We start from the raw sequence: 288,358 nt of genomic DNA, 5'->3' as shown, positions 1-288,358 counted from the left end.
ATAATGACTTCCTCATTACACCGCTGTACAAAAACCAAAAGAAATAAAGTTACTCCAAAATGTTCTTTCTCAAAGCCCCTGAAGTTCCCAGCCTCATGTTCACTCATCACAGGAGTCCCACACTCTATAAAAAGACCCACCCCAAGGTCTTCCAAGTCACATTCTCCTTACTTTTATGAGCCCATCACAGGCAAATGAGCATCAGAATAATTTTCTCCACATCTAAGACAAAACATGTATTTCCCTCCCTCCGGATTTCTTTCATTTAACAAATTGACAGAAACTTGAATCAATACCCACAAGAAAATTTAATGTAGGTGACCTATGTCCACCCAAAACTGTCCCATATTTAGGAAGTTATAACATATATTCTCTGAGAGAGATGTTGTTAAAACCAAGTACATATTCAAGGACGTGAAATAAAAGCTCATACTTCCAACCCAATTTGGAAGACCAACTTCTCTAAGCAATCTATTTCTTATTGACTTACTTTTGTCAATTTTCAGTTCTGTTCTCCCCATACACACACACACACACACACACACACACAAATGGGGGGAAATAAAATTGCTAATTCTCATTTAAACATAAGGAACAAGCAAATAACAGCAGCAAAAACAGTAGCTGAGGCTAGGGACAAAGCTCACAGGTATAACATATGCTTAGCATGCACAAGGGTTCAGGGTTCAATCTACAGCACACACATACAAAAATAAATCAATAGGTGAAAAGAAGAAGAAAAGAAAAAGAAACAGTAGAGACTTCAAATGAAGAAATAAATGATATCTTAGTCTTTTCAGTTATTTAATCAACAGCAACTATAATCCTCAAGGTCTCAGGGATATTGGTATTGCTGCTGCTGTTAGTACTGTTACGTATAGATGAAAAAAAATGGGCTTATTTTCAGCTAAGCCTCTCAGACTGTTTCTACACAAAACAATCATATTGAATTGCAATTAAAATAGAGCTTTACTCTAACAGACTGCTTAAAATATTGGCAATATTAATCCCCACTTTTTCCAGAGCTTGAGCACATCAAAATTTCATATTTACTTCCAGCTACACTTAAATGTTTTACTCTTTCATCATGAACTAGTAAACACTCTTATTTGTATATGAGTGACATTTGTCCACAAAACAGGCTTACTCTATAACATTGAAATTTCCATTTTAAAATAAGGTTTTTGCTATACAATACAAAGAATTACAAATATATATATACCTTTATTTTATTTGTTTATTTATATGTACTGTTGAAAATTGAACCCAGTGCCTCACACATGCTAGGCAAGCACACTGAGCTATAACCCCAGCCCCAAAAGACTTCATATTTTAAAAGCCAAGTACAATCCTTATATGGAGATAGTAGACAGACCTAACAAAAGTTTCATCCTGATTGACACCTGTGGGCGCATCAATTGCCAGTAATTGGTGTTTTTGTTGTTTTCAAAAGCATTTACTTCATTAATTTTTTAAAATTTTAAATAGTCAATTACCTGATAAAAATGTTTTGTAAGCAGGCACCATTTAATTTATATTAAAATATGGAGGGAAATGAAAAATTTTAAAGTTGAAAAAATGTAAATGTGTAAAAAAATGTAATGATGAATTTAGTTCATAAAAGGAAACACTTCTAGCATCCTTTTACTATGCTTATTTCTTTTTTTTTAAGAGAGAGAGAGAGAGAGAATTTTAATGTTTATTTTTTAGTTTTCGGAGGACACAACATCTTTGTTTGTATGTGGTGCTGAGGATGGAACCCGGGCCGCACGCATGCCAGGCGAGCACGCTACCGCTTGAGCCACATCCCCAGCCCATATGCTTATTTCTTAATTGTGTTTTTTCTTAATTATGGTAAAATACACATAAAGTTTATAACTGAACCATTTTAAGCATCCAATTCAGCAACATTCTGTACATTTACAATGTTGTACAACCTTCGCTGCTTTCTAGTTCCAGAGTATTTTTTTAATCCCAAAGGAAACCCCATACCATTAAACAGTTGCTCCCACTCCCTCATCTCTCCCCAGCCCTTGGCAAACAAAGACCCTGTTTCTGTGGATGTGCCTGTTCTGGGCATTTCACATAAATGCTGTCACACAGTGTCTGCCCTCTTTCCCTTGGTATAACTCAGGCTCCTATTTCCGTCTTGGTAGTGGACATCAACATTATTTTTGCCCTCTCGTTAAGTTCTAGATTTGATTTCCATTGTGAATTAGAGTCTCTCCCCAAATTTCGGATATTTAATTCAGAACTTAAAGTTTTTTCCTTTGATGGAAATTCAAATCATACCAGAGCCAAGATGGGTTTTGCTCAAGGTTTGAGGTCAATGACTTCATGTTTCCATTTGTGATGTTGCACCAGTTTTGTGTTTGGGTGTGTGAGAATGCTTTTCAACTGCAAGTTGCAGAAAGCTCAATTGAAAGTACATTAAACCAAAAAAGGCTGAGTATCCTTCATAACAAAAAAAAAAATCAAAGGGCAAAATTTTCTGTGGTGACTTCCAAAGTCTCTTCCTGCAGACTTGTCCAAAGGCAGAAAAGTTCTATTGTTCTTCTTGTATTGAGTTTTATGAAAGTCAGGAAAACTCCTACAACAGCTTCCAAAAAGATTCCCTCTCATGTCTCATTGACTCATGTCAAAAGCCCACCACACTTCAAAATGGGGTGGACAAGGGAAGTGGACTTGTCATGCTAACTTTCACTCTGGCACTGCAGTGAACCTACCAAACATTTTACACCAAATACCTCCAGGTCCCGGGGTTCTATTAGAAGGAAGGTAGGGCAAGAATACATTGATAGCCCACTGGCAGTGTTTCTATGATGGTTGTGTTGGTTTTCAATCATTACTTTTCCAACTAAATGGTTCTCTCAGGTTGAACAGACTGACATAAAGACCCAAAAAATATGGTTGACCAGACATTTATTATAAGGGGTTATTGAGATTGAGCTCACACAACTCACATTTTACTTGACTTGATAGCTGATCCACAGAAAGTGGTATAAATTTGTCAATATAAGAACTTTCTAACTGGCAGAAACAAGACTAGGATTGCTATATTGTGGGCACGTACAGTGAAGAAGACCATGTCAAGAAGATATTTGGAAAAGGTTCCAGATTTCCTGTCCACAACATTATAGTGGTATATTTCCTGAGTTACTTACCTACATGTCAAAGGCTACTTTACTTTGACAGATTCTATTCAGTGGATCAACATTTGGAAAAGTGATTTTCTCCATTGATTTACCTACTTTTTTTTTTCAGGGTCAAGACCAAATCCACTATCTGCTGTCCTGTAGATAGAATCTTAATTGAACCAATAAATCTAGAAGCCTATCAATTACAATGATGGACAAAGAGGGGGTGGAGCATAGATCACTCACAACTCAAGAACCCAAAACAAAGCAAAACCCAGAGAGCCAAGAAGTCCTCTTCCTCCTCACCCTGTGGGAAAGGAAAACCTTATGAAATTTGAGCAATCCTTTAGCCAAGAGAATAATGAGGCTTAAATCCTGCTGATAGTGAGAAGCCAGCTCAGGAAGTAACACCATCAACCAAAGGATCCTCCAGTGCTAGGGACAATGATTAATGACCTGAACATGACACTATGTGACTTGGAAAGGTTTTGCACACTTGGTTTTCACTCAGGGTGAGTACTTACTTTTTTGGGGGAGGGGGGGTATAAAAATACCCAAAAGGATTTAGGTGACCACTGGGGTCTGCAGAGCAGCAAGCTCAGGGAAAAAGAAGAAAGTGTGCTTCTAATAGTTTTTCTCCTACTTGAAAACCTGTTATCTGTGCATGTGGGGTAAACTGGCTTCCCTAGAGTATGGGAGGATGGCTTGCTAATGTTAGAATTTGTGGGAGTGCTTATCAACAAACTCCAGCTTGCAGATGGCTACAGGAAGAGAACTGCATTCTTATCAGAGACTATTCTCTTAGGCTGTTCTCTGGGTCTTGGATATTGTTTGTGGGGGACAGGATTGGACCCAGGGCTTTGTGTGTGCTAAGCACACGTTTACCCCTGAGCCTAATACTCCCAGCCCTCTGTTGGTCTCAGACACGAAAACAGGCATAGCATGTACATCAAAAGCTGAAGTCTAGGAGACTGCCCTTTGGACACTCAGTTCCTTTCACTTCTTCAGCGATCCATCACATCTCTTCATCATGAAATTTTGAATCTCACTTATTTCCCAGAAGATAGGAGAATTAAACAGGAAGATCATCAGCAACTCTCTACTGAGTCCTCCAGTGAGAGATGCTAAATTTTTTAAAGTAGAGAAGTAGAGAAAGGAGAGAATTCCTCTGGTTTCTCAGTGACCGACTAAGACATCAATAGATGAGCAATTTGGTTGCTGGAAGAATTTGAGCCAGAGAAGAAACTGTCAGTTTCTCAGATTGTGCTATGAACTTGTTATGAGCATTTTGTTACCTTTTGAAGATAGAAGCATCTGAGTTCCATCATCTCCCAATGGTTCCTTTAAAGTCATTATCAGAAAACCACTATTATTCCAACATTAATCTCATGCTTAAGATATTTTCAGAACTGTGCCCTCATAACCACTAGCACTAAGAAAATTAGTCTCGTTACTCTACATCTGTATTTTTTTTTTTTGAAATCAGAATTCTCTAACTTATATACTCACTTCCTTCACTAGTCTTCTTTCTGAGTGACATTTAGACAAAAAGATGCCTTCAAAGGGCCAAATTTTGACCCATGAAGAACATCTGATTGGCATAGACTTGGAAGGCTCTTTTCAAATAAGAATATACTGAAAGTGTTTGATCAGTAGGAGGCATATAGGAATAAAGACATTTATTTGTGAATACATTTGTTAGAGAAAATTAACTTCATTGCTACATTATGATGTCATTTAGTTACATTTAGAGAATTGCCTTTGGAATTTCTGTCTCTGCTACAAACCATCCATCCCCCACGGTCAGAACTAAACCAAAGTCAAATGTCTGCGTGTTGACAATACTGATATAATCATTCTACTGTTAATAATTTTTCCAGCTTCTTGCCTGTGAATTTCTTTAAATAAACAAGACTTTTATAATTGCTATTTTGAAATAGTGTAATGATAGCTGGACCAGAGAAAGAAGCTATTAGGAACACCACAAAAAAATCCACTGGTTTTAAGCGTTTGTGTAAATGTGTAGACTAGACCCTAGTGGAGACTTTGGGATTTAGAAGTCAGACTAGGATTCAAATCTTGGCAGTGTCACTACTACAGGTATAAACATTGCAAATCATTGAGCCTCTCTGTCAGTTTCCTCATCTATAAAGTGTAGTAATAGTACTAACACCTACTGTGTACTCTGGGGACAATGGCACTTAAAGCTCCCAGATCATTTTGGGCACATGAACACTCGGGAAATGTATGTTATTTTTCTAATAGTTCACACATAAAGCTGAAATTTTGAATGGAACATTCTTCTAGTAGAGGAACGTTTTTCCTTACTTGCCTGTTTTACAGTAAACTCTTATAAAACAGAAATTTGTAAGGGATTGCCGCAGTCCGGCTGCAGCAAAATAACCGGGGGGTGACGAACAACTTGTGAACGTTGATACAGCAGGAGTAGGAGCCGTTTATTGCAGGATAGGAGCAGTATTTATACATTCCACACAGCTTATCTAATTAGCATAAACTAGATACATCAGTCAACCAATAAGGAATCTCCACACTTAATGGCTCGCTTTTGTTACTTCTCAAACCACTCCCTCTGGCATTTTGCCAGGCACCATCCAGACTTGTTTATGAACTCTAACATTCCCCTGGCTGAATGCCAGGTGTTATTTTGACTTGTTTACAGACTCTAACAAGGGATTTTTAAGGGGTTTTTTAAATTTATTTTTTTAAATATGGGGGATTAAACCCAGGGTTGCTTAACTACTGAGCTAAGTTCCCAACCCTTTCTTAATTTTTTTTATTTTGAGACAGGCTCTCACTAAGTTTCTTAGGACCTCCCTAACTTGCTGAAGCTGGCTTTGAACTTGCCATCCTCCTGCCTCAGCCTCCCAAGCCTCTGGGATTGCAGGTGTGCACCACTGTTCCTGGTTAATTTTTAAATTTCACTTAAGACTTGATCTATCTTCTCCTCCCATAAATACCCTCTCAACCAACTAAAGCAGTCACCAGCACAAAATAGCATGCTCTTTGTACCTGATGTGATCAGTCTTGTCATTTCCATTAAAGTGTCGGTCTACTTTGAAACATGGACTTGTCAAACATCTGAAGATAAGTCCACCAGGTCATCTCATTTATCATAGAGGAATAAAAACATCACTTACAATTGGTGGCTGGCTGCCTAGACTACAGAAATCAACACTGAAGCAGCATAATATCTAAACCTACTATTTGTGTTAAACTTACTACCCATCTATACGTAAAATATGTGTTACAAAAGGACATCAAGAAAGGATACTGCTATGATTGAACAAAAGGAATAACCATAATTTCCAACTGAATTAAACGTTAGATGTGGGTATATGGCTTATGATATGAGTTTGGCTGCTATAGGGGATATCCATGTGCTATGTGGCTTTGAAGTCCAGCGGTTTATTTCTCCCTCACGTAAAAATCTGGAAAGAGAATTCAGGGCGAATATGGAGGTGCATAATCATCATGGAACCAGATTACTCTTTTCTTGGGTTCTGCAATCCTCATAACACAGGTTCCATCTCATGGTTTAAATTGGCTTCTCCAGTGTGCCTGCATTCTAGCTTGCAGAAAAGAGAACAAGGAGTAAGAGAAGGCCAGGTCCTTCCCAGTGAGGGAAAAATCTAGAGATGTCAATCAGGAAGTCATGCACCTCACTTCCATTCTTAAAACATTGGCCTGTATTGACCACTGGTCACACCTAGCTAAGAAAAGGGGGAAGTCTTGTGCTTGGCCAGTAACCTCATTAGTACAAAAGAGGAGAATAGATATCAAGAGATGACTGGTTGTCTCTTCCATAGTTGGGTGTATGTATTTCAGTCAGAGTGTGTGGAAATGGACCAATTGTTAATGGTACCATGAGTCATTGGTTCCAATGATACTTCAGCACACTATTAAGTCCTGTGTAGAAATCAGTGGATATCATTGTTTTTGTTTATTCCACAGCTTACTAAGCAGACATTAAGCTGGAAGTCATCTCTCATTCTAGAATAGTATGGTGGTTGCATATCCAGGTTACCTATGCAATTTTAGATGTTCTCTCTGCAAGTACTTTGACCAGACTTTAATTTCCTCTCTCTTCTAAACACCAGATGCTTCTCAGGACTATTACAGGCAAGTCCTCTTTGGCTGGCACAGCCCTCTGTATCTTATCTTCAAGTTTCATGGCTATCATTGGGCTCTCAGCAAAGGTGTTTTCATCATGCAATCATCCAAACATTTCAGCCTTTATAACCAACATGAAAAGTGAATCCACTTGGCTGAAAGGAACGGAATGTTAAATCAAACTCACATGAGTTTAGCACTCATTCTTAAAAAAAAAAAAAATCGTGTATTTTATTGTTTTGTTATTGTTGTTGTTATTGTTGTTTCATTAAGACCTCTTTATTTTTTAAAACCTTGGCATCATTTGCCCCCAAACTGTGCAGCAGCTGCCGATGCTCTGGCCAAACCTTCATTCAGGGACCACACTGCTTTGACCCTTTTGCTATACCACATGTCATGGCTATGCCTTGCCTTGTTCTCTATTTAATTTATTATCCCAGCCACAGTTCATCTCCAGAGCTTGAAACTCATTGTCCCTGAATCTGGAAAGAAGAGAGGGTTGTTTCTCTTAGCTGAGGGCAGAGCCATTGCTACTCTGGTGTCTGGGAGCAGCTCATTTGCTCCCTTGAGAGCAGCAGATTTTGCATGATGTTAAGCCAGGTGCTTGCACAGTCACATCAAACTGAAAATGGGTCAGGAGGGTACAAAGCACATTGTGCTCTTCTAGGGAGAAAAAAAATAATCTTTCTCTATACCAATCTCTTATAAAGGTATTCAAATCTAAATAGCAGAGCTAAGAGTCCAGTGGCGTTTTGGGGGGTGGGTTAGGGCTGGGGGAGACTTGATAGGGGATAGAGCCGAGGGGGTAGGCAGCCTAATATACAGGAATGACTGCCTTTCCTCAGAGTTTTTTAGATAAGGTTGGTTTCAAATATAGAAACACATTTCCAGGGAGGATTGACCCCTCATTGACCTCCATTTTTCACACCTTTTGTCTATACTTTGATCACCCAAGGACATCCAGAACTCTCATAACATCAATGGAGAGTCCTAGTATTTGCATCAAATTGATGACAGCAGCAGTAATAATGGCACTACACCCCTGTAGAGCTGGGAAGGGGAAGAAAGGAACCATGCTACCCAAGCCCAAAGGCTCATACGCAAATAAATAGGGCACAGAAAATGCATAAAATGATCCTTTAACTCCAGTTTAAAGCGCAACTTAACCTATTATATAGTCCACAAGGGGATGTGGGAGATGTAACAAAAGCGTCCCCTCCCCTAGATTTCCCACTGGTGTGTGGGAGCAGGTGGGTCTATGTGTGCATGCTTGCACGTGCGCCTGTGTGGGAGCAATGTTGGAGACAAATATGGATAACCACATTATAGAAAGAGAAATCTCTTTCTCCTGGGACTTGTCTCTTGTGACCCATCCCTAGGGCCCTCTTTTCTTCTCCTCCTCTTTCCTCCTCACCTCCAGATTCCACTTCTCCTGGGTCCTTCACTTCTGTGAGCTCCTTGCTAAATTAGTATCAGTCCTAGGCAAAGACTTTTGCAGAGGTCCACCCTCAGGAAATGACAAGTGCCAGGTACTTGGCCTTTTTCATACTTCCCAGAGTAGCAATCTGCTGGCAGCTCCTTTATGCTATTATGTTAAGATATAAAACTTTTTTCTATAAAAACTTTTTTCTAATGATTGCTACAACTCTACTATCTGTACCACTCCTGTTGTCATTACTGCTGTTATTGTTGCTGCCACTGATGACTGTCACAGCAATGGACTTTGTATTTATTCATTTCAGTCACTGCCCCAAGTCCTGAACTTGGCTCCCTTGGTTCTCCCAAGTCCCTGTGAAGAAGGCTCTGTTCTTATTCCTCATTGTCATCTGAGGACCTCGATGTTTGGAGATCTTAACTGACTTGCATAAGATCACACAGCTGATGAAGGACAGAGCTGGCATGTGACAAATCTGAATGAATCTGGAAACTTTTGAGGCTTCCCAGTACCTTGTGGAAAAAGAAGCTAGTTAAGGTTGGACTCTCCAGAGAAGATGTGCATAATTGTTTGGTCACGGTTAGTTTTAAGGATGGCCAATTTCCCTTGCTCAAAACCCTTTGCCTCCCCATTACCCAGCATGACGCCTGAACCCTTTAATCTTGCTTACAAAGGCCTTCTAAATAGGGCCTGTCTGCTTCTCCTCCTCATTTCTATAAACTCTGTGCTATGTCTTCTATGCTCTAGCTAAATTTGGGCAAAATCTTCCTAGAAATACACTCGCTGGAGGAACTCACACAATGGTTTTGCTTTGTAGTTTGGTGTATGTTGAGTGTAATTTTCAGTTCTTTCATCAAACAGATTGTAAACTCCTGGAAAGCAGAGAACATGCTTTTACTCAATAAAACTTATCAGCTCCTACTCTGGTTGCCACTGAAGGGTACAGAGAGATGGGACACATGCCCTCAGACCTCCCTGAGTAATGGGTGTGACACTGTCAAGGAGAAAATGACAGTGGCTAAGGCAATCTCAGAGAAGCACTTCACCCAGACTTGGAAGACCTAGGAGGGTCTCCCTGAAGAAGGAAGGGTTCAGCAGAGACTTGGACGATGCATTTGAGCTGATGATACACAAATGTGGGCAGGGCTGGAGGAGCTGTTCGTTGCTCTCCAGGCTGAAGAAACAGCAAGAGTGTGGCAGTGACAGAAACTGGAAGAAGTTTGACAAGGCCGGAGTGGAGCTGGCGATGAAGCTAGGAAGGTAATGACGGCAGAGCATGAAAGTTCTTTTCCAGGCAGAGTCTGAACCTCAACCAGTGGGCAGCAGGCCATTTTTACAATACCTTGCACAGAGGAGCAGCCTGAGCAGATCACCGACATTGTTGAGCAATCACCATGTTTTCCGTTTCTTTTGTACTTTTCTACATGTGGAAGTATACACTTCTCTCTACAGGAATTTAAAGACACACGTGCTTAATCTAGCTAGATTTCCCAAGAAGATAGAAATTGTGTTTTGTTTTTATTTTGTTTGATTTGCCTAGAAAGAGCCAGAAAGTTGCATCCGTCCCTGCAGAAGAAATCCCTCTAAGGTCAGAAAAGGGAAACAGAAGGCACTATGGCATCTGCTATGAACCACCATAATGTTGCCCTGGAGGTGAAAACAACCAGCTCTTTGTGTTTAGGTTCAGTAAGGAAAGTTGCAGGAGCTTGGGGTAGGCCCTGAAGACATGCTTCAAGAGAATAAAGAATAGCTCTATGCAAGAGGTCCTTGACCTACCTTCTAAGGAAAGGGGGTAGTGGTGTGGACATAGTGGGGAGAACTCAGGGTCCCTACATTAGGGAACTATGTTAATGACATAGAGACATCATTATGTGCCAGGCACTATCGTAAGGTCCTGACACATATATTAGCTCAGTTAATTCTAATAACCTTTGTTAACCACATTCTCCAGATAAAGAGAAGTTTAATTCCTGAAGAAGTTAACCTGCCCAGGTCACCAAGCTGGTGAACAGCAATGCTGGGATTCAGACCCTATGCTTCCAGAGCCAACTATGCCCCTTCTACTCCCAGGCCAGTTTGACCCTGCACACAACAGCACTATGGGAATCCAAGTCCTTGTCACCCCTTCGTCTCCATCACCCCACTCAGACCTACCCTCCCAGCCCAGCCACAGCTCTGACACAGGTCCCATCCCCCAGCTTGGCAGCCGTACAAGATGCCACTCTCTGATCTCTCTATAATTTGGGAAGTGCAGCCCAGGTCCCACATTCTGGGGACTAGACTCACAGTGGTACATCCTGAGCTAGAGGAAAAGCAAAACACTCCCTGGTTTGACTGATAAATTGTTCACATGGTTTGGTAACACCTTCATTCCAGGTTCATTGTTCACTGTTGGTCCCTCACAGAAGACCCTGACTGCTTATCTAACACACACACACACACACACACACACACACACGTTACATCATTCCCTGGCTCTGCTTAATTTTTCCTCACAGCACTTATCTCTAGCTAAAATTACCCAGTCTATTTGCTCTGTGTCCCTTACTGGCATATAATATACATTATATGCAATGTGATATTAATCCCATGATGGCAGAGCCTTGATCTTTCACTGCTGTAGCACTACCTCCTAAAACATTATCTGACAACAAAAGAGGACCATGCAATCTTTTCAATTAATACGTAATTGCAGGGCAGCTGAAATTACCATCAACTAAATTCCCAGTACCCAGCTCTACCAGAGCTAATCTGGCCTTAGAAGCTGCAGTGCTGTCCCTTCTCACTTCTTGCTTTCCTACCCCGACTTCTCCAAGTTGGATCATACAAACAAATCAACAAAAGAGAGTAAAAAGCATGTTTGGAGTTCTTTCTTACACACTGAGTCTGCTCCGACTTATTCAGACTGGCTTCTTTCTATGTAGGGGGAGGAAGGTTGTAAGTGTCTATTTGGGCAGGAACCAGTTCTCAGTGCTCTCCTGCATGTCACACGACACTGACTAAAGCTTCATCGGTTTTCCTCCCTCACAAAAGTGATCTATGTCATTCCGCAGCCCAAAGCAGGTCAGCACACTCTTGTGGTTAGAGTTTTCTCCAGCTGATTGTAGGGAGTTTGTCTAAAGATAAGCAGGGAGATTGGGAGGACACAAGTAAGCATAAACCCCCAAAGGAAAGGAATTCTGTCATCAGTGAGAATTTAAACAAACCCATTTGGGATCTGCCTGCAGCAAGGCTCCATTTCCTGTGGTGAAGGAAGGTGACTCTCTTCCCTGCTTTACTGAGCAGCTGACTTCAAATTCGGCTTTCTGTCAACTGCCTCCTGGGTTCCTTCATCCCAAACAAAATCACACAAGGCAGAACAGGGAGAGAGAGGTAGGCCAGCTGGACTCTGGCCATCAAAGGAAATCCAGTGCAAAAAACTTCTAAAAGAAGGGAGGTATGCTTTTCAAATTGCCATTGTTTTTTCTGATTCTGGACTCTCCTACAATACATTTTGCACTCTCAAAATGGAAGAAACGGCAAGCCAAGCCATTTCTATTGAAACAGAAGAGATGCTCCCCCAGAAGATAAGCATCCCCATAAAGGAAAACAACTTGGAACATGTGAGCATTCAGAAAACAGAGTAAACATTCAGTACCAAATCTGATGACTAGGAAGAGCACATGCTTTTACAAAGTCCCTGTGAATCGCTAAATATTTTATGTAAATAAAATTTTAATTGAGATAGTTATTTCTATTTGGAACTTTTAAGACAAGAATTAATTAAATTATTTGCTCTGATTATCACTTTAAATTCTTGTTGTATATTTGAGGAAAATGTTTTATTCTATTAACGATATTTAAAAAAAAAATGTTCCAAAGTCACTTAGGACATTTGGACATGCTGCTTTACAATTTTCTTTTTATTCACTCACAAAATTCCCCTTTTCTCCACAATAAACTTGTCATTACCAACAACAACATTTACCGAGCAGCATGCTAAACACTTTCATCTTGGACGGCAACCGTTGGGGTCAATGTTCCATGGAAGCCTCAAATTGTCATAAAAATCCTCTTATAATGTTGGGTTCTCTTGGTCTGCCTCGAAACATTTTCTTTTGATTTATTTTAACACATGCCTTTGAAATGATAGATGCTTCCCAAAGCTTCATTATGTCTCTAGTCTGAATTCCTTTTCCCATTTCAACAGCTTTTTAAAAAAATAATACAATGGGGTTCACATTAAGAAATATGCAAATTGTCAGCACACTTTAAAAATGTATGACCTTAAAATGGAGTAAATATGAAGCAATCATTCTCATTCAAATCCAAAATATAAGTCTCCTTTCAGTATGTCTTTGAAATATCAGCATGTCATGGAAATTTGTCGTCTTGACATCTTTTACAACAGGGACTTTGATAGAGCAATAACTCTCACTTCTTCCTCCAAGCTCAGAGGATAGTTTCCAGGTTCAGAGTAATCATCTTATTCAATTCCAGGTCTTTTTCACCCTGAATATCAGTTGCCATCAAGATGCAAAAAGAAAAAGTTTATAGGCTCAGACAAACAATTCTGATGGTTTCCATCTCTTTGATTTTATAACCAACTGGTGCAAACAGCAGACATATGATTCTCCTGCCACATGGATTTCCGGCCTATGCTGTATGCCAGCTGCCCACTGCTGACTTTGTAATGTGTTGATGAGCTTCCTTTACCCAGATTTGAAAAGGAGATGTATAAATACAAATTACTATGTAACTACATTTTAGATGTGATGCTTTTAACTCTGATCAATAAAGTTTTTAAAACTCTGATGGTTATAGACCAATCTTTTTTGAAAAGGAAATTATTTAAGATTTGGAGGAGGGTGATGGTTTTTAAATTGAGGAAAAAGAAAAATTTAGCAAAATGAAATAGATGAATTACAACAAGATGTTTTGCGTGTCCTTTTTGTTTGCATTCTTTTTCAGAGTTTGGATTTCTTTGACCATATGTTATAATCAGCTTTGTGTTGCAAAGCTCTGTGTTGTGACCAAAATACCTGACAGGTACAACTTAGAGGAGGGAAAATTTATTAGGGGATCATGGTTTCTGAGGTCTCAGCCCATAGATGGTTGGCTGCATTGCCCTGGGCCCAAAATGAGACAGCACATCATGGGGGAAGCCCAGGTAGGGAAACAGCTCACCTCACAGTGGTCACGAGGCAGGGGTGGGGGGAAGGGGCCTCAGAGGAGATGCACCCTTCCAGGGCCCTCCCCCAGGAACCCACCTGCTTTAGCCACAGCCCACCAGCCTACAGTTACCACCCAGTTAGTCAATGTGATCTAGGATGGACTGATTAGGTAACAGCTCTTACAATCCAATCACTTCATTTCTGAACATTCCTGCATTAACAGAGCTTTTGGGGAACACCTCATATCCAAACCTTACCGCTTTGCACACATGTCACCAGGTAGAAAAGAACTAGAATTTCTAATGGCTTCCAGGTTGAAGTGTTTCATCACAAACCTCTGTTGGAACACCTGGTGCCCTCCCTTCCTCTCCTCCCAGCCACCCCACCCCTCTTCCTTCCCATTCTTAGCATCCATCTCCTCTTTTCTGCCAACAGTAAACTAATTCCAGCTAAAGTGTTCAAGTTTCAAAATACATAGCCAAGCACAGAGGTGCATGCCTGTAATCCCAGCTACTCAGGAGGCTGTGGCAAGAGGATTACAAGTTGAAGGCCAACCTGCCTCAACAAAGAATGGAATGGAATGGAACGGGACAGAATGGAACAGAACAAACTGAACAGAACATATAGGTCTTTAACAGATACAACAAGAGGTGCTCCAGGTAAGGCAGAAATTTGGGCCCTTCCTTGCCTCATATTGTATGAATCAAAAGCAAAGCAGAGGAAGCAAAGGAACTGACATGTGTTTGTCAAAATGACACAGGGTTGATTCCTTACGTTCCTCAGCTATGATTAATCACTTAGTCAACACCATGCTGTGTGAGGCAACTTACTAGGAGTTGAGGCTACCATCAACAAAAGATGAGGAAAGATCCCCATCCTAGAGCAGACTGGTGGCAGTACATACATCCCTGCAGTCTCATGTGACAAATGGCTAAGATGCAGTATTTCAAGTGCCACTGGATCCCAGAAGAAAGAGACCTGTCATTGAAGGATCTTAAACAGCAAAGACATGTGATCATAAATTTCTCTCTGGAAGACTTCTGAGACCAGAATCCAGGAGACCAGAGAGGACACCCTGAGAACTTCCCTGCCAAAGCAGGAGGTATGGAAAGTAGGGAAACAGGCCAAATGGGGCCCATCCTCCTACAGCATTAGTTACCTCATTAAGTATCCATCATGTCACTGGCTGTGGAGAGAGGGTGCATGTCACCCTCTGGTGGCTGACCCTCAGAGCGGAAGACTCAGTTTTGTGTGTGTGAGTGTGTGTGTGTGTGTGTCCTCTTTTCTAAACATGATTCTGCTGACAGTGCTCTTCTAAAGTACATAGTTGAAAAAGATTGAAAGGAAACTGTTATTTTCATACAGCCTTTTGTATGAAGTCAGGGTTTAGGTCTATGGCCACGATCACAAGACAACATTCACTCCTTTTCTTCCCACATCTGTCCACTGTGAGTAACATATTTGTTTGCCTGCTAATGAACTGTGTTCAAGGACAGTCTATAATTACTGTGGATGGAACTCATCAATAACCCAGCTATAGCAACTTTAGAAAGCTCCACACTTAGTCACAAAGAAAGTTAGTTACTATCTCCATCTGCAAAACATTTTTGTATGTCTATAAATAATCTCATTAGTCTCAATATAAAAAAGAATGTTATTTAATCAATCAATATCTATTTACTTACTTTTCAATATGTAGCTCTCATTTTTAGAGGACATTTTAGAAAACTGAAATTAAGCACCAATAAAGATAATTGAAAACAATTATTTATTTAAAAAAACTATCTTGAGCAATGACTCAATGTTTCTCCTCCCCATAAAATGTATTTACATATTAAAATTCTGCCATAACATGGCAAAAACAAGAAGAATGCAGGTATTAACACACACTAGATTTCTATCAAATTAAAACAGAAGGCTTTTCCTTTAGGTTTATGCTTCATTGTTGGTTAGATCAATTCTGCATTCAGAATTTAAAGAGAAAACGGGATAAGGAAAAAAAGAAATTAAATTTCAACATTACAGAGCTCATTTTTTTCCTATAACCTATTGTTCACCAAGATTGAATTGGACAGACCAAGAAAAGTATGAGAAAATTTCCTATCACTTACTTTTTCCTGGGGTATTTTGGAACAATTAGCTTTCACTTTATTTGTTCTGCCTTCTCTTACTCCAAACAAATAGCCAGGAAACTCAGAATTATATCTTGTTTATTTTTTATTAATTAAAGAAAAAAATAAAAAAAGAATTTCAAACTTTCTTGGACTCTAGTCCTGCATGCGCTGGATGAAATAAAAAATAAAATTAAATTAGCAATTGAAAAAGGAGCAGGGACCTGCCAGATCCAAAGCGCATGGTAAGTTGTTTTTGGCTTATGAATTATTATTTCCATACAGTAAATGTTTCAATCTGAAGATGCCCCTCCAAGATTATTGTCAAACGTAAGTAAAGAGAGCAGTGAAAAAATCACATAGAACATGTACGTGCATAAACTGGGACTGTTGCCTCTCATTGTCTGAAACGTGAACTTTGTCCCTGCAGGGAAGCCCAAGTTCTTGACTAGAAAAGGTTCTGAAAGGAAGTACCAGGGCAATTTGCAAACTTTAGAATCAAGAAAAAATGCTATATATCAAAGTACATAAATGCATTCTACTGTCATGTATAACTAATTAAAACAAATTTAAAAATTAAAAAGTTTTTTTAAAAAAAACCCACCATGATACTATAACTTTAAAAAACAATGTTGAACACAAATCTGATCAAGAGCTGACAACAGTTTTAGAACACCTAAAGCCATGGGAGTATGTTGACATGAGACATAATCAGCAAAATCCAAACTGCAAGAAACTCTGAAAGGCAAACAATCCAATTTTTTCAGAAAACACTGTTATGGTTTGAAGTGAAGTGTACCCTAGAAAGTCTCATGCTAGAAAATGCAGGAATGTTCAGGAGGAAATTATTAGATTATGAGAGCTCTAATTTAAATCAAGAGATGGATCCATTTGATGGATTAATATATGAATGGATTACTGGGTGGTAACTATAGGCAGGTAGGGCAAGGCTGCAGGAAGCAAGTCCCAGTGTGCCCTTGGGAACCATATATCTCGTCCCTGACTCCTCCTTCACTCTCTCTGCTTTCTGACATGATCTGAGCAGACCTCCTCCACCATGCCCTTCCCCCATGACACTCCTCCTCAGCTTTAGTCTAGAGGGATGGACTTGACCAACTACGGACTGAACCTCTGAAAACAAGAACCCCAAATAAACTTTTCCTCATCTATGTTGTTTGGCCAGGTACTTCCACAAGAGCAATTAAAAGCTGACTAACCAACTAGATAAGGAAAAAGGACAGCAATAGAGTAAGAGATCCACAGATTAAAAGATATTTAATTAAGAGACATATCAACAGCTTTGATTTATGGATCGTCTATGGGATTGTACATCAAGCTAATTTCAATTTAATAAAGAAATTAAATTTCAAGACAATTTGGGAAAATTTGAATCCTGACTGGTTACTTTATGTTGTACGGAATGACTGTTGGTTATTTTAAGTATGACTGTGATATTACGGTTATGCTTTTTTAAAAAGAGCCCTTATATTTTAAGTAATATTCTAGATCTGTTTCCAATAAACAGGAGGAGGAGGGGTGCACATGGGGATAGGTATATATAATTCAAGATTGGTCATGAATTTGTAATTGTTAAAAATTTAGTTATAGGAACATTGTTTTAATCAACTTTTTCATTGCTGTAACCAAAAGACGACATGACAAGAACAAAACAGGAGAGGAAATTTATTTGGGACTTACATTTCAGAGGTTTCTGTCCATAGAAGGCTGATTCCATATCTCTGAGCCTGAGGTGAGGCAGAACATCAAGGTGGGAAGGGATGGCAGAGGAAAGCAGCTCAGTACATGGCACCAGGAAGCAGAGAGAGAATTCTACTCACCAGGGACAAAATATATACCCCACAGTCGCATGCCCAGTGACCTACCTCCTCCAACCACAACTACCTGCCAACAGTTACCACTTAGTTTATCCATATCAGTGAATGAATGCACTGATTAGGTTAAGACTCTCATAACCCAATCATTTCACCTCTAAAGTTTCTTGCATTGTCCCACAGATGAGCCTTTGGGGAAGACCTGACATCTAAACCATAACAAACTCCAAAAGTTGTCAGAACCAAAACGGAGTCACTGTTGTCAAGGCTGAACCAAAAAATAATTGAATAAAACCTGGGATTTTGAAGGAGACCTCAGGTTGTGATGCCTGATATCAAGAACAGTCACAAAAGACAGAACCACAATCTTGCACAAAGACCACTGTAATCTTACTCAAAAAGGATGCTGGCCGGGCGCAGTGTCAAACACCTATAATCCCAATAGCTTGGGAGGCTGAAACAGGAGGATTATGCGTTCAAGTCAGCCTTAGCAACTTGGTGAGGCCCTAAGCAACTCAATGAGATCCTGTCTCTAATAAAATACAAAAAGGAACTAAGGATGTTTCTCAGTGGTTAGAGTGCCCCTAGGTTCAATTCCTGGTATCAATAAATAAATAAATAAATATAAATATATATATATATATAAAAGGGCTGCTGTGTGGACTTCTCCCTAGCAACAGTCTTTAATTTTGGACTGATGCCACTCTTATTATTAATCGTTTTAGCCAAGAATTATTGTTTCCAAATATTTTATGTAATCCCCCTCATTCTGTCTTTACAAACATCCCTTCGCTTCAATCTCCTTGAATAAGTGCATAATTTACTGCTGTATGCATATTCCCATTAAAACACTACTCCTGCAAAACATCAATCTTTGGAGAATCTCTATTTGCATTTAGTTTAGTTTAACAGATCATAAAAGGTCTTTATTCTAATATATATATATATGTGTGTGTGTGTGTGTGTGTATAGATAGATAGATTATTTTTTTAATTTCCAGTAAGAAAAAGTTTTTTTATAGGGGAGGAGGTGCAATTGGAGCTCTCAGACACAGCAGGTAGGTATAGGAGTTGTCACCTCTACTCTGAAGAACCATTTGGCTTCTGAAACAAAATAGAATATGTACACACCTAGGAGCCGACCACTCCTTCTAGGTTTTTAGAAAACTGAAGTTCTGAATGGCTCAATTACTCTCTAAATGGCTTTGTAAACTTCCTATTGCCTTCTAATAGACTCCTATTTTTAAAAAATAACACAAGCTACATTTAATGGGAGAATGTGAAGATTGGCTGCAATGACTGTACTTTTATGTTTTTATGAAATATTTAAGGCACAAAAAAATATATAGGTTTATAGAAACATAAGCAGGAATGTGTACTGTATGTAATAGAGCAAAACTGGAAGCTATATAAGTACTCATCAGCGGAAGGATGGTGTCAACAGAGCGTGGAGCATTCACTCAGTGGAATACAGTCTGCCCTCCTTTCCTGCAGCTTTTGCATCTGCCAAATGCAGGTAGAAATTGTTTAGAAAAATGTTTCCATCTGTACTTAACATGTGCCGACCTTTTTTTCCCCTTGTCATTATTCCCTAAACAATACAGATTAACAACCACTTACATAACATTTACGTGCTATTAGGTATTATACACAAGGTGCTTGAGCATCCTCAGGGTTTGGTATCCACAGAAGTCCTGGAACCAATACCCCAAGGAAAATGAGGGACAGCTGCACTGTGCAAATATAAAAATCAATAAGCTACATATCAACACAGATATTTTTCTAAAACAGAATAGTGAATGAAAAAATAAAGGTAGATGCAAAAGATCAGATTTAGTATGATAGATAATAGAGACATGAATGGAAAAACTGAATGCTAAATACCAGGATGGAAGTGGGATTAAAACATAAGGGGTTCAAGTGTCCCTGCCATCTTTCTTTTTTTAAACTACGTGGTAGGTCATGTGTGTTTGCTGTGTTATTTTTTACTTTCTTTCCTATCTCTGAAATGTTTAATAATAAAACAGAAAAAAAGTGTGATTTCTAATAGCCAGTTCCAGTAACAGGCCTCGGGGTGGCAAGAAAAATGATGTGGTCAGCCGGGTGCAGTGGTGCACACCTGTAATCCCAGCAGCTCAGGAGGCTGAGGAAGGAGGATCAGGAGTTCAAAGCCAGCCTCAGCAACTCAGTGAGACTCTGTCTCTAAATAAAATACAAAATAGGGCTGGGGATGTGGCTCCATGGTTGAATGCCTTGAGTTCAATCCCCAGTGCCAAGTAAAAAGTAAAAAGATATTGTTTCCAGTTGGTTCGTTACACATTCACTCATCAAATAACGTCTTATTTCCTATAGCATCAGTTGTTGTGTTTTTTTGTTTGTTTTGTTTTGTTTGGGGGGTTTTTTGAGAGTCTTTCTAGGTGTCAAAATTCAATTTTCAGAGTAACACAACCCCCTACAGACTTTGTTGTTTTGTGTGTAAAAATGATATTGGAGGATTTGTGACAGTATATATTGACCCATCTAAATTGTAAGACCAGGAGAGAATATACTAACAAAACACCTTCAGATTCTCAGATGAGATATATTAAAGATATGCCCTATCAACATTACCTCTGCTTTCAAAATACCTCTATTTACTCAAGCTCAGAAGTTTAGAGTTTGAAAAAACAAGACTTAGAATCCCAGTTGTAACCTGCCTAGAGCTAAGTTTCAGAGAACTGGGGTCTCCTCCTCACCCCTGTTCCAAAGCAACAATTCTGGAAATAATAGGAAAAAAACAGTGTAGCAGCGCCATCTACCGAACCCTGGGTAATTCTACACAGAAATTTGGAAATGTCCTAAATGGTGTAGGGAATAGAAAGAAGTAAAGCATAAAATGTAAGCACAATGCCTTTGGTGGTCCTGGGGATAGAACCCAAGGTCTCCCACGTGCTGGACAATCTCCATACCACTGAGCTAATCCCCCAGCCCGTTATTTGCTTTATTCTTTAACATTCAATTATTAAAGTGGACATGCAACACAACAATATTTAAAAGTGGTATTTCAATCCTTTTTAATAGACTGTAAACTTTTGGGGGACATTAAGAGGAAAGCATTGACTTATGTAAGAATAATTTATTAGAAGTTCACAAAATTAAGTAGAATATAAAATTTTACAATGCTACTGTAATATTACAAAAAAAAAAAAATACTCTTTAAAATATCTTCCATGCAGTGAGATTTAGGGTTGTAGACAGGAGTGTACCAGAAAATCTAACAAGCAATTTTCCCAGAGAAAGAGCCTTGACCTATAGTGCTTGCCTATTTCTGAGGTGTAAATGTTCCCACCCTATCAAGTTCAACACGGTGGTGCTGATGGTGGAATCAGCTCCTGGACATGTTGCAAGGGCTCAGACTCCCACACACCACTTGGTTCTTTCTACTGAGCTGGAATGAAAAACACAAATCCCTTCACCTCTCCCAACATTAATTTTTCCACCTCTAAAAATAATGGTAAATCCTTACTGTAAGATGTTTTTCATCTTAAATTTTGAAATTCCAACAAAAGAAATGTTTTACTTGGTAAATGGACTAGCAGCAGCTGCCCTTCTTAAAGCTAAGCCCTGTGTTGAAGAAGAGCAAGGGTAGTTTCACAGCTGCTCTCCTGTGCTGTGCCTGAGCCGGGTTTGGAAACATGTCCAGCTCTGCCTGGGGAGGATAACAAGGGATGTAGGTGTTGCTGATTGTGTTACTAATAGCTGTAGGGGAAGGATTTGGATTCAAAGTTGAAGAGAATTACAATCATTTAGTGAGGGAAACTTAAGCTCTTCCTTGCAAGACTGCCCTAATCCCATTGACTGAACTAATTAATAAAGGACAGCAGAATGACAAAGGCACAGACCCAGCCCTTAAGCAACTGAAGTGGAATCTGGCCTAGTCCTGTGTCTCATTGCAAAACTGCCTCTTTAATGGTAGAATCCCAAAGGGCCTGGGAAGAAAAAGGAAACCACAGCCGGCGATTGCCCAGAGAATGGAGTCAAAGCTCAGCTTTGCAGTGCTAGTCCACTCTGACTCTGCTGTACCCAGTCTTGACTAGGAGGATGGTGAGGAAGCAAGTCCCGAGCTTCAGGCTTCTCCATACTTCCAGAAAAGAGTGTTGGTGGTGTGTCTCAGACACTGAGGGAAGAACCCTTGGAAATATGGTCTGAAAACCTTCTGGGTAATTCTGACCAGTGGCCACAGGTGAGAACATAATCTGCTTATCCATTCTATGTTAGTTTTATGATTATTTGCTTGTTTCTAGTTCAGAATTATAACAAATAGCCTACTATAAACATTGTTACATATTTCTTACCTTGCTTACCTGTGTGCATTTTGGCAGGACCTACACAAAGGAGTAGAATTACTGGGTGGTGGAAAAGGTGACCATTTATTTTAGTTTTCCAAATTGAGATACTTTAGAGAGTGAAGGGTAATATTAAAAATAATTAGCATTCATTTATTGATAATCAAATTGATTTAATGTATTGGTAGATTATAAAAATTTGAACCTGATTTTCAAAAATAAAATCCCTTCTCAATTATTAAATAGCATATATCATATACATTGAAGTAAATTTTTTTAAAAAAATATTTGTATTAAAAAATGAATTTTTTTGGAAAAAAATAGAATAACTTCTTGATACATGGTGACACACATAGATTAATTTTTTAGCCACATCTATATTTCTTGTGAAGAGTATATATTTTAATGTAGTCTTCTTAACATATTTCATAAAATTGCTAGACAGTTTTTACCAAAATTGCATCTTATGTTTATTAATTTAATTGTTGACACCTTCAATGTCTGTTCTGCTGGGAATATATTTTTAATTCAGGAAATGCTCTCTACAGATACAAAGTAAATTCAGAACAAAGTTTACTAAATGATGAGTGATCTAAGTTTTAGTTTTTGTCATATGGAAATATATAAATATTTATGCCTAATATTCTTCACAAATACTGTCATTTTGTTTCTATTCAGAATACTTTTTTTTCAATAAATATTTTTAGAAGCAAAACTTACAAGTTGTTTCTATTTACAATTCTTTTCAATGCTTTACTATATCCAAAGGTTACATATTGTGGGTTCTACATCTGTGAATTTAACCAACTTCAGAATTTTCTTTTTAGAATTAACCCTGGTACACTTGAGATCTCATAATTTAACCCACCACACACCCCTGATTGCTTTTATGGGTATAAATTTCAGTGCCTCTTTAAAAAAGTTAATTCCTACAATTAACATTTTGATTAATTGTTGTTTCCAATAGATTCTAAACAAAATTCAAGCAGAATTTAAGAATTCACTTCCAAAATTTCTAATACTATTACAGGGCAATTAGATTTATTGGCAAAATAATTATTCAAATGCTCAAATATTTCTAAACTCTGATTAATTATGGGCAACAAATAAAAAGAGGTCATATATTTTTGTGTATGAGAGAGAGAAAGTATAAAATTTTGACAAGTATAGTTTCTATCTAGATTGGTAGTCCAATACCAAAATAAACATAGCATAAAATTTACCACGTTAGCCAAATAATTCAGTGGCATTCAATGCATTAACAATTTTGTGCAACTGTCACAGCTCTTTATTTCCAGAACTTTTTCATCATCCCTAGCAGCAACTCTGTGCCCATTAAACAGTAGCATTTTCCTCTCCACTCCCATGCCTGGCAACCTCTATTTTATATTCTGTCTTTATGAATTTGTCTATTAGAGACACTTCATACAAGTGATCATATAACATTTTTTGCCCTTTTGTGTCTGGTGTTTTCATTTAGCATAATATTTTCAAGATTTGTCCATGTTGTATTATGTGTCAGAATTTCATTTCTATTTAGGGCTGATACTATTCTGTTATATATATACCACACTTTGTTTATCCATTCATCTTCTTTGGACATTTGGATTTTTTCCATGTTTGGGCTATTGTCAATAATGCTGCCATAAACATTTGTGTACAAGGACCCATTTGAATTCCTGTTTTTAATTCTTTTGCATATGTACCAGAAGTGGAATTGCTGAATTATACAGTCATTTTGGTTTTGTTGTTGTTGTTTGTTTTTTGAGGAATTATTGCACTAGTTACCACAGTGGTGCCATTTTTTAAATTCCTACCAGGTATATATGAGGATTCCAATTTCTCCACATTCTTGCCAACACTTAATCTTTTCCATTAAAAAAATACTATCTATGCTAGTGTGTGTTAAATGGTATCTCATTGTGGCTTTTATTTGCATTTCCCTAAGGTCTATTGAAGCTGAATATCCTTTTAAGGACATAATGGCCATATGTATATCTTTTGGAGAAAAGTCTATACAAGTCCTCTGCCCGTTTTTAAATTAGATTCTTGCTTTATTGCTGAGTTGTAGTTGTTCATATTTACTAGACACATTAGTACCTTATCAGATGTTTTTCTCTCATTCTGCAGATTATCTTTTAATTATCCTGATAAGATTTTTATACCCAGTGGAATGTCCTCCAAAATTTGTATTGTATTGTCACTACTAAAATTCAGTTGGCCCTTGTAGCCAAAGGTTACACATTGTGGGTTCCACATCTGTGGGTTTAGCCAATCTCAGATTGAAAAGCTTTCCTAAAAATTTCTGAGCATATACAGATTTTCTAAATAGCCACCATTCCCTAAATAATACAGAATTAAAATTACTTATATAACATTTATATGGTATTAGGCATTATAAGTCAACTAGAGATGATTTTAAATATACAGAAGTATGTGCATAGCCAATATGCAAATACTTTGCCATTTTACATGTTTTTATAGCTTTTACAGATTTTGGTATCCCAGGAGGATCCTGGAACCAACCCTCTACCGACAAGAGATGACGGTATGATCTTCAAATTGAATGCTTTACACAACTTTATAGAAGCATTAACCATATCATACATTTTTCCCTTTGATAGGCTAAATTTTAAAAGCTTCACTTTGATTCCCTGAGTTAGAGATAAAAATCCAGCCACTATTGTAATTATTTTCTAGTTGAATTATCAGTGACACTTTTATAAAACACACATCATTTAACGTTTTGAACAGTTCTTCTGCTAATGGAGCCGAATCTCTGACAGCTGTCACTTTACTTTTTGTGTTTGCACAAGAAAATTAAAAATTTGAAAATGAGAAAAACTAATTTGCTAAGTTCATTTGATCATTAATGAAAAGTCATGCCTCATGAAGTGACATGAAAACTCACCTTTGTGGCTGTTTGCAGCCTTCCTAAAACATCTGCTACAATTTTCAGATACTCCTTCGGTCCATTTATGTCTTCTGGTTTTCATGTGTTTAGACATAGCACTGGGCCCCATGATGGGTAGCTGATGCAAACAAATATTTTATGAAAATAATATATTCTAATAATACTTTGTGAAAATAATATATCACCTTCCTTGAGAAACTGAGACATAATATTTAATTTAATGAGATATGCACTTTCACTCATTCTGGCCCACCAGTCTCAATATAATTTATTGTGAAATAAAAAATTATTACCAAATAATGACAAATAAACACTAGAGCAGATTATGCTAAGTGAAGCTAGCCAATCCCTAAAAAACAAATGCCAAATGTCTTCTTTGATATAATGAGAGCAACTAAGAACAGAGCAGGGAAGAAGAGCAGGAGGAAAAGATTAACATTAAACAGAGACATGAGGTGGGAGGGAAAGGTAGAGAAAAGGGAAATTGCATGGAAATGGAAGGAGACCCTCATTGTTATACAAAATTACATATAAGAGGTTGTGAGGGGAATGGGAAAAAAAACAAGGAGAGAAATGAATTACAGTAGATGGGGTAGAGAGAGAAGATGGGAGGGGAGGGGAGGAGAGGGGGGATAGTAGAGGATAGGAAAGGCAGCAGAATACAACAGTTACTAATATGGCATTATGTAAAAATGTGGATGTGTAACCGATGTGATTCTGCAATCTGTATTTGGGATAAAAACGGGAGTTCATAACCCACTTGAATCTAATGTATGAAATATGATATGTCAAGAGCTTTGTAATGTTTTGAACAACAAATAAAAAAAAAGAAATTCAAATTTTAAAAAATAATAATAATTAGAGATTTATTCCACTCACTACATAACAAATTTACCATAGATGATCTTTTAGACTAAGTTTGATTCACCCTTTAACAGGAAACTCAGTCTCTACTTTCTGTTCATATTTCAAGTGCATATAACCTCCAGTTTCTCAGTTTTCCTACACACCAGGCAGCTCATGGCTTCAGGCTGAAAAGGTGAAGGGATCATGGCACAACTGGATGCTATTACACAAAATGGCCAGCGGGGGCAGTAGTTCCAAACTGGAAAGAAAAAAATATATATAAGATATCCTTAATCTTTTGTGTCCTAGAATTTGTTTGATCAAAGCACACGCTATTCATCAAGAGCAAATTTTAGATCCCTGGCATCCGGAGAGAGTTGGGAAACAAAAGTATGTTGTCACTGTTTTCCTTGAAGAGTTAACAGTGGTTAAAATACCAACTCTTATTTCAACTTCATGTATCCCACACTTCTGGACAAGATCAAGACCCTAGCCAGAATGATAATGTTGAAGTCCATCAAACTTTTCCTGGCTTATTGTAATGCAACTCTAAGTGACAAAATTTTATTTAAAAATTAAAAATTTCAAGAATAAATGCTAAACTGAACAGAATCCCGAGGAAGAATGGGTAAGCCAAAACTGTCCAGGGAAAACCAGGACATGATTGCCTGGTCAAAGGGAAGCACATTCCCAATGAGGGAGGGTACTGACAGTTTCACTGATGGCTCACAAGAGAAACAATTGGATTGCTGGCCTTACTCACCTACATTGGATCTCATTTGTCTTTAATTTTGACCATTCTGGTATATGAACCAGGATCTCATCATGGTCTTCATTTTATTTAACCAGCTTAATAATAAGATGCATATTAACATTTTTTAAAGATGATTTGTATGTACTCTTTTTAAAATTATGTGCTCAAGTCTGTTTTTATATTGGGTTGGGTTAAGTGTATATATTTTTATTATTGATTCATAGGAGTTATTTGTATATTTATAACTTGCTAGTTATAAATATCTTTTACTATTCTTGGGGGTTTGCTTGCTTGTTTGTTTGATTGTTTGTTTTGCCTCCACATGGCTTCTTTAGTGAATAAAAGCTCTTTAATGTGGTCCAATTCCTGTATAGGGATTCTTATTCCAAGGTCGTGAAGGTATTATCCTATATTATTATCTTAGGGCTTTTTATTTCTTTTGCCTTTTATACTTATATGTACAATCTACCTGGAATTGAGTCGTGGATCTAGTGAGAGAAAGAAATATAGTGAGTAAAATGTCTATATTTCCCATCCTGCTGTCTAGTTTTTTGTTTTGTTTTGTATTGTTTTGTTTGGGAGGGGTTTGTTTGTTTCAGAATCTCCTTATTCACCAAGTTTCAGTGGAGGTTCTATCATATAGCTGATAACTATATATTTGGACTTGTTTCTGTGCTCTGTTCTTTTCCACTAATCTGTCTCTGTGCTAAAGAAAAAAAAACCATCTATCTTGGTACTATAACTTATAATAAATTGGTTTCTGGTGGCAAAGCCTGTTCATTTTTTAACTTATTCTAAAAGACTGAGTAGGCAATTCTAGATTCTTTGTATTTCCATATAAATATTGAATCCGATTGTCAATTTTCACCCAAAACAAAATATAAAAAAGCTCTGTTCATATCGTGATTGGGATTACATTGGATTTTTGGATAAATTTGGGATATATCCACATCAGTATGAGTCATGAACATGGCCTATTCCTCTGTTCCATTAGATCCTCTTTAATTTCTCTCAGCAATCCTTTGTAATTGTCAGTGCAGACGTCCTGTTCATCTTTTAAATTTATTCCTACATATTTTAAGTTTTTCTTGATGCTATAGTAAATTCTATTTTAATTTTATTTTCTCATAGTTTGTTGCTATCAAATAGAAATATGATTGATATTTATATTCTGAACTTTTATCTGGCAACCTTGTGAAATTCACATATTTAGTCCAATAGCTTGTTTATACGTTCGTTTAGATTTTTTTATACACGTAACCCTGTAAGATGTGAATATGGCAGTTTACTTCTTTGTACATTTTATTCTTTTTAAGGGCCTCATATCATCAGCCATAACCTCCAGCACCATGTTGAGTAGAAATGGAGTGGTGGAGAAGTTCTTCCACAAGGGAAGATAGTCCCTATTTTGCCATCAAGCATGATATTACCTGAAAGGTTTCAGTAAATGCCGGCAACCAGATTTTAAAAGTCCCTTTCTATTTGCATTTTAGTGAGTTTTTTTTTTATTTGTTCTTTTGGTTATACATGACAGTAGAATGTATTTTGACATATCATATACACATGGAGTATAACTTCCTATTTTTGTGGTTGTACATGATGTGGAGTTACAGGATTCATTCTACTACTTTTCCCATTCTCACCCCCCTTCCCCTTCCCCCAACTCCACCCTGTGCAATCCATTGAACCTCCCTTTCCTCCTACCCACTCAAACCCCCCTAGCCTATTGTGAGTCAGCATCTGCATATCAGAGAGAATATTTGGCCTTTGATTTGGGTGCCTGGCTTATTTCTTTAGCATGATAGTCTCCAGTTCCATCCATTTACTGCAAAATGTCATTATTTCTTTCTTTTTATGGCTGAGTAATATTCCATTGTGCATATGTACCACATTTTATTTATTCATTCATCTGTTGAAGGGTACCTAGGTTGGTTCCATAGCTTAGCTTTTGTGAATTGAGTTGCTATAAATATTTATGTAGCCACATCACTATAGTAAGCTGATTTTAAGTCCTTTGGGTATATACTAAGGAGTGGGATAACTGAGTCAAATGATGGTTCCATTCCAGGTTTTCTGAGGAATCTTCATACTGCTTTCCAGAGTGATTGGACCAATTTTCAGTCCCACCAGCAATATATGAATATACCTTTTTCCCCACATCCTACTGAGATGTTTTTTAATCATAAACCTTATCAAATGTTTTTCTATATGTATTAAAGTAACCATGTGATTTATTTATTCTGCTAATTTGATATATTACATAGGTTTATTTTGAATTTTAAGTTAATTCTGCATTCCAGAAATAAACTTGACTTGGTTAAGATTTATCATCCTCTTTATAATTTCATTCAATTTCTAGAATTTTGTTTTGAATTTTTACTTCTATGTTTGTGAGAAAGATTAACTTATAATTGCCTTTTCTAAATGTCTTTTCAAATTTTATATTAAGAGTATACCTGATTACTAAAAAAATTGAAAAATAGATCTTGTTTTTTAATCTCTGAGACAGTTTGTGTAAGTTTGGTATTATTTCATTCTTAAATGTTTATAATAATTAATTGATAAAACCATATGGCTTGAATTTTCTTTCCTAAAAGGTTTTAGATGATAGATTCCAATAATTGAACACATATAGTACTATTTAATTTTTCTGCTTCTTATTCTCCAATTGGATAAGCTGTGTATTTCAAAGTATTTTTCTGTTCTACTTTAATTTATTGGTAGAAAATTTTCATAAGGTTCTCTCAAGATGTTTTTAGTATCTGTAAGATCTACAGTAAATACACATATATTCATATCTACAGTACAGTGATACTTCCTTTTTATTCCTACAACTGGTTGTGACTTCTCCTTGTCTATCTCTGCCTCTCCCATTTTTTTATCTATCTTGTCACAGAGATTAATTTATTTTATTAGTTTTTTTATTTGATTCCACATATGCTGGTAACAAATTCTCTTTGAAAATATCTTTATTTTATGATAACTTTAAAAGGATTTTTTTTTTTTTTTTGCAATTCTGGGAATTGAATCCAGGGCCTAGTACATGCTATGCAAGTGCTTTACTACTGAGCTACATCCCAGCTCTTAAACAGATATTTTTACGTCTACAGAATTCTACGTTTTTGATTATTTCATTACTAAGATGTTATTGCATTGAATTACAATTTTCAGTTCCTGTTTTGAGGTCAGCAGTCAGTCTTATTGTTGGTTCTTTGAAGGTATTATGTTTTATCATTCTCTGATTGCCTTTGGGAGCTTCTTCTTGGCATTTAAAAATATATATATGTGTGTATATATATATATATATATATATATACACACACACACATGTGTGTGTAAATTTATATATATAAAAAATTTTACATATAAAAGCTAGATATCCATATACAAATATATGTGTATATATGCACATATGTATCATTTTGTGTGTGTGTGTGTGTATATATATATATATATTTCTTTTTTTTTTTTTTTACTGTGCTATACCTGTTAGAGAAGGCTTCTAGAGCCTGCCACCTTCTTTGTAGAAACTAAGAAATTTGTTTTGCTTTATTTTAAATTGTTTTCGTTTTAAGAGTAGTAACTAATCAAATATTTTTCCTACATATGAGTTCAGGGAAAAATCAAGAGTGTTTATAATAATTACAGAAATAGAAATCAAAATAATGACTTTATTCCCAGTAAGGCTGAGTTTGAGAGAAATACTAACCTCGGGTTTCAAAGAGCTTTCTAACTTTCCACCTGAAGTTGGACATTGGAACAGCTTTCCTCAGTGGAGGATTTACATCTGCAAAGCAGGCGCTTTCCCTCAAATTGCTGCCTAACCCTGATAGTAAGGAAAGAGGGCAGTGACGCTGTAATCTAGAAGGGAGATAATATGTGCTCCTAGCTGAAATCAATAAACTTTGGGCAAATAAGCCACAGAAAAAGGAAAGACTCAAGTTATTCATGCTCAGTTCCTTCTCCTAGTCTCACCAATTAGAGAAATCACTTCCTCCCTAAAGCTAATGGACAGAATAGCTCCTCTCCCCTGGAGAGTTAAAATTCCCCCCACTCTGTGGAAATAAGCAATATGAGATAAGAATTTTTCCTAAATAAATAAAATATACACTAAGAAGCATTATTTTCCCTATCTAACCCCCAATCCAAAAGATCAGTGAAATTTTAGGGAAGTGCCTTGGACTATCTAGAATTTTCAGAAAATGTGCTTCAGCTTAAGAAAAACCTACACAAAAGTAGATATAAATATATTCCAATTTTGATTTAGAATTCATGGTTGTAGAGATAGCACAAAGACAAACTGTGAGAAAAGGAATCATGGGAAGTAAAAATGAGCTGAATCATGAAGAATAAAATAAATATTCAAAATCTCTCTGGGGGGTAATGGAAGGGTAAGAAGTAAACCTGTGCCATTCATAACTTTTTACTTATTTAGCCTTTTTTTAAATTTTTTAAGTGGTAGATGGATACAATACCTTTATTTTTATTTATTTTTTACGTGGTGCTGAGCACTGAACCCAGTGCCTCACACATGCTAGGCAAGCTCTCTGCACCAAGCTACAACCGAAGCCCTTATTTCTTTTACTTTTTTATTAGAGCATTATAGTCATACATTGCAATTGGGTTCATTTTGGCAAAATCATACATGCAAGGAATTTTATTACAATCCCCGCCCCCACCCCACTTTGCCTCCCCTCCTTCCTTCCCTGCTCTCCTTCCTTTACTGTTCTTCCTTTTACTCATTTATTTATTTTATTTTTGATGGGACTTTCTACATTTACATAAAATCCCTATGGTATATTCATACATTCATATGATGTAATTTTGTTAGATTCATTCTGGTTTTCCTCCCCTTTCCCATCTTCCCTCCCTATCTCTCGTTCTCTACCTTCTACTCTAATGATCTTCCCAATATCTTTGTACTATCTGATCCCCCACCACCCTCTTCTTTCCCTCATTTTGCTTTAGCTCCCACACATAAGAGAAAACATTTGACCATTGATTTGCTGACTCTGGTTTAGTTCACGTAGCATGGTGTTCTCCTTTCCCATTCATTTACCAGCAAATGCCATTATTTCATTCTTTATGACCGAGTAAAACCGCACTGTGTATTTATATACCAAATTTTCTTTTCTTTTTTCCAGAACCAGAAATTGAACCAGGGGCACTTAACCACTGAGCCACATCCTCAGCCCTTTTTATTTTTTATTTTGAAACAGGGTCTCACTAAGTTGCTTAGGGTACCACTAAGTTACTGAGGATGGCTTTGAACTTGCAATCCTCCTGCCTCAGCCTCCCAAACGTCTGGAATGCAGGCATTCGCCACCACACCCATCTATACCACATTTTCTTTTTTAAATTTTTATTAATTAATTTATTTTAATTAGGCATATATGACAGCAGAATACATTTAGATTCATTGTACACAATTGCAGCACAACTTTGCATTTCTCTGGTTGTATACAATGTAGCGTCGCACCATATGTGCAGTCATACATATACCTAGGGTAGTGATATCCATCTCATTCCCATCTTTTCTGACCCCATGCTACCCGCCCATCCCTCCCTCCCCTTTACTCCATCAAAGTTCCTCCATTTTTTTCATGCTCCCCCCACCCCCATTATGGATCAACATCCACTTATCAGAGAGAACATTTGGCCTTTGGATTAGCTTACTTCACTTAACAAGATATTCTCCAACTCCATCCATTTACCTGCAAATGCCATAATTTTATTCTCTTTCAATGTGTATGTATACCACAGTTTCTTTATCCATCATCTATTGAAGGGCATCTAGGTTGCTTCCACAGTTTAGCTATTTTGAATTGAGCTGCTATAAACATTGATGTGGCTGTGTTACTATAGTATGCCAATTTTAAGTCCTTATATAGACCAAAGAGTGGGATAGCTGGGTCAAATGGTGGTTCCATTCTAAGTTTTCGAAGGATCTTCATACTGCTTTCCAGATTGGTTGCACCAATTTGCAATCCCACCAGCAATGTATGAGTGTGCCTTTTTGCCCACATCCTTGCCAACATTTATTGTTATCTGTATTCTTGATAATAAAAAACAATCATGAATTTCATTTAGAAAAATAAGAGACCCAGAATAGCCAAGGCAAATTTTAGCAAGAGGAGTAAAGCAGGAGGCATCATAATACCAAATCTTAAACTATACTACAAAGCTATATTAACAAAAATGGCATGGTACTGGCACCAAAATAGACATGTAGCCCAATGATACAGAAGACACAGAGACAAAACCACATAAATACAGTTATCTCATCCTAGACAAAGGTGCCAAAAACATACATTGGAGAAAAGGTAGCCTTTTCTACAAATGGTGCTGGGAAAACTGGAAATCCATATGCAGCAAAATGAAAATAAACCTTTATCTCTCACCATGCACAAAACTCAACTCAAAGTGAATCAAGGACCTAGGAATTAGACCAGAGACCCTACACCTAATAGGGAAAAAAGTAGGCCCAAATCTTCATCACGTCTAATTTGGCCCCAACTTCCTTAACAGGACTCCTGAAGCACAAGATATAAAATCAAGAATTAATAAATGAGATGGATTCAAACTAAAAAGTTTCTTCTCAGCAAAAGAAACAATCAGTGAGGTGAAGAGAGAATCTACATTTTGGGAGCAAATTTTTACCACATGCACATCAGAGCATTAAACTCCAGGATATACAAAGAACTCAAAAACCTTAACACCAAAAAAAAAAAAAAAAAATCAATAAATGGGTTAAAGAGCTGAACAGACACTTCTCAAAAGAATATATACATTTGATCAACAATTATATGAAAAAAATGTTCAACATCTCTAGTAATTAAAGAAATGCAAATCAAATATACCACTTTTTCTTGATCCACTCATCTATTGATGGGTAACTGGGCTGATTCCATAATCTGGCTATTTTGAGTTGTATTGCCATGTGGCTGTATCACTATAGTATGCTGATTTTAGTTCTTTTGGATAAATACTAAGGAGTTTCACCATATGACCATGCTTCATACTTCTTAGCAGTAAGTAACATAATGACTGTGAATTAGATGGTCTCTAAGATTTCTTCTTCTCTAATAATCCATGCTCCATTAGTCATTTATAAACCATAGTGTGCCCTAGATTTGTATGAACTACACATTCCTTCTAAAAATCATGTTTTATGACTGAATTATGACTGAATTTTATGACTGAATTATGTTCCCACCAAATTCAAATGATGGCCAGACATGGTGGCACACACCTGTAATCCCAACAACTCAAGAGGCCGAGGCAGGAGGATCACAAGTTCAAGGCCAACCTCAGCAACTTAGCAAAGTCTTAAGCAACTTAGTGAGACCCTGTCTCAAAATAAAAGGGCTGGGCATGTAGCTCAGTGGTAAAGTGCCCCTGAGTCTAGAAAGAGAGAGAGAGAGAGAGAGAGAGAGAGAGAGAGAGAGAGAGAGAGAGAGAACCTATAAAAAAGTAATTAAGTTAAAAAGAGTGTACTAGGCTGAGCCTTACTCCAACCTAACAGTGTTCTTATAAGAAGAGGAGATTATGACATACAGATGCACACCAAGGATACATGTTCACCATGTGCCAAGGCACGAGGAAGGTGGTCATCTGCAAGCCAGGGAGAGAGGCCTCTAAGAGCCTATCCCTCAGGCACCTTGATCTTGGACTTTCAACTTCCAGAACGGTGAAAAATAAATGTCTATAGTATTTTGTTATGAAAGCTCTTATAAACTAATACAGAGGAGGACCTTTAAATTAAAACCTGATTAACCCAGACTATCTTGAGGCTGGTCATAACAGAGTGGCACAATAAAAAGAGCATATGCAACACTAAAAAGAGACCAGGAAAGTAAGATAGTCCTTACTGAATGCCTTAAGAGGCAGCAAAGGAGAAATCACATTGTATAACACACAGAAAAACATCGTCTAAAATTCCTCCTAATTCATTTCTTTCCCTAAAGCCCCGTATGTCCTGGCATCTGCCTACTATCTCTCCTTTTCTTTCTTTCTCTCCCTCAAAATAAAAAAATAAAAAACTCCTCCAAACTCATTTTTCTAGATATTTTATCCTTTCCCAATCTCCAAGTATCTTCCAATGCCTCTAAATTTAAACGCGTCTAGCCTTTTCCCAAGCTTTTATACCCATCTGCCATCAGCATAATGAAAACCAACTAGTGACGTCAAACAATCCTGAAAACCTTTCTCATTTAGAACCAGGGAAAAAAATGCAGACTTTTCAATTATGTGTAAGTTAATATCTCTATTTACCAAGGGTAAGATTGCATATGGAAAAAGGGCAGAAGTTAAGAAGAACAATCTTCCTTTATTTTTTATTTGCTCAAACTAGGATGCTTCCTTTGAGTATCCTTAATTCCTTTCCTCTGCATGGCACCAAGTCTGTTGGGTAAAGGAACCTGAGTCCTGTTCCATTCAAGATAACTCAACAGTGTTTGAAAAGTGAAAATTCCTGAAACCAGGCTTCATGAGGGATGACCACGTTAATTGTCAAAACAACAATCTTGTATTTTTTAGCTTTCGTTTAAAATATGCTCCTTTATAGTCACAAATGATCCTTGATTTGAGTGAATCAAAATAGTTGTTTGGATTTCATATAGAAAGAATTTTAAATAATTGAACAACAACCAAACTAAAGCAACATTGTAATTAAATTATTCAAAACTTGAGCAAGTTACTGGTTTAATAGAAAAACCCATGCTTTAATTTAGAAAACAGCAGGAAGTTCCTATAATGAAAATAGAATTTTGAAGAGCAAGCTGAATTCCCATGCATCCTTAGCAATGTTCGGTGTTTTACAGTTTTCCAAAGATGAGGTCACAATTCTAGGGCAGGCCCTGTACTCTTTCTGGATGCCAAAACGGAAGAGGATCAACAGCTAATTCCCTGCCAACTGAAATAAGAAATTAGTCTAATATTAACAAGTAATTTTGCTTATAGTAAGCTTTCCAATAAAAATAAAGATGGTTTACATAGGCAGAACCACCAAAACAAAGGCGTCCATTCAAGAGAAATCAGCAAGAACTTGAGCAGCTACTGAAACTATCAGCCAATTCCAGTAGAAACCATAAACAATATTTTTCATTTCTGAGAAATACATCTTATCTCAATGATTATTCATCAGGACACAAAGCCAAGCAGCTATCCAATATTCCATTTCATAAATGACCATACAGGGGGAATTCCAGTTAGAAACTTAGCCAAGAGACAAGTAATACCTGGTGCTAGCTGTCCTGCTAAGTACTTTAAACCATTGCAAGAGGAATTTGGGGTAATAAAAAGAGGGAGTCTATGCATCTGGAAAAGACTAAGCAAATCCTGGAGAGCTTAGTGATCTTGTGCATGGCTACCCAAGTTCTTGACTAAAGCAACAATCATTTCAGTTACCAGTGGGGCAGGAACCTAGGTGAATGTATGGAGAAATCTAAATCCACATCACCAGACCTCAGACTCCATAAGAACAGGGGTGTCTTGTTACTCATTCCCAAGGACTTAATGAGTAGACCTTCAAGATGTATTTGTTTAATTAAATTACATGAAGTCCAGTGCTATTTACCAAGGCTAAGATTATATATAGAAAAGTGCAGAAGTTAAAAAGAATAATCTTCCTTTATTTTTTTACTTGCTCAAACTGAGGTGCCTCCTTTGAGCATCCTTTATCCTTTCCTCTACGTGGTATCCTGTCTCTTGTATAAGGGGAGCCTGAGTTATATGTCTTCCTGCTCCCAGGCTGGCCTTATAAGAATTTAGTGTTTAAATGAATGAGTGAGTGATTCTTTAACTTTCCTTTTATTGGGCATTTCAGCTGTCTACTCCTGCAGAGAATCTGGTTGAAGTGACTGTGACTCAGGAATACTAAGAAAGAAAGCCCAATGCAGGAAATGGAGTGACAATAAGTACATAAAATGCAAATCCTATCTCCATCCAATAGAAATTTAAAATCTAAAATATATTCTGGGATCAATGAAAATGTAAAGGACAATAAAATAAAATCAGTAACAATAAAGTCTGCATCAGCATGGGATCCAAGCTCTGTGAGTTTTAGTATAAGGAGGAGTCATAAACCAGATCACAGATAGCAGTTTAAATTTTGAATGCAGAGCAAGTGACAAAAATAAGCAATGACAAAGGGGACATATAATCAAAGTGATGATAACCCTGCAACTAACTCTCACCCTATTCCAAGGGCCTCTGATTTTCATCTTTGTCTCCTGGATTTCCATCAAGTTAAGAAAAATATCATGAAATTTATTTTTTCATGTTTTTTGAGTTCACAGCTGTCAGGTGTTGTATGAATTCTGATAGTACCATAAGACCCTTAACCCCATTTTGTCAGTGAGGAAGTCAGCTCAGGGATAAGTCACTTGAACCCACATCCATCTGGCTCCAAAGCCCATACTCTAAATCACCAGATTGCCTGGTTACCAAGGTTGCTTGTTGACAGCTCAAGTCCAATGTAGCCAATCTCATATAATAACAGACCCCTAAGAGCCAAGAGATTGGTCCATCATGGGGTACTAACCTGTCGCCCTTCATTACTATATGTAAGGAAAGAGGATATTGACAATTGTCCTTCTTCACCAAATAGCTGTAAGATAAAAATGAAATAATATATGTATTTCCACCAACCTGATTATTACTAACTCCTTATTACCATGAGGGTGAAGGCAATGTGAGGGTTGGAAATATAAACAGTGACCCCTAATCTTAAGAAGATTCAGTCTAGCTAAGGAGGCCAGAAAGAGAGGATATCAGATGAATAACTGCTAAACAATTTGACAGAGCCAGCAAATGCTGTGCCCTCCCACTAAGAATTAGGGTGTGCTCTCAGCTTATCACCAGCAACTAGAACAAAGCCAGACATGTAATCAAACCTCTGTACATATTTACTAAATGAATAATAATGATGAATTAGTCAAGTCAGGCCTGAGTTAATGCACTTTGGCAGCAAAATACTATAAAAAACATTTTTTTAAATCTAAAAAAGAAGCTATTTTGTTATATTTGATATTATTTCCTATATATACTCTGAAAGTCTGGGTATAAATATTGTAAGATGAAAAATGGTATCATCTCATACTCTGAGAAAGCAACAGCAGCCACTTTTTCTTTGTCCTTCCCATATCTAATTATAGATTCAGAAAATTAAGACTGGAAAGGACCATGCAGATACTATGGTTATCCTTCATTATATATATTAGAAAACCCTGATCCCAAGAGATCAAGCAACTTCCCAAAGGGCTCTCTGGTGGCAAATGGAAGACTTGGATTCTGACGTCTATATCAGGACATTTTCCAAAGACTGCTTGGCCTCTCGTTGCTATTCTGCTGCCTGGTTACTGCCCAAACATACTCCCACATCTTTTTCTAGGGAGGCTGCATCATAGCTCTGATCAGCATCTTGAGGTTCTGGTGGATCCCACCCTCCTTTCTTCTGAGCACTGATGCCACATTACCCGGATGATTTCACAGCCTAGTTGCTGCCTTCATAGAATAGACAACTGCTGGTCTTGCTTCTGAACTTGACCTCTATTGTCTGTTCTCCCATGGAAACCGGCACTCTCACCTACACTGTATGCACATAGACACGTGTGCATGTGCAAACACACCCTCACACATTCCATGGTTTTCACCCAGCATCCCAACCCTAGTAACACTTGGCTCCACTGGTTCTAGTCTACCTTTACCTCCTTGCTTATTTCCACAATTTCTAGGTCAGCATGCTAACAAATTCAGTCATGCAACATCCCAAATGTTTTTTAAAGATCCAAAGAATAAGACTTTTTTTTTCAAAAAATATAGGGTAGACAAGATAATTTGAAACCCTCACACTAAAAATGCTAGATAAAAATATGAAAATCATCCTTTTGCATGCATAATGCATTAAAATGTTTAAATCATGAATGTGTGAACTTGAAAGATTGTGAGGTCAATTTTCTGAGTTCAAAAACATGAGTTCATTTCAAATAGGTAGGTACTGAAGCCACCTGTTACCTTGGTGCACCTGCTAGTGCTAGGTGACCAGGACAGAGAAGATGAACCACAAAGCCAAGAGCTTATACAGGTAGGATGTCAGATCACAACACTTCTGTGCCCCTGCTTACAGGTCATTATGCCTTAGTTTCAGAGAAAGTATCAAAGAGAAAAGTCATTAACATGGCAAGAGTCGTGGTAAGAAAACTTGACTGTGAGTGTAAGGGGGAGGGGTGGCTTCCCATTGTTACATCCACAGAAAACCCCAGCTTGTAAGTGCACTAGAAAACCACAAGTCAGGAATTTTTCTCTCAAAAGGCATCAGGAGCAGAGGATTCAATTCCTCTTAGGAGCACTGAACCTTTAACCCATCTCAACATCAGAAGACCACTATCTAAGATTTTATTTTAAAAGCAGATTAACTCACTGGAATGGATTAGATCTTCCAAGGTTACCTGAACCTATGGTAGATACCACATTTGGCCATAGTTGACCCTCCTTGACTTTTATAGAAAACACAGTCTCCAGAGGTAACAAGATCCCAAGCTGGAGTGGATTTTCCTAATTCCTTGATTTCTTGCCTTGCCCGTGGCAACTGTCATCTTGCATTCGAATTGCTGTCTCTCAGGGTTCTACACATCTCTTATAGACATGTTTACAATTTGAATTTTAAAAAATGAAATTACATTATGAGTGTGTATTTTATTTTAAATGTGTATGCTTGTGTATTAGAGAGAGAGAGAGAGAGAGAGAGAGAGAGAGAGAGAGAGTAATTAACGTGTGATAAAATAGAAGGAGCCAAGGAAAACAGGTGGTCTGGCTCCTTCCTGTTTCTGTTTTTCCTAGAAATCTGAACTGGGAAATAAATGTTATTTTTGATATGTGGTTCTAATCTCATTATCTTGAACTAGTGAACTTGTGTTTCTTTATTTGTTTTCCTTTTACTCTTTGAGAATTAGATGCATCCTCTATAAACTGTCAGAAAAAAATATATGATAGTAAATTGGAATATGTCTTAGTAAATTCTCCAGAGAAACAGACCAAACAGATATGTATATAGATATATGAAAGGGATTTTAGTAGGGGAATCGAAACATTAATATGGCATCTAACTCTCATGACAGGCCACCTGCAAGTTGGAAACCCTGGGATGGTGATAGGATCACTCAGTTCAAGTCCAAAGACCTCAGAACTAGTGATACCAAATGTCTGAGAACCTGGGGGCACTTATGTAAGTTCTGGAGTCTAAAGGACAAAGAGTCTGGCATTCTGATACCCAAGGCAGCAAAAGAAGGATTTATTCCAACTCCCAGAGGGAGAGACCAATTTACTTTCTATATTTATTCTATCTGGACCCCAGTGAATAGGATGGTGCCTACCCACACTGATTCTGGATCTCCCCCACTTTGTCTCTCAGACTCACATGCTGATCTCTTCTGGAAAACCCCTCATTCTAGTATTCTTTCATCCAGTCAAGTTGACACTTAAAATTAACAGTGGAAAATTCAATGGCATTTGTCTCTGCAAAAGGCCCTTACAGGGAAGCATGTGATGAGCACATAACGGGCCCCATGTGAGTCAGTGACCAGACCATGATGGACTCTTTGCTACATCCCAGTTGTCCATGCTCTGAGGGATTTAGTTTAATGAAATGGAATGAGAGGACACGAAGGACTAGTCCATTTTCATGCTCCATAGACACATTACTGGGCAGAAACTCCCAGGCTCCAGGTGTTGACAATGCCATCGCAAACTCTAAAACAAAGAGTAGAATTTCATATGCCAATTTTTAGATATATTGCCCATAAACAGCACCATATGCCACAGAATGTTTTTCCAAAACAGCATATTAGATTGTCTACCAACTACAAGAGATACATGTTCATGGAAGAAAATGTAGAACATGCACATTGTGCATATGAACAAATATGTAACAATGAATCCCACTGTTGTGTATAATTAAGCACCAATAAAAATATTTTAATAAAACAAAATTTGGAAAATACAGGAAAAAAATATAAAGGAAAAAATGTGTGACCTCATCTGCACAGAATGAGACTTACTTACGATTCCTGATTCCTGACATGCATGCTCACCATTATCCCCACAATGACATACTTATATTTGGTTTATTATTTATAATAATGTGATAATCTCTCATGAACACGCCACCTGAAACAAGAGCTCAAACTCTGACCACAAGTTCATAATCTTTTCCCAAATCACATTCCTGTCTCCTCCCAGCTCAGATGACTATCATTCTGAATTCAGCATCTAAGATTGCCTTAATTTTCTCTCTGTAACTTTTTCTTGCATCTATATATTTATGTGTTTGGGTGTCTGTATACATGCAAATACACACACACCTTGTTATTGATTAATTTCATGTGTCAACTTGACTGGGCCACAGGGTGTCCAGATATGTAGTCAAACATTATCCTATGTTTATGGGAGGATTTTTTAAATGAGATTAATATTTAATTTTTTTCCCTATACTAAGGATCACCCCCAGAGCCTCAGGCATGATAGGCAGGCACTCTACCACTGAGCTATGGCCCTAGCCAACAAATGTAAATCAATGGATGTGTAACTGATGTGATTCTGCAATCTGTATATGGGGTAAAAATGGGAGTTTATAACCCACTTGAATCAAAGTGTGAAATATGATATATCAAGAACTATGTAATGTTTTGAACAACCAACAATAAAAAATTTAAAAAAAAAACCGATTAACAATTTAAATTGGTGGACTTTGAGTAAAGAAGACTGACCTCTTATATTTAGTTTATTATTTATATAATGTGGGTGGGCTCATCCAACTGGTTGAAGGCCTGATTTGAACAAAAAGACTCTGCATATAGTGTGTGTGTGTGTGTGTGTGTGTGCACTTTTATCCTTCATAAATTGTTTGCAAAGATAGAATCATACAAAAATTACTGTTTGGAAAGAACGCTTTTCCATCCAGTAATATTATGGTTGACTTTCTATGTAACAAAGATAAATAATTTTAAACATCATTTTTGACAACTGGATAATAATTCATGATAATTATGGCATAATACATTTAACCAGTCTCAATCATTAGACCTTCATGTTACTACAATGTTTGCTGTAGTAAACACTGCCATGCTGGGGAAATTTTTTTCTGGCTAAAGTTGAACCAGGGTACTCATTGTTTACTTTTGCTTCTGTTTAACATCCTGGACTTGTCTGACTTTTGTCTGAAGATGAATTCCCCAGAAAAGAAGAGTCAAAGCATATGAACTTTCTTTGAAGTAATGATATGTGTCGCCAAGCTATATTTGTCTTTTCAGGTCTATAAATACAGGTTTCTACCTTCTGATACCTTCATAGTTTTCCATTGTGTAGGAATGTCATCATTTATTTAGTCAATGCAATGTGTAAGTGTTGACAATTTTTCTTTGCTATGATAAGCATGCTGTAAAAATCACTCTGGACTTGACTGATTATTTCCAAAGGAAGAATTCCTGAATGGAATTCCATCTGTTTCTCCCACAGGTGATGGCTCCAACAACAGTTTCTGCCACTAGGTCCACTCATACCCTCTAGCCATTCAACCCTCTGACCTACACCAGAGTAGTGGTCTCATCCCTCTTCCCTCAGCTTGGCTCTTCGGGACAGCAAAGAAAATATAAAGGAAAGACATTTAAATAACTGAACTTTAAAAAAAAAATCACACACCCATAATTTCTTTTTTGGTAATGCTGGGGATGGAATCTTGGGTCTCACACATACTAAGCAACTGCTCTACCACTAAGCTACTCCCCCAGCCCCTTTTACAACTTTTTAAATGTCCATGAAATGCTCTTCTTACTTACACTTTCTTGCAGGGTATTAACTATTTGCAAATCAGCTCATTTCTGGCTCTGGAGTGTCAACTTCTAGGGCTGCCTGTAGTACCCCAGGCTCTTCATGCCTTTTTTCCATATGGATCACCCGGAAAGGCAAGAGACTCTTGCACAGCCTCTGCCTGATGAGGTCTCTCCAGTGGTCCAGAGTAAGCAAGAGGCATCAAGGTGGAAGACAGTAGCTTCTTTCTAGAAAACAACTTTCAAAAAATAAGTCTCGGAAGTTTTTGTACTGCTTTCCTGTTCTGCTATTACTTTTGTTTATTTTATTTTGCTTTTAACTTTGATCTTGCCAGGATGAGAATGTTGCATTATCATTGCCTATTAACACAGGCTTGGGAAAAATTTTTTCTGGCTAAAATTGTACCAGAGTACTCACTGCTTATCTTTGCTTGTGTTTAACAGGGAGGCCATCAGAGGCAGGATATCTAACACACGAACTGCTGGTGTCTTTATAAAATCTTAATGTCTTCCTGTTATCCAGAAAGGCAAGGCAAATTGTTTTAAGTCGTATTATTCTGTTGCAGAAACCAAATGCTGTGTTGTTGCCTTAAAAAAAAAAAAAAAAGGCTAAATGTCTTTCCTCTATATTTCCTTTGCTCTCACCCCAAGCCAAGCTGAAGGAAGAGTATGAGGTGACTAGCCTTGCTTGGGTCAGAGAGTTGAAGGGGTGAGGCGGGAGAGGATCTGGTGGCAGAAGCTGTTGTCAAAGACAATCAGCTAAGAAAAATCTGCTACTCAGATGTCACCAGCTTAGAAGTTAAAAGAACCACATTCACATGAACTGAAGACCTTCATCTCCCATCTTCTTAAAATCTCTTCCAGTTATCTCATCCTACTAATGAATGAGTGTAGGGCCCAAAGATGACTCAGGCCTTATTATCATATTTTTTTAAAATTGTGACAAAAATCACATAGCATCAAAGTTAACCATTCTAACCATTTTAAAATTAAGTCCATTTGTATGATGCACCACCACCTTCATCCATAAAACTCTTTTGACTTTGCAAAGCAAAAACTCTGTTCCGCATAAATCATAACTTCCCCTTCCCTGTGCCTAGTGGCGTTTTCAGCCTGAGCAACTAAAGGGATGCGGGTACCCTAGACCCTGCTCTTATACTTATCGTTTGCCACTTGTCTTTTTTTTTTTTTAAGAGAGAGAGAATTTTTTTTAATATTTATTTTTTAGTTTTCGGTGGACACAACATCTTTATTTGTGTGTGGTGCTGAGTATCGAACCCAGCACCCCGTGCATGCCAGGCGAACACGCCACCACTTGAGCCACATCCCCAGCCCCAGCCACTTGTCTTTTAATGGCATCTCTTTTGGATTGACCACACTGTCTTCAATGCTTATTTTAACCTGTCGTTAGGAGGGGACAGGCATCATGAGTCACCTATGACTGCCAACTAGAGAAACCCAGTTTTAGAATTTTCCCAATACCTACTCCAGAAACCTGGTTCTTTTAATCCCCAACAGACAATGTTTACGATCATCTAAAGTGAGTATCTAACCCCTAAATTTACTTTAAAGTGAATAGACTATATACACATTCATGATGTAACTTGAATTTTAAAATGTAGATTGCAAATGCTGTAAACATGCCTGTAAGAGACTCATAGACCCGCAAGAGAGATCAATTTGCATGCAAAATGATGGTTGCCACTGGCAAGGCAAGGAATTAAGAAAATCCACTCCAGCTTGGGGTCTTGTTACCTCTGGATGCTGTGTTTTTTTGTAGAAGTTAAGGATGGTCAACTATGGAATGTGTATCTGCCATGGTTCAGGGAACCTGGAAGACCCAATCCATTCTAGTGAGTTAATCTGCTTTTAAAATAAAATCTTAGATCATGGTCACCCGATGGATGTGACATCAGGAAGACAAGGGAAATTCAAAATATTGAGAAGTTTACTGTCATCTCTTTAGTGCTTTCAGGTTTCAAGGTGCTTTTTCATATACAGCAAAATGTCCTTACACAGTGCTGCAAGGTTGTTATTATTATCCCAATTTTTAGAAATAAGGAAACCCAGTCTGAAAGAGAAAGGAATTTGATAACAGTCATGCAAATAGGTGGGGTGTCATCTCTCCAGTCCTCCCAGAGGAACAGGAAAAGGAGAGCTTCTTAAAATTATAGAGAATTCCAATTGACTTTTTAAAAAAATTTTTTTAGTTATACATGGACACAATGTCTTTATTTTGTTTATTTATTTTTATGTGGTGCTGAGGATCGAACCCAGTGCCTCACACATTCGAGGCAAGTGCTCTGCCACTGAGCCACAGCCTCAGCCCTCCAAATGACTTTTGTCATTCTTTCCTTAGAAAATAATTCTCAACATTCTAACCAGCACAGCTTTGGCTACTTTTTTTTTTTTTTAAGCTGGAAAAGATCCAATCTGAATTTCTCATTTTGATTTTTAGATACTTGAATTAATGCAATCCTAAAACTTGCTTGACTATTCCTGTTTTTTTCCCTGTTATTGTTTCATTATCTTATCATAATTGACTATTATATCTCCACCTCTATTCCTATGGGTAAGTATAGCTACTTGTTGGTCAGTCATAGAAAAAATGAATATTCTTTTCTCCTAAATGGTACCTGCTCCTCTCAGATTCTTACCAGCTCACCTACATCTTTTTGCTTTTCTAGCACAGCAATAAATATACGTACGAAGAAACACAGTGATAAAATCTCATTCTGTCCTTTTTTCTTCCAGATTTTTCTTTGGCTACCTTCTCTTTTTAGTGACCCGCTCCCCCTTTTCAGGTCTCAGAACCTCAACACAAATGGCTATTTCAGAGACAGTTTTCAAATTGCAGGAAAGGTTTTATCTCTTGCCCCTCCTCTGACGCACACTTAACCCTATGGATTCAACGTCAACCAACTTAACATGAAGAGTGTCTCTGGAGTCTCTCATAAGCTGGACCCTGGAGTCCCTGTGATGTTCGGTGTGTGCCAGTTCCTCAGCCACATGGTTTCTCTTCTCCTTCACAGGCACAGATGGTGTGCTCAGTGGGGGAGTAGTCGAACAGATGTGAGCAGCTATCTTCAGGTTGTGGGGGAGAGGCACGAGGCCTGTCCTCCCCGAGAGCATAATATGACCAGTTTCTACGTCCCCGCAGCCTTGCATGTAGCAGGGGGCAATCTCCTTCTTACTACAGCCGTATTTCAAATGTCATGGGGTTGTAGAATTCTACTGAGGTATGGGACAAGAAGACTTCCTTCTTGTTTCACGGCCGTCTCCCGCATTGACTTTGTAAGATGCTGCATGTGAGAAAGGGGCATTGGACCTTTGCAAATTCACGTAGAAATCTTCTGAGCACTTTCACACCAAACTATATTCAATTGTTTCAAATCTCAGTACTATTGAAGCTTTTGAAGTAGAATGCATTTTATTTTGCTGCCTTTCTTTCTTTCTTTCTTTCTTTCTTTCTTTCTTTCTTTCTTTCTTTCTTTCTTTCTTTCTTTCCTCTGTACCAGGGATTAAACCCAAGGGCACTAGACCCCTGAGCCACATCCCCAGCCCTATTTTGTGTTTTATTTAGAGACAGGGTCTCACTCAGTTGCTTAGCACCTCACTGTTGCTGAGGCTGGCTTTGAACTCCCCATCTTCCTGCCTCAGCCTCAGGAACCTGGCTATTTTGCTTCTTAATGAGTCATCTTACTTCTCTATACTTCAACAATAGGAAGAGTCCTCTTCCTAATCTTTCAGCCCCCTTCTCCTTCTGTTCCTCCAGCTCATTCCTTCTTTTCCAGATAATATCCTCATATTTATTTATTTATTTATTTATTTATTTATTTTTAGTCTTCAGAGCACTTTTCAATGTATTATCTGGTCTCGCTAAAGGCTATTGGGGAACACCTACCCACATATTCCACTGTAATGTGTAACCATAAACCACTTTATGTGATAAACTCTGTAGATAACTGATCTGTGCAAACTCTATTTTCTATTCCCTGTTCCTCCCCCCAGGTGTGGGCTGAAACCCCCACCGAGGATTAAATTTGTGACTTTGCTTTTCTTGCCTGCCAAACACTCAGTCCTTGCTATGAGCCTCCCATTCTCTTTGTGTTCCTGGTTCCTTGTTGATTAGCCCTTCCTTCCTCCGTAATAGGAGCTTTGGAGACAGGAAAAATAGTGGCTTCCTGTTCTGCTTGTTTATTATGTTTAATTAACTCCTCTGTGACAATCTCTACTTATTGGCCAGGATAACATTCGTATTTGAAAACTTGGTTTTCAAGTATGGTTGAATTCTAAAATATTTACCATATTAATTCTGGTTCTTGTAATTTATCCCATTAAAAAAATATATAAAAAGTTTTAAAAAGAGATTTATTTCTTACCCAGAAGGTAGCTCTGGAGTGTCAGTGGTTTGTGATACCCAGCCACAAAGGATGGTGAAGTTCCAACTATGGAGGTGAAAGGGCAGAGATACAGGTAGGTCTCTGCCTGTGTCTCTGATGCATCTGTATGTGTGATAAGCAAAAAGAGAAAACTAGGGTGGGCAAGTTAGATTTCAGACCATAATAAAGATGTCCCTCTTAACATACCATGAATCCTCATGCGCTGGGGACTCTGTTCATCCAGTATGTAACAGGATTGAAAGAGGTGAACAGCCAGTGCGTCCAGATATGCTGGCTTTACTGCTGTGTCTTGTCAGATGCTCATGCACAAGAGGAATATTCTAGAAGTGCCTTAGTGCAGGAGTCTTCTAGAAGGTGTTTTTTTCACTGGGAAAACAACCAAGGTCAAGGGCAGCAGGGAGTCAGATCAGTGCCACCTCATCCTGAAAGCAGCATCTAGGTCCACCAACCTTGAGTGCCCACTATTTCTGTTCTTCAAACATATTGGCCAGATTATTTTGGTTTTGATTATTGAAGGCCCAATTGAAAATGGCTTAAGGAAAAAGAAAATGAATTTATTAGATCAATGTGTGAAGATATAAGGGAGAGTTAGCTTCAGAAATTAGCTGGATTCAGGGATTCATCTCCTTCTCTCCATCTCTTAGTTCTGCTTTCTTCTGTTTGGGGTCCATCCTTATGTTTTTACCTCATGGTGGTAAGATGGCTGCCAGCAGTTGCCAGCCTTTATCCTCTCCTCTCATTAACTCCAATCAGAAGAACCTGCGTCTCTCAAGCATTTAAAGAAGAAGAAAAAGAAGAAGAAGAAGCTGGAATCGAGTCTGACATCTAACTTTTGTGGACTGGATCATGCTCAAACCCCTGCACTTGGCTGGGGAAAAGAGTATAGATACTGACTGGCCAGACCTGGATCACATACTCAATTTTGGAGCCATCCCTAAGCCACCTGGGCCAAGAGGAAGACAAAGGAAGATCTTTTAAGAAAATATGGGTTCTTTGCTGGGTATGGTGGCACACGCCTGTAATCCCAGTGGCTCAGGAAGCTAAGGCAGGAGGAGCGTGAGTTCAAAGCCAGCCTCAGCAACAGCAAGGTGCTAAGCAACTCAAGCAACTCAGTAAGACCCTTGTCTCTAAATAAAATGTAAAAAGGGGCTGGGAATGTGTCTAAATGGTTAAGTACCCCTGAATTCACTCCCCACTACAAAAAAAAAAAAAAGAAAGAAAAAAAAAAACAGAAAAACATGGGTTTTGTAACAAATTAAATGTAGGGGGTTCTATACCACACTAGCAAAACAATGTGCCCTGTGCCCAACTCACACCCACAGCTTCTCTATGGGGTAGAAGTGGAACAGTTTGCTCTGATGTAGGCAGACTTATTCCAGAACTTCTGAGACAGGTTTGAAATTCAACTTACCCAGTTAAGTTCTCCCCACCCTCTGCTGGTGGGAAAGCCCATTTCTGCCTACTTGTTCATGCACAACTTCTCCTCTTTAAATGCTATTCCTGTCATGTTGAGTGGGACTGCCGCCTCTCCTCAGTTTTAAAATCTTTTATACTTATGCAAGCATGAAAAAAGAAAAAAAGCTGGACCATGAATTTCTTTGGTGTGTGGGTGTGAGTGTTTGGGGAGGGGCAGAGATTGATAGTAATGATTTGAAAGTTCAAGGTTAGATACACTGTAGTAATCACATTCAGGACTTTGTCATCTGGAAATACCTGCCCTGGGCTTTTCAAATCTAAGCCAAGACTTCACACAAAAGTTCAAGGACAGCAAGAAAATTAAAATCTTCTTTTCCTCTTATATTCCAATTTTAATCTATAAAACATTTTGGGTAATGATATTTACGGTAGAACCAATTCCAAAGGAAAGACATTCCCATTCATATTCTCTCTCTCTCCTCTCTCTCTCTCTCTCTCTCTCTCTCTCTCTCTCTCCTGGGGATTGAACTCAGGGCCTCCTGAATGCTAGGTAACTGCTCAACTCCTGAGCTACATCCCCAGCTCCACAACTTGGCAATTTTGAAAAAGAAATATTATAAATAAATAATTTTTATTTTTAAAAAAATGGACACTAAAGATTCCAGATTGTGGTCCCAATGCCTCCATCCCTCCTGACTTTTCCCAATAGCCCTCATCCCACACCTTGCTATTCTCTCAGCCCTGTTATTCCTAATTGGGGCTTTTCCTACCTCTGACAAGATGTGACCACTTCACAGGCTTAGTCTGTTTTGTGCTGCCCACAGACTAGGTAATTTATAAACAATGGAAACTTATTTCTCTTGGATCTGGGGGTCGGGGAATCCAATCTCAAGGAGAGGGGCTTCTTGCTACGTTAATCCATGGAGGAAGGAAGAAAGTAAAGCAAAAGTAAAAGGGAGAAAAAGCAGAGAGGGAAGGGACCAAGCTCATTCTTTCCTCAGGAAATCATTCCTGCAATAAACTAACCCAATCCACACACAAGGAAAGAGCCCTTGTTACCTCCTCACCTCTTAAAGCCCCAGTTCTGTTGCACTGGGGATAAAGTTTCCAGTGTATGGATTTGGGGGGGACACATTGAAATCATAACACAGGCTGAGGAAAGGGGCACAGAGACTACAGCTATGTGCCCTTCTGTGGTGAAAGAGGCATCAATTTTCTTCATTCCTGGCAACCAAGAGTTTTAGGAATAATGACTTAGAAATCTTAGCCTTTTGTGCTACTATCTGATGTTTCCCCAGTGGGGTTCCTGGGCACCATCTGACACTATATACAAAGTGAGAGCTCTGTATGGTGATTTATACCCCAGGTGACTTGCATTCCCTTTTAGTGACACCCACCTTTATAACAAAATTTCTCTAGATCCTTTTTTCCTATCATCCCTCACCAAGATAGACCATTCGCCCCTGGGAAATATACCCAGGATTGCTGCCCACAGATCTCTTGTCAACACTCTCACCTTAGGGAAGGGCAGATTCTTGGAAGGAGAGGTTGGGCAGATGGGGTCTGGGAGGCAATGCTTATATCTTTCAGAATGGTGACTCAAAAAATATTTATTTGGAAATAAAAAATATATTTAGACAAAAATGTTGCTGTTATATAACTCCTTCCTTTAAATATGGTTGAAAGAATAGATCTTGAATAAGATCATATGTGCATCAAAATCAAGTTCTCTACCTAACAATTTACATGTAATCTAATTGTTTCTTATCAACCCAATCTACTTATATATGAACCAATTTGTAAGTCAATGGCATTATTGAAAGTCAGCTCTGGGTAGAACATGTTTGAGATTTTGAAGGAGGTATAGAGATGTACAGGAGAAGGTCCCTTCAAGAGCTTGGCAGTGGGAAAGAAAAGACATTGGGAAAAGATGTCATGCTCAGATTTTCAGATATCCTATTTGGAGCTTATTTTAAATGACTGGAGGATGCCCTTTTTTAAGGAGAAGATTCTGGAGAGTAATTGTGTACATAAACCTTTGCCCTAAATACTGATGTCACAACCCAAGAATAGTGTACATTCAGAGGTCAAAAGTTTACAGAAACATTCCCAGATAGCAGCACCAGATGTTACGGCTTTGAGCACTGGAGACAGTCTGCCTGCATCGCAGCCAGTGTGACCTCAAGTCAGCTTCGAACCTGGCTACGCATCTTTTCTATCCATGGTCTAACCTATATACATGAGCAGTCATCCTCACCATGGCAGGAGGATGTTACAACAACTTAACTAGATAAAGTAATAAGTGGAATGGACTTTACCTGTCGGAGAGCTAGGAGATCTATGGCGGTCATAGCACAGGATGAGAAGGATGAGAAGGTTTAGGGAAGGCATGCCAGTAAGAGGGTCAGCCCCAGAAAAGTTCCCAAAGTGAAAAGGCTCTAGCTCTGCTTAGGGCTCAGGAAGTGCCTATTTGAAGTGGGGTCTCTGAAAAGTAAAATTCTGATGAAAGTTCTGAAAGGAAGGGAACAAACCAGAAGGGGACTTGAATTACCTTTTTAAACTTTGAGCCCATGGTGAGAACTTATGAGAATATGGCAGTGAGACAAAAATTCTGCTCTTCAGGAGATGATATTTTAATGCAGGTTTGGATAACAGACTACAAGAGCTAAATAAATACATGAATAATTAAAAACATCTTAGATAGTGATAGGTATTAGAAAACCCATGGAATGGTCAAAAATAAGTTGAGCGGGGGGCTACTTTAGATAGGGTGATCAGAGGATCTGAGAAAAGGAGATAAGATGAAGTTAAAGCTCTGAAGGAACTTTGGGTTCAGAGTTGTGCCTATCCACAAGCATCTGAGGTGACCCGTCGGTGCAAGACCACACCTTTGGAGGTAGCTTCCCTTAGGCAGATGCTGAGAGAGCACTTTCCACCCTCTGCAAAGGTAGCCTGAATCACCCAGAAGAGTCAGGTGATAGCCTAGCCCATCGCTCTACTATAATTTTCGGCTTTCTTATCTGGGAAACAATAGAAATGGACCTGTTCTTTCAAGTTCCTTTGACTTCTAGCATTCCAAGATTCCTACTTCATGCTCCTTCCTATTTCATGTTCAGAACTGCAGAGACAATATCAGAATTATTGTGAAGGAGCAACTGGATACTTGGGCTATACTCAAGACTAGAACTGGGGTGATAGGACATATGATCACTAGGCTCAGGGCTCTGTGGTGAGGGGACAGCTGGTGCTCAGCATCTGTACTTCCACCTTCCAAATGCTGTCACATGCTCCAAAAGTTGGATTTATTTATTTATTTATTTTTTCTTTTCCTAATGGTATTTCCAGACTTCCTCACAATTAAGCTCTGGAAAGGCCTTAGGTTCTGCCAAGTAGATGCGCTTGGTGTAGATTTGGAAAGCTAAAGAGAGACAGGGCTATCTCCCTGCTGCTGGCCAGCCAGCACTGGTCTGGACAAACTGAGCCTTTCTGCAGGGACAGCTTCCCTGTGGCTAGGCCCTGGCAGGAGGGTGCTAAGAAGTGCAGCTTCCTGATCCCCGGGCTACAAGAGTGCAGGTTCCTAAATGCAGTCTTTGTAGCTCAGTTCAGCTTCCTCTCTTTCCTGACTGAAGCAGAGGGAGCAGCTGCTTAGGAGGCAGAACTGTTCTGAAAGGCTTTTCTTGAGCCCCCTCCAGCCCTTGCACAGATTTTCTAAGCCCCTTAATTCCCGTAGAGTCTCCACTGTAGAAGCTAGACGTCTCTTTCCTTCATGTAAGGCACTAACCTGTGTTCTGAAGAGAAAAAGCTACACAGGCGCAGTGGCTCATGCATATAATCCCAGGGGCTCAGGAGGCTGAGACAGGAGGATTGCGAGGGGACAACTTAGTGAGGCCCTAAGTAACTCAGTGAGACCACTAAATAAAATACTTTAAAAAAAGGGCTGGGGGATGTGGCTCAGTGGTTAAGTCCCCCTAGGTTCAATCCCTCCTACAAAAAACAAACAAACAAAAAACCCCAACTCTTTCAGACCATGGTTGTTAAAGTTTTAAATGTATCACTTATGTCTATTTCCAAATCAGCGTAAGGACCTTACTTCCTGAGAACCATAGCTTCCTGCGTGAAGGACCTCTCTCCCTCTTTCCACTCCAAAACTCTTAGGAATATATTGATCTTTGGCAAAACCATCCATAGGGTTCAGGGATATTTAGATTGAAACTATTTGCTCTGCATTCAGACATATTACTGGGCAGAGGGGTTGGCAACCAAGATTTATAGCATAAAATGAGAAATGCCACTGACTTACAAATAAACATCTGAGACATAAAATCCATTTGTAAAACCAAGGACCCATATTTGTACATAAAACTAGACCTTACAAGGACTATGAAGAATTGATTTTTTTCACCTCCTCTGTCTTTTTGCAAGACAACCATTGTATTTCCCTAACAGGAAAGTAGAGAGTCTGGACTGATCTTTTCTTTTTCTTCCGTCCTCCACCCCTCCCTCCCCACCCCCCTTTTCTTCTTTTGTAGTCTCCATTTTGTCTTAGTCTCTAAGGATTTTTTTAAAGTACAACTATAGAAAACTGACTTAAGATTTTCATGAAATTTTAAAATAAGTTTTTCATAAAACTTTAAAATATATACCAAATGAACTTCCTTTGTCCATTAAAGTCTCAGTCTTAAAAAAGATAATTGAAAAGAAAATTAGCAGCTAAAGCATGCCTGTTTAGACTCACCAGAGAATCATTTCAGAGGCATCCAAGCCAATACAGTTCATTCAGCCCTTTCACTTATACAAAAAATGATCTCTGAAGGTCATTTGTATTCAAATTAAGTGCATCTAAACCTATAGTATTATTTGCTCTAAAAAAAATCACCTCTTCACCCCCCTTTCCACATTTATGGATCCTCTAATGAAGAGGAGGACTCTTGGTTTCATAGTTAAATAGGACCAGGGCATTGAGAGAAAGGTTCTGATGGCAGGTAGCGTCCAGTCAAAAATTCAGGATACAGGAAATGAAGAGGAAGGAAAAGAAAAGAATAAGTGTCACTCAAAGATTGAATCTGAAAATCAGAGATTAGAGAAAGGGTCTGTGATACAGCCAAGTTTTCCCCATTTTGTGTATAGAAACAGTCACAAAACAGGTCTAATTAATGTTAATAATCCTCTTTATTTTCCCCATTATCTTCCTGAGTCCTTTCTTTAAATCTTTTTTGTTGTTTTTTATAAAACCAAAATTTCCTATTCCCTGCTTGCTTGAGACCCCTTCCATGCCTCTGAAGGCAGACCCAGAGTCTCAGATATCTTCCAACCAGATCATGGAAGATTACTGTCCTACTTTCCTTGCATTTTCCTCGTCTGTGTAAGAGCAATTCAATGGGTCAGCAAAGAATAGAGTTGGAAGCTTCTCCTTGCTCTAATGGAATAGGCTCACCAAAAGAGAATATTGTCCAGAAAGGAATGGCTGAGCAACTTGATTCTCCATTGGCCACTAGTTTCTGAATACTCTTTCCAACAGTCAAGGCTATTGTGCCTGGGAAGCACCCCCATACTCTTTTAGTCCACTATGGGGTGCACAAAGTAGAACAGGAATTCAGGAATCTACAATTACACTACCAGAGATTTGTTCCTACAGGCTCATGTATTTTTTTTGCAATTTCTCACTTGAAGCTGCCATTGGGCATTCTTCCACTGAATTTATTTCCTGAACAAAATGGTGCTTCTGTCTGGGAACCTACCTGAGAGAAGGGAGGTTGTGGGAAAGAATGAAGGGCACCTTTGAAAGAACAAGCTTTTTGGAAAGCCACAGGGATTGATGTACTGATATATAGAAAAGAAAATGGGAGGGGTTAGAGTTCACTTAAACACTTCAGTCCCTTGACAATAATTTCTTTATCTTTTGTTCTTTTCTTTTTTAATGGATGGCAAATGGGTTTGGGGAAAAAAATGTTGCACCCTTACGATTTCTATCTATGGCTACATTTTATCTAACTTTAATAAAAACATCAGCAAACAGAAGTAGGAATGTCCATGACACACTTCCTGACCTGTACAATCCTCATAATAAGTTTGTTTGCTGGCGGCTTCTGACTCAGGGACGATGAGGGGCAGGGGCCAGGAAGGGAAAGGGGAGGACAATGCCTCTTGAAGTAAACTCAGACAATTAAAATTCCACCCCAGGGGCGCCAAAATCAGGAAAAACTTCCATAGAACAAATAATCTTGGGCTGAGAAATCTTGACACAGCCTCTGAAGTCAAGGTCTTGAAAATTCAGATAGGAAAAGTTCTCGGCATGATTTCTTTTGGCACAAGTCTCAAAAATTGAAATCAAATGCTGCACAGTCAAGCAGCTTCTAAGCAATTTCAAATAAGCAAAGTCATAATTCATCTCTAGTCAAACAATGTGAGATTTTTAATAAGAGCAACAGGAAAAGTTCTAGAAGGAAAGAACACTCTTAACTTCCATTGTTCTGCAAACACTCCCTCTCAAGTGATTTTTTTCCCTTGCAGTGGCTGAGTGGGTGTCTGATGATCTGAACATGAAAAAAGGTAAACCATACTCTTTTATTCCAGTAATGGATAAGTGTGATAATTTCTTACATAATTCTGGATACATGATATGTAAATGTATTTGCTTGTGTGATGTAGCAGAATTTGTGCTCGACTAGCTTCCCACCCAAGTAACTGGAAAATATCCATGTGATGAGGGAATGCCCCTTGGGGCCCAGTCTTTTCTTGGCTTAGAGACTGGCTTGCAGGATGTACTGTGCAAATTATTTAACTTCTGTTTCACAAGCACATCTGCAAAATGGGATGGGGGCAGTGGTTCAGAAACTATATATGACTGAATGTTGTTGTGAAGGTACATAAACTCTTCCTAAAGGACTATGCTATCCATCAAAGTTTTGATACCCCTTCAATAATAATAACAACATCCATCACACCCAAGCATCTGTACTCGGATCCAATGATTCAGAGTTTGTTAAGATTTCTTCCATCTTTAAAAGTTTAAGAACTCCACACTAGGATCACAAGCACCTGTATTTTGAGGGAAAAATAAGGCTTAAAAAATTATATGTTTTTTTTCTTTTTAAAAATTTTTATTTGAAATAATTATAGATTCATAAGAAGTTACAAAGATGGTACAGAGAGGCCCTGTGTATTGTTCCACTAGCTTCCCCCAATTGAAATGTCTTATGTAATAGAACATTATGAAATTGAGGAAACTGATATGAGCACCATATTATTGACTAGATTTAGACTTTCCTGGGTCTAAAACAAGTTATTAAAACAGCTTGGACACAACTAGAGATAAACTTGAGTCATGTACATATTTATTCTTAAAAGTGGCATAGTGTAGGGAATTGAAACTTGCTGTCGTTAGAACTATATATTTTGGGTAAATTATTTAATGTTAATAAGCCTCAGTTTGTTCATCTATAAGATAAAAATAATATCACCAAGTTGTTACGAGGAAATATTTCTAGTCCAGTGAGAGCATATATGAGGAACCCCCAAATACTAGTTTTCTTCATTTCTTCACAAAACCTGACACTTTAGTTCCTAGAGTTTTGTAGGAGACACGTGCTCTCCTAATAATCATCTGGTTCTTGATTATAATTGTTATTATTTTCTTTAGGCTGGTCCTGTCTCTTATAGCCAACATCCTGTCAAAGGATTCCTTAAAAGACTTTTAGTGAGAAATCTCAACTCTGGGATGAGCTTAATGCCACTCCTCTCAGAAGCAGCCTTCTACCCCAGGAAAGTGACTTGAAAACCTCAGGACCAGCCTCTTCTGTGAAGCCATCCTCCCCGAAGCCATCTAGCTAATCTAGACTCTGTGTCCCCATGGCCTAGCACCCAAGCTGGAGTTGACAATTAAACTGTATGGTCCTCCCACTCATTTCCTTCCATGCCTGAGAGGTGGACCCTGGAATAATGGTAAGACCTTGACACTTGAGTCAGAAGGAGGGAATCAGTTCTTAATTGTGGGGTTTCTGCCCTCCTGACTACCTGCCACCTTGTGCAGGTACATGATTTGTGGTATTAGTCCTGAGGTAACTATAAAACTCATCTGGGCTTCTCCACCTAGTTTTTATTGTGTATCAGAATAATTTGTCTATTATAAGCCAACCGGGTAAGTGCCATCCTTCATTTTCTTTTTGGTACAGTGCCTGCCATTGCCTTAATGTTCAATTAATAAAATTGCAGTAATGACCCTCCTTCTGGCCCAGTCTTTTGGAAGCAATGTTGGGCAGACTCTGTGTCTGTAGTGGATTTCCTCAGAGCCTCGGTCCTCAGCAGAGGTCAGAGTATAATTGCAGCACTGTGGAGAGAGATCTTTGGACATGAGGATTATATGGGGGAGAAGCATACAGACCAGGGTGAGAAAAAGGGACGTTGGGTGGGGATAGGGGCAAACTAGGCTTAAGAATAGTCTGGAGGTTCTTGTGAAAATCTTCAACTTTGGTGTCAGACTGATATTTTATGCGAATATTGCCTCTTCCATTGACCAGCTATGTGCATTCCTTAAGCTTCCTTAGCCTTTCTTTTCTCACCTGTGAATGGGAATTCCTACCTCTACACTGTGAAAGCTGACAAAGATTTTTTTGCTTGATTAAACATTAGTCAGGTGCTGAATCATCTCCTGGGTCTATCTGTGCCCCTTTTATATAATCTAGTTTTAACAAGAACTCCTCACCCCTTCCTGAATATCATGATCACCCTCCATGTTTGATCAGGTTTAATCCTCCACCATCCTCCAGGTGACTTCTGGTCACCCTGACCTGTCTTCAGCAAGAATTCTGTTAGGTAATTTTAGCCAGAACCCATTCTTTCATACCACTTATATTTCCTCTTAGTAACTATCCATCCAGTGACTCCCACCCTGATCCTTGGCTATAAATTCCCACTTGTGGATGCTGTTTTCAAGAGTTGAGACCAACCTCCCCTGCTCCAAATTCCATTGCATTAGTCCCTATATTTATCACATTAGTCCTGAGGTCTCCATGAGGAAGCCTTTAACAAATGTCATTGAATATATTTTTTTCTTTAACAAGGCACAGTAAAACAAGGTGAGGGGGAGAGCGCCCAGGGCCTCAATAAATGAAAATTTCCTCCCTACCCCAGCCTTCTAGTAATATCCAAACACAATTTAACCTGAAGCTGTTCATCTATCCACAGTAGGCTACTGCGGGGCTACTACTGTGGATTCAGGTTTAGGGATTCTGTTCCAGCTGACCTTGAATGTTGGGTGTCAAATTTACCCCAGGGCACACGATATGAATAGCTGTAGGATGGAGTTATACTTAGCAAACCGCAAACCGGGAAGGTCACACCTAGGGCCCAAATGCTTCCTTCGGACTGCACACAGGTAACCAGGTGTGACACGAAGACCTCCGCCCTAGCAGGAAGGAGTTTTTTCTCTCCCGTGCTGCAGCGAAGGAGGGTGCTAGGGTTGACTCTATGCCAAAGGTGGCGTTTGGGGCTCTGAGCAAGAGAATGTCGCGGGAAGCCAGGACGTTCACAGGCGGGGCGAGGGGGTTGAAACCGAGGGGCGTCAGGCCCGGCTCCCGCGGCGCGGCGGCCGCCAGGTGGCACCAAGGGCCCGGGGCCTGGGCGCCTCCCGCGGGCGGCGCGGCGGGGCGGGGCGGGGCAGGAAGGGGTTAAGGAGCTGGCTGAGCCGCCGCCGCCGCGGCTCTTCGGGGAAACCCGGCGCGGGGCGCGGAGGAGGGAGCGGCCGCGGGCTGCGGGGCCCGGCCAATCGGGCGGCGGGCCCGGCGCGCGCGGAGCAGGCAACATGGAGGGAGGCGCGGCGCCCGGCCGCCCGTGACGCGCCGCTGTCCGGCCCGCTGGTCAGCGAGCCCGAGCCGCCCGCGGCCCCGCGGCGCGGAGATGAGCAGGTCCGTGGCGCTGCTGCTCTGCTTGCTGGGCTGCCACGTCTGGAAGGCGGTCACCAAGACGCTGCGGGAGCCCGGCGCCGGAGCTCAAGGTCGGTGGGCGGCGGCGGGTCCGGGGGCTTTGTGTCGCGCAGGGCCTGGCGCAGAGGCGGCGGCGGGAGGGTTCGGGGCTGCATTGTAGTGGCAGCGGCCCCCGCAGCCAGAGCGGTGCCGGAGTCGCGCGGCACCGCCGGGCCTGCAGTCCCGGCGCAGCGCTCCCGAGGGGGCGGCGCCGCCCGGGGACGCGGGGCCCGCCGGGCAGATGCTCCCCGGGGGCTGGGGCGGGCGGGGGTGCGGGTGGCACCAGCTGTTGTTGCTGCTGCTGCTGGTGGCTCGTCTGGATGCAACCGAACGTCCTTTCCTTTATGCGGTGATAGGGACACGCGGCTCCATCGCCTTCTCCGTGGAAGAAGGCGGCCCAGGGCTCGTCACCGCCGCTCCCCATTCCCGACTAGGGGCTTGGGTCCTAGAATCCCAGCTCAGAGGCTGCGCTCGGCCCTTTTGTTGTGGCGGGCAGCGGGTGGCCGCCGCTCCGGGGTGCCCCCTGCGCCCCAGGACCCGGAGGTCTGCAGCTGCTGCCTTCCACCAGCCTGCCGCAGTTGGGAAAGTTTCGGGGTTTTCTCCCTATCTGATGTCTTTCCCAGACCTTTAGGGATTTGCTCAGCGGCCTAGAAATCATCGAAGAGGAGAAAAATATTGGAACTGGGAGGCCCTAATCACTTAAAAAAAAAAATCATATCCTTTTCTGTGTGTCTCCAGCTCTTGCCTTTTGTCTAATCTTTGGCCTCTGCAAATCTGCTTTCCAGCCATAGGAGTAATGTGGTCGCCTCTGAGAATGGCTACAAGACTGTCTTTTGTTTTTTACATATAAATTTATCTGGGGGGAAACCCCGGAGCTTCCTTGGCATGTTTTAGTGGGGATAAAATCGAGTGCTTCTCTATTGCTGGCCTTTAGAAAAGGAGATTGAGGCCCTCGGATCAGCATCTGCATCCAGGCGCCTTTGGGCCTCTCAAGTCTCCAAAAGGTTCTTCCCTATGGCCATGAGACCCCCAAGATCGCTGGGGTGTGTGGCCTGCAAAGTTGGACCTGCACACTGAAGGAGGAGGAGGACTCCAAACCAGCGTTCTCTTGCTGGGACCCTGCCTTATCCTTTTTCTTCATGCTAACCCTTTCCTGGTGCCAGGACCAGAGAAGCCTGGACCTAATACTGTGACAGGGAGGGGAGGCTCTCTCCACAATCTGGGTTTAGTTTCTTACCTACATGTTGAATTAAAGGTTTTTGTATCCATCACTTGACTGTTCACTTGCTGGCATCTCTCAAATGCATTGCTCTTCTAGAGTTATGGTAGAAAATGACCATTATGATATGTGTATAAATTTAGCAATACATTATGGAAAGGGGGACATTGACAGGGTACAAAAAGGACCCATATGTCTTTCATGTAGGAAATGAATGCTTATGACATTAGATCATCAGCGTTGAATCGTAGCCTCTTTCATTTATACCCTACTGCTCTTTTGAATCAGCTATTTTAGTGAATATGATATTTTTGCCTCAATGAAGCCATTATTTTAAAGAGCAGGTTGGATTTTTGTCATCGGAAATAGTAATATATGGAAATATTGTTTGTGCACTTATAAAATTGAGAAATATGTGGCTCCAATTTCTTTTTTAAAAAGTCACCAAAAAACCTACTAGATTTTAGGTCTAAGATCATGCTTTACTGAATCCTTGCTGCTAAACCCTCAGAAATGGAAGATTCTGTGAAGTGGAGAGGAAAACAGTCAACCTGTGAGAATTTGCCTTGGCCGAATATCTTAGTATATGGTATGGCTTCAGTGGGATTCAGATGTTTTGGAATGTTCTTCCCCTTGGATTACTTCATTGACTTGTTAGTTAGAGTAAAGGTAAATTTTTTAAGGTGTTGAGCCCAAGAGCTATATCAGAAGTCAGGATCTCACCATCCATCTGAATTTGGGGCTAGTCATTATTCAGGGAATGGACAATTTCTCTTTTGACACATATGGTTGCTTTCAACCCACTGAGTTCTTCAAAGCATCTTGATATTTATCACTATGTTTTTCCCCCCAGTGCTGGGAATTGAATCCAGGGCCTTGCCAGTGCTAGGCAAGTACTCTACCACTGAGTCATTTTCCCAGCCCATCACTCTCTTCTAATAGTTTTAAAATGCATGTCTTCTCTGTTCCCCTGGATCTTGGACACTGCATTTTTCACAGAAGGTTGTTGATTGTTTTGCTCATAGTTGGGGCTCAGGTAGTGCTGAATGGATGAAAGGTTGGAGATGCTAATGTGTATACCAGAGTGCAACCTGAGATTATCATAGTTAGCATGCATTTTAAGAAGGAAAGTTCAATGTATTTTCTCCAAAACCTAATTTGTAAGACTTGTTTTTGTATTGTAGAAACAAACTTGAATTAGATTTAGAACAGGCGTTACACACACTTTGTATACCAACAGGGTTTAGAAATCACATAAGTCAAACTACTTAAAGATCTCAAATGTATAGAAACCATACACTCTAGTATTCCAACTAGATTCTTGGGACTAAATGATACCTTCTTTATTAAGTGAAAATTATAACATCTGGAGAAACCAACATCTGCCAAATTTCTTGGCATTACTTTGCTGTTTATATATTCAAGATAAAATTCAAGTTTTGGCTTTAGATTCTCTTACTGTAGCTGCTTTGAGTCAGCAAAGCTATTCCAATGCAGTGGTTAGTGGCCATGTGATTAATACCATTAATATGAAGAATATGATTGGGTGTTTTTATTAAGTGGCTAGACGAGTTGCTCTGAAGTGTTTACAGTGTCTTTTGTGGAAATTTTACAAAAAGTGTTATTCAAAAGTATTGACTAACTTTGACTTTCAGTATGTCTTACAAAGCTGCACAGAGAGAGCTTGATAGAGAGGGGCCTCTCCTTGAAGAGCAGTAAGCTGTGTAGATGTACTCTATAGGGATATGTTTTTGAAGCCCAACACTATTTACTTGCCAAAAGAAAGGTCAGTACTAGGTGAAAGACTTCATGCTCAGACTTCTATTTTTCCATCTTTATTTTGTTGCTATTATCTAGTTTGCAATAACGTGTAAACTTTTTGTTCCTACAGAAAAGCTACAGTCTGTCATAACATTTGAGTGAATGATTGGCTACCACTCTTTTCTCCAAGAGCTCTATTCTTTGCCAAACTCAAACTTCAATTATTAGACCACTGTGATCAGTTGAAAGACTGAAGCCATGAATGGAGGGCTTTTAGAAGGTCCAGCCAACAAGCGTGACTTAGGCTGACATTATATTAAGAGCAAAGAGCATGACTTTTTCTTTTTTCCTTGTGGTGCTAGAGATGGAACTCAGGGTCTCTTGCATGCTAGAAAAGCATTCTCCCACTGAGCTTCATGCCCAGCCCAAGAGCATGCCATCTAAACAAAAAACTTGCATCTTGGGAACCTGGAGAAGTTAGACTGACAGAGGCCACTGGGGCATCATTGAAAGCCAGATGTGACAACTCTATGCAGAAACAACTGCAACAACTAGGGGATTTCTGACAAAGTCTTGGAAATGACTTTATAGTTTGTTTGTTTGTTTGTGTTGAGACATGGTCTTACAATGTTGCCTAGGCTGACTTCACACTCCTGGGCTCAAGTAATCCTCCTGCCTCAACCTTCTGAGTAGCTGAAACTATAGGTGTGGGCTACTGTGCCCAGTTAATAAATTATATTTGTAATCCTACTTGTTCTGTAATACTTTGTAATTTATAGGCTACTAGCTTAAAATCCTAACCAAAGGTAGAAAAATCCTGAGTGAATTTCTTTTTCTTTCCTTTCTTTTCTTTTCTTTTTTTTCAGTACCAGGGATCCAAACCAGGGGCGTTTACTGAGCCACATCCACAGCTCTTTTTATGTTTTATTTTGAGACAGGGTCTCAATAAGATGCTTAGGTCCTTGCTAAATTGCTGAGGCTGGCTTTGAACTTTCAATCCTCCTGCCTCAGCATCCTGAGCTGCTGGGATTACAGGTGTATATTACTGCCCAGCTATGGAGTGAATTTCTAAACTAATAGCTGTCAAATGGCTTTCTGAGTTTCAATCAGCTCTTCTTTTTAATATTGGTATGTCTGTACATCTCTATAAATCAAACTCTAACAACTTTATCATTGTTGGCAAATACTAAGTAATTTTAGTAAGTACTAATTTACTAGTTTTAATAAAAAGCACATGGAATTCAGTTGGGCATCACACATGTATATTGGAAGGAAAACTTAGATAAACATTTCAGAGATTTAGATGAAAGGATTTGTGATGACAACCAGCTCGTGTACTTTTTGTGAAACATGTTTAGTGGAAATTTTTATACACACACAGTTTGATCAAGTTATAGAGAAATATTGTAAACAAATCATTTTCACTTGATTTTTACCAACTACTTCATGACTTGAACACCACAATTCTTATTAAATTATTTTGTTCCAGCAAATGTGGAACTGAATATATATTTTTTTAAATCAAGCTTTAAGTAGATCAGTTAAGTGTATGAAATAACTGTTTTTAAAAGCAATTCTACACTCTGACCCAATTCATGCCCTCTATTAAGAAACGCCTAATATTTTGAAACCCAAATTTGCAAATAGGCAAAATTTAAGGCAACTACCACTTTAGAAAGGGATTTCTGTCGCAACCCCTCGCCGGCAAGGGAAAACACGACACAGGATTCTTCTTTCAGCAGTTTATTCAGGCCTTGTTTCATGTATCATCTTCTAGTGACACCCCCCCCCCCCAGCGCCCAAGCACAGCCTAATAAAGCCTCCCGCATACCAATCCCAAGCTGCCACGTGGATCTCTCTCATAGGGTGGTAAGGGATTGCGCGCCAACTCTCCAAAAACAGGAGTTGTTTATCACAGGCCACAGTGGAAGCCGGCACCATCTTCTAATGGCGGCCACGATCTATAAGAATGGCTTACCACAGATTTCTAATAAGTTCTTTTAAAAAAGCAGTTTGGCCAACATGTTTTGAATGACTCCATCTTTCTGTGATCAAGTATTTGCCAGCTCCTCTTCCTCTTCGATTCAAGTCAGTCTGCCAACAATTGCTTTTTTTCTTTCATTTACCCCTCACAAAATATATGAACCCTTACAGATTACAGTAATTAGACCTTTCCATGTGGGGAGCTCCACCTTTGCCATCTCTTGCCTTTAGCTGGTATCTCTTTTATTTCTTTATATATATTCATAGACACTTTTAATTCAGAGTGCCAGGTTTACCTTAAACTTCTCATCCTGCACCCTTCTCTAGCCCAGCATATTTTCTTAATTGGACTCAAAATCTGGCTATCCCCTTAAATCCTGTCTCTGCCTTGCAGTCCATACAATCTATAATCTTACAAGTGCATTTACATAGCTTATTTTAGTGCCAGCAGGATCTTGCAGACCAGGTCTGTTTTCCTTGTTTCAAAGATGAAGAAGCCAGCCAAGAGAAGTAAATTGACCTAAGATAATGTACTGCCCAGGCACACAGAACCTGTGACAGGTAGAATAATGGCACCAAAGATGTCAGTGTCCTAATCCCCACAACCTTTTTTTTTTTTTTTTATGGGAAAGGGGTGGTTACTGGGGATTGAACTCAAGGGCACTTGACTCCTGAGCCACATCCCCAGACCTAGTTTATATATATATTTTTTAAATTCAGAGACAGGATCTCACTGTATTGCTTAATGCCTCACCTTTGCTGAGGCTGGCTTTGAACTCGAAATCCTCCTGTCTCAGCCTCCTGAGCCTCTGGGATTGCAGGTGTGGGCCATGGACCCGGCCCCATAACCTTTGAATATGTTACTTTACATGGTATAAGAGACTTTGCAGATATGATTCTGTTAAAGATGATGAGATGGGATGATTTCTTGTCAGGAGTGGTGAATAAATCATTACTTTGAACTGCAAAGTCCTAGGCAATAGACACCCACTTTGGGAATTTCTGGTGCAAGGGTACCAAGAAAACTGCCCACTCTGAACTACTTGTGTGGGTGGATCCAGTAGAATCAGGGATCTTTATAAAAGGAAGGCAGAGGGGTTAGAATCAGAGGATATGTGATGATGGAAGCAGAGGGTCAGAGTTAGAGATAAAGGATGTTACACCACCAGCTTTGAAGATGGAGGAAAGGTCCATGAGCCACCTTTAGAAGCTGGAACAGACCAGGAAACAGGTTCTCCCCTAAAGCCTCCAGAAAGCATAGTTTTGTGAACATTTTGAGATTAGCCCAGTGAAACTGATTTGGAACTTCTGATCTCCAGAATTGGAAGATAATAAAGTCAGATTGTTTTAAGCCACTAAAATTTTGGTAATATATTATTGTAGCAATTGGAAACTATATAGACCCAAACGCCTAACTACTATAAAAAGAGATAACAACTGTACTGCCTGGACTACTTTTTGGAATCAAGCTGCTAAAGATAACATTTGAAAAAAATGCATGGGGTTGTTGCATCTGTTTAGCAAAATTCTGCCAAACTGGAGCCATGACATGAATCCTTGGGGAGCACCTCAAGGGATTACCAAAATAAGTATTTTTCATTCAAACGAGATCAGAGGGCTGCAGTGTTTCTTTTCATAAGCAAGGTACATCAACTCGGCCATGTTCCTTCTAGAGTTTGGATTCACTTCTGCAGAGAGAAGTTGGTTGACTTTTGAACCCCCTGTCAAAAGATATTTTTAGAAAGCTTGCTTGCTTGGAAGCTTTGCTCGAATTTTTGTTGAAATATAACTCTTGTTAGCAAAACGAGTTAGAAGAAAGTGGTGATCAGATGTCACCACAAGCTCTCAGTGTCTTGAATTGTTAGGGGAAGCCCTGCCCTGCCCCCCCCCCCAACTTGAGTAGTCTCCCAGTTGTCTCAGAGGCTCAGAACACACCCAGTATTTATTCACTTCTCTTAGGCAACTGGGCCCCTCTAGCTCCAGGGCGGGCACCATTTAAACAATTGAAGGAGCCCCATGCTGGCAAGGGCAGGTGCAGTGTGTGAACCAAGGATAAGTCTCAACCCTGAGCCTGTTAGGGAACACAGGAAAAGAACAATCACTTGGTTTTTTCATTGAGAACAAAAGAATTAAGTTGAGTGTAGACAAGTGAGGGAGACAGGCTGACCCTGGGGCAGGTCCCCAAACAGCAGCTGAAGAGGTCCCTGGGGAATCAGTAGAGAGTGTGGAATTCCACCCTGTGTCCCTGGGAAGGAGAAGGATAGGGACCTGGCTTGGCATGAGTTTCCCACAAAGAAATAAATTCAAGAATGGAGAGAAGCTAGGACCTTCTTTACTTTGGGGCTTTGGCAAAAAGGTAAGTCAGTGGAGAAGGGAATCACCTGGTAGCTGAGTTCCTCGCATGTTGGAGTAGCATACATACCCCACCTACCCCAACCCTCATTCATGTCGACCTGAGCCCTTGTCTGCCTGAGTCTGTTCTTTTGACCCAGACTCTTTTTCACATTCTCTCTTTCCAAACACCCTTTTATCTAGTTTTCTTTCTTGCAGAGAAATGTTTGAGTAGTTCTCATTTACCCAGAGTATAAAGCATGAATTTGTAAGTCTAGCCTTTCCAGCTTCTCTTGGTCTTCCTCAAGCATGTGACTTCTCCCACCTTTACCTCCTGTTCTTCACTAGTTTAAATTATCTTCTCTGGTAGGATCCTCTTACCATTCTTGTACATCCTCACTTCCCTTCACCTACAGCCTTTTTCTGCTCTTAAGATCAGGTTCCCAATAGCATCTGCCCTATGAAGACAGAGTGCCAAACTACTTATTAAGCCAAAAAGAGGTGGCACATGATCAGGGGGAGGGGGTAGTATATTTTTGTGTAAGCTCATTTCAGAGTTTTTACCCTCTTACGTTTTATAGTCCAAGTAGAAAAATAAAAGAATACACTAACGTTCTTTTTATGTAATTACGCAAGATGAAACCTACCAAAGCTTGGGTGGCTGAAAGCTGCTATTGACTGTCAGTAGTGTTTATTTTTAGGCATTTCAAGGACTCACCCACAGTAAATACCAGGATGTTTTATTAAGGAGAGTATATATATGTGCAGCATGTCCGCCTGTGTTCCTAAAAGTGGTTAGATAGAAGAAGTCCTCTTGGTGACTGGATGTTCAAGCCACTGCAGCATAAATAGGGCAGTCCTGTGCTACAATGATTTCCAATTTCAGTTGGTGCCCAGAATAATAATTATGGAGACAATTAGGTTAAGCTCTCTCATATTGTATAATCTGTTTGGAAAGATAAGATTATCAAATGTAAATTTAATATATTCATCAAGTGTTTCGAACCCTTACTTTTACAGAAAATGTAAAAAGATATACTCAAATGTGAGAACTCCAAGATATTTTGGAATAGTGAGAAGTAGCAAATAGCACAGGAAAAGATGGCTTAGGACCAGATACTTTGCAAATGAGTACTGAGTATATGGAAGATTGTTTCATTTTATTATTTTGCTGGTCTTATTTTAAGCTGTACTGCAAAGGAATAGAGAAGTTTAATGAGGAAACACATAACTATTTCCAAGTCAAATGAACATTTTTATTTGTTTACACACACACACACACACACACACACAAGATTTAAGTAGTGATTGAATTTGAAGTGGGGGAAGGATTTCTAATTTTGACATGGCTGAATGAAAGACACTGAACGTTTTTATTAAAACTATCCTAAGTCTATAAGGTGATTCATACTGATAGACTTCTGATTTCAAAAATAGCAGTAGTTGCCCAGTCTCAATGGATGAGGGTCACTCTCTGCCACTTTATGCTGACAGTATTAGAGTGGCTCTTTTGCACCACTTAAGTCTCTCCTTTCAGAGAGGAAGGCCAAAATAGAATGTTTTCTAATGGAAATTTGTCTTAACAGAGAAGTAAAACCATGTATATTGGGTCTTAATATTTTATTATTAAATAAAATTTATTATTTCGTTGTTGATTAATAGTTATCATTCACTTTTAATGATATTCTGTTAGTAATTTGGATGAGGACTTGGTCAAGCCATGGATCATGCTTTCTTATGAAATAAAGTTAAGAAGGAGTTTGCAAAATTTAGATCCAAATAAAAAAGCTTCTGTGGGCAGTAACTCTGGCAGAAACAAAATTTCAGAATGGGACAGATTAACATTTCTTTTTTAATCAATGGGAAAAAGAGTTAGATCCTTTAGGTGACCAAAAGTTTCAAGGAAGGGCTGTTGTGACTTGATTACTCCAGCTTCCAGGGTGATCTTGGGTTGTCCTGATGAAGACATGGCTCTAGAAAGTTCATTAGGACATGATCCTACTGTGTTATGAGCTGTCCTGGCCGTCCTTGGAGGATTGTCATTGGTCCTAGGGAGCAGATTTGAGATTGCTGTTGACACTGCTGGACACATCCGATGAGAACATGTTTATCCTTACCACATTGTAATCCACTTGTGACTTTTGGTGAGGCGGGGTTGGATTGGCAGGCCTCTGTGCACAGAACCCTTCAACAGTAACCTCACTGTCCTTGGTCATCACAGGCTCAGCTCCAGAATAGCTGAACTGAGTTCAGTGGATGGAGAAGTCCAGGGAGTTTTTTTTTTTTTTTAAGGATAGCAGCTAAATGGGTAGTTTCAAAGTCTTGTTCATGAAACATGGACCAGTCCCAGAGAATATTTCGCTTTGAAGGAAAGAAGAATCAGGGAGACATGTAGGGAGCTTGAGATATTTTCAGGGCCCATACATTAGTTTTCTATTGAGGCCTTAACAAACTACCTCACATTTAGTGGTCCAGAACACCCATTATCATGGGATAGTTTTCATGGGACAGAAGCTGGGCACAGCATAGCTCAGAGTCTCTGCTGGGAGCTTCACAGGGCCAAAATCAAAGCTTCTGCTGGGCTTTGTTCTTTTCAGAGGCTCTGGGGAAGAATCTGCTTCCAAACTCATCCAAGTTGTCCACATCCAGTTACTTGCAGATGCAGGGCTGGGGTCCCTGTTGCTCTGCTGTCTGTCAGCCAGGAGCCTTTTTTAGTTCCACAAAGCCACCTACAGTCTGTCACCTTGTGGCTTCTGTCGCAAGCCAGCAGCAGCACATTTCATCCTCCCTGTGTCAGGTGGCTCTGGTTTGTTCATCTGCTCTGCCTCTGACCACAGCCAGAGAAAGTCCTTCACCTTTAAGGGCTCATGTGGTTAGATTGGACCTGCGGGATGATCCAGAGTAATCTCCCTATCTCCTGAAGCACTTCACTTTAATTACCGCTGTAGTCCCTTTTGCCATTTGACAGAATCCATTTCCCGAGACCAGGTACACAAGGTGTGCACATTCTGCTGCCACAGCCCTAGTGTAGTGGATGGGTCATGAATCTCCAGTGGACAGAGGCACCTGCCACTGGAGGTGTCGAGGAGGTGGAAGACTGCTCAGCATGTTCTCTCGGGAATTCTGGAAAAGAGTTCTGGGCAAGTGACTTCTTGCGCCTTTTGCCCCTAGACTTTAGAAACCTGGCGTGGGCACACAGAAGAAAAACACGAGGCAGTTTATGCAATATCAAAAGCTATTGTAAAGTACTGTATTCAAAGCCGAGTTTTGTATTTTGATTCTGAGAACTGAGGAGTAAATTTATTTAGATAATAAATATTTAAGTAGGATTTATTAAATATGTATTACGTGTTATTTAAATAATATTTAATAAATATTTATAATACCTCAGTTGCACTTAACATTACATCAGCGTAATAGAGACAAGGACTCTCCTGGACATGGAAAAAATAACAGTAGCAATTAGCTAATGTGATGGGTGCTTATCACTACACAGAGTAACTTGACAGATTATCTTATTTAATCTTCACATCAATCCTTTGAACTATAAATGTCATTCTGATTTTATAGAAGAAGAAGGTGGGGTTCAGAGAAGGTACATCCCTTTCACAAAGTCACACAGTAATGGGCATAATCCACTGTGTTACAGGAGGCCACCTAGCCTTTACCCTCCGACTATGTCATTTTATGAGTTTGAGGATAAAATTATAATTTCACAGTTTTTTTCTATTTATTGATTTATTTATTGTGGTCCTAGGGATGGTACCCAGGGCTTCACACATGGTATGCAAATGCTGTACCACTGAGCTACATCCCCAGCCCCAATTTCACATAATTTTAATCATCGTGGTATTCTACCAATATAAAATGGGGTTCTTAATTGTCCTGGTAATTTTTTAAAATTTTGATTTGTTATGTATGACAACAGAATGCATTACGGTTTGTATTACACATATAGAGCACAATTTTTCATATCTCTGGTTGTATACAAAGTAGAGTCACATCCTTCATGTCTTCTTATACGTACTTAGGGTAACGATGGTCATCCCGTTCCACTACCTTTCCTATCCTTATGCCCCTTCCCTTTCTCTCCTTCCCCTTTGTCCTGGTAATTTTTAAGAAGAAAGGCAAAAAAATACCCCCTTATGTGGTCCTTATTTACCATTGATCCACGGAGAGTGACCTTGAACAGTTATTTGCTGAGCATCTCCTAAGAGCCAAGTTTGGAACTTGGTGCTGTGTGGCATCCAGATTTGTAGAAGAGTTCATACAAAGAACTCTCAAGGGCTCTTAAGGGATGTTCAATAGAGCAGTGTGGGTTTAGGGCTATACCCAGCCAGGGTTCCGGGCATCAATTGGCTTGGGTGCAAAGTCCAGTAGTGTTAGAGAATCCTGGTCCGTGTTTGAGCTCACCATTGGCAAGTTGGAGGTTGAAAAGGATATGGTCCTGTGCAGAGCAGTCACTCAGGGATGACTGTTTGGGATTTATGAGATGCCTTTTTCTCTTTTGGCACAAGGGGAGGAGTTTAATTGCTCCAAAGTAAAATAAAATAAAATACCAGTATTTATTTAGTATTTTAACTTATTGTAAAAAATTGATCTTTTTCTCTATTTAAGAAAAACTCCCTGGTTTATTTTTGCTTATACGATAATCCAAAAAGTAATTTAAAAAATGATTGTTTTATGTGAATATAAGCATTATCCCCAACTTATGAAAATGTCATAAAAGAGAAGAAAAAAATTTTGCAGGGAGGGGCTGGGGTTGTGGCTCAGAGGTAGAGTGCTCGCCTACCATGCGTGAGGCACTGGGTTTGATCCTCAGTACCATATAAAAAAATAAAATAAAATAAAGATATTGTGTCCACCTATAGCTAAAAAATAAATATTAAAACAATTTTTTTTACAGGGAATACCCTCCACACCACTTAGATTCTGCAATCAACATTTTACTATACTTGCTTTATTACTTATCTATTCATGTATTCATTCCTTGTACCCATCTATTAATCATCTTACTTTTTGATATATTTTAAAGTATATCTCAGCCAAATACTTCAGAATGTATATCATTAATAAATGTTCAATATTTATTTTTCTCTTAGAAAAACTTCTAGACGAGGAAATACAATAATTATAAGTGTTAGCATATACATTCACCTGTGCAACACAAACCCTTGTCAAGATCTAGAATATTACCACCACTTATTCTCTATCCCAGCAAATCTTTGCCCCATTTCTTTAGGGTCAACTTCAGTTCTGATTTTTGTCTACCATAGTTTGTTGGTTTGTTTGTTTCTAGAACATGATATAAATGCAATCAAGACAGTATGTACTCTGGTGTGTTTTATTCACCATAACATTTGTTGAGGTCCACCCATGTTGTGGCTTATGTCAGTACAATAGTGTGTTTCTTTTTATTGCTTAATAGTTTTCTGTCATGTGGATACTCCAGTTCTCTACTGATGAACACTAAGGTTGGTTTTAGTTTTGGCTGTGAAAATTTTATACAATTCCTTTGTGCACATATTTTTCATTTCTCTGGAGAAGATACTTTGGAGTAGAATTTCTGGCGAATAGGGCGGGTGAATGTTCAGTTTCATAAGAAACTGAGAACATTTTACAAATTGTTTATATCTTTCTGTATTCCCATCAAAAAATGTGCATGATTTTCACTTCCTCTACCTTCTTATCAGTATTTGGCATTGTCTTTTTAATTTTGGCCATTTTTGAGGACAGCTATTTATATGTTTATACATATATTTTTTTTGTCAAAAATATATAGTACATGCATTTTACTTTCTACATATAAGTGACTGGAGTTTCTCAAAATTATTGAAGCATTTTTAGGAAACAAAATTGAAGTTTCTCTGCTCTGTTTATGTTTATTCTCAACAATATTTTAATGCAAACTTTTTCTTTGCTATTTTATTGGCCCCGTCACAGTTTCGAATTATCTCAGTGGCTATCCTGCCTGATCATGCAGAACCACTTCATCACGTACTTACTGGTAGCTGCTGTGGATTCATGATCAGATGCAGCCTGACAGGTGAGGGGACCCCCAACTGCCCAGTATGGGGTTCCCTCTGACTTGGCCACATGTTTTAGTCACCTGCTCAGTAGGCACACGCTGGGGCTGTCTGTGTCCCAGAAGGGGCTTTATGAAGACAGTGCCCAGTGTTGATACCATTAATTGAGTCACCATGTGACCAGGTTAAAGCTTGGTGAAACCTTGGCCTTTCAGAAGGAAGCTCATGTCATGTGCAGATTTGGTGGAGCTGAGCTGTTTTAGCCACTGGAAGTTTGAGATTGAGGGAGAAGTGGGTGTTGGTTCCTGTCTTGCAGTTCTATTTCTTCCTCCTGTGACCTTTCCTAACTTTTCTATTTCAGAGCCATCTACTCCATTTAAATTGTTTCCATTTAGAGAATGGTCCTGTGCAGGGGCAGTTCCCCTGTGGTATACACTGCAGCCCTTTTAGTAGAAATATTTTCACCAAGCCCTTTGTCTTTGGACTCTACATAGGCATATGGAATTTGTGGTATAAATAGCCCTTCTGTTGTTTATATTAAAATAGAGATTTTTTTTAAAAAAATGATTTTTTTTTCAATTTTAGGGCATTTCCTTGCTTTGATGCTCATGAGCTATGTTGCTCAGTCTCATTCCTCCTTGTGGAGCTCTATATTAGGAGTTTAATGTGTCAGAAATACTCTAGATATTGCTGATTGATCTATCATTGTTAGTATTTATCACATTTAAGGTGTGGTTATTCACAATTGTGAAAACAACAGTTTTAAATAAACCCAAGTCTGTTATTCCCAATATTAAATACAAAAGGGCCATATCTGCTCTTTAAGGATGGCATGAAAGAAATCACTTGTGTTAAATAGCATTTGATTTTTAAAATATTACCATCTAATCAGAGGTTGGAGGTGATGGGATTTGCGATGCCTCCTTTAGAACAAGGTCTTTCACTCTTCGCTGGGCGGGTCAAGCTCCTCTCTTTGTTACCTACCATCTGCTCTACATGTTTTTGCATGTGTGATAAGGCATATGGTTGAGGGATAGAAAAGTCAATGCATGCAACTGGTGAGCGTGGAGGACACGGTGTCTGCAGTCTGGCCAAGTTTGCAGCCCATCTGCCAGAGCACAGAGAGCCCTTTTAAAAAGCGACTTTGCTCTCCAGGCCCTGTGTGGAGAGCCCCTCTGTCCGTATTTTGTCCAAATGTTGCAAATATGGCTGCAGAAAATTAAGTCTCTCCTCCCCAGATGATTTTGATGGCCACCGTAGTTTTATGTATATATTTTCTTTCTTTTACCAAAAATGTAAAGACTACATAGCGAAATTAAGCTCAGAAATCTTTGTTCATTCGCCTCTTGGCAGAGCAAACTGTTTGAGGGGCTTTTTAATGCCCACTTTATATTTTCTTTAGAATTGATTCTTCTGCCAGAACTTAGATTTTTAGTTGGATTTAAAATTGATAAAAAAAAAAAAAACTCTCATTGTGTACTTTCTCCACTATTTTTTTGAAACTGTTTTCTTCACTGTCTTGAACCTCATTTGCCTTTTAAATTAAAAAAAAAAAATCATTGCCGATACCATTACAGTTTTTTCACTGTCTTCATTGAAATCTAGATGTCACATATAAATATTAAACCACAGGCATTCTAAATCAGTATGTGTTAAAGTGTTTTATAAATGCAAATTAAACAGGAGAAGGGAGTTCCTAGGTTTTGGACAAGGACTATTATTTATGAGCATGTGTTAGAGAAAAATGTTATTAATTGGGTGGGACTTCTCTCTACTCATATCTTTTCATTTCCAAACAGAGACTCTTAGAGTCCACAGGAGAAAGTCTTGAATTAAATACTTCTCAACTTTATCCTTTTGCTGACTGCTGCATGGCTGATGAGCCCTCTTTTCACCCATCCATTGGTCTGCTGAACAAAGAATCTACACTTTTCTTATTTTTCACCACTGAAATGTTGATATCATTATTATAAATGTGCATAGTCCTTGAGAGATTTTCAAATGCTTTCAGATCCATTATCTGTTTGGCTTTTCATAATCCTGAGAGGTATTCAGGAGAGATATTATTAAGAGATATTATTCCTTTTTATTTATTTTTTTTTCTGGAATGAGCTGAGATTCTGCATTTTATTTTATGTCATTAGTTTATTTAAAAACATATCTGACATGCTATAGGAGTGGAGTAGTTTGACCTATTTTTCAAAGAGATTGACCTCTTAAAACATAGCTGGAGGGCTGGCATGTACGAGGCCTTGGGTTTGATCCCCAGCACTACAAAATTAAAACATAGCTGGTTATTGTAGCCACAATCTGTGCCCTTTGGGAAGGTGAGGCTGGCAAATCACAAGTTATAGGCCATCCTGGGAAATTTAGTGAGATCCTATCTTTAAAAATTGAAGAGCACTGGGTATGTAGCTCAGTGATAAAGTACCCTGGGGTTCAATCCCCAGTACCGAAAAAAAAAAAAAAAAAAAAAAAAGGAACAGAAAATCCAGATTGAAAGTACACAGTTGTAGTGACACATACCTGTAATCCCAGTGACTTGGGAGGCTGAGACGGGAGGATTGTAAATTCAAGGCCATCCTCAGCAATTTAGTGAGACCCTGTCTCAAAATTAAAAAAAAAAAAAATAGAAAGGGCAGGGGATGTGGCTCAGTATAAAGCGCCCCTGGGTTCAATCTTTGGTGCCTGCCACACATACAAAAAAAAAAAAAAAAGAACACAGTCATCATAATTAGGAACCAACATTTGTTTCCCAGGGATTCCTGCATTGGCCTCCTGAACTAGAGGCTGTGAACTCCCCAATGCTGTGTCCCATCATGGTGCTGTAGAAAGCCCTAGGGAAGATAGAGATTGACAGCAGGAAAAAGGATCACACAAAGTGCTCGCTTTGCACAACCTTGCTGCCCTGCATGCTGAGACTGCATTTTAGCAAGTTCCCAAGGAGGTGCTGGTTTAAGGGTTCGACTTTGAGTACTGGGTGTCTGTGCTCAATAAATTCTGCCCTGAATGCACTTGTGATTCTCTACTTCAGAGTTGAAAAAGCAAGAGGCATCCAGTAGAAATTATCTCAGAATTTTGGTCTTTCCCCAGGCTTGCAATTATGGATTGTGATCCTCTCCTGGAGTACTGGGTGGCAGCGGCAGGGAGGCCAGCTCCCATTGGCAGGGTTGTCATGTTGTTGCCACATGTAAAGCCAGCTGTGCTGTTGGTGTTCTGAGCATATGTAAGGTGTGCAGGGCTAAGCTCTCATGTTCAGTAGGGTGGGTGCATTTTGGCTTTCCATATTTTCAATCAAGCATAGGTTCACTAGGGTGCCTGCATTCTGTGAAACATCTATATCAAATACAGGGCCTGGTAGAAATCTGGGGGGTCTGAAGGATCCAGGGATCAGACTGGTGGGCAAGATGCAGGTGGAGGAGGTGGGACTTGCCAGTTCTTACTGAGGTAGCTGAGCAGAGGTTTGCATCTGGGTTCCAGGTTGCAGGCTCTGAGGCCCTTCCTGAAGGTAAGCTAAAGGTGTGAGGGCTGAAGCAGAGAGGCTGAAGGAGCTGCCGTCAGCTGCACTGGGACTCAGGCAGGGAGGGCAATGCTGCTGTGGCCCTGCCTCGGTCTCATGGGCGTGGGCCGTGGAGACGTTAACCAGACACTGTTGTCCAAGAGTGAATTCAAACATGGAAACCCAGTTCCAATTCTTCCTCCTTGTCAATAGTATCACAATTGATCCTTGATGGTCTCCCTAGAGGAAGGAGCACTCTGGCCTGTACACTGCTTCCATTCTATCTCAGAATCTCAAGAGTGCTCTCCAAGCTGCACGTCTGCTACCCTTGACTCCTCATCTTCCAGGTGTGCTGCCAGATATCCATATTCTGGCTCCCATAGCAGCAGGTTCTTCACCTGGCCTGCTCCTCTCTACCACCCAGCGCCCGCGGTGCCAGTCAGCTTCTCTTCTCCATAATGTGCCTATTATTCCTTTTTATAGATGAAAAGCAGTGTGATTGACAGGCCTGTGGCGTACGTGGAGATGGTAGGCCCACACTCCTCTTCCTTTCTCCCCTTGGCTCATCTCTGTTGGTGGCCTAAGCACCCACACTGTTTCCATCTTGATTTCTGTGCAAAGACTTTCTGCTTGGAGCTACCCAGTTTCCTGGGAGCAGTCCCTGCAGCTTACCAAGCGTAGCTTACATGTTCACAGTGAAGCACTGGTGGTTACTTGGTTGGTATCAGCACTGGGCATGTGATGAACTAAGACCTAGTCCCTGCTTTTCAGGAACTAAAGCTCCCGTGGGGGTAGCAAAGATTAACATGGTCGGGGGCAAGGAGGGAGAAGGAGCCAAGTACTGTAGGTAGAAGCAAGACAGATGGTAGCAGAGCAGGGAAGAAGGACCAGGGCAGGCAAGGAGGGCTGCATAGGGAAGCTGCTTTCAAGCTGGGGGTGAAGGCAAAGAATGAATCATATAGAGAAAAGGGGATAAAAGCACTCTCTCCATCCAAGGGCCACTCTGCATTCATTTGTGTGAACTGTAGCTCTTAGGGGGGACAGTAGTCATACTATTCACAACCAAGATGCCTAAATTCATGAAGTATTTGAAAAAAGATTTTTATAAGTTTGTTTGATTTGCAAATCAATTGCTGGGCTGTGGCTTAGCAGTAGAGCACTCGCCTAGCACATGCGAGGCCCTGGGTTCGAGCCTCAGCACCATATAAATAAATAAATAAGGTATTGTGGCCAACTACAACTAAAAAGTAAATATTAAAAATAAACTATCAATTGCTGAACTTGGTGTCAACTCAGGTCTCATACCATGAGGGCATAATGAATAGTGAGTGTCATTCTAAGGCCGTGAATTAATTGCTGTGATCTATCTTTCTCTCTCAAAGCACTGTAAGTCCTTTTTCCCGTTTATTCTCCTTGGTCGATTAATCTTCAACCAGATATTCCAACATCAAAGGGTCTGGCCTTCCCAGCACAGCTCTCCCCAGCCCCAGCCTCCTTCGCTAATCTCATGCAATTTATTTAGAATGCAATTAGTTGTCTTTGTGACTGATCTCTTTTACTTTCTTTCCTCATTCTTGTTCTTGCTTTTTCAGTTAAGTCGGCTGAAAAGCATCCACATCACAGTAAGCAAAAGGGTACAGAAAGTTCAACCCATTTAAAGTAAATTTCAGCAAAGGAAGAAAGAGACCGTGAAAATTGTTGAATGAAGCCACTCGTGCCTGGGTCTTAGTTTATATTAGGGTTATCGAATGAGCAGTGTTTATCTTTCCAAGATGAGGAAGTTGATGTTCAGTACCTTAGTGGGAGCGATTTAGTTCTCAGTTGAAAAGGCACCTCCAGTGTCCTCATGGAACCCACCCAAGAGGAGATACCTCAGTGTGGCGAGTGGGCTCTCACAATCAGGATTAATTAGAGGTTTCTTTAATTCTCTTGCCTTGGCAGGAATTGAAAGGAAAGTAGCAGAGGGAACCTATATTTCAATGCTACTCATTTATTCACTTATTCACAGATATTTATTGAAGCCCTCCACTTATTTATCAGGCATTATAAAATAGACTAATGGTCCCTGCCTTTTTAATTTACAATTTATTGCATGCATCAACCATTCAGTTAGCAGGATTGCTGTTCCAGATGAAAAAAAAAAGTGTGCCTAGACTGGTTATCGAACACCTATCTAGAGGTGTATGACTATGGGCATGCAATTTTGTCCTGAGCTTTACACTGCACCTTCCTGTGTGGTTCTAATTACTTGTCACTTTTCTTGATAATGGTATAAGCGACTTCCTACTTTGCTGTGAAAACGCAGGTTTGCTAACAAGTCACTTAACGACTGTCATGAGAAAAGTAGAAATGTTACATACTCATATCTAACTGAATGTGAAAAATATTTTCCTTCCCCCCCCGTTATGTAAATTATTCAAAGCTGACCTAATTTGAGATGGTAGCATGAAGCCAAATTACTTTCAAAGGATAAAGAAAAGGGAAATAGCTCTGTTACTTTAGGAAAAAGTAAATAAAATAAAACAAATGTTATAAGATGAAATGTATTATGATGAAAGTAGTAGCAGATAACTTCCTGCAGCTCCTGGCCGGTTGTCCCCAGGTTGCCTCTGAGTAAGGGATAACAGTGCAGACCTTTGATAACTGCTCTTGTAACCACTGCTTCTCAAACGTCCTTGTGCATGTGGATCATCCAGGGATCCCGTTAAATGCTGGTTTGGATTCAGCTGGTGTGTTGTGGCCCCTGAGATGCTGCACCTCTTAACAAGCTCCCAAATGAATCATGATGGGGCTCCTCTGTGGACCAGGCTTTGAATAGCGAGGCTCTGCCTTACACGGCAGATCCTGAAGTGTAGAAATCCACAGACCCGTGGGACCCAGAACCCGCCTGTAGAATGTGACTCCCTTCATGTACCCTGTTTTGCATTTGCCACTCCTTTGGCCTTAGACTTTTAACTCCTCTGATTTTAGAAAGCTACCTAGGAAATTTCTTTCTCCCTTCATTCAAAGCCTTGCTGCAAGGGAGGGAGATGATTGAGACCATTAAAGGGGTTTGGTGGAACACAAAGACTTATTAGAAGGGATTCTACATCTTTTTTTTTCTAGGTAAGCATTCACTCAGTGACTTCATTCATACAATAAAAATATTATTATGTACATAATGAAAACACTCTGTAATAGTGATCTGAGTTGTGAACTTTGGTTTGATGACTTTTATTCTGCTTTTAGGCTACCTCCAGTCCTTTGGCCTATATTCCCTGTCCAGTGAAAGCTATTTTAAGGAGGAAGAGAAATATCGATGTTGTCCTGGTTCTAGTCTGTGCTTAGTATTGAACCACCCTTTTTCTTTTTAAATGGAGTGTAACTGTTATCAATTGCAAAGTTTGCACATTTTTATGTGTTTGTGTTAGTATGATTTCAGTATTAGGCAAATGGCATCTTGAGTAAGTCATTTAATGTGTGGTCTTGGGAGCCCCTTTAAAGAAGTGACAGTTGGCTGTTGTTACTCAGGGATGCAGAGTCCTTGATTTTCTTCCTTTCCCTCCCTCCCTCTCCCCTACCCCACACCCTGTCTGTCTGTCTGTCTGTCTCTCTCTCTCTCTCTCTCTCTCTCTCTCTCTCTCTCTCTAAGTAATAATGAAGAGCTAGATCTTTAAGCAGATGTAGTAAAAAGACTTGGGTTTGGGATCACACCCAGGTAACAGTGAAGCAGGCTCTGGCCATTGCCTCTGGCTGCTCAAGTCTTCTTTGTCCCTGCTTGATGTCTTCTTTGTCCCTATATAGAAGGTGGCTCAGGCACTGCTGAGGCAGCAGAATTCCCCAGTGACCTTTTAGTAATTTATCTCCTGGAGACTCTTAGCTGCCTGCAGAATCCCATAGGGCTGTAGAGAAGCCTTTAAAACAATCATCCGTGTGAGCACTTGTCTTTCTAGTTCACAGAGCTTTTATTTTTGGTTTGTGTTTTTGAATGAATTAAGTGAACTTGAGACCTGTAGTGCTGGGTGGCAGGAAACGCTCAGAGAGCAGGCATTCCCAGTAGGCTGCAGACCTCCTGGTCTGCCCTTGCTCCAGGGCATCTGGGTCCCATGAACTGGTAGAAGGGAAAGAAGCTGAGAAAAGGCACCCTGAGTGCTTGCTCCTGGCTTTCCAACTTTGATTCAGCAACTCTTCAGTCACTGTCACCCTGCTTATGACTCCATCTCTTCTTTTCATACAGACCTTGAGGCCTCTCTCACCCCAAAAACACACCTGTGAAACAGCCCCCTTGACCAGTACCACCTCAACTGTATTCCTTTGATTCCATTACCAGAAAAACTACTGTCTTCAGGCAGCCTCCCCACTGCTCACCCCCAGGTTTATGCCTTGCCTCTCTGCCATTTGTTCCCTGCACTCACCTTCTGCCAAATCCAGTAGCCTCGGTCTGCTGTCCTTCCCTTAAGCATTCTGTCCTGGCTTTTCTCCTCCTGCCAGAGCTGCCCCTTTCTTAGTTTCTTTGGGCCCTTCTCTTTCTCAGCTTCTCCTTTAGAAGAGGAGGTGGCCCAAGGGTCTGTCCCTGGCCTCCCAGAGCATCCTCTCTCCACTAGGGTTTCAGTTCCCAGCTGCCATCTGGATGGACTTCCACATCTGTCCCTGGTATGACCCTCGTGGCCACAAGCCTATGCTGTCACTGTTCCTTGGATGTCTCCTTGTGTGGCTCCAGTACTGTCTCTGGGCCCTGCTGCTCTTCCTGCCTGGAGCGCTTTGCTTGACTAAGTCAGGTTCGCTCTTAAGCATCAGGAGCCACCCTTTGGGGAAACCATCCCTGGTCCTCTTACCCTGGGTCTCTGTGTTTGCTGTTTAGTCAACAAATATTTATTGATGCTCAGTGTTCCAGTCCTGTTCCAGGTGCTGAGGGTATAGCAGAAAACCTGATGGGACACTACCCGCCCTACACTGCAGTTGTCTGTGCACATCTGGATGCCTCCGGCTCCCCAGGGCCACAGCTGCCTCTCACCCATGTGGTCCTCAGCATGGTTTGCTTGAAAGCAGATCCAATCTGGCCCATTTTCTTCCTCTCTCCCTTTTCTGTGTGTATCTTCTCCCTACCTCCCATAGGAACAAAAATCAGGAAATAGAACTTGATAATTACAAGATTGAACCCATCAAATTTCATCATCAGTTCTGTTTTCTACATAGCGTTTGTTTAAGTGTTTGGTGTGCAAGCATGATGCAAGGTGTGGGTTGAATGCTTCCTTTGTTCCATAGATGCTCAAGCTGGGGCCGGCAACAAAAGTTTCCTTTCTGCTCTGTTCAGGGCTGGAGAACATAGTTCTTGGAGAAAGTCACTGTTGAGAGAGAGTTTTCTGTTTATTCTTAGATAGTTCCTATGCCTGTGACTATCAGAGAATTTCATTGGGTAACAAGCACAGGATTTGCAGATGTTTTTAATTTTATAATATTATCATCCCTTTCTTCTGAAACAGAGTACCAAAGTCTCCAAAAACACAAGGCCACAAAACTAGTCAATTTATTTTGGGGCTTACTATGGGCAAGGTTGCCAAATAAAATATAAACTACCCAGTTTAATCTGCATTGCTGATAAGCTGTGAATTAATTATTCTATTTTATTTTATTTTATTTTTTGGTGCTGAGGATTGAACCTGGGACTTCCCACATGCTAAGTATATATTTGCTGCCACCAGTGTACATTCCCAGCCCAAATCAGTTTTCAGTGTAAGTATATCCTTAATATTGCTCAAGATTATTTTTATCACACTGAAAATTGAGTTGTCATTTTTCTGAAATTCCAAGGTCACAGGGTATTCTGCATTTTATTCCCTAAATCTGGCAACTTTTATTACTGGCAGGAGACAGTCACCCAACTTTGCCAACTTGTCCCAAAACTGGAGGAACAGTGAGCAGCTTCCCTCTTTCATTGCCCCTCCTTAGTGAAAGTTGGACTCTGTATTGTGACAAAGTTGCTCAGTGTGAAGGATGAAAACACAAATGTCAACCCAGGGTTGCATCTCTGGAGTTTCTTGCTTTTTAGAAATGGAAGCTTTCAGATGTGTAAATATATCCAGTTTAATTCAGCCATCATTTGTGGAGTTTTCCCTTTGTTAGGCAGGGTGAGGGAAACAGTGCCCACCTTCAAGACACCCCCAGTCTTTGGACCTTAGCTGGGGAGTGTCCTAAAGCAACACCCTGGGGACCTGCCTGAGATCCTGAGTCCCTTGGCCTGGGGCAGGGCCTGCACAGAAGAGGTCATTTTTTCAAAGTTTTTCCAGTGATTCTTTCTCCAGGGTGAAAACCCGCCGATTTTCAGCACTGTCCAATGTCTCACCCTCTGAGTGCCGGTGTGGAATATGAATAGTAAATGGCTGGACTTTTGCTCATAAGTTAAGCATGGGCAGATTAAAGCCCAGATTCCAGGTTCTTTTAGTAGTGACCCAAATGGTCAGAAACCCGTGTGTGCGCTGTCACATGTTTGAAATCATTGTTGAGTGTGGCTGGAGAGGGTCAGACGCAGCCTGCTAGAGCGCCTGAAATTCATGCTAAAATGGTGTGGAAACGACAGTCGTACATTTCTTTGTCAGTCGTCCTTGCTGCTGTGCAGTTTGCTGGGGTAATTTTAGCCATGTTAACCGAGGACAGTGAAAACGATGAGTGTGAAACTGAATGTAGTTAAGTGTCCTCGGATGCACGGATGCACGCCTATTGCAGTGACACCCTTAACTAAACAAGTGCTAGCACCAGGCTGCTAATTAGACCTTCTTCTGTGGGGGGTGCCACTAATTAGGTTAACAAATCTATCCTGTTGCTAAAAGTCCTGAAGCAGCTGCCAGGAGGTGTGGCCTACAGATGGCAGAGGGTTTGTAACCCCCAAGTTAATTGGTCTCCAGGTGTCCCTAAAGACCTCCTGCATCCCAGTGCTGGTTAAAGACACAGATTCCTAGATATTACCTCCTAGCTAGCAGATCAGGATATCTGGAATCAGTTATGACCCTGGGATTCCATGTGTGGGACCAAAAGCTTGGTCTAAGCAGCATTTTGGCAGCGGCAAACGCTGTATTGATACTGTGTTTTCTTCCAGTGGGACAGGGATAGAGGCTGGCCCTAGCAGATGAGCATGCAGGCTTCCCTTTGTGTGGAGCAATGGGGATCCAGCCTCTTTAACTTTGTTCAGGGTTCCTTTCCTCTGCAATAGGCCTGGGGAATGTCATGGGCTTCTTCAGAAGTCCCAGGTTCCTCTGCAGGGTTATCTCCAGGCCTGTGCACTAGCTGATGATAACTTTGCATATCTGGTCTGAGTGAGGTGTTGGAATGAATGGTTAGTGAAATGATCTCTCTTTTCCCTCTTTGATATATTCTTCCTGTTGTTTTGAAGGAAGATTTATTTTATTTTTTACCTTGAGTAGTCTTCTATATTAAACTGATAAGTACAGAGGGTTCCAACTTCTAGTTATTCAACATATGATTTTCCAGCTTTTATGATGGTGCAGAAGCTCTCTACAGTCAGTAAGAATTTTACTTCAAGTTATGCATCTTGACCTTTCCTCAGACTAGCGATATGCAGTAGGACACTCTTGCAGTACCTGACTATAGACTGATATGTACTGAGCATGGTTAAGGTGGGCTGGGCTGAAAGATGATATTCTGTAGATTAGGTGTGTACTAAAAGCATTTTCTTTATGATGTTTTCCACTTATGGGCTTATCAGGACATAATCCCAAGTTGAAGAGCATTTGTAATTCTGTATACCTTATCAAAACTCTTCATTGCGTAATAGTTAAATCTACAACAATGACTATTGCCAGCAATTGAAAAAAAAGTATAAGAAACTCTTACATAACATTTTGAAAATTCATATTATGGACGCTCTTTATTTTATACTTTCCCTTATTTGGACTTTGTAGTGATTTACAAAGAATGGCTCTACGGTGTATTCTGCGGTCAATTGAAAATAAGAGTTACTGTGCAAATTAGTATCAGACCAGCAGTTCAGTTTTGATATAACTAGGTATCAGTAAACATTTTCTATCTCTTCCAGGTATTATGTCACCTGAAAAGTTAAAGATTACTAACATAAAGAAAATTTCCAAATGTGAAAGCATTATGCTTTATTTTTGAAGGATTTTAATGACATTGAAATGTTGATACAGTATGAATTAGAATTCATCCTTCCCTTCTGCATCTCACACTCCCTTGTTATTATAGACTAGTTATCTCAGTTGTCATCAGAGTGACATTCTCTTAGCACTCAGTACAACCTCCCTATATCACCTGGTAGGTACCCTTGCTGTTCAGCTCTTAGATTCTCTAAATATACCCACCAAGAATTACAGGATTGTTTGCTCTAAATCTGTTGTCCAAACTGAATACCCATTTATCACATTCATCCAAGTGTACACAAGTCTGTAAGGGACAAGGTAGAGTATGTTCCAAGTCCTGGCCATTCTCCTGTTGGAGGTACACCCAGAGTGCCTAAACATCTCATGCATATGGTTTAATGGTTGCTAGGACTTGAGGTCTGAAAGCGATGGTGAGGATGGACACTTAACATAGACAGTGGAGACTGTAGGGATTGTGGCATCGTGGGTTCAGCATTTACAGTTTGATTATTTAGACTGAACCCAAAGTTCTGTAACACATAGGACTTTATAATTTTATTGAGGCAGACATTTCAGTTTGGTGGGACAGGAAATGGGAAAGAAGCGTCATCGCTTTGAGAGCCTTGACACTCTTGTGTCCACATCATAGGGCCTCTGTCCTACCTAGCCTTTGTATAGACAGTATGCCTGGGCATAAGCCACCACAAGAATCCGCTGGTCCTCTTTTCTAGAAATTAACTCTGGATACCTATGAGTACATACTGATCCAAGTAAGTGATTGAGTGAATGAACATGGAAGAAGAGACAAGCCTCCTTTGAGGAAGAATTCCAAATATTTGACGTTTACAATCTGCTCTCAAAGATGGGAGAGCAAAACTCCACCTTAGGTATGGGCTATGCATAGTGACTTTCTTCCAAAAAGGACAGTATGGAAAATGAGTGTGAATTTTGCAGTGGAGAAACCTGACAAATACTGCCTCAGACAGGTGACCCAGGGCAACATCCTTGGTGGTAAGTCAAGTTGATAGGGTGTACCCTTGGTGCAATGAGCTGTGGATGGCAGGTTACCTCTGTTGTCTATATACACAGATCCCATGACCCTAGTCAGATCATTAGAAAAAAATGAAAGGAGAACCCAAATTGAGGGTATTCTGCAAAATACCTGACCCCTACTCCTCCAAACCAAGGTCGTGGAAAATTGAGAAACCCTCACACCCAAGGGGAGCTTAAGGAGACTCGATGGCAAGATGTAGTATGGCATCTCAGATGGGATGCTGGAACAAAAAAAGGACATTAGGGGAAAACTAAGGAAATCTGAGTAAAGCATAGCTCCAGTTAATCATAAGAAATCAATTTCCATTCATTAATTATAACAACCAGGGGCTGGTGTTGTGGCTCAGCGGTAGAGCGCTCGCCTAGCACGTGCGAGGCCCTGAGTTCCATCCTCAGCACCACAAAAAATAAATAAAGACATAAATATATATAAACAACCAGGTGAGAGGTATTCAGGAACTCTTGGTTTTATGTCTGCAAATCACAAACCATTCTAAAATTAAAAGGTCATTTAAAAAATAAAATAATCCTGAAAAGGAAGTTAACTATCAGTTCAGGAGGTGGAAATGAAGAGATTTTAGATGATGAAGTGTGTTAAGCTAAAAATAAAAACTTTACAGGAGAAAATATATGCCACATTTGAAATTGGGGATTTTTTCTTTTTAGCACTTCCATTTCCTTAAACATTTTACAAAGATTTTTTTATTAATAGGAACAACACCTCATACCATTAGAATGTATTCCTCAAAAATTGTCATTGGTTTTCTTTGATTTCAGGTTAAAAAATGTAAAAAAAAAAAAATATATATATATATATATATATATATATATATATATATATATATATATATATATATTATTCATACATACATATACATACATACTAGGTGTCTTGTGAAATTATTCATGTACAGGTATCAACAAGTATATTAAAGACAGAAGGTGTCAAAACAGATCATTAGTCATGACAGCAGAAGCAAATGCAGTAACATAATTAATGATTTTGATGATTGCTGTTTCCTTTATTAATTGGCATAATTTTTTAGTTTGACATGCACCTAACATGTATTATTTATGTTTATACCTGTGGTGTATGAGTTTTCCTCAACTACTCCAGGTCTGGATTAGAACAAGATGACATTCCGCTAATGTTTTCAAGAATTTTAAGCATATAAAACTATTAATGTTTCCTCTCTATTAAATTCATTTTTCAAATATGTGAAATCCAGATGAGTACCTTCTTTCTGGATCTCTGGAACTTTGGTGCAGATTGAGATCATACTCCTCTGAATCAGACCTCAGGATTAATTCCAAAGTGAATATTCCAATAAAGGCATTTAATTGGGATGTTTATGTGGTACACTTGTAAAGAAGAGTGTTTCATTTTGTTTTATAAATAGAAGTTTATTTATTTTAAACTGTAATAGTTGAGCCATAACAATCCTGAAAGGACGGTGGTTTTTTCCCCCCTACTGTTAATTTAAAGAGGTGGGGGTCACTTATTTGTTTTTATGTTTTCCAAAGATCTTTGATATATTTAAACTAAAGATGCTCTTTGCATGCTCTATTGAGTTTAAGCCATCAAAAAGGGATCTGGGGACACAGGCTATAGTTTAGGAATACTAGGACAATTTAAGGTTCTAGTATTAAGCTATGTGGCAAACATCATTCACTTATATTTTTTCCTTAGGAATCCATCCACCAATTATTCCTACCTCTGACTCTTGAAACGTAAATCTGAATTATTTAATATAAAGACTATAGCTAATGTGATTGAAGGAAACATAGTATAACAGATAACTTTAGGTTCCAGTAAGAAAAGAAAAGTGAACAGTCAGTATTTATTGTGTTGGATGCGTAACATGCGGGTTTTTCATTTAAGTGCTAATAAAAAATCTATACCTTCCCTCATTCCTTGCCAACAGCACCCAGTTGTACTCAGGTGTCTCATGGGTGGGTGCAGCCTCAGGACTTGGGTCACTCTGGTGGGGGGGGGGTGTTCTGACTGCTGGGGGCTTCTGGAAAGATTGGCTTCCTGAGAAGGTGCAGGCATTGTGAACAGAGGCAACCGAGTCTACCCCCTTCTTTCCCCTGGGACACTGCTGTTACTTTTGACTGGGGAGTAGCAAAAAGACAACATGCTGAGGATGAGTCAGTGAACCACCAGAAAGAACCTGAGTTTTGGATGGTGCCATTGAGCAGCTGAACCTGACCAGCGACTGCTGCCCCAGACTTCTACTTCTTTAAGAAAAAGAAACCCCTATCCACTTAAATCTCTTGCTTAGCGGGTTTTCTACTCCTTGAAAAGTTCTAAGTGTGAGAGCAGGAAGACATTCAGAGGTGGAGCCACATCCCAAGGGTCTCACAACTCCCACCTGGAGCTCTGGGCACTTGCCTGCTCATGAATGCCTATCCTCAAAGATGGGACTTTAGCCTTTCTTTATGATGGGTTTACTTGAGCAAACCTGATAATAAATGTAGCTGTTTCCAGAGTGAGCATGTCAGCCTCATGGAATTCCTCTAGGAACTTGAACTCTCCTGTCCAGGGCTACAGCTTCAGTTTACACAAATAATTGATATTCTGATGACACACTAAGTTCATCTGCTGGAGTTGCTGTAACAAAAGACCCCATACTGGGTGGCTTAAGCAGCAGAAGCTTATTTCTCACAGTTCTGGATTTTGGAATCTAAGATCAAGGTGCCAACCAATTGGATTCCTGGTGAAGACTCTCTTCCTGGCTTGTAGACAGCCATCTTCTCAGTGTATTGTCACGCAGTAGGGAGGGGAATCTGCTTCTCTCTCCCTTTTTTAATAAGATCAACAAATCTATCAGATTAGTACCCTATCTTTATGACCTTAGTAAATGTGGATTTCTTCCTAAAAGCCCGTTCTCCATGTACAGTCACACTGGTTGTTAGGACTTTGATATGTGAATTTTAGGGGACAGAATTATTCCTGTAGTATATAGCATGGGACAACTCTGGAGAAACAAAAGGATGCAAGGAATTCCTACCAACCCCAGCACTGGGAGGTTGTCCCTGTGTTCAATGTTTTGGACCCCAGCTGTGGTCCTGGCACCCAGATTGGGACCTATTCAGAGCACCTCAGCTACCTTGTGGGGCATCTCTCCAAGTGTTGCTCAGAGCTCTCTTGGAATCTTCAGGATTTTAACTCTCAGGGGTAGCCAGCTCATAGCTGTTCCAGTTCCCTAGATATATTGTAATTGGGGAGAATTGAATTATTTAAAGAAGAATGCTTCCAGAAAAACTGCGGGGAGGTTTTATTTGCAGCATTAATTTCTCACGTTGGCCCATGGCTACTGATTTGGGCTTTTGGAAGGCTTGTCCCAGCATGACTCTAAATGAGACAGCATGATTTGCTTAGAGAGAATCCCAACTAGAGCTCAAATGTATTATAAGAGTGGGAAAGTAAGATGTAATTCTGTCAATCTCTGCTGCATTTAGAAAAATCAGCCCTAGACCAATGATCCCCAAATCCTTGAGCTCAAGAAACTATGTCTTATCAGCGTGACCTTTGCACACACAGTATCATTGGAAAGTATATAAGAAAGTATGTCAATCCTGTGAGTGCACTCACACTTTTTAAGAACATTTTTTTTAGTTGTAGGTGGACACAATACCTTTTTATTTTATTTATGTGGTGCTAAGGATCAAACCCAGGGCCTCACACATGCGAGACCAGTGTTCCATTGCTGAGCTCCAGCCCCTACTTTCACACTTTTATTGGCATTTTAACTAAAACCATATTTGTGTAGACCTGAAAATAATAGGAGGTCATGGACAATATCTCCTTGATTCTAAAGGAGCATTTCTAGTCCAACACTACCACCTCCTATGTCCGCATGGAATATAAAACATATCCCCATTTCACAAATATTAAACTGAAGTAGAAAAGTTACATCTTAAATTCTAAGGCATGCATGTGACACATATTTTTGCAGTCCCCATAAGTGTTTCTGCATGTGATTTTGTGCTGTTGCAAACCCCCCAGCCATCACCAGTCAAGTCCTGGCAGCTACTGATGTTAGAGTATCAGTTGGTCTTCATTGTTTTGCATCTAGGGGACAAAAAAACATTTTGCTGATAAAACTGCTCTTTTTCTTTCTTTCTTTTTTTTTTTTTTAAAAATAAACCTGGGTCTTTTTCATCCTACCTTGGCTCAGGAGAGACATACACAAACACCATAACCCCAACCACACTGATGGGGGCCAGTGTCACCAGATGGTGGCCTCACATCTTAAAGTGTCTCTGTAGGTTTCCCTTTTACTTCGTTTTCAAGGAGACCAAGCTCTGAGGAACAACATCCTTTTCATCGTTATTCCTTTTTTTCTCAGAATACAGCATTGTTGACTTGCATATAAATCAAAGATTTCACAGTTGTCACTCATAAGGACCTCTGATACCACATGCCATATTAAGTTCCTGATTGCTGGGTAAAAATCTGGGGGTGGTTCCAGAGATTAAAAGCTTTCCTCTCCATCACCTGTCAAGGTAAATAACAAAAGCTTCAGCAAGTCAGAAACATGGTTCTAGGTGAAAGATAAAAATGAACCTAATTTTTATTATCTAAAGAATTTATTCCTACTTCCTTCTTTTCCTGTTTGTTTCTGTGGTGCTGGGGATGGAACCCAGGGCCCAGGGCCTCACATGCACATGCTAAGTAAGCAGTCTGCAACTGAGCCATACCCCAGCCCTCTCCTCTTTTTCTTTTTTTTTTTTTTTTGTACCAGGGATTGAACCCAGGGATGTTTAACCACTGAACCACATCTCCAACCCTTTTTGTGTTTTATTTTGAGACAGGGTCTTACTGAGTTGCTTAGGGCCTCACTAAGTTCCTGAGGCTGGCTTTGAAATTGTGATCCTCCTGCCTCAGCCTCCCAAGTCATTGAGATTACAAGTGTGTGCCACCATGCCCGACTCTCCTTCATTTTTTAACCTGTGTTAGAGAAGAAAGCAGTATATCTACACATGCACACTTCCTCAATTTTTTCATCTTTATTTTGTTTACTTATTTATTTTTTTATGTTGTGCTGAGGATTGAACCCAGTGCCTCATATGTGCAAGGCAAGTGCTCTGTCACTGAGCTACAACCCCAGCCCCCTCAATTTTAATGGAATCAAAGATAAAGTACATTTGTAAACAAAGATAAAACACAGATTTACACAGTTTGCTTTTGTTGAAGAGTTATCTAATGCACAAAGAATGTGTTCTGGAGTCTAGCACAAATTTTAAAAGGCTGAAATCTCTTGTCAATTTCAGGTTACAAATCAAACAAGTTTAGTATTGCATTTTTCAGCTCTCAACACTATTGCACAATAGAAACACATCTCTTGTGAAATGTTTAATTGCTGCTTAAAAGTTGATAATCTCCCTTGGCCCATGCTTTTGTTTTATTTGGAAATCATGGTGAGCAACTCTAGGATTGTGGAGTTTTTATTCATTTTCTTAGCAGAAAACCTTTCTTTTGGGGTAAAGCTAAAGGGGTAGATTTAGAAATCAGCATTTTTTTATTGTAAATTTGTACTATTTTCTTTGTAAAAGATCAACAAAACATTTCAAATGAGGTAATGTGTTTGGGCCTGAATGGTTTCTTATCACAGTGTACGAGGTTAAATATATTTTTATACATACCTTGAAACAGTATTTTGCAGAACCCTTGATATAAGTTGGAAGGCATTTGGGGAAACTGTGTGGCTGAGCCGGGAATTCTGAATGGCACCATCTTCTAGGAACAGTCCTGTGGCATAAAGTGTATTCAGCTGTTTTCCTGAAGGCAGGTGGCACATTTGGACCTGTTTTGGTGGCTGGGGGTGTAGATTAGTGGTACAGTACCTGCTTAGCATGTGTGAGGTCCTGGGTTCAATTATCAGCACCATAAACAAAAAAACATCTTCTTCTACTCAGGAGGCTGAGGCAAGGAGATCCCTTGAAGCCAGGAATTCAGGGCCAACCTAGGCAACATAATGAGACCCCCAACTCTTAAAATAAAGAGAACTGTTTTGGAGACTCTAGATGATATGACAGAAACAGTTTTGAAACTGTTTTAGGAGACCTGAGATTTTATAGTTCATTTTAGCCTAGTGTTGGCTCTTAGGAGTGTAACCTTCAAGAAATGACTTTAGCTCAGGGTTCCCCAGATGTATTTATGTACCCCCAAAACTTTTGGCATCCTATGATTACAGTTTGGGAAACATCATGTTGAAGATTCACATTTGCTCAGCTTCTTTAAATTTCTTGAACATTCTATAAATGCACGATTGCATGTACCTACTTCTGAAGATCATAAATCAAAGTCAGGTTAATAATGTTAAGGGTTAGCCACAATTGCTCAGAAACATTATTCTAGGTGGAGATTTTGTAAATCAGTTACCCTCAGATATCCTGATTCCTGGGGTATCAGGACTGCAGTGTTCACCAGACCTCAAGTGACAAGCAAGGAGACAATGGTGTCTCGTCTTTCATCACAGAACCATATTTGAGAATCCAAAGTTTGAGGATGTGTTTCACTTTTCTATTTTTCATTAAAAGATTGGGGGGAGGGAGTGCTATAGGAACTCCTTATTGTAGTTAAACCACTTCCAAAGGAGTATGTAAAGGGAAATCCTATGTTTGCTGAGGACAGAATAAGGGAGCTGTGATATCTGGATGAGTTCATTGACATGCTCATGTTTAGGGTTGTGGACCTGCTGAAGAGTGAGGAGCTGTAGATCTTGGAAGAGGGACTTCCTAGGGGGAAAGGCTTTGGATACTCAGGAGGCAGAATTGAAAGCTTGGGCCTGTGGTTCTGGTAGGAAGGCTGTGCTGAAAACTTGAGCTTTGAGATGGGTACTCCAGAGAGCAGGGAACAGAGACCAGGATGGACAGAGAAGCTGTATGAGGTGCAAACCACAGTTTTTGTTTTTGTTTTTTAAGGATGCATAATAATTATACAGAATAGTGGGTTTCAGTGTGGTATCTTCATACATGCATATAACATACTTTGCTCATTTTCATTCCCCAGTACCTGCCTTTGCCCTCTTCTCCTTCTGCTCCCAATCTTCTTCCCTCTGCCCTATGGATCTCCCTTCTATTTTCATGAGATCCCTTTGTTCCATTTTTTTTTTCACTCTCTAACTTCCACATATGAGAAAAAGCATATGACCATTGAGTTTCTGAGTCTGGCTTATTTCATTCAGCATGATGTTCTCCAATTCCATCCATTTTCCTGTAGATGACATTATTTCATTCTTTTTTATGGCTGAATAAAACTCCATTGTGTGTGTGTGTGTGTATGTGTGTGTGTATATATATATATATATATGTATATATATATATATATATATATATATATAATATTTTCTTTATCCATTCATCTATTTACAGGCACCTAGCCTGGTTCCTTAACTTGCCTATCATGAATTGTATGGCTGTGAACATTGGTATGCATGTATTGCTCTAGAATGCTGACTTTAGTTCATTTAAGTAAATTCCAAGGAGTGGTATAGCAGAGTCATATGGTGGTTACATTCCTAGTCTTTTGAGGAGCCTCCATGCTGCTTTCCATAGTGGCTATAGTAAATCACGTTCCCACCAACAGTATATAAGACTCTCTCCCTCCCTACCATCCTCGCCAACACTTATTATTATTCGTATTCTTGGTGGCTGCCATTGTACCTGGAGTGAGATGAAATCTCAGTGTGGCTTTGACTTGCATTTCCCTGATGGCTAGAGATGTCAAACATTTTCTTCACATAATTGTTGGCCATTTGTACTTCTTTTGAAAGGTATCTGTTTGGTTCACTCTACCATTTATTGAATGAATTATTTACATAACAGTCCCAGGCCCGGAGCCCAGGAGCTGGGGATGGAAAATGGTGTTCAGCTTGTACTGAGCAGGCAGATTTCTCACAAGGGTTAGGAACTATAAGAGCAAGAGCAGCCATGGACTGCCAAAAGGACATTGAGAGGGTGAGATGTACTGCTTGTCTAGAGGGGTGACCGTGACGGTAATACGAAAAGGGCTGCAGGCTCTGTGTTGCAGTGTCACTAGGGTGACATCAGTTTGCTTGGAATATACCTTAATAGATTCTGTTCTTTTTTATTGCCATAAATGCTATAGATTGCGATATGATTCCAAACCCCCCTTCTTCCCCCATGTGTCCTTGTTCTCCCATCCTATCCATTCTTTAGGTCAACTGGGGAAGAGGATTCAGGAGGAGAGATAAAGTATCAGATCACTAAGGATAAGTACAGAGCAGTCCTTATCACTTGATTTGTACTAGGAATGCTGCATTTATGAATTAGGTGATGGCATTAGTCATTTAAGCCTGGTGAGTTCTGTGTGTCCTATAAAGACTTTATGTTTGTGTTACCTCTTTCATGAGATTGAAAACTCAAATATCCATTTTACAAAAGAAAGCATTGCTCAAGCAGCCCAACATCAGGATCTGTTCTGTGAAAAAGAATGTGGCCCCATCTAACACTGACCCAATCCCTATCTAGCCCCTGGGATTTGGCAACCTTGTTTTCAAATGACTCAGGTCTTGGCAAGCATCTGCACTCCAAGTTTTAATATCCAGCAAATATAGGCATCCCCAGGGCACCAAGAGACTTGGCCACCCTTTTGGGTTTTGGGGCTACTCTTGGAATTTAAATACCTGTCATATTTCTTCCCTTGACTGTTGTGTAGAAGATTTTCTGCTCTTTCTGTTTTCATTTCAATTTTCCTATTGCAAGACTCCCAAAGAAAGCCATGGAAGTAAAGGAGTAAAAAAAAAATTTTTTTTTGAGAAGATTATGATTTGACAATATAGTAAAGTAATTCAATCTGGAATGGACTGAAGTTTATTATTTATATTAACCATGATGAGAGGGGAAGTGTTGACTGAGCAAATTCAGCTTATAGGCAATGATTTTTCCATCCATTGCAGGGCCATCCAATGCAATAAAGAAAGTGCTTATCTTAAATTCATCATATGACAGATCTTTTTGGAATTAATAAGAAAGATCACTCAAAGCTAGCTTAAACAACAAAGGTAGTATCCATTTATGAGACTAAAAAAGTGTAGTGGTGACCTCAGGTGAAGTGTGATGGAGCTAGGCATTGCTACTGAGAATCCTGGTTTCTCTCTGTCTGTTTGCTTTGCCCTCAAATGGTGTGAATTTTATTCTAAGGTTGTCTCCCCTTGTATCCCTAATATGGCTTTCAGTAGGTCACGAGGCCATATGTATCCTTGTTCCTTGAAAGAGTCTGCCATTGTGCTTACTGCATCAGCTCAGCATTCTTATCAGATGTCACCTCTGGAGTCAAATAGAAGCTAAATGAAATTGAGGGCTCACTAAAAGGTCTCCCTGCCGTCAATCAGCATACCTAGTTTGTTAGGACTCCAGTTTGTAAACTATTAGTTTTTTTTATTTCAAGTTAGTATACCTATTTTAAACTTACAAATGAGTATCTATTAAAAAAATGCAGTGCTTGTCTTTTCTTTACCCTAGCATGTGATTCTCAACTTTTTTTTTTTTTCACATCACTATACCTGAGGGCTTCCTTCCACCTGTGGCCATCTGGGAATCTTGGACTCTCAGTTTTAGTGGCTTTGCCAATCAATGCTTTTTGTTCATGGTCGACTGAGGGTGAATTGCTGAACCAGTGAGCTGCAGGTGTCTTAATGGAATTTCCCCTCTTTATAGGGTGGTTTTGAATGTTTCCTGGGATGATGTATCTGTCAGAAGAAGCCCATTGATAGACATGTGGTTTCTGTTCCCTACTCCGATAGTAGAGGCAGTAATAAAGGGTGGACAAGTTTCTTGGTGCCCTAGGGATGCCTATATTTGCTGTATACTAAAACTTGGAGTGGCGAAGCTTGCCAAGACCTGAGTCATTTGAAAACCTGGTTGCCAAATCCCAGGGGCTAGATAGGGACTGGAGATAAAATAGTGGGGAAATCAAGAAAGCCAGTAAAGGAAGAGTAATAACATCAATCAAGTGGAAGCAGCCAGACTCCTGTGCTGCTGAAGCTCCAGAGCACCCAAGATTAGGTTGATTCAGCTTCAGGAGAAGAGCAAGTGACCTCAAACACACAGCTCCAGCAGTTCTTAGGGCATCAGCATTGCTGCGCTTCAGGGGTTAACCTCCAAGGCCCTGCCTACTGTAGTTCTGAATCACTTGATTGCTGATAAAAACCAAGTGTAATATTTATTTCTAGAAAGATTTGTTTTCTTTGAGGCTGCAAAGGTACCTGGTGGATTCAAGCAACACGTATGCAGTTGTCTCTGTCTAGGCTGTTCCGAACAAATTTCCTTACCTAGATAAGTTATCTTCCATGGTCTCATAGAAAGAGTAGTAATCACTAGCACCTGATGTGTACTTGGTACATGCCAGACTCTGGCTCCTATAAATGCTGACCTTATTCTCCTAACAGCCTGGGTGATGAGGCGACCTACAGAGGATTAGGCCCTTGTCCAAGGTGGCACAGCTGAGAAGAGGCCAAGCTAGGATTTGAACCCAGCTTGTCTGGCTCCAGACCTGTTGACTACCATACCACATGACCTCCTAGTGTTTGATGTTGGTTAACTTAAAAAAAGCAGTGGGGGGAATGCTTGATCTAAAATGCAAAGCTTATCTTATAATTTTTTATCAGCACATTTTAGTGGTGAAAAACCACCATGTGTGGCTGGGTTCTCCAGACCAGAAAAAGAAAAGTATAGTAGGAAGCCCTCATTCTTGCGAGAGGCAGTCATTTGAGACTTATTTTTAATTACTTACTGAGCCTGCTTCAGCAGATGAACTCTGAGTGAAATGGTGGGGGACCCAGAAGGCAGGGAGAACATAAGCCCATCCTCATATGACTCTTCTGGGTTATTAATAGAACATAAAACAGAAAAGTCTAAACTTTCCCAGCAGATACATTAGAGGGTAATTAGCTGCAGTGGAAAATGATTCTTTTTGTTGAACAGCTCATGTTTGATTTCTTGATCCTGAGCATCTGTAGGGTATTTACGATGTGATTTGATATAGACGTGTTTAAGCTGTACTAGGTTGAAGTCAGAAATGTGGCTCAAGAGTAGGAGTCTGCATCCTTCATGGTTTACAATTCGTATGGAGGATGGAGTGATGGCGTGGCAGATCTGTCTCTTCCCTTTTGATGACCTGTCTTCACCCAGGTCAGAGTAAAGCAGCTCTCTGGCTTTCGCATTCAGCATCACCCCACCGCCTGATTGGATATGAAAGCCAAGCACCATCGTGGGTGAACATGAGCATGTAGTTTGGAGATTTTTAAAAAAATGGAAACTCATTCCAGGATTTATCCAACATCAAAGCTGAATTTGACTTGTTGGCTCCCACAGAGCAGGTGGGCTTTTATGAAGCCCTAACCTTCCACAAAACATGAAGCACCTGATGTAAGTGGGAAGTCTTTGGATGCACAGTTTTGGGGTGAACAAAATGGCCTGGGAAGGAAGCAAACCTTGAAGGGCAATAAGGTTTGGACTGACAGAGTAGGGAGGGAAGATTGTGAGAGCTGGGTCCAAAGCACAGCCACGGGGGACAGTGCGAAGCTGTGGGGATAGCTGGCGAGGGCGGGCATTCTTCCAGAAGCAGCCAAAGGACAGTGTGCAGCCAGAGGCAGCAGTTGTCTGGGTGCAGCAGGCCAGTTGACTGTGCCCTTCTAGAGCAGAAAGGTGTTCTGGAAAACTCTCTCAAAAGATATGAGGCAGTTGACATTACAAAGAAGACAATCATCTGTAGTTTACCCTGTGGCAATTTCAGGTGTGGTAACCAGGCCACACTTGCCAGATCCACCAGTGACTTCTTGGAGTTGGAATTAGTGCCTGTAGGGGACTGTACAGCCAGGAGCTCCTGGAGGATGCAGGCAGTACTGCCCTGGGAGGTGACAGCCTCATTCAGAGAATCAGGTTTGTTCTTCAGTTGAACCTGTTGGCACTTACTTAGCCACTTTACTTAAGTGTTGTATAAACCATATAAATGCAAAAAGCAGATTATCTTTTTGTGAAGTGTTGGTTTAAGTTTTGGGAAGATTCAATAAAGGTCAGCCACTGAAAAGGGTTGGGGTATCCCACAATAAAAAAAAAAAAAAGATGGGAAGGAAAAGCAGTCATGAAAAGCTCGAAGGACCCACATCAGACTGTTTTGCAAGAGTCTTTCAAACTTCTCTGTCGACTTGGAAAAGAGCAACTGTAAACTGTAGCCAGGGCTTTCTGTGTACAGTGTAGATTTTGCAAGAAAAAAAACACAGAACTGCATCGGCTGTCAGGGCAGGAGAGAATGAGGGGAGACATCAGACCACATAGTCTTAACCAGTTTGTTGCTGTTAGTTATTTATCATTCCACAGATGAGCCTATAATGTGCCTATAATGTGCCTCCAGCTTTTCTCAACTCTTGTCACTGACATTGCTTTTTTTCCCCCCATTTTGTTCTGATATCCTCAGATCCAGAATACAAGTTCGAGATGTAGGAGTCAGTACAGATGTTTCTACTCAGAAAGTGATTAGAAGTGTAAAGACCTTCATTTAGGACGGGTCCGCTGGCCTGTGATTTGTTATTAAATCCATGACTTAAGTCGTGGTTCCTATCATGACAACAAGGATATTGATGGGCTGATTTGGTTTTTTTGTTCTTATTTTGTGGGCTGTCCCTCCCACACACATACCATTGCATCTAAGGCTTTTTAATAATCACTGGTGGTTCAGTAGATTTTAAGATTGGCAATAGGAAGTCTCTTGAACATTACTTGGGTGGATGTGTGTAATGTGAGTAAAGCCATCATTGAAAACAAACAATAAATCTCAGCTGGGTGTGTGTGACAGACAAATAGTACACGGGGCAGAGGCTGAGCAGAGTTAATGCCAACAGAATACTGCTGGCCGGAGATTGCTGACTGCCGGGAGAATATGGCCTATTGGAATATTCACATGGTTTTGTGATAGGAGAAAAAAACATATATTTGGTTATAAAACAGAAAGAATGTTGTTCCCTCCAAAGAAGAAATAGGATGGGCCACTCACGAGTGTCATTTGAGGATGGGAGAATTGTCATTTGAGGATGCAGACTTTCCTGTCACTCACACACTGCTTGAAGTGGACTTCTCAGCTTAAACGATCCCACCTTGCTGAGAAAAAGTTGGAGAAGAGAAGGAAGCCGAATCTCGGTTGAATGAGACAAGCAGCTGCCTTCGTGATGCTTCCCACTTTCTTTGTGTTCAGAATCAGGCATTTGGCACTGTTCTGATTCATCTCAGTTCTTCCATATTTTGGGGTGGAGGTTAAGACTCGGCTCCATCTTGCAAGCATCCCCTTAGTTGGCCATCGATTTATGGAATTCAGGAATTACAAAAGTTACATGATTACTGTCTTATAAAATTGGCTAACCATCACTCTTTCCATTTCTGACGCTCCATTTTGAAATGGTTTGTGTTCTGGACTTTTTCACTGTTATATTCTTAGTAGCACCAAAAGTGGAAGCTTTTCCTGGCAAGTAGATAAATCTTTTAAACTGCACTATGTTTGAAGATTTTTTTTTTTTAATTGTTGAAAGTAGACTATGCAGTGTGTAGCACTGGGATCTTAAAACCTTGTTCTTTTCTTCAGCCATGTTACTTCCCACTTAATTTAAGTAAAATCACAACACAGAGGTTGAAAGATACCGTGCTCCCTCTTACAACGCTGTTCCGATTGTGGAAGTATATGCATTTGACTTTTTAGATTGCAGTATTAAATGCCTTGGAATCCTGTCATTAGGCTCATAAAATAAGATTTCATTGTGTTTTGTTGTAAGTTGGCTTCCTAAGTAGGTCTTCTCCCAAGGAAGAGAACATGCTAGTCATCTGAGAGGAATAAAATATATATTTTATTGCCCATGGAAACTTGGTTGTTTTGGTTTTCTCAGTCTTTGTCAGTCTCTTTCTTTGTTTTCTCTTTCTTTGTCAGTCTCTGACAACTTGATAAAGGTTAAGTCCATCCTGAGGCAACATCTCCATCAGTGAAGACCAGACCCAAACACTGAGGTGAATTCACCCGAATGGTCCCACTCTTGGGGGCCACTTGGAAGCCACCTTCCTTGCTATACCTGGAAGAGTCCTGCCATTTTTCATGCTGTTTGAAACATTGTTAACTATTAAATGGTTTGGGTGATCATGACTGATGCTGCCACATTGGGGTAAATAACATTTGAGAGAGTGCAATATCCTGTTCAGATAACTTAGAGACACTGAGCCACATCGCCACTGTATCTAGCAGATGGGTGGAATAGAAAACCTTGAGGCTCTCTCTTTCACATCCACAGGCTATTTTATCTAACATGGCTGGAGTATGATAGAAAAAGAATTACAATAAAACCATCTTTTTAAATACTATTAAAATAAATATGACTGGTTTGAGTGTTGGAAAGCACTCTGGAAAAGAAAACCTGGTGGTGAACCAAAAAGAAGTCCCTTGGCAGCTGACTCTCCCTCCAGCTGTATTCAGTTATTGAACAGCTGTCAAAGAAAGCAAAGCATTATTTGTCCATTTAGAACAATTTCAGAAAGCTGTTTTTAACCCCCAGTGGTATCTTTCTGCAGCCTTCTAATCTCTGCAAAGGTTTTAAAAGATATAATAACCCATGCTTGTGTCAGGCCTGAGGTTACCACCAGAGCATAATGAGACTCACTGCTCATGTGAAAGGAATTATAACCCTGAAAATTTATTTTCCTGCAGAATTTTGCACTGTGACACATAATCCTATATAGAGATCTTGGCTCAGAGTCAGCAATAGTAGATACTTCTATGATTTGTTTCTCAACTACATGATAAATAATGCAAGATAAAAATACAATGCTGTTTGTACTCCTTGCCTAACTAAAGAATTGGAAACAAGTATCAGGTGAAGATCTGTTCTAAACATTCCATCTTATAGAGAGGCCCAGTCTGTGTAGTTTTATGAACTTATAATGATATGAAATGCAGTTGGCGTCGTGTTTCTTTTCTGACCTGATGCACAAACCATTTTGGTTTTGAAACCTTCTTTTTTTCCCATTTTCATTAAAGGGTTTTGGTTTCTGACTGGGCATGCTAATATCTGCATATATGCAAATTTTAGTCTTAGAAAAATTCAGAATGTTTGTGTTTTGGCTTTTCTCTTTGGCTAATATGCCAAGAAAGATTTTATTTTGGTAGTAGCATGTATAAAAAATTGTAAATCTACTATTTGTGAAATCAGGTCATAGTTGTAAAGTTTTTTTTAATGTGTTTTGGTTGTCTTTTATTTTATCTATTCATTGCATGTGGTGCTGATGATCGAACCCAGGGCCTCACAAATGCCAGGCAAGTGCTCTACCGCTGAGCCACTACTCAGCCCATAGTTATAAAGTTTTTTAAAAATCTCTTTGGTGGCTTCTGAGGCCTAAAGGTAAACTGTGTATTTCTCCTTGTTATATATTTATGAGAAGCAGTTCTGAGAGATTTCCTCTTAGGGGTAAGAGAACAGATAGCCCATTTGAGGTTTAAATGTGTTTCTTAAGACCCGGTGGGCATAGATGTGAGTTTACTTCAGTAAATCACTGCCTGTTTTCTGCTGGAGTTTCATGTCCAATTGCTCTCAGTTCCTAACCAGAAATTCTCATACAAGGAAATCATATGAGTTACTTTAACACTTATCTAAAGCATTTAATAGGTGTATTTTGAATATTCAAAAGATTGTATACTAGCATCATTACTTTTCCCAAGTAGCAAATGTGAACATATAAGGAAATTCTTTTACATGGGAAACTTCTGGAGTCAGACAACAAAATGATCAAATGTAAAATAAACCATGAGAATCTGACAGTAAATGCCAAGGTCAAGACAAAATCAGCCCATCTTACATCCCCATTAAACTCTCTTCAAATGCAGTATTCAGGCACCATTTGATCTAGATAAAATAAAAAGTTACCTGAATTATCTAAAATCTTTCATACTTTTCATAATTAAGTTGGATTTTTAATTATTATTATTATATTTCTTAGTTGCAGTTGGACACAATACCTTTATTTTATTTATTTATTTTTATGTGGTGATGAGGATCAAAGCCAGTGCCTTACACGTGCTAGGTGAGTGTTCTATCACTGAGCCACAACCCCGGCCCGGTGGTCTAAGTTTTTGTATTTTATATTACAGATGAGTATTTTTACCTGCTGTTCTCATTTCTTTAATTAAAAGGGCTACAGATGGAGACTTTTACAAAATATGCCTCTTATATCTCTTGCATTAAAGGATTGCTTCTGTTTTTATGGGTTCCCCACACCCCACTTGGAGAATATCTTCCCATGTGTCAGAATCCCTGGTCGTGCGAGTCATGGTGTGATGGAGGTGGGAAGGTGAGGTAGCCTTGTTCTTTTGTATGGAACAAATGCTTTCTGCTGAAGTGAACAAAGGGTGGGGCTGTGGCATCACGCACATAGGCTTATGGTGGAAACAGACATATGCATTGTGATTATGCAGGTCTCTTCCTTCCTTTGCAGAGATACTTCCTGCATGTTAGCATTCTTGGTTGTTTTCTGGTCTTCTCCATGTCCTCCTTCAGACTGAAGCGAAGTGAGACACATGTCACACCAGTTGTTTTCTGGGTCTTCTTAATGTTCTCCTTCCCCTTTGGTCCCATCTGAAGTCTTTAGAAGGCCTTTTAGAATTTCTGGTAGGCCTCTGAGTCTTCCTCTTGGAAATGTGTTCAGGGACTAATGAATGTGTGCGCACGGTCAGCATAGATGCGTTTTTGTTGTTGTTGTTGTTTTTAATATTTTTGATCTGCACTGGGTGAATCTGCAGGTACAGGACCCATGAATAAGGGGAGTTGACTTTATTTACTTATAAATTATATCAGGTGTGCCTGTATGAACTTTTAGTACAACCAAACTTCTTTTTTTTTTTTTAGCTATCAAGGTATATAAGTGGTTGTATGCTTCACTTTAGTGACAACTGGCCCTTTTCTGTGGTATTCAGGTCCCTAGCACTGAGACAACCCCCACCTCTCTCTGAACAAGACTACCTAGCCCCACCTCTCCTTGGCCTCCAATCTCCCATACCCCTTTCTACACCCTCTACCCTTTGCCTGGTTTCACCCTGGGCCTCCTGTTGCCTTGAGTGGGAAAGGCCTGTGTTTCTGTCCTATTCAACGGTCACCATCTTTTCATTTTTCTTCTGTCTCCCTCAGGAAAAATCTGTGTAGACAACTCTCCTACAAGACACAGTATCTAGTCGGCAGGAGCAGTGAGGAGCACAAGTGCTGGTGGGACATTTAGACCCTTTGTTCCCTGGTTGGCTTTAGGACCCAGGGTGGGCAGAGCATCTTTTTTCTTACATTGTACCAAAGAATGTCTGAGTTTACCTGTGGAATAAATATCTAAAAGTAAAATTGCTTGTCAAAGCATATATGCATTTGTGAGTTTGATGGTAGATTTTGCCAAATTTCCCTCCAGAGGGTTTATTCTCATTTATATTCCATCCAGGAGCGAAGGTTGAATACCCATTGTCCCACAGTTAGGCCAACAGTGTATCATCCAATATTTGGATTTTTGCCAGTCAGGTAAGAAACTGGCATAATCAGCTTATAAAGATAAACTTTAAAATCTGAAACAAGGGTGCTGTGATCCTCCCTAGACCTTCCCTCTTACTGAAAGTTGGAAAGAAAGTGATTGTGTAGAGGTGGCCGTCATACCTCAGTCACTGAAGGCCAATCCTGAAAGAAGCCAGATGTCCTGCTCACCCAGAGGGCTGCTCTCCTTATAAAAACAGGGCCACATAGAGCCTTTTGTTTAGTAGATACTGACTTTGCTCTGTGGAAGAACATCTGAGCACAGATAATGTGAGAAGGCGTGGCCTGTGAGGGACAAATCATGTGCTGCCTTCCTGGGTTGACACCTAGGCAGCCTGATGGGCTAAACGGAGAATACCAAGAAATGCCTGTCAGCCAAATCAGGCAAATCTTTATGCACAGAGTGTTCACTCTTAGCATATCTATAGTAATTAAAAAGCTGAAAACAATCTACTACAAGTCCAAACTAGGGAATTATCCCTTGATGTTTCCATAAGGTGGGTATTAGGTTACCTTTAACATGAGACTTATTGTCAAGGGATTTTTTTTTTTTGGAGGAGGGTGGTACTGGTTCTTGGGATTTGACCTCAGGGTGCTCTGCCACTGAACTATATCCCTAGCTATTTTATTTTTAATTACATTACACTTATTTATTCATTCATTCTTTTTGGTACTAGGGATTAAACCTAGGGGGCTGTTTACAACTGAGCTATATCACTAGTACGTTTTTATTTATTTATTTTTTAGATAAGATCTAAGTTACTGAAGTAAGTTGCTGAGGCTGGCTAGCCTGGAACTTGGAATCCTCCTGCCTCAGCCTCCTGAGTAGCTGGGAATACAGGCATGTACCATCACACCTGACACAAGGGAAAATATTTGTATGATAAACTTATGGTTAAAAACGCACCTTTAATATAACATTCCTCTTATGTAAAGAAAAATCACAAATAAAACCAAAGAGAAACCAAAAAACCTAGAAGAGGTAAACTATGCTGTTAGATTTACTTGTCCCTGGGGAGTAGGTTTATATTTGTGGGTTTTTTTTTTCTTTCTACTACTTTATGTTTTTCTTTATTAATGTACTGCCTTACATTGATGATCAGGGGAGAAAAAGGTAAAAGTCTCACCTTCCTCCAGCCCCTCCTTGTTTCGAGGTAAAGGACATTGCTGTTTGCTAAGGCCTGAGCTTGGGATGGAGGTACACCCAGGGAGTCTCAGGGAGGGAAGGAAATCGCAGGCATGCGATTAAGATCTGAGCAATCTTGATTAATTAGAACACAGAAAGCATGCTGGGTCAAGGGACTGAAAAGTCTATATTTGTATATGTATTACGTTGTGTTGGTCTACTTTCCATTACTATAACAAGTGCCTAAGATAATCAACTTATAAAGAGAAAAGGTTTATTTTGGCTTGTAGCTTTAGAGATTTCAGTCTGTGGTCAGTTGGCCCCATATGGTCACCTCATGTCTGGGAACTAAAAAAGAGAAAAAAGAGAGACAAGGCTCCTAGAATCTCCTTCAATGGCATATAACCAGAGACCTAAAATCCTCCAAATAGGTCTTAGCTCCTAAAGTTTCTACCAACTCCCAGTAGTGCCAAGCTAGGAACCACCTTTTAACTCATGAACCTTTGGGAGATGTTTAAGATTTAAACTGTATCATAGGTCCTCTAGAATAAGGGGATAATTTGGTATTAAAAGATGATTTCTCTAGGATGCTGTCACTGCAGAGAAAAATCAGTCACTACAGAAGGAAGCACAGTCATTTCTTAAAATGATAATGGCATTCGTAACGATAGCAGCTGACACGGAAGACCAACTATGTACTCAGCACAAATTTCAATGTTCTGCACATTCTAAACCATAAAATTGGTGTGCAAAGGACAATGCTTTAAATGCCAATACTGGTCCCACTCTGCACATGGAGAAACTAAGGCAAAGAGATTACATAACTGGCCCCAGGCACATACCAGCAGACCTGGAGAGTGTAGGCGGTAATGGAAATGTTCTATATCTGTGTTTGTTGTGGTAGTGACAGGGGTGCATACGTTTGTCCAAATTCATTGACCTGTATACGTAAGGTGGGTGGACTTTATCTAAATTATAACTCCATAAAATTGGTTAAGAAATAATCGGAAGGCCTGATGATGACCTGTTCCCTAATTCCACACTGCAGTTGAGAACTGACCCTTTTGATAAGAGGAAAGGCAAGGCCTGTCAAAGCTCACCCACCAGTCCCAGAAGAAGCAGAGGGAAATGGAGCTACACAGTGCAGGAGAGCCCTCTCCCTGCAGTTGCAGGCCAGGCCAGGGAGGCAGGGGTTACTGGCTTGGGGGCTGCTCCTGGCCTGTATTCTTGGGTTCCTTAGACAAGAGAGAGGAACATTGTGTACTGGATGCTCCCTGACATGTCACCCCCCCACACACCCCCTGCCCCAGGAATATGGACCACTTTTGGGCATGTTCCCTGTGTTTGGAGTTGGGATGAAATGCCTCGATCCCTCCCAGGGATGAGGAGGGATGCCAGGGCCCTTGAACTGTTTACTCAGAAATAACTTGATATTTACAGGCAGCTTGCCTCCAAGTTAAGTTGTGCTGTTGGATGGTCAGCCAGATGGATCCTTGTACAGTGAGCATGATTCATGCCCCAGACAAATTACAGTTCCCCCCACAGGGCCAGCTTTAAAAAGATGTGGAAACAAGCAAACCCACAAAAGTTAAAATCTGCAACTAGGTGGTCAAGAGAGGCCTTTCTAAGGAGATGTCATTTAAATTCAGGCCCAAAGGAGACCTAAGAACCGGCAAGGCAAAGAGGTGGAGGTTGAACAACAAATGCTGTGAAATGAGAATAACTTGGTTGCTTGAGCTGACTAAAAAGCAGCTTGGAAGGAGCCCAGTGCAGAGGCCCTTGTGCCCAGAGATAAGTGATCCAGACCCTGCATGTACCACTGCTTTGTGGTGTCTGGTATAGCCTGTGAGCCCCTTAAGAATAGGGGTCTTCATTTTTTAAATGAAGCTGACCATCCCTAAATATAGTACCATCCGATATGGGAGCCACTAGCTATATTTGGGCATACAGTTTTTTTGGTGATTTTGTTAGGTTTTTGATACTGGAATTGAACCCGGGGCACTTAACCACTGAGCCACATCTTGCATCCCCAGCTTTATTTTTAACTGGCCTTGAACTTGGCCATCCTCCCACCTCAGCCTCCCAAGTCTGTGGGATCACAGACATGTGCCACCATGCCCTACTGCTAGATTTAAATTTATAAGAATTAAAATGAAATTAACAGTCCAGCTCCTCATTCACACTGGGCACATGTCAAGGGCTCAACAGCCACCCGTAGGCTGGTGGGTGCCATCTTGAGCTGTGCAGATAACAGTTCCATCTCTGCAGGAAGTTCTGTTGGCTGAATAAAAGAATTTGAAAGCATGTCAAGTGGATTTCTTCTTCTTTTTTTTTTTTCCCCGTTTGTCAGTAATGTCAGAATTGGTGGCAATGAGACTAATGTGCATTCGGGCCTGTTTCTGAACCTCTTTCGAGGCTGAATGGTAGGGGTTCATCCTGTTGTACACCACATGACCTAGACCCTTGGCATACTGCCCTTCCAGTCCTTCACATCATCAGGTTTGGGCAGTGGAATATGACTTCTCTGTGATTGATCAAAGAAGCAGTGTCCAACAGGAAATATGAGCCAGTGAGATGGAGAAGACTTCAGGAAAGATAACAGGAGGGGAGGCCAGATTCCATATGGTGTGTTCAGCTGTGTGGCCTCAGGAAGTAGGATAGGAGTAATTCCTACTTGCACAGAGTGGAGGTGACGTTCTGCTTTGGCAGGAAATGAATCACCCTTCTTAAAGATCATAGAGGCTCACTTTTCTCAGATCACACACTACTGCAAATCATGAAGTGATTTCCAAAATCACACTTTGTTTCTTCCAAATTAAGGATGACAGTGCAAATAGTGAATAGAGTTATGCACCTTGAACCTCTGTTTTTCCTTTACCTTTGGAATGTTTATGTATGCCCCATAATCGCTCTTTGAGTCTCAGATGTACTCTATTATAAAAGGTTTGGAAATCTGAAAAAAATAACAAAAATTAAAATCCACAAATACCCAGTTCTCCTGTACCTTAAAAGTGATCAGTTCCTGTATCATAGGAAAGTTGATTTGTTACAGTATATTTTACTGATTTAGAGGTTGCCTTGTTCAACTGGCTCCTCAGGAGGGATGGTGAGTGTTAATATCAGGCTCCCGAGGCTGGAGTTAAGATAGTGAGAGAGAGAAATTACAGAGGGGAAAATTTTAAGTCAGGAAAAGGAAAGATTTTTCCAATGCTCAGAGCTGTCCAGTCACGGAATAGGCTGGCTGCCCGGGCAGGGCCATATGTGGCAGATGCTTGTGACATTTCAGCCACCAGTGTTGGGACTCTCTTTCCTGGGGCTGTCAGGAGCTCCCTGACAACTCCAACTTCTGGGTCCCGGGGCAGAAAGAAAAGAGAGCATCGAGGAGGGAGTGCTCTTGCTAGCCAGAGTAGGAATTCCAAATGAGTTTCCAGGACAAGGAAAATGTTCTAATCAAGTGTTGTTGGACCCTAGGACTCCTGGAGCTGGTCCCTGGACCAGTGCTTTGTTGTTGGCACTTGGGGAGATGCAGAGCTCAGGCCAGAAGGGAAATCAGTGGTCTGTTTGCTTCATCAAGAACTTCTTGCTCAAAAGGAAAAAATGAAAACGTGCCGAACTCAGTCCAGTAGTTGGTTTACATTCTGGTGCCAAATTAAAAACAAAAATAATAATAAAAAAGAGTCCAGTTTGCACGCAGGCATTTCTGTGATCCATAATTTGAGCAGCACAGGCCTGAAGTATGGAGGGAGAGGGGGAAGGTCCCTGAAAACATGGAGCCCCAGGCCAAGTCCTCTCTCCCCAACCCCATCCACTGGCTCTCACCAGAGCAAGCCCCACTTTTACTTAGCTTTAACACAGTACTTTATCTTAAAGAAAGGGCACAAAGGCTAAAAAATGTTGGAAACCTCTCCACACAGCAACAGACTTGTTTCAAGAGTTCAGCAACAAGGTGGCAATGACAACTTTGGCATGAGGGTGACATGTCAGAATGGACACAACCTCCATTTCTAACTTTGCTTTGTTTGGAATTGGCAGCACATTTTTCTCTCCTCCCCTACCTCCTTCCTGCCCCACTCCCCAACTTTTACAAGCAGGAAGCTTTTTCTCTTCTTTTCTGGTAACCTCTGATCTGATCAGATTTAAAAGGCAGTGCCTGGGACTTAAACCAGACACATCTTGGTATATATATTGCATGCATGTACTAATTTGTATCCAAAAAAAAAAAAAAAATCCCACCATTATTTACAACTATAATGCACCAATAAAAAATGTGGAAAAAAATAAAGAAAGTGTTTTTTTAAAAAATCAGACAATGCAAGCTTGACTCTCAACTCTTGTCTTGTGATAGTTGCTTAGCTTTCTAAGTTGGTCCCCTTGTCTATAAAAGTGGGGCAAATCTCACATACCTCATGGTAAAAGTAAATGATGAAATGATGTATGTGAATATGCTTTTGTAAGCTGTACAGCAGTGCTTGCATGGGGATGATGCCCTCAGTTTCTCCCTTGGTCTAACACTATTTAGTGTCATTTTTCTTAGGTTGAGCTGTTATTAAACCCTACTGCGTATGAAAGATGGTTGTAAGAAATGCCCTGTTGTGTGCATGCAAAAAGACAGGGCAGAGAATAGCTATGCCCTTGGAGCCCCTGTCCTTCAGGTGGAAGACAGGGAACCTCCTCCCTTTCCACCCCCTGCAGTGGGGGTGGTGCCGTTTACTGGGATGCAGTGGGGGGAAGAAGAGACCTGTGCCTAGATTTCAGCCTAAGCACTCCAGACACTACTGCCACAGTGTCTGGAGATGAAGCCATATGTACTGCTCATATTGAATGTCAGGAGGGAGATCGGGTCTCTTTAAAGGCGGAAACAAACACATTTGCTTAAGGAAGGCAAAGATCACTTTCATGCAGACTGGAGCCTTCCAAGGCCATTCTCTACTTTGGCAGCAAGTGGGTCAAAAATTATTGAAAGGAACCATGGCTACAATTTTTTTCACTTATTTTCTCTCTCCACTGTAATTCATATAAATGTTAAGTGTAAATGGAAAATTTTCAGTAATACATTGGGAATATACTTGTGCTGGCAGAATGCATGTATGTGTTCCACCTCATGCTTATAAAATTGCAAAAGCCTGCTCAGCCTTTTTTGGACAGAAATGCTTGTGTTCAGTGTGGAAATCAGTGGCCCATGTTTTAAAAGGAAGGCAGTAACCTAATGGGTATTGTTTGGGGGTTATGTGAACAGCCTGTGGGTGGGCCTACCAGGCTTAACAGTGTTAAAAGCGTTAAAAGCTCAGAACAGAAGTACACCTTCCTGCAGCTTTTGGGTCCCCTAGGCCCTGCTGGCATGGACTCTGCCCCACCTTCAGGACTCACTCTCCCTCTCACAGAGACTGAGAGCTGCCTTCCAGGTACCTGGAGGTAGTAGACAGGGAAAGAGACCTGTAGAGGCTCCATGCTCAAATCCCAGGGATCTTTCTATAAGAAGGTGTGTCTGTTTAAAGACCCACCAGTTAGGAAGAGCTTGCAGTGCAGAATTGTGGAACCAGCCTGTTAGGCTGTGGGAAGTGGGGCCAGGAGGGCTGCTACTGCTCTGCACTGATACACCAAGCCGGTCATGGTTCTCTGCACCCACTGCTGAAGACTTAGAGTGGGTCACAAGACCAGACCAGTGTGCAGCTCAGCTCAGTCATTGTTGGGGTGTTTTTAACCTTTTTGGGGAGGGGCGGGAGACCAGGGATTGAACTCAGGAGCATTCAACCACTGAGCCATATCCCCAGCCTTATTTTGTATTTTATTTAGAGACAGGGTCTCACTGGGTTGCTTAGCACCTCACTTTTGCTAAGGCTGGCTTTGAAATCTCGATCCTCTTGCCTCAGCCTCCCAAACCACTGGGATTGCAGGCATGCGCCACTATGCCCAGCCACTTTAACCCTTTTCAGGGCATCCTTCCCGTTACATTACCTGCTCTGCCTATGTCATGAGATCACCTTAAGATCAGATGAGAGAACCTGTGTGATTGTTGTTTGGAAGTTATAATATCTTAGACATATATGTTGTTGTTGCTGTTTTTTATTTTTAAAATATTCCTTTAGTAAAGCTAGTCAGTTTTTATGCATTATCTCATATTTGCATACATTTTTACATGGTCATTACAATATTACACAAACCATTTTACATTATAATATTTTTTTCTTGACTGTGGTTTTGCAATTTAAAAAGTATTGTCATATTCTGCTTTATCAAAATGCTTTAAACTGTTTCATTAAATCAATATATTTTAGATTCTTAAATTTTTTCCCCTTGGTTTTGTTATTACAAGTTTTCCACTAATATCATAACAAGTCTATCATTTTTTAAAAGTGTCTTCCTAAGGATTTTATGGTATGTTTCATACTCTATATATGAAAAGATATATGTGAAAAGATATGAAAAATTGTACTCTATATATGTGTAATAAAAATTGTAATGCATTCCGCTGTTGTGGATTTAAAAAAATAAAATCAATAAAACTAAAAAAAAAGGATAAAAATATCTTGTTATATTTTTAGATATGTTCTGTAACCTATATGAATAAATAAAGCTTTTCAGTTCCTTTATAGCTAAAAAAATTCACATCATATTTCATTTCTAAAAATTTGCTTATTTATTTATTCAGCGGATTTTTATTGAGCCCTTAAGCTAGGGTCCTATAACATAAATATCAGCAATACCCATCCTTTTCCTAATATGATAATGGAGAGCTTAAAACAAATAATAAATTACTACTTTTCAGTTTAATACTAGTTTCTATAAGGTACAGTATATATGTTATTTTTTTAAATCAATTTTATTTTCTTCTTACCCAACAAATTCCTCCCTCACCAATTGCTTTTCCTCAGTCCACATCCTCAGACATAGCAACATAACTGGAAACTGGCCATTTGTTTACATATTTGGTCTTTCAAGTCCAGAAAGAAAATTTAACCATCAAGTGTCATTGGCTAGGTAAGCCCAGTTCTCTTCTGCTGTCAGGCCTGACTGGTCTTATGACCCAGAGACTTGAGAAAATTAGACTGTAATCAAAACATTAAACCTGTCTCTTCTTCTTTCCTTCTAATTGATGATTTACCTGATCATTAAGAAAAAAAATAATTTAATGATCACTGAAAGTTACCATTAAAATATTAGCAGTGCTTTACCTGGATTTTTTCATGAATCATTTGTGTTTCACATTGCAGAAAGGAGAGGCATAGAAAATGTATGCTCCCTTCAAGCCCTAAAGCAAGGCTTTATAACTTAACAGGATTGGGCTCTTCACTTCTGAATATTTTGTTTTCTTGCAAGTTCACATTTATAAACTGTTGAATATGTCACTTTGAACCTGAGGATTCTCAGGACTAAGAGTACTATGGTTTTCTTGAGGTAGTCTTTAAATTGTGAATGAACTGGCATTGCAGTTCATGTTATTTCAGTTAATATATGTATTAAAAAATAAGACAAACTTGGTTTCTGCTTGCTCCTAATTTGTATTTTATTCATGTTTAAATTATGTATGACCACTAATTTATTGCTCATACATTACATAGTAATAAGAAGTTACATAATAATAAGAAATGCTCTGAGTATAAAGTAGAACCAGGTTTGCAGCAAGGAATAGCTACTCTTGTTAAGGTTATATTTGTTTTCTTAAAGTTGAAAGATGAGCAGTTATGTATAGAAACATTGATCAGAATAGACTTTGTCAAGATAACATATCCAAGTGTTCCATATCTCCAAAAATGTTCTACTTTTGAAAATTAAATGTTAGCAGATGTTTATCTATTTACAAGACTTTCTCTGGAGACTCTCCCCTAGCATCTGTTGATGTTCATAATAGGTAGCAGTTTCTGCTTCCTGCCATTGCAGTTCATGTCCCTCCTAGGTAAACCCTGCATACTCATTGTGTGCTTGGAAGTAGAACATGAGTATTGCATGTGGATTGTGTGAATGACAGTCATTGATTTTGAAAGACTAATATGTGGATATGGACAGCTTGAGAGTAACAAAAATGTGTAGTATTTTCTAATAATAAAGAGTAAAAAGTCTCCATGTCCCACATTGTCTCCGTGTTCCTAAGTAAGCACTAAATATTTATTGGTAGTTTGATTGAAAAGGAAACATCACAGTGTGGAAAGAATATTTCACATTTTGTGGTGGTAAATATGAGAGTCCTCTTCAAGACCCTTCCTGCTTTAAGTTGAAATCGTTAGCTGGGCACAGTGTTGCACTTGTGGAATCCCAGTGACTCTGGAGACTGAGGCAGGAGGATCACAAGTTCAAGGCCCACCTAGGCAACTTTGTCACACCCTGTCTCAAAATAAAAAGGGCTGGGGATGCAGCTCAATCCCCGGGACCAATTTAATCCTGTGTACAGCCCACCAGCTCTGCTGGTGAGAACCTATATGTGTTAGACCAAGGTCATGGGTTCAGCCCCCATTTGGCCCATACATGGCATCCAACACCACCATACAAGCAAGTGGAAAGTTGTAGGGTTTGTGCTGATTCAGAATTTCCTGAAAAACAATTCAAAGTGTGTGTACTCTTCAGGAGAGATTGAAGAGAGATGTTACTCCTGGGCGAGCACATGGAATCAGGATATGAGGTCATTTAGACAGTATTCTGTGAATTTCCGTATCCACAAAATGTAATGGCCCAAAGCCTTGAAGAGGGTCCTGAGGCTCACTCCAGAATTACTGAGTATTTTGAAAGGGCCTGTGGCATGATGGCATTCTTGCTCTAGAAAGCTTCATCCGGCAGGAGTATTAGCCTTGATGGATGTTTGCTGAGTTCAGTTTGGATGAGAAGGTGAATATGATCTAATGGAGCAGGAGAACTGGAATTCAGAAGTAATCACTGGTCCTCTGGGTTTGAGATGCAGTGTGCTGCTCTGGCCTGGTTTATCTTTTGGGTCATCCTTGAGAATCTTCACCCTGAATCTGATGGTCTTGCCAGTCAAGATTAGAAGAAAGCATCTAATCCTAAAAAAGCTAAATCAATGACTCCAAATTAGCTGATATTGATGATCAGATGACTTTGACAATTTTCCTCTGCACAATTTTAATATTTTAATGTGACATTTTGAAAGAAGAACCAAAAATACCATTCCTATCATAGCCTCAGTAAAACATCTGTAATTTGACATTCATAACTTAAAATTTTGTGAATCAAGTTATTCTGATAAATATGCTTTCAAGCCAGGGTCCAGCCCTGGCAAGAAATATATGTGGATTTTGGTCGTCTTGTCTTGAGTAATTCTATATCTTAATGATCATGCTGTTGGATGCTTCCCTGGTGGTAATTTAGGTGCACTTTCCCTAAGAGCCACTGCCCAGGCTTCCCCTCTGTATTGAGAGGGGGCAGAAAGTGCATTGATTCTTCCTCTTTCTCCTTCCATCCCCCACTTCATGGACATGCACCTTCAACAGCCATCTCCGAACTATCCCTTTGTTGTGGAGTCTTCCTCTATAGCAGTCTATATATTGCTGTAAGATTAATCACTTCTCTCCCTGCTCAAAAATCTTTAGTGGTCCTCTGCTGTTCAGTCTGAATTTTTTCAGTGGCTTCCCTGGTATATTTGGTTACTTTATAGAAGTCAGGTTCCTTAGGTCTCGGGCTAATTGTGCTTCCCTGACAGGACATTTTCTCCTTTCACTGCCTAAATATTTTCTGTGATATAAATTTGTTTATTCATTGCAGCCTAAACTTCTAGAAAGTTCTTCCTTGCAGCAAGTGTAAATATCATCAGTTCTGTACCAGCACTCTATAATGGCACATCTTGAGTCTCCTGTTTAAAAAAAAAAAAATAGAAGATTTTATTATTATTCAGGTAAGGGCAGGCTGACAGATCAGAAGATAAACTGCCACTGAACAGATAGTTTGTTATTGTTACCAGGAGGAAGGGAAAGTCTGTACCCTTCAGAGAAGCACCAGGGTCCATCAGAAACCAGAAGAAGTAGGGAAAATGAGAGCAAGAGTCTTGAGAGAGAGAAAGAGTGCACATGTAGATGTGTGCGTGCGTTTCAGGAAGGAATACACAAAGCAGGTAAGCAGCCTAGGAAGGTTTAGGATTGGCGAGTTTGGATAATTTCATCACCTCTGGGTCATAGCTACTGCCCCCAGTTGCCTGTTTTCTGGCCCTGGGGTAATAAGGGCAGAGGAATAGTGGCCTGGAATGTAAGGACTCCTAAAGGAGGTGGTTAGGGGTGTGGGTTCTGGATTTGTTGGTTGCATATGAAAGCCAAGCTGCCTTGGAAGGGGCAGTTCTTCTAAGGTTTCAAAGCTCCAAGATTTCAAAGCATCAAAAATACAGAATAAAGAGACCTCATTAGACACCTACTCACCCTTACAGCCCCACTTCCTTTATAAACTGCTGTGCAACCTTGAATGAGACTTGAGTGCCTTATCTGTGAAATGATGGGTTGAGTCATAGCACAGCCAAGGGCCCACTGTTTCTTCCCTTTGGGGAGGGAGCTTTTGACTCTTCCCACAACTTTTTCCCCATCCCAAGTCCTTTGGTTTATATGCCAGTGGGAAGGTGAATGGTCAGCCCAGGAACTAACCTCAGTGTCTTGAAGTGGGTGACTCTCTGTGTGGCTCCTGCTTATGGAGGGCTGGTCTGTAGCCAGCCACCCAGGGCTTCACTTTAACCTCTTGCATATGTTGACTTTCCTGCCTACGCTTGTATTCCTGAATCCTTTGGCTAATGGATTCTCTTGGGGACTTACTTATTGGCCCTGCAACTTTCATAACTTTGGAGTTCTTGGTCTGAGCCAAATGTTTATTAAGTGTAGAATATACATCTTTGGCCCATTTGACAGGTAACATTTAATGATGCCTTTGTAAAGGAGAACTAAAAATAGCATCAATTTCCCAGTATTAGACAAAATATGGCAGACCTTCTGTGCTGCCACTTGGAAAAATAAATCTCTGTTTTATGTGGCCGAATTAGTAATTGAGGTGGCCGTGAAAGGGTGTGTAGAACTCTTTGTTTTTCAAAGCAAGAGAAGAAAATTAAAACTCCTTGTTGATACTGCCGCCAGGACGTGGGCTGTAAAGGGTAAAAGTGAAAGGTTAATCCATTTGGCACAGAGTAAGAACCATTCTATAAACTTAAACTATGTGAAAATTATTGTGTGTTGATGTTCATTATGGAAAAAAGAATAATTAGAAACAGTACTTTGCTGTTCATAATAGTCAAATCCCACACACAACAGCTGAAGCAGGAACTTTCAAGAGTATTGTGAAAAGTTTTGCATTACTTAAAAAACTCCAATAAATTGAATTTCATAAATATTGGTGTTAATAAGGGCATTTTAAGGTTTTATAACTTATTGGTGTGAGTATAGCTGACAGTGCTGTCCCATTAATACAGAATTTATTCAAACAAACATATAAAGCAGAAATGGTTCTTGACTAAACAAATGTACAATGAATATGTGAAATGAATAGCAACTGGCACCCTAATTAGCATGTCATTTTAATTCTGCTCTTAATTACTGCTTGTGATGACCCAAATGTGGCTTTGCAACTCAGGACTTTAAAGGGAACTAAAATGATTAGTGCTTAAAAGCAAACAAAACACACACAAATGCTGGGAATAAAAATCCTCAGATTCTCCTTTTCCTTCTTGTCCTTTGGATAAGGCTGGACCCATATGGAACATTCTAGAACGACATGTTAAGCTAGTGAAGCAGAGTGACTGGTAGGTGGGAGTAAATATGGCTTGAGGAATGTAAGTGGTTAGAATTTGCCAAGAGAAAAGGATAACTTTGACCATCCTTGACAGAAGTTTATTTAAGAATGTGAAAATCCACAGGTGAAAAGAACCTTCGTAAACCAGAAGACATGCCAGCCTTTGTGGCGCATGCCTGTAATCCCAGCAGCTCAGGAGTCTGAGACCTGAGGATCGAGAGTTCAAAGCCAGCCTCAGCAACATGAGGCACTAAGCAACTCAGTGAGACCCTGTCTCTAAATAAAAAATACAAAATAGGGCTGGGGATGTAGCTCAGTGGTTTAGTGCCCCTGAGTACTATCCCAGGTACCCTCCCCCCCCCAAAAAAAAAACCCACATAAATAAATAAAACCAAAAGACATTCACAAACTTGGAACTATCTTATCTGTTTTTCCCCTGGCTCCCCAACCCCTCCTCCTAGACCCCTAGCCCACTCTTTCCTGCTTCTGCCTTCCTAATTCCTGGAATTCCTTGGGTTCCTAAAGTGACTGATAAGAACTGGTTGGAGCCTGAGATTCTCCGGTTCTTGGAAGCTAATACACCAGCCTGACACTGTTTTATAGATGCTAGTAGAAGACATGGTACTCCTGGGTCAGAAATAAAGGCCATTTATTACTCACAACAGCAGTAGTAGCAGCCAGAGTATCCAGCATTCTTATATATCAGTTCCCTGAGCCCTAATTCCTATAAGGACAATACAAAGAGAGCCATGTGATAACTGCACACAGTGGTTTGCTTTACAGGAGAGAAACCCTGAGCCGTGGGAACCAAATCTCTTCTAATGTGCAGTAAGCATGCCTGTCCTTTGCTGTACAGGGAGACACTAGCTCTCTCTTCTGTGGCTATTCACTAAATGAATATCCTTGAGAAGATAGTGCAGAACATTAGGGCAGTCATAAGTTACTTTGGTCCCAAGGTATGCAGAAGTACTGGGGACTCATGGAGAATTCTCCAAACAATGGCCTCTGCTGTTTCTCCAGTGCTGCCTTTGATCAGTATGAAAGAGAAAGAAGAATTTCACAAATGGCAGCCAGGTATGGTTAATTCCATCCATGAACTTGTTCAGAAGATCTTTTATAATCTTTCTATAGATAAACTTGGTCATCCTCATTTAAGAGTCGCATGTTTGGAAATAATGAGCTAACTATTTTTAAATGGCTAATAGGGGTTGGGGATGGAGCTATGTGGTAGAGTGCTTACCTGGCATGCCTGAGGCCCGGGCTCAATCCCCAGCATAAATAAATAGGCTAACAGTTATTAAGCCCTTACTGTGTTCTGCACCACTGAGAAGTATGTTGTATGACCTCACTGTACCTCTAGGAGGTTATTATGGGCAGGGGCAGAACCCCCATTTCTTATGATGAGAAAGCTGCTTCATAGCATTCAGCCATCGGTAGCAGACATTCAGACACAGAATGTCAGGGTCCCAAGCCAGTGCCAAGGTATACTGTTTCTCCCTTTTCCATTTTCTTTCATTTAGAAGCTTTTGGGGGTGGTGAGGATGTTAATAGTGGTTTTGAGGTTTTGTTTCAACAAGTAAAATTAGTGAAACGCTTGCAAGTAGATAAGATCAAGAACACCCAAATGGATATCTTATAAACAGCATCACATTAATCCTCCACATTAATCCTACAGTCTTTTCAAGGGAAATGGTGTTCCTGTTTTATTCATGAAGAAATGGTAGCTCAAGGAGGTGGTGAACTTTATTGAAGACATATAACTGACTAAATCAGGAGCCTGGGAGCCAGGGACATCCTATGTGGCCATAAAACTCTCCCAGTTGTCAGTAATGTTCATAGGTGGACCCTGAAGTGCCCTAAAATAGCTCAGCTTCATCTGAAACGGAAAAGAACATTTTAATAATAGGTTCACTGTAGCTTGTTAAATAATTCCATTTCTTTGAAAGGCTGAGCACATATGTGTAATCTAATCACTGCATTGACTAACCTTCAGTTGCTCTGAGGGTCTTTATCTTGCTTTCATAATATTTCAAGTGCTGTGGAGCTTCACACACTTGGGCCATTCATGGCCTTCCAGCAGCCTCTCCAGATTGCCTTCTTTGCCCCTCTTCTCCTTTTTTTAAAAAAAATTTTAAAAATAATGAGTCAGGGGGCTGGGGCTGGGGCTCAGTGGTAGAGCACTTGCCTCACACATGTGAGACACTAGGTTCAATAATAATCATCATAATTTTCATCATCAAACCTCAAGGCTTCTTTATTCAAAATAAATATCATGTAATTTTGCTCTTGTCCTAGTCCTAAACCAAAAAAAAAATGGTTATAAATGCATATCAGCAGATATAGGTAGATCTGGAAACACACACAGACAAATGTAATTTTCCCCCAGCAGGTTGCCTTGGCAACCATTCCACTAGCATCTTCTGGCAGACATTTGAAGCTTGGCTAAGGTGTGCATGCTAATTGTATAGACGTGCTTAATATTGTCCATTAACATAGCAGTTCCCAGATTCTTCCAAATCCTCATAAGGGGACTTTGTGCATCGTGAACATTTTAAATACCAGCAAGACAGGAGCCTTTTAAAGTGATTTCCTGTAGTGATTTCCTTATAAATACTCTAGTTACCACCATGTTGCACTGTCAAAATTCTCTTGTTCAGTAGCACAGGGTACCATGTAAAGCTTAGCAAACACATTCACTGTATTTACATGTCCATGTTATTGTCATTATGTATTTTACCATATCTGACAAGAATAAGAATATTCTTTGGTTTATGGATATGTATTCACTTTTATTGGAGAGTTTATAAAAGTTGAAACCGTGGTTTTTAAAATGCTTTTAGCTATATTTAGCATCATTTTGGTTTTCAGTAACTGTTTCAATTCTTATTCATTTCGAACAGTCACATTCTTTTATTTTAAAAGTTCCCACCAAGATAAGTAATTGTATTTTAGTATAGTGCTTTATAGCTATATCTAAGTGATTCCAGATACCACATATAGAAGATTAGGATTATGTCACTTTAGCCTGTTGTCCAGTGTATATTTATTAGATGAGATCATAGGAACATTCTGTCATTAATTTTGCTTGTGAACACTTTGTTGTATATGTAACTTGTATGTACTTAACTTGTACAGTTAAATCAGTAAGTCCAGCCATGGTTTTCACATTATCCAAGGATGTTTACCTAAATAACCCTTTGACTGGATGCAAGAATGTAGCTACTTTATATTTGCTTTTATAGCATAACATGCGTATGGAACCAGCCCGAGAAAACCTCATTTTGTAGCAAGTATAACAACAGAGTTTGAACTTCTGCTGTTGAACTGGTTTCAGTGCCTGGATAGTTCTAACAGGATCCTTTGCCAGAAAGTTTATATTTTTTATTTCCATTATAGAGTGTTTAAAATGAAGAAAGCAGGTGCCCCATCTCTTGAAAAAAAATTGTATATGTGTGTGATGATGATGATGATTAATTGTTGTGCTTCTATGAATGTTTATTGTGTGTTTCGACATTCTTGGTAACTTGGTGTCGTTAATTAGAAAGTGTTCATGGGATGATCATCAGTTTGATTCTCTTACAAATTTCTCATGGGAGGGGAGGGATCCGCTCGCTCACTAAATGATTACTCTAAAGTATCCTTGTGTCCCTGCCAAAACAGAATTTTATGCACCAGAGGGACAGAGGAGGAGGTTGAGGTGACAGAGAGTATGTTGTTGCACAGCCTGTGAAGACTATGATGGCGAAAAAAGATTCTAAGCACATGTCAGTAGCAGGCTATTGGCTGCCTGCATAGATCTCTCCTCTTCCCAGCTGAAGCTGTAACTGTTGAGTCTGCCACATGGCTTTTCACCAGGCTGGGAGTGCAAGTCAGCCGCCAGAGATGGGAGAATACCCAAAGGCACAAAACAGCTCTCTTGTTCTTGGAGGCTGCTGCAGCAAAGTCAGCTCCCACAGGCTTTTCAAGTGAGTAGAAAATCAAATGGGTGTTACAGAGATTGCAGTCCTTCTCTGAAAATTAGGAAACACATTGAAAAGGAAACCTTACCAGAGATGGGGATTTGGTAAGGAACGCTGGTGACATCAGATCAATAGAGAAGTTTAGGGCAGCTCGTGGAATCAAAAGCAAAGGTATCTACATGGAGGACAGCTGTACAGGGGTAACCAGGAAGCCAAGAGAATTCCTGTGCCCAGCAAATATGTCCTTCTGAGGTGATTCTGGCTTGACCTTTCTCTTCTGGATGACAGAACAGGAATCTTCATCTTTGCAGAAGATCATCTTGCTTTTAGAATTAAATACACTCTGGGTATTTACACACAGGCCTATAATCCTAGCAACTTGGGAGGCTAATGCAGGAAGATTGCAAGTTCAAGCCAAGCCAGGGCAATTTAGCAAGACCCTGTCTCAAAATAAAAGGATTAAAAGGATTGGTAGGGACTGGTGATGTGGCTTAATGGTAGAGCACCCAGTACCACACACACACATACACACACAAAGAAGAAATATTAAACACCCATAAGGATGCTTTTGTGATGCTAGGAATTGACTTTAAAGGAGTCCTGGGGTGTACATGTTGTAGCAGATTTTTTTTAGCTATATTATATGTTATATATTAGTAACTAATACATTGATATAATAAGCATATAACATGACCTGCTAAATAATGTTATATGGCAAATAATTTATAGGTTTAAAAAACATGAAATTTGCTTGGAGAACACAATTCACAAAAGTTTGAAAAATTTTAAATTTCAACTTTAAAAATAAAATTGAATAGCATAAAGTGCATATGTACTACATGAGACTGAAGAAAATTAATTCCGGAAGTGCTCTAGTGAAACAATGTGCATCCCAATTTTATGTGATGACAAAGTAGAACCAACCTTGTATGTTTGTAAGAGAACTAAAGCAAGTGGATAGAAAGCTGCCCCTTCACAGGTTAGGCATCTTAGAATTGGGCTTTAGTCGCTGTATAAAGACATGGGAATTCCATGCCCATGTCTGCTGTTGTATATGTCTACAAACATGGACCTTAGAGCAAAGGTCTGTAACATTTTTTAAAACAGCCTCTCGTTTTGAAAATGTTTTTAAGTGATTAAGTGATCTTTTATTGTTTCATTGAAGAGATGAAAAGCCATTGTAGCTCCCTTAAATTGGTGTTAAATATAGCTAATGATAGTGCTGGAGGCTAAGTATACTGACTTCCTTTCCATCCACTGCCCTGATGTCAGGCATCCCCCAAAGCTCCGGGCAACTGAATATCAGAGCCCTCCTTGCTCTGCCTGGGGGAAATGAACTCTCTGTCAGGCCCTTACAACCAACCCAGAAAATCCTGGGTTCCCCTTGAAGGTGGGTTGCTGTGGAAACCAAAGGAAAGGAAAAATTAAAAACCCACGATAAAGGCCAATCTGAGGAAATATAAAAGGGAACACAAAACACTCAGAGGGAGCTAAAAACTTCACCGAACAAATAAACAAACAAACAAACAAACAAAACCCAACAACTGAAGTCCACAGACATCTTGCCTTCCCTTCTGAGATAAAAGTCAGAGTTTGTTAGAATAGATGTGAGAATTGAGAAGTATAGGGTACTCAAAAAGCAGGTGAATGTTGTGCTTTCAGCTCCGTTCCCAGTAAAAATCACAAAGGGTTTTATGTTCCGGAATATTCCATATTAGCACGTGATTTTAAGAGAGACAGAGGGTGTTTGTTCTGGAGTTTGGATGAGAAGTTATGAAATAAATGCATTCTGACATTAAAAGTCACTAAAGGTATTCAGCATTATTTGAAGATGAAGAGGGGGAGGAGAAACTAGGCCTGCTTTATTCATGCCTTTTCCATGTCGTCAGGCAGTTTTCTCAAACCCTGACGGAGGGAGTCTTCTATGTACCATAATTCTGTCCTCTTGTCCCTGCAATTATGTTTGTTCTTTACTTGCTACTTAGAGGTCCCTTCTCCTAAGCCAACAATTTGAAACAGTCTTGTTGCATTTAGTTCTAAATCTGTGGCAGTTAAAAAGGAAATGACTAAAAGATAATGCTGGACTAAAAGATAATGTTTAGTTTTCTACCCACAAAGCAAATGCTCTTTGTACTACTTAAAATGGACTAGTTTGTACCCACAGAGCCAAACTCCTTGCGATTGCCAAGAGCCAAGGAGCTCTGAATCATGCTAGAGGAAGAATTCCTGAGTGCTTGCTGCTTCCTTCTTGGCTCTGCCACTGGCTGATGAAAATTCAAGACCACTCTAGAGGCTATGAGTGAATTCCCGATCATGAAATAGTTCACTGAGTAACTGTGAAGCAGGAAAAGGTCTGAGCACCACCCCTGGCAGGTACACCTATAGTGAGCAGGCGTGCAGGGTAGAGTCCATGAGGAGTGTTGACCAAGAATGAAGGCTGGGGCTGGAGGAGAGCTGGCAGGTGCAGTTTGAAGGACATGGTCCTCAGCCTTGTGAAATCATGCCAGGATGGCACTAGAACTGCGAAGAGCAAACAGCACTACCCACATTAGCGAGTGTAAGGAGAAAAACATTCATTAACACTTTTAGGTGGCCCAAAGAATCTGGGGGAGGACAGGGCGGGAAGCCAGAACAGTTCCAGAGCCATATGGAGGGACTGTTCACGTGGCACTTTTGCTGTCCGCAAACCAGATACCTAGTCCAAGATCACTTTGGTCAGAAAAACTTAATTCCTGCTTCTTGATTCTAGCACAAAGACGTCAGACTAGCACAGCCAAAATCCATTCCTTCTCCATCTTAGCTACTAAGAAGGCTGGGAACATGGGTTTCTGGAACTCATAGGAACACCCTCAAATGGGAGAAGTCTATTTGAAAAGATGCCCAGTTGTCCACAAGACTCGTCTGCGTGTCCCCCATCCTTCTGGTCACGGCCTCACTTGTCATGTCTTCCAGGAAACATTCTCCACCGAACCCTGTAACCCATAATCAGGGTCAGTATGTGTACAGCTCCTTCCCAGAAAGCCACGTCCATACCATTGAAGCATGGTCCTGCCACATCCTTCTGTAAATCTCTGGCTGTCACCCATCTCAGTGGATGCTTCCAGATCTTTGTTCTTTCCTCTTGATTTTGCACACTAACCCCAGATCTCATTAGCCTCTTCTTTTTCACATTGACTAACCCTGTTTCATCCTTTTCCTTTTCTGGTACCCACATGGTCTGCCTTTCTCCCCACCAAAAACTGTAAACTCTAAAAATGGAGCCATATATCTTTTTCTTTCTTTCTTTTTTAAATCTCCCACAGCACCTAATATCATGCTAAGCTTACAATAGTTGATTGGTAAATATTTTCTAAGTACAGTTCGTTAATTATCTGAATTGATTAATGCTTTTCAAAAGTATCTTGGTAGTAACTACTTAAAAAATAGTGAATAAGAAATAAATGTGGGCTGGGGATGTGGCTCAAGCGGTAGCGCGCTCGCCTGGCATGCGTGCGGCCCAGGTTTGATCCTCAGCACCACATACAAACAAAGATGTTGTGTCCGCCGAAAACTGAAAAATAAATATTAAAAAAAATATTCTCTCTCTCTCTCTCTCTCTTTAAAAAAAAGAAAAGAAAAAGAAATAAATGGGCTGGGGTTGTGGCTCAGCAGTAGAGCATGTGCCTAGCATGTGCGAGGCACTGTGTTTGATCCTCAAGCACCACATAAAAAATAAACAAATAAAAATAAAGGTGTTGTGTCCAGCTACAACTAATACACACACACACACACACACACACACATATATATATATATATATATGAAATAAATGAAACAGGGACACTTAGGCTATGTTCCAATAAAACTTTATGGGAAAATGTATATCCACAAGACTGAGATCCTAATTAGAATAAGATATATTCCATGCTTGTGTAAATATATCAAAATAGATTCTAATTTCATGTATAACTAAAAAGAACAATTTAAAAACTTCATAGACACTGAAATTCAAATTCAAGATCATTTTCTTGTGACACAAAATATTATTCTTTTGATTTTTTTTTTTTAGTCATTTAAAAGTGTAAAAATCATGTTTGGCTTATGGACCATTCAAAATCAAGCCATGGGCCACATTTGGCTTGAGGGTTTGGCTGCAGTTGTTCTCCCCTGCTACAGGTGATGGGAAGGGGACAACTAAAGTGGTTCAAGGTCAGCTCAGTATTTTAGCTAGTTCCCCCTGACTTCAGTGGAACTTTAAGGATTAGGTTTGAAGATGGGGACAATTTTTTTTAGAAAGACTGAGCAGCAGTCTGGAAGATAGATGGTGAGGGCCTGAAATAGAGTAATGTCAGCATGGATACAGAAGAAGGGCCAGCTTCGAGATGTGTATTTTGGAATCAAAATCAGCAGGACTTGGTGATGGATAAGGAGTGAAAGAGTGATGTCCCCGTTTCAGTGTAATAACAACTACCACAGTGTCCTACAACTCTCACTAACCACAAAGAAACAGGGTACATCTTAATGCATGCTTAGGTTTGGATCCCTTTATAGGCTCTTCTTTTTATCTGCAAAAGGAGACTACTGTTAGTAATGCCTCTCCTGGTCAGGTTTCTCCTCTGGTTGTCTCTTAGTAGTAGTAATTTCGTTTACTGTTGAATGAATAGTCTCAATGTTACTCTTATTAAAATGATACCCCAGTGGTCTGTAAGAATTACCCAACCATTTTGACATTTTCTCCTGTTCTGTCTCACCAAAAGAAGGTGCTAAGTAATTGCTTCCAAAGTATATAATTACAGAACATAAGCTAGGCTCCCCGTATTAGAAGAAATTGAAGTGATAAAATCTTGGACTGATTAGAGTAAACTCCCTCTTTCTCTGTTTATTCATGAATCCTTTTTTTTTTTTTACAAATCTTTGTGGTTTTTGCCTTCTCAGCAAACTTAAAAGGATTTGAAACCTAATCCCAATTGTTAGTAAACGTTACATTTACATAAAATTACATAAATCATCAATGAAGCCCTACAGAGCTCTTCCCACTTGCCCTCTTTGAGAGGATTTTTGCCATATGAATATTATGAAAATGAGTTTAATGTTGTAATTTAGCTTACTATTTGGAGACATGGAAGACCAATTTCAGTGAGAAACTGTGTGTGGTATACCTTCTGCAAGTCTGCATGAAGATACATGGATAAAATTGGAGAACTGACTAAGTGTATCAGGTACCATCACATCCTAGATTTTCACATTGTCGATTTTATCCTGCACCAAGCATGTATTTCCCTTCTGTAGTGGCCAGAGCCCTTTTGGGGCTGTTTACCAGCAATGCGGGAAAGGATGAAAGACCATTGTGTTTGTTGTCCAGCGTGTTGAGTGGATAGAACCTGTCTCTCAATTATCTGTTGGAATAAACAGGAAGGAGTTAAGAAGGAAGCTGTGGATGACAGGCAGTGGCTTTGAAGAAAGTAGGAAATTATTTAAAGTAAAAGGCAGACCTCTAAGAAGAAAAGTCCCCAGTCACAATGACCCACACTGAGGGTGTTGACCTAGATTGTCTTAGCGTGGCCCACCTTCCGCCTCTTATCACAGGTATGGCAGTATTGATATTGCTGCTTCTTGATTCACAACAGCTGTTCTCTTTGCTTCTTCTGTTTCTAGAAGTCACACTGAAGGTGCACGTCAGCGACGCCAGTACCCACCAGCCCATCGCAGATGCGCTTATTGAGATCTTTGCCAACCAGGTCTCCATTGCCTCTGGCACATCAGGGACAGATGGTGTCGCTTTCGTCAAGTTCCAGTACAAGCTGGGCAGTCAGTTAATCGTCACCGCCACCAAGCATGCCTATGTGCCAAATTCTGCCCCATGGAAGCCAATCCGATTACCTGGTAAGGTGTTCTTAATCTTTGTCTAAAACAGACTTCGTGGTATTGGCAGATGATGCCGGAGTCAGAACAGAAGTGGTTTTGAAGGTGTAAGTCAGACAGTCAGTAAAACCTGTGTGTTGATTTTCTGCTTACCTTTTGGGGCCCCGTTAGGTGTGGGGGGGGGGATGGGGTCAACTTGTGAAGCTGGCTGCCATGTTACATACACACAGTGGAATCAGAAGCTTGAGCATTTCTGCTCATCTGCCCACCACTTCACTTTGCACCATGATAACTAGTAGGACTATGTGTGTAACTGGGCTTTAGCGCACAATGTCCTCATCAGCTGCTGGGGCCTTCTTCCTCTACTGTCACACCAGGGGCCCAAGTGCAAGGATGTCCAAAGGTCTTTCCCCTTTCCTATTGGTCACACAGAATAGTGTGTCCACTGCCAGGAGCAAAGACAATGCCTAACACAGCTTCAATTCAAGGTAGGGTAGGTGGGGAGTGGCAGCCACTGGGCCCCTCTGTCCTTTGACCTCAGACTCCACCTGGTACCCAGAGCATACTGTATGTTGACACCAAGACTGGTGAGTGGCAAAGCTGGGGCTGAGAGTCACGACAGCACAGGCTTTAGAAACCGACTGATTGGGCTCTGGTCCCCTCTGCAGAGGAGCCCTCTAGCTCCCGTGCCAGTTCCGTAAATTGGAGCTAAGACTACCTTGTGGAGTGGTTCTGACCAAAAATTAGTCACCACAGGTAAACTACCCTACAGCACCCAGCACAGTAGGTGGTCAGTAAGTGCATAGCATTGAGGGCAGTGCCAGGAAAAATACCCATGTCAGTGCTCAGCTCCATCCTGCAGCATAGCCAAATACACTCCTTGCAGGGACCCAGCTGCCCTGAGGATGTGTGGCCACACCTAGAAGAGCTTTTTCTGCTTTATAAAGCCCCAGTGTCTTCTCAAATTCGTAAAATTCTTTGTATATCAATTTACTTTTATAAAGTACCTACTATATACCAGACACTGCCCTGGGCACCAAATCTGGAACTCGGCCTAGATAGTTTCAAGTTTGATTATGAAGTCAGCCATAGAAATGATTTCCATCACACAGGGTGTTTTTAGTCAGGATTTTCCAGAGAAACAGAACTGATAGGTTATCTAGAGACATGGGGAAAAGGGGACTTACTAGGGAAATTGCTTCACCTGCTGATGGAGGCTTAGAAGTCCCCCAATAGGCCATTTCAAGCTGGAGAATCAGGGAATCCTGTAACATGGCTCATTCCAAGTCCGAAGGCCCCAGAATCAAGAATTCCAGTGGCATCTCAGTCTTAAGCCTCTGTGTTCACAATGTTTCCATAAACTGATCAATACATAACTTTGTTGTATTTGTGTTTCTGTTTAAAAATACCTTATTTAATATTTATTGTTGGCTAGCATGGTATGATTCCCAAAACCTAAAAGCCAGAGAACCTGGAGTTCTGACCTCCAAGAGCAGGTGAAGAAGGACATCCCACCTCCAGAAGAGAGTGAGCAAGAATTTGCCTTTCCTCCACCTTTTAGTTCTATCTGGGAACTCCCCCCCACCCCCCACCCCCACACACAGTAAAGCAGATCTTTCCCAGATCATCTACTCACTGGCCAAGATGACTGAGCCTAAGCATTGTAACCAAGTGCCAAAACACCTGGATTTTCCTTTAGCAGAAGAGGATGTATATGCTTAGTGTCTATAGAAGCTTTCAGAATAAATAATGCAATGATTGAGAACAATTAATGCTTTCCACCTGTCTTGGCATCCCTTAATCCCGTCAAGTTGACATACAAAGTCAACCATCATGCAAGGTCAGTACTCAGATAAATTTATATACAGACACCCATATAGGATGCCAGGGGAAGAGGCTTAACCAGTGCTTGGGGGGAATGAACAGGATTTCCTGGAGGAGACAGTAGGGGTGCTGAGCCTTGAGGTTAATAGATACCAGCATCAAAAGATGATGGTAGAAACAGAGAGACAGGACTCAGCCATTCAGTTGGGAAGCTGCCTTGGGAGTCTGTATTTTAATAAGCAACCTTATCACTGCCACCACCAGATACTTCATGTATAAAAAATGTTCACTAAGTGTTGAGATCACTGAGTTATGGAAAGTGGATTTGATGTTAATACAATTGAGGTGATCATTTAGGAAAATTTAAGAGAAATATTGAGCAGGCAGCATCCTTGAAAGGCCTTGGAGAATGGATGGGAAAGAGGTAAGGTAGAAGAGCAAGTAGAAGAAACTAGAGTTGAACCTCAGATTTCTGGCTGGTGAAACTGGACAGGACCTGCAAGGGGAGGCAATAGGCTTAGAAGACCATGCCAGGCTCCCCCAAGCTCCAGGTGCAAGCAGAGGTGGATGGAGACCCTAAAGGAGATCAGGGAAACAGGAGGAGAGGGACAGGTGTTGGAGTGGTGGCTGATGATAAGTTTAGTGTAATATATATTTGGTTAAATTGCCTCTGGGGATACCAAGTGAGCATAACCAGCCTTCAGTTTGAAGTGCACTGTGGTTCCTAGAGAGAGGTCTGGGCTAGAAGTTTAGTTGGAGGATATCAGAAGTATCCAGATGAGAGTCAAAACTATGAGGTGTACCAAATAATGGAGGACTGTGGGCCTGGGACAGAACCCTGAGAGCAAGCAAAAGAGGAAAGGACATATTTATTAGGTTCCATCTCACAACAAAGAAACACGGTTGACTTCATTATTTTCTATACTGTGAAGTCACTGGAAATAATCTAGGGAAAATTTAGACAGTATCTGCCTGTGTTAGGTGAACAGCCACACTAAGTCCAGTCAACTGACATTATTTGTGGAAGTTACAGTCTATAAAGTTGCCTCAAAGATGGAGTTAGCACATACTGAACCAGTGCTATGAGGGAAGCACAGGGTATGTTTGTTCCTGGAGCCTCTGCTCACAATGTTGTATTTGTGTTTCTGTTTAAAAATACCTTATTTAACATTTGTTGTTGGCTGGTTAACATTGGGCTCATGGCCCACAGCACTGTAGCTGAAGCAAGCTTTTCTATCATGCATATTTTCTCCATAAGGCATATCCCAACCTTCTCTCACTAAGAAACCTAGACAGCACTTCAGTATTAAGCTTAGGTCCATTTTCAGTAGTGAAATCACCAACAGAAAGTGGAAAAAAATGTGAAAATCTTAGCAGCTAAATAAATGGAGAAAAGGACACTTAGAGATGAGAGCTGAAACAAAATGCAGAGTGTCCAGTGTCTCCACTGGAAGTGTGTGCATTGGGAGAGTCACATCTTTAGCTACTCTTTCCATAGGCGTGTAAAACACCAAGAGCATTGATTTTAAAGTGACAAGTAAATTTTAGCAAGTAGGCACATTTGCAGAGATGGAATCCATGGATAATGAAGATCAACAGTGCTCCAGTTTTATTAATTTTGACTATGTTGACATGATGATTCTTTGAGAAAAAGAAACCATTTCCATGATATCCATTTCCTTAAATGAGTCAAATAATGGCAATAGTGTAGTTTAATTGGAAGAATTTTGGATGAGGCATGAAGACACCCAGTGCCAGGCCCGCCCGCCCCTAGCCGGCCCCACATAGCTTGGGCCTATCAAGAGTTTCTGAGCCTGTGTTTCTTAGTTCTAAAATGAAATTGATTAAACTGGATAACTTTCAAGCACCTCCCCTGGTCTTTGATTATTTTATTCTGCTTGGCTTTTCAACATAATAAAGATACTCTTAACTGAAATGAGACAGGAAGCAACCAAAATTTATATGAGCCTCTTGTAAAAAGCAGAGTAGATTATTGCTTTTGTCACTTTTTTTCTTTTGTAGGTCAGGTCTTAACACTTTTGGTATTTCAGATAATTGGGCAAGGAAGAGAAAAGAGCCAGGAGCCTCTTCTAAAATTAATATGAAAAAATCAAAACTAACAAATGTTTTCTATACTGTGTGCGCACACAGTGTTTTAGTTTGCATGAGCCTCCTTATGAGATCTTGGAGTGAATTTCTTTTTTCATCCTTAGCAATAGTTCCTAGAGGATGTGTTGAGTTTTTTCCCCTTTCATAGAAGTGGGTATAGATTGGGGACTGGGGAGCCTAGCATAGAGAGAGCCCTCTTCACCTTTGGCAAACAGGAAAGCACAAATTTAACTACATAAAAATCCAATCCATCCACTGAAAACTGTCACTCTATATCTGAATTGTTTCCTTCTCAACAGCCTTTGTCTCAGCCAGAGTTATTACAGTGATCCAGGGCTGTTGCAGTAGCCTCTGGCCAGGTTAATCTGCCTCCCCCCCTCCCCCCGAAAACCACCCACTATGCCACTGAGCACTGCATCTGAAAATGCAATTGTCTAGTTATATTATATGCCAGCCTAAAATCCTTGGGCGGCAGCAGATGGGAGTAAAGATGACGAGCAGATCCTCCCCGCACCCCGCTGCTATCGCTCCTTGACCTGCCTCTTGGTCTGGCTGCCTTGGGCGGTTGTCATTCCCTAAAAGAGTCTGGCCTCTCTGTGTTTGTCCAAGCTGCTATTCAATTACCATCCCTCACTTGGCAAGCTTGTCTTTTGTTTTATAAAGCCCACCTGGACTGCTTTCTGTTCTTCCTGCCTCTTCCAGATGAAGTTAGATGTTCCTTTCTCTCAATTTATCAAAAACTAAGGGTCTGTGGGGCTGGGGATATATCTCAGTTGGTAAAGTGCTTGCCTTGCCTGCACAAGGCCCTGGGTTCAATCCCCAGCACCAAATAAACAAGATCTAACTTTAAAAAGGGGGTTGGAGGGTCTGGTTGGGGGAATGGCTCAGTGGTAGAGCACTTGCCTAGCATATACAAGTCCCTGAGTTCCATCCCAGCACCACAAAAAAAAAAATCTACTTGATGTGAAAAGGACTTCTGGGCATCAGTCTGAGATGGGTAGAAGTACCATCTGCTTGAAACTCCTGGGGCCTCTCTGCCACTTCCCACCCTGGGTACTCAGTGGGTTTGGGAGGCCTCCTGCTCCAGGAAGCCCCTGTCATACTCAGCAGGTTCAGCAGGATCATTATAAGAATCATTTTTTTCCTCTTTTGAGAACAGTTTGCCAGAGCAGCTGCCCTATGTACCATGTTTAGGGGAGAAAAGTTTTCAAAACACACTGCAGTGGTTGGTCACGTAACTCTTGAAGGACATGCCCACAGGTAGTTCAGAGCTCAGGGACCCCCGTGCCAGTCAGACAGAGTGTTCCGGGCCTAGAAAATGCTTTAACGCTCTGGGCGAGCTCTGGGCCAGAGCTGCACACGGAGAGACAGAGTGTGGCACTGCAGCATTTGGAGGTGAACTATTTCCTACAGACATACCCTCCACAGGGGTCCTGTCCGTTCTTCCTTGCCACTAGGTGCCCTATGCCATTAGACAACAGGGTTAGTGTTAGAGGTTACAATAATGAGGATTTAACCATGTTAGGGCTCCTCCCGCTAATGGAACCACCCATGGCCAGGCAGGCAGGCGCAGGCAGGCAGAGGCAGAAGCTCCCAAAACCCTTTGTTGTAGCAGTTTCTTCTCATTCTTCCTCCCAACCATGTCTGAACTTTGAACCCCTGAGGTAAATTCTCTTTTCTGTTCATTTTGATGTTCAAGATGTAATTCATGTGCCATAAAATGCACCATTTGTGCAGCCACCACGTGGCCCCTGGTTCCAGCCTTTTCCACCCCCACCCAGAATCCCATCCCCTGACTTGCTGTTCCCCCACCCCTTCCAGCACCTGGCAACCACTCATTTGCCTTCTGTCTCTTGGATTTGCCTTTCTGGATATCGCATATAAATGGAATCAGTGTGTGGCCCTTTGTGCCTGGCCATGTTTGTGACACTCCCTTTTGCAGCTGCAGAGTCCTGGTGAGTCACCCTGACCCTGCACTGCTCCTTTATGTAGTGCTGGACATGGGGGGCAAAGGTGTACCCGTACCCACCCATGCCGATGTCCACGCCAGGGGTGTCCCCCTGCCCCCCAAAGCAGTTCTCCAACTCACCACTCCCTCTGCTGTGGCTGCCTCCCATCCCCAAGTGCCACTGCCCAATGCTGTAGGGAAAAAGTCCAGATGGAACTGTCAGAGGACACAAAACTCAAAGCACAAACACTAAACACGGGGCTTCCTTTGAAACCCCTCTCGCTCCCTGCTTTATGCCACCAGTCCTTCACGCAACCTCTGCATGGGGCCCGGCGATCAGATAGATCTCTTGGTCGCCACTGGATCCCGGCTCCTGAAACATGTCTGATATAGGAAAGGCTCAATAAACGTGTTTAGAATTCATTAAACTTAAGGATGCTGGGCTAGGGACTTGGCTCAATAACACAGCACTCATGTAACCAGAGCCTGGGTCCTTGGGTTCCATCCCTAGCACTAAAAACAAATATGCAAACAAAAACACTTCACAAAGCTCAGCCTCACCCACACTTGCCCTACCAGCACTGAATAGGCAACAGGCAGTGTGTTTTGAGCAAAGGGCCTGAGATCACCCCAACTTCTGTGACTTAAACCACCACTTCCCCCATAAAACACTCCCCACAGTGACCAATCCAAAAGTTCCTGGCATGTCTGTACTACTTCCTGTTTATGGATGAATAATATCCCCTTGTGTGTATATAATACACTTTATTTTTTCTGTTCATCAGTAGACAAACATTTACCTGGTTGTTTCCAGAGTTTGAGCTCCAGAGTTCAAAGCCTGGCTCCTTGCACTTATCAGCTAGGTAATGAAGGGCCCATTATTTCCTCACCTTTAAACCTGTTCCATTACCTGTAAAATGGACATGTTAGTAATAGCTAATAACACTTGAGAGAGGTGTTTCAATATTTAGTAGACAAATGGCCAAAACCAAAGGATTTAGAATAATGTCTGCCTGTTATAAGGGCTTGGGAATGTTAATGATTATCATTATTCTATAATGCATGTTTTTTCTTATATCTGTACATTCTACCAAAAAATGTATAAGCTTCATGAAATTTGTTGTTGGTACTTAAGCAGTACTTTTTAAATGGCATAAGTTCTCTCATGTTATTAGATTCCAGGATATGGGGCAAATATTCTTTTACCATGAGGCACACATGATCTAAATACATATTTAAAATTTTTTTCTTAATATTAATATCTAACATTACATATTCTGTGCTTATATAGTGTATGCATTAAGTTTTTAATATATTCCTAGTGCAATGAGGCCGTTAATTTACTAAAAAACTTTTAACCAAATTTCTCTTTTGATTATTGTAGGGCAAACAATTTGTATATAAGAGATTGTAATACTCTTGTGGTATTTTGAAGGGCTTTTACTAATCATCTTGAAAAATCAACATTATCGATTGATTTGACATCAGAAAATTAAAAGAATGCAGAGTACCTAGAAAACTAGAGGGGCCTTTGGATTTGAATGTCAGAATAAACTCGTGTCCATCTTTGTTCCTGCAGTATTTTCTTCGCTAAGCCTTGGCCTGCTTCCAGAACGATCTGCTACTCTAATGGTCTATGAAGATGTTGTCCAAATAGTATCAGGATTCCAAGGTAGGTTTCATATTTAAAAAGGGAAGCAAGAGTAACTTGGGGGCCGACTACTCAAATCTCATGAGGGACCCCACATGTTGTTGGATGGTCACAGAAATGAATTTATCCAAAACTGAGACATAACGTGTTTTGTCCCGGTGAGGTCACAACACATCTAAATTTTGGCTAAACTACCACTTGACTGTAATCTTATTTCTGTCAGACCTATCCTTTAAGTGTGTGAAGGGAAAAAGGGGATTGTCCTCCATCTTCTCTCCTCTCCAAAGGAGAGATTGTTAATTTTGTCTGCGTCACAGTCCAGGGCACACCTGGCTGCATTTCCTAGTGGGCATGGTCAATCTCAAAGGCTAATAAGTGTCCAAATATTGCTTTCTCTTCTCCGTTGTCCCTTGTAGGCCCCACAGAGTAATTGATAGCCTCTGCTCTTTTCCTCCAGCGCCATCTTTGACACTGGTTCCCTACAGGAGAAAACATGTCATTTCTTCCCTTTCCATCTGTCCTTAGTGAGGTATTTGTGACCAGTGCTTAAATCTGTAGGATCCAGAGTCATGGCCACACTGTATTGCATCATGGCTGTCTGACATCCTTGTCACCTCTTCACTGTCACCTGCCAGCCTCAAGTATCTCCTCTCAAGGCTCTGAGGGGTTTCATGAGGGATTGCAGAGTCCCTGTCATGTGTAGTCTGTAAGCAGTCATCCTCCTCTCCCCATGTAGGGGTGTGTATGACCTTTTCTCCTCTTCTTATTTCCATGAGTCAAATGCAATTACAGTGAAGCTGACCCCCAGCCCAAGTCACTGCCAGTCACTACCCCTCTGCCTGCACTGCCATTTGCACTGCCATTCCCAGGTGCTTCCTCGGGTCCTGGTGAGTCTCTGCAGTTGCCCCCAGCTAGCATGCTGGTCTGCAGTCTTTGCAGCAGGATTGGAGCTGAAATACAGAAGAATCAACTAGACTTTGTGCCTTGAGTCTCTCCCTCTCTGGCCCCCCTTTACCAAAGAATAAAATCAGTCTCCTTCCTGAGGACCCACAGGTCTCTGGGATCTGGACTCAACCTCCCTTCTAAGTGTTCTTCTCCCTCATGTGTTCTGTTCCAGCCTGAGTTTCTTTTCCTATTTTCTGTGTGGAACATCCCACCTCACCTTCCATCAGTGGGTTTAGAAGTGGGAAAGAATAAATTCCATCTTCAGATCCTCCCTGGACAATAAGGCTAGCTTCAATGTCCCATACTCCAGGTCCTTCCTGTATCTCCACTGGAGATGAGAGTTGTGCCAACTGCCTTGCCTTGCAACCTCACCTGCCAAGGGCTTTGGATCATGTGACTCCAGGCCATGGTGTCTGGATCTGGAGCAGACACCCAGCATAGGGGTAGCCATTCCATAGAGTGGCCAGGGCTTGGGACCTGGCTGAAGTCAGCAGCTCTGGCCTCTCTTCCTTTTACCCAGACTGAACTAAGACTCCAGGAGACGTAGGAATTGCAGCTGACTGGTTCTGAGGTGCAGGCTGGGCCTGTGCCCTCGCCTGTGAGCCAGTTAGAACAGAAAGGATGAGTAGGAAGAGGAGGCCATTTAGAAGCAGGTCAGAAGGAGGCAGAGCTGGGTTAGTGGAGTCTTGTTAATGGCACTGGAGTGAGAGGGAATCCCACACAACACTCCTTCCTGGTCATCCCAGAGCTGTCCTCAGCCCAGGGCCAGCTGGGCCAGCTCCTGCACTTTCAATACCCAACGGGTCCTGTCCTCAGGTGCCCACAAGCCCCGCTATCCCTTTTTGTTCCTCAGATCCTTATAAATAACCCACCAGCCAGGGGCTCTGGATCCTTTAACAACTCCTCCTTGTCTGCCAGGCTTGGTGGCACACTCCTCAACTAAATTTAAAACCCAAAGGGCAACAACTGTGTTTCACCATCTTGGTACCTCCAGGGTCTGGCCCTGTGCCTGCCTTGTGACAGGTACCCAGTGAGTAATTCACTGATGGAGTAAACAAATACAAAAAGACAGCCAAAGGCAACCGCTTTTTTGAACCTCCTTATATAGACAGCTTATTCCATGGTCAATATTTTTCTTGGTTATGAATGCTAAAACAAAATGCACACTCACACCCATGCATGCACACACACACACACACACACACACACAGTATTGAATAGCTCTTTCTCTCTGGAGCAAGAAGTGTGATCAGAAAAGTAAACCCAAGGAGGTAAGTCATTCAGGTAGTTTTCGTTAGCAATTAATTTATTTAGTCTATTGTATCTCTATCTCCTGTTGCTAACCAGAAATCAACTGAGAATCATTTCTTCCTTTTGTAATCCCATTTCCATGCCAGCTTCTTAAAATTACAGACGTTTTGTTAATTTTCTTAACTTACCCTATTTCATGAGTTTAATAACATTTACTTGTACTATTCCTTGGCATGGCACTATTATAATAATAATGGATGGGTTGCCAGTTGGAAGGAAAGCACTTCCAATCTCCAAAACCAACATATCACTGAATTTATGAAAGGTATATTGTTTTTATTCTCAAGCTGGTCCTATGTGGTTGCATTTATTATTTTTTCAGCGGGTTTAGAAGAGGGAAAGAATAAATTCTTGCCTGCTCAGAAATGTGAAGTGCTGTAAACCCGTTTATTTGAGCGTGTTGCTTGGAGGGTCTGATGTGTCAGACAAGCCTGGGAAAAGGAGTAGGGAGTATGACGGTGGATCATTTGTGAAGCTTCACGTGGAGCACGTGCTGTGTGAGATGATGCTGCATTGTTTGATGTGACACTAGAGGAAAAGCTTCAAGGGAATGAAGGCTACTCGGGGAGAGATGGCGATGGGAAGAGAAGGGGAATGGACGCATTGTTCTCCCCAGGCAAACTCTCAACGCTGCAGGTGGGGTTTTGACTTTAAAATGGTGTCAACCAAATAAGATAGAGAGTAAACTCACAGTAATGAGAGTTTTTCAATGAAAATAAAATGATGATCTGCTTTCTTCCTTCTGTGATAGATACTTTGTGATATTTCCAAAAGTCTGTTCTGATTCATCAATAAAACAGTTTCTCATCAAACTAAGTAGGATTCTGTACATGCCTGCAAACATCCAAGCTACAGTAAATGCATGTTTCCAATGGAATTGGCCTTAGCAGTCATCACTCCTTGCATTTTAAAAGTAAAGGAAGTGGTTGTCTTGTTAGTGTTGGTATTCTTTTATAAAGAAAGCCTGGAACAGTCTTATAACAGTGAAGAGAAAGAGTGGGGCGGGCAACTGAGTAACTGGTCCGTTAGAGGAATTTCCCTCCGCAGAGGCTGTACATGAAAATGTGCTCTTTGTTGTAAAATGCTGGCAAATTGATTTGTCAGTGCAATGAGAAGAGAATGGAAGAAGAGAACATTGAACTGGGGACTAACGTGCAGCTCTGCCTTTCAGAGGCCTGAGTGCCATCCTGGGAGAAATGACCCAGAATGTGATGACAGTGAATAGGAAGATAAGGCAAGATGCTCCAGACTGCTCCTGGCTGTTCATCTGTCAACAGGCCAACTGGCACCACCCAGACCAGCAGTCTCCATCCTTGGCCGGGCCTCTTCACTGTGCCCTGCACAGTCCCTTTTCTGTTCCTCAGGACATGTGCCGAAGCCTCTCCTGCGCCCACCTTCATGCCCCATCTCTTAGCAGTGACTTTGCTGATTGTTTCAGAGTGAAAAATCAAGGCCTTCGGGGCATGGTGGCTTCGGTCCCCTGGCTTCTGCTCCCTCTCTCACAGGGACCTGCTCAGATTTCTTCCTGCAGTTTGTCTGCCCCACTGAGTCCCTTCACATTCCCACTGGCTCCATTCCTCATCTTCTCCTCCTTTGCAACCTTCCTCCCTTTGTGCTGGATCTTGCATTGTTCTCTTCTAGTTCTTTCTCAGCTCTCAAGATTGCTTATGTCTGCCATTTAAAGAGAAGCCCTTCTTACACCTTCCTCAAATTACAGTCTCCTCATTTTCTTTCCCTCCCAAACTGGAGAATCTCCTCTTGCTTGTGCATTACTTCAGGCTCCCTTTTACTTGGCCCCAGGCTATTCTTTAGAAATTTCTCTTGCTGAGTTTAGCGGAGCTGGAATTGCCAGATCCAACAACCCCTTTTCAGTCCTCCTTCTGATTGACTTCTGCCTGGCTTTAAACCCTCCCCATTGCTTCCTTCTTGACTCTCGTTTCTCCTTCTTTACCATCTCTGCCCATCACTTTGTTCCTTTCTTCTCACCTCCCTCAGAGGTTCTTACTTCCCTGCCTATCACTTAGTCCAAAAATGATTTTCAACTCGAGACACCTCTTCTGTGTCAACCCCCCAGTGTCGCTGTCTTTATTTGGAGCTTTATCATTTCTCACTTGAGCCACTTCATAGCAGCCTCAGCATTAGGCCCTCCCTACCCATAGCCATTCCCCACCTGCTATCAGAATTGGGTAAAAACAAATATCATTGTTTCACTCCTATACCAGGAACTCCCATGACCCTCCCTGCAGGCCCACTCAAGTCCAGCTCTTGAGTGGCACACACTGTGCCCTTCACAAGCTCATCCTCTGCCCCTGGGTTCCAAGTAGTCTGTGCTTGGTGCGCACATTTCCTTAGCCTCTGGGCATGTGCTGGCCTGTCAGACATCTCTCTGTCTCTTCCCATCTGCCTCCTCACATATTCCAGAACTTAGGACACTATGATTAGTAAGCCATTTCCACATTTGCCTTCTCGACTCTTGAGTCCAGGAACACAGAGGCTTTGTACTTTACCTCTTTATATCTCCTGTGTCTGTGATGCAGGAGACTCTCGGCAGGTTTGGGGGATCATTGTGCAGATTCTCAAAATATATAGAGAGTGGTTAACCAATGGGGCATTTAGCATCTGGGACATTTTGGATGTCCCATCTTGAGGGCTGCTACTGGCATCTAGTGGGTAGAAGCCCAAAATGCTATTAAATGTACGACAGTGCACGGGACAGCCTGCATCCCAACACAGCATTACCTGGCCCAGAGCATTGGTGATCCTGCTCTAGTTGGAATTAGGGTAAAGCATAATTGGAATACGGCAAGTTGCCGAGTATAGCCCATCTTCTCATTCACTTCTGTAAGCATTGCTGAGCATCAGGTGTGGTCAGGACATGGTGTAGTGCATTCCACAGCACACCTGTCTTTAAAGAAGAGGAGCTGGTAAAGTAATGCTTATCCTGCACCTTATCCTGCTCCTGAGGCACTGTAGGGCACTTTACATGTGTGTTCTGAACTAACACCACAACAACCATATTAGGAGATGGATATGATTCATTTCCATTTTAATGATAAAGAGCATGAAGGCCAAAGCTACTCACTGAAAAGGTGGTAGAAGAAGGTCCTAGGCCTGGAGTTAAGTGACTCTACCACCCATTTTCTTCTCTCATAGTGTCTCTGATTAGGGAGATATACAAATATCCATATAAACATGGCACAAGGCACAGTCATGTTTGGACTATCCGGGAGACACAAATGGAGCTTAGAGCTTGGGATGGGGTCAAGAAAGGATATGGAAAGAGGTGGCATTTGAGAAGCATTTTGGATGATATGTAAACTGTGAGAATAGAAACGGTAGGCAGAAGTCTCAGACATGAAGATGAGCATGAAAATACATAGAAACACAGAATTGTGTGGTCCTTTTTGGCCAGATAACTGGGGGCTGATTGGTAATTGAGCATCTATTTTGAGGTAGGCATGGGATAATAGAAAGGGACACAGAAGTTTGAAAAGATTTATGCCTCTTACAAGCAGAATGACTTTGGCCAAGTTGTTTAATTTCTTTGGGCTTTAGTTTCTTCACCCATAAAGAGAGAAGAGAGTTCCTTCTTCACAGGGTTGTTGTAAGTATTGTGTGTGTGTGTGTGTGTGTGTGTTCTTTACCTTCCCCTCCTCTACACACACAAACACACACACAACACACACACACACACACACATAGATAGATAGCATATATATATAGAGAGAGGTATAGATTGGTGCTTTAGAATTAAGAATGTATGTTATAATTTATAAAGTTATATAAGTTATATATCACACATATGTATATATGTATGTGTATGTATATAACATATAACTTTATAAATTCTTAAGCACCAATCTGTGCCTCTCACTTGAAAAGGAAGTAGTAGTTTTGGTCTCTAGGACATGATCGATGTGGTATCTTAGAACAATCTGTGTGTGAGTAAGTGAAAGGATCAGTGTGTATCTCGGAACAGAAATGGGGTAAGACTGAGGCAGGGGGACAGTTAGGAGAACCTTACAATAGTTGAGGAAAAGCTAACAGAGGGTAACAAAGGGTGGAGGCAGAAAGGGAGGGAAAGATGATGTAAGAAATGTTGACAAAGGCAGATTGGCCAGTCTTGGCACTTGAGTGAATATGAAAGATATTAGAAAAGGAAAATGATGATATTGACCTGGAGTCAAAACTGGATGTTGGGAAGGATGTGGGATCATTAAATGAGAAAGTCCATGATGATTTTGGAGTGCAAGATGGGCATCTGGGTAGAAATACCCTAGAAGTAAAGGAGAAATGGAGATGTGGAGGTTAGAAAAGAGTTCCGGGCTGGAGAGGACAGTGATGGTCAAGGTTATAACAATGGAGGGAACCCACTGAAGAGAGAGTAGAGAAATGGCAGAGCCATGAAAGCAGCCCCTTAGGAACCATTTCATCTGGAGGCAGGAGGAAAAGAAAAGTACTTGCAAGGGGAAAAGCAGACTCTGGGGAGAACTAGTGTGCAGGGCTATGAATGCCAGGAAGGAGGGGGTTCGTGGGTGGGGACAGCGAACAGTGTGGACCATTGTGAAGAGGTCGGTGAGGATAAAGACTAAGAAGTGGTCATGGGGTTTGTGGATTATGCAGTCAACATTTCTAGCATGTGTTGAGGGTAAACACCAAATCATTGGAGGCTGGGTAGAAGTCACTTGCTTCTGCGTATAACAGAGTCAAAGTAATGTTTGATTGTGATTTTTCTAGATGGGGAGGAAATGAATCTAATTGTTGGTGAGGGAGGAAAAGCCTATAGACAAAGAGGTTTGGACAAAGGCAAGAATTGTTGGTGCAGCCACATCTTACAATAAACAAGCAAGCTACCATAGGGGTAGGGGTTGGGGTTGACCTTGGAGGAGAGAGAAGTGCAGAGAGGAAGTGGAGGACCCAGTGTTTTCAGCAAAGTCAAATCTAAACATTTTGAGGATGAGGATGGAGCCCTAAGTGTGAGAAGAACAGGAGAAGTTTCAAACAGCTGCTGTGAGGAATGTGAAAGAGGCAAGCAGGGTTGACAGGCAGGCTGGGACACTCTTCAGCCCCATTCCCACCCAGTCATGTGAAAATTTAGCAGCTTTAATGCGTGAAGATAGGACAGCCATAACCACTCCCCCAACCCACATATACCCATTTAGAAATGTTTAGGCTGTGGCTTAGAATAACCTGTGCCCTTAGATTCCTCAGATGTCTCTATCATTTCACCAGTCATGGGTTTGGGCTGCAGTCAGCTGGGGGAGCATGCTGGGCCCCTCAGCAGACAGTATCTGTGTCATGGCAGCGACAGTGAGTGTCAGAGCCACTGGGCCAACCACTTCCTTCCTCACAAACTTGCCCTAGCATAGCCCCCTAGATATCTCTTGCTCTAGCCACAACAGAGAGGCCCCGAATGTCTGTCCAAATTCTCCTGCTCAAGGAAGGGAGGGGACACAGAAAAGGGAGGGAGAATAGAGAGATGCATCTTCCATCCAAATGCATGATGTATGTGATCTGCTCAGGAGTAGAAGGAGGGGAGAATGAGAATAGGAATGATTGGGAATGAGGCCAAAGCCCCCCAAGGTCTGTGGTCTCTAGGTTCCTGGCCAGCTCTGAAAGGCCTAGTTGGTCAGTCTGTGTCTCTCCCTCGTCCACCAGCAGCCTCCCCTTTCTCTGGTCTGTCTGAGTAGGTTTCTGTCCCTCACCCGCACAAGGATCTCAACCCTCGTGTCTCACAGAGGCTGTGTGCCCAGATCCCACTCTGTTCTGTATCTGCCAACCTGGGCAAGGCCCAGCTCCCCCTTCACCCTGTCACCTGTAGGCACACCATTCTTTTCTTCCTGTTCGCCAAATCCTTTGTTTTCCTGGTGTGTGAAGCCCAGGCCCCTACTCAGCAGCGTATAACTAATCACAGCATTATTTTGACAGAATAGCAGCAGAGAAATGCATGTCCCTATTGTTGAAAAACTGAGAAGCCGTGACTGCTGGTATGTAGTCAGGGTGAAGAGATGAAAAGGGAGAAGGCTGACTTGGACTTCCTACCTGTGGTGGGGCTGTGCAGCTTGTGTACAGCCCAGGGGAGGGAAGGGGTTAGGAGCAAACTGCTCCCAATAGGACACACGGCCTTCCTGGGGACTGTGAGGAAGCTGGATTCATTGCAGACCAAGGAAACAGCAAGAGTGAGAGATGAGTATTCAGAAGAATCAAAAGAAAAGAAAACCTGGCTAAGAAAATGGAGGAAATGTTGAAAAATACAGATGCCCTCGCAGAGCCTGGTATATCGCGGTGCGTTTGTTTTAGGGATGTTACAGGATGTGGACGGTCTGCAACTGGACTGATGGATGTGTGCAGTGAGTTTCAGTGGAAGTGACCTGAGTGAGATAGGACCGTCGTGACTTTGGGCACCTGGCTGCAAGGGTTCTGAACCTGGGCCTGTGTTTCACAGAGGACAGCCAGCCAGAGGACGGATCATATCAGTGATTTTTAGGAGGTGGAAGGAGCACTGTGACCGTCCACCACTGAGGTCACAGGTAGCCAAGATGACCCTATCCAAGATATAATTTTTTATCAGTCCTTTGGGCTTTCATGGTCTCGCCTATAGAAAGAGAACCTTGGACTCATTGATTCTTTCAAGCTCTTGCTTCATCTAGAATACTTCTTCTGGATAGGCTCTTCCTCCCTTGCAAGTTAAAGGGAACCCTGGGGTGGGCTTAAACACCACCCACTCCTGGCAAGGCTGGTATACTAGGCCAGCTGTGGGTTGGAAAGAAGGAGCCTTTGGCTCAGCTTCAACCTCATGCTGGGGTAGGATATTACAGTTTTTGTCTTAATGATGTTTCTGCTGGGTTTATGCAAAATTACTTCCCAACTTCACATCGTGTGACTATCACCACTGCATTAGATACAAACAGATTCAAGCTTTGCAATCATAACATCTGGAAAAGGGTAAACCGCAGGTGACATCACAAGGTAACTGTTTGGGTACACCAGCCTTCTCACAAAGGAGCAGGACTTGGTGAAGAGGCATAATTTTGCATCATTTCATTATAAAACCTGTGACATAATCTGACACAACTAGTAAGCACCCCTGAGAAACAGTCGAGCTGCCAGATGGCAGCTTCCACAGGGAAGAGAGCAGTTGTACTGGGGGGCTCTTGTCTGCGATTCTTTCCAAGACTGAACATTCCATCCCCTTGGTCTGCTTCACTCCGGTCTCTAGAGTTAAACCAGATTTTGCCAGAGAGAGATGAAGGATGGGTTTGTACTGGTGTCAAAGCGTATCTCTGGCATTGTTTGTGTAAAGAGATTAATTGTCAAATGCTTGTTTCATTTACTCAGACTTTCCCAAAACGTTACCCGATCCACAGGCAAATGTCCTGCAGTGACGAGACTGTTCACAAATAGAACTTGGAAAAAGCTTTTTGTTAAAAACCTAAATAACATCCTGTGTCAAAACAATTGTGACAATGGGCTATTATTCCTCGACCCATAATAGCATGTTGCCACATTTTTGTGTCCTGCCTGAATGAGGGATGGGAGGCAGCCTGGGAAGGAGCCGGGTGGGGAGGCAAGTGGAAACCCTGGAGAAGCCCCTCCTGGTTTGGCATTTTCTGAAACTGAAACGGCTCCTCCTCGGGGAGGTAACTCAGAGGTTAATCCCTGCAGGTGCCCGGCCACAGCCTCGCGTTCATTTCCAGAGAAGGGCCCTGAGGTTGCCTGAGAACACCAGCTACAGCGACCTGACTGCTTTCCTCACGGCTGCCAGTTCTCCCTCGGAGGTGGACAGTTTTCCTTATTTGCAAGGATTAGATGGAAATGGAACAGGTAATTTGAATCTCTTTTCTTTGATTTTCAGGTGGGAGCTTCTGGGTTTTGTTTTGTATTTGTTGGTTTTCAATATGACTGGAAGCATAAGTATCGAAGGGGAAAAGAGCAGAATTCTCCCCGCAAGTTCAAGGGCATCTGTTCTGTTAGGTTCCACCAGCGCATTTAACAAATTCAGTCTGCACTGCTGCCGAGTTGTGTTTTAGTGAATTGGTCTCCTCCAGCCTTTCTGCTGGTTCGAGATGTCGGAAGTACCTTCTCTAGGCTGTCCTTTGGTGAATTATATTCAATTCAGAGAACATTTTATACTTGAAATTGTATTTTTTTTCTTTTTACATATGAGATCAGTATTAGGGGATTTCTGCCTCCCTGACCTTCACCTAGTCCCACTTGCCTCTGGAATATGTGCAGTAGCCTGCCCAGCTGCCCTGGAGGAGTTCCTAGCCACCTCCACCACAGTCACAGCTGGGAGGGGAAAGGGTGGCACTGGGCCTCATTTGTAGATGAGCAACAGCACTCCACACCCCACCAGCCCATGGGACCCTAAGTAGCAGGGAGCTTCTGTTCTTTATCATCTGTGTCCATCCAGTGTTCCCCACATATTCCCTCTCTCTGCACTTGCTTTCTCTGCCTTTCTTTCCTTCAAAGGGGATTGGAAAGGGCTCCGAAGAGGGGGTTCCTTGGAGTGTCTCAGGATAGCCAGGCTTTGATGTTATTTGGAATCTCCTGGCAGATCTCTATGTCAGCTCTGTCATTGTCATTATCATAGCCTGACACATATCCAGCCACAAGATCAGAGTAGCCAAAAGCTACCAGCCAGAGAGTAGGGGATAATTCCTTACCAGAGAAGATCTTCATTCATACCCAACAGCACAGTTCTCCGGGGCACTTGGTGACAACATGATCCTCATTCCTCCCACGGTACACAAGGAGAGAAAGGTTTTTGAAGCCCTAAATTGCCGTCTTGTCTGCCTCTTCTTTCCCCCAATTTAGACTAGGTACAGCATAAAATTGAAAACCAGAGGCTGTTCTGAGTTAAATTGTGCTGGGTCTGTTACTGCATTTCCTAGGGACACTTTCATTGAACTTTACTTGATTTTCCAGTACTTTACATAAATTTATAACTCTGAAAAAGCTTTTAAACCAGAAACATTTTATAGCGTATTAATAAGTTTCTTGTTAGAGATGAAGGTGACCTGGTCATTTCTTATTCACTTTTCTTCCCTCTGCAGTACTTATTTTGAGAATTGTTTCTCCCTTTAGTTTTTGTGTACTGGTGGTGTGATTAGTTTGTCAGTCCTTTGCCATCAGACAGATGTGTGTCATTTTAGTAAATATTCTTGGGGAAAAATATTTACTTTTACTTTAAATGTTCAAGAGAGAAGCATTGTTTTTCTCTTGCACATTTGAGACCATCCTAACTTGTTTCCAGTGTCCCCAACAAAAGGGAACACAATCATAAAACCCCAAGTCAGAGGTACAGCCTCATTTTTCAGAGCTCATTAAATTTTCCGTGTCCTGCTTCCAATAGCTTTTGAATAAATGATGAAATCTGAGAAGACTTGGGCAAGAAGAACACAATGACACAGGACTATTGATTTTAGAGGAGTTTATTTTATTTTAAAATCACTCTGTTTCACAGGGAAAAGAGAAGGTCTTTGGAAGGTGACATTAAAATTCTTTTCCACTGAAATAACCAATGAATTGACCTGGAAAGGATAGGCCTTCTCTGAGACCTACCAAGAAAGGCATCCAGCCTGTGGTATAGTCACATTTGCCTAGAGGGCCTAAGCTTGGGTGCCACTAAGCACCATAAGCCTGAGGCTTCTGAGCTCCATTCAGGCCTCAGTCCCAGCTTGGGCACAGCTTCTCTTCTGCCCCACAAGTACTTGCCCCTGCTTTATAAAAGGCATCTAAGAGATCTCAGCTTAGAGGGAGAACCCAGACCAGATGTGCCTATGGGATGAGAGGTCATATCTGTAAGGTCAGCAAAGGTGGAAAGAAACAGAGGAGCATGCAAAAGGGATTAGAAGGAGGTTTTCTTTGGATGTCATAAGGGCAGTTGTGTCCAGTTTAGAGAACATAGAGAGCTCAGCCACTTCCCACTCAATCTTTCCAGTCCCTCTGCTCTGTGGCTTCCTGGCGTCACAAGGAGTTGCCCTCCTCTTCCACAGGCCAAAGACATTGTGCCTTCCAGCATCACAGTCTCCCCCTGGCTACTAAGAAAGCACTGACCTGCTCTATGGCATTCCCAAGGGGGCTTAAAGGAATAACTTCTGCTGGCAACTCCAGGAAGACAGAGAGGGGACAATAAAGGATCAAGTTGCCAGTTGTCCTACAACCCCAAAAAGTTGGTGACAGGCTGATTATCCTTTACCCAAAATACTTGGGCAAAAAATATTTCAGATTTTTGAAGAGGGTATTTATATATATATATATATATATATATATTTACATAGACATTACCAATTCAGCATCATGGGATTTAGAAATCTGGATTTCAGATTTGATCTGGAATCAGGAGCAGAGCACAGTGGCTCACACCTGTAATCCCAGCAGTATGGGAGGCTGAGACAAAAGGATCACAAGTTGGAGGCCAGCCTCAACAACTTATTAAACCCTCAGTAACTTAGTGAGATCTGTCTCTGAATAAAAAGGGTTGGAGATGTAGCTTAGTGGTAGAGCGCCCCCTGGGTTCAATCCCAAGTATCACACACACAAAAAAAAGATTTTCCAGATCAGGGATACTCAACCCTGAAACTGGAGGAGAATGCAAAGCCAAAGAGAACCCTGGTGGCTAAGCTGAACTGTTCATGTTACAAGTAACTAATCAACTGGAAGCTTGAGATGAGACCACTGTCTTCTAGCTGCCCGTCGTGCTTCCCACTCCTCCTGTGCTTTGCCCTGACACCTGTCAAGTTACATCAAGCTGGGGCAGAACACCAGGCACAGTGGTGCACACCTGTAATCCCAGCTGCTCAGGAGGCGGAGGCAGGAGGATCACCAGTTCAGAGTCAGCCTCAGCAACTTAGCAAGGCCCTAAGCAATTTAGCAAGAGTCCATCTCAAAATAAAAAATAAAAAGGGCTGGGGGGTGTGGCTGAGTGGTTAAGCACCCCTGAATTCAATCCCCAGGACCAAAAAAAAAAAAGATGGGCAGAAAGGGAAGCCTAACTATATAGAGAACTCAAAGAGTGGAAGGGAAATAACTTAGCCCTTAAAGTATGAATCATTTCAGAACAAAGAAAACAGGAGGGTAGAGCATCTTCAGGGAGGCATCGAGTAGAAGGCCTTTAATGGAGTACTGATGAAGCAGAGAGGCTTCCAGAATGCAGGTGTGACTACCTACCATGTTTTAAGGGACCTAGAGAACTTCTAAAGGGACTCTCAGTGACAGGAACCTAATGCGTATTGCGTTCAGGTAATATGCTCATTCCTGCAATGTTGGCTTACTTCTGAATGTTTACAGCTGAGAATATTTATGTCCATATCCTTGAGAAGGCATTTAGTCCACCCTCCTTAGTTGTGAAGATAAGAAAAACAGTCCTAGAGGAGCAGAGAAACTTGCCAGACTGTGTGGGTAGATCATAGCAGATCTGGTTCTGGAACCCCACTTCCTTGGGACAGGAATGTATAGGATCATGGAAAGGAAGAATCAAAAGATGAGGAAGGAGGAAGGAGAGAGAGACCATTTCTAATGCCTCCTGCTCCACTCACCTGCTGCCTCCCTTACAGAGACAGCCCCCAGAGGGCTTGATGGAGGAGAACAGCCCTCCCTAAAGGAAGACGTTAGTTCTAAATTGTTTATATAATAGAGTCCAATGAGTTATTTAACCTCTCTGTAGTTTTAATTTACATCTCATCCAGAGGCTCTGACAAAGCCTAGAGTCAGGCATGATAAGCCTGGCTTTGCTACTATGTCACCTTAAGCACTTGGCACATGTATCTCCCAATCCACAGGTATTTTAACCAGAAACATGGTATGTTCTGGGATTTGGTTTTCTTCATCCTGAAACAAAATGACCAGACTAAAAATAAAAGTCTTCTCTTCCTTTGCCTTTCCTTCATTGCTAAACAGAGATGAAACGTTCTGCTGTCATTGACTGTCCAGAAGTTGCTCTATGAAGGATTTAGCTATAACTCATTGTAGAAACTCTCAAATTCACAATTTGTTTTCAACGTTTTCATTTGTTCCAAAGTAGAGGCATTAGCTCAGATAGATGGGTAAATGTACAAGTAGCTAAATAAGAAACCCTATAGATCGCATTCTAATGTTGCTTAAATTTTTTATCACTGTCATTTTCTGTTCAAGGAAAGATGCAAAATTATGATAGAATACATTTGCATGATATTATATTTTACTATAGAGAACTCTAAAATGGATTGCTTAAGTGTATAAATATTACTTAGTCTCATAATCATTCTCTAATTTATCAGGAGACAGTCATTAAAACATTGGCTTGAATAAGGCCTCTAATGGAGGGTAAATGGGATATTAAATTCCTTTTAAATAGACCAAAATAACAGTGGCAACTAAAATAAATCATAAATACTTCAAGTCCAAGTTTTAATAGAATACTTTTAGCAGAAGTTAATATTTTAAAGCAATCCTTGAAGAAATTTATTGTTTTCTTTTTTTAAAAAAACAGTCTAAAATTTTTGATTTCATTGTGGTCATCTGTTGACTTATGTTATTATATGTGTTAAATGTGTTATTGGAGCTTACTTTATGTAGAAGTCATTTTCAGTGATTTCCACATATTCCTTCACTTTGCATTTTAGAAAAATCTATCTCTTTTGAGGCCCTTTCGGGGAAATGGAGCATAATAGATAGAATTGGCAAACCCCAGCTTGGAACCTGGCTCTATACTACTAACTAGTATATGACCATAGGGTAGCTACCATTGCTGCCCTCTCTGAGCCTGTGTTTTTATGCCTACAGTGGGGGTTTTACCTGCCTGATGAGGTTATGATGAGGATTATAGAAACAGTCCCTGGTATGTAGGGACTATTTTTCCAAGGGTTTCTGCAGCCCAGGTACTTAGTGAAAACATGATGGAAACTGCCTCTTCCTTCTAGGAAACAGCACCAGGTATGACCTGACCCCCGTCACAGCTGTCAGCGTCCACTTGCTCAGCAGCAATGGAACCCCAGTGCTGGTGGACGGTCCCATCTACGTCACCGTGCCGCTGGCCACGCAGAGCAGTCTGAGGCACAATGCCTACATTGCAGCATGGCGGTTTGACCAGAAGCTGGGTAAGCAAGGGTCCCGTGTCACTGCAATTGGCTGCAAGACTTTGTTACCGTTTGGTTTTCCTTCTAAGGAGCCCGAGGCAGTCTGCTTTCCTTGTCATTAGTGGATGCTGCCGCTCCCGGTGCATTTATGGTTTCTGGTGGGTAAAGTTTGCTCCACCATATCCTTCAGCCACTCAGCTGGGAGTTTCATTTCTTTTTTTTAAATTTTGCACATTTAAGCTAATTAACTTGAAAAAAAAAACCTTTAAATGTGATGAGCTAAAATTGGATCTCCTCATCTTTATCCTTTTATTCTTCAGGAGGTTGTATGATCTCTCTTGGTGACATGGTCTTTTTTTTTTGTCTTCCGAAAAAGGAAAAATATTTGCCAACGTTTTACAAAGCAAATAAAAATGACTTATTATCCTACCACCTAGTGAAAATCACTAATAGGTTTTGAATCCTACCTGGTCATTTCACTTGCACATGTGTGTTAATTATCAATTGGTGCCACAAAACAAATTTCCCTAAAATGTAGCAGCTTAAAGCAACAGTGAACATCAACCATCTCATGGCTTCTGTGGGGGTCACAAAACCAGGCACAACTGAACTGGGTGTTTCAGGCTTAGGGTCTCTAGCAAAGGCTGCTGTCAAGCTGGCAGCCAGGGCTCTGCTCATTGCTGGTCATCTTAAGCAAGATTCAGCTGAGACCAACAGGTGAACTTCCCGACTCACTCACAAGGTTGCAGTCAGACCTTGGTTCCTCACCAGCTGTCAGCTAGAAGCTTCAGTTTCTTGCACAGGGGCCTCTCCACAGAACTACTTAAAGTCTAGCCACTTGCTTTCCTTTGTAGTGAGTGATCTGGGAGAAAATAAAAATTTAAAAGCACAAGTACCCCAAATAGAAGTCCTCTTAAAGGTTGCCCTCCACCCAGCATTCTAAAAGAAATGGGAATATTTCCTAGATACTTTATCATATTTAGCTTGTTTTTAAAAACTATTAGAATAGCATGAACATCCTTCCATCGCATTATTATTCAGCAGTATCAATTTTAGTGAGCATATAGAATTCTGTTATATGGCTATATCATAGTTTGGTTCATCAAACCTGTTTTTACAATCAGAAAAAAAATATTACTGTTCTAATGGTTGATAAATATCTTCTTGGCTAAATCTTCATGCATGCATAGCCATGATTATTTTTTCATTTGTGAGAAACATGCATTTACAGAGACTCATTCTCTGATATATTCTGCCCGCCTTTGTTAGCCCTCCCAGTAAGCCCTAAACACACCCAGTCTGTTTCTGGAAAGGCAGTCAGTAAGCATATGATTAAGTGCAGGACTCTGTGGACATGGTGGATTTCCACAGCTATAAAATGAATAATGATTGTACCTGCTGATTTTATGAGGAGTATATTGGGGTTCTCCAGAGAAACAGAATCATTTGGATGGAGAGCAGGGAGAGAGGTTAAGGAATTGCCTCTTAGGATTGAGGATGGCAAGCCCAAAATGCAAGACAAGTCGGCCAACTAGAAGTCCAGAGAATTGATGTTGTAGTTTAAGTCTAAAAGTAACTGAGGAAGAAGGGAGCCTCAGTCTTTCTCTGAAGGGCTTCACTGATTAGATGAGGGTGATCTGCTTTACTCAAAGTCTGCTTTAAATGTTATTCTCATCCCCCCCAAACACCTTCACAGCATCTGATCACATACCAGGGGGCCATGCCCTAAGTCCAGTTGACAGATGAGACTCAGTGGTCACAGGAATGGATGAGTCAGTACCATAAGGAGCTCGGTACCATACTGGGTCCACAGCAAGTGTGCCCGAGAGTTCACGAAGCACACAGAGGTTCCCAACTCTGGGGCGGGCCCTCTCTGGCGGTGCCATCCCAGCACCTCAGGTTTCCCGTAGTCCAGATTTCCTGAGAGATTGTTCCCCACCTGCTGTTCCTACCTCCCAAGCCCCTGGGGTCCCTCCTCATCCTTCCAGTCTCCCAAAATGAACGTCACTGAGGCCATTAGCAGCTGCCAATTGTGGAATCAGTGACCTCCTCACCTTCCCTGATGTCCCTGCAGCATTTTATGGCTTCTTTTCCTCTGTCAAAGGCCCTCTTCTTGACCTTATGACCCAGCCCCCTGGGTTCTCTTTCTGCCTGCCCTGAGCTGCATTCTGCACCCTACTCTTGACTTACTTGATGTGCCATTGCTGGGGCATCTAACCATACCCCACACTGCTGCAGCTGCCTGTGATTCTGGCTATCTATCAGATTTCCGACTCTGCATAGCCCACAGGAAACTCAGTGAAAACACTTAGACACACACACACACACACACACACACTCGCACTCTAACCTCTGCACCTGCTCATCTCTGTGTCTCCTCTCTTGGCTAAGGGCATCATCTACTAACCATCAGAGAAGTCACCTCAGAGTTATCTCCAACTTACCCTGTGCCCCACTCCACCTGTGCCCCACTCCACCTGCAGCGGTGTCTGGACCCTAGAGTCATGTGGACGTGAGACCATTGTTTCTCATACTTACCCTCCCCTCCCCTGAGCCGCCACTACCTCAGCTAAGACTCTCTTCTCAGTTCTGGCAGTTGTCTGGGGGGTTTTTCGGCCCCTCCTTTCCTCCGTGGTCCTTGTGTGTGGCCGCTTGGGTTATCTTCAAAACCACAGGCTGCTTTCCTTATGAGACTGTGTACAAGCCACTCATTGCGAGGAAGGCCAGACTATATCACACGCACACAAAGCTCCACAGATCCAGCCCTGGCCATCTCCTGTCTTCGTCCCAGCCACTGTCCTGTGCTCGCCCTCCGTTTCCACCACCCCAAACTATTTACCCTTCCTCAGACCAGCTAAGGTCTGCCTCAGAGCTTGTCACTCTGCATGTGCAGAACCTGTCCTTTCAACTCCCTTTGCCCACCCCTAGGTGTGACAGAGCCCCACCATCCCTTGTTCACATCCTAGTGGTACTGACATTGTGTCAGGCGGTGGCTGTGCTGTGCCTCAGGCACCACCTGGAACTCACAGAGCTCGGAGCTCTTGTTCGAGGGAGAAGAGTTTCATTGGATTTTTCCCATCATTATTCTCTTCCTCCTTCCTGCCTCCTCTTTTCTAAATGAACACATTTGAATATGGGTGACTAGGTCCAGGAGATCATGTTCCTAATATAATGAAGCTTTCTCTAGGTTAAATGTGTGTCATGTGTGTGATAATGATATGGCGCAGGTATATAAAAGCAGCGTCTTGCTGTTCATTAGTGTAGTTCATGTACATTTTACAAGCAACGAAAATGTATTTAAAGAATTGTTTGAGGGCTGGGATTGTGGCTCAGCAGTAGAGCACTCACCTAGCATATGCGAGGCCCTGGGTTCGATCCCCAGCACCACATAGAAATAAATAAATAAAATAAAGATATTGTGTACAACTACAACTAAAAAATAAATATTTTTTTAAAAAAAGAATTTTTTGATGTATGTAGTTGGCTGAATAATGCCCTTCCCCCAAATGTCTCCACATCCTAATCCTTGGACCCTGTGAATATGACCTTATATTGTTAAGGGGCAGGTGTGATCAAAAATCTTGAGATGAGAAGATGAGCCTGGGTTATCTAGATAGCCCACTGTAGGCATAACAGTCTCTATCAGAAGGAGTCAGAGTCTGAGGAGATGGTGGTATGATGGTGAGGGCAGGTTAGAGCACTCTGCAGGTGGAGGAAGGGGTCAGGCAGCCACTGGAAACTGAAAAGGGCCAGAAAAGGGATTCTTCCTCAAGCCAGCCCTACAGACATCTTCATTTTGGCCCAGAGAAACTGAATTTGGACTCCTGACCTCCAGAGATACAAAAGAATAAATTTGTGGTATGTCCAGCCCTATAAGTTCATGGTAATTTGTTACAGCAGCAGTTGGAAGCTAATACAATATAGAAATCATTGAAAACAAAGATGTGCATATTGTTATGAAGCCCCTGGAATATGTCATCCAAGAAGACTTCAGAAATAATCCCCATAGTTTTGAGCCTTTTCACTGGGAGTCTTCATTGTGTGGTTGATCTATTTTCATTTAAATGGTCTTTTTAACTTAGCATCTACTGCAAAAAAAAAAGAAAAAAATGTAGCCACCAAATTCCTGCCTGTAACAGATTGCACATGCACAGAGAAAACCAATGTTTGGATTGTCATTCAAAAATACTCAAATGAATTAAAATATGTTTTCTGAAAACTTTAGGGTTGGATGGACATTTCAAAGAAACCATATGTTCCTTGATTTACTAAATTCAAATGAAGCCTACATGTCTCATAAATTGTTTTACTAATATATTTAATCAATAATATCATTATCTTAGTTCAAATTGAAACACTTCAGTTAAACAAAAAAATTTCAAAGACAGTATTATCAGGTCAAAAAAACAAATTTAGGAATTCACCAACACATCTAACTAAATACATAATACAGTTTATCATTAGTTGCTATATTATGATATGATAATCACTTCAAATCATTTAATACAAGGCTGGGGCTGTAGCTCAGTGGCAGAGCACTTGCCTAGCATGTGTGAGGCACCTTAGCATCACACAAAAATTACAAATAAAGGCATTCTATCAATGTACAATTACAAAAAAAAAAATAATAAATCATTTAACACTTTAAATTATCAACTTTGTAGGTAAATCAAAATAATTACCAATTTGAAATTGTTAAACAACCAGAAGTAGCAACTTATAAATCCATTAAGAATTTTTTTGCCTAAATCTGTATTGGTCAATTGTGACCCAAAAAATGTTTTTTTTTTTTTTTTTTTAATTTTTAAATGATTGAAGAAAGAATGAAAAGAGGAGAAAAGATGACCACATAAAATAACCAAACAGCAGACACAGACGGCACTTTACAGAACATGACTTAAAAACTCCCTGATTACATATTTACTCCAAACCCGTCAGAAAGTAGATGGCTGTGGGTCTGTAATGAGGGCTGTTTGAAAGTCAAGTGTTCAGCAAATTTGGCCAGTGGGCACTTAGGGAGTTCCAGCCTTGGAATTATCAAGTACAGGAATGCAGGCGGCAGAAGAGTCTGCTCTACCCAACTCCAGTAATATCTGTCGGGGACACACCCCCAGCCCTGCAAGCAGCGGGCTCCCGGAGCCCACACCTGTCTTGGGGATGGTTACTTGGAGCACAGGGCTTCTTGGGGTAAGCCCAAAGATGAGTGTGCGATACCGGGGATGGGTGTGTGTGTGTGCAGGGATAAGCAATTGTAAGGGAGAGCAGAGCCTGCGATTCTGATAGTCTGCTTCATTATGTTTTCTTTTACTTTTCTTATTTATTTATTTATATATTGGCACTTAATCTTGAGCCACATCCCAGTATTTCTATATTTTTAATTTTTATTTTAAGACAGGGTCTCACTAAGTTGCCTAGAGCCTCCCTAAGTTACTGAGGCTAGCTTTGAACTCGTGATCCTCCTGCCTCAGCCTCCCAAGCCTTTGGGATTACAGGTGTGCACCAGTGTGCCCAGCAGTGTGTTTTCTTAAAGTGCAGTGGCGCTAGCCCCAAGGCCATGAGGGCTGAAGTCAGGGGTGCATGGACAGCTCAGAGAGGGAGGCAGGAGCCATGGCTTATGACTTTCTTCTGTGTGATGTAGGGCGGGCCTCTTTCCCTGTCTGTACTACAGACCCCTCTTCTGCAAAATGAGGGTGCTTGGATTTCTAACTGGGAAGTCTTAAGGCTCTGTGATCTAACTGCACTGTTCCTTCCAAACTAAAACTCATCATTCATTTAGACACCGTAGGTGATGAGGTTAAAAAATAAGGAAAGCCTTTGCTTGTGCCAGAAATTGGGTCTATTCAATGCACTAACATGGTCATCTCTGTAGTTACAGATGCCCTTTTATTTATTTATTTTTTTTATTAGTTGTTCAAAACATTACAAAGCACAGTAGCTGAGATATGTAATCAACCTAGATGTTCATAAATAAATAAAAATATGAAATACAAATATATGTTATATATTAGGATTTCACATATATATGGAATTATTATATGATATTTCATCACATTATATGTAATATGAAAAAAAAGAAAAGAGGAGAAAAGAGGGAGAAATGGTCAAAGGATACAGTTTCCAGTAAGTTCTAGAGGTCTACCATACAGCTGTATGAATATAGATAACAGTACTGTATAGTATACTTAGAATTTGCTAAGGGAATAACTCTTAAATATTCTTACCATAGGAAGGAGAAGAAGAAAATGGTAGTGGTGAGGTAACGGTATGTTGTTTATCTTAGTATGTATTTTGAATCATCAAGTCATGAACCTGAAGTATGTACAATTTTTTTTTTTAGTTGTAGACAGACATAATATCTTTGTTTTATTTATTTATTTTTATGTGGTGCTGAGGATTGAATCCAGTGTCTCACACGTGCTACACAAGCACTCTACCACTGAGCCAGAACCCCAGCCCCAGTATATACGATTTTTATTCATCAATTATAACTCAGCAAAAACAGAGGGAAATAAAGAATATCTCATGACACATTTTTTTTATATGAAACTCACTGGGGATGTAACTGATAGAGCACTTGCCTTGCATGTGTGGGGCTCTGGGTTTGATCCCCAGAACTATAGGGAAAAAGGGAAGTAGGAAGGGACGGAGGGACAAATAAAATTTTATTTAACTCATGCATAAGCATTCCTAATAAAGTTTTATTAGCACACAGCCATAGTCGCCTGTTGGTATGCTTTGACACTATAACACTCTGTCCCCCAAACCGAAAATATTTACTATCAGTGCGGCCTTTTACAGAAAAAGTTTGTGACCCCCGATCTAGCCTCCTGGGGGAAGCTCTTCCCTTTCTAATATCACAATGCTTGTGTAGCATGTGTGAGGCACTGGTTTCTACACTTTGCCAGACCAAACTGAGGTGTGGGTTCAGCTACAACCTCCATATTTCCTGTGAGCCAGACAGCCTTCTGCATTTTGCCAAGTGTGACAGCTGATGTTCAGAAAAGCAGATTTTCATTGTGGAAAAAAAGAGACTTCTTTTATAATTTTTATGAAACTTCTTTTATAGTTCAGTGGGACTTCTATTTGAATGATAAAACCACATTTTTAATATCAACTCTCTAAACCCATGTTTTATCTCTAACTCAAATACTTAAATCCATGACTGCAGATAAAATTTTCTCTCAGGCTGGGGTTGTGGCTCCGTGGTAAAGTGCTCGTCTCACATGTCTGAGGCACTGGGTTGGATCCTCAGCACCACATAAAAATAAATAAATTAAATAAAGGTATTGTGTCCATCTACAATTTAAAAAATATTTTTTTAAAAAAAATTTACTCTTAGAGAGGCTTAGATGGACTTTTTCTGACACCGTTAGAGGGGTCAGTAGTTAATGCTGCCATTTATCCCACTTGTCATTTTTTTAATAGCCACAATTTTCTTTTAAATTTTTTTTTGGGGGGTGGGGACTTGTGAAGAATTTCTCATAATAAAAATTAGCATCTCCATGGTCCACCCTACATATTCACCCAAGGGTGGCCTAATAAATTAACATTTTGTTAGAGTACAAATAACACTGGATTATATTCAGTATGTTTAGTGGCTATATATATACTCTCAAATAATTTGCCTAAAACACACAAAAACTTTTGCTGCATTGACAGTATGCTTTGCTGAAACATTTGTGTTAAATTTCCACTTGATTTATGGAACAAATATGACCCTATTTAGTAGATTTGTGTGTTGTCTTTTGAGGAATTAGCATAATTCTTTAACTTATGATTCTCTGATTGTGCCTTCTCTGTGTCCTACGTGAAAAGGTGCATTTGAAGGAATGGGATGGGATGTGAATAAACATGCACAACTTGTTAGTCATTAGCAGTGGTCAGTTTGACCTTTGAAAGAAGCAGTTTCCCTTCCCAGGTCTGGCAAAGGAAGTGCATTTCAGCTGGAACTTTCTGGACAATAAGAGGTGACCATGTCAATTTGCTTTCCTGGGCCTTTACTCTTTCTTTAGTGTATAACTGGGGCAGCAGATGGCTGTCTGATGTAGGAGGTTGTCAGAGTGAAATCTGACTTGTAGCCCTGGGGAATGGTCACTTATGAACAAGCAAACCAGGTCAGTGGTTAGAATTTAAAGTGACTGACTGACAGCAAGTGGCAAAGAAATTGAGATTTAAGATTCTAGATTTGTTAAGTTTCTGCTACTTAATGGCATCTCATTTGATTTGGATACTTTCATTCTAATGAGATGACAAAAATAAAAGCATGTTCTAAGAGCAAAACTATGTTGTGAAATCCAGTTTTAACTGCCTTCTCAAAACATAGCCGGCAGAGTATGTGGGGGTTGCTATAGAAATGGTGGTTACTGAACCAGCTTCTTATCATGTATGGCGCATACATAGCCGGCACTCGGGAGAACCTAGTCATAATTGGCCTGGAGTAGATTTGTGTCTGCTTCAGTTGGTGGACGTTACTGCTGATGCTGTGCACATTTAATTAGTCCTTTAGGTAAGTCATGGCCAGCTTGTCTTTGAATGTGGAGCTTATTTAAAATACACTCATTCTCATATTTTGTTTCATTTCATTAGTTTTGGGGGTGGGTGGATAATGGGAGGGAGTGGAAGTCCTTAAAGCACTAATTATGCTTATAACTTTAAGAAAATGAAATCACATTACTGAACATGTAAACCACAGACCCTGGGTGATAATAGTGTGTAGGTTCAGTTGTAGCAAATGTTACTGTTCCAGGTGGGGGATATTAATAATGGAGGAGGCTGTGCTTGAGCGGGGGGATTGGCAGAGAAGTGAGAAATCTCTGTACCTTTCTCTCTGTTTTGCTATGAACCTAAAACTGTGCTTTGAAAAAAACCCAGTAATAAATAATACCATTACTAGCCTATATTTTTCTCCATCATAAGCTACATATCTGGATGAAAGAACTCTGATTGTAATAGTAGGTGTTGTGATTGAATTGTAAGGATGAACTGTTTCACATTTTGTGGGCAAAAGTTAGAACAGAAAAAGGAGTTTATTTCCCTACATTAAATATATATTATATGCATGATATTAATTTTAGTCATACACACCATTTTTTCCCATGAGAACAGATGCAGTAGTGAAGGGTGTTGAACAAAGGAGGAAGTCAACTTACCTTAGTGTAATATGAATATATCCCTAAGAACACTGTCACCTGAAATAGGTTGTTTCACTGCAAAGATCGTGGCTTAGAAACAATTCTCAGAAAAAAAGAGTCTCTACTTTCCCAAATGTAAAAATTACCCTTAGAAGTGAACTGGACTTCTGTGAGATGAGTAGGAGAAAGGGGAATGATTTACCTTCCAGGAAGGTGGATCAATATGATGTAGCAGATAGCAAAGAAAACTGAGGACATAGGACTTATTTTGAGTAAATGATGACAGAATGAAACTTTGTCTTGCCAGAGAGCTTGACAGTCCGTCAATGGTGATTTGCTCGCTCTCTCTCTCTCTCTCTCTCTCTCTCTCTCTCTCTCTCTCTCTCTCTTTTAATATTTTTGGTTTTTAGTTGTAGTTGTTAGTGGACCTTTATTGTATTTATTTATTTTTATGTGGTGCTGAGGATCCAACCCAGTGCCCCACACATGCTAAGCAAGTGCTCCACCACTGAGCCACAACCCCAGCCTGGCGATTCGCTCTTTGAGATGCAGATGGGGATCTTTGGGCCGCTGTGGACCCTTAGCATCCTAGTTGTAGTGTCCTACCCCTATGGGCTGACCGAAAGGGATAAAGCCAGGGTAATAACACTTGTGCTGCCCTTGGGAGTGATCTCAGAACAGGGACGGTTGTTTTTCAGTATTACCTAGCAACTCAAAAAACAATCTTTTAATACCAATCCATTTCTGAGAATTGTTAAGCCTTTTGTGTTGGTAGCCTCCCCCAAATGACAATTTTCAGAAAATAATACCATCCCACTAGCTCTAGTGTAGCTGGGATTCAAAGCACTTTTGTTTTAAAACCCTGTTCTTAGGAATTTGGTTTTCTTAAAATATCATTGGATGGAGAACTAGAAGTTCCCATGCTTGGGTTTAATGAAAACCATTTTTTTGACAAACTTGACAAATAACTGTTGCCTGCTTTTGTGGTCTCAGAATTTGGAGATCAATATCTTCCTCCTCAAAGAAAACCTGTCTTCTTTTAGAGTCAACTTTTAATGACCAATTATGGAGATTGACCTTGTGGGCTGTCTGTGGCAAGTTTGTGTCCTGCTGGCTTTCCCCATCACCTAGAAGCCTCCATGCTCCTTGGGGTGCTGCTGTTTGGCCTGGGTTTTAACTACGGATCTAATGTATTCATTCCAGTATCAGTCTGAATAAAACAGTAATTAGGAAAGTGATGATGCCACAATTTTTTTCAGAAACAAATATTTTAGGGGTATTATATTGCCAATTTCCTCCATTTATAAGTAAAAATGTTTTGGGTAGATGTGATAATACATAGCCTCTGGCATTAGTGGACAGATTACTGAAGCAGCACACAGCCCAGCAATTGGGACAGCATGGGCTTGAGTGACAGCTTCTCATTAGGTCACTAGTTGTGTGAGCTAAAGTAAGTCCTTGAACCTCTCAGACCTCCATTTTCTCTCCACAGTCCCTACCTCAGAGAATTGTTGTGAATGAAGAGCAATTACAATAGTACTGGTCAGTTGGCGAAAGGCTTTGTGGATGTTTGCCATTATTATTATCATCATCATTGTTGTTCTTGCCTAGTGAATTTTGGGTAAAGTATGATAAGAAAGGAGGACTGGTATGATCAAGCTGTAATGTCCCTAAATGTAGCATCCCAATCTCACCCTCCACCACCACCACCACCAGGCTGGTATTTAGCTAGGATGCCCCAGCCATCCATCTGACTGGTCAGTGCCCCATCCTCTAACAGCTATTCCATATTTTGAATATCATTGACTGTTTGGAATTGGATTTCTAAATAACCCTTCAGTTCAGAATGGGTTCTGCCTTTTAATTTGAGCAATGTAAGAATATGCCTTCTGGTGTGCAGAGCAGGTCTCTCACTAGTGCAAAAGCCCAGCCAGCTTCCTGGGTCTGCTTCTTTCTCTCCATTGGACACCACTGGCCATTACAGCCACATCCTCATCTCCAGTGAGGCACCAAGGATGGGTACTTGGGGTAGATGAAGATCCCACATGTCCTTGGTTTCCTGAACAAGATTCTGCGCTTCCAACCTGGGGCCTGAAGACCCAAGGGACTTCTTTGGCATCTGATAATTTCTGCAAGGAATTTCAAATTGGGGAAGGTGGGTGGGTTTTAATAGTGATCTTTTACAATTTAACTTGAAAGTATTCTGCATCATTTGGATTCGATACAGAACTTAAAATTACCAGATGATTTTTGTTGCCTGAATTTACATTTATAAATAGACGATTTTATAGAATAGGACTAATGAGAACAGAAGAGGAGTAGACATGATAGATGAATAATACAACCCCAGCATATTAAGGAAAAATGAAAAACTATGTTAGAAGAAAGGAAGTTTTATGGTAAGTTCAGCTTGAGGAAATTGATAGAAGAATTGAATCATAGACCTGCCAGACTCAAAAGAATCCCCACCCTGGCCATCTATGTCCTGAGTATGTTGCAGTCTAGACATTTAGCTCACATCATCAGGTACTACATTCAATTGATGTTTTTAATTTTAATTTTATTTTGCAATAGTACATATAGCCTTGTTTCTGTTTCTTTTACAAATTTGGTTTTATATTTTTATATGAGCTGTAAGCTCTTTTAGATTAGGACACACTTAACACATGATTTTTTTAAAATAAAGTCATGACTTCATATGAGTTTTTCTTTTCTTTTAAAAGTGATTTTGTACATTAATCAGGTCTGAAAATTCTCAAGGTCTACAAATGTTAGGGATAGGATTGTCCTGGGGGCAAATTACCAGCTTCTCTGGACCTAATGTTTCTAGCTCAAAACTAAGATATATAAAGCCTACCATCCAATATTATATAAAGCTTAAGTATGATGTACATTCCTGGCCACATGTTATGTTCCTAATATCATAATTCTTTTTGCTCCTTCTCTTGAGCCACTCCTTTACAGTCGTTTGTATGCACACACGTGGGCAGACACACACCCAGACCAACTCAGCACATACAGAATGTAGTATATCAAAGTCTCCACAGAAGCACCCTTGCTTCCTCCTAATAAATGTGGTCATATGTAACAGCCCAGCCATTTGAAATATGTAGTTGAAAGTAGCCAAAATCAAAGGGAAATAAAAGTAGGATCACAACTCCAGACCTTTTAGAAGAAGTGTTTGTAATCAACTCTTTCTTAACTGAGCTTATCCATTAGGAAAACAGGGTATTACTCTAAACCAACATTTTTCATCATTGTTTTCAAAACTGCGCTGGGGTTGGGGAGCTGACATCTTTCCTCATCAGGAAGAAGCCAAACTGGGCATGGTGAGTACTCAAGGCACATGCAGGACATCCCTGGAAGGGAAGAAGAGGAGACACAGGACAGGGTTTTCTTCAGACTGCAGATCCTCTCCTTTTCCAGAATATCAGATTTTTGTGCATTCCTGCTTCTAAGCCAGGACTTAATGTGGCTTAAAAGAATAATGAACTGGATGTGGGAATGCAGAGCCACAGCCCATTCCCAGATGTGTCTTATAATTAGTTTGGGGATATTTGTTTGTTTGTTGTGTTTGAATTTACTGCCGACATTAAAAAAAGGGGGGAGAAGATTTCCCATGGAATTTTCTTTAAAAAAAAAAAAATGAGCAGTTCAACAAATAGCTTCTCCATGCCAGGAATCCCACTGTTGTACACTCTTGGGATAAAACAGTGACAAAACAAATTAGGGAAGAGCCCTATAATTCTGAAATTTTTATTCTAGAAGGAGACGATGCACTAGTATACTTAGATGGCATAGGTACCAGTTCAGCCAAATGATGATGGAGAAAGTGATTAGTTGGTCAGAGTCTACAGAGAAGTGACATTTGAACTGAGATACAGAAGGCACCTTAGAGCCTGACATGGGACTATCTTGGGTACAGAGCACCCCAGGAGGAGATAAAAAGGTCTTGATTTGGAACCAGTTTGTCCACACACACAGCAACCAAGTCACTGCGTAGCACTTTTCCTTAAGGAATGACACAGCGACATCTGTAGGCATTTGAGTCTGCCGACCCCTGACCTGCTTAGCCAAGTGACTAGATTCCTTGCTGAGCTGATCAGAGATACTTCTAGTTGCTTCAAGCACTGGCCACCCAGTTGCTGCACCAAGCCCACATTGTGGGAAATGGCATCAGACTTTTTTGAGAAGACTGCTACCCCTACTCAAGGGCACGTAACTTAGAGCTTTGCTGCTGAATTGGTGGTCCACAGATGAGTGGCACCAGCATCACCCAGCAGCTTGTCACAGAACACCTCAGGCTTTCCTCCAGATCCACCCAATCGGCCCCTATGCTTAGGACATCTCCCATTTTAATGAGCTCTTTAGCAAGACCTGATGGAGAGCATCCTATCACATCTCCAGATGCTTGCTAACTCTGTTGTACCATCCTTCATCCTAAACTGTTTTTCTAATCCAGAGCCTACTGGCTGTGCCACCCACAGCCCTTTGCTTCCCCCGCCCAGCCTCTTCCAACCTGTAATTGCAAGATGGTATTGAACTTTAATAATGAATGGAAATTTTCTCCTGATGGGGCTAATTAACTCATACTCTGATACTGTTTTCTGGAAATTCATAAATATCCACATATACCCAGTAAATTTTATTGATGTTAATGTGTGGTCTAATACTTTTGGCCATCTCTTCAAGGCAGAAACTTTCTATAACTGCCGAATCTTTATGATTTCCCATTACTGCTCCTTTCCTAAAATATATTTCAGTAAGTCATGTGATAGCTCAGCAAAAGCATAAAGGAAAAAATATCAAGTTTCTTCAATTAAATTTATTTTTTAAGAATCTCTTTTCCTTGTGTTTGATCCCCAGCACTGCAAAAAGGAAAAAAAAAAATCTTCCTCAGAAGGGAACATCTTACAGCCAAATATAGGCTCATTTCGTGTCTTAATTTCTAATATTCAACACATCTGTGATTTTGTGCTTCAAACAGAAGGTTGTTGGTTATAGTGAGTTGCCCTTAAATTTATTCTTGTCCAAACCAGTCCTGAAATGTACTTGCCCAGGGCTATAAGAATCCATCCATCCCCACATCAGTTTCGCTCCTTAGTTCGATTGCTTTCAACAAGAATGATTAGGTAATTGCCCATCAGACAAGTGTTTTGCTATATAATTAACGAGGAATGTTTACTCCTCAAAGATTTCATGGAAAAATAATTCCAGAAAAGGCAAACTAGCTATTCAAAGCCACAGACTTTAATTTGGAAATGAGAAGTCTACTCCACAATAGAGTAAATGTGGAAATTGTCACTATTCCCACTGAACTGACAAATGTGACTTAAAGGTTGATGAACTTTTATATTTTGATGTTAGCGAATGATTCTGCGCCAGTGTGCTAAAGCATGCAACAAAGTAGACTTAGATCTTGGAACTACTATGTGTACAATTGGTAGAAAATTATAGTAGAGGTTAAAAGAGATGAAAGCCTCCAAAAGCAACATCTGTCTGGCTCCTAAAGAAAACCAGTATATTTGAAGATCAGGAAGGACATAATGGTGATGGTGATGGTGATGGTGATGGTGATGATAAGAGGAAGAAGAGCAGCTCACTTTGGATCTGAGAGGTACACTTCTTAAGATCATTCCCTCAGAGAGCTAATGCTTACCCCATGTCTGGTTCTTAGGCCACCATAGCCCAAGTGAGGAGATGGTTACTGACCAGAGAAAACAGATGAAAAGCAGGGGAAATGTGGTCCCCACTGTCTTGAGTTCATGCCTGTATCAGCACAAGTGGCCTCATCTCTCATCACAGATGTTTCCAAATATTGCACAGTGAAAATGTGGGTTTAGGAGTAGAAGTGGCTGTTATTTCACAGTGCAAACAATCACCTTTTAATTGGTGGAACTTTTTTTTGAGATGGGTTTTGTGGAATTTCTTCCAACTGAGTCCCAGCTCAGAAACCTCATAGAACCTACTCCAGCTTTGTTCAGGAAAAAATATGTCATGTAGAACATGTTAGCTGCAAGAAGTAGAATGCCCAGCTCCTGTGTTTAAGTGATGAGGCTATTTATTGCTTACATGCATGACAAAAGAAATGTAAAGCAGGGGCTCCAGACTTGCTCCAGCAGCTCCATGATATCATACAGGACACTCCATGTCTCCGTGCCAGCCCCAGAATGTCAGAGTTCACATGGAGGATTTTCTTTTGCCTTGGAAGTCATCTGTGTAATCAGTTGAGCACTTCTAGTGCTGGGCACTTATTTGTCCAGGGCTCTGAGGTCTGACATGACACAGATCTCAAGTGAGAATAGCAGCATGTGTTTCTGTATGTTGGCTAATATTCCGGGTGTCAATGTCAACATGTAATCTCTGAAAGTGTAGGCTTTTTACTTAGAGTTTCCCTTCTAAACTCCACAGTGCTCATAAGATCAGGTCATTCTGCTTGTTGCCAAGTGCTTGTTGGAATGAGATCATGTACCTATTACAGAGGGGCTTCCAAGCCAACTAACATGCCAGGTGGGAAAAGCAAAGTGTATCTGACCTCCTTAGGTTGCATTAAAATTAGATGTTGTGTTTGGGTGAGTCTTTCCTTGTATTTTACCATTCTTTTCCTTTGGAGAGCCATTTGCTCAATTTTTGAACTCACTTTTCTTTATATGTTGCAAATAGAAGTTGACCTCATTAGTGCTTGGTAACCAGGCAGGAAAGTGGCCCCCCCTAGTGATTGCTAGTAGACCCCCATCCCGTCCTGCATGGGAGCATGAGTCCTGTCTTCTCCTGCCTGTCCCTTATTATGTGTGATAATCATTGTAGTTAAATACAGCTTCTACATGAAGAACTCAGGGTGCTTTAAACACATTGAACCTTGCCAGCAGAATACATAACTAACTCTTTTCCCAAATATGAGGGTAATATTTCAATGCACACTTTTTTTCTTGAAAGTATGTCTTTCTATGGAGCTGGGCTTAATTTTAGAGAATAATAATTCTGACCCTGGATTCAGAATGTCACTGTTCTATAACTGGTTTGTTCTCCCACCCCTCATTGACCTGTGTATGTTATTCTGACATAGGTTGGGGGGGCTGATGTTTCCCAAAAACAGACTGTAGGGGGCAGGGGGGCCATAACAGGAACACAGCAAACCATAAGAAAGAAAGTAAAGGGAAGCAAATATAAGTGCAGTAGGACTGGGATTCCACCTCTTGGGTCCCCTTCTTCCTCCGGGAGAAGTCTTTTCTGCTGTCCTTTAATAAACTTCTAATTTCTACTCTGAAAAAAAAAAAAAAAAAAAAAAAAGTGCAGTAGGACTGTTTATTATCAGAGCAAACACATCCATAACCCTCAACTCTGGATTCCTAAGGGCATCAGTATGTCAGAACCTATCATAATAGTTGATCATAATAAGAACCCTGAATTTTAAAGACAAATCAAAAACGTGTTTACTTTTTGTAAGACAGGAGAAAGGGATGCATTTTAGAATTTGTATAAAACTGCCTTTTCCAATTTTGGCAAATGTATAGACGATAGCTTCCAGACCATGGTTAGGAGGTGTGCTGAGGGTTGCCACTGAGTGGTGCTTCTCCTGACCTCTGTGCAGAGAGGCTTACCTTTTATCTAGCTTATAAATTTGTTTCTGCTTAAGATTACATTAGAGGATTCAAATGTCTTACAACTACTTGAAAACTGACAGTTTAGAAATTTCAGTCATGCAGAATTTCATTTCTTGATGTTGCCAGAGAGATCACCACATGACCTTCACACACATGCACTCCCAATAACAGACACGAAGAGGCCTCAATCAGAGCAAAAAGGCACATGTCACCCAGCCAACTCCTGAGACACCTGCTCGGCAGCCAGATAGATGCGCTGATGGGATATGAAGGGACGAGACACTTGGGATCCTGCCTGCCTGTACCAGGTGACCCTGCCTTGGGCCTGCATGTCCCAGCAGCTGCCTGCTTAGAAGGAGGATGCTGAGGGGGCAGTAGGAAGCCATAGAAAGAGGCTAGGAAGGAGTAGCCTAGGGAAAGACAGAAAAGCCCAGAGGAAGTAAGCACTACCTGGCTGGCAGATGAACTGCTTGGAGAACAGGCAAAAGCAACAGGAGCTTTCTTTTATCCATAGAGTAGGAGCAACTTGGTCCCTGCCTTGCTCTGCCTGAGCAGTGCCTGGCACTCCCCACCCCACCCCCAACCACCACCACGTGAACACTCTGTTAGCATCTGGTCACATCACTGGACATCACATAATCTTATTTAACAGAAGAGACGTTAGGGAGGTTTGTTTGCTCTGCCAGCAGTTATCACCTATGAAGAAGGAATCTCAGGCCTCTGTCCCCAGGCTTGAGCACAATCATCTCTTCTTCTGTGTGCCTGCTGCCCAGGTGGGGAAACCAGCCTGCACCCACAGCAGCATCAGGATTCCAGTAATGAGAAGCATATGTTTCTAGTACACAATTCATTAATTCTTGTATTCCCTGTAGCTTACTTCCTCCCACAAAACAGAAACCTTGGAAAATGCTTTGCCAGTAACAGCATGATTGTTGAATCCCAAAACAGTGTCACACCGTAGTCACTGGCTATGTGTGCATTTTACAGAAAATGTATGCCAAAATTAATATCTCTTCCCCAGATGACTCTGCTCCCTTTAGTTGGGAAGAGTAGCATCCCATTTTAATCACACTTTGCGGGGATATCTTTCTAGCCGACTACAGGTTACCTGATGTTATTTTTTGCTGGGAGCCATTAGCCAAGTAGGACTGCATCTGTAGCTTTCACTCCATTGGAAGTACTGTTGAGTTCCTACCCTGTGGATATTTCTAGGTGTGGAGAAGACAAAAGGAATATAAGACACAGGCTCAAACGCTCAAAGCTTACCGTCTTCTAGAGGAGATAAGACCTAGAAAAATAGCCAGCAACCTAAGGTATACTAGATATACTAGAAGGAAGAGCACATGGTTTGATTTGTATCCTGGAAAATGGGTAGACTTTTGGAAAAGAGTAAAACTACGTGAGGTTGGACCCATGATAATAGGCAAAGTCACTCTTTTTGTACTGTGTATTGTAAGGACCAACTTGGCAAGAACCAATGAGGGGCATGTAGTACAGGAAGAGGTGTTGGGAAGACTGGCCATTCTGTGCCTTCGTTTACAGGTCCCCAGCAACTCCCACTGCTAATGGCATTTGAAGTCCTGCCCAGGTGAAGGCAAACTCCTTCCCAGCCTCAGTACCACCACTCTCTTGCATGCAACCTGGGTTTCCCTCTGCCCCATCCCTGTCCATCATTCATACCCATTGCTCTATGACTAGGTTCTTGCTGTTCTCTTCCCTATAATAGCCTCTCCTTCTTTCTCCTGGCCTCACCCCCTCCCCCTACTGACAAACCCTACTTGACCATCAAAGCTAACTTCATCCTTCTCCCCTGCCCCAGGGGCACTGTTTCCCTTGCTGAACTCCCAAAACAGCTATGACTTTTTCTGTCACTGGTCTTTCTGGCTTCCACTGGCACCACTACCAGATCCTCCATCTCCCTGGATGGACCTGGGACCTGTCAGCTGGATGGTGTGTGTGTCTGTGTACATGTGTGTTCTTCTACCCACTTGGCTTGCCCCAGATGTAACTTGGAGATATTTTAAAGTCTGTTTCACTTGATTTTCTTGTAGAAGGCAAAGGCAACTTAGGGATAAAGGTAGGTGGTTTTCTCCTGAATGAGCAGGAATTGGGGCTGTTTCCAGCTCTTATTCTCTGAGGCCCATTTATCCTAACCTAAGTATCTGCCCCATTTGAAGAGCAGTCAGTCAAGAATCCAATTTGGGGAAAACTGCAAAACAAAGAATGCACAGCCGCCTCCCGGCTGATCCAGAAATCTTGCAATTGGGGGAGCACATGTGTGGGAGTGGGCATGGTATGTAAGTCAGGACAGAACTGGAGGGGGCCCAGGGGCTGGGGCGTGGGGGTGGAAGCAGTCGTAAAATCCATTCTCTACTTCTGGGGAGATGTTCTTACCCACCATAGAAACCTTTCTTCTTCAGTGTCCAGTGTCTTCTGTTTCCTTAGGAGCCCCCATGGACATAGTGATTCCTCTCAGTTGCCAAACGACCTGTGGGCAAACCCACCTCCGGAAATGAATCTGAATTGGGCTTCTATGTTCTCAGACTCATTTTAGAGTCCTTTTAGCTTAAATTCTGCTCTAATTTGAACAGGAATCATCTGGAGCCAAGAGCAAGCCTGTTGCATGGGACAGCCAGAGAATGCAAAGCTCTTCTGGATGCCTGGCTTCTCCCACTATCCTTCTTTGTGTGTCGCTGTCCTTTAAGCAGAGGAGGGGGGCTGTGAGACAGGAGGCATAACATCACTGGGCACCTTTTCACTGCATTTGAATGTTACCATGGCAACTGATAGTGTCTAGAAGCTGCCCAAGTATTGTTTCTTTCTTCAGAGGGGACATAATCCACTATTGCCTCAGCCATACGTGCACCTAAGAAAGGCAGAAATGTGGGTAGAATATTCGGTATACTTGATCCTTTCAGCACATCTGTGGCCGACACTTGCTGCAGTGAGGCAGCTATGCAGGAGCCCCGAGTGTGCAGCCCACCCTCTAGAGTGGTGAGCATGAGCCATGGGAGAGCTTCACCTGCCTCTTCCTTGCCTTCTGCCCACAGCAGCCCTCCCGGGCCTCAGAGAGCAGGGTGCTCTGCAGGTTGGCCCAGTGGTTCCACTTTTGGCTGGGAAACCACCTACAACCTCAGGCAAGTTAATCCTCCTCAGTGGGTCTACTCTTATAAACTTTACAAAGTAACCAAATAAACAGACACTGGGAAGGTTGGTGGGAATACAGCATGACAGAGGGGAAACAATAACCCCGCCCTGGAGGTCGGGTGGGCCTAGGTACCTCCACTGTGCTTTCCTGAAACAAAGGGCCTTGGAAGGGTTTTACAACTCCCCAGTCCTCGGTTTCCTCATCTGAAAAGGGACCCTGAGGCCTACCCTGTTTGGTTGTTGTGAGAATTTTAGATAAAATATCTGTAAGACATGTATACTGTGACTAGCTAGTACATAGTGGTTCCTTAATGATAATAAAGTAGTAACTGATGATAAAACCTGAACTTACTTTGACTTATTCAGTGTTTCCTAGCATCAAAACCAACTGAATTTTTTTTTTCTTAAATACTCACCTAAGCCAGGCTTACTAGAACAGAATTTGCAAAGATTGAGGAATTATAAATTTAAAATTAAAAAAAAACTTTCTAAGTAATTGTAACATAGCCAATCTGTGATTAGGTATAGGAAATTTATTTGTTCAAAGATAATGATTATAAACATCACAAGATTCTCCCCCCCTTTTTACTTCCAACAGCCCCTGGCATGCTGCCATTATTCTATTTCTGCACTGCAAAGGCTCCTGCTGAAATTATCTGTGTTTGGAAAGAGGGATAATAAATAAAGTGGCTGAAACTAATTTGATTGGGGGAAGGCAAAGAAGGACTTAAATTGTTCACCTTTTCCCTAAAGGGAAGTTGAAAAGAATTTTTACAGAGAGCTGTATGCAATCTCCAGGTGATGATTTAACTCTCCAGACTACCAAATGAGCTCTAAACATGACATTTAAGGTGACTTTTACAAGTACATAAGCCTTAAATAGGAGTTCAGCGTGCTCATAGCTGAAGTTCTTTTCTGAATCCCACAGGAACGTGGCTGAAGAGCGGTCTAGGCCTCGTGCACCAGGAAGGCAGCCAGCTAACGTGGACGTACATTGCCCCCCAGCTGGGGTACTGGGTGGCAGCCATGTCTCCTCCCATCCCAGGTAACACGAAGCCAACACTGGCGATGATGGGGATTGATTTCTTTGAGGGCTCAGGCTAAGTATGCATTTGAAAATAACCTCAGCAGAGAGATCACATCCAACTCAAAACTGCTTCAAAGTCTGAAATCAAATGATGGAAAAAAGGCATTTTGTGGGGGTGGAAGAGTTCTGGTTGGAACTTTCCCATTTAAGACAAGAATAATGCATGGAAAATAGTCTTGCCTCCTGTCTCTGTTTTGCTCGGACAGCTGCCATGGGGCATTCTTAATCAGAAGCCCACAGAGGAGACTCAGACCTCCTCCCTAATTCCCAAAACAGCTGGGGCCTGGTGTGAGCAAGCTCATAGGAAGAACACTCAACAGAGGGACTACCGGAAAGTCACCATAGTGGGCTTCCTAGGGCAAAATATTTGATTTGACACTTCCAAACTGCTTACATGCAAATCAATTGCTCTGTGCCCCAAAGAATTATCTCCACTTAGGGTATGTGAATTCACTCCTATTTTTTAAAGTGTGATTCAAAAATGTGATTCTTAACCTATATTCCCAAATATATATTCCAGAATTGTTTTTCAAAATGGGCATCTCATGAGAATCATATCTAGTGATGTCTTCCATTGCTACATTTTGCTTTAGAATCCATAACACTTGGACTGCCTACCTTCATGAAACTGTTCTGTGGTAGCCAATCTTTATGCTTACAAGCCCCTTTGATTGCTATTTTTTTAAACACATCTAAAAGTCATGCACATCTAAATCTGGTGAGCAAAATAGGAGATTGAGCTAGGTCAAAATGTGCTGTGATTAAAAAGGCTCTCTTGCAAATTAACCATGAAGGCATTTCCTAATGGAAGTACAAAGTATTTTAGTAATGGAATTATCACTGGAATTAACACTTAAACTCCCAAAGTAACTAATGTGTTGGAGGCCATTCCTAAGGTGGGTGTTGAAAAGTTTGTTAAATTGATTTTATGTTCCCATAGCAAGAAAATTTACACTTCAGGTGTGTGTTTTTCTTGATGGCATGGTTCTTATAGCATTGTAACATGAACTGGGTACAGAAATGCCCTATTTTCCTAATTTGAAATATTAAGAGAATGTGACTAAGAAGAAAGAAAGAAAAGAAATTCCTTAGGTACCAAAGCAGAAGCCACAAAGCCCATGCATTAAAGTGAACTTTTGTTTTAGACAGATTTCAAAACAACTGTGGCTATCAGTTTTCCATTATGCCACAGATGAATATATGTTTTTGTAAAAAGGAAAGGGGACTGACGAACACAGCCATGAAGTAAGAGACTCAAGAGCTCTGAGAGCACCCACAGCCCAGCCTGATGGCATTTAATGTGTGGATACATGCATGGTAAACTCAGAGCCATCAATTTATTAAAGCAAATGACAGTAATGCTGTGTTTTCACGAGTCCAAAACCAAGAAGAAAATAATGGGGGTTTCATTCTTTTATTATCTGCTTAAGAAGGAAGCAAAGCACAGCTATGAATTTTCTGCAGATTTCCTGTGGCAGAGTTTGAAATAATTACCTTCTGAGTACTGAACAGACCATGTTTCAGTTTTCTTGAAATGATTTCTGTATGTACCCTACGGTTGTTTTGTTTGTCTCGTTTTTGTGGTGCTGGGGATCAAACCCAGGTAGCCAAGTTTTCTTGGTGGCTTTCTCACAAGGCTCCCCATCTGGGGAGGCTGCCTTTGTATAAGAAGTTGTATATGGAACAAGTGAAGTGAAGCAGTGGGGAGTTCTTTTTCCAGCTTGCTGAACCTTCATCCCTAACATCCCACACCATTGAAGTGAATTGTATTTGGGAGAGAAGGTGTTCTCTTTTGGACTCAGAAATGCCAGTATTTTCAAAAATTGATAAACCTCTTTCACTTGATGTGACTCTAAAGAGATTTGGCTCCTTAAAATGATTTTTGAAGAAATCTTCACCTATCAAAAAAAAATTTTTTTAAGCAAATGGGTGTTTGTGGGATTTAGTAATCATAACCAGGCTACTCTGGAATAATGTGAAACCCACAGTTTTTTCCTTTCCCTGCATTGGCCCATTGCCAGGATATTGACCATCAATAAATGCTCAAAGCCCAGATATTGTAATTTTCAGAGGATTTTGTTGTTGATTCATTGTGTCAGTAATATCAAGACAGACTTGCACTATTTTTAGACTTAAAAGATATGAATTAAACTCCTATTTCTTGGTATTCTTTACAATATGTATTTTAGAAGGAAATATTTTTATCTCTAGTAACCTTATCTGTAAATTCTAAAGAGGTCTGTGGCTATCTGGGCTTGGTGCAATACACCTGTAATTCTAGCTAGTTGGGAGGATGAAGCAGGCTGATCACAAGTTCAACTCCATTCCGGGCAACTTAATGAGACCCTGTTGCAAAATACAATTAAGAGAGCTGGGAATGTAGCTCAGTGGTAAAATGCTTGCCTGGCATGAGCAAGGCCCTGGGGTTCAGTCCCCAGTACCACTAAAAAAAAGAAAAGAGGTCTGTAGCAGTGTGCGGTTAGTCTTTTAAAAAATGTAGAAGAATGTTTTATTATTTTACATGGAAAGAATTTTCATTACACTTAACACCCTGTAATAAGTTATTGCTTTTTAAAGTCATAGTAAATTTATGTCATATATTTAGACAATGTAAATTTATGTCATGCATTTAGAGAAAGGGCACTCTATGTAGTAATAATTGGCTGCCCAAACATATTGAGAATAAGATCTTGTGATTTTATTTTTCCTGTCAAATAAAATCTCCAGATATTCAGATCCTCTCTTAAAGGTGAGAAACCCCTTATTATGTTCTCTTTCATCCATTTGCTTTTATTAAAAGACCATGGGTCTGGGGTCATGGCTCAGTGTTAGAGTGCTTGCCTACCATGTGTGAGGCACTAGCTTTAATTCTTGGCCCTGAATATAAATAAATAAAATAAAGGTCCATTGGACAACTAAAAAATATTTTTTAAAAAAAGATCATGTATTTAGAATGATGAACATGCTGCCAGGTGAGGCTCACTTCTCAGATAAGAAGGGTCTCTTGACACAGCCACGTTCCTATTTGAGTTTTGAAAGTGCTGCTGGCCCCGGAAGCTTCCATAATAATGTTAATTATGGAATGAAATGGTGGTGGTTCCACAAACCCATCGATCAAGGGTATTTTTGTCTGGCCTTTGCTCTGTGCCCATGCCAGGAAGAGTAAGAAAAAAGACATTATGTTCTCAACTAATTATCCCTCTTTTTATTTAAAGGTATCAAAATATCTAAAATGCCATTTTCTGACCTTCTAGGTCCCGTTGTAACACAGGACATTACCACGTATCACACCGTGTTTCTTTTGGCCATTTTAGGAGGAATGGCTTTCATACTTTTGGTTTTGCTGTGTCTCCTTTTATATTATTGCAGGTAAAGTGTTACCATTTTGGCAATATCTTTTTTAATGTCAAAGTTCTTGTGCAATTGATATTTGGAAGCATTGGTATGAAGTTGCTTTTTGTGTATTTTTTTTCCTAAATTGAGATCCTTTTTCTTGTTGTGAAACAGTATCTACAAACTCAAATGCATGATCTAAATTACAAATGAAACTACACGATGTGTAAGGCCAAGGGGAGTTGTATAAAAACGTTTGACAATTGTCATCTGATTCCCTTGGAGTACTCCCAAATACTGATGGAGAGATGATACTCTCAAGATCAAAGCAGAATTATTCTTATTTTGATGTCACGTCTGTTCACTGAGCAAGAATGTTTATCGTTGGCTCTTGGGTAACCCCTTACAAATGAATTAGTTGGCTGTTCTTACAAAAACCTGAGGATCACTCTCCAGATGCTGCTGCTCTGGGTCAGCATTGGGTGAGTGAGGGTTTGTGGTGAGAGGCTTCTGGCCCCTGATGAGTTGTTTTGTTTCTCCTTGTGGAAATTGAGAATTAGGATTTTGCCTGAAACTTGAAACTGTTCCATCATGAGAATCTCTAATCTCTAGTTGTGGGTCGTGTCTTTGGTCACAGGAGGAAGTGCTTGAAACCCCGTCAGCACCACAGAAAACTGCAGCTTCCGGCAGCCCTCGAGAGTTCCAAAAGAGATCAGTCCACTTCCATGTCGCACATCAACTTGCTGTTCTCTCGTCGGGCGTCGGAATTCCCCGGCCCTCTGTCTGTCGCCAGTCATAGCCGCCCAGAGGCCCCAGGGACCAAGGAGCTGATGAGTGGGGTCCACTTAGAAATGATGTCCCCCAGTGGAGAGGGGGACCTGCACACACCCATGCTGAAGCTCTCTTACAGTACCTCACAAGAATTTAGCTCCCGGGAAGAACTGCTCTCCCACAAGGAAGAAGATAAAAGCCAAACCTCCTTTGATAACTTGACTCCGAGTGGGACACTGGGCAAAGACTACCATAAATCAGTGGAAATTTTTCCCTTAAAGGCAAGAAAATCTATGGAAAGAGAAGGCTACGAGTCCCCCGGCCACAATGACTACAGGGGCAGTTATAACACTACACTATCCCAGCCTTTATTTGAAAAGCAGGACCGAGAAGGCCCAGCATCTGCAGGAAGCAAACTCACCATTCAGGAACATATGTACCCTGCACCTTCATCTCCTGAAAAAGAGCAACTGCTGGACCGCAGACCTACTGAATGTATGATGTCACGATCCGTAGATCACCTGGAGAGACCGACGTCTTTCCCACGGCCGGGCCAGTTGATCTGCTGTAGTTCTGTGGACCAGGTCAATGACAGCGTTTACAGAAAAGTGTTACCTGCCTTGGTCATCCCTGCCCATTATATGAAACTCCCAGGGGACCATTCCTATGTCAGTCAGCCTCTGGTTGTCCCAGCGGACCAGCAGCTGGAAATTGGAAGACTTCAGGCTGAGCTCTCCAACCCCCACGCAGGGATCTTCCCACACCCGTCCTCTCAGATGCAGGGCCAGCCCTTGTCTTCCCAGGCCATCTCTCAGCAGCATCTGCAGGAGGCAGGCACGCGGGAATGGAGCCCTCAGAACGCATCCATGTCAGAGTCTCTGTCCATCCCTGCATCCTTGAATGATGCGGCTCTGGCTCAAATGAACAGCGAGGTGCAGCTCCTGACAGAAAAGGCTCTGATGGAACTTGGAGGTGGGAAGCCACTTCCGCACCCCCGGGCGTGGTTTGTCTCCCTGGATGGAAGGTCCAATGCTCATGTCAGACATTCATATATTGATCTCCAAAGAGCTGGAAGGAACGGAAGTAATGACGCCAGTTTGGACTCTGGTGTGGATATGAATGAACCAAAATCTGCCCGAAAGGGAAGGGGAGACCCTTTGTCTCTCCAGCAGAGCCACCCACCTGTCCAGGAGCACCAGCAGAAAGAACCTAGGGCCCCGGACAGCGCCGCCTACACGCAGCTGGTGTACTTGGATGACATGGACCCAAGCAGCAGCGAGTGTGGGACCACAGTCTGCACCCCCGAGGACAGTGCGCTGCGATGTTTGTTGGAAGGCTCAAGTCGAAGAAGTGGTGGACAGCTGCCCAGCCTGCAGGAAGAGACAACCAAACGAACTGCAGATGTCCCCCCGGAGCCATTAGCCAGTCCCCACCAGAGAAGATCTGCTCATGACGATGAAGACGATGACGATGATGACGACGACCAAGGAGAAGACAAGAAGAGCCCCTGGCAGAAACGGGAGGAGAGACCCCTGATGGCATTTAACATTAAGTGAGCTGTCACAGAGCCACCCAACCATGGGATATAACCTTGCCAAATATCCTTTCTTACTGAAGCGCGTACCTGTTTGTGGAGGAGCCGAAGAAGGGCTACCGCAGGAGTGGACGTCCGCTGCGTGGGCATTGCCCTGTCAATGGTAGAAGGGAGTTAAAGTTATTTCTCGGAATAAAGGATGACTCTGGTAGATGCTGCACCTCCAGGGAGGTGGCTGGGAGAAGTGTCTGAACATCGTTCCACAGACTTGACCTGTCCACCCACCAGGGATGCTGCAAAACCGCCCGTGATGTTGCTACACTCCAAGGATCACCTCAGTTTTCCCTCGGATTCTGGGAACAGATGAAACTCTTTTTGCATTGCTTGAATCCATTTTCTCATGATAATGCTACTGTGAAGCTATTCTTGAGAAATGAGGGTGGCACTCTGTGTCCCAAGGTAGGCATTATCTCCAAGGAAAGCTATGCATTGCTGCTTTGTTTCTTATTTTGCTTAGATTTTGCTTTGGTTAGGGCTCGTTTGGAGGTTTGCTTCTTCTCTCTCTTTTTTTTTTTCAATACAATTTGGTTGTAAAAATTGCATTCCCTCATTTTAATCTGTTCTACTTCTCAGTGGTTTGTTTTGGTGTCTCCCTTCAGGAACTCCTGAGTGTCATCTTTTAACATCCAAGCCTTTTAATGAAATCGTACTGAAACTTCTATCAGCTAAGAGTCTTTCAGTTCTGGTCCCATTAACTCCAAGTGCCTTTTTTACAGTGACAACAGACAGTCCCTCAGTTTTTTGGTTTTTCTTAATCCCTTTAATTGAACTGCCTGGATTTTATATAAAATTATTAAATGATATCCCTTTTCTTTAAACTGCATGCTGCCAAGTGCCATTTGTGCTCAGCATTCTCATTTCAGCTCAGTGTACTCTCTAGTTACCCTGTGTAATGTGGGTTCTGTTTAGCTAAGATAGACTAGAGGACACTTTAGAGATGCCCTTCCCTACCCCATCCCTTTGGCCATAAGCCACCGTTATGGTTTTATTGGCTGTTTGTATATATGGTTGGTTGCATATTAACTCTGGAATCCTATGGGCTGATCTTGCTCGGCAAACATGAGAGTATGGACTGAGCAAGGGGACTGAATGTGACTATTAAAAAAAAAAAATCTTATGTACTATCCAAAAGTGCCAGAATGACTCTTCTGTGCATTCTCTCTAAAGAGCTGCTTAGTTATCCAAAAATGAAAATTCAAAATAAACTCAGAAGAAAATAAAACTATTTTGTGGTCATTTTAATTCATTCTGAACCATCATCTGTTGCAAAATCATTACTAAGACTTTTTAAATCATTCCTTGACATCCTAAAATGTGGTGGTTGGACTTGTAAACACAGCCACCCACGGATTTACACTCCAGTGAAAATCTTTAAAACCCACCTTTGTCTTTAGTGTCATTCAAGAACACAAGGTAACATTTTGTTGTTTTTCAGGTAAGGAGAGATGTCTGTGCTTTACAGGAAACTGGTGTTTTAGATCTAGTATAGATCCCTCTTGGAACAGCTTCAAGAAGATTTTGTTAAAATGACCTGAATCATCTTGGATGTATAATGCTGTTCATCAAAAGTGTTAATGGAGATGATGTCAAAACATAGATTGGAAGAAATAAGTTGAGCCAGCCGTTTACAGTCAGCAGCTTCCTTACAAAATCTTCATTCATGAATTCCATACAGACAGAAAATCAAGCTGGTTGCTATTATTTTAATTCTTCAATGCTGACATTTAGTATTTGGCTTGGCAGGGAGTGGGGGGGTGGTGGATGGTTGAGAAAGTTCCCCAACAGTCAGACAACTGTGGTCCAGCACCTGTGGGGTAAGAACTGAGGTAGAGTTCATTCTGGAGTGAACATTCTCACCAGTAGGTGGCGGTGAAGCCGAGCAGACTGTGCTAAGTTTCCAGGAGGAAGTCCTTTGTCAACTCCCTCAAAACAAAGTGTAAGGTGCCTCCTGGTGAATGCCCAGGGCCAGACATTGGTGGTGGGGGCAGAAAGGAGGATTTCAGAGCTCCCTGCTGTTACTGGTTCCCTCTCAGCCTAGGGTTGCTGCCAGTAGAATCACCTCCTTCAAGTATCAGTTTCCAGGAAGCCCTGTTCAAGGCATGTTACCTGTGGGAAGCAGGTGACACATGAACCCTTAGCACCAATTATGGGAGATCTGGCAGGAAGGCTGGGGAGAGCTGCTTTTCTGACTCCTTAGGTGAGACATAATCTAGGTTGGCTATGATTGTGGAAAGTATTGATCAGCCAGTAGTGGCCACAACTTGGGAAGGCAAGGAAAATGGGTTTGCCAAAGGGGAATTGGTTCTTCCAAAGGTGAAGTCAAATCAGTCTTACTGTTATCCATACTGGTCCCTAGAGGTTAAGTTTTTTTCTCATGGTGCCAACACTTATCGTCAGACTAGAATTCTCTAGACAGAACTCTGTGACTTCAGACTTTGAACATTTCATCTGGTATGTCATGGTATTCCAAATTAAGTGTATTGCCTGAGGGACCAGAGGCATCAAGGGCATCTTGCTCCTGCCACCTAATGGTGAGTTTTCATCAGGTATGATCTAAACACAGCTCTCCATGGCCAGCTCTGGGAGGTGGGGGAGGGAATGCCCAGGGGTGAATCAGCCCCTGGTCTGCCTACGGGCTAGGTGGCTGAGGAGACTGAGATCCATGGGGTTCCTATCTGGAAACAAAGTATTGAGAACAACAATTTATTCCAGTTTCAAAAGCTTGTCCAGAAGATGTGTTTATTCTTTGTTTTCTACCTAATCAACCAAATAAAGGAGATGTGGTTAAATAATTGAAGTCTCATCGCTTCTCGGCCTTTTGGCTAAGATCAAGTGTAAATAATTGAAGTCACTCAGCTCAAAGCAGTGATGTGCCCAAACCAGCTCTCTGGAAATAAATTCATTTGAGCTACAAATGTTCCTAATGAAGCATGTGTCAGACACAACTTGCAAATAATAATAAAATACATCACATTCCCTTTTGTCAATTTCCTTTGACAGTTGATTCTCACCCAATGCTTTTGTTGATTATCATCATAGCCAACCCATTGTTGTGACTGACAAGAGTATAGTTCTGACATGAATGCTATTATTTAATGATTAAGGTGAAATTGAAACAGCAAAGATATATTTCAGAATGTCACTTATGGAATGGCTTCTTTGCTGAGTCAGTTTTTAAATACTAGCAGACTGTTCGCTCAGACATTTTTGGTGCTGTTTACAGTGTACCAACTTCAGACATTGTCCCATTTTAAGTTTCAATCCACATTGTTAACATTTTCTGTATCACTTTCTTAAATCTATAAATCAACCAATCAAGACCTGATCTATAGTATTTGCCAATTTCTGTGGTGTAGATACTCCCAGTGTGGCTAATTTCAAGCAACTAGAGAGATGTCACTGCACCTAAGAGCCTATGCTGAAGCGATGTGTAGTGTGAAGGCTGAGATGCACATCAAGGAGAGAACACGTGTGTTAGAGAAGCTTCATTCAGCCATGTCCCAGTGATGGCAGTGTTAATGAATTAACAATCTATTAAGTAAGATGTTTTTAAACAGAAACACACAAAATAACAAGGTTATGTAATTGATCCATTGAAAGAAATGTGACCATAGGCTTGCAGAAGCCCACCCCTATGTTGGCCCCTAGGAGCAGTGGCTGTGACATTGTCCTTGCTAATTCAGTGTTACACAGAATGCACAGAATACAACTGTTGCAGATAATGAGAACTGCCTATCGTGAACACTTAGGAATGATGATTTTTTTAAGGAACAATTTTTAATCTTTGTTAACATATTTAGTTAGACCTGTAAGACTTGCTTTTTAATAATGGCCTTGTATAACCACTGACTTGCAATGTTCCTGAAGTTTTAAATCCTTCCCTCATAAATTCGCTCTGGAATGCCATGCATTCCTAACTCTTTGTCTACCTAACTCCTTGTCTCTTGCCTTTTAACTTTTATTTTTTGTTTTCTAAAGCCTTTTTATTGTGAAATCACTTTACAGTTACAAAGAAGTTGCAAAAATAGTACAAAGAGCCCCTGTGCCTTTCGTCCAGCTTCCATAATATATCCTACAGAAATGTGGGACATTTGTCACCACTAAGAAATCAGTGCTGTTACCATACTGTGATAAACTACAAACTGTATTCCATTTCTGCAGGGGGTTTTTCCATTAATATCCAAAAGGTACATATTTTAGTTGACCAACAAGAATGACGTTTATCATTCTTTTAAAAATTAGTACATTGGGCTGGAGATATAGCTCAGTTGGTAGAGTGCTTGCCTTGCATGCACAGGGCCCTGGGTTTAATCCCCAGTAACACACACACTAAATAAATAAATAAATAAATAAATAATAAAAAGTAAAAATAGATAAAGAAAAATCAGTCACCAACAACTGCCATGCAGACACACAATTGCAGCTAGCATTTTGGTGTTTTTCTGCAATTCTTTTTTTTTAATTTCACTTAGTTGTGGATGGACCTTTATTTAATTTACTTATTTATATGTGGTACTGGATCAAACCTAGTGCCTCACACATGCCAGGCAAGTCCTCTACCACTGAACCACAACCCCAACCCTTTCCTGCAACTCTTTACCCACATAAATGCACATTTCCTACAAAAAGATGCTCACCCTTACCCTACCCTGCAATCTTCTTCTCCCACTAAACAGTATATTGTTAACAGCTTTCCCTGCTGGCACTTGTAACTCCAGATCATAATTTTTATTTTATTAAGATCTTTTATTTTAACTTTTTGAAACTTCAGGTGGAAATCTCTGATTAGGACAGGAAGATCTAGGTGCTCTTCAGGCGTTATTGATAACTGGGTGTAATGCGGGCAATATTTATTGGAGAAGGATCAGGTACCCTCCCTAGATGCAAGCCTGGCTGCAGGAGGTGGGAGGGATGCATAGAAGAGTGTGCCCTAGGCTATACCAGCAGATAGCACCATCCACTTAAGTGACAGAGACCCTATGCATCTGGAACTTTCTTTAGTATAAATTAGCACAGATAAATGCAAAAGGAGTGAGACAAAGCATCCAAGAATGTGAAACCAAAACCAAAAAGGCAGAAGACCATAAAGCCTAATGATACATATCATACTGGGCTACAGTATGATAAACACTGTACGATTTCCTGCGTCCCTCTTCTTGGAGACATTGCTTTTGCAGACCTCTAGAATTGGAGGACAAAGGGATACTAGAATGAAATTATGGATAGAAACATGATTTTTCAACCATTTAGGAATTCCATGATCCTCATTTGCTGTTGTTTACCATAGGAAAAACAACATGCAATAATGTTTTGAGACATTTATAACAGCCCTTGATATTATGGAGAACCTATTTGAGTGAGCACGATGGTTGTCGTGACCTTTGGCAGTGAGCAATGCAGAAGGGCAGTTGCCATAATGGATGGGGAAAGATCCAGCCAGACATTTTAGGTGAAGTAGAAATTGCAAGCCTTTCTCGCCATTTACATTTAAAGCTGTGAATGTAAATATACACCAAAATACCTGACAAATGTTTTCTTTTTTTCCTTCTTTGCAGTGTGATGATTTGTTTAATGTTCATATTCTGGTATTGCAAAATGGCTAATCATTTGTGTAAGACCATTTGTACCTTAACAGAATGAACAGGAATTGAGGAGCCTGAGCATTTTGAACATGAAAGAGCCATGAAGATCTCATGCTGAGGAAACTGAAGTTTGAAATTACAGGGGTTGACCTCCCCAGGCAGGAAGTGAGTGACCACATGGGGTCCAGGCCCCACCTCCTGACAGTATCACAGTGTGCAGCCACTTCCACGGGCTATTCTCCATCCCCAGCTCTTTTATACCCTCTGCCCTCTGTCCACATTCTACATAACAGTAGATACTCAAAATTAGAACCTAAAGCATTGCAAGCCACAATAATTATTCAGTTTCTAAGGTTGTAGAAAGAACCCTGGACTTGAAGTCAAAGACCTGGGTGTCAGCTTGTCTCTGGGGGTCAGATAGATGACTAACTTCTGATGCATTAGAAAGAGGGCAGGAATGTTTGCTGTCTGTCCTCCAATCTCTGGGTGGGTTGAGTTCAAATAAGGCAATGAATATTAAAGCTCCTTTTAAACTGTAAATTGCTATACCAATGTAAGTAGTTATTGCTTTTTATATCCTGTAGTTCTCTAATCATTGCTACAGTGCAACAGGGGACTTTGGTTTTTAGTTTTTGGTCTTATTTGGGGTTTTGTTGGTTTTTTGGTGTTTGGTTTTGTTGTTGTGTTACAGGCTGAGGCCTTCTGGAAAACTGAGGCATCATGAAGGCCCCCCCTTCAAACCCTGACTCTTGTGATCAAGTCAGAAGGATTTCAGACCAGTTGCTCAGAATAACTGGCATTAGTTTATTAGAAGGGAGGGGAAAGGGAACACTCGTCTAGGGAGAAAGTGAGTCCTCTCAGAGAGGGGAGGGACGGTGTATGCCTCTCTTGCCCTCCAGTTTTATTGGGGGTCCCAGGGAAGTTTCCAGAGAGTCCTGCCCATATCCATCTCTTTTGACTGACAGCAAGATGACATCAGGTTTTCAAGTCCCCTCAGCCATGCCCACTCTTGGTCACCTTGCCTTGTGCTTACTGGTTCTAATTAGAACCTGTTGTTACAAATTCTATGGCAAAGGGAATTATCCTTATCTCTTGGAGTTCTGGGATCTGGTCTATGTAAGGGTCACAGGAGTCTCCTCTTCAGGGTAGCATATTTTCTTCTTATCAGCATTTCAGAGCCTAAATTTCTCCTACAGACAACAGGTAGTTTTCTGAGGAATGTAACATAACCTGTTCACTTAAGCCAACAGGGCTGCAGATAAATTGCTTTTTCGAAGTGAAAGTATGTGGGGGTGGGCCTAGTGGGCCCATTTTATAGATTTATTCCCTTAATCTCCTGCTCCCACCACTCACATCTGTCTGTCCCATGTCAGTTGTTTTAAGAGCTACTGTTTAGCTCCACTTTTGGGAAAATGGTAGAGAAATCAATAGTCTCTTCTTTCTCCATTCTTACTGCTTTCTACAAGCTTCAGTTGAATGTATAATCTCTCCCTTTGCTCAGCTAGCCGGTTTTTTAGTGAGCGGTTTGAAGTTAACCAGTAGGGTCAATGAAGCTGCAGCTTCCTTTCATGGACTGAAGTCCCCTCTTACCCATAGGATATGTCCCAAGACTCCCAGTGGAATCCTGAGACCATAGGCAGAACTGGACCCTATGTACATACACACCAGTGATAAAGTTTACGCAATTAGTAATAAATCAGAACAATTGTAACAATGCAATGTACATTCAATTGACCCGCAGCTTCAACCTCACACACTCAGCCTGATAAACAAAGACACTGGAGTGACTAACAGGCAGGCAGCACATACAATGTGGGATGTTGGACAAAGGGATGATATGAATCCTGGACAAGATGGAGCAGGATGGAAAGTTTTCCTCATGCAACTCAGAATAGCATGCAATTTAGAACCTGAGAATTGCTTATTTCTGAAAATGTCCACTTAATATTTTCAGACTGCAGTTGACCATGGGTAACTGAGACTATGGAACAGGAAATCTCAGAGAAGAGGGACCCACTATAAATACTTACATAAAGATATACATGCTAAGTTATCTTTTGGTTTCAAATGACAGAATTTCATTGTCAAGGGAGATCTGGGAAGTAGAGAATGCCAGTGTGCTGTCATGTGTCCACTGAATCTGGGGGCTCTGGTTACATGTTTCTGGGTGTGTTGGGGAAAGTGTTTCCAGGTAAACACTCAGTAAAATAAGTCACCTCCCCAAAGTGGGTGAGCATTATCCAATTCACTGAGGGCCTGGCTAGAACAAAAGACAGGAAGGAAGAATCTGCCACAGCTTTTTTTTTTTTTTTTTTCCTCGCCTCACTGCTAGAGCTGGTAATCTCATCTTCTCCTGCCCTTACACTAAGGTTTACACCATCAGCTTTCTGGGTCTCCAGCTTGTCGGTGGCAAACTGTGGGACTTCTAAGCCTCCAAATTATTTGAGTCAATCCCCATAATAAATTACAGATACACACACACACACAAATATACTGATTCTGTGTCTTTGAAGAACCCTAAAGAATAGAACCAAGGGGATCAACCACAAAAGACAAAATGTAATATTAACTCCAGGAGTGATTTCATATTAGGCTACTTTCATAACACATTGTCTTTGTAAATGTTTTTATTGATCCTTTTTAGTTATACATAATAGGATTCATTTGACATAATTAGAAAAGCATAGAGTATAATTTATTCTAACTCAGACCCCAGTAGTTCCACTTTTCCTCCCCTCCTCTCTCCCCTGTTCCCTTCCCTCTACTGATCATTCTGCTATTTACTTAGAAGGTTTTTAAAATTAGTGTCTGTGGATATACATGAAGGTGAGATTCGCTGTGGTATATTCATATATGTACATAGGAAAGTGAGGTCAGATTCATTACACTGTCTTTCCCTATCCTGTCTCCCTTCCCTTCATTCCCTTTTGTTTAATCCACTGCTCGCTCTTCTATTTTTTTTATTGGTTTAATTTTTTAAATACATGACAGCAGAATGCATCACAATTCTTATTACACATATAGAACAATTTTTTATACTCTGTATATAAAGTATGTTCACACCAATTCATATCTTCATACATGTACTTTGGATTATGATCTCCATTACATTCCTCCATCATTGCTAACCTCCTGCCCCCTCCCTTCCCCTCCCACCCCTCTGCCCTATCCAGAGTTCATCAATTCCTCGCATGTCCCTCTCCCTACCCAATATGAGTGAGTAGCCTTATATCAGAGAAAATATTTGCCATTTGTTCTTCTATTGTTTTTTAATCCTCTCCCCCCACAATTTATTTTGAATTATTAGTTTCTGCACATGAGAGAAAACATCCCATCTTTGATTTTGGGGGACTGGCTTATTTCACTTAGCATGTTAGTCTCCAGCTCCATCCATTAGCCAGCAAATGCCTTGAAGTCATTCTTTATGTCTGAGTAATACTCCATTGTGTGTGTGTGTGTGTGTTTGTATACACACACCCACACACACACACACACACACACAACAATACCATATTTTCTTTATTCGCCTGTTGAAGGGCACCTAGGTTAGCTCCATATCTTGGCTATTGTGAATTGTGTTGCTATAAACATTGATGTAGCTGCATCCCTGTAGTATGATGATTTTAAGTCTTTTGGATATATACTGAGGAGTGGGATAGCTGGGTCGAATGGTGGTTCTATTCCTAGTTTTTTGAGGACTCTTTATACTGCTTTCCAGAGTTGTGGCACTAGTTTTCAGTCCCACCAACAATGTATGAGAGTACCTTTTCACTACATCCTCACCAACATTTATTGTTACACTGTCTTTCCCTATCCTATCTCCCTTCCCTTCATTCCCTTTTATCTAATCCACTGCTCTTTCTTCTATTATTTTTTTATTTTTGATAATTGCCATTCTGACTAGAGTGAAATGAAATCTCCGTGTAGTTTTAATTTGCATTTCTCTAATTGCTAGAGATGTTGAGCATTTTTTTCATATGTTTGTTGGCCACTTGTATTTTTTTTTTTTTTTTTTTGGTAAGTGTATGTTTAGTTCCTTTGCCCATTCATTGATTGGGTTGTTTTTTGGTTTTGTTTTGTTTTGTTTTTAGTATTATATTTTTTGAATTCTTTGTGTGTCCTGAATAATAATGCCCTGAGGAACAGGTGGCAAAGATTTTCTCCCATTCTGTTGGCTCTCTTCACTCTCTTAATTGTCTCATTTGTTGTGAAGAAGCTTTTTAGTTTGACCACCATTCCACTTATTGATTTTTTATTTTACTTCTTGTGCTTTAGGAGTCTTGTTAAGGAAGTCAGTTCCTCAGCCAAAATGTTGGAGTGCTGGGCCTACAGTTTCTTCTAGCAGTTACAGGGTTTCTGGTCTAATTCCTAGTCTTTGATCCACTTTGAGTTTTGTGCAGAGTGAGAGATAGGGGTTAAATTTTGTTCTACTATATATGGATTTTCAATTTCCCCAGCTCCATTTGTTTATAAAAAGGGCTATCTTTTTTCTCTGACATATGTTTTTGGCACTTTTGTCTAGTATGAGATAACTGTATTTTTGTGGGTTTGTCTCTGTGTCTTTTATTCTATTCCCTTGGTCTTCATGCCTGCTTTGGTGCCAGTACCATGCTGTTTTTTTGTTACTCTGTAGTATAATTGACATCTTATATTGTGAAACCTCCTGCTTTGCTTTTCTCACTAAGGATTGCTTTGGCTCTTCTGGGTCTCTTATTTTTCCAAATGAATTTCATAACTCCTCCTAGTTCTTTGAAGAATGTCATTGGAATTTTGATAGTAATTGCATTACATCTGTATAGCACTTCTGGTAGTATGGCCATTTTGACAATGTTAACTCTGCCTATTACAGAACATGGGAGGTCTTTCCATCTTCTAAAGTTTTCTTAAATGTCTTCTTTAGTTTTCTCTACTTTCATTGTAGAGGTCCTTCACCTCTTTTATTAGATCGATTACCAAGTATTTTATTTATAAATGGGATAGTTTTCCTAATTTCTTTTTTTTAGCGGATTTGGCATTGGCGTGTAGGAATACAATTGATTTATGGGTGTTGATCTTGTATCCTGCTACTTTGCTGAATTCCTTTATGAGCTCCAGAAGTCTTCTGGTGGAGTTTTATGGATCTTCTAAACATAGGATCACGTTGTCAGCAAACAGATAAGTTGAGCTCCTCTTTTCCTATTCATTTCCCTTTAATTTCCTTCTCTCGCCTGATGGCTGTGGCTAGAGTTTCAAGACTATGTCCTAATACATTCATGCTTCAAAACTCACAACTCCCCTCTTATGTAGCTCAGGCAGGTGATATTTGTCCACTTGCATCTGAAGACACTAACACGAACTATTACCCAAACTGTGCAAAGACCTAGGATTTGAATGAAAACCCAGATACTTTACCAAAAGTGCAGTTTTCTCTGCCCCCACCCAGCTGCCTCAGGTTAATCCCAAGGATCCAAGTAGCAGCCGATACTTGGTGCTTTCTATGTTATTAGCAGGGCTCTAAGCACTTTCCTGTGGTCAATTTATTTAATGCCCACCTGCTATAATTTGGATATTGAGTGTTCCCCAGAGTTGCATGTGCTAAAGACTCCTTCTCCAGTGTGACACTCTTGGGATGACACCTTTAGAAGGTGGTACCTAGTGGGAGGTATTTAAGTCACTGGGGGAAGGCCACTGAAGGGGATTATGAGACTGTCGTCTCTTCCTCTTCTCTCTTGCTTCCTGACTTGAGAGGTAAGCAATTTGCTCCAACACCTACTTCCTGCCATTGCCTTCCAGCACCCTTACCAGGGGCCCAGAGCACTGGGTCCAGCTGATCTTGAACTGGAACCTCCAGGACTGTGAAGTAAATAAACCTTTTCTAAGTTAATTATCTCAGGTATCTTCATCATGACAGAAAGCTGACCAGCACACACCGTAACCTCGTGCAGCCGGTACTTCTGCCATTTCACAGAGCAACTTAGAGAAGCAGAATAACTTAACCTACTAACCTGTTTCCTTTGTGACTCTGCGTTACTTATTAAATAGTGCCATTTTCTGATGGACAGCTAAAACAACTAAAACACAAGCATTTTGATAAATAGTATAAAAGATTATAGATTCTTTCCAGAAATGTGGAAGGTAGTTACTGGTGTCCTAAGAGATCCTGCAAGCCACGGAAAGCTGGCTTGATACCTACTCCCCCATAGTGGGACATTTTGGAGTCCTATGATGCCAGTCACTCTAGGGGTTTTAAGTTTTTTTTTGTTTGTTTTGTTTTAAGTGAGCTAAAATAAGATCAAATGTTTAGGAGTAGAATTTTCATGCTTAATACCAGGAGACACACAAAAGAGGCATAAGGATGACAAATATAAAAGATCAAAGCTCCAATTGCAATGGAAATCAATGACATTTTTCCTTCAAAGAGGCCAGAAAGATAGATTCTCATTTTTTTTAGTGAGAAAAGAGGTGTTTAAGATCTTTCTCAAGGAGAAATTTGCCTTTTTCTGCATTGAAGGGTAAAGGAAAGCTGGAGAGGGCATCTTCAGAGAAGAGTCAACACCAAACAGAGATGATTTTTAGGCAGTAAATTACTTTGAGAATCTCATGTGAAAGTCAGTTTTAGAGTTTGGGGTGGAATTTTGGTTTTGTTTTTTGTTTCTGCAGGGACTGAAACCAGGGTCTTGTACATGCTAGGCAAGTGCTGTACTACTGAGCTACATTTGCAGCCCAGATAGTTGTTTTTTAAAGACATTAACTTATAATTCTGCAGCTAGTTCTCTCAGATCCTTATTGGAATGAGACAGAGCACTGATAAATGAATCGCCAAGGATGTCATTGTGAACTGTAATGAATTTTTTTGTTATGCAAGCATCAGTTTTCTTTTAGTATCAGCTAGAACTGTAGTCATTCCTCCTAGTTCATTATTAGAATACAACACACTTTTATTTTTTTCATATTTTTGGTGCATTATAATTGTACATAATGGTGGTATTCATTGTTACATGTTTGTACACAATATAACAATATGATTTAATAGAATTTGTCCAATATAATTCCCAAGTATTTTCTCTTTCCCTTTCCCTTTCCCTTTCCCTCCCCCAGTCCCTTTCCTCTGCTCTCCTGATCTTCTTTCAATATTCATAAGATCCTACCTTCTACCTGCCTTTTCCTTTTTCCTCCCTAGCTTCCACATATAATAGAAAACATATGACCCTTGGCCTTCTGAATTTGACTTATTTTGTTTAGCATAATGTTCTCAAGTTTCATCCATTTTCCTGCAAATGACACAATTACATTCTTTATGGCTGAATAAAACTCCATTGTGTGTATGTGTATGTGTGTGTGTGTATATATATATATATATATATATATATACACATACATACATATAATCATATTTTCTTTATCCATTCATCCGTTGACACGTACCTAGGCTGATTCCATAGTTTGGCTATTGTCAATTGTGCTGCTATAAACATGGGTATTCCATGTATCACTGTTATGATGACTTTAATTCTCCAAAATAAATACCTAGGGGTAGTATAGTTGGGTCATACAGTGATTCCATGCCTGCTCGTTTTAGGAACCTCCATACTGATTTCTTTAGTGGAAAAACACACTGTTTTAAATTTACATTTTTAATGGGCTAATAGAATAATTTTGGGATCTTTCATTTATTTTGTGCCTGGGACACAATGGTTTGTGAGTGTGTGCACACACATGTGAAGGGGAAAGTGAGCACAGGAGACAGTACACATACTCCCAATAGAAATACTAGCTAATAGTGAATTTTAAAAACGTATAAAATCAATGTAACCAAACCATATTATGACTTTTGATATTTTGTCAACCTCTAAAACAAGTAACTTATTTAGCAGATGAAGGCTATTCGCTGTATTCTTTTTATGTGTCTAAAGGGTCATTTTCTATGCCTCTTTTTGTCTAGTAATTCAAAGGACACCCAATAAACAGAGTTGACCCGAATGGCTGTGTCTTTACTATGTCGTCTTCAAAGTGATTGGTCCTTGTAAGAGCAGATCAGTTCTTTTTGTTTTGCTTTTTAACTAGAACTGGGAAAGGTGGAGCTAGTGGTAAAACTACAGTAGAGGAAACTCTAAAATTGCTAATAGTCATATTTCTTCTATTATGTAAACTACCCAGTAATCTTCAATGAAGTCCCCATTTTGCCTTAAGACAGTCAGTCCAGAATGTGAGTCTGCACACTCCAAGAACCAGAGGAGAATCCTGGCCCAGTGCAGGACCCTGATTCTAATTGCTTCTAAGCTCAAAAGTAAATAAACTGCAATATATACTTCAAGAAGTTTTTAACTTGCTTCTATGGAACTAGGTGAAAATTTTCACATGTCCTGCATATCTGTGTTGCCCAATTATTGTGCTCATTAGTAATCATAATGAAATAACAAAGTCTCATTTTGTTGCATTTTATATGTCCTCCATTCTGTAAATGAGAACCAAAGAGCATTCTTCCCTCCCCTGCCTTGAATCATAGTATTTTCACAAGTATAGAAAAGGTACATTTGAAGCCTGAATTTTGCAAATGGTAATTGTAGTCATTCTCTAACTCAGTTTTCAAAACTCATGGTCTCAGCCCTTGACATTAAGAAGGGAGTGAGAAGCCTGGTGCAGTGACACATGCCTATAATCCCAGCTCCGGAGGCTGAGGCAGGAGGATTGTGAGTTCAAAGCCAGCCTCAGCAAAAGTGAGGTACTAAGCAATTCAGTGAGACTCTGTCTCTAGATAAAATAAAAATTAGGGCTGGGGATGTGGCAGTGGTCAAGTGCCCCTGGGTTCAATCCCAGTAACCCCCTGCCTCAAAAAAGAAGGGAATGAGAACAGAGTTTCACCAAAGCTGAGATGCCATCCAATTCCCAGGTTGGATTCTTTGAACTCTAGATAGATATACCGATAAAATGCAAAGTTGAACTAACCCCCACAGAGCATCTTGAATTTCCCAACTGAACTTTAATTATTTCAATGAAAAAAAATTATTTAAGATATTTATCCTTGAGGACATTAGTTCTATAATGGCATCTATGTGTCACATTTTATGTGACTCAAAATTTCTTGGTTTTCAGGAATACCCCAGTAGCAATGATGTTTCTTTTTCTTTTCTATTTTTTCCATGTGAGAATAACCTTTGTACTAATTAGAAAAATGCCTTGGTATATGACTCAGTACTTTTCCTCAAGCTCCCCTCAACCCAGGCCTGTAACATTGACCTATCCAAGGAATTCAGGATACCACAAATCCTTGGTGCATGAAGTCACCACATTGTTCACAAGGATGATCATCCCTTATCTGCTTCCTTGATGAAGTCATTCCCACTTGTTTCAATATGTGAATCTATAGATAAAAATCTTATCATTGCATTGTTGTTATTCATACCACTAATATGCTGGTAACAGAGATAACAGGGTGATGAGTCCATTGTGATCCCAAATGTAATAGGCTCCAGTAGATAGTGTTTAAGTTGTTTTAAGATGGATATGAACAGAAAATCCTGGCACCAAGCCTTCCCTAGACCTGCCTTTGCTTCTGGTTATGGAACTCCTAATGCTTCCTTGTGACCAACAAGAGCTGTAGCTGCAGCAGTGGCTTCTGTTGAAAGGGTTACAACAAAGCTGGCCCCTTCTCACACAAAAAAGTAGGATTGTCATCCTTGGTTCTAATATGTTTACAATTTTGCTGAGGAAACAAATATAAATATTTGAGAAAGTGCAAGTAGATAGGCTATTCATTAACTCTCGAAGTCCGTATATGAAACTCCCACCCCAGAAGATGCCAAGGTTGGGGCTAATTCACACTTTAAAAAAAATGAAGAAGGGAAAGAATAGGTTAGATTTCACTCCAGATTAAAGTCCCAACATCCTAGAGGATTGTGGGAATAGTTAGAAGTGCCACCAATGTGCTTTTGCCTTAGAGCTGAGAGGTCTTACAGTTGAGATTAGAATCAGCATCTTTGAAAGACCAATTCTGAGTGCTAGAGAAGACTATATAGTGAAAAACCAGCCTGTATCTCAGAGCAAAGCCTGTCCAAGGAAAGGACATGGCCTTTGTCCTTGGAAAAACCCACAGAGCACTCCTAGGCACAGTCCCACCCTGCTAAGTTGTTTATCTACAAATAACAGGAGAGATCTGCTGCACCAGGTGTCCCTGACTCAGTCAGGCTAGGTGGGGATCCATAGTAACCCCCTAGCAGCCACCAATCAGCATGAGACAGGGAAATACCTGGGATGCCAGATGACCCTCCCAGTAGTTTATGGTGGTTGATAACATGTTGGGAAACCATGTAGTTCAGCACATACACCCCTCTTGGCTTAAGCCAATCAGTTCAAATGAATACCCCTTTTGTACTAACCAATCACCCCTACCCAACTTGTTCCCACCAGTGAATGTGCTAATCATGTTTTAGAGTTGTTATTTGATTTTTCCCGCGGTGTGTGATGATTTGCTAAGAGATGCTATGATGTATGTGAAGTCCCTGCCTTCTCCAAAGAATGTATAAAACTGCTGCAAACCCTGGGCTTGGGGCCTCTCAGCGTCACCAGTTGCTGTGTGTGCGCGCAGAGGACCGAGCTAGCTCACAATAAACATCTCTTTGCTGCTTACATCGATCTTGGGTCTCTGGTGGTCTTTGGGGGTCCCGAATTCAAGCATAACAATAGGATTTGTTCAAAAAGGAAAGACAGCTACCTCCATGCAGAAAGGCCACTTCACCCAGAGGAGGAACAATTTTTTTTTTAAAGCAAAGGACAACTGTGGGTGACAGAGAACTGAAAACTGAGGAAGGTCAATTACAAACTTCAGCCTTCCCTTTTAAGAATGAGTTCATCTTAGCCCAGCTTGGTGGCACATAGCTGTAATCCCAGCGACTGAAGAGACTGAAGCAGGAGGATCTCAAGTTCAAGGCCAGCCTTATCAACTTAGTAAAACCCTATCTCAAAATTAAAAAAATAATAAAAGAACAAGGAATGTGGCTCAGTCGTAAAGCTTTGTTCAATCCCCAATACTGGAATTTTTAAAAAATGAATTAGCTTTAAGACTAATTTAAAAATGAATTAGTTTTGCTGGGCACAGTGGCTCATGCCTATAATACCAGCGGCATGGAAGGCTGAGACATGAGGATCACATGTTCAAAGCTAGCCTCAGCAAAAAAGTAAGGCAGTAAGCAACTCAGTAAGACCTGTCTCTAAAAAAAATACAAAATAGAGCTGGGGATGTGGCTCAGTGGTTGAGTGACCCCGAGTTCAATCCCGGGTACCAAAAAAGAAAAAAAAAAGAGTTCGTTTTAAGAAGAATCCTATTGAATGAATCAGAAAGGGAAAGTACATTCCCAGAATTTGATACCAATATAATGGTGTGTCGGTGTGCTGGTGTGCAGTATTTACAAAAGGAAATGTCTGGGAACTAGTCCCACAATTCTGAGCTCACTTATAAAATGGGTGAGACAGCTTGGGGGAGGATTTCTCTGGACAAAGTGGTGCGTGTGAACTCCAGCACCATCCCCTCCCACGCCCAGGACCAGGCCCTGGGGAAGGGTGGAGAAACTTCTGTGAGCAGAAGCTAAAGATGCAGGAGGAAGGGGCACAGCCTGCCCTCCGACCACACGCTTTTCCATTGTGGCAGCCTTATGTGGGAAGAAAAGATTTAATGCCAAAACAAGCAGAAGTTTTGATTGTTCAGAGCAATGAATATTGGAACTAATAAATGGGAGGTTATTTTTTGTTTTTTTGCCAGGAATGGTGGTGAATGCCTGTAATTCTAGCTACTTGGGAGGCAGAATCAGGAGGAGCACAAGTTCAAGACCAGCTTGGAAAACTTAATGAGAAGCTGTCTTAGAATAAAGAGACCGGCCAGCATGGTGGCACACACCTGGAATCCCAACAGCTTGGGAGGCTGAGGCAAGAGGATTGCAAGTTCAAAGCCAGCCTCAGCAATGGGGAGGCCCTAAGCAACTCAGTGAAACCCTGTCTCTAAATACAAAATAGGGGTTGGGATGTGGCTCAGTGGTCAAGTGCCCCTGAGTTCAATACCAGGAAATTAAAAAAAAAAAAAAAGAAGAAGAAAGAGACAGGATGTAGCTCAGTGGTAGAGCACCCTTGGGTTAAAGTCTCTGTATCACATGGTCTGCTATACAATTATTCCTTGAGAGTAACCAGAAATATCATCAACCTGACAATTTTTAGTCACTGGGCAGAGGAGGCTTCCTTCAAACCCCCAACCAAAGGACTGTAGGGGGTACAACAAACTTTAAGTCGTGTTTGTGTTACAAATCATATTTATTTGACATACTAGTTAAACTGGTGTGATCCCCATTTCCTCCTCTGTTCTTCTCCAAGCATGGGGCAGCATTGAGTCCCTTTCTTTGTGCTCCTGCCTTAGAGCTATCTGAGTGGCACAGATGAGGAATGCTGAAAAAGGTGTGCAAAAAAGGGATGGCCAGGGTAAGTGGAAGGACGCTGGGCTGAAGTGGCCAGTCTTCCCATTATGTGCCTATACTTGCAAGAATCAGGGACAATAGAGCCACTGGATCAAGAGGAAGCATGAATCACAGATGTCCAATAGGAACCAGTGGGGAAAAATGACTCCAAACGCACCCCACTATTGTTTGGATTTGAGGTGTCCCTCAAAAGCTCAAGTGTAACCCCAGTACTAAAAAAAAAATGTGTGTGAGACAATGCAAGAATTTTCAGAGGTGGGATGATTAGATTATGGTTAGATTATTATTTGTGACCTAATCAGTGGATTAATCCACTCAAGTGGATTAACTGGGTGGTTACTATAGTCAGGTAGGGTGTGGCTGGAGGAAGTAGGTCGCTGGGGGTGTGCTTTTATATTGTATCCCTGGTGAACCAAACACTCTTTCTGCTTTCCGGCTGTTAGGTCTTTTCTACCTTTCCTCTCCCTCGCCCTGCTGTCTGACTCAGTTTGGGCCCAGAGCAAGGGAGTCCTCTGACCATGAACTGACTCTCTGAAACCATGAGCCAAAATAAACTTTTCCTTCTCTCAGTTGTTCTTGTTGGGTACTTTGGTCACAGCAACACAAAACTAACTACAACACATCCCCAGGCCACTGGTGCTAGTTGAGATCTGTGTGCCCTATGAAGGATCTTAAGGGAGGATAAGCAGTTGTGAAAAGATGACATTGGGTCTCCCACTGATGGAGGACCCTGGGGTCTCAGATTAACACCTAGGTGCCCTTAAAAATAAAACAATGGATATTCCTATTATAATTTTGTGGACTGAGATCTATATTCATCACAATGGCAAGAAACTCTCTGTCCTTAGATCTGATAAGCAATCAGCCATGATCATCAAGCAGGCAACAGACTGAGATTTTCACCAATATATGATTGTCAAATTCTAAGATCAAGGTTTTTGTGTGCTATTTAAAAATTGTCCATCTTTATAGGAAGTACGTGTTCAGAATAATAATAAACACCCTAGCATGTTGGCAGACATGATGTTTTAAGGGTTCCTTTAGCAGAAGCAGGGGAATGTATGTTTCTTTTGGTATAGTGGATACCCCTCAGGCTGTCTGCCCAGTCCTCCCTGGAAAATGCTCTCCCATGCCATCTCACCCATAGGTCATAGTAGTGGGCTACAGCAACCATATTTGTAGAACAACACTGTCCTCTGCAGTTGATTTGTTCACAGATTCTCCAAGAGATCTCGTGGACTTGGCAGGTGGTCCTCTAACTTCCATGTCTCCCCTACTGAGTAACATAGTAGCTGTGTTGGGTAGGATTGACTGCAGAAGTAAGAGGGCCCCAATTTTGCCTAAAATAATTAACATCAATGAATCCTCTTGGCCCCGTGATCGGTTGAGTAATGACTATGTGCATTAAATTAATCTAATTAGAATAGAATTAAAGATTTTTGTTTAACCACTGGAGGGAGGGGAAAAAAGATGCTCTGTTTTCTATACCACATGGGTGAAAGCTGAAACTGCTCCCAGGAAGGAAGTCAGAGGATGCAACTGAAAAAAGGCAAGAGGTTGAGCCCAGAGAATCACTGAAAAACTGAATTGTAGTCCTGATCAAACTATAACTGAAGCCTTACAATGCCATCAGACATTTGGAGTATGAGCTAATCAATTCTTTTTCTTATTGAAGTCGGCTTGAATTGTGCTTGAATTGTGTTATTTTGAGGACCTTCAAAGATAATGGGAACATGATGTAACTGATATAACTTGAATGTAAATTTGATCCCAAGAAGAAAGGAATTACAAGTAACAAACCCTGAAAGGTGAAATTGGCTAAGTGAAGGTCATAGAGTAGAAAACAGAACACATGCGTACTAGACTGGGATGTTGGCAATCCTCTTACGTGTGGCAATGCAATTGGGACTCAGAAGCTGCCCCTCCCAAGATCCAACACAAGATTGGTAGGGAAAATTTGAGATATTGGAGTGTAGTGATTGCTTTTTGCAGCTTTCCATAAGATTCTCCCAGAAAGAGACATGCTCCACTTCCAAAGAAAGGAAATATGATTTTTGCAAAAATATAATTTAGCAAATGTCTAATAGAACTTGCAATCCAAGATATCTGAGAACATAAAAATCTGGAGTCTAATGTGGTTGATAAAGCCAAATTGTTGACTCCAAATCAGGAGAGGGAAAAGGGTTCAAGTGAGGCAGGAATCCCCCTGCTAAACAGAAACAACTACCACAGTTGTACAGATGGTGGACCTCGGCCCACCAGGGCACAGCAGCTATGTCCCACCATTCCAAGGCATTATTTTGAATTTCCCTAGAAGCTTAGATGAAAGCATGGCCATTAAACTAAGGACTCAGAAAGGATAAAACACAGTTAACAGTGGTCCAAATTAAAAGCCTGCTAGACACACCGTCTGGCTTTGATACAAGCTCAATGAAAATGACTTCATTTTTGGTAAACTTTACATAGAGTTGGTTCCTCTTACTTCAACTTCATACCCTGATGTTGGACATTTCTTACCTTGATCTAGTTCTGGTAGATATATCTCTGTATGACTCATAGTCTTTGGCTTCCAACTCTACTTTTTTTTTTTCTTTGATTGACCCAGGTCATATACTTCCATAAGTATGAATGGGAAAAAATGGGAGAATGCAAAGAACTTTAAAAAGCAGGTCTAAGTTGATTTTATTTCCTTTTATTGCTCATTTGTAACACCTAAGGGAGCAGACAGATGGTCTTTAATGATGTTTATTTTCCTCATAATTCCTGTTTCATCAGTACCCAGAGAAACTGGTTTTAAAATGATTCTGAAGGGCATCAGGGTTCTATGAAGCAGGGAGCCAAGGGGATCAAACAGGATCTTCCAATTTTTATGGATTTATATGCTCCAAATCTTGCACAATTACTGTATCAAAAATGATTCCCCATCTTTTGTAAAAAAAAAAATAACATTTGAAAACCATTTTCGTAGGCAGCAATAACACAAGGACATGTTCCCACGCAAGTTGTGCAATTTACTTTTTTCTTAAAAAAAAAAAAAAAATCCAACACAGAGCCTGGGGCGGAAGAGGCAGTGGAGGAGTGGAGGATGACAGCCACCCTCACAGAGCAAGAGATTCCACAGCCTGGGGAGCGTGGGTCCCATCTAGAAGAAGAAAAGAGGCAGAGAGCCTGTCCTCTCAGTGTCTTCTGGAGTAACAGCAAGATTCTACACCAGCTGTCAAGGTAAGGATTAGGGAGAGCAGGCACCCCTCAAATTGCACCATTAAAGGGATTTTTAAAAATTCATCTTGGCAGCTACCTCAAAGATGTCACCCAGGGCAACAGGAGAAAAGCTTACAGAGAGGGGCTCACTGCTTCCAGATATGGATTAATGTCACAGAATATGGAGTCCAAAGGACCTCATCAGTCAGCTGGTTTTACCTCCTCATCTGCAAATTTAAGGCAAAGATTGACTAAGACCTGGTTTACCACATATAAGCAACCTATAGCAGTGAAAAGCTATGAAGCCCAGCTCAGCCCAGCCCAGCCCAGCCCAAGCTGAATCCTTTCAAAGTGGATATCCTACTCCAAAGAGAATTATTTTGAGGACCTTCAAAGATAATACATTGGGAACATGATGTAACTGGTGAATTTTTTTCCCATGCTTTTTGCCCTACATATGGATTCTCTGGCATCATCTATCCAAAGCACTCCACACTGAAGATATTTGGAGGCGTGATGGCTGGAAAATATCTATGCATAAATTACATATTGCTATTTTTAATTTGAATTTGCATTAACTATTCCTTGTTCGCCTCTTCATTGGAGAAGGTGGGTGAATTTCGTTAAGCAATGATTTCCTGTTGAATAAGAGTGAGAATTAGTCCATCTTTATCTTTCCAGTTTTCTGGTGACTCCTCTGGTGACTCACATTCAGATCTTTAGAGGCTGAGGTACTAGAGGATAAGATCGGGAATAGTATTCATGTTGTTTTAGTTCATTCAATATCATTTGCTACTTAATAGTTATTTCTCAAGTAATTCTCTCATACCAGCAGTCAGTAACAAGTGTAATGGATTTTTACCAAGTTGTTGAAGTTCTGTTTGTAATTATCTCCCCTTGCTAGAGTTACGAAAGGTGAAACAGTTTTCCCATGGCAAGGGAGTTGGGTCATGTTGTAAATAGTTATGGCCATGCTCACAGTTCAGATAGAAAACTTTTGAGAAATTTTGGCCAGGTGTAGTGTTGCATACCTGTAGACCAAGCTACTCAGGAGGCTGAGGGAGGTGGATCAATGGAGCCCAGAAATTCAAGGCCATAACCTTGTAACAAACAAGGGGGAGGGGTGTGGGGGGGGAGAAGAGGAGGAGGAGAAGGAGGAGGAAGAGGAGGGGGAGGAGGAGGAGAAAAGAAAGAAAGAAAAAGGAAGGAAGAAAGAAGAAAAAGAAGAAAAGTCATTTCATAAATTGTACCTGTCAAGATATACAGAAGAGGGTTGGGGATGTGGCTCAAGTGGTAACACGCTCGCCTGGCATGCACGGGGAACTGGGTTCGATCCTTAGCACCACATTAAAAAAAAAAAAAAAAAGATGTTGTGTCCACCGAAAACTGAAAAATAAATATTAAAAAATTCTGTCTCTCTCACTCTCTCTTCTCTCTCTCAAAATAAATAAATAAATAAATAAAAAAGATATACAGAGAAGGGGCTGGGGTTGTGGCTTAGTGGTAGAGCCCTTGCCTAGCACGTGCAAGGCCCTGGGTTTGACCCTCAGCACCACATAAAAATAAATAAAAAAATAAAATAAAGGTATTGTGTCCAACCACAACTGAAAAATAAATATTAAAAGAAGAAAAGATATACAGAGAAAAAATGTATTGAGATCTGATATGGATAAAGAATGTGCTTCTATGTAAAAATTAATGGGTTGAGGCTGGTGTCCTGGCTCAGTGGTAGAGCTCTTGCGTAGCATGTGTGAGGCCCAGGGTTCAATTCTCAGCACCACATGTAAATAAATAAAGATCCATTGACAACTAAAAATGTATTTAAAAAAACTAATGGGGCAATACAAGCAGGCCATTTTCACTTTTTCTATGAAGGACTTGGGCTAGAAGAAATCCTATAAAAGGGCTGAAGCCCTGGGCTGAGGTTGTGGCTCAGGGGTAGAGCGCTTGCCTAGCATGCATGAGGCACTGGGTTCGACTCTCAGCACACATACAAATAAGTAAAATAAAGGTCCATCAACAACTTTAAAAAAATGTTAAAAAAAAAAAAAAGGGCTGAAAACCCAACAGGGCCTGCTGTAGCCACCACCTTGCTTATTCCAATGACATCTTGAGATCCGTGTTCAGAATCTCTCATAAGGACCAAAGAGGGACTGAGAACAGAGACACAGGCCACCTGTGTCCTGGCTTTAAAAATTCACTGGCATTATTGTGTCCTTCCTCCACCAAATCTTTCTTGAGGAAAAATGATTGGAGTTATGAAAACCAGAGTTGGCTAATGTTTTCATTTGCAATTTTAACTTTTTTAAAATTTTTTTAGTTATAGATGGATGGATGTAATACCTTTTTAAAAAAAAATTGTTTATGTAAGTTTTTGTTTTTTATTTTTTTAATGTGGTGCTGGGGCTCAAACCTAGTTGCCTCATGCATGCTAGGCAAGCGCTCAACCACTGAGCCACAACCCCAGCCCTACAATTTTGATCTTTTCCTTTTGTTCACATATTCCACAGATACATTTTAATTTTCTAAAGCCTATTATTAAAGAACACTTCACTGGATTTAGCTGCTTGGGTGTACGAGAGAGAACTGAAATGAAATGTCTGTAAATGATTTACATGAACCCCAGAAGTCACTCTTCCAAACTGCAGTGCGGGGAAGTGCCACAATAGAGGTGTCTGGAGGGGCTGGCTGGGAGCTCACACTATGTGGTTATTTAAGAAAATGAGGTGTAATTTCATCTATCAGTGCAACAGGCAATTTAGAAATTTCTGATGAAAGTAAACCTTTGTTCCTTATCTCAAATTGCAAACCACCCAAGGGATTTTTCCTACTCATACCTGAAACCAAAGAATGTTCTCTACATTGTAAAAGAGAGATTTGAAAAATAAGACTTAGGACTAAAGAGCTCACCCACGTTGGGTAGGACTGGGATCTCCCTTCCCTGGTCATCTGCACAGGGAAAGGCATCATACAGATGTGGACAGTTGCCTGATGGGAAAAGCCAAACTTTTCTAAAGGCAGAAGATGCCATTGAAATGTCCTGGTAGAGACCTGTCTAGGCCTTTCATTTTTTGTAAGTATTATTTAAGTTACATAAATATAAGACCCATAGCAACCATTGGTCCAGGAGAGGGTCCAGCAGTACTTTTATCTCTGCCTTGGCAAAACTGTCTTCCTGAGCAGTGGTTTGATCTATTTAAGGTGTTTAAGGCCCACTGAAGAGTGGATGCCCACATCCCAGTCCCTTCTATGCAGCATTTCAAGTTAGAAGCATCTATGGAGGGACCTGTTAGCTATGAAACAAACAAACAAACAAAATAAAATGACCCTGAGCACTGAAAGAAATGAGTCCAATGAGTAGGCCACACTTCTGAGTCAGGAGGACACAGTGAGGCAGAAATGGCTCTGCCCAAGAAGTGACAGAACCTCTTCTGAAGGCAGGTGGACACAACAGGAAGAGGTTTTCTGGGAGAATCCTAGGTGCAGCCCCTTCTAATCAGTAATAGTATAGAACAGAATTCCCCCCACAGAATTCCCTGGGGACAGAGAAGCCTCTGAAGTATCCAAGTCCCAGGGGGTATTGAACCTTCTCCAGAATTCTTGTTCCCCCTTAGCCTGGTGTCATGGAGCTAGGCAAGTCTGGGCCTGAGATTCCCGGCCTCTGTGGGGCATTGATGGGCTTAGGGAGAGAGGCCGGTTAGACTTGCTCCTGATTATCATGTCATGTGGGGATAGAGACTGACCATGGGGACACTGTGGGAAGGGAGGGCATGATTTGGAAAGCTGGGTAAAAAGAAAAGACTGGAGAGGCTTAGTGGGTGAGGGTGTTGTAGGTTTTCTAAGGAAATCCACAGACATATCCAGGAGTGGGAAGGGGCAGGTGCTGACTCAAGCTCATCCCTTCTTTGCCTCAACATAGGAGGGCTTGATGCACTACAAGTGAGGAGAGCCATTGCTCACCACTCTCACACCAATCTGGAAATAGAAAGATGCCTTTGCGTGCTGATGCCACCATGTTAAGTGATGAGTATTCTGTCACCTCCTTGACTCTGCCCAGGCTTTTGCCTACAATGCTGGGCCTTCAAGTATCCATCCAGACACTCATTTGTGACTTCATACAGCCTGTGATCAAGTATAGGCACTTGTGGGGTGACTTTCATGGAGGAACTGAAGGGAGAAGAGCCGATGAGACTCTGACTTCATCTTTAGGGTAACATCTAGTAGCTGATGGTACAGAGAATAGCGGACTCACGTACTCACTAAGGATCCAGTTATGCTTCTCATCCCTGGCCTGCCACAAAACAAGGTTGAGTATCCAGAACAGCAAAGGGGGGAAAAATCTAGGCCAGAAGATCAAAAGAAAGGAACCAGTATCAGGTTTTCAAATCCAGGATCCAAGCCAGGTGCAAGCTGCCAGGTAAGAGTAAACTAAGAAGCAAGCCGTTCAGAGCCAGGGCCTGGGCAGGAAGTGTGAATGGGCAGGTAGGGTACATTATGCCCTGATTACTGGAGCTGCAGGTAGCATTGATTTTTTTTTTTTATTTTTTTGACCCTTGACAGTTCAGTATCCTGTCTACTGTTTACCCAAGAATTGAGGATGGCTTAACCAAAAGTTTAAAAGAGACCTAGAAAGTATACTTCACATAAATCCAAACATGCTCATCCTCTGTCACTTCCATCTGGCTGGTCTGCATTAGAAGCAGAAGAAAGACTTAAGTACCAGGCTGTTGGTCTCTCTCCTAAAAGCTGGAGCAATCAAAGGCTCAGGACCACATAGATGAATCCATGGACAAGCCAAGTCACGGCCTGAACTTCACTGAGGTCAACTTGGCCTTTACTTAATCTGTCTTTGCCCCCCAGGGAAGCTTGGCTCCTAAAAATCATCCAGAAAGCAGAACAACTCTTGTCATCATTTCTTTTTACATTACCCAAAGGGAGAGAGAGAAAGAAAGAAGGAGGAGGCCAAATGGAGAACATGGCTGGGTGACTAGAGGCTGATGTGAATGAGGGAGAAGAACAAAAGCGAGAAAGGGCCTGATGTAAAATATTGGGGGTGCAGAATACTGGATCCAAAATTGTCTGTTCAATTTCGATTTGACTGGGTTCAATCCCCAGCACCACAAATAAATAAGTAGATTTACTAAATTTAAATCTGAGGGAGGATTTTAGCTTGACTCTTGCAGCCTCAATAATTATTCTCCCATGTCCCAAAACATGCCCAAACAAAATTGGGATGGTGGTATGCTCTTAAATTTTTTCGAAAAAGAATAAAAGAATGAATATAGCAGCCAATCAACTGAACATGGGCAGTTGTGTGACATCATCAAAAGGGATCATCTTAAAGTAGGGTAAAAATAAAAGAGCTGCCTCCTTCTGTTATGTGATTAGGGGAGCTACAGACAACACATACACACAGAGGAAGGAGCAGATGGAGAGTGGCTTTCTCAAATGCCCACACTCCTTAGGCTTCTGCCTTACTGAAATTCCCATTAACATTCTAAATGTCTCAGCAGTAATTTCCAAACATCGCCATTTCCATGGGCAGACCCGTGGCAGGGGGTGGATATGTTGGCATGTTGAAGATAGTGAAGGAAGGAAGGGTAATGGCCTTTAAGGTTTGAATTTCTTAACATTTAGAGAGCAGTTCGTTTTGTCACACTATCTGAATATTTTCCCAAGAGTAGGTTTTGCTAAGGAGTCGCACATAATGGAACATTCAGGCTTTCAATGTTATTCACTTTTAAAAGCATTCTTTAAATAAGGCATGCATGTCTTTTTTTTATAGCATTCTTGAATTTTTCTCCTGAAATACATATGAAAATTCTGGAGTCATGTTTGATCTCTAAAAGATACTGCCACAAATTTGCTTTTTCAAAACAACAAATAACTCTAGGAAAACTAAGTGCACGTTAAAACATAAAGTAAAACCGGACGTGGTGGCACATGCCTGTAATCCCAGTGACTTGGGAGGCTGAAGCAAGAGGATCAGAAGATGGAGGCCATCCTGGGTAACTTAGCAAGACCTTCAGCAACTTTGCAAGACCCTGTCTCAAAACAGACAAAACAAAAAACAAAAAGAACTGGGAATGTAGCTTAGTGGTAAAGTACCCCTAGGTTCAATCCTCAGTACCTTAACTAAATAAAAAAAGAAAGTACAACTGTAGGTGTTATGCAGTTTGATCTACTGATTGAAAAACTATTTTTACATATAGTTGTACAAACAATTTCACTTAAAATTTTATCATGAATACCGAATTCAAATTTTCTGCACCATCATGCCAATAGAGTTAAAAATTATTTCCTAAGCTATTCACCATTAATTATCATAACCATAAAATAATTCTTTTTACTGAAGAAAGGTGTACATTTTCTATTAATCTTTAAATGGTTGATTGAAAGGTCAGAACTACTGTTCTTATTGGAAAGATCCTTCCTCTGGTTCAGACCTTCCAGAATTATCTTGCTGTGCGGGATCTTTGTCCAATAATTCTCTCTCATCTTACTTGACCTAGTCCTGCTTGACTTTCTGTACCCTGTGCCACTGGGCTGAATCTGAGATCTCCATCTCAGATCTCAGATCCTGAGTTTCTCTGGCTGGGAGGCAATTCCCTCCCCATCTTTTTACCCCCAAATTCCCAAAACAAACCAGCCAATTAGGGCTAGATCATGTCTCATCCCTTCTCAAACTACTTTCCTATTCACCACGGCACATGCTTCAAAATGCAATTTATTTCTATTACATGTACTGCCACCACAACAACATTATATTCCTAGAGAACAAACCATATTTTACTCTTTTAGTTCCCCAAAGATATCCAGTTATGACCTCTAGTATTTGAGCATTTGATTGGAAGATTGGACCTGGGTTAATATCCCAGTTTGGCCATTTCATTCAAGATTTCTGTGTGATACCATTCACTGGACACTGTGATTGTCATGACTGTACTCTGCTGGGGGAATTAAAAACTGAGTCAGGTGTGGCTACTGCTTTCAAGACACTGTAGATGGAATTATATTCTCTGCCCGATACCTGCCCCATTCAGATGATGAAACCCTAACTTCCAGTGTAGCTGTATTTGGAGATGGGCCCTCCGAGGAGGTAATTAAGGTTAAAGGAAGTCAAAAGAATGGGGCATTGATTCAATAGTATTAGCAATCTTATAAGAGGAGACTCCAAAAAGGAAGAGAGTGTGAGACACCAGAGAGATCACTCTTTCCTTACACACCCATACCCACAAAAGGACTTGTGATGTCAGAGAAAGAAGGTGACTGTTTATAAGCCAGGAAGAGTGTCTTTACCAGAAACCAACTCTGACAGTATCTTAATCTTGGAATTCCAGCTTCCAGACTGTGAGAAAATACATGTCTGTTGTTGAAGCCTCCTGTGGTATTTTGTCATGGCAGCCTGAGCTGACTAAGACACAGGAGATTAGAGTCTGGCTGGGTATTTTGTTTGCAAGATGTGTCTTAGCTCAGGCCCAGCTGGTGGGAGCTCCTTCTATAGCTATTTGTGACAATTGAGCAGGCCAGGGACTCTTGAAAATTCAGAAGCAGCCTTTCTGACAGGACTTGCTGCTGTAGGCCCAGGAGAGTGTAGCAATCCATGTTCAGGTTGATGGGTCGACCCAGATAAAAAATGACATGGAAGTCTGAAGCTACCTAGAAAAGTACTGGTCTATTTAATGGATCCAACAGGGAAGTGGCACAGCCACAACCATGGGGAGGAAGCCTAAATTTCTTTGAGTTCGCCAAGTTTCTGGCCTCAGTCTCAGTCACATCTCAGGAGTTGTCCTATGGCTCAGGCCTTTAAATCTCTAAAGGCAAGGCCTGCATTCCTAAGCTCTGTGATACTTAAAGAGCAAACAGCTTAATTAACTTATTTCAGCAATACTCTGAGCTTGTGCTCTCGATAAGTGGCCTCCCTGCTCAGCCAGTGTCTCCAGGAACTAAAAGTAAAATTAAGAACACAGACTCATAAACAGCAGAATTCAGTCAATGGAGCAGCTGAGGCTTCAGTCCTACTCTGTACAACAAGCTTCCAAGGCAAAGGGAATGAATAAGGACAACTGACCCACATGGTGATCTTTGACCTCTGGTTACCCCAGCATCAGGAGTTGATAGCTGGATATTCACAAGAATGTCTGCTCCATCCAATTCAACTTTTCTCCAAGACTGTTTTCATTTCTACCTCCTCTGCTAAATGAACCATCTCCCTGTATCTCTAATTCAAATCCCCAAGACAGGGAATCTAATTTGTTCTTCAATCCTTTTTGGGCGGGGCTGCTTTCCTAGAGTCACTTGATGATCCTGACAGCCTGTAGACAGTCTGTCCTGACCTTCGTGGCAGTCACCTGTGGCAGGGCCCTTTCCCCTCCAAGGGGGCGGTGAGAATCTAAGCATACTGAAGCAAGCCTGCCCCTTTGTACTGGACAGAAAGTTCTCAGCTGCAAGTAACAGAACACGAGATACAAGGAACCTAAACACTAGGTGATTACTTTTTTCACATAACAAGAAGGCTGCAGGTAAATGATCTTAGTGCTCAGTGGACCCATCTGAAACATCTTTCCCTTCTGTTAGGCAGTGGATGCAGAAGTTTAATGAATGCATCATATCTTAAGATTTATATGACCTCCAGGAGGCATCTTTTAAAAATTCTTTTTAAATTTGTTCTTTTAATTACACATAATGTAATGCCAGATTCGTGGGACGCCAATAGACCTCCAGGAGCCGAATCCGATGCAATCACACAAGAGTCTTTATTGCAAGCTCAAGCCTGGACTCACAACCGTTCCCGACACAGCGGTCCCAGGGAGTGAGTCCCGGTCCTTTGTTCAGTGAGATTTTATAGGTTTTGGGGGGATACTCTATGGTCACAACATCACACAGCAAATCATTCCACACCGCAGGAAAGTCAAACAAGTCTTAACATAGATTAGCACATTCACTGACAACAAGTTGGGTAGGGGTGATTGGTTAGTACAAGAGGGGGATTCCTTTGAACTGATTGGTTTAAGCCACGAGGGGTGTATGTGCTAAACTTCGTGGTTTCCCAACATGTTATCAACCACCATAAACTACTGGGAGGGTCATCTGGCATCCCAGGTATTTTCCCTGTCTCATGCTGATTGGTGGTTGCTAGGGGGTTGCTATGGGTCCTCACCTAGCCTAATTGAGTCAGGGACACCTGGTGCGCAGATCTCTCCAGTTATTTGCAGACAAACAACTCAGCAGGGTGGGTATATACCTAGGAGTGCTCTGTGGGTTTTTCCCAGGACAAGGGTCACACCCCCTTCCTTGGACAGGCTTTGAGGTAGAAGCTGTTTTTTAAAATGGAGTCACATCAGTTTCTCAATGACAGTAGAGTATATTTTGACATATCATACATACATGGAGTATAACTTCCCATTTTTGTGGTTGTCCCTGATGTGGAGTTACATGGTTGTGTATTCATATGTAAACATAGGAAAGTTATGATGGATTCATTCTACTGTCTTTCCCATTCCCCTTCCCTCCCTTTTCCCCCACTCCCCCTAGTCCAAACCAGAGAACATCTATCCCCTCCCCCATCTCCCACCCCTTACCCCTGCCTATTAAAAGTCATCATCTGCATATCAGAGGAAACATTTGGCCTTTGTTTTGGGGGGATTGGCTTATTTCACTTAGCTTGATAGTCCCCAGTAGGCATCTTAATGTCTCACTGACAAAACAAGTCAAGGTCCCACCTTCAGCTGCCAAAAAGGCTGGGAGAACGAGTAGTTGGTGTTAGCAATGCTGATAGGAAAAAAATGGATTCTAATGACAAGGGAAAGCTGGCACATTGTGTAGGCAGGTTCCTGCCCAGTTAAGTAAACAGACATGTTCCAATACTGTGCCACAATTGCCATGATAATTTGCCTTTTTGGATGTTACATAACCTTTTTGAGGCCGAGATTCCTAAAATGGAAAATGAGACTGATATTATCTACATCACAGAGCTGTAAGATTAATATGAATAACATGTAAGAAAATCTGTTTTGATGCAAGATATACATATGTGTGTGTGTGTATGCAAGATATATATTAATACTTTTGTTCCTTCCTATCTATCACTACAGAATAAATATACAAAATACTCGGTAACCATAAATATTGCTTATCTGGAATATTATCCCCTTGAATTATGTTGGAAATTTGTAAAAAAAAAAAATTGAGATCAACTTGACATGCAAAGTAAAAGTAAACATGAAAAATTCAAAGGCTGGCACACTAGGAATTAATTTAAAATGCAATCATACTTTATTGTATTTAACAGAAAGCTCAGTAACCACATTTAAGCATCCAACACATTTCCCCCAGGTCATCTGATTACCCATTGTAACCCTCCTCAGCTCGGAACTTCTGAATAATCTCCCCTTCCTTCCTGCAACTAAAGCAACTACAACTTGGATTTTTTTCTTTTTTTTTTTTTTCCTTTTCCCCTGAACTGTAGAGTCCTTGGAACAGCTTGGGGTCATTTTTCATCTGAAATAAAGCACACTAACTGCAGTTTTGCCTCCAGGCTCGCTTCCCTACCAATGGTTCAAAACACTATTTAAAATCCATTTCTCACACCTGCATCTTTGACAACATCATCGGGGGATGCTCCTGTGGTGGATTCAACTTATTCACATTTGATTTCAAGACTCTTTATCAAATTATCCCTGATTATAACACCTCCCAGTTCCATTTATGGATCCTTTCCCTGCCAATTATGCAAAAGACCTTTGGTTTCCTTCTTTCTCCTGCAACTTATTATCAGAGGCGCCTGCTGCCTACCCATGATCCGAGAATTTTTCCTGTAATTCAAAATTCATCTCAGAGCCCACCACCTCCAGGAAATTCACACTGGCAATGGTGTAAAGTCATATCTGTCCTAAAAACAAGACTATCTTAATGCCTACTCTTCAGTGAGGCTGCAAATCCAAGAGACAGTGATAGATCTTTTGCTCTAGTATGTAAGCTCTGCCAGTATTGTTATGCCTGGACTGTAGTAACTGTACACCTGTGTAGTGTCTGGAAACATCTAAAGTACTTTCTCTTGTACGGCTTCTTGTGTGAGTCCCACAGCCTCACAACTACCATGTGACAGGGGCAGGGTAGACAACATCATCCCATTTTACAGATAACTGGTATCCTATGGAATGAAAGGACTTGCAATGGACTTGTATAGGCCACGCAGCTATTGGCAGCAAAGGCTTTAAGACACCCTTGACCTTCCGGCAAGCAGCCCAGCACTTTCTGCATAACCCACAGACATGTCCAATATTCACTGCATCTCACTGGATTTATTATTTACTTTTCTATGCATGGCTCATCAACCGTGAAAAAGGGAGGATTGACACTTGCATTCTGTAATCTTCGCTTTTTTCAGAGCCGACTTCAATGAGCTGCACTCCAAAATGATTATGGAGCAGCCTCATCCAACATATGATGTGCATTTGTTTCCTGGGACTGCCATATGTATGACCACAAACTTGGTGGCTTAAAACAACAGACATTTATTCTCTTATAGTTCTTCAGGACAGAAATCAAAGTGTTGACGGGACAATGCTCCCTTTGAATGCTCCAAGGGAGAATCCTCCCTTGTCTCTTTCGGCTTCTGGTGTTCCCTTGGCTCGGCATTCCTTGGCTTAGGCTGTGTAACTTCAATCTACCCTCCCCCATCCTCATAACCCCCTCTTCACTGGCCTTGTCTCCTGTTTGCTTGTGGGTCCTTCTCTTTTGTCTGTCAACATCCCTCTTATAAGGAACCATCATTGGATTTAAGATACTGCCGTGTAATCTAGTATGACCTCAGCTCAAGATCCTTCATCACATCTGTAAAGACCCTTTGTTCACATAATGCCACATTCTAAGATCAGGACATACACATACACTTTGGGCACTGCTGTTCAACTCACTATAGATGTAAATTATGGAAAATGTCTGATAAGTTTGCTAACCTCAAGATGATTATAATGGGGTTGAGGACGTAAGTACTGGTGGGACACAATCTTCCATGAGTCACTCATATTTATCCATGTCTTGAAAGCAAGACACTCATCCCATGTTCTCCTGGATGTTTATGTAGCAAATTTGGGAGATAGAAGATAGAGATTGTGTCTCCCTTCTATAAAATATTAGGTTTCCTCCTTGTGCACTGCTGGTGGGAATGTAAAGTGGTGCAGTCACTGTGGAAAACAATTTGATGGTTCCTCAAAAAATTAAACACAGAATTACCATATTATCCAGCAATTCCACTTCTGGGTATATATCCAAAAGAATTGAAAAAAATGGTTTCAAAGAAACATCTATCCCCTCAATGTTCTTGGTATTACTATTATTATAGCTGAAAGGTACAAGGCAAGTGCCCATTGATGGATGGATGGATAAACAAAATATGCTATGTACAGACAGTAGAGTATTATTGAGCCCTTAAAAGAAATGAACTTCTGACACCTTCTCTAATGTGGATGAATCTTAAAGACATTAGGCTAAGTCAAATAAGCCAGATGTAAATGGACAATTTCTGAGCTATCCACTTCTATGAGATAGGTTCATAGAGACAGAAAGTAGACTGATGCTTGCCAAGGGCTGGAAGGAACGGGGACTTATTATACCTAGTATAAAGTTTCAGATTTGCAAGATGAAAACGTTCTGAAATGAATTGGTGGTTGGTGACTGTATAATAATGTGAATGTGCCAAAAGCCTTTCAATTCTATCCTTAAAAACAAACTTGGTAAATTTTATATTATGTCTACTTTATCACAATTACCATGGCTCTTTATGTCCAGAATGTATGACCTAAGACAAGACTTCAAGAGATAGTCAGATATTCTTTAATCATCCTCCCTGGAATGAATTCCATTAAGTTTCCTCCCAGGCTCTCTATCTTATTTGTTCTATTGCTATTGAGAGAGAGTCCTGTTCACTCCAGATGGACCTTATCAGGTACAATGGGTGTCACAGATATGTCCAAACTGTCTAACCCTTGTATTAAACAGTGCCTTACAAAACAACATGCTCTTTCGTGTGCTTGGCACAGTATTTAAAGAATACATCCACTAATTTGAAGGGTCAACTTTTGTCCATTCAACAAAAGACTGTTAACCAAACACACACACACACACACACAAGATTACAAATGGAGAAGAGTAAAGAGGAGAAAAGTACAAAGGATTTTATTATAGAAAACAAGCTTGTAAGTTTTTCACTCATTTCTATAAACTAGACTGTGGGGACATATTAATTCCAACATTATTGATTGACTTCTCTCCTGGATCAAATCTATTACTCTGTGGAAGGTCACAAACTGTACCTCTAATAGGAGAACTTCTAGTTAAGTAAAGGAAAGAAGGTTGAGGCAATTGAGAATGAGAAAAATATAAGTAGCCCCAACTCATTCCTTCTGCAGACAAGATGACTGAAGTGCCCGTCCTGAACGGGCAAGAAGAATGATGTTAAATAGTGTTGTGGATAAATAAATATGTCTAATGAAAAAATACTATTTAAAATAAATTATCTCACACAATTTATGTGAAACTGTTCTCCAACTTAAGAGTTTTTGTAAATTCAATGAGACTATAACTCCCAACAAATTTTCATACTGAGATTGATACGTGTGAATCTTATTTGGTTTAAAATGTAAGTAGAGAAGGCTGAGGACTCCGGATCTATCAGAGTCTATCTATAGTCTGAATCTGTCTATAATCCCTTCTGAAAATATCCACATTTAAACTTATACTAGGAGACACTATTTACAAATAAATAAGATAATTTAAAGGGTTTTTGCTTTGTTTTTTTATTTTAATAAAACAAAATGACTACATACTTTTTTTTTAAAGAGAGAGAGAGAAAGAATTTTAATATTTATTTTTTAGTTTTCGGTGGACACAACATCTTTGTTTGTATGTGGTGCTGAGGATCGAACCCGGGCCGCACGCATGCCAGGCGAGCACGCTACCGCTTGAGCCACATCCCCAGCCCCAACATACTTTTTTTTTAATCACTGTTTTTCATCATACTTTTAAAAATGTTCCTTCTCCAACTTGGGGTGACATCTTGGGTAGATTCCAGAGCTGGGCCCATGAGTGTCTGAATTGTGTCAAGCTTCTGTCTCAAAAGCAAGAGATTTGTCTTCCCTTCTTGCAGGCACATTAGTCTTGGAGGTTCTCCTAAGATCCTACTCAAGTGACTGTAGGGGAAAAAATAATAACATTAACTTTGAACTTCTGGTGGTCTTTCAATGACTTCTGTTATTATAAGCTGGATGTGGAAGGAGACTATTGCTCACTGGACTGGCCCTGCCTCCTCCTAACTGGTCCATTAGATAGGGGACACGGGGTTAGGGCTATAGCCAGCTTCTTTCTTTTTCTTTTCTTCTCTTTCTTCTTCTCCTTCTCTTCTCCTCCTCCTTCTCCTTCTTTTTATTCTTCTTTGTTACTGGGGATGGAACCCAGGACCTCGTGCATACTAGTAAGTGCTCTACTACTGAGTTACATCCCTAGCCCTATAGCCTCATTCCCAAGATAGCATGAATTGTCCCATTAATCATTAATATTTTGTTACTTAAAGAGTATTGTAGTGCTTATCTTTGAGCCTTTGAGAGTACAGCTTTGTCTTGATATCCACAGGGGATTGGTTCCATGACAGTCCGCTGGCCCCCTGCAAATACCAATATCCATGGATGCTCAAATCTCTATATACATATAACCTACACACATGCTTTATCATTACTTTACTTCATCTCTACATTACTTATAATACCTAAAACAATGTAAATGCTATGTAAATAGTCATTATACTCTACTGTTTTGGGAATGTGATAAGGAAAAAAAAAGTCTGTACCTTTTTGATACAGACACGATTTTTTTTTTCAAATATTTTCCATCTTCAGTTATCTGAATCTATACCTGTAAGACCTGTGGATACAACAGATTGACTGTATGTCCAAAGGGTAAATTCCCCATGGAGGGTTGCCAAATGTTCTCCAGAGGTGTTACACCAATTGTACTTTCACTAACATGTAGGAGCCAATCCATTTCCCTACACACACACACACACACCAACACCAGTTAGACAATCCTCAACCTTAACCATGGCCCAGGGCTCTGACTAGAAAAACTAACTCGCTTGGTCAAAAAGATCAGGTGAATGCACCATTCTAGATACTTAAAAACTGCAAATGCCGAGCTGTTCTGGAGGTGGGGAGAGGAGATAAGAAGTGGGGGATGAAGAGGGTTAAGGAGGAAAGGGCAGGGGAGAGAATAAATATTTTCAAATACATCCAAAGGACTATTGTACCTTACCTCTAATTGCCTCATGGCCAGTTTTGTGGTTTAGATATTAAGTGTCATCCAAAGACTTGTGTTGAAGGCTTGGTCCCTAATGTAGCAATACTCAGAGGTGTAGTCTAAATCATGAGATCTCTGACCTCATCAGTGGATTAATCCACGGAGGGATTTACATTTGATAGCATTATTGGGAGGTGGTGGAAACTGTAGGAACCCTGGCCTTGTGGAAGGAAGCAGGTCACTTCCTTCCTTTCTGTGCCCAGAAAGGGTGTGTTTTGTACCCAGCCACTTCCCCTGTCCCTCTCTCTCCCCTTTCTGGCTGCCATAAGGTAAGCAGCTTTCCTCTGCCTTGGCCTTCTGACATGGTGCTCTGCCTCACCACAGGCCTAAAAACAAGGAAACCAGCCGACCATGGACTGAAACCTCTGACACCATGAGCCAAAATAAATCTTGCCTCCTTCATGTGGTTTTTCTAAGGAAAAAGTGACTTAAAGCTGACTAAGACAGCCAGGATGAGACCAGAGCCGAGGGTGTTGGTCTGTGAAATTGGGCTCCTGGGAGTGGGCTTGGGCCGTGCTGCTCACTATGGCAAAACTGAGATCTCCTAATCTGATCTCCATCGGTGACACTTAGCTTTTCAAGATGATGATGATGCACAATGAGCCCATTGCTGTCTCTGTGAAACATTCTCACTCACACTAGGAAAGGCAACTTTTAAGGAAAATCTCTGTCCAGAATTAGTGAACATGTGGGATCTGTTATATCCTCCTAGCACCCAGGACACCTCCCTGACTCATTCGTGGAATCTTGTCATGTGTCTACATCAACTGATAATGTTCCAGTGACCCAGGGTTACCTTTCAAAACCAGCATCAACATGATCTAAAGGGGAACTTTGCCCCTCTATTCTAAGTGTTTTTATGTTTTCTCCCTACCTTTTTGTTTTATTATATCAAGTCCTTTGAAGGGACTGTTAGAATATATGTCAATTACTAGCTAGTCAAACTAAGCACTGTGAAATTCATTGTGTATTCAAGATTAAGGGCCACTGAACTTGTGGGACTTTTTCTCTGTCACTGCCTTTGTTAGCAATGCTGAAATGATAATTAGCAAAGTCAAGGAACTCCACCCATATAGATCAGTGGATCCCAGAGAATAAACATAAGGGCTACAAATACTATGTTGGGCTGGTGGAGAGAGTGTGGCACCAGAGTCAGGATCTGAATCTGGATCTGGTTAACCAGTGGTTTTTATCTTAGGTAACAGATGTAACTTCCCCCAAACTTGATGTCACCTATTAGGGGAAGTGTTAATAACTGCATGAACCATATAACAGAAGAGATGTAAGAACAAAAGAGGGGGAAAAATAAACATTTAATTACTAAAGGAATGATTATATGTAATTATATGTTATACAACATTTATAGTATGTGATAATGTAATGTATACAATTATTATAATACAATAATGCATATAGCACAATACAAAAATCTTAATAGCAAGGAATTTTGCTTAATAACATTGAAAAAGAACATTTATTTCCTTAGGACTCTTTAGAAAACATTAGGCAAGGGCTGGGGGCTGGGGCTCAGCAGCAGAGCACTTGCCTAGCATGAATGAGGCACGGGGTTCAATCCTCAGCACCACATAAATAAAAAAAAAAATAAAGGTATTGATGACTACAACTAAAAAATAAAAAAATATTTTTTAAAAATAAACAAATAAAATAAAGGCATTCTGTCCAACTACAACTACAAAAAAAAAGAGCAAAAGAAAGAAAAAAGAAAACACTAGGCAAAATAGAATACTGCTGGTTTTATGGGTACACAGACAGATTTGAATCCAGTTTCAGGCAATCATTGTGTGAGTCTGGGTGAATTATTCAATCTCATTTGCTCTCTATTTTCTCATTTTAAAAATGGGAAGAACAAAGTATTCTTTTCAGGCTGTTATGAGGATTAAAAATCAATGGGTTTAGAGTTTCAGTTACGCAAAATGAGTAAGTCCTAGAGATCTGTTGTGCAAGACATGCCTCTAGTTACCAATAATATCGTACTGAACACTTTAAAGTCTGTTAAGAGAGTAAGTTAGGGCTGGGGTTGTGGCTCAGTGATACAGCGCATGCCTAGCATATATAATCACTGGGTTAGACTCTCAGCACTGCATGTAAATAAATAAAATAAACGCCCATCAACAACTAAAAAAAAATTTAAAAGGGTCAGTCTTATGCTGTTTTTTCCACAATAAAAAAATGTTAAAATGGCAATATGTATAAGACAGATATCTGATACACAAGGAGACTTTATTAGCAGTAGTTATTAATGTTGTTAAAAACTGGATAGCACCTTTTCTTGTTTGTTTTACTTATCTTTTAATGAAAGTAATGCTAAGTCTAGCAAATTACTTTGTTTTTTTCATGATTCTCTGTTGCAAACTGAGGGGTAAGGGAACAGTTGCTTGTTCCAGATTTTGCAAGGACTGATTTGATTACAGATTAGATGAAACAACCCTTTCTAAATTATAGTTTACTAGGAGGCTCAACTAGAATGTCCACTGCAGAGAGCTTCCTCCTGGGATTTTGTCCTTAAGGAAGCTGGACACCGTTCAGTCTGGATTTGAACCTCAGTAGCACCAAGAATTCAATGGTTAAAAGTTCACAAAAGGGAGGATTAGACGAAATCTAGATAGGGCAAAGGGGAGGGAGGGGAAGGGAGGGGTCAAAGGGTGTAAAAAGATGGTGGGTGGAATGAGATGGACATCATTTCCCTAAGTACATATATGAAGACACGAATGGTGTGAATATACTTTGTGTACAACCAGAGATATGAAAAAAAATGTGCTCTATATGTGTGATATGAATTGTAATGCATTCTGCTGTCATATATAACAAATAAAAGAAAAGTTCACATAGAGGGGTTTATTTGCTCCTGTGTGAGTTTAGGGTTTGGTTAGTTGGTTTTTCAGATTTTTCTCCCTTAACACTTTATTAGTAAAATTTTCAAAGAAAGAAAAATTTGAGGTGGTGTGCAGGTGGCGCACTCCTATAATCCCAGTGGCTTGGGAGGCAGAGGCAGGAGGATCGTGATTTCAAAGCCAGCCTCAGCAACTGAGAGGCACTAAGCAACTCAGTGAGACCCTGTCTCTAAATAAAATTTGACTAATTGCACAGTGAACTTTCGTACATCCACACATTAGATTCTACAAGAAACATATTTGCTGAGTTTGCTTTATCACATAAGTATCCATCTCTCCATCCCTCTATTTATCCATGATCAGATGATTTTAAAACACACAGCAGTGGTGGGGTTAAATGCTTAACAACTGGCTCTCACCAGGGAGGTCCTGGGAAAGGGGAACCTCAACTCAGGATGACAGAGTCCTTAGAAAACATTGCAGAAAGGTATTTCAATACATGTCAGGTAGAAGCACAAACAAGTTTATTTAGGAAAGCAACGAGTACACATTCAAGGGAGCATATAGGCTATTTTGAGGGTGAGATGCTTTTGGAGTCTTGGCCTCTTCTTTTTAAAGGAAATTTCATGAGGGGTGGATATGAATACGAGATTGTTTTAGTCAGTTTTGCACTGCTGTGACCAAAAGACCTGACAAGAATAACGTAGAGGAGGAAAAGTTTATTTTGACTCATGGTTTCAGAGATTCATTCTATGGTTGGCTGACTCCATAGGTCTGGGCCGAAGTGAGGCAGAATGTAATGGCAGAAAGGCTCGGTGGAGGAAAGCAGCTCAAGAAACAGCAACCAGGAAAGAGAGGGAGAGTTGGGGGGGGGGGGAGGGAGGGAGGGAGAGAGAGGGAACTCACAGGAGCAAGCTCTCTCCTTACCAGGAACAAAAATATAAACTCCAAAGGCACACCCACATAGACCTATGTCCTTCAGCCACACCCTACCTGCCTATTGTTACCAGGAGTTAATCCATTTCAGTGGATTAATCCACTGAACATTCTTGCATTGTCTCACACATGGGCTTTAGGGAGATACCACATATCCAAACTGTAACAGTAAGGATGGCATTAGCATAGGGATCGCAAGACAATTGATGGTGATCTGGCTGTTCTCAGGATCCATACATTGACGGCATTTCTCCTTTTTATCACTCTACCTTTGAATTTTTATGAAAATCCATGGTAAGGGGAAATTTTTCTGCAACTAGGTGATTGAAAGGTATTGGGCTTCCAACAGGTATATTTGCTCATTCAGCAGCTTTCTATGAAGGGTCCTCTAAATTCCAGGTTCTGATTGGTGATGTGGATTCAGAGATAAGTAAGTGAGTTATTCAGGAGGTGGTGGTCTGGTGTCAGATGGCTGCAAGCATGTAAATGTCTAATAGAGAGGGTGTCATTTGGGCTGAGAGGAAAGTAAGGAGGACATTCCAAGCTGAGGACAGACTGAAAGACCTGGAGCAGAGGAAGAGCCTGGTGTGTCCAGAGGCTAAAGAAGCAAACTTGGGGGAGTGTGGAGGGCATGGGGAGGCTGAGGCAGGGCAGAGCTTGAATGCTAAATAGGCGACTTTGACTCAATGAAGAAAGCATCTGGGAGCTACAAAGGTCTTAAGTCAGGGGACTGGCATGATTGGCCTACTATAGAAGGATTTTTCAAGTAGTGCTGGTGAAACGGGTCTGGAAGCAGAGACCACTCACCTGGAAGGCTGTTGGAGCTATTGGGTTGTGTACAGCCAATTCCCTCTACCTTCACTCATTTCCCCTCACCTCTCTACCTTCTTTTGTTTCCTCCTCCTTTTCTTGGTTTTCTTTTATGTCCTTTCTCTTCCATACCTACTCTCTTCACTTTACTATTTCTTTTCTCCAAGTATTCTTCCAGAGAGTGCTCAGAAGCTCTGATTTCGGACAAGCTGAAATAGATCCTTTTGCTTCCTTGAGTTTTAGCAAAATTTTCTGGTTCAACAGTGTGCTTCTGGAACATATTATATTTATTAATAAAAACATTTATTAACTTTAGAAATACAGTATTAAATAATATAAACTTGCACATATTTAATGAGTTCATCAAGCAATGAGGTTTCAATGTGACCTTGTTTATAGAATTAAGACACCTTCCAGCTCCTAAATAAATGCATGCTTCCATCTACCTGGCATCATTTCAAGAGTCCTCTAGAATTTTCAGTGTCATTATCCTCAAGCTGCAACTTGTCTTACAAAGGCAAGAGACACACCCACCCAAAGTGAAGTTTTAAAGGTAGCTAATTTGCAATACTCACTGTGGCACCACCCTGCTAGTCTGAACAATAAGAATAATAATCAGAATAATAAGAGGCAAGAGGTAAAGATTATGCTTAGAATGACCATAAGAAGTGCTTTCAAATGCATCATTTCAAGAGGTGCAGTGTGATTCTAGGGCTACTCAATAATTGGAAATGGAGTCATCTTAAAAAAATAAATAAAGCAAATATGAGTCTGAAGTAGATCAGCTATCAGGAATAGTCAGTGCAAACTACTGGCTTGGCATGAGTCTTTTCAGACATCCCCAGGTATACAGATAATCATAACTGATAGTAAGGAAAGAGTCAAGTTTTTTAAGATTTTCATTTGGTCTTTGCTTTTCTTCAAGATGCCAGTTAGTTGTTGCTGCATAATAAAATACTCCGAAGTTTAATGGCTTGAAACAATGATCACTCATTATTTTTCACAAGTCTGTGGGTCATATGAAGAGTATGCTTACCTCAATATGACTGCCTCACATGTCTGTTGTTAGTTAACTGAGGATTTTTGAGAGTACAAGGACCTGAGTTGGCCTAGCTCTGCTCTGCTCCACATCCACCCAGGAGGTTTACCCAAGAATAGAATCATGCAAGGCCTCATTCTGTCACTCTATCTCTTAACCTCTTTAAATTGTCCATCTTTTTATTTCTTTAAACTTTGTTCTGAACTATTTCCTCAGATTCTGTGTTCCATTTCCTCATATATCTCTGTAGCTGTGTCTAATATTTACTATCCTCTGAAGAAATAGACAAGGGTAGGTTGGTATGCATGTATAGGTTCAAAATGAATCTTTATATTTTCTGTATTAATTCAGCACTACCTTTGGAGTCCTAGTGTCAAAATCCCTTAACTGCTTCTCTTTATAATCCTACTTACCCCATAACCCCACTTACTATTCGCATTGTAGTATTCAAAAAAAGGAAATATAGGAGAATATTCAAATATGTTTGGAGGTCAAGTACTATATAGTATTACTTTAAAGTTAATGCATAGTACTCTTCCAACGATAGATTGACTTGTGTAAAATTTACATTGTAATTAAGATATCTGTAATTGGTCACTGCCTATTCTCTTATAGATAACAGGAACTACCCTACTCTCTCCCTGAATTATATGTGGCTTTAAAATAGTTATCTTATTTTTTGTCTAAAAATGTACTTTATAAGCAAAAACAGGCTTATATGTAAGTCCCTGATTATATTAAGAAATTATATCACTCATATATATTAGGATTGCTATGAAAAAAAAAAGGAATAAAGAAAGAAAAAAGGAGGGGGAAGAAAGAAGAAGAAAACAAACATTGAAGGAGATAGGGGAAACTGGAACACTTGCACACTGTTGGTGAGATTGTAAATGCAGCTGCTACCAAAAACATACAGAAGTTCTTAAAAAAACATGAAATGACTGTATGATTCAGCAACTTCACTTCTGGGTATACATTCAAAAGAACAGAAAACAAGGTCTTAAATAGATATTTGTACACCTATGTCCACAGCATCATTGTTCACAGTAGCCAAAATGTGTAAGAAGCCCTGTCCATCAGTGGATAAATAAACAAAGTGTTGTCTATACATAAAATGGAATCTTATTTAACTTTATTAAGGAATGAAATCTGATATATGCTATAACATGGATAAAACTTGAGGACATTATGTTATATGACATAAGCCAGTCACAAAAAGACAAATAGTTTATATGCGGTATTTAGAGTAGTCAAACTCGCAGAAACAAAGTAGAATGGTGGTTGCCAAAATCTGAAAGGAGAGGGAAATGTGGAAATGTTTAATAAATGTGGAAAAGTTCTGGAGATTAGTACACTTACACTGTTGTACAACCAAACTATACAATTAAAAATGGCCAAGACAAAACCTTTTTTATTATTTTTTTATGTTGTGTGTTTTATCACAATTAAAAACAAAGAAGTTACCGGGTGCTATGGCACACACCTGTAATCCTAGCAGCTTGGGAGATTGAGGCAGGAGGATTTCGAGTTCAAACTCAGCCTCAGCAACTTAGCTAGGTCCTAAGCAACTCAGTGAAACCCTGTCTCTAAATAAAATACAAAAAAGGGCTAGGGATGTGGCTCAGTGATTAAGTGCCCCTGGGTTCAATCCCTATATATATAAAAAAAATAGTTATAATACTTTAAAACAAAACCAATTATACAACTATGGTCTTACATTTGTAATAGGAGATGAGCCAGGCAGAGCAGGAAATTCCCAAGAGCTCTTTAAACATACTGGCAACCACCCTACAGATCTCTTTCCCCCAAATGAGCTTTGGATCTGAGAGACCAGAAGTGCCACTTGGCTCCCATTCTCCAAACTCTGGGATTAAGCCAGAGAAAGAAGTAAAAATTTATAGAAACATATTATGTACATGACAATAAGATTTAGGAACCCCCAGGGTCATGTGCAAATTTTTTCCTCCTTCAAAACATTAATGCTGAGAAACATTTGTATTATATAATACTTCAATCCAGTACTGTACAAATGTCTGAGCAAACTTATTTCCATTCTGGGGAACAGATGTTCCCTGCTTGTCATTGTTTTCTGGTGTTTAACTGTTTTTTGATGTCCTTACTTAGTTTCCCCCAAATTATTTGTTTTCTTAGCTTTTTTTTTTCTTGTATGCTTGAAAATTCAAATAAATATATGTCTATTGAGTTTCCTTTGCTCTGTATTTTAAAAAGTCTTTGAGAGAACCCTTCTGACTGCTGATCTGTCTGGCCTAGTCAGGTTCCTTTTGGTAACTCAAGCAGGTTACAGTTTTCCAACTATTCATGTTCCTAGAGATGAGCTGCAGGAACTCCATTGATCTGTATTTGCCTTTATCCTTAAATTTGAAGCTAGAGGCCACATAGGACTCTGTCTCAGAAATAGTTGCAATTGTTAAAAGTAATACTGTATTTCCTCCATGTTTTGGCCCCATTTCTACTTCTTAGCTGGATCAACATCAAATAGCTAATGGACTTTGAAATTGCTCTGCAATTTTTGTCTTTAGATACTTCTATCTTATTGTATTTTAAGGACATATTCTCCTTTCTGGGGGAAAAAGAAGCCACAAAATGGTCTAATACCTTCTGCAAATAAATGACCCAGACCCCAAATTTCTGGTGGTCCTTTAAAGTCTCCTTTTCCTCATTGCACAATTTCTGCCTTTGTGAAAACCACCGCGTAGACTTCTGGCAATCCTGCAGGAACTTTGAACATTATCTCTCTCAGGAAAGCAAAGGAAAGGACTGCTGTGTACAGGACGACAACAAATGGAATCTGAACTTTACCAGCCTTTTCTTAGGCAATCTAGGTCATGACCTTCACTTCGGGGAATGGCAGAGTAGCTTACCTGAAACTGTGTCCCCATTTCCCTCAAGATATTTGTTCTGGTCTCAGACGACTGTATTCAGCCCAAATGGGACAGCTCTAGATTTTTTTCTGTCGAGTTTTATGGTTGTGAGAGTGGTTGGAACAGGGAGGTGGGAAGTTGAAGGCAGTCTGGTATGACTTTGACTTTGGTTTTACAATAGACAGATTGTAAATGTTCTTTTTAAAAGCAAATGCGTGCGACGGGGCGGGAAGAGCTTCTGGAAGTCACTGGCCTAGGCATGCCTACTCCTTTGCAAAATTCACTGCCAAAGCCGAAGCGCTCCGAAACAGGCGGAGAGGTAAAATCGAGTGTTTTTGTGTTCCCAAAATGTGGGTGCCCAGCACAGTCCACACGTCGTGGCCTAGAGAATTGAGGCTAGGTCAGAGGAGAGGCTCAGGCTTGGCGGTGCAGAGCCGGTCGGCTCCTCACTGCCTCAGGCTGGGAGTCCCCCAGCTCCATCAACCCTCCCCCAAACTCCCGAGCGGCCGGGCTGGGGAAAACCCGCGCCCTCCGGCGGGTCGAGGTGGGAGTGGCGAGGCTGAGCTGTGGGCGGCGAAGGAGGGCGGGGTCAGGCGGGGAGGCAGGGCGGGCCCGGCGGGGTGGGCGGGGCGGGCGCGGAGCCTGGCTCCGGACTCGGAGCAGGACGGCGGGCGGCACTAGAGGGAGCTGCCGCCGCGCCCGCCCCGCCGTGCCGCGCCCGCCGCTCCGAGCGCCGCCTCCTCAGTCCGCGCCGCCGCGATGGCGGAGGACAGCGAGTCTGCGGCCAGCCAGCAGAGCCTGGAGCTGGACGACCAGGACACGTGCGGGATAGACGGGGACAATGAGGAAGAGACTGAGCACGCCAAAGGGTAGGAGGCGGCGCGCGGGCGCCACCGGGAACGACAGGGCGGAAACCGCACGCGCCTCGGGTCGCCGTTCGGGCTCGTTTCCCAGGGGTGTGGGGCCCCTCAGTGGCTCAGCTCCGTGGTAATTTCGCCCCGGCTCGAGACCATTGTGAAGTCCAGGTTGCAGGAGAGAGGAGGCCCGGAGTGGGCGGGGAGGCGGGGACCCCGGGCCAGGGACGGCGACGCGGTTGTCACCTGCCGCGCGTCCCCGCCGGCTGGCCTCGCCCATCCCCGCTGCTGGCTTTGGCCCCGTGGGGGCTGCTTGCTGCCCTTGCCAGCGAGTGACTCTCGGTGGGAACCAAGGAGAAGCGCGACGCCCTTCCCTTTGTGGCGGCGGCGTTCTTGACCGTCTGCGGCGCGTGGGATGGAAGTGGTCCTCCCCGTTCCTTGCCAACCTTCCTTGAGTCTTTTCACCCCTCCCCCTCCCCCAACCACCACCAGCCCCAGTGAAGTAATAACCGGCGAAGCCCGTGTGGGGAGTGGAACCGAGGTGTGCCCCTGGCGGTTTCTGGGCTGCTAGCGGCGAACTGCGCAAAGTTCTGCCTCCGCCGCCGGGCAGGGGGCGCCGAAGGGGTCCCGGCCCGGCCGGCTCCTGGGGACACTCAGTTTTGCCACCTTCCAGCGGATCCGCAGAGCTTTGTATAGAGCAGGGCTGACCCCCTGTACGGAGCTCCCACAGACTTGACCGCATCCTGCTTGCAAACCCAGGGTTTGCTCTCCAAAGTCAAATGCACCAAGTGTTTTAATACTTGGTCCGGTTTCTTCATCCTTTGCGCTTGCCCTCCTTTCCACCTTCAGACTTGATTTGCGCTTGTGTTGGAGAAAAGATTGCTTCTGGTTAAGGGTGGTATTGAAATTCTCTTTTTAAAGACTCCTGTTCTTTTCTTTTTAATTTTTTTTTATAGATGTTTGTATCATCCCTTTATCCTGTTGGATTCAAATTATGCGCCCGCACAGAGCAGTTATTCCTGCCCCCTTAGAACTGAGATTTTGTGTGAACCGTGGTGACTGTATAAGTGGGTCAGCCTAAAAACACGATTAGGGAGGCTTGAGTCACAGATGGCTTATTTATTCAGTTCATGGAGATATTCTTTAAATGATTGATGATTGAAAGTGTATTTGCATCCTATTTAAAGTCTACTGTAAGATTTATTTAAGAAAGGAACCCTTATTGACCTTTAGTGCGTTAGAAAATATTAAATGACAGATTAAGAAAAAGAAAAGCTGACTACATGTATCTTCCATTGGCAAGATGCTTTTTTTTTTTTTTTTAAACAGCGAGCACTTCAGTGGCAGCTGCAAGTACTGAATGTTATCATTCAAGTCTAGAAAAATTTTTAAAGAGAGGAAAGGAAATTGTACAGAAATCTGAGCCTGTGTTCTCTTTATGCAGTGATAGAAATTTGCCTGTGACAGATAGCTGAATAAAATATGTTTCTGAAACAATAGCTCTGTTACCAGAAATGGTTCCAGATGCAAGCTGATGGATTACTCGCATAAGTTCAGCTCCTCTTATCTTCCTGGGGAGAACCTGAATACTGTCCCCCCCCCCCCCCAATAATTTCTGTATATTCTTCTTTGTTTGATATTCTGGGTTAGGGATTTTATTAGGGTTTCATCACTTACACAGTGCAGAATGTTCATGGTACAGAGAATTACTCATCTGTGTGCCCATTGATCTGAGACTGTTCCCGGACACCTTGCTGGTAGGCTGAGTGAAGTTCCCAGAATAACACCCAAAGGCATCTTGGAGCCCTCTTCAGAGATTTCCAGATTTGTATCAACATGTTAATTAGGTGTTAGCATGGTTAATCAAAATCTAGAGATGCCCCATGGACTGAAATGTTTTAACCAAAAGCAGGTAATGTGATAATAACTTCTAGTGGAAAAAGATTAATATAATGGATTTATTGTAGTCTTTTAACATGTAAGAAGAGTCCTAAAACTCCAAGTGGCTGCTCTTGTTGGACTGCTTTTTTGGATTTGAATTTAGACAGTATGTGCCAGATTTGGGGGAGTGATTGTGTTTGATTTGGCTCCTGCATTGATGATACTGCTTGGTAGAAACCTAGGCTTTTCTGTTTTTTTTTATTTTTTAAGTAGTTCAAGTTTGTAAATGTTAAAATTTCAGAGTCCTCTTTTCTATACTTAGCCTCTTCATTCTCTACCACTTTAAATAAGCAACAAACAATGAGTCTTTAGATGAATGAGTAGGTTAATGCTTCACCTTTAAAAGACAGATTGTCACTCTGAGGCCAATTGGTGGTGGTCACTGCACAGAGTGGTAATTTACAGTAGTTTCCTTGTGGCCTGAAAGATTTAATTCATCCCCATCATTCAGGGTAATGTATTTGCTAGTTATTTTAACACAATGAGTTGAAACTATAGCCTCAGAAAAAAAATACCCAGTGAGATTATTATTTTGCATTAAAATCTAAATATTACTGTGTATGCTTTTATTTTCATAGGATTTTATGGACAAAAAGTATTTCATTTTATGGATGATGCTGAAATTACATGAATGAAATATGAGATTTTTGTGTTTCATTAAAAAGCAGTAGCATAAATATTATAAAGTGCTTGAATCTTATTACCTTTATGTCTTATTTTCATGGAAAATTTGCTCGTTTTTAACTTTTTGGTTCATTCAAGTATAGATGTGGCATATACTATAAAAATTTCATAAATTCCCAAAAAATGGGAAAGAGGAGAGATTATCAGTTTCATTTAGTGAGACTATATTCTGAGAAGTATAGTAATATTTTTGAACAATATGCAGCAAATTAGAAACAGGCTAATAGATGATTACCTAGAAAGATTCTTTTACTGGTTTGAACGTGTGATTTACAATTGGATAAAAATAAGTAGGTCTTAGTGAAGAACTTGAGGGAGCCTGAAAAATTTCAAGCAAATTAAAAGTTCTAAGGAAGTCTTGTTTATACTGTTATTTTCTTATAAAAACTTTCTACATAGATCAAAATTAGCTTCAGTCCAACTTCTTATATGAATTATTAGAAATAGGTTCAAGTGACTGAAAATAACTGCTAAAGTTGTCTGGAAGAGGTTACCTGTAGGATGAATTTCATAGGAACTTTCACATTTGGGTTTGAGGTTAGGCAGATAATTAAGAATCTTTAATATTTTAACACTGTGCTTGCTCTTTATGTGTTTATGTCTTCTGTTATTTTGTTCTGAAGGAATTTGGGAAATGGTTGAGGACTGGGTAAATTGTTGGAGCATTGGCTAAAACTTGCTATCTTCTTGCCCCATCCATGTACATCTTCTCCATTTGTGAACAACATCTGGTAGGGGTCAAAATCTCCACCCCACAAGCACAGTCATGTCTAGGGTTGAAATCAGTCACATAGTTGGTCTCCAAATAAAACTGATGTTTAAGTTGATAACAAAACCGGTTGCCATCATTAACTTTCAGAATGCATATGTTCTACACAAATTGATGTTTTTCATCCTTTTTCCATTAAGAGTTTCTCCCTCAGTATAGTCTGTGGGGAAATATCAACAATATTTATGTAGGGAATAAAAATAAACATGTGTATGTGTTGGCAGATAAGTGACTAAGTCCCTGGGGTAGATGTGATAATGTGATATAATTTTAGTATGTGAGAGTTAAGTTTCTTTTTTTTTTTTGGTACCAGGGATTGAACCCAGGGGTACTTAATCACTGAACCACATCCCCAGCCCCTTTTTATATTTTATTTAGAGACAGGTCTCCCTGAGTTACTTAGGGCCTCGCTAAATTGCTAAGGCTGTCTTTGAACTCTTGCCTCAGCCTTCCAAGCTGCTGGGATTACAGGCATGTGCCACCATACCTGGTGAGACATTTTTAAGGATTTTTTTTTTTCTAAGAAAAATTAAAGATCTGGTACTTGACAAAGATGAAAGCTTTGTAATACTTATTACACAGAATATGATCTCTCTTTTACCATCCCCCCAAAAAACTGAAATTACTCTGGGCAGCATACTTAATTTATTGTTGAGACTGACTATGGAAACTTCCCCTTAGTTATATGGATTCAGTGGGAATGTCCAGAAACTGACTGTAACTCTCAATAGAGTTTTCTTTTCTTGGGAAATTTATAACATAATTCAAAATTACTCTTTCTGAAATTTGATCTATTATCAGCTACAAGAATCGAAATGGAAAGATGTATTAAAAGCCCTTGCCCACGGGACCTCTTCAGTTCAAGAAATAGTTTTAAATGATCAAATATCAGCTTAAACTTGTGTCTGAGATGGTGATATCATCCTTTGGCCCAGAACAGACTCTCTTCCCTTCTCCCATTGTGGCTAAAATACCAAAAATTTCTAAGTATAGGACATGTACCTTGCCAACTTTGTTAATTAGCACCAGGATATACTATAAATCTATACTAGTTAAAATCAATTTGTTTTAACAGAACTAAAGTTCTGTTCCAAGTTCAAGAAAGGAGACAGGTTGTTATTCCACTTGAAAATATGTTAATCACTTTTACTTGTTATAAGAGTAAAAATATGCTTATTAAAAAATTCAAACAATAAAGTATATAGTGAATGAAAGTCCTTGGTTTTCCTAGAAATTCCTAGAAATGCCAGTTTAACGGTTTAATTAACTCACAAGTGGGTGTATGTGATTAACATGAATAGAATCATACTTCCATATGTTCCTTCATTACCTTGTATTTTTCACTATTACTGTTGTCTGCTAGAACTTTCTGGAATATAGAAATATCCAGTTTGATAGTCATTAACCACCTGGGGCAGTTGACCACTTAAGATGTGGCTAGTGTGACTGGGGAACTGAATTCTTTATTTATTTGAAATTAATTTAAATTTAAATACCCCTGTGTGACTGGTGGCTATCATATTAGACAGCTTATATCATATCTTGCCTGTGAATTTTCCATTACACTAAAAATATTTCTTTATTTTCTTGTCTTTTTGCAGGAAATGTTAAATTTTTATTCTTCTTCTTCTTCTTTTTTTTTAAATCCTGGGGCTTATCTTTACATTTTGAATAAGCATGTATTTAATCCATATTTCCCTATCAGTGTCAAAAATTAGTCATATTCTAAAACACTATATAATCTTACAAGACACAAATGTGTAGGAGGTTTTGCTTCCTAGGGTTTATTGAAATAGCCTGGAATTTTAGTTCCATGTGACTTCTTTAATATCTATCCTTGTGTCCCTAAAAATGTTCTTCTTAACCATTTGGTTAATTTCACATACGTGTTAAAAACTTTTTGGACTTTCCTGACAGTTTTCCTGTTGTTATTGCTTACCACTCTTCCTTATAAAACACATTCTTTCCTTTATTTACTTTCTAATTTAATTGTTTTTGCTTTTTCTTTCTTTTTGCAGTATTGGGGATTGAAGGCAGGATCTCACATGTACCAGGCAAACACTGAACTACATCCCAGCTCTTCATTTTTTCTTTTGAGACAGGGTCTCTCTAAATTTCCCAGGCTGGCCTCAAACTTACCATCCTCCTGCCGCATCTTCCAAAATCATTGGGATCCTAGGCATGCACCAACACATCCAGCTTAATTTTTTTGTCTTATGTTGGATGTGGCTAGTTCTTACATGTCTGAAGGTTCTGTTTCCTACACATAAAAACCATAGAGTGGACGTGCATGTAATTCTATAATAATTGTTCCCCCCTCCATCCATCCTTCTTTCCTTCCTTCCCTCCCTCCCTCCCTCCCTCCCTCCTTTGACCCTCTCTATTTTGCATTGCTGAAGATAGAACCTAGGGCCTTGAAATAGTTAAGACAAGTGCTTGACCACTGAACCACAGTCCCATCCCAACAATTATTTTTCTTTTAAACTCCACATACATTATGTTTTTATTTTCTAGTGTTTAGTGGTACAGAGACTGTTTTCTGTGCCAGTCTGCTTTGTTCTTATTTAGGTAACCTTATTCTTTTTGTTTGTTTGTCTTGTTTTCAGTCTAGAAGCTTCTAAGTTTTATCCCTATCCTGTAACCAAGAAATTTCCATGCTCTTTTACCTTCTAGGATCGTTGTTTCTTTAGTTAAACAAAATGACCCAAAGTAGTGCATATTTTGGGGGGCTTCTTGGGATTTAAGTTTTCATGGTCCTCAAGCATGTCCAGCCTGCCTCCAACTTCCCCCATCACTAGACTTGTAATGGTTTTGGTTCCTTTAACTGTTCTTCAACATTTGACCTCGGGTGCAATGCAGTTGTCTCGCTTTCACTTTACCCCTATGCCCTCACTAATGGACTGCTATTTACACTATTTACTGAAGGTATTGTGGATAATGGGGGAGGGGTGTGATTATAGCACAGCCAAAAACAACTTCAAATTCAGTGCCAGACATCAGTGCTCACTCACCAAGGGAATTTGTCCATCCACGCCCCTCTGTAAGTCATCATATGTGATTTCCCTCATGTCCTCTTCCTGTATCTCTACTTCAAATTCAAGGTCAACCCAAATGTCCTCTCTTTCATGAAGCCAAAGATGATGACCCCTGTCAGAGGTCTGAAGTCCTTAACGAATGTGTCCTTTCCATGGCACCTTCCCACTAGTGTCCCCCAGCCTGTCTCCCCGTCATCTGCTCAGGCAGACCCTTGTTCTACTGCCAAGGAAGACATGGCTCCTTGAGATAAGTGGCTTGTTGGGGGCTGCATGGCTGATAAGTGGGTAACATGGCTCTTTACAGCTGTTGCTGAATGTGTGTGGAACATCTACCCATTAGCTCAAGAAAAAGGAAATTTTATTTAAACATATAATAGGTGATTTCAAAATAAGGAACAGATAGTCTGTTAGAATTAGAGACCCAAGGTTTATTTATCTCTAGCCTCTGCTCCCTTCCTCCCTCCCGCTCAGCCCTGTCTCCTCTCCTCAGAGTCTTTGCTCCTTTGGCTTGTTGTGTAGGCAGTTTTGCTCTACCACGCACTCCTGCCATGATGTGCTACCTCACCAAAGCAACTGAGCCAGTTATGGACTGAAATCTCCCTTAGTGTTAGCCAAAATAAACCTTTTCCTTTTTTCTTTATAAGTTAGTTATTTCAAATATTTTGTTATAGTGATGGAAAGTTGACTGATAAAGTGGTCAGCAGTTGTTTTCAGAGAAGGAGATGGTGGGCACATGGCTGTGGACCAAATTGTGTGTCTTTTCAAATTCATACATTGAAGCCTAAATCTCTAGTGTGATGGTGTTAAGTCTTGAGGGTGGAGCCCTCATGATGGGTTTAGAGATGTAGAGAACAGAGCTCTGTCTCTCCACCAGAAAAAAGATTTGTCACTAGAACCCATCAGTACTGACACCCTGATCTTGAACTTCTAGCTTCCAGTAATATGAGAAACAAATGTCTGTTTTTTAAGCTACTCTGTCATTAGTATTTTCTAATAACAGCCTGAGCTGAATTAAGACACACCTCCAAATGTGTCTGCAAAGCAAGGAAAGGGTGTCTACCTGTTTACTCACAGTTCAGGCCAGCCTCTGCAACTTAATGAGACTGTCTCAAAATTAAAAAAAAAGAAAAAACTTTACTCCTCACACTTCAGATAGAGCCCTAATATCCAGAGTATACAAAGAACTCAAAAAATTAGACAATAAGAGAACAAACAACCCAATCAACAAATGGGCCAAGGACCTGAACAGACACTTCACAGAGGAGGACATACAGTCAATCAACAAGTACATGAAAAAATGCTCACCATCTCTAGCTGTCAGAGAAATGCAAATCAAAACCACCCTAAGATACCATCTCACTCCAGTAAGATTGGCAGCCATTAGGAAGTCAAACAACAACAAGTGCTGGCGAGGATGTGGGGAAAAGGGTACACTTGTACATTGCTGGTGGGACTGCAGATTGGTGCAGCCAATTTGGAAAGCAGTATGGAGATTTCTTGGAAAGCTGGGAATGGAGCCACCATTTGACCCAGCTATTCCCCTTCTTGGTCTATTCCCTAAAGACCTAAAAAGAGCATGCTACAGGGACACTGCTACATCGATGTTCATAGCAGCACAGTTCACAATAGCAAGACTGTGGAACCAACCTAGATGCCCTTCAATAGACGAATGGATAAAAAAAATGTGGCATTTATACACAATGGAGTATTACTCTGCATTAAAAAATGACAAAATCATAGAATTTACAGGGAAATGGATGGCATTAGAGCAGATTATGGTAAGTGAAGCTAGCCAATCCCTAAAAAACAAATGCCAAATGTCTTCTTTGATATAAGGAAAGTAACTAAGAACAGAGTAGGGACGAAGAACAGGAGAAGAAGATTAACATTTAACAGGGATGAGAGGTGGGAGGGAAAGGGAGAGAGAAGGTAAATTGCACGGTAATGGAAGGAGACCCTCAGGGTTATACAGTGGAGGGGGTAGAGAGAGAGGAGGGGAGGGGAGGGGAGAGGTGGGGAGGGGGGAGGGTGGATGATGGGAAAGGCAGCGGAGCACAACAGACACTAGTATGGCAATTTGTAAATCAATGGATGTGTAACTGATGTGAATCTGCAATCTGTGTATGGGGTGAAGGTGGGAGTTCATAACCCACTAGAATCAAAGTGTGGAATATGATATGTCAAGAAATTTGTAATGTTTTGAACAACCCACAATAAAAAATTAAGAAAAAAAAGAAAAAGAAAAAGGACTGGGATTATAGCTCATTAGTAAAGCAACACTGAATTCAATTCCCAGTACGAAAATAAATAGATAAATATCCTTGCTCCTTGATTAGCTTTGGGACATACAAAAAAGGAAGTAAAAAAATGAAAATTTTGTATGCAAGGGAATTTAGAAATAGGAATCTAATTTAAAAAGCACATCAAAATTTTAACTTTGCTAATACACATTAATATTATTAAATATAACAAAGGTAGTACAATGTTGAAATGAATCTCAGCCAGAAAGGATTTTTTTTTTAACTTATCTAATTTTAGTAAGCTGAGAAAGGACCAGAACTGAGAAAAGCCAGATGCTAGTAGATTTCAGCTATTCTATCAGAAAAAAAACACTTGTGAGCATGGGTGAAAAAAGCTATTAAAAGTGGGTAACTTTTTACTGATTTGGACTATCATAAAGGATGTATTCTGCCAAGTTTCTCAAGCCTTTTTTAAATTTGATTTTTCTACTTGTTATGTTCATTTCATTTTTAGGAAGAGTTTTGCTATTGTTGAACAGCTAATGTTCTTAGTCTTTAAGTTACATGTATTGATTTTAAAAAAACACACTTTTTTTAACCTTTTAAGACATTCTTCTTCTATTCTAATATTGGACTATTTTCAAAGATCGTTGTCACTTCGCAAACTAAACTTCACACTAGACTAGTTTCTGGCCAATGAGTGTTGAATAAAATTATATTATTAAACATTATCTCTTATCAGAAATCGTTTTTAGGGCTGTGGCTCAGTGGTGGAGTGCTTGCCTAGCATGTGTGGGGCACTGGGTTTGATCTATAGCACTGCATAAAAAACTAAACAAAAAATAAAAAAAAGAAAGAAATGGGTTTTTATGTGAAGTAGGCACCAAAATGGATTGATAATATGGGATTAATGTAGGAGAAGGCTAATGAGATAAGCCATACTTTCCCATGTTTAGAACTTGATAAGAGTTTAAATGAATATGCAATTGGAAGCAACCCAGTATCTATGAAAAGGGATTAGTTAACAATACAGACTGGAGGCCACTAGCGCAGGGATCAGCAAGATCCTATTCCAACCAGGCTTGAATCCTGGGCTTGCTATTCAGCCATGGAGAGCTCACAGCCCCTGATGACAGCTGGAAGGTTGGCTTTCTGCTTTGGATTGTGGTTACACTTGGGGAAAAAAAATGAAGAAATCAATAGTGGAATTCCACAGATGAGCCACTGACAAAAGTCACATGACTTCTTCAAGCACCTGCACTGCAGTTAAAATCCATTATTGAATTGGATGGTCTTGTGATAATCTCGTGATGATGTGTGCTCTTGATCCAAGATGGAGACAGATTTGTGGCAAGTACAACTGATAATTTGGGTCATCCTTAGCCGTCTTCCCCAGCTGTGGATATGAATTATCTTTCATCAGCGGGGCAATGCAATGCACCTTGGGGTGACCTTTACTGTTTTTAATAAACTGAACCAAAACCTCCTCATGCTTGTTTTTCCTCTCTCTCTCTCTTTTTTTTTTTCTTGTGTATTGGGGATTGAACTCAGGTGTGCTCTACCACTGAACAACATCTCCAGGCCTTTTTTATTTTGAGATAGGCTCTAAGTTGCCCAGGTTGGCCCCAAACTTTAACTCCCACCTCATCTGCATCAGTTGCTAGGATTACAGGTGTGCACCACCTGCCTGGCCCTTGTGTTTTCTTTCTAGTGTAATCCCTTTTCTTCTAGGGAAGTGATGTCCTAACCAGGGCACCAGGGTTGTGCACATGCATATGGTACTAAAGATCTGTCTTGATTTGAAGAAGACAATGAAGATTAATGAAAAAATATTTAAAGATTTTGAGTAGGCAGTGCACAAAAGAAGATTCAAAAATTGCCAAGAAATACCTAAAAGGATGGTTAACCAGTAAAAATGTAAAAATAAGCATTACATTATGTAATTACATGGATTTGGGAGCCATAATGGGTGGATCTGAGTCCTGGCCCTGTCATTATAGCTATGTGACTTTTAGTGGGTTACTTAATCTCTGCATAAGCAATTACAGTTGCTTTTCTAAAAAATGGGAGTAGGGGCTGGGGTTGTGGCCAGCGGTAGAGTATTCACCTAGCACATGCAAGGCTATAGGTTCAATCCTCAGCACCACATAAAAATAAATAAATAAAGGTATTATGCCCAACTACAACTAAAAAATAAATTTTTAAAAAAATGGGAGTAATAATAATGGGACTTATCTCAAAAGTTACCCAGTTGACAGTGCACGAGGTCAGTATCTACCATACTTATACTGCCTGACACATAGTTAGTGTTCTGAATTGTTAGCTGCTGGGACAGTGATGGTGATGATTGTGGTGGTGATGGGGGTAATGGTGATGGAGGCAGTGGTGATTGAGATAATGGCTGTGATAGTAGTGGTAGCAGTGCAGATTATGGTGGTGGTGATAATGGCGATGGTGACGATGGTAATGATGATGGTAATTGGTTGCTTCAGTTTACATTTGCCTGGAGTATATTAGTTTTTCGTTTCCTCACATTATTCTATTATTAGACTACAGGCTTGTGAAGTCAGTGGATAAAATGCCATCTTTTTAAAATTTGTTGGCCGTTAGGGCATCCTTTATTGTGAAGTGCTTATTCATATCCTCATCCCATTCCTCTCTCAGTCTTTTGTCTTTTTCATATTGATTTTTTTGGTTGATTTCTCATTCATCCAGCAAATATTTATTGAGAAGCTTTAATATGTCGGATGCTAGGGACACAATGGAAAACCCTGTTTTTATGGATCTTATGTACCCCTGAAGAGGAAACAGAAACACTGAGAGTTAAATAATACTCTTAAAGTAACACAGCTGGGAAGTAAGGGAGCCAGATTCAAACCCATCCTAGCTAATGCCTGCCGTCCTGGACAGGATATTATTTTGCCGCTAAATTAGAGATCAAGCATGGAGGGGAAAATAGCTTCTTATATATTTTAGCTATTAGAACTTTGTCGCATGTTTTATAAATATCTTGCCTCACTGAATTGTTTTGAATTTTTGTTTATAATTACTTTGCCATGACATGTTTCATTTTGATGTAGACAAAATTATCATCTTTTATCCTACAGTTGGTACTTCTAGGTCCTCACCTAAGAAATTTTTTCCTTTTCTGAAATTAAAAAGTGATTACTTAGTTCCTTCAGTTCTTCCTTCAGCACATTACTTGAGATATTTACTTCAGTGCTATGTGCCAGACACTGTTCTAGACATTGGACAATTGTGAACTAAGTGGGCAAAACTTAGTTTTCATTTTCCAAGTTTGGGTCTTAAACTTATTTGGAATTTGCTTTTGAATATTGTGGGAAAGTAGCAATTATTTTCATTTTTCTCTGATGGGAATTCAGTTTCTCAGATGCTTCTGAGTGAAAGATTCATATTTGCACTACTACTTTTGATGAAATCTTTATCATATACCTGGTTCCTATGTATTGAGTTGTTACTGGCATGTCTGTTAATAGTTTAGTGATCTTTTTCTCTAGTTCCAGTCTCTCTTGGGTATATATATTTTTATTTTATCTCTTAAAAATGTTTTAGTTGTAAAACCATTGTGATTCTTAAGGACAGATCAGAAAATACATTAAAATAAAAGATTACTCATCTGTAATCCCACCATTTTCTTTTTCTTTTTTCAATACTGGGGATTGAACTCAAGGTTTCACACATGGTAGGCAAATGCTCTACCACTAAGCTATATCTTTTGCCCTAATCTCACCATTTTTCTTTTTGTTATTGTTTTCAGTTTTGCTTATTTGGTACTGGGGATTAAACTCAGGGGTGCTTTACCACTGAGTTACATCCCAGCCCTTTTTATTGTTTATTTTCAGACAGTGTCTTGTAAGTTGTTTACTAAATTGCTAAATTGCTGAGGTTGGCCTTAAACTTGCTATCCTCCTGCCTCAGCCTCCTGAGTTGCTGGAATTACAGGTATGCACCACTGTACCTGGCCAGTCTTACCATTTTCTATGCAGGTAATTGGAAATCAAGAGGGAGAATATTTGTATCAAACCACTGATGTTTCCTCTTTTGCCCAGTGAGTGGGGAAGAGCTGAGTGATCATTTATTCTGTAAAGTTTAACATTGCTTCTCATCTTTGGAATTCATATTCTGTTTAAATTGAGCATGTTTCATGTGACTCTTAAAATTAATGTATTAGTTATGATTGGTTGAGCTGTTATAGATCCTGTGTTAAGTCAGCTTTTGGTCACTATGACAAAATACCTGAGAAAAACAACCAAAAGAAGGAAAGAGGGGCCGGGTAGCTCAGTGGCGGAGTGCTTGCCTAGCATTATCATGAGGCACTGGGTTCGATCCCCAACACCACAAAGAAATGAACAAATAAAATAGAGGTATTGTGTCCATCTACAACTAAAAAAAATATTAAAAAAAAAGAAGGAAAGATTTATTTTGCTTGATGGTTTCAGTCCAGGGTTGGCTGGCTTCATTGCTTTGGACCCAAGGTTAGGCACACCATCATGGTGGAATGGTGTAATGGATCAACACCCTGCTTACCTCCCCTGGTGGCTGGGAAGGAAAGAGAGAGAAAGGAAGAGGAAGGGACTGGTGATAAGATATAGTCTCCAAAGGCATGACCCTGAAGACCCACTCTTTTAGTTAGCTCCCACCTCCAAGAGTTTCTGTTTCCTTCCAGCTGTGACTCATTTAGTGGATTAATCCATTGAAGAGGATAGAGCCCCTAGGATCGAATTACTTTCCTAAGACCCCACCTCTGAACACTTCTGCATTGGGAATTATACATGAGCATTGGGGGACATTGCAAATTTAAACTGCAATACACCCTAATATGTGATTGCTCAATGCAGTGGATATTTCCTTCTTGTCTATGTAATGGTCTTGAGCATGTGTTCAGGTAATGATGCTTATTTGGTCATTCAGAGACTAGATGTCCTTCATTATGTGCCTCTGCCATCCTTTTAGTATCTTCTCCCTACATTTGCATCTAGTTATTATAAGGGAAAGAAAGAGCATGGTAAAGTCTACCTCAGGGTTTCCATGCCAACAGGAAGCAGCAAACACCAGTTCTGCTCACTTTTCAGTGACTAGAACTTGGTGACCACACCTGACTGCCAGGGAGCTGGGAATTGTCCAGCTGTGAACGCAGAGAGAAAGGAAAATAGATATTTTGGAATTCTCCTGGACCAAGTGTGAAATGTTTCCATGGCTCTGTTACATTGGCTCTTGCTTTAAGTTCTGTCTGTAGATTCCATGGATATTTCTTCAAAATTTTCTGGTGTGTCTCATTAAATATTTGATGTTTTCACAGCTGAGAGGGAGTGTATTGGTTTCACCTGAGGTTTGAATATTCCCAGAGATTCTTCTAGACACGCTGAAGTGTCTGTACTTTTTGAGGCAGCAAAATTGAGAACCTTTTTTTATGGATCTTTCATATGAATGTTGGGGGATAAGAAATTGGAATTTCTCTTCTTGAAGCTCAAGAGACTTTTAAAAAAAGAGTGGCATGATTTCTGCAGCTGAATTTCTGTGACTCTGTAATTGGCCTCAAGCACTGAAGTCTGAATCAGACTCTTAATATGATTTCAAAGAAGAATCATCTCCTAAGCAAGAGTTTTTCTTTATTGTCCAGAAGCCTGCTCAACCTCTTTCCCACCCAGACATTTTAATGTCTCTGTTCTACATGTCTCTCTTCAGAGACCTGGATTCTGGTAGGGAACAGACCCCAACCAGGTGGCTGTAGGCAGCTCTGCATCTGCTCGTGCCTCACCACTATCCTGCCGTATCCAGGGAAGAGTTTCACTTGTTAAATTTTATTCTTAAAATTTTTAAAAATGTATTTTTGGTACTAGAGATTGAACCCAGGGGCACTTAACCACTGAGCCACATCCCCAGCCCTTTTAAAAATATTTTATTTAGATAAAGGGTCTCACTGAGTTGCTTAGGGTCTTGCTATGTTGTTGAGGCTGGCTTTGAACTTGCAGTCCTCCTGCCTCAGGCTCCCAAGTTCTGGGATTACAGGTGTGTGCCACCACACCCAGCTCACTTGTTAATTTTTAAAAACAGTTTCATTGAAATACACGTACCATAGAGTTTATCCATTTAAAGTATACAATTCAGTAGCTTTTAGAATATTTACAGAGTTGTGCAACCATCACCACAATCAATTTATAACATTTCCATCATTCCAGAAAGAAATTGACACCCTTAGCCATCAACCCACTACCCCTCCAGCTCCCCAGCCCCTGGCAACCACAAATCTGCCTTCTGTTTCTATGGATATGCCTGTTTGGATGTTTTCTATAAATCCAATAATAATAATACATGGCCCTTTACCTAACTGGCATCTTTCACTTACTGTGTTTTCAAGATTCACTTTGTTATAATATGTATAAACATTCATTTTTAATTGCTAAATAATATTCCATTGCATAGATATACCATATTCCCTTATGCATTCTTCTGGCTATGAACATTTGGTGGGGGAGCCATTAAGAATAAGGCCACTATGTGATACATGCATACCAATGCATACCAGCACAATCCACAATATCCAAGTTATAGAACCAGACTAGGTGCCCATCAATAAATGAATGGATAAAGAAGTGTGGGATATATACCCAATGGAGTTCTACTCAGCCATAAAGAAGGATGAAATTATGTTACTTACTGGTAAATGGATGAAACTGCAGAACATCATGCTAAGTGAAATAAGACAGACTCAGAAAGTTAAGGGACAGATGTTTTCTCTTATGCAGAAGCTAGAGAGAAAAAGGGAATTAAAAAAGAGGATCTCATTAAAATAGAAGGGAGATCAGAGTAGAAGTGAGGGCACCAAGGGAGAGGGAGGAGGGACCAATAGAATAGAGGAAGGTGATCAGTGGGAAGGAAGAGGGAGGGAAAGAAGAAATACTGGGGACTGCAATGGAGAAAACTAATGTTATGTGCTTTTATGAATACATCAAAATAAACCCCACTATTATGTATAACTATAATGTACTAAAATACAATGAAAAAAAAGAAGGCTATTATGAATGTTCATATACAAGTTTACTAAATGGGTACATTTTTCATTTCTCTTTGGGAATACCTGGGAGTGTAATTACTGGATTATATTGGAAATCTGTATTTTCTATTCTCAGGACCCACAAACAAAGATTGCTTGCCAAAGTAGCTTCACCATTTTACATTCCCACTAGCAGTGTACAAGGGTTCCAATTTCTCTCTATCCTCACCAAAACTTTTTATTATCTTTTTATTGATTGATTGATTGCACTGGGGATTAAGCTCAGGCGTGCCTAATCACTGAGCCATATCCTCAGCTCTTTTTTATTTTCTATTTTGAGACAGGGTCTTGCTAAGTTGCTTAGGGTCTTGCTAAGTTGCTGAGGCTGGTATCAAACTTGTGATCTTCCTCCTGCCCCAGCCTCCTGAATTGCTGGAATTAGAGGTATGCACCATCATACCCAGCCCATTATCTTTTTTATTACAGTTATCCTAGTAATGTGAAGTGGTATCCTTGTCACCTCTTATTCCCAATTCTGGTTTTCTTAAGACTTCTGAGAAATGGAACAGTAGCTCTTCCTTATTCAAGGGCTGGAATGTTTGGAGCATGTGTCTGGGAGGTTAGAGGAGAGATGACTCATTTAGTGTCCATTTTTGTAGCTCCCTGCCAATTGATTTTAATGTTCAGATGAGAAAGGGAAGGGCAAGGAATCCCTTTTGAACTAGTTAACAAAAAATGAGTACAGTTGCCCCATTATACCAAAATTTAAAAAAAGTATAATTTTAGCAATACAGTTTTGGTAAGGGAGTTTTGGTGAGTACGGTAGTTAACTCCCAAAGTGTAATTAATGGAAGATTTCATTATACAAGTGTTCTAAAAATGATAGAATAGATGATGTAATCTTATTTAAAGAATTTTTGGTGAAATAGTCTGGTGTTTTTATTTTTTAATTATCTCTGTATTCACTCCAGCTTCCATGAGTTTAATTTATCTGCTTTAGAAAAAAATGAATCCACCTAGGACAACGACTTCTTTCTAGATCATTGAAGGAGGCATTTTTTTTTTTTAAAGAGAGAGAGAGTGAGAGAGAGAGAGAGATAGAATTTTTTAATATTTATTTTTTAGTTTTCGGTGGAGATAACATCTTTGTTTGTATGTGGTGCTGAGGATCGAACCCAGGCCGCATGCATGCCAGGCGAGCGTGCTACCGCTTGAGCCACATCCCCAGCCCCTGAAGGAGGCATTTTGATCCAATTGGACAGGCATGTGTTTCAAAGCATTTGAACCAGTCACAACATCTCATTCTGTATTCCTCTCTTAGAAAGTTTCTCGGGAATTTGGAGCTATTTTAAACTGGGTGTATTATAAGAAAAGCTGCATGGTCCTGGGCTTCTAGTGGTTTCTAGGAAAGCCTTAACCAGCAACAATTAAATAGTGGGTGAGGGCAGAAGAGGGATAATTCCCTGGATTGTGAAGCCCAGGAATGTCCTCAATGATGTCCGCCTCCCTGTGCACCCAACCCAAGGCCCAGCTCATAGTAATGTTCAGTAAATACTTTAGAATAGGTTGCAAAGGCTCTGCCATCACAGTATGGGAAATTGTAGCTTTCTGTGGTTTTTCACTGCCTGGTAATGTATGATTAATCCACCTCAAGAGTCAGAATCATTCATTCATTCAACAGGCATTTGTTACTACTATCGTAATCTGAGGCATTAGAGACCTAAGGGATGCAGGTGTGAAATAGATTTCTTATGTAACATACACATGACTGCATAAGTCATGCAATAACAGGATAGCAAATTCATCATTTATAAGGTGGCAACCTTGGGAACATGAAGGAAAGCCTAAAATATTCTTGATCTCAATCAGAGACTATACAAAGTTGTATATATCCACAGCTGACTTCTAGCTCCAATACCTGGCTGTGATATGTTTGTTTAAGCCCAATTGCTAGTCAGATATTTATGGGCATTCTTAGTCACCAGATGATTTTTAAATATAAACATCATGATAGTACAGATTTAATTCTACTGATGAAAGTAAATGCTCATTTCGGGGTGAGAATGCAGTACTATTTTTAGACCACTAGGGCACCACTTGACAAGGTCTTAGTGTATCTTCAAAAATGAGCACTGCTTTCTAATTTTGGATTAGGAACGGGGAAATATGAATCTATAGCTCATATACTTGTGTCTTAAACAGTTTCCTCTCACTATTGAACATACATTTCATATTTTGATTTTACGGAGGAATGAATTACCCATTTTAGATTTAAAAATTTACTACTTTAACACATGAATAACTGGTGGGAAGGGAGCCCTTTATAACCTAGATATTGAGCACTGAGGCTATCACTCTATCAGTTGGGGTCCTCCTGGTTATGAAGTGGTAAAAACCACCTCACAGTTCTGCTACTTAAGTCTCAAAGGTCTGTTTCCCTCTCATGCTACCTGGGGGTGGGCAGGTTCCTGTGTGTGAGTTATTACCCAGGTGTCTTGGCTGGAGGAGATGCCATCAGTCAATACTCATTTTGATTCAAGGCTTCAAGACTTGGCAGGGAAACCCGAGAGGGCAAGAGAAAGCATAATGGCTCTGAAATGCTTTGGCCCAGGGGGAAGGCATCAGCACTCTTCACAGGCCCTTGGCCTGTGGATTGAACCCAGGGGCACTTAAACACTGAGCCACATCCCCAGCACTTTTTTATATTTCAGTTAGAGACAGAGTCTTGCTGAGTTGCTTGGGGCCTCATTAAGTTGCTGAGGCTTGCTTTGAACTCATGATCCTCTTACCTCAGCCACCCCTCCCTGCGCCCACCACCCCCCAGCTGCTAGGATTACAGGTGTGCCCCACCATGGCCAGCTTTAATGGGACTTTCTTGTATTTATAATATACTTTTGGAAAGCAGGGACATGGTATATAGCAGGCACATTTTATTCCAAATGGGTTGGAAAGCTAACTTTTTCTCAAAAATAATTAAAATAATAGAGGAAAAAAAGGCAAATAAGGATATTTACACTATTTGGAATAAGAGACATCTTTGTAAGCAAGATTTAAAAGCCATGAAGCCACAAGGGGAACATTTTCAATATTAGATTACATAAAAAATTTTTAAAACATACCATAAATAAGGCTTAAAACTAAAAAACAAATGAGTAAAATATTCGTGATCTAAATAACAGACCCAAACTAAGTGATGTGATCCAAGCATGAAGTCATATTACTCTCCTAGGATTGTGGTGGGGCTTAAACGAGATTAAGTGCCCAAAGTAGATACTTAATGTAGGTGCTACTGATACTTTAAAGAATGCCTACAAATCACTTTTAAAAGACAACTAATAAAAAGGGGATATAAACAAACAATTTTATGAAACAATGTAAATGGCCAATAAACATATAAGAAGATGTATGACCACACTCCTGACTAAATAAAAAACAAATTAAGTGTGCAGTGAGATCTGTGAGATGTTTTCTACCTCTAGTAAGTCCCCCCTTCACAGTGAGAGGAGTGACACTAGTGCAGGGCTGGCACAGGTGGATGGACGCCGTTTGATTTCCTGTTGCTAGGGTATACTTTATTTGGTACACTATTTAGGGAAGAGTCTAAATTGTACAATAAAACCGAAATCGCTTTCACTTAGCCTTTCCACCTTCGGACATACCAGCTTGAATGCAGAAATATGTTAAGTACCTGAATATATATATATATATATATATATATATATTTTTTTTTTTTTTTTTTTTTTTTTTTTCAGCAGCCTTTTTAACCTAGGAATGGCTCAATAAAATGTGTCTATCTCCATAGTGGAGTGTGCCAGCTGCTGAAGAGAAATGAGGTAGCTCAGGGTGTCCTGGTGTGGAAAGAACTCCAAGATACTTGTAAAGTGGAAGAGGGAGAATGCACGTTTCAAAATTTTATGTTTGGGGCTATGATTGAAGCTCAGTGGTAGAGCACTCGCCTGCCATGTGTAAGGCACTGGGTTCAATCCTCAGCACCACATAAAAATAAAATAAAGGTATTGTGTTCACCTACAACTAAATTTTTCTTTTTGTTTAAGATTAAATTTTTGCCCCAGTAGCTCAGGAGGTTGAAACAGGAGGATTGCGGTTTCAAAGTCAGCCTCAGCAATGGCGAGGAACTAAGCAACTCAGTGAGTCCCTGTCTCTAAAAATACAAAATAGTTCTGGGGATGTGGTTCAGTAGTTGAGTGCTCCTGGGTTCAAACCCTAGTATCCCCGCTGCAAAGAAAGATTAAATTTTTTTAAAAAAATTATTCATAGTGAGGGGCTGGGTTCGTGGCTCCGTGGTAGGGTGCTTGCCTAGCATGTATGAGGCACTGGGTTTGATCCTCAACACCACATAAATATAAATAAAATTTAAAAGTTTAAAAAATTATAGTAAAAACAAGGAACATCCTTAGAGAAGTAAGACAATTTTTGAACCGCACATACCAGAAACAGTATTGATTGCCTTTGACTATTATAAGATGCCTAATACATATTACTAACATTTGAGTCTTATATGATGAATATATATGATAGTTAAATAAAAATTCAGAAAGAAATAAGCAGGGACAGATAAAGCAGATTGATTTACAATAATAGATCAGAACTAAGTTTTCAACTTTCCCTACATGGGGTGGGCAATGATGTAATAATGATTGCTGATGCTAAATTTTAATTTATGTTCCAGGTTTTTGGTGGCTGAGTAAGAAGTCCAAATAAATAGAAAATTTAAATCTCCTTGTGTCTTTTTCTTTTTGCTCTTTTAGAAGACAACACATAAGATGACAAGGGTTCTTATTGGAAGTGTTTCACCAGTTAATGTTTTTGTCAATTGAGTTTTTTATTGTTACCCCTCCTAGTAAAAATCTTTATCAGGAAAAATATAATCATCTAAAGAAAAAGTTTCTTTCATTTCTGTTGCTGTAAGATGAGTAGTTTGGTGGGCTAGGGTTATAGTTCTAGGTCTATCATGTGCAAGGTCTGGGATTTGATTCCTAGCACTGAAGGAGGGGGAAAAAAAGATTGGTGTTTTGTTGTCCCCAAGAGATGTTTATAATGGAATTTTTCACATGTATCTCTCCCTTAAAAGACTGAGTAAGAAGTAGATTAATAGTGCAGTGATAACCATGAAAGCTATTTGATTTTAGTTATAAATGTGGTTTATATCTGCAGCTTTCCTGCTTTAGGTGACTTCTAATCACCTAAATGATGATATCATGGACTAATATTTTTCTGCATTGACATCTTAATCTGACTACCTTTCATATCCCACTTACACCCTAACAGTTATTTTCTAGTGTGTTTTTCTAAGTGATTAATTTTATGCAACTTAATTTTATATAATGACTTCTTTCTTTGGTTTGTTTTACCCTTCTGGCGTTTCTTACAGAAGTCCTGCAGGGGATTTGGGAGCCAAAAAGAAAAAGAAGAAACAGAAGAGGAAAAAAGAGAAGCCTAATTCTGGAGGCACCAAGTCCGACTCTGCATCTGATTCCCAGGAGATTAAAATTCAGCCGCCTTCAAAAGTGAGAGCCTGTTTTCTTCTCACCTCTGTGGTTCCTCATGCAGATGAGAGTGGGTTTGTGCAGTGTAGCGCCCTGCTGGACCAGATGCTCTGTAGTTAGCGTTTTGCTGTGACTGTTTGAATGGCATAGTAGCTGGGAGGTATTTACAGCCTCCCTAAAACTGACTCTGACACCCACCTAAAGAGGTACTTCTGTGCTTTTGTGTGTGTGTGTGTGTGTGTGTACCTTCCCTTTCTCAGTGCATTAGTATTTAGATTGTAGTTGTAGAAGAAAGTCTCAGTGTGAGCTTGCAAGGTTTTTTGAAATTACACTTAATAATTTGATTATTTTAGTTCAGAAGATATTTACATTTTAATTTTTCTGGGTGTCTGTCTAATTACCTGCCTAGCACAACACCATCTGGCATCAGATTTCAGCGGGAACAGCCATGGGTAAGTCTTATGTTGACTTTGAATCAGAACAGTGTCAGTGACTTTCTCATTCTGTTGTCAAGGGCGGGGAATATCTCCTCACATTCTCCCTGAAGAAACACCCATTTTAGACTAAACCAGAAGTTGTCCAGCTGGGCCCCCTGTTGGTAGACTGCTGGCACAGCAGAGGGTTGGTAGTGCAGTATAGGTGTATGGTGGTGCAAATGGTGGCCACCCTGTCTGTGGAGCCAGCCCGCCTCAGGCTGGCTAAGAACACAGCCCGTGTATGGAGGGCTCCCAGGAAGCCCAGAGCCCTCTTGATACAGAACATCCAGAGCCTAAAGGAACAGAATTAGAAGTATAATGAAATCAAGATGATGGTTGTAGCTCCAAATAAGTTTTCCTAGGTGGTGTGTGCTGTCATGGCAATGTCCTAAGACCTTGAGCTTGGCCCTGGCTCCATCACACCTTAAGACTATTTCCCTATCTGTAAATGTGTTTCCTTCTCCCCAACTCACAGGCTGTCATGAGGTTAAAATGAGGTTTTTTTTTTTTTTAAGAGTTTGTATTACAAAGCACTGCATATGTAGCAGGTATTACTATTATGCAGGTTTTTTGTGTTTAATTTTTTTCTTATACAGAGCTTACATTCTGTCACGTAATGAATCTTGTGGGTAGTTTGTTGTTGTTTTTGTTGTTGTTATTATTACCTGCTTTACACAAAACCAGGAATCACTGAGAAGGAAAATTACTTGCCCCAGTTTTGCCCTGACTGACTTTGTGGGGAGAGAAGAAAGTGGAGTCTTCCTCCCTAGCTTTTCAACTTGCTTCTCAGGTAATAAATACTCTGTCCACTAGCCATAAGTTCCCAGGTAACTCATCGGAGAATACCACAATGAGCTTGCAAAATGTTTCTCCCATTTCTAAATGTTGCTTTGTCAGATAAATGCAGTGTCACTTACCTGCAGTTGTGGCATCTCCTTTTGCTTCTACCATCCCATCAGCTTCCACCCATCCCTCCACCCTAGTGAATCTGAGCCCTTCGCTCACCTTGATCACTGATGCAAAACTGGAGCCAAACAAGGCAGGAGGAACTGTAAGCATTGTCTAGTAGAGAGTTTCTATTCATTTTTAAATAGGAGCAAGTCAGCAGTGTTGTAATGTGGGTTTTCCTCTGTTGTATTTTTTTCAAAAACTGGAGCTTTTCCCCCTTCAGCTCATGCCAGCTCTAGATAACACTGTAATTTACAATGGACTACATTTGGGGAATATTCTCTCTCTTTCTTTATTCCCTCCCTCCCTTCCTCCCTCTCTTCATTCTTCCTTCCTTCCTTCCTTCTGTGGTGGGGATTGAACTAGGGCCTTGTGCATGCCAAGCAGGTGCTCTATGCTAGAGCTATATCTCCAGCCCCTTCTTATAGCCATTTTAGTGGTGGAGGACTTGGACATTTTCTCCAAGACATTAAATTTAGCAAATAATAGGTAAAGATATCATTGATGCTTAGTATTCCATATGGAGCAAATGTAGAAGAGGAATACTTGCCTTTTACATAAGAGTTTAATAGTGGGCACTAATATGGAACTAATATATATTCTCATCTTTCTTCCCAGGTTGTGCTTTTATGGAAGGTGAATGGGTAGGGTTAGAATTTGTCATAGGGCTGGAAGTATAGCTTAGTGGTAAAGCACTTGCTTAGCATGTGCTAGGCCCTGGAAAGAAAACAAAAAAAGGAATTTATCATAGCTGAGTTGTCCTTATTGATTTGTCACCATGGATTTGAAACTTGTGCTTACTTAAATCTACTTTCAGAGAGCATTTAAATAGGTCTGGGGTGCAGCTCTGTGGTAGAATACTTGCCTAGTATGGGTTTGATTCCTATTACCACAAAGAAAAAACAAAAGAGAAAGCATTTTAATAGTGATCATCAAGATGTTAATATTTTACAAACGGTCATTTCATTTAATGGGTTCTAGTTAACCTGATGATGCTAACTAGGTAGCACATAGATCACTGTGAGACCTTCCCCATAGAGTTGGGATTATCATTGGCTTCTTTTGAACAAAGGTGCCAATTCATGTTTGCTGCAAAATAATTTGCTTTTTGATGCATTAATTAGTGTTAGAAGACTTGACTCCTGGGAAAGAAAAATTATCAAGACAAATTCAGTGTAGACCTTGTCAATATATTTTTGTAAGCCTGGTCTCTACTTTGCCTTTTAAGCTAAATTTAAATGCATGTTCAAACATTGTTAGTCAAAATGTGCTGTGATCTCAATTCCCATTGAAGTCATAGTCTCTTAATAGATTGTGTTGTTGGGGTTCAAATGGATGTAAATTTTGTTTACCTAGAAATCAATTACTTATAATGTTGGAAAATCAAAAGAGACTCAAGCAAAAAGAATAATGCCAAAATACAATAAATTAGAACAGGAAAAATACTTTGGTAAATTTCTATGTGTCATTAAGATGGCCCTTATGATTTAGATGTCAATCAATATGTAAGATGAACAGCTTACAAAAATCATGGCGATCCTGGGTTATGTCATTAGACTTCTGAGTGGAGGTGCTAAACCCGCCTCCAGTTAGACTTTAGGACTTTGTTTTCTGGATCATTTTAGTATCAAGAACCCTAAGGAACCAGTGAATAAAGCAGCCACAGGATAGTCTCTGTGTAATGAAACCTGTTTTGTGCTGTGTCAAATGGATAAGCTTCCCAGGTTAAAATGATTTGCTCCAGACCACAGATTTCAAAGTTGAGCAGAAGTCCAAAGGTACTGTTTATAAACCCCTGAGGGTCAATCTCATTTTTTCTTTGTGTCCATACAACAAAACCAAAGGCTCTGTAATTTCTTCTAACTACTTCAAAATTGCAGTGAAAAATATTCCTTGAGTGCTATCAGGATTCTGAAACTTTTCAGTTTGCTTATTGAGAAAAAGTCCCTGATTTCCACATTTAGTCCTATACATTGCCCTCTCATTAACACATCATTTGAGGAATTACAAAAAGAGCTGGAGAGTCCCCAGGAGATGACAGGAATACTGCCTTTGAGAAGGGAACTTTAGAATTTAAAGGTATTGTACATTTTACAGACTGAGAATATGTTTTACTAAAAAGGAGGCTAGTTTTAAACACTTGAGTTGTGGGGGCGGGGTGGGACAGGTGGTAAGTGCTAAGGACTGGAGTTGCTTTTGGAGCTATTGGCCTTCTGTCACCAGGCTTGTCTCTAGAGGACTAGGTGAGGGGCTAGGAGAGGGGCTACGTGCGGTCCAGGAGGAAGGGACGTGATGAAGGGTTCCTTTCTTAATCATCTCCTTCCCAGCTTAGCACCAATTTCAGATTTCTTTTTCTTCCTTTTTTTTTTTTTTTAATTTAATGATCTTGTCTGCCTAGTTTCTGTTCTGGAAGTTGTTTCCTCCGTCCCCCCATTGCTACTGCAGAGCATTAAACCTGACAGTGGCTTGTGGCTGCCTGGCTGCTGTATGACAGTAATGCATGCACTGCATGTCACCCCTTTTGGTTTCTCCTTCCAGAGGAGCAGTGGTGGGACCATTGCAGTTGGGTGGGAATATGAAACAAAGGATGCTTCCATTTACTTTAGATTTCCCAAACTGCCAGAGCCCCATTCGAACTACAGAACTATTGTTACCTGTAACAAAATACATTGCTTATATCCTGATCCTGGAGCCGCAGCCTCCAGCAGACTTCGAGGAGGTTGGGCAGTGTTTAGGGATGGCAGTCTCTAAGGCAGATAAACATGCGTCTGCCCCAGGTTTAAGAGCAGCGGCAGCTTCCTCATACTTTGTGTCTCTGTGTCTTTGCTGTTCTAGAATCCCACCATCCCCATGCAGAAGCTACAGGACATCCAGAGAGCAATGGAGCTACTCTCCGCATGCCAGGGCCCTGCCAGGAACATTGACGAGGCTGCAAAACGCAGATACCAGTTTTGGGATACGCAGCCAGTACCTAAACTAAGTAAGCTCTTCCAATGCCCACCCTTCCCCCCAAAACAAGGGTTGATTAATAGTAATCAAAAATATGAAATAGATTTTACTTCATTTATATCATTTGCTCGATACCATAGATTCAAAGTTTACATAGAAGTAATATTTGTCTTTTTAAAATATAAATTTTAGGTAGTGACATTGGTTTTTAATTACAATGATTTTATTTGACTTGTATCCCTATTACAATATCCGATTTCCCTGCACTTGAAATATGATACCAAATTATATATAATATTATATATATAAAATGGTGTGTGATTCTCCTGTCACCTTTATTCTTCTCAGTTATGGAGTTGTTTTTTGTAAATATAAACTTAGCATTTTCACTCCTTGCTTATTTTGTAAGATGCAAAAGGTTTTCCCTATAACATCTTACTAAAATGTATAGTTTTATACCATTTAATGATAGGATTCTGAACACTCACCAGGGGCATTACTACTAATTCAGTAGCATCCTAGTGTCACATGGGAATTAGAGCATGTAATGAATGTGAAGATCTCATACTTTGGTATACTAAGAAACTACCATGGGGCCTCATCGCCTGATGCTTCCCTGTTCTATTAGATTTCGATTAGACTTTTACCAGTTAAGTAATCATAAACAAAATTTAATTGTTCCTCTTTCCCTTTATGGAAAAAAGATGATGTTTATAAATGCCATAAATATGTTAAAAAATACACAGTGTAAATTTCCTACTTTGTACTATGTATATGAAAGTAATTGTCATATAACTATTTCTGCACTGTGAGTTCAGGTTCTAAATTGATATCATATAAAGAATTGCCAGCCAGAACGCTAAATAGCTCAGCTATGTACAAAATAGTCCGTTTTCTCAAATATAAATCAAGAAGCAATTCTTTCCTATGCATTCAAATATTAGTTTTCAAAATTTTGAAAGCTGCCACTCCTCTCCCACCCACTCTTACCCAACAGGTTAAAAGGCCACAACCTTCTGAGTGGTAAAGAAAGAAGGGCTGGGATATGGCTCAGTGACAGAGCACTTGCCTGGCATGCATGAGGTCTTGGGTTCAACCTTCAGCACTGCAAAAACAGAAGAGAAAAATACAGGCATGGTGGCACATGCCTATAATCCCAGCTACTTGGGAAGCTAAGATGGGAGGATTACAAATTTGAAGCCAGCCTGAGCAAGTTAGTAAGACTCTGTCTCAAAATGAAAAACTGAAAGGGTTGTGGAGATAGCTCAGTGGTAGAACACCCACGGGCTCTATCCCTGGTACAAAAATTAAGAAGACTAAGAAGAAGGAAATGATCTTTGCTTGCCCTTTTTCTTTCAGATTCTAGAAATGTGTTTATTAATGGAGGGAGATTCTTTAAAATGAATTTACAGGATTCTTAATTGCATTCAGTTGAATGAACCTTGGCTAAGGGGTCTAGGTCTACTGGCTTGAAAGTACTGGGTTAAGCTGAATGCTACTCACCAAGCCACCCTCCCATCCTAAAGAGAAGAAAGCCACTTATAGCCAGCCACCTAACCCCAGGCCACCTTTTTTTGGGAAGATAATCCAGGGGCTCATCTTATTGTTACCATCTGGAGGTGCTGGTTCATTGTCTCTGTTCAGCAAAGAACTGAAGAACAGGTCACAGAGGTAGTAAGCAAGCAGCAGGTTTATTGCAAAAGTGACAGAGATAGTGACAAAAGTGACAGAGCTGGGAATCCAGTAGGGGGGTTTTGGCTTATTTTTTTTATGGTCTCTGGAATTTCCTCCTTCCTTATTTCCTCCGCTGTCTAAGCTCTCCTCACTATTATTCATTTGTGCCCTGTCTGTCCACGTGTCTGTTTTGTTTTTCTCTTGTGTCCATGAACACTTTCATCAGCCAGGAAGTTGACCTCATCAGAAGACCCTCTCCATGCTCCTTTGTTCTGACCCTGCCCCCGACCTCCTCACTTGCCATCCTGCCCTGACTGTCTAAGCCCTTCTATATTTCCTTCACTATTTTGCCCCTTGGCCAAATCCTTGCATAGTTCTTCAGTTCCTAGGACTCTTTGTGCTCACCTTAGTTCAGAGGCCATAAGGTGAAGGAAGCCAGGTTGTGGGAGGACATTTGGAAGTCAGACTCTTGTGCCTGAGGTTGGGAAGGATATTTGGAAGGCAGATTCTGCCTCTCCATTTCTGCCCATCCAGAGGAGCTGACCCCAGCTGTTTGGAGCTGTTTGCATGGGATGGTTGTAGAGACAGCATGAGAGCCAATCACCAAGCAGTTGTCAGGGACTCTGTATGGGAGGGACTGGGAATTTGGTCCCCTGGGCTGACTTGAGGAAGTCTCTGGAGATGAGGTGGCAAAGTGGAGATAAAACAAGAATAACCAGGTTAAGGATTAGGCAAGGGAGGGGAGCTGGTATAAACCCTGTGATTTCTACCTACAGAAAGATTCTGTGGTGGGAAGAACCAGGCCCTGAGGTTCTTTCATTCAGCAGTTGTTAGTTGAATGTTATTAAGTGTCAGGCAGAGTATGGAGCACATGCTCCAGAACTAGTGGTGCGAAGGCAAAACAAATGGTGGCCAGGCAGGGTGAGGAACGCACTTTAGACAGGAAAAGGCTTTAGTCAGGGAGAGATGCCATGGGAAAATGATGCATAAACATCTGTCTGACAAAGTCCCAGGCCCATCTGCATGATGACCAAGGCAGGGCCTTAGTAGAGGAAAAGCACCAGGAAGGCCCTGAGCTGGGGCAAACCTGAGAGAAATCAGTATGGCCAGAGCACTGGGAGCAAGGGGCAGAGAGGGGTGAAGTGGAGCAAAGAGGCAGCATGAGAAAGAGCCTGCATTTTATTCCAGCTGCAAGGGATGTTCTGCAGAGGATGAATTGGAGGGAGGATTATGGAAATCACTAGAGACTGATGGTGTGGAGTACATGGCTAGTAGAACAGCTGGAGAGAAATCACCAGTCTTTGAATTAGGTTTTGCTGTTGGGAGGGGTCACAGGTCACTCTCACATACCCCTTCCCCAGTTTATGGAACTTCATTGTATAAGAGGAGAACAGCTCTAAGGTTGTCGTATCAAACCTGATACGTTGCTTACAGTGGTGCTGTGTAGTGAGTCTACAACCTAAGTATGAGGCTTCGAAATCACTATCATTTCATAAGGTCATCTTTGTCATTGGGTGACAAAGGATTCCTCCTTTGATTTAACTGGTGAGGTGAGAGTTATTCCACACCACCAGTTGACTTTCCTGCTTTAGTCCAGAGGAAGTTGAAATAATAGCATATTTTAGACTGTATTAAACTCAGCATCCCGAATCTGATTTTGTTTATGTCGCTGACCATGTGAGGTTGTCGGAATGCTTTGGTAATTTTCTCCTTTTTTCTTCTTGTCTTTCTCTCCAGATGAAGTCATAACATCTCATGGTGCAATTGAGCCAGATAAGGACAATGTACGTCAAGAACCGTATTCTTTGCCACAGGGTTTTATGTGGGACACTTTAGACTTGAGTAATGCCGAAGTGGTGAGTAAAACTCTTTAGTTCCACATGTGCATTCACAAATTGCTTCTGCGTTGGTCCTGAGCACCATAGATAGGAAGCTTATTATATCTTTTAGCTCAAGGAGTTATACACCTTATTAAATGAGAATTATGTAGAAGATGACGACAACATGTTTCGCTTCGACTATTCACCTGAATTCCTGTTGTGGTATGTCTTGCTATCAGGGTGTCATGGATTGGACTGTTAGATTGGGAGGTCTCATGTCTGTTCCTGTGTTTTTGGACACTAACTGGTGCCTGTTTTCCTTGTCTTCTCTGACTTCAGGGCTCTGCGTCCCCCAGGCTGGCTCTTGCAGTGGCACTGCGGGGTCAGAGTGTCTTCAAATAAAAAACTTGTAGGTTTCATAAGTGCTATCCCGGCAAACATCCGCATTTATGACAGGTACATTTAAAGCTGTTCATGTCACCTTTTGTTTTTCTTTCCCAAGAATTGCAATGAGAGTAGACTTTTAAAAATTAATCATTGGGGGCTGAGGTTGTGGCTCAGCGGTAGTACACTTGTCTGGCATATGTGAGGCACTGGGTTTGATCCTTAGCACCACATAAAAATAAATGAATAAATAAATAAAGGTATCATGTCCATCTACAACTAAAAAAATATTTAAAAAAAATTACTCATTGTGAGTTGTCAATAGTGGAGGAAGTTGTGTGTGTGTGAGGACAGGGACTGTATGGGAATTCTCCACTCAATTTTGCTGTGAACCTAAAAACTCTTAAAGTTAAGTTCATTAATTATTAACAAAAAAAGAAAGATTAGACTGTGAACCAAAAGGAGAAAGAGGATGGGCTTGGGTTGTGGCTCAGTGGTAGATTGCTTGCGTCGCACATGTGAGGCACTGGGTTTGATCCTCAGCACCACATAAAAATAAATAAACAAAATAAAGGTATTGTGTCCATATATAACTAAAAATATTTAAGGAAAAAGAAAGGAGGAGGACAAGACTCTGTCCACCCCTCTGTCTGCCCCTTTTTCCTTCCTCCCTTCCCTTCTTTTCCTTTCCCTTTTCTTATTTTTCCTTTTCTCTATCAATCTCATACATGTACCCATTGTTATGTACCTGTTTACACACATGTACACATGTATGTATGTTTCAGAATGAATAAAGCCATAAACTGACATCCAAGATTTATTTTTTAAAAAAATCAAAAGTTTTAGGGGAGATAAAACCTTTCCCAGCCTGGCGCAGTGGCATACACATGTAATCCCAGTGGCCTAGGAGGCTGAGGCAGGAGAATCTTGAGTTCAAAGTCAGCCTCAGCAACTGCGAGGTGCTATGCAACTCAGTGAGACCCTATCTCTAAATAAAATACAAAATGGGGCTGGGGATGTGTCTCAGTGGTCGAGTGACCCCCAAGTCTAATCTCGGTACCAAAAGAAACAGAAAACAGAAACACACAACCTTTTCCTCCATAGGATAAGCCTCTGTCCCTTTGCTCTTGTTATCTAACCTAGAAAGTTGAAGATCCAACTATAAAAATCAAAGACCTAATGTGTAAAAGGTCTATTTACCATTCAGTGTATTAGGTTAGTTTATTTACTGATAAAAACATGTGATCTCAAGGAATATTGTGTGCCAAACAAGAGGCTTACATATCTGGAAGCAGAGCTGGGATCAGGATTGAAGCTCTAGAAGGTTTACTGTAGCGTGGAAATGCACTGGCTCTGGACTGCTGAAGCCCTTCTCAGGGATCCTGGGGATTTGTATCATGCTTCAAAGTAACATCTTATCAGATTCTGTACCAGGGTGACTCAATTATTGTCATAATTGCATACATTGTAGGAAAAACAGATAAACTTTGAGGCATATCTGAACCATTTTCTAAAATGAAAACTTATAAAAGACTAAAATGTTAAAATTTATTTGGAACAAAGGGATTGAGCTTCCCTGACCTAGAGTTATAATCATTTTGGCAGGGATATAAGGCAAATAGTGTTTTGATCTGAATTTTTGAAACTAGAACTAAATGAAGCAATATTTTTCTTAAGTATTGTGTTAAAGGATGTCTTCCACATTCTTTGAAATTTTATGAGCATTTTCTTGTATTGTAAAATGTGTTCATCTTGTGTTGGCTCTAATTTTCAACATCTTTCTTTCTTAGTGTGAAGAAAATGGTAGAAATCAACTTTCTTTGTGTTCATAAGAAATTGAGATCAAAACGGGTTGCCCCAGTGTTAATTCGAGAAATAACTAGAAGAGTGAACCTGGAAGGAATCTTTCAGGCTGTATATACTGCAGGAGTTGTTCTTCCTAAGCCGGTGGCCACGTGCAGGTAATGGTAGCACTGTATCCCTACCCCAGGTCTTCTCTTTACCAAGCCTGTTGAGCATCATCACCATTTTGGTAGAAGTGTTACTCTCCTCAGGTGAGGGATTTTGCTCACTGGGGTTTGTGTAGTTTGTTGGTAGCAGAGATGGAGACCATTCATCTCAGTATATCATACAGCCACTTGGTGATTTTTAAAAAAAGTCTTTAACATTTCCCTGCCGTTGATACAGGATCTATATTTCTTTTTCTGTTACATTCAAAAGACTAGTGCTGTCTTTGTATGGAGAAACCCAGGGCATTGTGATCTAACAGTGTCCACTGTTGTGCTTTCTCTCCACACCTAAATTCAGTTTTCTTCCGTGCTTTGCAGCACTACTGAACCATTCCAAAAGTCTGATAAGCATCAGTTGAAAAGTCCAAGATGTACTTGTTTTCTAAGAATAAAAAGAAGCTTATGCTGTTTTTATGACTTTATTAGTTCTAATCAAGCTTTTAAGAACTGCTCCAGCGAGAAGACAGTCAACAACCTGTGTCTAAAACATAAGAGTTATCACCTTCAACTAGGAAAAAATTTTAAGTAAACTTACTATAAAAGATAAAACTGAAAAATTACTATAACTTATTAAATTATTGCATTCAAAGATAAACAGGATAAAAGACTTCACGTGTATTTTAATACAAATCCTTTATTCCAGTACCTAAATTGGAATCATTTAAGAAATTTAGACTGGTTTCTCAAAACAGTTGTTTTCTTTGGAATGTATCCAACTAAAAAGCTACTTATTTAGAAGAAATAGTTTCATGTTTTTAAACCTGTTAGTTTGCCTTTGATAAAATCAGTGGTGGCCATTAAACATTTGCAAACCAGGGTGTAATTAATATTTTTCTTGAGGTTTTAAGATTCTTCTTTAGTGAAAGAAATAAAAGGTAACAAACTTCAAAGGAACAAAAAGAGGAATGCAAGACATTTTAAAGATGAAAAAATGACTAAGAAAATTACTGCAGACAAAGAGGGCCAGCCTCGGCACTATGCCAGGCACAGCATAAGTATTTAGTAAATGCTTATGGAGCAGCCAGGCTGAGGCAGAGTAAAAACCTATAGAGTTAGAAATCAATTAGATTGTAAAACCTTTATTGTATTCCAGATACTGGCATCGATCCCTAAACCCCAGAAAATTGGTAGAAGTGAAATTTTCTCACTTGAGTAGAAATATGACATTACAGAGAACAATGAAGCTTTACAGACTTCCGGATGTAAGTAAGAATGATTTGCAGTTTTTGAAGCTGTAACAATTGAACCTTTTAAAAGGAAAGAAGTATTGCAGCAGTCTCAAAATGGACCTGTGTCTGTGAAAGGGAATATATAGCTAAAAAGACTGCGTAGAATTCAGGAACTAGGAAAATAGGGGAGTTCATTTGGAAATACCAGTTTATTTGTTTGATTTTTTTTCTTTCTTCCTTTCTTTTAAAGATTTTTTTAAGATCTTCAGTTTGTAGTGGGGTGAGATTGAATGAAGTCAAGTTAAGTTTTGGCATTTGGGTATTTATGGTCTGTTAAGTAAGGGGTAAGAAAAGTTCAAGTTGCCACTGATTTCTTGATACCATAGAGTGGAGGAGTCAAGTTTAGAGAAGAGGCCAAGGGAGAGGGAATAATGTTTCATTACATTATCTTCTTTTTTTAAAAGAACAAATTCCCAATATGAAAAGTTGTCTCTCTTAATAGGAAAAGTTAAGCATATTTAAAGTTAAGTAAGGCACATTTAAATGTGCCTTTGCTTTATTGGGGACTCAGATGGTGTGTTATTTATTACTTACTCTGTAAAAGATTGTCACAGACAGAGCAGCTTAAGACAGCACATTTATTCTTTTTTTCTTTAATTTTTTTTAATTGTAGTCGGACACAATACCTTTATTTTTATGTGGTGCTGAGGCTCGAACCCAGCGCCTCGCACATGCTAGGCGAGCACTCTACTGCTGAGCTACAACCTCAACCCCAGCACATTTATTCTTGCATGGGTTTTGCAGGTCAGGGATCCAGGTACCACTTAGCTATGTCCCATTCTTTGGGTTCTTATGAAGCTGTCATCAAGGTGTTAGCCAGAACTGGGGTTTCCTCTGAAACTTGACTGAGGAAGGACCTGCTTTCAGGCGTCCATGGTTGTTGGCAGGATTGACTTCTTTGCTGGCTGGTTGACTGGGCCTCAGCTCCTTCTTTGTAGGCTGTCAGAGGCCATCTTCAGTTCTTGGTCACTTGATCTTCTCTATAGGGCAGTGCACAGCATGGAAGCTTATTGACCAAAGCCAGTGAAAGCCAGAGAGTCTGTAGAGGGAATCTGCCAGCTAGATGGATTTAGAACTTTATATAATCAGTTCATGAACGCTGCCATTTCTATTGATGAAAAGCAAATCACAAATCCCACAGCTGTTGGTTAGAAACAAGTTCCAAGTCCCATTTCTATTGTACAGAAGCAAACCTTAGTCCCTGCCTGCACACAGCAGGAGCAGATCACACAACTTGTGAACTCCAGAAGGTGTGAAAACTGTGTGCCCTCTTAGAATGTATACACCGCAGATGGGATCTTTTGTTTGAATTTTGCTCTGTATGAATTGAAATAAAAACTTTAAGCATGCCTATTTTTTTTTTTTCACTAGGAGCTAATTTCTACTTTGGTCTCCCCAAATTTCACTCTATTGAAGCTAAAGCAGTCTAGCTTCTGTGTAGGGAAAAGATCCACTTACATACAGGCTGCATAAATGGATTTAATAATAAGGAGTTTTGTTATTTGCCATTGGTTTATTCAGAATGATTAGAATTTAAGATGCTAAAAGTATTTTTGGCTTTTATATTTCGGTACAGATATCAGTCTTTTCATATATAACAAAGTTTTGGTTGGTTGGTGATAAATCACAAGTCAGGCCTTGGTTGTGAAACTAGGCTTTGGCATCTCCCTTCAGTTAGCTTGTGCAGCAGCCATGTGGTTGTAGAGACTGCCTTTTCCCCCCATTAAGTTGAAATTAATAGTATGCTCTGACATATATTTTTCAGTTTGTTTTCACAACTTTTTGAAGTTAGTTCTTCTTTTCTCCTTATCCAGATGAAAAAACAGACTTATAAAGGTTGACACTCATGCAAGGGCACATCACCAGTAAGTGGATGGTTTGAGATATAAGCCCAGACATTAGTGTTTCTTCTGTTAGACCCTGTTGCTTATGCTGTCACCTTTCACATGCCCCTGTTAGGGGCAACAAGCACCAGCCAGGGTCATCATGGGCCACACTGTATAGTCATTACAATGCAGGTTAGCACAGAGAAGGATAGTTGCCACAGTCCAGACAGTTCTCATTGGTATGTTCCAGTCTCCTTTCCCCCTTCTAAGACATGGAAAAAGAAGAGTGGGTAAAGTGGGTAAAAGAGGTGAAAGTACAGATGTTGAAAAATTGAGCGGGGCGCACACCTGTAATCCCAGTGACTCAGGTGGCTGAGGCAGGAGGATTGCAAGTTCGAGGCCAGCTTGGACAACTTAGGAAGACTCTGCCTTAAAATTTTAAAGAATAAAAATAATAAGGACTTGAGATGTAATTCAGTGGGAGAGCACCCCTGGGTTCAATTCCTGGTATCAAAAAAGAAAAAAACTGGAAGGTGCCAATAACAGAGGCACTCTGCCTCTTCTGGTAAAAGCTGGACAGTGCAGCATATGTGAGACCTTTTTTGTCTCCAGAAACCGGATTAATGAGACCACTGCTAGCAATCTAGTCAATCAAGAACAATTTTGTACCATTTAGCATAAGAAGAGCCTTACTGAAAGCAATTCTTGCTTTATAGGGAAAGTGTCATTTTCTGATCTCTCATATTGTTTCTGCTTATAGCACTTGCTTTATATCTTTCCTGGACTTCTGAATAGTGCAGTTGACATTTATTGGGCCAGCATTGTGCTGGGCAATTCAACTTCTATAATCTCATTTATTATTCATAACAGTCATAGGAGATCAGGTCATTATCCCCACATCATGGGAGAGGAAGTTGCAACACAAGATTGATGGGATCAAAATCTGCTAGGCAGATGCATGACTCTCCAAGTACCCACATCAGTAGCTTCCGTTCTCTAGCATACTGGGTTTCCCCATGAAACCCATCTTTCCGTATCTCCCTACCCTTCAGGGTTCTTTTTTTTTTTTAATTTGGAGTTGAATATTTCTAAATTAGATAGTGTGTGAGCATGTGTGTGTGTGTGTGTGTGTGTGTGACTTTGAAGATAAAGGTCAATATGAAGTAGAAAAAAAGCAGGAGTCAGGTTAATCTACCAGGGGTCTAATTTTGTGCGACAAGAAGGATATACTTGCTAAGACATGTCCTAAAACATGTGTTCTGTGTTTAGTAGCATTAGATGGATTTTTAGTGTTGAACATCCTGGTTGCTCCTTTTTAAATCATATAACCATAATCATTGTTTGCATCTGCCCTGGAATGTTGGCTCTTAAGCCACTCAGTTTGACAAATGGAAGCATTATTGTTTTCTAACAGAGCTCAGGGCTTTATTTCCTTATGTATTTGTAAGCAGATTTTACACAGATTTCAATATATGTACAGTCCAGTGAGTACTGGATATTAATTGAACCCTGGAAGGTACATCTGACTCAGATACAGGATTTTCATTTGACATATCAGATTTTCTGTTACTGGAAACATCTCTTCACTTTTCATTGACCTCTTAGGAAACATGGCCCCTTTACTTTCTCTCACTATACAAAAACTTAATGTTTTATCAAAGCTTGAGTCTTCCCACTTCTTCCTGAAGATAATAGCTAGAGTTGGTTTATTTCACATTTTAAAAATATTTTGTTCTTCCATTGTTTGTTTGTTTGTTTGTTTTTTTAGCCATTGCTGGTTGGCACAGTTGAATAGTTTTCCCCTATTTTCTAGTCCCACCCCCTTTTTATGGCTGGTATGCTCTGTTCTGTTTTGCCTTAATGTGTCTGTAAATATTTCTTTGAAATGCTTGTAAATTGCCAAAGTTATGATGCTTTATTTGCCCAAACACTGTTTCACTAAGTCTTTAAATTTTACTACCCTCTGAGACCAAAGGATAGCAGTGTAGTCCAAGGACCCTTCAATGTCATAATGATGATTAGACTTAGGATTTGAATCCATGAAATCAACACTGTTTATATAATAACACTTAAACATAATTTGCATATTTACTTTCATCCTCTTAAAAATGTACTAAAAAGTGTTCCAGACGCTACATGGAATATTCCTTATGTCAAGTTTTTTGTTTTTAAATGTTCTCAGTTTAATTTCTAATTGGGTCAGTGTAGGTATATATCACCCACATAATCAAAGCTTTTCAATAATTACTAGTACCAAGAGGTCCTGAGACTGAAATGTTTGAGAACTGCTATTTAAGAATGGCCACTGGACTACAGGTGTGTTGCTTTAGTGATTTCACAGTGTGAATATTGAGTCAGTGAGAAATGTGTGCCAAAGAATATTTTGCTTCAGAAAGAAGTTGGCAAATTTCTCCCTTATGAATGTTCTCTATTAATAGATGTCATATACCCTGTTGCTTTCATTAATTAATCTAATTGCTTGATATTATTTGTTACTGTACCAGTAACAAAAGAAAAAGAATGGCTATTTAATCAAGCAAAGAAAGTGTGTGTCATAACAGAAAATGATTCTGACCATGGTTTACATATCTATGTAAATAGATATGTGCTTTTGGTCTTTTAACTAGTATTTAGAAATACATGTTTATTTTTAAAATTTCAGTTGGGACCTGGATATTTCTGACTCATCAGCTTTCAGAGCAACAAAAACCAAAACACATGAATTGTCCATTAAATGTTAAGGATTCAAATTCTCTAAATTTAGATTATTAAATGTCATTTTAGCTGCAGTACTGTGTAGATTACATAAATCATCATTGAAGGGCCCCAGAGTAAATATGCAGCTGAGAACTTTTGGATCTGTAAATATAAGCATGGATCTCCTATTCTTCTCTCTTCATGCTGATTAATAATTAATTAGCACTCTGTCACCGAAACCTTGAAACCTCAGCACAACTAGTAACAATATATCAGTGGTACCTTCAAGATAAAAACCTATTTTACCTCATGAGATTCTACCTGGGTACCTGCAGGAATCATAATGATCTATTCTATAGGAAACTTTTATTTTAAAAGTATTTACAGGGCTGGGGGTATAGCTCAGTGGTAGAGTGCTGTGTAAAGCCCTGGGTTCAGTCCCCAGTACCACAGAAAGAAAAAAATATATATATATGTAAACCATTGAGGGCAGAAAGGTGGACAAGCAGTATTTTTTGTTACTTGTTTCCTAAAATTTAACCAATATTTCTCCAAGCAAGGGAAATCAAGTTATTGGAGGAAAAGTAGGCTATTTTTTACTTTGTAATGTTTTTTTTTGTTGTTGTTGTTGTTGTTGGGCTTTCTCAGGACTAGTCTTGAGTGCCTGGGTGTCTGTGGATAGTTCTAGAGAACCACAGTGATGACAGGAGTTTTTGAGAACCAAAGTTGAACAAAATCAAATGGGGATCTGTCCTGACCTGTAGGCTTTTTATTCCTATGGTTTCATTTTAAAATTATAAAGCTCTGCAGTGGTGTTAAAATGCCTACTCTGTTACCTTTTAATAAAACGATATGTCCTGAAATCCAGGCCCAGTATTTGATAGTCCTGCACCTTTAGAAAATACTTGGCTATTGAGCTGGAATATAGCTCCGTGGTAGATTACTTGCCTAGCATGTGTGAGGCCCTGGGTTTGATCCCCAGTAGGGTTGGCAGGGTGGAGACAGAAAGCAAATACCTAGATATTGTATTAAAATTCTTGCCTTCCCATCATTAATAAATATGATGATCATTATTATCCAAAGTACAGGTATGAAGATGTGAATGGTGTGAACATACTTGTATACAACTAGAGATATATGGAATAAGAATCGTAATGCATTCCGCTATCATATATAAATTAAAAAAAAATTCTTGCCTTCCCATCCTGACCAATATGATTTACTCTTATATTGTTTTTGTTTCAGGAAACAAAATCACAACATCTTTTTTATGAACTGTTGAATAAGACAAGTTTCTCAACTGTGTTTTCAAAATGTTAGATTTGGTGATTTTTAAAGCAGAAACCCCAGAAGTCAGGCAATTGTTGTGCCCTGTCATACAGACTGTGAAAATTCTTGGTATTAGTTTATCAGTCAATTCATAGCATTCCTTTTGATTTTTTTGGGTCATGAGCAGTACTGACCAAAGACTTGCCACATAGAAAGAAGAACATTTCCTAGCATGTATTTTAACCCAGTGCTTCTCAAACTTTAACATGTATACAAATCACCAGGGAATCTTATTCAATTGCAGCTTCTAATACATTGGGTCTGGGATGGGGCCAAGATTCTGCTGTTCTAACAAGCTCCTGTGTGATGTGGATTCTGTGGGTCTGCAGACAAAGGGCATAAAGTAGTTTTACTCCTCTTACATTTAAACTTCTGGGATTTGTCTTATTTTTCCCTCCAACAAGGTTACCAAGACTTCAGGTTTGAGACCCATGGAACCAAAAGATATTAAAGCAGTGCGAGAATTAATCAACACTTACCTGAAGCAGTTCCATTTAGCCCCAGTGATGGATGAAGAGGAAGTAGCCCACTGGTTCCTTCCCCAGGAACACATTATCGACACGTTTGTAGTGGAGGTAAACATAAGGTGATAAGGTAGTACTAAGAAGTATGCACCACATATGATAAAGTTTGTTTTTCCATAAAGAGCACAGAGTACCAGTCTCTTCTTTCTTCCTCCAAGACTCAGTACTTCTGGATTAGATTTCTGCTCATCTTGATGGAATTGCATTTTCTTCTTAAGTTTCCATTTCTGGATTAGAGTGTACTTTTACTACATATTAATGCTTTTCTGTTGTTATCTGTGTGATTAATTGCTTTTCTCCTTTTTCAAAGGTTATTTTGGTTGACCTCAATCAGATGGCTGCATCCTAAGGCTTAATTCTTTTGGTTTTGGAATAACTGAAATGCCTTTGGTTGAGATGCCATGGATTCAGCCATTTAATCCTTGTTTAAGAAAGGAAGGAAGGAAAAGTAACAGTCCAGATTTTCCAAATTCTTGTTGAGATGAATCACTTGGAAGCTCTTTTGGTAGAAATGGATTGAGTTGCTTTTAATCTTGTAAATACTTGGAGTGGAGAGGGCCAGTTAGAAGTGACTCCAGGGGTTAGTTTACATTAGTTGTATACATAAGTGTTTACTTAGTGCAGTCACATATTGCCTGAGTATGGGATCACAGGCCCAATGTATTAGTCAACATTTTGTCACTGTGACAAAATATCTGAGAAAATCAACTAACCTGAGGAGAATTTTATTTTGGCTCATGATTTCAGAGGTTTCAGGTCATGGTCTGTTGGCTCCATTGTTTTGGGCCTGTGGTAAGGCAGAACATTGCGTTGGAGGGACATGGTGGTTGGAAAGAGAGAGAGAGAGAGCAAGGGGTTGGGGATAAGATATGCCCTTCTAGGGCCTGCCCCTAGTGATTTCTTCCTCCTAAAACTTCTTCCACCTCCCAATAATGCCTTTATATAATGAATCCCTTAATGGGTTAATTCACTGATGATGTTAGAATCCTCATGATGCAATCACTTTCTCAAAGCCTCACCTCTGAACATGGCTGCTTTGGAAACCAAGCATTTAATACATGAGCCTTTGCGGGGACATTCCAGATCCAACCCATAACACTCAGTTAAGGCTGTAATGAAGGGGAGCCATGGTAGATATGACTCAAAGGACATTTTTGAAGAACAACTGAGCAGTCTGTTTCTAAATTTTTATTTCCAAAGCAACATAAGAGTTGCCATCTTTGCTTTTAAAAAAAAATGTCATCTTTATGCACCTATGTGAGTTTCTCAGGGCAGCTCATCTCAAACTTTCTTGTTTCAGGACTCCTTTACTCTGAAGAATTATTGAGGACCTCAAAGAGCTTTTATTTTATGGATTACATCTATAGATATTTATTTATTCAAAATTGAGACATTTGATATTATTCCACATAACAATTTAATAATAATCAATTCATTACATGCTATCTAAAGACCATATTTTGTATGAAAAACTATTTTCCCAAACCACAAAATTAGTGAAAGATGGTAGGTACCATTTGCATTTTTGCAAATCTTGTTAATGTCTGACTTAATAGAAGACAACTGGGAACCTATTATCTGCTTTTGCTTTCAGTCTATTGTGATATGTTAAGTATGTGAAGAAAATATTTCACATGAAGATACTACTATTAGCAAGCTTTTTATCCTCTATTGCATTAGAATCCATTGGTCTGTCTTGTCCTTGTTTTTTTTTGGTGCTGAGGTTTGAACCCTGGGCCTCTCACATGTTAAGCAGGTGCTCTGCCATTAAGCTGTCTTGTCCTTTGAATGAATCTTTTATCCGTATATGAGTTTTTAACATTTTACATGGCTATTTGGAAAAAAAAAAACTGATTCACTGAATTTTTTTATAACTTTATTTTGTTTATTTGTTTACGTGGTGCTAAGAATCGAACCCAGTGCCTCACACGCTAGGCAAGCACTCTACCACTGAGCCACAACCCCAGCCCCTGATTCACTGAAGTTACATTTCATCTTGTGGTATCAAAAACTCACATGTGTGGATATCACAACCTTTGTTATCAGAAAAGGTTATAATGTAACTCATGGTGAAGGATACAAGTTTTTCCCAAAATTTAACTTACACATGAAAGCTCACATTTTATCATTGGCAATATATCCTGCCATTTTCTTTTTCTGGAACTGACAGGTTCTTATCATTCATTTTCAAAAAAATATGCCATATACCAAGTCTGAACAACCATAATCTTGCCAGTTTTACTTTCAAGTAGTGTTCCATGAAAAAAGTGGCTAGCTCAGCTCCCAAGTTGTTCTCCTGGAGGCAGCCTATGTGTTTCAGAGTGGAGATGGCAGCCTTCTAATACCTAGAGCTTTCATTTCTGCAAATGAAATCTTTCATTACTACTTCATAATGTAGAACATCGACTCTTCGGTCAGCCTGAGGGAAACTTTCCTGGTAGGACCTTTTGCTTTCTAAGAACTTTATGCAAATCACTGACTAGCACTTCTGCTATGGTTCCAACTGCCTGCTCTTCTTGGCCACCACCCAGCATAATATAAGGGGCTCAAAATAGGCTGTCAAGAAAGAATTCTCACTTGTTGCTTTTTGTCTGGACAGAAAATTATGGTGAAAGAGTTAGCTGCATGCAGTTTTTTCAAGGAGACACTTACTTGGTATCACCATTGTCCTTTAGAGCTCCAGTGGGAAACTGACTGACTTCCTGAGCTTCTACACGCTTCCGTCCACAGTCATGCACCACCCTGCTCATAAGAGCCTCAAAGCTGCCTACTCCTTCTATAACATTCACACAGAGACACCCCTGCTGGACCTCATGAACGATGCACTCATTATAGCTAAATTGGTGAGTGACTCAGTCATTTTTGTTCAATTTAGTTCTTCAAGAGTATATGCCAAAATATATAAAACGTCTCATGGTGTTTTCTTCCATCCAGATGTAATTCATGCAATGCCCTCCCCAACCCCATACACACTATTGACAATGGAAGAATTTTGCTGTATTTCTTTTAAAACATTAGTGGCTGTTTTCATCATTGATTTTATTTCAATTTAACAAAAACGAAATATTGTATAAGTTAGAAAACTTAACCCTTATACAGGAAGACACAAAATTCATAAGGGATATAAGATGCAGCCTATGAATGTTAATTAACTTGAAAATACATATCTTTTTATTATTTTTCTATTTTCCCAGAAAAATTATTCTCAGGTAATTATTAAATAGATATCTTTCTTTTAAAAATAAATTTGAATCAGCTGACATACATTTTGATGATACATATTGAATATGGGAAAATAACTGCTCATGAGAAATTGGAAACAGTACTTGAAAAATGTCTTCCTTGATTTCTCTGGCGTTAGATCATTGAAAATATTGTATAAATTTGCTACTTTTGGTCTCTAAATCAACATTATCCCGATTGCTCATTTTCAGCAACTTTCCCTCAGTGGTCAATAAGTTAAAGTAGAAATTAAAATTTAGGTATTCCTTCTATATTACATTTTGCATAGTATTACTATCTAACACTTTTAAGAAATTTATTTTTTACCATTAAAATATTAAACTTACTTTCCAGTATCAGTCCAAGACAAACATGCTATTTAAAGTCTTTACAACTCTTAGCAATAGCTTCACTTACGTCAGGCCTTAGGCCAGTAATTAATAATTCTGGAAATGGAACCGTCTAGACAACTGCTCCCTTCTGAATCAGGAACATGGTATTTTCTGAAATCTTAATAGGTTATTTTTATGTCAGTGATAGCCATCAGAGCACATTTTTTTTTTAATTCAGCATTTTGAAAGATCTTGTTGACTCACTGTTAGCTTTTTACTACAATTTTGTATGGTCTTCCTAACCTATACTATACATTGCAGACATTAAGCCCTATTGTAAATGCATATCCAAGCTATTAGTAGAGGAATTAAATGTTATATCAATAATTTCTATAGATAGTCCTTTGATGTTTTAATTTTAAATCCTTCTTTCTTTGGCAGAAAGGATTTGATGTATTCAATGCACTAGATTTGATGGAAAATAAGACCTTCTTGGAAAAACTCAAGTTTGGTATAGGAGATGGTAGTTTGCAGTATTACTTGTACAACTGGAGGTGTCCAGGAACAGATTCTGAAAAGGTAAGTTATGTTGACAAAGTCTTTGTAAACAAAGTAAGTCTAACTAGACAATTCCATCCTTACTTCCCTTTGGATTATTCTAAATAGCTTTTAAAATCACAGATCTTTTGTATTATGTTATCAATTAATTTATTTGTTCTTACTATTTCATTTCTTTCCTCCAGGTTGGACTTGTACTACAGTAGATAGCTGTGTTGACTTCTAGAAGTCTGGCATCCTCATTTGTTCATATCCTATTTAATGATTCCTGGAACCGCCATTCCAAAGAAGAATAAAAGCACAACCTAAGTGAAATTGAAGTAGTTGGTAACAATCAGCAAAGATGAAAAAACACCCCATGTGTGACCAGTTGTACACATTCCTAGTTAGAATGTTAAAATGCATCTTTTCTTTTTTTGCTGTTTACCCACTTGTGGGAGGGATGAAAAGGTACAAAGAGCACATTTCTCTGGTTTTCAAATTTTTGGCTTTCTTGGTGAAGTGAGGGTACTTTTCCACTCTCTAGAAAGGGAACTGTTTTTCTATGAACTAAAGAGAAGTCACAGCCTCGTGTAAGAAAATCTCTGCTATTGTGTGGAGATAAGCTGCTGCATTTCTATTTATTAAGTGGTGGTGTATTTGTCTGTATAATAGAACAAAGGACCCATTTGGAAAATTTTTATGTATATCACCTTACATGACATCACTGGGAACATTTATGGAATGACAAATATGGAGCAAAATGAAAATGTACTGATTACTAGTACATTATTACTCCATAGGCAAAGTTGCCAAATCAGTAAACACAGAGATTTGTACTTTGATCTTCAGTAGGTCAATAGATGGTTTCAAAAGCAAAGTTTGAGGCAAACATTAAGTGTGCTCCCTGAAGAGCATACACCTGTGAATGACCAGACTTTTCCACTGCTGCACCATCTCCAGTTTCTTCTCAGCAACATCAAGGATACATGAGGGAAAGAAAATAAAAACTCTAAGGTCAAAACTAATGCCGGGTTGCTTTATTAGTGCTATAAGGCATTGATAGTTTGAATGTTTTTATTACTTATGCAAAATTGCACATATTCCTTTATGCTGACTTTTAATTTATCATGAACTGTCATGCTAATGGAAATGTCTTATTTGTAAATAAGTATTCATAATTTTGTTACCAATGGTGTTTTTACCTAGAATTTGAAAAACAAGAGTTTCACAGTGTACATGTATGTGTATATATCACCAGTAATCCAAGGGATAAATAAGATGCTAAACAAGGCTGCAGACTGGCCTTTACTCAAGTACCACAAAGTAGACACTTCTTCCTGCCTTTACCGTACCAGTGCCTCGGCTGCTCAGTCCAGAAAAAGATAAATTATGTTAGACAGCATAATGGCATTACCTTCATGTTTTAAGTAATCCAATAAAACCAGTCATTATCTTAAAACCAGACAGGGACCATCAAGTATGGCCCCTGGACTTAATCTGGCCCATCATCTGTTTTTGTACAACACAGGAACTAAGAATGCTTTTTATCTTTTTTGATTGGGGGGAGATAGTCAAAACAGTGACATTTTGTGACATGAAAATTATATGAAATTTAAATTCAGCATTCATAAAGTTTCCTTGGAACACAGCCACCCTTTTGTTTGTGTCTCACCTGTGGCCATTTCATGCTACAAAGGCAAGTTGGGTATTTGTGCCAGACTGTATGGCCTCCAAAGCGTAAAATATCTGTTAACTGTCCCTTTTTAGAAGGTCTGTGGATCTTCATTTACTAAGGAGTTGAAAACACAAGTGTGGCATCCAAGACTGCCACTAGAGGGGACACTTGGGCCCCACAGTAGTGCCTAACTGGTACAAACAATGTTCTTAAAAGACACAGGAAGACTTATCATTTCACAGGGTTCAAACTTAGCTGCATTCCATTCTTAACAGAAGGAGAAAAGCATCAAGAAACAAAACTGGACCAATTCACTAGAACACTCCTTGGGAACACCAGCATTAAATAAGAATTTACACACTCTGGAGTCAAGGCTTACTTACATATTCCAGTTATAGAATTCATGTTATTTACTTGATTCTTAAATACAATCAATATCACTGTCCTATTTATAATTCAAGCAGATTACCAGTGAGCATTTTGGAGAATCAGTACAACTTAAATGCAATATAGTATTTAGAAATTTTTAAAAAATTGTCCTGTAATGAAAATGCTGTATCTTTTCTTTTTAATTTGTGCGAAGATGGCACTAAGTAAAATCTAAATTAACAGATGGCATAATCTACTGAGTCATCCAGATTTTAGGCTGAAACTTTGGCAAAACCATTATCTTCCCCTAAACTACAAAAATAACTTTTCCAAATATATATTATAGACACTTAACACAGAACACTATGCTCACAAAATCTTGCCTGAGAACTCATGCTCAATTTTTTAAAAAATTTACTTCTTGCCACGTCTCACCTAATTGCCATCACAGTTTTCTGTTTGGTTATGTGTGTGCATGCTCATGCACAAACACACTAAGGATTAAATTTGGGGGTCTACCACTGAGCTATGCCCCTACCCGTCATACTTTTTATACATGTTAATTTCCAAGTAAGTTAACAATACACAGGAAAATGAATCCTAATTAAAATACTTTATCTGGCTTACTTCTATCCCATTGGGCCTTCATCCCAAGCAGATGTTTATGCCTGCCTACAAGGAAAGCCAAACTGACATGAAGTAAAAAAATATATTCCTTCTAAAGACAAAGTATTGCAAGGCATTTGGTATTTTTCCTTTGAAACTCAATGCTCCCAATCTAGTTTCATTGACCGTACTTATTAGAACCATGTCTACTGTGGCACATTTTCCAAGTTTGATGGGAAAATGTTAGGTGTTGTAGGCTACAGATGTTCTTGCTAACAAGCATTGTACCAGCCTTTAAAACAGTGAATTTATACAAGCATGGACGTTAGTTTCAATAAACTTTTGTTTTCATATTCATATTTTTGATTATTTTCTGCACTTAAATGTTTTTAGGCTTCAGCATGTTTGTGCTATAGCTTCAAACATTCATACATACTTGAAGGAAACATTACACAGGATCCCAATATACATAAATATATTTCATTTTATTTGTTTCAAGCCTTCTTTATACAAGGTGTCCTTTTATCAATTGCATGAAAAGTTTATACAAGATTACTTCGAAGTATTTTTTTTACTTTTGGGTGGTTTCCTTATCTTATTAGGGTTGGGAATCAATTTCTTTATTTTAAGAGGCTGTAATGCTACAGAGACCTGCTGACCTTCAAGTTTTCTCTTGTGCTTTGAGAGGTCTTCAAATGAAGTTTCCAAAGTCTCTTTGTCTTGGATTCCCAAAGATTCAGTTTCTAAATTGTCTCCAATATTTTCAATTCTGTCCTGAAGCCATGGCACAGTTAAACTGGGCACTCTGGGAATGATAGCTCTTACTTCATCTACAAAGTCAGTGGTGTCTTTTTTGAATCCCAATGCTAGCACACATTTTAAGCCAATGACAGGGGCTAGTGTCGCACTGAGGCAGGGAACCTGACAGGCAGGAACAACTCTGCTTATACTTAACTGAATCAAGTGTGAGGTGATGATGGCAGGCTTGACTGACTTACATACCAGAACCAAGAGCAGTTCACTCCTTTCCAGAGCTCTGGTGACTTCATTAACACCTATGGCAAGCTGCTTCCTGATCTGCACAGGCGTCCACCCTGACACCTGCTGGTTAGCTTCTGGCCTATTCTTCAGATCCTCACTAGTATCAACACCTAGGCTGCATCTTTCTACCTTGTGCTTTTTTATAAAAGGCGTTTTTTTCCTTTTTTTCTTGTCCTCGATTTTCTGAAGTCCAATAGATTTAAACTTCTGCTCAATTGTCTGTAAAATGAAGTGCATGTCCTCCCTCTCCAGTGTGCTCCAACAGACAGCATAGGGGTTGTTCAAGGACGTCTTTACAACCAGAGGTCTGGTCTTGCGAATGGATCCTCTGGAAGGTGCTTGAGGGGCTGCAGGCATTTTGAAAATCCTTCATAGAAAAACAATGACAGTGGAACATTCATGTCAGCTAGGAAAGCCTGTCTTGAGACTATCTTGGTTATATTTTCTCTAATTCTTGATAAGCTATAGCAAGTATTAAGTAGATAGGTCCCACCTTTTCCCCATTTTTTTCAGGTGACCTTGTCTTTCTTCATATACAGACAATATGGGACTATTTTACATCACTGCAATTACAGTGATGTAATTGTTAATTCATTTATTTAAAATGAATTAATTAAATTTTCTTTTTGTTCATAATTACCCTTTTCATAACTATATGATAGTCTTATAGATTTGTTAGCATTTCATACATTACTCTTTAGTTGGGTTTACTTTCATTTATTCTCACAGCATATATTCACTGAGCATCTCTAATGTGCATGTGCTATTATAGGCCCTGGGGCTCATGGTGACTGAAATCTGTGTCCTGAACATAGTTCCACATCTGTAAAGGCCCCAGAAGCCTCTGTGATTCATAATTAACCAGCATACAACTAAAACTTAAAACAATATTTTCATTCTGTCCCCTTTTAAGTTTCCCTCCCACCCTGGCCCCTAGATTTCCTTATATCTTTCCTAAACATTTGATACATATGCAGACCTATATTCCTGCCCACGCTTATTACAAGCTGACTACTCTGGCTGGCAGTTTCATGAAAACTAGGGAAATGTAGTAAGATTTAAAGATCCCAATCCACTAAGGAGAAATAGAAAGGTTTATTAATTATTAAGGATATGCTATAAACCACAGGTCTAGGGAGCATATCCTGTAATTCTTCCCAGAGGCAACTGTACATTCCTTTCTCTTCCTCAATGTTCTTCCTTCCCTTTCTGAAGCTCAGTGAGAAAGACAGGGACCCACCTGGCAAAACTAAAAGAAGTGAAATCCCTTCCAAATAAAGTTCAACACACAAGACCAGCAATAGAGTATACCAGTGTATAAAGTACTTTCTCCCATGTACTATCTGATTATTATAGCATTACTATAATTCCCCAATGTGTGGACAAGGAAACAGATTCAGTACCCAAAGTCACAACTACTTTTTTTACTCTTATAATCCTGCCTGCACTTCAAATATAACCTGTGGCTTTTAAAAAAAAACCTACACGGTTGGTTCTCACCTCAAATCAACTGAATTGGAGAGTACTGCCAAGAAATCTAGGCTTGTATTAAAAAAAAAAAGTCTGCTGCCAAGTGAATCCGATACAGCACCAAAATTAAGAAATCAGGTGTGGGTAAGGTGGTCTTTATATACTGGACAGGCCTGAGAAATGGTCCACTCATGTCTCCTGGTCTCTAGTATTACAAATCACCTTTCCCCAGAAAGCAAAATTCCTGGGAATTTTGACAGAAAACTTTGGTCATGTCTGTATTCCCAATGCTGGAGATATCTGCTGCCTTCTCCCATCTGTCATATCTATTCTCCCAAGCTCAGTAATAAAAGTAGCTCATCTAAATCCAATGAAGTGACGGGTAGCATAAGACATCAAGGTGGAAGTGGTCAGGAATAGGGAAACAAATGAGGAGCAATATAAATATCATCTAACAGAGGTTTCGCTTAACCAATACGACAGTTATTGGGTCCCAGGGTCCAAACAGCACAGAATAAATACTTACAATTAATTACTCTGATAGCAAAATAGGCAGTACCTTCCCTGGTCTGCAGAATCTGGTAGGGGGAGATGAAAAGTAGTTTAGATACGCAAATTGTAACTAAAAGCAACAAAAACCTTCAGAGAAAGGGTGCAAAACAGGAAGGGTGAAGGTGCGTTCACTGCCTACAGGATCAAGTGCAACTCTAGTGTGATATACAGGGCCCTGAACCCTCCACATGCCGGCCCTGCTTTCCACTATCCTTTCTTTTTACCCCACACCCTGCATATCACCCCCAGGAGGCTACCAGTTTCTCATCAACATGTCTTTACACACATTCTCTTAGCCTGGAATAACCACTCCCACTCTCAGACCCACGACCACCTTCATAGTTAAGTATTTGCGGATTCCCTATGATGCACCAAGCAAAAACAGTCACTGGCCTCTAGGAGCTAGAGTTTACAAGCCCTACGGGCGGAGAATAAAGCAATGTAATGTGGTGCACGCTTTAAAGTCAGGTAACTACAGGATGCCAAGGGACGCTGAGCAGAGACCTAACCTAGTTGAGCGGGGGTTAGGAGAGGAAGGCTTCCTACAGGAAGTGACTTTTTTTTTTTTTAACTACCTCTGATGAATTCCTATCAAAAGGAATATGAAACACAACAGTGTCCCGGGGGAAGAATTAAAGAAAACTAAAAACTTCAGGGTCGCTGGGCAGAGATGCTAAGAAAAGTAGGTAAGGACCCAAGGGTGAAGACTCGCGAACTCCGGGTTTCTGGAGGACGCCGGTTGCGGAAGCATTCCTGGCCCGGAGTTAACCCCTCCCTACAGTCCGCGGTCCAGCGGCGGCGCAAGAGGCATCTGGAAGCCGCGGGGACCTTGCGTGCTCCCAGCGCCCTGGGCCCGCTCCCACCCGGAAGGGTACCTTCTTCCAGCGTCTGCCTGCTCCTCCGCCTCACCACCGCGACTCCACACCAGCAGCCAGCCACAGCGCCGGCCCCACTGCGCCTGCGCCGCGCGTGCGCAGTGTCCTTGCCTTCCCCGCCCCGCCTTCCGGGAGCAGTGAATGGCGCGACATAGCTTGGAGCTCTTCAAGTTTCGTTACCTTGCGTTTGGTCGCTCCCAACAGTGTCGCGAGGAAACGTCAGAATAAGGCTCCATCGTTTAAAACAAACACACACACACAAAAGTCCTGAATATAAGACCCGGGGTGAAGGTTCTACAGCGCTCTAAGCTGCAGTGCGCAGATGCAACATCTGTCTCGCGAGACCGCGAGTGTTGCCACGGTAACTGCCACTCACCGTCTTCTCTGACACCTTTGGGGATCAGGGTACCGCCAATAGTCCCCAGGACTGGTTCTCCTAGGGCACCCTTCCCTTCTAGCCCAACTTCAACTTCCAGCATATTGGAGCCTTCTTGCTCTAGGGACGCAAAATCCCAGCCCCTGTCCCATTCCCCACTGTCTATCGAATCCCTGCAGACTGCCCAGCACTATGAAAATCAAATAAGTGGGGAGTTGGAGAGTTGGGGAAAACACGAGCTTATAGGCAATAATGCAGGGACTCTTGAATCCCCCGAAAGTCAAGGGGAATTAGGCCTCCTTTGAGTTCAACACAGCAGTCCGCAATATTCCATCACGGGTCTTCTGAGGCTGTTACAACCAATGGAGACTAGGTTATGAATGGAGTCGCTGGGAAGTCGTGGACAATTGGTTATAGAATTGAGTAACATGCTAGAGGCCAGGAATCTGATTTGCTGATCTATTCTGGGCAACGTAGAAGCCGGTAGGTTGCTTTTGACGATAATGCCTTCTCTCTCACATTCCCTTTTTCTTTTCTTTTTAAATATATTTTTAAATTGTAGATGGACACAATACTTTCATTTTATTTGTTTATTTTTATGTGGTGCCAGGGATCGAACCCAGTGCCTCATGCATGCTAGGCAAGCGCTCTACCACTGAGCAACAATCCCGGTCTCCCTTTTTCTTTTCCGGTCTAATTTGGGTCCACTTTCCTTTTCCAGATTTTCCTCCTTTTCTCAGCCTGTTCACTTCTCGTTTTCTTCCTCATTTTTGGATCTAGCTTCTATATTTTCATTACCTCTGCAATACTTAACGAGGTAAAACAGAGAATGTTACTTTTGGTCAAGATTATTGCAGGTCAGGCGTGGCAGCGCCCGCCTGTAATCCCATTGACTCAGGAGGTTGAAGCAGGAGGATCGCAAATTGGAAGTCAATCTTAGCATTTTAGTGAGGCCCTACACAATTTAGCGAGACCCACTCTCAAAAATAAAGGGGTCAGGGCTGGCTTTGTAGCTCAGTGGTAGAGCACTTGCTTAGGTTAAATTCTCAGCATGACATATAAATAAATAAAATAAAGGTTCATCATCAACTAAAAAAAAAAAATAGAAAAATTAAGCATTAAAAAGAGGCGGGGGGGGGGGGGGCCGCTGGGAAGTGGCTCAGTGGTAAAGTGCCCCTGGATTGAGCCCCTAGAACAAAACAAAAGTGATTATTTTTTTATTATTATTGCATTTTTTTTTTGCAAATTACACACAGTAAAGGCTGATGTGATTATTTATCATAATTACAAAGAATAAGGTTACAGTGAGTTTGAGTGTATTGATAGGCTTTTGTTTCATAAAATGAATGAGTAGTTTATGATGGTAAACTGTAAACACAATGCAGTTCTAAAGACAACTAGAGACACACAGGTCTAATTGAAATACTAGAATGATGGAAGGAACCTTGTAAATTTACAGTTTTAAATCCCTAAGATTCCAGTTTTATACTTTGAATATCATCTGAGCTTCCATTTGCTCCATTGGAAATTATCAGCCATTGCATTACATGGCTCTGGAGCTAGGCTGACTAGGTTGAAATGCTAACTTCATCACTAGCATGTGACCCTAGGCAAATCAACCTTATCCATGAAGTGATAAAAATAGTACCTATTGTGAAGATTAGAGGAGTTGATCTCTGTAAGATGATTAGCAATGTGCCTGGCACATAGTATGTGCTTGGTAAACTGAACAGTGACAACCTTGTCAAATTAAATTTATAAAAAATAAATGTAGCCTCTGTGTGTTTAGTGCTTGTGTTTTAAGACTAGCAATCCAACTTCCACAAGAATTTTGTTAAAATGCACAACTATATTTCAAAGGTTAATTTCTCTCCCATTTGTGTAGCACAAACATTACAACAAAAAAGTCAACAAACAAACAAAAAACCTAAAAACTTTCATGACCAAATCACCTCAAACATTTTCCTTTCACTATTCCTTTCTAATTTATTTCACACAAATGCATGCTAAAAATAAAAATATAAATTTTGTGTACTGGTTTCTTTTCCACATTCTCTTTCTCAAACATAGGCTTACAGGGACCACTTTAACATTTACGTGTTTGGTATTCCATGATCAGTTTTACTTTTTTAAGAACAGCTGTTATTTTACCTTATAAACTATCAGTTGAGTCTTTGAATCACTTATGAAAACATTGAATAGTTTATAAAAAACCTTTCTTTTTATATTAATTCTAGAATTAGATTATTGTCAGACTTATATAATTGCCATGATATAACAGTGGTTTAATTCTGGGTGTTAAGTTGGGTCATTATTTAAAATCATTTGAATCCCAGCAAGAAAGTGTCAGTAGAAGAATGTAACAGAATAAACCACCAGATTCTTCTTTTTCTTCATGGCATTCTGGCCTTTGCTCTGTGCTGGTTATTGTTACAACACTTACATATATAATCACTAGTCATTTTCAATCAGTTGCTCTGAATTGTCAAGGATGAGCTGCAAAATCATAGAACAGACTTGGAGTCTGAGCCATTGGGAGCCCTGCTAGTTAGGACTATATGACATGCTAAAGCACATCTGCATCCATGGAGGCAATGTGAATAGGAGGAGTTTCAAGCACTCCAGCAATTCTAGACAAAAGCATGGCAGCCCATCCATAGATAAAACTGGTAGGGAGAAAAAGAGTCTGTTGGATTCAGGCCATTTATTATCCTTACAGGATAGCAAACCCATGATCAACATGATGTCAGCTCCCAGCACCCCTAATATCATGGGACAACATCCCTAATCCCAGAGGTCAGATAACAGGTGTTATAAATGGTGAATGGCTCTGCACTGAGGAATTAACTCTAAATTTCAGCAAGTTGGAGTAGGTTCAGGGGGAAGTTACAAGGAAATAGAGAGATTTAATCTCAACTAAAACCAGGTAAATAGATGGGAAACACCCTTGGATGGTGTCATAATATAGAGAATCCTTGCTCCAGGAGAAATAACAAGGCACTTCAGTGAGCTGGACCCAGCCCATGCAGGTGTGGCAGTGTTGAGATGTTCGAGCCGTCTTGGACCTTGGCAGAGCTTATTTATTAAAAAAGAGCAATTTGCAGGGACAGGGTGGTACTGGGGATCTAACCCAGGAACAATTTGACATGGAAGTACGTCCCCAGCTTTTTAAATTTTTTATTTTGATCAGGGTTTCGCCAAGTTATTTAGGCCCTCGATACGTTGCTGGGACTGACCTTGACCTCCTAAGTTTCAAAAAAACAGAAATTTGAAAGATCATTGAAATCATATAGTCTCAAGGCTAGTCTGGAATGTTGTTCTCTCTTTTTTTTTCCAAGCAACTTTATTTTTAAAGAGAAGTCTTAGGTCCACAACAATTTTCTTTCTTTCTTTCTTTTCTGAAAGAAGAGGCATACTGTGATGTGATGCTGAACTTTACATTTTCCATAGATTCTTAAAAAAAAGCATCAATGCTGGAAATAAATTATGCCCATAATATAAAAGTGTCTACAATTAACTATTTAAAATGTCATAGAAATGTACAAATGAGTCCTAAAATTTTAGAATTAAAGTATAGACATTTATATGAAGTAGATTAGCACAGAAGTTTTTTTTTTTTTTTTTTTTTGGTTGTTGTTTAATCATTGCTGTTTGTTTTTGTTTTGAGATGGGGTTTTGCTGTTTTCCAGGCTTCAAATCCCTGGTCTCTAGCAATCCTCCTGTCTCAGCCTCCCTGAGTTGCTGTTACCACAGACATACATCATTGCACCTGACTTTTTTTTCTCTTTTCTTTTTCTCGACTCTTTTATTCCTTCTTTTCTTTTTTGACAGAATTCTTCCTGAAGCAGTTAAGCAGAACTGGTTGAGAAGCACTTTTAAATAGAAATGTGTATGTATGTGTATTATTATCCAGTGATAGAAACCAATCTCTCCCTCTCCCCCTCCCCCTCCCTCCCTCTTTCTCTCCTGTCGCATATATAGATCCTGGAAATCTGGGTCAGGTGGAACAGGCGTGCAGTCCTTAACCTTTGCGATAATTAAGAGGAAGTTAGGATGTTACAACAACTCAGAGAAAATGGGCGATCCAGCGGCAGAGAGGAACTCTCTGAGTGCCCTTCTCTCCTCCTGGCCAGCGCCGAGAAGCCGACAGCAAAGCGGCGCTGTCTTCGGGTCCCTGGGACCTTGCCCCGCCCCGCCCTCTCAACACCTGACCCAGGGGAACCTCCCGGGCTCGCAGCGCAGCCAATGGGAGCGGTGGGCGGAGGACAGCTGCCCTTTAAGGAGCGGCCCAGCCTTCCCCAGGCACCCAGCGCCCGGAGAGCAGCAGCATCCCTGCCTTTGTCACTATGTCCCTGCAGGTAACACAGGGCATAGGGAGGCCGAGCCGGGTGGGGGTGGGGGATGCTCTGAGAGGGAAGCACTCAAATGGGGCGTGAGACAGGCATGCATGCCACCCTCACCTGGGAGCGCTGGACGGCGACCCTATGGTCACTCCCACACCTGCCCCAGGGCCCTCTTATTGCAGAATAGACTGCACCTTCCCACCTATGGAGGATAGGCCATGCTCCCCGTGGCAACCCTGTGGGGCCCAGACACTGGTGAAACCACCCTGAGCGGAAAAGTAGGCACAGGCCTCTGGGACCCTGAGCGGGCCCTCCTCCAGCCACTCTCTTCAGGAGGGAGGCGGCATCCACGGAGGGAGACCTTCGCGTTGGGACCTACTTGGGTTCTCATAGGCAAGTGTCCCTCTTAACAGCAGAGTTCTGTGGGGCTCTAACTTTAAAATACTGTTTTATTGATATGTCAGAAGTAGAAAAACTTAGGGAAAGGGAACAAATAGAATAAATAAGCGTCATCAGGCTCTCCTTCACCAGGGCAATAACCACTGCTAAACGTGACAGGTGACTCCTTTGTAGTCTTCCCAGTGCGTGTGTGCAATATGATTATAGGTGCACAGATATGTGCATACAGTGCACACACTTATGTTATTGTGTATATGCAGTTTTGTTTCTGTACCTAGTACTATGAGCATTTTCCTATCATTAAAATCCTTCTAAAGTGACATTGTTTATATGCATAAAATTTCATAGAATAAACATAACTAATTTCTTTAACCATTTCTTCAGGCAAGATGTTATGGGTGGGTTAAGGACACCATGCAGAGTCATGGAGGTTCATACCCATGCCCTGTCACCCACTTTGTACGTGATACAGTTGATCTCTGTGCCTCAGCCTTCTCATTTAGAAATGAAGGACAAATAACTGTTAAATGAGCAGCAGGTACAGCATTTAACAGTGCCTGGTGGAGGGTAAATGTGCAATAAGAATAAGCTCATTAGATAACTTAATTCATACTGAACTTTTCCCCAAATAATCAAAACTTCCTTCACATTAAAAGATCTAAATGGTTATTATTTAGCTTAGTAATATGATTTTTCACTATTGTTGTTAACTGGTTTTTTTATTTCTATTTTTTCTCTGTTGCTTTAAAAATATTTTCAGTAAGGATTTAAAGGTTCAGAATCATCACAGAAGAGCAACAGGCTAAGAAATATTAATAGCACCCACCATAATGTTATCTACTAACAATTCACTTGAGTACTCAGAGTATTGGTGAAAATACCATTTTAAAAAGACAGCAGGGACACTGAGTACAAGGTACACTGAAATCATACTATTTTTATAACTTTTACCTGAATCTAAAATAATTTCAAAAAAGGTTTCAAATACTAATAAAAATTAAAATTAAAAGACCAACAACTAGCTGATATATTTAAACCTTCATGACCTAACTGGCATTATGGCAGACATTGTACTGATACTTGTGTTGCTTCAAGATGCTATCAGTGACTCACTTAGTAGAAATGAGAAGAAGGGCGCAAGCATAGGAGCCCCAATCTTCTATGTTTTATGCTAGAATAAACAGAACTGGCTGATACTCCTGGAAGCAACAAGATAAATGGAATTCCTAACTCAGCTATGATCCCCCAGTTTTATCTTTAAATTGCAATGTGTTTACTCCCTCAGCAAAGCTTTAGTCATCTTAACTGGACATATTTCATTCCTACATGGTGAAGCTAAAAACAGCAAACTGTCCCTTCAAGGAGGTACATCTTTTCAAGTCTAAGGGGATTTGTGATTTTATATTCAGCAACTAACTAACTCTTCTTCCCCACATGTATGTGTGATTAAGATCTGTGAAATTACTTTGTGAGGAGTTCTTATCTACCTGATTCAGTTCCTCATGGGAATGAATGGTTCAAAAAGGTTTTATCAAGGTCACGTGTGAGATGCCCACGTGCTTTGGCTGCAGAAAGTGAAGTTGAATTAAGTGTGAGTTATCCTTCAAGGCTGTCTTCAGCTAGGGTGAAATGTGAAAAGAAATGTAAATGGGCTGGACTCCGTGGTGCAGCCCATAATCCAGTGACTTGGGAGACTAAGGCAGGATTCTGCAAGTTTGAGGCCAGCTTGGGCAACTTAGTGAGACTGTGTATTTTTTTAAAGGGATTAAAGCTGTGTCTCACCTTTATAACTTTGTGATCTTCCTAATATCCAGTCACTCATTAATTCATCCAACAAGGATGTATGGACTGGACTCAGACCTGCCTTTGTCACCTGCTGGCAGTGTGTAAAACTCAGCTGTGGCCACCAAGGTGCATGTTTATACCTGCACTCCATTATGTATATGTGATGGAACAAACCAAAGCAACTTCACCCGGCCGTTGTGCTGAGCACTGGTAAATTCTGTCTATGCTTTGTCTCCCTCGTCCACTCAGCTAGCACTAACTACCTTCCCCCAACTCATCCCTCTGGGAAGGCTTCTAGAGGCCATCCCTTTTGGGCTGCCACTCCCTCCTCCAGTCTCAGAGCAGCCTGCTTCTCCTTTATAGCAAGTCTCACAAGGTCACTGTTGCCATGCATGTCTCCCTCTGGATTCTGAGCTCCTTCAAGCAGACTGCCCTGCTCGTCCCTGCCTGCCTAGCACAGGCCAGGCCCGTCCTAGGTGTTCAGTACACTGTTGATTAGCACGGTATCTATGATGAGCTCTGGGAGGGAAGAGTCCACAGAATCAAATCAAGAGTATTTACATTCCTGATTGGATTTAGTCCTCACACCTTCCTGCTGAGACTCTTATAAAAGTTGGGTTTCCCTTATCTGAACTACTTTGGATCAAAAGCATTTCAGATTTTGGAATATTTGAATAAATAGAATGAGATATCTTGGGGATGGGATTCAAGTCTAAACATGAAACTCATGTATGTTTTATATGTGAATGCCGTACACACATAGCCTGGAGGTCATTTTATGTATTTTTAATGTACCTGTGTTTTGAATGTGCTCATGGTAGTAAGTGTGAAACTTTCTATCAGCACTCCGAAAGTTCTAACCTGGAAGCTTTTCAGGTTTCATATTTTCAGATTATGAATGTCCACCCTGTAGTATCTTTTTTTTTTTCTCTGAAGCTGTACCTCAGAGGAGCTTGGTGTCTTGCAGAGCCCCACAGCAGTGTGCCTCAAAGGTAGAATAGAAATCTTGAGTATGCCATGCAAGTCCAGTATTATTTCCACTGCTGCTTACTGTGGTTGGGGAGGGAGAGGCATCATGGTGGAAGGGACAATGGAATAACACCCTAAAGTAGGAACAGATCAAATAGAGGTGCCGGGGGAGGCAGGCTGCATACAGAGGAATTCTGGGCAGTGTTCCCTACCTGGGGAGGGAGGAGGGACAGATGGGGATTGCTGAAATGGCATGGGACAGCATGTCAGGGACAGCATGTCAGGATCAGCATGGAAGGGGTCCAAGATGTTCACTAAGATCTTTTTGTGGTTCTGTAGCCCCCAGAATATGAAGAATACGTTCCCAGAAACTATTTCATGCAAGGCAGGGGGCTTGCATGATTTTTTTTAGAAACCTTAGAATATTAATCAAGGGTTGGCTGACCAACAGGAATTGAGCTGGTGTCACTGGAGAATAGCATGAATATTCATAGCACAGAACCTCTGAGATGCTGATACACCTGAAGAGAAGCATCCCTGTCCCCTCAGTCACCTGGCCTGGCTTGTCCTTTGGAGCCCTGATCACTCATGCAGCAATTGTTTTGTTTTCCTTGTACACGCACTACATGTATGTTATGAAAAATGTGGAGAGTACAGAAGTTTTAAAAACCCAGAAAACCTACCAATAGTCAGAGGCAATTACTGCTTACCTATTTTAGTATATTTATTTCTAGTCTGACTTTTTCTACATAACTTTCAAAGCTGAGTATATTGAAACCATTTTGTGTTCTTTGTTTAATGATAAGTTAAAAGTGTATTTCATGTCTTCATAATTGTGCTTTTATCAAGACTTCTTTGTATACCCACTCCTCCAAAGAACCATTTAATGCAACTAATAATAGCTGACCCTTATTGAATAATCATCATCTGCTAGGCATTCTCTTAAGTACTTTACATGTGTTAACTTATTTAAGTTCTCCTAACAAATTTGTTGTTATTGTCTCATATTCCAGATGAAGAAACAGACATAGGTTAAGTAACTTGCCCAAGGTAACCCAGCTCTTTAGTAAAAACAATGAAAATCAACTCAAAGCCTGTGTCCTTAACCATGATGTTACGTGAACAGCAACTGAGTTTTCTTGAAGGGCAAGGCAACTTTCTCACATGCACACATCCTTCTCAATCTCCTACAGAAATCTGTTAGGAAGCAGGGCCATTTTCAAGGTTATTTAGCCTGAAGACCCTGGTCTCCAATTTATAGATGACTCATGTTCATCATAAAACAATTCTGGCTGTGCTACTGTCCTGTCTTTGGGGCTAGCTTTACCCAGCAACACTGCTGAGCTCATAGGCTTCTGAGCTTACAGTGGGGCTTTTTCTTCACTTTCTCTCCCAGGCCTTTGAACCAAAAGGGAACACTAACATCTGAGGAAAAATATAAGGTGGATGGGGGTGGGGCTGGGGCACCATGTTCACCTTCTCGAATTTGATACCCAGGCTACTGACGATTCCTGCTTACCCCCAACTTAAAGCAAATGCCACAAGGTAGATACAGTTTATTAAAAAGAATAAGATATTCTAATAAGAAAAATAATCAGCTAAGAGGTCAAAAGAGGAAAGAGATGAAGTGTCCAGGAGTGCTCAGACTCCAGGGCAGGTAGAGCCGGACTTCCTCCCTGAATGGAAGCTACCAAGAGAGCAGCTGCTGTCCTGGTCTAAGAGTTGAAGGCCTTGGGAGGTAGGAAGTGCTGTATTTAGGATCTGGAATGGCCCTCTGAGGGGGACTAATTCTATGGTATCCTATACTATACCTATACATGACACTATTGGGAGATGGCAACAATTTTTTAAAAAGAGGAAGAGGCCAGTGGGAGGGCTCCAAGTCATTAGGGGCATGATCTTGATGTGGACTGTGGGCCTTACCCCTTCCTCCTTCCTCTCTTTTGTTCCCAGCCATGAGTAAAGTGGTCTTGATTCACCACAAACTGCTGCCATGATATGCTCCACAGGCCCAAAGCCATGGAGCCAGTCACTTGTGGGCTTAATAGAACTGTGGACCAAAATAAACCTTTTCTCTTTATAATTTGACTTCTCTCCAGTGTATGTTCTAGTGACAGGAAGCTGACTCACACAGAGAGACTAGGTTTTTCGGAGAGAATTCAGGATGGTGCAGACAGTGTTTCCCACTCAAGTGTATTTGTGTGCTCAGTTTGCTGATCAGCTTTATGTTGCCAAACAACTTCTCTTTTCTGGACATTAGTTCATATTAAGTCTTTTAATCTGGGGTTTATGTATTGCAACTCTATGAGAAATCCAACTAAATCAATGATATTGACTGCCCTCAGAACCAAGTTAATGCACTAGATAGGTATAAAGCCACTGTCACTGAAGAGTGTGGACACTGCGAGAGGAATGTCCTGGACATAGGAGAGGACGGTGGTGTTCATAAGATGATCCAGAAAGCTGCACTGACTGTGGTGCCCTTTAAAATACATAAATTGATCCTTTCCAATGTCACGAATCTTATTTAGTTATCCATATTTTGTCTATGTATCAGGTGAAGTGTCCATGATTCCCAATAAATTAGGATAATTCTGGTGGAACATGAGCAGCAATAGCTCATTTCTATTTGACCCCCTCCCTCTCCTCTCCTCTCGAGTCCCATTCCTTGGTGGTCAACACCCCCAAAGTGCAATGGGTCTTCGTAACATTAGCCCATGCACTGTGTGCCTTTTTCTTTGATTTTTTCTTGTGTTATTTTATTTTATTTGGCTCTAGGCAGATTTTGACAGGGCCACAGAAGATGTGAAGAAGCTGAAAACAAGACCAGAGGATGAAGAACTGAAGGAAATCTATGGCCTTTACAAGCAAGCTGTCATTGGAGACATTGATATTGGTATTATATTATCCTTTTAAAAAATAAGGGCATACTTGGTGTTTGTGAAAGTGTGCAGTAAGAAGTCAACTTGACAGTCTCTCTTTCCTTCTTTTGGCAGCATGTCCAGCACTGTTGGATGTCAAAGGCAGGGCGAAGTGGGAAGCATGGAGCTTCCAAAAAGGTTTTAATTCTTCAACAAATTTCAAGTCAGCCTTCGTACTTCTTACTCTCCCACTCCACCAACCAGGGAGGTGACGTGATCTGTTTGTGTCTTTCTAGGGTTGTCCAAGGAGGATGCCATGAGTGCCTATATTTCTAAAGCCAAAGAGCTGATTGAAAAATATGGAATTTAAAGTGCAATAGATGAGAATGTGCTCCTTCTGAAGTCTTCATAATGGTATCTTGACCTTACATTTAGTGGGAAATGCACTGTTAATACTGGACCACGGATATTTTTGCTATGAGCAGGATTTGTAATACTTAGGAGTATGATGAAAATGCACAGTTAACTAAATTTCACTGGCTGAAACCAGATGACTTTAAAGGTTCTTTTAAAAAATCATTGCTCTGGCAATATGTATACCAAACCTTTTTTTTTTTTTTTTTTTTGGTGGTATTGGTTCAAACCCAGGATTCAGGCATGCTAGGCAAGCACTCTACCACTGAGCTACAGTCCTACCTGTATACCAAAACTTTGATTATTTGCTCTTTTTAAAATTTATTTATTTTTTAGTTGTAGTGGACAAATACCTTTATTTTATTTTTTATTTTTATAAATAAAAATAAGATCAAACCCAGGACCTCGTGCTAGGCTAGTGATCTACCACTGAGCTACAACCCCAGCCCATGATTATTTGCTCTTTTGATGAATCTATTCTCAATAATGAGGGAGTGCTACTGGGGTAATAAAAACAGTTTATTAAGAATCAACAGCAGCCGGGTGCAGTGTTGCACATCTGTAATCCTAGCTTCTTGGGAGGCTGAGGAAGCAGGATTACAAGTTCGAGTCCAGCCTTGTGGGTCCCCGGGGTGTAGCTCACTCAGTGGTAGAACACCTGCCTAATGTGCATGAGTCCCAGGGTTCCATTCCCAGCACCACAAACAAACCAGGAAGGAAGAAACTTATAAGTCTGTTTTTAGCTCCTCAAAGAAGGAAAAAAAAACACTGTGGAAATATTTAATTTTTACCTTTAAAACATAAAAGAATCAATAAAATGTATCTAGTGATCCACTGTACCCCTACTATGCCCCTTGGGATCAGTTTTGTTGGAGTGAAAATATAGAGTCTGGAATGATGATGACCCACACTACTCAGTCTTTCTTGTTGTTTCACAGGATCTTTGAAAGCTGGGTGTGGTAAGATACACCTGTACTCACAACTACTCAGGAAGCTGAGGCAGGAGGATCACAAGTTTGAGTTCAACCTGGGCAATTTAGTGAGACCCTACCTCAAAAAATAAAAAGCTAAAATGTAGCTCAGTGGTAGAGCATTGCCTAGAATGTGCATGGTCCTAGGCCTGATTCTCAGTACTGCAAGAAAAGAGAAAGAAGAAAACTTGTTTGAGATTCCATGAGATAAACATCCCCCCAAAGAGTATATCTCTGTTTCCTGCCTAAGAGCTCAGGTTTAGGGGATCAAGATACAGCTCTGGCAAGGTGCTTATCTGGCATATGTGAGGCCCAGGGTTCTATCCAGCACCACAAAAACAAAACAAAACAACCCCCGCCCCCCCCCAAAAAAAAAGAATTCAGGTTTGATATGGAATTACCAGATGGATAGATTGGCTTCATTTTATCTAACGATCAGAACAAAGCAAAAACCTCTTGATCCACTAGATGAATTTCCAGGGAATTAAGCTGAGTACAAACAGTAATACCAAAATATTATGTGCTGTATAATTCTATTTAGGTGAAATTCTTGAAGTGGCAAGTTATACATATAAAGGACAGAATTGTGGTTTCCAGGGGTTGGGGTTGTGGATCAGTGATAGAGCACTTGCCTAGCACATGTGAGGCACTGGGTTTGATCCTTATTACCACATATAAATAAATAAGTAAATAAATAAATGTATTCATTTACGACTAAAAATATTTTAAAACAGAATTGTAGTTTACAGAGAGGAAGGAGATATGTGTGGGTATCACAGGGCAGCAGGAGGGTCCTGTAGTGTTGGAATGTTTTGTCTCTTGACTGTCGCAATGTCAATATTCTGGTTGTAATATTTACTATAGTTTTGCACAGTGTTAACGGGGGGGGGATTTTTTTATTAGTGCATACTAGTTATACAGCATAATAGGTTTCCTTGCAGCATATTTGTTCATGCATATAGCACACTTTACTCATTTTATAGTATTTCTAAATTATTTATTAAAATTACCTGGGAATCTAGAGTTGCCTTGAAAAAAACTGAATTAAAAAAATCAAAATTGATTTCTCATTTGTAAATTTTGTGAAAGCAAAAATGATTCTCATCTTTGCTAAGTTTTACCTAAACACAGAAGTTTTCCATAATGAGGTCAAGGCCCAAGTCCTTCAAAGATAAGACACTAGCAATAGTAGGCCTGGTTGTAATTGAAGACCTGGAAAGTCAGAGCTGTTCCCTACTGGACTTTCCCTCCACCAAGTGGAGGGGCAGCAGAAAAAGCCCACCCCCAAGCCCTGGCATTTGCTACATTATGAGACTTCTGATTGCGAACTATGTTGACTAAAGTGTTTTTCAAATTATAATCACAAATCTAAATTACTTGTTTTTTTTTTTTTTTTTTTGGTACCAGGGATTGAACCCAGCAGCACTTACACTGAGCTCTTTTTATTTTTCATTTTGAGAGAGAGTCTTGCTTAGTTGCTTAGGACCTTGCTAAGTTGCCGAGGCTGGCCTCAAACTTGTAATCCTCCTGCCTTAGCCTTGAAGTCCCTGGGATTTTAGGCATGTGCCATTGTGCCCAGCCCACATCATTTTGGACTAATCTTTTAGTAAGGGGGCTCTGGAAATTGCATCAGAGTAAAGGGTAGTACAGTGTATAGTAAACATTTAACATAATTTACTTGAGGTTGTTTCTAGCCTAAGTTTATTATGTGAATTCTAACTCCCTCTTGTAATGAATTTTATATTGTTTGTACTTTGTTAAAAGGGAAGATAAATTCTGGGAAATTCTCCTGTGTGCATTTTCCTTAATCTTATTTATTAAGACCCTACCTACAGGGCTGGGGCTGGGGCTCAGTGGCAGAGCACTTGCCTAGCATGTGTGAGGCACTGGGTTCGATCCTTAGCACCAATATAAAAATAAACAAATAAAATAAAGGAATTCTGTCCATCTATAATTATAAAAAATTTAAAAGGCCCTACTTACATTATTTTAAAATAGTAAGAAAGAATGAGTTCATGTTATGTGATTGTAAACAAGTAGATGCTTTAAAAGTTAACATTTTAATATATAATGTTATGTTAAGCAGTGTGGAATATGAGAAAATGACATCAATCACACTAGGTAGTGGAGTTTAGTGTAAAGAAGTGAAAGAAATAAGGAAACTGGGGGAGTGAATCTGATTGCATTAGTCAGGCCTTGAAGAGAGGAACTAGTTTGGGAATTGAGAGAGTTCAGGGTCCAGGGATAATAATTCCAAGCATTTCCCCCATCACCCATTTTCACCAGTAAAATAACTGAGGAGGGCTGGTGGAGGGTATATCTCAGTAACAGAACACTTGCCTGGCATGCACAAGGCCCTGGTTTTGATCCCCAGCACTGGAAAAAAAATTGAAGGAAAAATAATACTTTACCAAGCATGAATTTTGTTGACAAACTTCCCACAAATGAGAATTAAGTGGAATTCTAATAGAAAGATAAAGGACTTTGCCAGAAGTGTTCCTTGCCTACTTGCCTTTCATCCACAGATACATAAATAATCCATGGAGAAATACATTTATTCATATGTAGTAAATCACCCTGACAGTAGAAAATGTGTGACTCCCAATCTCTAAAACTGCCGAGCTGCATCTGTGTAAACAAGAAGACTATTGTAAGGCCAAAAGGAAAAATGCCTAAAAGTTGGCAAGCAATGATAGTTCTAGACACTTGGTTATGTAGTTCTTGATGAAGTTTTCCTTGTCAAGTTCCAGAAGATAAAAGAGATTTCCCGACAGCACATGAGTATCAACATTTCCACTGGTTATATCTTTGCAGACTAAAACAAAATTTTATTTAATAACAACAAATGACATTTACCAGTACAAGTAAAGACTTATTTCCACATATTATTTCTCTAGGAGCTGATATCCAGTGGTAGAGTTACTTTCAAGGTGTCAGGTTCTTTGTGTTCTATATCTTTAATTTCTCTAAGACCTACCAGTATACAGTGGTATTACTTGTGTTCTTTCATTTTACATGAGATCAGTACCTCTCCATAAAAGGGGATGAACTTTGTATTCACAGCAGTAACTGTTAGTTGACATTTGCTGAAAACCATAAAACACACATTTTAATAAATACCCAGAAGTATAAAAATAATTTTACCTGCTACATCCTTTGCTAGATCTTTAGATCCAACAAAGCATGTTAAGTGAGTCACAAGAAAGAACAGCCTTAAAGAGGTACAAGCGAGAGAGAGTTAGTTAAGCAATATCCTGCGGAACCTCTTCCTGTTAATAGCACCACTGACATGAAACAGGAGGCCTCACCTTTGACTCTTCCACAGTGCAAACATTTTTTCACTGGGGCATTTCTTTCTATCAGAAACTGCCTGAGCCTCACTGTGATCCAAGCCATTTTCCAACCTCATCTAAGTTCTAGAATGTACAGCTGGCAGCAGGATGGTGCTGGGGGGCCCAGGGTCAGGGTGAGGCTAGTTTCAACCAGTGCTGTTGACTGTTGTAGCCCAGATATGACCTCCCTGATTCCTCCCAGCTCTCTCCATGGCCCAGTAAAGGTTCTGGGGACCTGCAAATAAATAAATTCAGGCCCTGCCCTCCTATTTCTGAGACACTGGCCGGGGAGAGATGTAAATGGAATAATCAGACAACTGAAGACAGATGGAAGTACTACCAAGCCAGGTGATTGGAGAACATAGGAGACATGGGGACAGGCTAGGGCGAAGGTGGGTCTCCCTGAGGAAGTGGAGTGCATCTGAGTTCTCAATGAATAGGAAAGAACTGAGTGAATGGAATGAAGGCTGCAGGGAAAGAGAAAAGGAGTTTGATTTGTTGCTCAGAGAATAAAGTGGTTATTGGGAGAAATCAAGGTGAAGTAGTATGCAAGAGCCGGGGGCAGGCCACATAGAGGACTGTGGTCATCCCAAGAATAAAGTCACGATCAAACTTGACTCTCATCCTCCTGGATATAGTGCAGGGAATGGACTGGGAGGGCACAAGGTGCATAAGAGAACCAACTGAGGGGCTCTTTGAATAGTCCAGGTGAGGATTTCTCTTCTGCCTGGGATGTAAAAACTAGGAGCGCGACTCCCACCCTCAAGATGAGGGGGGAAAACAACAGATAACTCATGGGAAGCTGTGGTGCAGGGTGCACTACAGGCCCTTTAAGGAGAGGTGGGGTGCCATAGGCTCCATCCTGGCCAAGTGCACAAAGAGGCTCTAAAATCAGCTAGAGTTTTGACAGGGGTTGGGGACAACGATAGTGAAGTTGGAGCATGTTGAAAATGAAATCACTTAAAATTAAGCATAGAGGGAACATGACCAAAAACCAACCAAACAAACAAAAACCCGTGTCCTGTGGGTATAATCTCATTCACTTCAACATAAGTGTAGCTCAAGTCCCAGGACAGTGGAGAAGAACAAAATAGAAAGACATTTGAAGAAATAATGGCTGAATATTTCCAAATTTGACAAAAATTATAAAGTCACACATCCAAGGAGCTCAAGAAACCCAAACAGAATAAGCAGTGAAAAATACATCGAGGCAGGTTGTAATCAAATTGATAAAATACATTTAAAAAACCCAGAGGACAATATGGACAATTGTCAAGCTGGAATTCTTAACTTGTGACTATATTTCTAAAGTGAAAAATAAAGGCATTTTTAGACACAAAAACCAAGAGAATTCTATGCATCAGACTTGCACTTAAATATTAAAAAGAACTTCTTTTAGGCAGAACAAAAATATCAGATGAAATTTGGATCTACTTGAAGAAAGAAAATGATATAAATAAATATAAAAGGATTTTTCTGATTTTTAAGTCACTTAAATCACCACTGACTACACAAAAACAATATGTAGTAATTTGTATATTATGAAAGCACAAAGTTCAAGATAGGGAATAGAGTGACATTCTTTTCCCTCTTGTAAGGTACTAAAGGTATTAAAAATAAAGTGGTAAAATAAATTGAAGGTAGATTGAGATAACTTAAAGATGTATGTTTTGGATTCTAAACAAACACTAAAGGAACAAAACAGTGATTTATAGCTAACAACCCAATGATGGAGTAAAAATTTTAAAAAAATTAAAAATTAATCCATAAGAAAAGAGAAGATGAAAGAAAAAACAAAACCATGGGACAAATTTAAAACAAATTGCAAGATGATAGACTTAAATGTAACCATATTAATAATTAAAATGACATGATAGATTCCAATACTGCAGCTACAAGGCAAAGATGACTGACTTACAAAGCAAAATCTATCTACATGCTGTCAACAAGGGACACAGAGAAAAAGTACAAGAATGGGATAAGATAAACCATGCAAACAATAATAAAAGAAATGGGAATGGCTGTAATTAGTATCAGAACAACAACACAAAAGACTTGAAAATAAGAGGCTGGATGAAGTGGTGCACACCTGTAACCCCAGTGACTTGGGAGGCTGAGGTAAGAAGGTTGAGGCCAAGCTCAGAACTTAGTGAGACCCTCAGCAACTTAGTGAGACACTGTCTTAAAATACAAAATAAAAATTAATACAACCACTGTGGAAAGCAGTGTGGAGACTCCTCAAAAAAAATAGACACAAAAAACCCTAGGAATGGAAGCACAATATGACTCAACTATCTCACTCCTTGATATTTGTCCAAAAGAACTAAAATCAGCACACTATAGCCATATAGCCACTTCACTGTTTAGAGCAGCACAGTTTACAACAGCCAAATTATGGGATCCACCTGGATGCCCATCAACAAATGAATGGGTCAAGAAAACCTATAGATATAATAACATATATATAGCTATATAGATATATCCACACAATGAAGTTTTACTCAGCCATAAAGAAGAATGTAATAATGGTATTTGCAGGTAATGGAAGGAAATGTAGAAATTCATGTTAAGCAAAATAAGCCAGACTCAGAAAATCAAGAGCCCAGTGTTTTCTTGCATATGTGAAAGCTAGGGCCAAGTAAGGGAAAGAAGGTGGTGAGGGAGGGGATAAGATATCTTGAAGATATAGGGTCGATCAGTGGAGGAGAAGAACAAGAGGGATGGAAGAAAGAAGGAAAAGGGGTAGAAGTATGAATTCAACAATATCGTGTTATATACATATATCAATGTAACAAAAAGAATTACACCTGTATGTACATGTAGAAAATACCAAACAAAAATAAATAAAGGAGCGAAAGGAAGATCAATAAAGGAGAGGAAGGAGAATAGGGAGAAGGAGGAGGGAAGAAAAAGAACGAGGGGAATGGGGATTCTTTGCACGTATTATTTTGTCAAAATGAACCCAAATACTATGTATAATTATAATGCTCTAATAAAATTAAAAATAATAAAAATACAAAATAAAAAGGTCAGGGGGTATAGCTATCAGTGGTAAAGTTCCCCTGGGTTCAAAAATTTATCTATCTATCTATCTATCCATCCATCCATCCCAGGAGAAGAACAAGAACATCATATTAAAGAGTTTTCACACTTAAGAAAACAACAGTAACTAGCTACAGTGACATATAACTATAATCCTAGCTACTGGGGAGGGTGAGGCAGGGTGATTGAAATTTTGATGCCAGATTGGGCAACTTAGCCCAAGAGTGCAGACAGAAGGTGTCACTGGGGACATGGAGACTTCACTTACATTGGGACT

The 288,358-nt window shown here is 40.4% G+C and overlaps 4 protein-coding genes across 7 annotated transcripts; 3 read left to right on the top strand and 1 right to left on the bottom strand.

The window, feature by feature from the left end:
* The first annotated feature begins 58,091 nt into the window (after positions 1-58,091).
* Positions 58,092-175,129, top strand: Fam171a1 (family with sequence similarity 171 member A1). The gene is made up of 8 exons (XM_046448364.2): positions 58,092-58,271; positions 124,188-124,415; positions 131,855-131,947; positions 141,848-142,006; positions 147,085-147,261; positions 168,051-168,167; positions 171,464-171,578; positions 172,180-175,129. Exons 1-8 carry the CDS (start codon positions 58,175-58,177, stop codon positions 173,867-173,869), a joined length of 2,676 nt encoding a protein of 891 aa, XP_046304320.1. The 5' UTR covers positions 58,092-58,174; the 3' UTR covers positions 173,870-175,129.
* A 44,567-nt stretch (positions 175,130-219,696) lies between these two features.
* On the top strand, positions 219,697-266,008 carry Nmt2 (N-myristoyltransferase 2). 2 transcript variants are annotated; one of them, XM_046448257.2, is made up of 13 exons: positions 219,704-219,866; positions 240,928-241,063; positions 241,452-241,494; positions 245,302-245,446; positions 248,827-248,945; positions 249,040-249,131; positions 249,249-249,365; positions 251,084-251,254; positions 252,396-252,504; positions 258,788-258,958; positions 261,583-261,750; positions 262,903-263,040; positions 263,205-266,008. In XM_046448257.2, the coding sequence occupies exons 1-13, from the start codon at positions 219,839-219,841 to the stop codon at positions 263,223-263,225; spliced, it is 1,458 nt and encodes a 485-aa protein (XP_046304213.1). In that variant the 5' UTR covers positions 219,704-219,838; the 3' UTR covers positions 263,226-266,008. The 2 variants fall into 2 exon arrangements, with proteins under 2 accessions (XP_046304212.1, XP_046304213.1); XM_046448256.2 differs by lacking the exon at positions 241,452-241,494 and having other exon boundaries at positions 219,697-219,866.
* A 109-nt stretch (positions 266,009-266,117) lies between these two features.
* Rpp38 (ribonuclease P/MRP subunit p38) lies at positions 266,118-269,852 on the bottom strand. 2 transcript variants are annotated; one of them, XM_046448259.2, is made up of 3 exons: positions 269,770-269,852; positions 268,689-268,740; positions 266,118-267,059 (listed from the first exon to the last, which is right to left on the bottom strand). In XM_046448259.2, exon 3 carries the CDS (start codon positions 267,047-267,049, stop codon positions 266,204-266,206), a length of 846 nt encoding a protein of 281 aa, XP_046304215.1. In that variant the 5' UTR covers positions 267,050-267,059; positions 268,689-268,740; positions 269,770-269,852; the 3' UTR covers positions 266,118-266,203. The 2 variants fall into 2 exon arrangements, with proteins under 2 accessions (XP_046304215.1, XP_046304214.1); XM_046448258.2 differs by lacking the exon at positions 269,770-269,852 and adding an exon at positions 269,590-269,731.
* A 4,197-nt stretch (positions 269,853-274,049) lies between these two features.
* Positions 274,050-287,774, top strand: Acbd7 (acyl-CoA binding domain containing 7). Of its 2 annotated transcripts, XM_046448255.2 has the most exons (5): positions 274,050-274,323; positions 280,240-280,357; positions 280,458-280,520; positions 280,619-280,736; positions 283,530-287,774. In XM_046448255.2, exons 1-4 carry the CDS (start codon positions 274,312-274,314, stop codon positions 280,690-280,692), a joined length of 267 nt encoding a protein of 88 aa, XP_046304211.1. In that variant the 5' UTR covers positions 274,050-274,311; the 3' UTR covers positions 280,693-280,736; positions 283,530-287,774. The 2 variants fall into 2 exon arrangements, with proteins under 2 accessions (XP_046304211.1, XP_046304210.1); XM_046448254.2 differs by lacking the exon at positions 283,530-287,774 and having other exon boundaries at positions 274,193-274,323; positions 280,619-282,086.
* Positions 287,775-288,358: the final 584 nt, after the last annotated feature.

The sequence above is a fragment of the Marmota monax genome, unplaced genomic scaffold, assembly GCF_021218885.2.
Source record: "Marmota monax isolate L192 unplaced genomic scaffold, Marmota_monax_Labrador192_F-V1.1 WCK01_AAM20220418_F8-fsc00066, whole genome shotgun sequence".
NCBI classification, from domain to species: Eukaryota; Metazoa; Chordata; class Mammalia; order Rodentia; family Sciuridae; genus Marmota; species Marmota monax.
The sequence above is the reverse complement of the archived record's forward strand: the minus strand, read 5'-3'. Positions and strand labels throughout refer to the sequence as shown.

Coding starts and splice junctions, on each gene's coding strand:
- Fam171a1 (XM_046448364.2), top strand. CDS start 58,175: ATGAGCAGGTCCGTGGCGCTGCTGCTCTGCTTGCTGGGCTGCCACGTC. Junction 131,948..141,847: donor AATAGTATCAGGATTCCAAG/GTAGGTTTCATA, acceptor TAATCCCTGCAG/GTGCCCGGCCACAGCCTCGC. Junction 142,007..147,084: donor ATTAGATGGAAATGGAACAG/GTAATTTGAATC, acceptor TCTTCCTTCTAG/GAAACAGCACCAGGTATGAC.
- Nmt2 (XM_046448256.2), top strand. CDS start 219,757: ATGGCGGAGGACAGCGAGTCTGCGGCCAGCCAGCAGAGCCTGGAGCTG. Junction 249,366..251,083: donor AACATCCGCATTTATGACAG/GTACATTTAAAG, acceptor TTTCTTTCTTAG/TGTGAAGAAAATGGTAGAAA. Junction 252,505..258,787: donor AGCTTTACAGACTTCCGGAT/GTAAGTAAGAAT, acceptor CCCTCCAACAAG/GTTACCAAGACTTCAGGTTT.
- Rpp38 (XM_046448259.2), bottom strand. CDS start 267,049: ATGCCTGCAGCCCCTCAAGCACCTTCCAGAGGATCCATTCGCAAGACC.
- Acbd7 (XM_046448255.2), top strand. Junction 280,358..280,457: donor CATTGGAGACATTGATATTG/GTATTATATTAT, acceptor TTCTTTTGGCAG/CATGTCCAGCACTGTTGGAT. Junction 280,521..280,618: donor AGCATGGAGCTTCCAAAAAG/GTTTTAATTCTT, acceptor GTGTCTTTCTAG/GGTTGTCCAAGGAGGATGCC.